General features: G+C 45.8%; 5 protein-coding genes and 1 long non-coding RNA gene across 14 annotated transcripts; 3 read left to right on the forward strand and 3 right to left on the reverse strand.

Moving 5' to 3' along the window:
* The first annotated feature begins 5692 nt into the window (after nucleotides 1-5692).
* On the forward strand, nucleotides 5693-30503 carry LOC126542994 (zinc finger matrin-type protein 2). 2 transcript variants are annotated; one of them, XM_050190139.3, is made up of 6 exons: nucleotides 5693-5959; nucleotides 6088-6165; nucleotides 6224-6361; nucleotides 24287-24431; nucleotides 26355-26500; nucleotides 30320-30503. In XM_050190139.3, the coding sequence occupies exons 2-6, from the start codon at nucleotides 6151-6153 to the stop codon at nucleotides 30452-30454; spliced, it is 579 nt and encodes a 192-aa protein (XP_050046096.1). In that variant the 5' UTR covers nucleotides 5693-5959; nucleotides 6088-6150; the 3' UTR covers nucleotides 30455-30503. The 2 variants fall into 2 exon arrangements, with proteins under 2 accessions (XP_050046096.1, XP_050046095.1); XM_050190138.3 differs by having other exon boundaries at nucleotides 5693-5950.
* Nucleotides 30504-30756: 253 nt separating this feature from the next.
* Nucleotides 30757-31071, reverse strand: LOC129387863 (uncharacterized). Its single transcript, XR_008615015.2, has 3 exons — nucleotides 31035-31071; nucleotides 30903-30955; nucleotides 30757-30843 (listed from the first exon to the last, which is right to left on the reverse strand). It is a non-coding gene; the product is annotated as an uncharacterized lncRNA (long non-coding RNA).
* Nucleotides 31072-31572: 501 nt separating this feature from the next.
* Nucleotides 31573-82534, forward strand: LOC126542991 (mitochondrial outer membrane protein SLC25A46-like). Of its 3 annotated transcripts, none has more exons than XM_055077538.2 (9): nucleotides 31573-32049; nucleotides 32222-32264; nucleotides 32390-32447; nucleotides 32516-32593; nucleotides 33130-33230; nucleotides 33285-33341; nucleotides 44923-45259; nucleotides 54158-54264; nucleotides 68419-69938. In XM_055077538.2, the coding sequence occupies exons 1-9, from the start codon at nucleotides 31848-31850 to the stop codon at nucleotides 68657-68659; spliced, it is 1224 nt and encodes a 407-aa protein (XP_054933513.1). In that variant the 5' UTR covers nucleotides 31573-31847; the 3' UTR covers nucleotides 68660-69938. The 3 variants fall into 3 exon arrangements, with proteins under 3 accessions (XP_054933513.1, XP_054933514.1, XP_050046088.1); XM_055077539.2 differs by lacking the exon at nucleotides 68419-69938 and adding an exon at nucleotides 57500-68411 and having other exon boundaries at nucleotides 31574-32049; XM_050190131.3 differs by lacking the exon at nucleotides 68419-69938 and adding an exon at nucleotides 81920-82534 and having other exon boundaries at nucleotides 31576-32049.
* A 91-nt stretch (nucleotides 82535-82625) lies between these two features.
* Rlb1 lies at nucleotides 82626-109501 on the reverse strand. Of its 3 annotated transcripts, XM_050190134.3 has the most exons (8): nucleotides 109267-109496; nucleotides 109098-109186; nucleotides 108911-108977; nucleotides 108056-108127; nucleotides 99111-99508; nucleotides 93263-93349; nucleotides 84227-84507; nucleotides 82626-82741 (listed from the first exon to the last, which is right to left on the reverse strand). In XM_050190134.3, exons 1-8 carry the CDS (start codon nucleotides 109291-109293, stop codon nucleotides 82659-82661), a joined length of 1104 nt encoding a protein of 367 aa, XP_050046091.1. In that variant the 5' UTR covers nucleotides 109294-109496; the 3' UTR covers nucleotides 82626-82658. The 3 variants fall into 3 exon arrangements, with proteins under 3 accessions (XP_050046091.1, XP_050046093.1, XP_050046092.1); XM_050190136.3 differs by lacking the exon at nucleotides 93263-93349 and having other exon boundaries at nucleotides 109267-109501; XM_050190135.2 differs by lacking the exon at nucleotides 108056-108127 and having other exon boundaries at nucleotides 109267-109498.
* Nucleotides 109502-127738: 18237 nt separating this feature from the next.
* LOC126542987 (receptor expression-enhancing protein 5-like) lies at nucleotides 127739-154587 on the forward strand. 2 transcript variants are annotated; one of them, XM_050190129.3, is made up of 5 exons: nucleotides 127739-128105; nucleotides 136011-136104; nucleotides 140238-140376; nucleotides 152144-152294; nucleotides 154400-154587. In XM_050190129.3, the coding sequence occupies exons 1-5, from the start codon at nucleotides 127979-127981 to the stop codon at nucleotides 154429-154431; spliced, it is 543 nt and encodes a 180-aa protein (XP_050046086.2). In that variant the 5' UTR covers nucleotides 127739-127978; the 3' UTR covers nucleotides 154432-154587. The 2 variants fall into 2 exon arrangements, with proteins under 2 accessions (XP_050046086.2, XP_054933512.1); XM_055077537.2 differs by lacking the exon at nucleotides 127739-128105 and adding an exon at nucleotides 133832-135364.
* A 50458-nt stretch (nucleotides 154588-205045) lies between these two features.
* LOC126542981 (arylsulfatase B-like) lies at nucleotides 205046-285674 on the reverse strand. Of its 3 annotated transcripts, XM_050190115.3 has the most exons (11): nucleotides 285318-285674; nucleotides 275211-275324; nucleotides 271793-271952; nucleotides 257422-257534; nucleotides 252102-252218; nucleotides 249657-249788; nucleotides 248924-249050; nucleotides 248117-248410; nucleotides 229472-229731; nucleotides 220103-220291; nucleotides 205488-205706 (listed from the first exon to the last, which is right to left on the reverse strand). In XM_050190115.3, exons 1-11 carry the CDS (start codon nucleotides 285576-285578, stop codon nucleotides 205578-205580), a joined length of 1896 nt encoding a protein of 631 aa, XP_050046072.2. In that variant the 5' UTR covers nucleotides 285579-285674; the 3' UTR covers nucleotides 205488-205577. The 3 variants fall into 3 exon arrangements, with proteins under 3 accessions (XP_054933511.1, XP_050046072.2, XP_050046074.2); XM_050190117.3 differs by lacking the exon at nucleotides 220103-220291; XM_055077536.2 differs by lacking the exons at nucleotides 220103-220291; nucleotides 229472-229731 and having other exon boundaries at nucleotides 205046-205706; nucleotides 285318-285671.
* Between the last annotated feature and the right edge of the window lie 2684 nt (nucleotides 285675-288358).

The following is a 288358-nucleotide window of genomic DNA, read 5'->3' on the forward strand; positions in this document are numbered from 1 at the left end:
AAGATAATAGCGCCAGCTTTTATTCTACGATGTTTTTGTGCGGTTCCCTTTGGAGAACAAAATTATGTTTCTTGTTAAAAATTAAATTATGGTGTTTTACGTGCCAGAACCACTTTCTGATTATGAGGCACGCCGTAGTGAAGGACTCCGGAAGTTTCGCCCACCTGGGATTCTTGTACACGGGTCTCTTCGCATTTCGCCCCCATCGAAATGCGGCCGCCGTGGCCGGGATTTGATCCCGCGACCTCGTGCTCAGCAGCCCAACACCATAGCCACTGAACAACCACGGCGGGTATGTTTCTTGTTCCTTAAGCAGTATGTATCCCTCGTGTGTACTTTTGCGCATGTAGTTTTTCATCAGTAGGTCTCGCGAAACACAGGCGGAAAAAAACATATGTAATTAGCTTCCTGCTTGCCGCTTCAAACAAATAAAACAAATCGGCCCCATCCGGCGCCTTGTACTGAGATTTATGGGAAGTATTCTTACAGAAAAAGAAAATTGGAGGACGCTTAAGCTTCGCCTTCAAGAGTGGAACGCGATAGCGTTATCGCACCCCGTTCGCACCGCCTACTCAAACGCGCTACGCCAGCCAAACGTCGCGATCGGCACAGATAGCCGGGCCCCGACGCGCCATGAAGGCGGACGCGATCATGGGTATAGAGGGACCTTAATCATGGGGCGAGTGGCGCGCCACGTGTCGGGGCAGCGCCGTACATTGCGAGGAGGGGGTCTTTTGTGTTTGCCGCAAGATGGCTCTGCGTGTGCGCAGAAGAAATGTAGCGGAAACGTACTTCGCTACTCGTGAAACTGCGACTTCTGTTAGTTACATGGTCATAATTACCGATATACACCGCAGTATAACTTTCTACGGCACGTTTCTAAGGCAACACCGCATTCACTAGAGGCGATTTTGTCCCGTTTTGAAGGACCGAACTCGTGGCTGAGTCCTTGCAAACATTGACAAATCACGACCCTGCCATCCTCCGGTTTTCTCTTTTACGCGCGACGTCTCTTCCTCCCAGTACTGGGAAAGGGTCAGCCGTACCAACTTGTTTCGTCCTGTTCGAGATGGTGGTCTTGGATTGTCGCATTTGTTCTTACGACAGATTGTTTCTCGTTTTGTCTTCTTACGAGATCAAAGTGATTCATTCTTGCGGACGATGATCCAGATCCGTTTGAAAAGCGTTTTGCCTGAATTTATTGTGTCTAGTGCACAGCCTGTACACTATCGGCTTAAAGGCTACTTGCGAGAGGTAGTCGACTCCCTTCGAATATTAAAAGCTCGGTTTTCCCTTCAGTACCTGAGCACAGTAACAAGAAAGAAACTTTACAAGGATTTAGTTGAAGTTATGATGCCAGTGCCATTGTACCGAATGAAATACTATGGAGGCCCAGGACAAGATGTTTTAAAAAGAGTTAAAAGGATGCCAGTGAGAGCAAGCGTAAAGTCGTTCTTTAAATTGCATACATCTACCCTTCCGGTCAAAACATGGATAGCCGACAAAGGAATATTTGTACCATGGACGACAAACTGTGCGCTATGTAACAAGCCGGAGACCATTGAGCACGCTTTCATTGAGTGCTGGGATGCAATTTTTTATTGGGACGTCTTGCAAAGAACTCTTAAAAAGGAACTGCCGATAACAGCACAGGGTATACGTTTCCTGCCGGTAGACAGCCATCAGGGCTTTCCGTACGACATGATAATGCTCCTGGGCCTCCATAGTCTTTGGAAGACACGGATGGCGGTAACGCACGCCGATGTGAATGCGCGCTCAGCACGAGAAAACTTTGTTGAAAGCATTATCTTCATACGCGAGATATATCGTGTACAGGCAGATCCGCCTGACTGGTTGGGTATTCTTGATGAATTAGTGAATTTCAAGAAATTTTAGCTTGTCACGTTGGTCCAAGTAGCCCAACGGGTTTTTATGTATGTATGTCATTTTGTGAATAAAGAAAAAAAAAAACTCGTGGCTGAGTGGTAGCGTCTCCATGTCACACTCCGGAGACCCTGGTTCGATTCCCACCAGTCCATCTTGCACGATGTTTTTTATTTATGAAGTGCCTTCTGGGATTTATCGCTCACGGCTGACGCCGACACCGGCTTTTCTGCGACACGAGCTCCTTCACGCTGTCGCGTTAAAAATAAAAAAACTGCAGTACAACATTCCACTCATGTTTCCATCTTCCTCGGGTAACAGAACGCTGAGTAATTGGCACGGGTTATTTTATTACGGTTGGTATTCGGGCGCTTAAAACAGTTTTATGTAGCTATTATGCTACAATCTTTGGCCCGTAAGCGATGGGAACTTTTTTGTCCAATCTAAGCTAACAACAACAATATAAAAGAAAACTCAGTGCCCTTCCACTCTGTGAAGAAGGATGACCACGGAAGCTGTGTATGTGGGCCCCTTAATGGTGAACTGCACCTCAGCCGCAGGTCGGCCCGGCATTGCAATATCTTTGGGATCGGCTCTCAGCTTTCTGTTCCTGTATCTGGCCGGCTCGGCTTGTTTCTTCCTTTCTATGTTGCGCTGTACCAGTTCTAGAATGGCAATACCATCTCGCCCAATCCTCAACCCTAGTGTGTGTTTAACGCCTGCTTCACTTCCGCCGCGGGTCGACCCGGCATTGCACTATCTTAATGATTTTGTTTTTCTACACGCGGACACGATAGTATATACGTCTTAACCGCTTCGATGTAAAAAAAATAGAAGGAATACCTGGCCGACGATTACGCTTCTTGTTAATGCGATCTTTGAGCGCAGCTGCTGCCTTATTTCAACAGCAAGCAAGGGCATACAGAACACGCACTGCCGAACAGAGGCGGTTCTGCGTTTCGGATTGGGCAGCACACACCGCGATCCGCCCCTATCGAGCCGGCGCTCCGGCGAGGAGAAGTGGGGGAATTGAATGTTTCTTCTGTGGTGGGATGAGGAGGCAGGTAAATAGGGTTATTGAGTAGAGGTCACACTCATTCACTCGCAGACAGTACTCAATGTGGCCGCACATTGGTTGTGGTGGGAAATAGAAGAAAGGGGACGAGATCTATAACTATGCTGTCTTTCGAGTCACCGCAACGGCACTGCGCCAGGTGGAGGTATAGTGCAAGAGCGGAGGCGGTAGAAGGACAGCCAGGCGCCAGCGCTGCCAGATGCGACAAATGCTACTGAGGAACACACCCCGCAAGCGGGAAAGCGAGAGTTACTGCAACTGTGCTGCGCGGAGGAAAGGGGCGAGAGGATAGGCGAGAACACGTGATCCGGCTTTGGAGGACAAAGGGAGACTCGCGCCGTGCGCTGGCCCTGGCTACGTAGCTGGTTACGGCGAGGCACGACGGCGACGCGAAACGCGGGAGCGGGCGCCAAAGAGCTGCGCTCTAAAGAAAAGCGGCGCGGTAGCTTAATTAGTCGCTACATAGTGGATATAGCGTTGCGCTGCTAAACTCGAGCTCATAGTCCTAAACCAGGTCGCGGAATTCGATGGAAACGAATTGAAAAAAAACAACAACACTTGTGTACTTCTGTTTAGGTGCACATTAAAGAGCTCCAGGTGATGAGAACTGAAAGGGTGCCTCATAAGCATATCGCCAGACCTTCGGCTTTTTTCTAGGGGTGTAAACGAAAGAAATTATTCTTGATTCTGATTTCTGAGAAAAACAAGCTACGCTTATGTTATATTTCATACCTAAATGTAATGCCGTTCCCGTCTGTACGTCCGCTAAACTATATCTGTATTATAAACGGCTGCTTTCAGTTATCCGGTGCACTATCATAAGGAAAATAAAGAAGCATTTAAAGGAACGGCATGCGTCACATACACGTAGAGGTACTTGTAGATCTTGTGTGTTCACTGAAGAAGATAAGTGTGGTACTACATTGGGCACCCAGTTTTAACGGGCTGCAGTCTTGCAGCCCGTTAAAACTGGGTGCCCAATACTCAAAAAAATGTTTTCCTGAACCAAGTTTGCAGATGTACAGGATGTCCCAAAACGGGGTGTTTATATTGAACGGCAGCTAAGAACTTGTTCAGCAGAACCGGTTAGCACTCGCGCGTTGATTCTCTCAGGAACTGGTGTGCCTCTGCGCAACAGCAACGACTCTCCACTGAGTGATTGTGCTGCCCAGCACCATCAGTCAGAATAGGTCTCTTCACTTGCATCGGCCCCTCAACTTCGAGACTTCGAAAGTGCTGTTATTTGTTAGATTCGAACGCAAGCGGCTTTTCAATAATTCTTAATAATAAATTCTGAAGTCGAATACGATCTGAATAGCAAATACCATCCGATTAGACTGTATTTTTCTACTTCATATCGCCTGCTGGCACGTTAAAGGAGATCGCCGGACAAGCCACGGAGATTACTGTGGTAAATACTTCCCAGTCTCCCCGATTCAGTCTGAGTACATAGGAAATATCTTGTCCCTAACACTGTTGTTAGGGACAAGATGTCTAAGACATCAACCTCCACAAATTGCTTTGGTTCCTTTTCTCGGAAAGTCGATTGGCTCACCTGGGGCTGATGCAGCTTTTAAAAGAAACACGCTTATTCTGGTCGGGAGTTCTGACTTCTTAATTTCTCTCTCTCTCTCTCTCTCTATATATATATATATATATATATATATGCGACGGTTGTGGGTTCGGTTCCCACCTGCGGCAAGTCGTTTTTTCATCCACTTTAATTTCCATTAATTCATCGTTTCTTTATTAAGCACAAGTAATTTTCCCTATGTTGACCTTGGTGTCAGTGTTTGTTTGGCTTCTTATGATATGACTAATATATATATATATATATATATATATATATATATATATATATATATATATATATATATATATATATATATATATATATATATATATATTTATATTTATATATATATATATATATATATATATATATATATATATATATATATATATATATATATATATATATATATATATATATATATATATGTGTGTGTGTGTGTGTGTGTGTGTGTGTGTGTGTGTGCCCTTACATTTACCTAGAAGTGCACTGGTCATCTGTCTCTCTTCTGGTCATCTGCCACGCAGTTAATGAACCTGGTTTATTTCACTATAATATTGTTTTCTTTGATCGTTGTCCCTGGTCAATATTCCATCAACAAGAAGCGCGCTTCAAATGACACGATATCAATAACATTTTCTTACATATATATAGCTTCATGTTGCAGATAGGCGGCTTCTGTGCCAATAATTACGTGTTACCTTTAGAAAACAATTTTAAAAATAGCAGTTCACTTCGCTAAAACTACAATTGGTGCTGGCCGACAAGAGTAGCGGGCGCACCAATGCGAGCAAAACCATAAGAAAACTTACTGTAGAGACTTTCTGCAAGAAAAAGTGGGCGTCGGCCAGCGTCCGCGTAACGAACGCGCGCTCGCTAGCAGACGATGCACTTGACAACGAAAGCAAAATTGAAGACACGTTGTATAACCCATACCTCAAATATTTATACGTAGCAAAAATGGTGTCAATATAGATGTGCAATGGAAATAAAGCACTATTATAAGAGCGTATGCGCGCAATCGGTCTCGGGGCTCGCAGCGAAATGACGTTGAATATGCCGCAAAGCGCATCTCCGCCCCAATCCAGTTCGCTCGCAGCGCCCTCGCAAAAATTTTCCACACGCGGCGCCTCAGCGAGAGAGGGCCAACAGGGCCGTTCAGCTCACTCGACCTCTCATTTCGTCTTTTTCCAGCGCTTGTTTTAGTTCTATTGTTGGTGTAAACATTGCACAGAACACCTTGTGGAAAATATTCTCTGTGAGTTGTGCTTGACGAGCATGTTGACGAGCGATATTTAACTTGCCCGCCCCAACCTGTCTGTTACTGCCGCATTCCTCGGGCAACTTACTGAAAACAACTTCGCTGTGTTCGTGAACGTTTCACCGTGCAAACTGCGCGCTGAGACCGAACATAAAAGGTATGTACTGTAAGTACTTCATTTTTTGATAGTATGTATTTAGTGCACTGTAATAGTTCTAATGTCATGTGCTGTGAAACATTCGGTAGTTCTATGTACTGAGCATTGCTGAAATCTCTTCAATGCTATTTACGCAGTCGCCAAACGTGGTACAAGAACAGTGATCATCTGCTCGCACGGTGTGGAGCAACGCCCGACCGATGGCTAGTTTGCCTGTTAGTTTTCGGTTGCTGGCAGACACGAACGCATGTGTTAACATAAGGTTCTGTGCAGAGGCCGGCGGATCACCGGAGGAAATGGGACCGCGAGGAGTACGAGAAGCTCGCCGAGGAGCGGCTTCGACTCGAAGACGAGGACGAGGAGCCGTTGGCCCCTGTGAAACGAGACACGCTCAAGCCCAGAGACTATAAGGTCACTGTTGTGTGCGAAATTTCGCATCATTAAGGCTTTTGACTATGTGCAGTTGCTTTGAAGCCACGGCGAAGCGTATGGCGTCTGCCTGTAGAATCTTTCTAAAAGAAATTTTGCCGGCAGTTCGTCCCTATTGGCTGGCTTCGACCAGGCCGCGACCAGCTACTAAGTGTAACGTGTCATTATTTGGAATGTTTTAGTGGCGCCTCCAAGGTGCATCGGGGATACGAAGACTGGAACCCGGGCCGGTCCGTTGGTTGAGGGCACGACGAGGCGGGTCGTCGCGAGCAGCCGATCATGTGTGCGAAAACCATCCGGCATGTTCGCTCCGCCGCCCTCTTGATTATAATCTCGATCTCTCGTGAGGCCCCCGTTTGACGATATTATTTACAAAGTACCGGCAAATATTTCTTTAGGCGACTCTGCCGGCTTTAGTAAGGTGAAGCCAATGAGGACAAACTGCTGGCAAAATATACAAGCAAGTCTTCCGGCTGCTGCCAGAATATCCAAAAGCTTTTCGATATGGCATCAAGTCGGAGGTCGTGTACTGGTACTACAAGACACTTAACAAGCTTTCGTTCAAATGTTGCAAAAGTAAAACATTTTTTAAAGTGGCAATTGACGCACACATGGTTGCAGAAGTAATGACACATGTGCAAGAAGTATGCAAACGAGGCAGAAGGAAAAACATAATACAGGTCTTGAAAAGATAAAAATATAAAGGAGTGGGATGCAAAATTACAAAGAGATGGGAGTCACACAAGGCAGAACATCATGTCGCAAGTACGGAGTGTGTTTTCAAGTCATAAAGGGACCCCACAACATTTTTATGACTGCCATTTGTAGTACTAGAGTGTGTTTGTAGTGTGTGTTTATTATGGAATACTGGACATGAACACAAAAACTTCTAAACATTTGTATGCAGGAACTGAAGGTATTCATTGTCAAAGTTCAAAATCTGAACAGATGATGAAGGAAGCTTCCCCTTTTGCGGTTCACTTCCCTAGTGACCTTACTGGTTGCTTCCAGTCACTGTGCGCCTCTTATATAAATATCCTGGAAGTCCCACCTCATGGTGGCTTTTACACATCTCCTTTCGATGGCTTTGTTTCCATGGTTACAACAAACCACCTGTGAACTGTGGCGTGGGCGTACAAAGGAATGCGTGACAGTGTCTGCAATGCTTCTTGCGTGGTGGTTCATATGCAGTTGCCACAGCCCAGAAGGTATTATGCTGACATCGAGAGCATTCATGTTGAGGTCTGTGGTGCAAACCGTTGGATAGCACCTCTACTGTCAAGTTGCAATCAGTTTCAAAAATATGGTATTCAGATGTGTAAATTCTTTTAATTAATTTATTTATTTACTTATTTATTTATTTACTTATTCAGAAAGCTACAGCGCAATAATAGGAATTATTGTAGAAGGGGAAAACAAAGGTAGTACAGGTAGTACACTGCAGCAGAAAAAAAAGAATGTAATGCTATGAGTAAAAATAATGCAACATTCACTATGCATTCACACTAAGAAAGGTGGATACAAAAGCTACTGTTGGGCAGACAAAGTTCCAATGTCACACAAATGTCACATGATACCTAATTAAAAAAAATTCAGCAAGAGCTCCGCCAAAGCAAGTGGGCGACGTGGAGGCAATCTCTTTTGGCAGGCCATTTCATTCATGGACTGTTTTCGGAAAAAAAAAATGTTTGTAAATGTTGATTCGACACTTATATTCTTGGACCTTTAGGGAGTGATCAATGTGGGTAGACTTCTAGGTAGGATGAAGTATAGATGTTTCTTTCCTTAGACCTGTTGCATCTGCAAAAATTTTGTGGAATAGTTTTAGGTGCATGAATTTCCATCTTTCTTGCAAAAGGGGCCATCCTAAATTGATTCTTATGTCACAGGAGCTTTGGATAAAGTCATAGTTCAAGGAGACAGATGTGCTGAACGCTTTTGAATGTGCTCTAATTCGGTAATAAATGTTTTTGCTCCAGGGTCCTAAGCGGAGCATCCGCATTCTGATATAGTGCACACGTTTGAAAAGTAAATAGTTTCTTTTAAAGGGGCCCTAAACCACTGTTTACCATAAAGAGGAGAAATGCATTTGAAGTTAAAATAGGCTATTTCAGAAATACTTTGCTGCAAAAAGTACTTTAATGCATTCAGCAGAAGCAGATATTGGCAAGCGGAGCTGGGCGTGCCCGCAACGCTCTGCCTTCTAAATGTCACCATGGCGTGCAGTTCAAATGTGCTTTTCGATGTTAATATGGATGCCACTACTTCCTATCTTGGTGCCTACGATGTGCCAAACATAAGCCAAACATGATTGTCGTTGGCCAAATGACTCTATATGTGTTAACGTTTCCTGATTCGTCAACGGTAGCTCTGCACAGTGTTTCGTATCTTCCAGCACCTCGACAGACTGAGCACGACGTAGCCGGGCACAACAATGGCAAAAACAAAATGCAGCGTGAGCTGTGCTCGTTCCGTTGAGTCCATCGCCACGCTCCGTCCGTGAAGTGAGCGTGTTTTGATCTGTTGTGGCGATAAGTCCGAACACGAAGCTTCCTCCAGAAAAACAGTGCTTCATGTTGCCTATAAGCAGTGTGTCGGAAAGGAATGAAAGCAAAAACGGAAAAAGAAAAGAAAAAAAAAGAATGTTTGACCAGAACGAAAACGTAACCGAAACTTTATTTATTAGTTTGTTTCAGAGTGAAACCAAAATATTTTTGATTGGTTTTCAGTTCTAAGAGAAAGTCAGCAATCCGAAACAACTGACGTCAGGCAACGTCAGAATTAGCGCATATCTCGGGTCCGCATAAGTGCGTATTTTGGGCAGGGATCGTGCGAGCGATAGCTGGTTGAGCACTTCACTAATCTAAGCCTGCCCCTCGGTACACTTGCAGATCGGTATCGTAGCAAAACCCAGGGCTTGCGCGCTGAAGAGCTTATCGTTTAACTTTCATGGGTACAACACTTTGTTACTGAAGTTTTATTGTTCATTTATGTTCGTTTTATCAGAACAGTGATCTAGCATTTCGGCGAGTACACTCAATGACCTGCTGCTTCTGAGATCCTACTCAGTGCTGTTGCATCTGGGTCGCAAGCCCCAAGGGTAGCGTTGGCCTGGCGGCCTGGGGCACAGCTGGAAGCATCCGAAGGTCCTGGCAAAGGATGAGTCGACTGCTGACAGAACAACTTGTTTATTCTAGCATCGCAAAAGAGCGGCCGGTCAGGTCGACCGAAGTGGAGAGACGGGAGACCACGTTACTCGACGGAAGAAATCGGAGCCTCTCTCGGCGTCCGTGGGCTGCTGCTTTTATACTCTCGGAGTCGAGGGCAAGAAGGAACGGCTCGGGATGAGGCGCACATGACGGCACCGCGCGGACACGTTGAGACTAGAAGGTGACGCATCCGCCGGGCCGGCGCCGGTCAGACTTCCTCGGTTCACAGTTGGGGAGCTCCTCTCCCCGGCTGCCGCGCTTTGAGAAGCGTGGGCACCAACATGCACACACACACACACGCACACACGAAGACACGTGGCATTGAAACATGCCTGGACGCGCATGGCAGGAGGCGTTGCAGCAACGCTGAACGGGCCAAAATGTCCATCGCTTTGAAAGAAGCCCCGGCATCCGTTGCATCCGCGCTGGCTATACCGCACGTCGTAGGCGAAACGTAACAGACCGCCCTGCCGGGAGGAGATCCCGATGGTCAGGGGACTGCATCCGCTGTCCGGAGGGATGTCGCTCGATAATGCTCATAACCGAAGTCGGTTGTCCCTCGGCGTTTCTTGAGCGCAGCGCACAGAGAAGGCCTCGTTCTCACGTTCAGGTTCACACAGGACACTGCAAAGTGACTTCGGGAGAGTTGCCATTTTTGTTCTCGTTCCCAGCAAGCGTTAGAACTACGCCGAAACTCAAACCGCTCAGTCAGCAAGCACAACACAACCCTCACTAAGCCATGCCAGGCTCTTTCCCCTTTTATACTACTGCCTAGTTCCTTACAGTAGTCTAGCAGCACTCGGAACGCGTCCACAAATTGGAAAATTGCACTAGAAAGCACGTCATCACTTTGAAACACTAAACAAAAGCAATATGTTAAAAATCCTGCCTCAGGAAGAAAAACATCAGTAACAAACAACTTTGAGGCTGATTCCTACATTAGGGGCCTCGACTTAAGCCATCGGCGTTACCGTTGAGACTCCCCTTTTTGTAACGCACCTCAAAGGAATATTGTTGCAAAGCGAGGCTCCAGCGCAGGAGGCGGCCATTTTTGGAAGAGATGGTCTGCAGCCATTGGAGAGGGCAGTGATCCGTCTCGAAGCATGTGAAGCGGAGACCGCAGCGAGCGACCGTACACTAGCTCAGCTGGCGAAAACCCCGTTGCCGCATGCGGCGCGATCCTCAATGCAAACATCACCCCAGGCAGACACAGCTCCCAGTCAGTTTGTTGTTCAAACCACAATGCTCTCAACACGGGCTTCATGACGGAGTGGAGCTTCTCAACGGAATTCGACTGTGGGTGGCACACTGAGCTGTGTAACAGCTTTACCCCGCACCTTTCGAGAAAGGCTGTCGTCAAAGCGCTAGTAAACACTGTGCCCTCATCTGACTGGATTTTCGCAGGAAAACCAACTCGCGCAAATATGGACAGTAGTGCATTGACTATCTCAACTGAGCTGAGTTCTTTAAGCGGCACTGCTTCAGGGAACTTTGTCGCTGGGCAGATCACAGTCAAAATGTGTCTGTACCCCGTGGCTGTTACCGGCAGAGGTCCCACTGTATCAATAACGAGCCGTCTAAAAGGCTCCGTAATGATAGGTACCAACTTCAACGGCGCCCTCGATTTGTCCCCTGGTTTGCCCACCCGCTGACAGGTGTCACATGTCTTCACAAAGTGGTCTGCGTCCCGAAAACACCCTGGCCAATAGTACTCTTGCAAGAGACGGTCCTTAGTTTTCTTAACTCCTAGGTGTCCGGACCACGAACCCCCATGCGACAAGTGCAACAGATCCTGACGGTAGCACTGAGGCACGATCAGCTGATCGAACTCCACTCCCCTGCGGTATAGATACTTCCGGTACAGGACCCCACCTCTTTCCACAAAGCGAGCATTTTTCTTGGCGATACCTTCCTTGGCATTGCAGCGCATGTTTTCTAGGCTGCCATCCTTTTTTTGCTCGGCTATCAAAGCCGACCGGCTGACTTTTAGCAGCCTATTGAGTCCATCTGACGTAGGCGCGATGAGCAAATCTGCAGATAGCTCTTCTAACTTTCCCGTGTCGGGCATGTCCTCTCCAGTATCTGGTGCCTTCAATGCTACAGGCTCAATTTTATTCAGTTCGGACGTGCTCTGAATATTAGCTTGCTGCGCCTCCGACCCTTTCTCATTGTTCGACAACGTCGGCCCCGCAACTACCGCCTTTGCAGCGAGCTCCCGAACTCTCGATCTGGTTAAGGCCTGAACGCTAGCCTCACCAAACAAAAGCCCCCTCTCGCGCAAGAGGTGATCGGACCTGTTCGAAAATAGGTACGGATACTGGGGGAGGCAGCATAGATGACACTGCGGCCTCCGTCTCAAGTGCCCCGAAATGTCCTTCAATAAGCACTTTTGCTACGGGCAGACACACGCTATGAGCTTCCACGGCTTGCTTGATCCATGCGCACTCGCCCGTGAACATATCGGGTTCTACGTAAGAGGGGTGAACTACATCCATTGTAGCTGTGGAATCACGAAGCACTCGGCACTCTTTCCCGTTCACGAGGAGGTCTTGCATGTAAGGCTCGAGAAGCTTCATGTTCTCGTCAGTGCTGCATAATGACAAAAACACGACTTTTGTTTTTGTTTACGAACACTGCGCCGAAAAGTGACCTGGCTTCTGGCACATATAACATGCGCGCTTGCCTCGTCTCGTACCGCTTTCTGCATTCGACTTCGGCTGCCGCCGACTCCTTATGTTCGGTCGGACTGCTTTCACTCGAATCCGCATTACGTGTGTCCCCCCTTGCTCTCATGGGTGTGAACTTCGGCCTCTCACACTTGGAGCCAAATTCACCCTTTTGACCGTCCTTAGCTCCGCGAGCCCGACGCGTCACAAACTCCTCGGCTAGCTCGGCGGCTTTAGCCACCGTACTAACGTCTGGCCTATCCAAGACCCAGTACCGCACGTTCTCAGGTAACCGACTATAAAACTGTTCCAGCCCGAAACACTGCAGAACTTTCTCGTGGTCACCAAACGCTTTCTCTTCTTTGAGCCACTCCTGCATGTTTGACATAAGCCTGTAGGCAAACTCTGTATATGACTCACTTCTGCCTTTCTCATTTTCCCGAAACTTCCGACGGAATGCCTCCGCTGACGGCCTGTACTTTTTTAGCAGACTCGATTTCATTTTGTCGAAATCCTCTGCCTCCTCTCTCTTCAAGCGAGCGACTACGTCGGCCGCCTCGCCGGGTAACAAAAGTGAGCAAGCGCTGTGGCCACGTTTCCCGAGAGAACCCCTGCTTCTCGCACGTTCGCTCAAAGTTAACCAGGAACAAACCAATGTCCTCTCCAAGCTTAAATGGCCGCATCAGGTCAGTCATTTTGAACAATACTCGTTCTGCACCGTGTGCCTGACTTCCATTACGAGTGCGTTCCATCTCTACCTCGAGACGCTTCATTTCCAAAGCGTGTTGACGGTCGCGCTCCTCTTTCGCTTGTTGCTCTCTCTCTTTCTCTTTTTCTTTTTGCTCTTTTCGTTCGCGCTCGTCTTTCTCTTTTGCTCTTTACATTTGCACTCCTGTCTTTTTGCCGTCTCCCTCTCCTCAATGGTCTCAAGGCATTCCAACAGCTCGTCATCCTCAGCTTCTAACTCAAGAATAGCCCTTAGCAGTTCTGGTTTTCTTAGTTTGTTTGAGACATCCAGACCCAACTCTCTTGCAAGCTCCAGCAATTTCGGTTTGCGCAACGACTTCCAATCCATGGCTGCTCTGAATGCTGCTTTCTCTACTGCCTACTATTGTCTTGCCGCAAACTAACCCGGCAGCAACAGCAACCACAATTACCAGCTCTGTTTCTGACAAAGAAAAGCCTGGCAAAACTCAGAAGAAGAAAGTCCCGCACTCACCAAACCTTGCAGCCAAGAATTCAGCGCAGTCGTTCCGCTGCACGCAACCAGTCATCACACAGGGCTCGTTGCACTGCTCCCAGATGGTCGTTGTGCTGCTCAGCATACAGTCAACCGCATGTCTTCGCTGCTGGCCTCCGTTGTCGCGATCTCACCGCTGGCAGCCAGTTGTTGCAATCGGGGTCGCGAGCCCCAAGGGTAGCGTTGGCCTGGCGGCCTGGGGCACAGCTGGAAGCATCCGAAGGTCCTGGGAAAGGATGAGTCGACTGCTAACAGAACAACTTGTTTATTCTAGCATCGCAAAAGAGCGGCCGGTCAGGTCGACCGAAGTGGAGAGATGGGAGACCACGTTACTCGACGGAAGAAATCGGAGCCTCTCTCGGCGTCCGTGGGCTGCTGCTTTTATACTCTCGGAGTCGAGGGCAAGAAGGAACGGCTCGGGATGAGGCGCACGTGACGGTGCCGCGCGGACACGTTGAGACTAGAAGGTGACGCATCCGCTGGGCCGGTGCCGGTCAGACCTCCTCGCTTCACAGTTGGGGAGCTCCTCTCCCCGGCTGCCGCGCTTTGACAAGTGTGGGCACCAACATGCACACACACACACACGCACACACAAAGACACGTGGCATTGAAACATGCCTGGACGCGCATGGCAGGGGGCGTTGCGGCAGCGCTGAACGGGCCAAAATGTCCGCCCCTTTGAACGAAGCCCCGGCGTCCGTTGCATCCGCGCTGGCTATACCGCGCGTCGTAGGCACGATCTCAGAATTCATAATTCACTTATTGAGAAAATTTAATACTATGTTTTTATTGTTACTTTGCTTCGAAAATTTTTGCGTACGAACCAAAGCCATTACGAACCATTATGGATAATTCTTATGGATATTATAGATAATTATGGATAATTATGGATAATTATGGACATTATGGATAATTCCAGAGCAGAACCAAAGCGGAACAATTTCAATGGAAAGAAACTAAAACCAGAACAAAAAGCATTTCGTTCCGATACCCTGCCTATAATGTTCTGAAAGCTCGCTCATTTCTGTACTCTTAGCATCTACTAGATGGCTGGCAAGTGAAGTAAAACTTTGCTTCTTTAGATTGCATTCATCACAACCGTGGCTCAAGACGTGTGGTCGCCCTGCTGCACGCAGGTGAAATGATGGGGGCTAGCAGACGACATGCGGCATGCACTGTTTTGCAGATGCGCTTAGTTTTCGCCACTTCCCGTTCATGGCGTTGTGTGGAGCGTGAGCCATGTGCTTGCGTGTTCCTCTAACGGTGGATTGACCTGTATAGCTGGTGTCTTCGATTCCTTCGGGTCTCAGCGTTCCCTCATTGGGCTCAGTAGTGGGCAGCTGGCATAGCTACGAAATTACATTTATGGCTTTTTAATCATTTACCCGACTGCCTGATTACCCTCTTTTCAAAAGAGGCTGCACCAATGAATCCCTGAAACATTTAGGCCAGACCAAGGAGATATACCAGAAGTACTATGTCCTAATTTGTGAAAATCCTGAAATAACTGCAAAAACACTATCACCATTTGTTGTCGCGAAGTGTCTTACTGAGAAACTAGGTCTCAGCTACAAGGTCATGAGAATGGTGTTAGAATCGCACCTCTGGCACGAGTTGTTGCAAACTCAGCGCTGACACCCGTTGTTGCAATCGGGTCGCAAGCCCCAAGGGTAGCGTTGGCCTGGCGGCCTGGGGCACTGGAAGCATCCGAAGGTCTCGGCAAAGCATGAGTCGACTGGTAACAGAACAACTGGTTTATTCTAACATCGCAAAAGAGCGGGCGGTCAGGTCGACCGAAGTGAGAGACGGGAGAGCACGTAACTCGACAGAAGAAATCGGAGCCTCTCTCTCGGCGTCCGGGGGCAGCTGCTCTTATAGTCTCGGAGTTGAGGGCGAGAAGGAACGTCTCGGGATGAGACCACGTGACTCTGGGCCTGGACAGACTGAGAGACATGTTGAGACGAGTGTAGTGACGCATCGCCAACCCGGCGACGGACAGACCTCCTCGCTTCTCACTTGGGGAGCTCCTCTCCCCGGCTGCCGCGCTTTGACAAGCGTGGGCACACACACACACACGCACACACGAAGACACGTGGCACTGAAACACGCCTGGACGCGCTTGGCGGGGAGACTGCGGGAGCTCCGAACGGGCCAAAATGTCCGCCGCTTTGAACGAAGCTCCGGCGTCCGTTGCATCCGCGCCGGCTATACCGCGCGTCTTAGGCGAAACGTAACAGACCGCCCCGCCGGGGGAAGGAGATCCCGATGGTCAGGGGACTGCATCCGCTGTCCGGAGGGATGTCGCTTGATGATGCTCATAACCGAAGTCGGTCGTCCTTAGGCGTTTCTTGAGCGCAGCGCAGAGAAGGCCTCGTTCTCTCGTTCAGGTTCACACAGGACACTGCAAAGTGACTTCGGGAGAGTTGACATTTTTGTTCTCGTTCCCGGCAAGCGTTAGAACTACGCCGAAAGTCAACCGCTCAGTCAGCAAGCACGGCACAACCCTCACTAAGCCCTGCCAGGCTCTTTCCCCTTTTATACTACTGCCTAGTTCCTTACAGTAGTTTAGCAGCACTCGGAACGCGTCCACAAATCGGAAAATTGCACTAGAAAGCACATCATCACTTTGAAACACTACACAAAAGCAATAGGTTAAAAATCCTGCCTCAGGAAGAAAAACATCAGTAACAAGCAATTTTGAGGCTGATTCCCACGTTAGGGGCTTCGACTTAAGCCATCGGCGTTACCGTTGAGACTCCCCTTTTTGTAACGCACCTCAAAGGAATATTGTTGCAAAGCGAGGCTCCAGCGCAGGAGGCGGCCATTTGTGGAAGAGATGGTCTGCAGCCATTGGAGAGGGCAGTGATCCGTCTCGAAGCATGCGAAGCGGAGATCGCAGCGAGCGACCGTACACTAGCTCAGCTGGCGAAAACCCCGTAGCCGCATGCGGCGCGGTCCTTAATGCAAACTTCACCCCAGGCAGACACAGCTCCCAGTCAGTTTGATGTTCAAAACACAATGCTCTCAACACGCGCTTCATGACGGAGTGGAGCTTCTCAACGGAATTCGACTGGGGGTGGTGCACTGAGCTGTGTAACAGCTTTACCCCGCACCTTTCGATAAAGGCTGTCGTCAAAGCGCTCGTAAACACCGTGCCCTGATCTGACTGGATTTCCGCAGGAAAACCAACTCGCGCAAATATGGACAGTAGTGCATTGACTATCTCAACAGAGCTGAGTTCCTTAAGCGGTACTGCTTCAGGGAACTTTGTCGCTGGGCAGATCACAGTCAAAATGTGCCTGTACCCTGTGGTTGTTACCGGCAGAGGTCCCACTGTATCAATAACGAGCCGTCTAAAAGGCTCCGTAATGATAGGTACCAACTTCAACGGCGCCCTCGATTTGTCCCCTGGTTTGCCCACCCGCTGACAGGTGTCACATGTCTTCACAAAGTGGTCTGCGTCCCGAAAACACCCTGGCCAATAGTACTCTTGCAAGAGACGGTCCTTAGTTTTCTTAACTCCTAGGTGTCCGGACCACGAACCCCCATGCGACAAGCGCAACAGATCCTGACGATAGCATTGAGGCACGATCAGCTGATCGAACTCCACTCCCCTGCGGTCTAGATACTTCCGGTACAGGACGCCACCTCTTTCCACAAAGCGAGCATTTTTCTTGGCGATACCTTCCTTGACAATGCAGCGTATGTTTTCTAGGCTGCCATCCTTCTTTTGCTCGGCTATCAAAGCCGCCCGGCTGACTTTTAGCAACCTATTAAGTCCGTCTGACGTAGGCGCGATGAGCAAATCTGCAGATAGCTCTTCTAACTTTCCCGTGTCGGGCATTTCCTCTCCAGTATCTGGTGCCTTTAACGCTACAGGCTCAATCTTATTCAGTTCGGGCGTGCTCTGAATATCAGCTTGCTGCGCCTCTGACCCTTTCTCATCGTTTGACAACGTCGGTCCCGCAACTACCGCCTTTGCAGCGAGCTCCCGAACCTTCGATCTGGTTAAGGCCTGAACGCTAGCCTCACCAAACAAAAGCCCCTTCTCACGCAGGAGGTGATCGGACCTGTTCGAAAATAGGTACGGGTACTGGGGGGGCAGCATAGATGACACTGCGGCCTCCGTCTCAAGCGCTCCGAAAGGTCCTTCAATAAGCACTTTTGCTACGGGCAGACACACGCTATGAGCTTCCACGGCTTGCTTGATCCATGCACACTCGCCCGTGAACATATCGGGTTCTACGTAAGAGGGGTGAACTACATCCATTGTAGCTGCGGAATCGCGAAGCACTCGGCACTCTTTCCCATTCACGAGGAGGTCTCGCATGTAAGGCTCGAGAAGCTTCATGTTCTCGTCAGTGCTGCATAATGACAAAAACATGACTTTTGTTTTTGTTTCTGGACACTGCGCCGAAAAGTGACCCGGCTTCTGACACGTATAACACACGCGCGCTTGCCTCATCTCGAACCGTTTTCTGCGTTCGGCTTCGGCTGCCGCCGTCTCCTTACGTTCGGTCGGACTGCTTTCACTCGCATCCGAACTACGTGTGTCCCCCTTTGCTCTCATGGGTGTGAACTTCGGCCTCTCAAACTTGGAGCCAAATTCACCCTTTTGACCGTCCTTAGCTCCGCGAGCCCGACGCGTCACAAACTCCTCGGCTAGCTCAGCGGCTCTAGCCACCGTACTAACGTCTGGCCTATCCAAGACCCAGTACCGCACGTTCTCAGGTAACCGACTATAAAACTGTTCTAGCCCGAAACACTGCAGAACTTTCTCGTGGTCACCAAACGCTTTCTCTTCTTTGAGCCACTCCTCCATGTTTGACATAAGCCTGTACGCAAACTCTGTATATGACTCACTTCTGCCTTTCTCGTTTTCCCGAAACTTCCGACTGAAAGCCTCCGCTGACAGCCTGTACTTTTTTAGCAGACTCGATTTCACTTTGTCGAAATCCTCTGCCTCCTCTCTATTCAAGCGAGCGACTACGTCGGCCGCCTCGCCGGGTAACAAAGTGAGCAAGCGCTGTGGCCACGTTTCCCGAGAGAACCCCTGCTTCTCGCACGTTCGCTCAAAGTTAACCAGGAACAAACCAATGTCCTCTCCAAGCTTAAACGGCCGCATCAGGTCAGTCATTTTGAACGATACTCGTTCTCCTGCACCGTGTGCCTGACTTCCATTACGAGCGCGTTCCATTTCTACCTCGAGACGCTTCATTTCCAAAGCGTGTTGACGGTCGCACTCTTCTTTTTCTTTCTGTTCTTTAAGTTCGCGCTCCTGTTTCTCTTTTTGCTCTTGAAGTTCGCGCTCCTGTCTTTTTGCCGTCTCCCTCTCCTCAATGGTCTCAAGGCATTCTGACAGCTCGTCATCCTCAGCCTCTAACTCAAGAATAGCCCTTAGCAGTTCTGGTTTTCTGAGTTTGTCTGAGACATCCAGACCCAACTCTCTTGCAAGCTCCAGCAATTTCGGTTTGCGCAACGACTTCAAATCCATGGCTGCTATGAATGCTGCTTTCTCTACTGCCTACTATTGTCTTGCCGCAAACTAACCCGGCAGCAACGACAACCACAATTACCAGCTCTGTTTCTGACACTAACAAAAGCCTGGCAAAACTCAGAAGAAGAAAGTCCCGCACTCACCAAACCTCGCAGCCAAGAATTCAGCGCAGTCGTTCCGCTGCAGGCAACCAGTCATCACACAGGGCTCGTTGCACTGCTCCCGGATGGTCGTTGTGCTGCTCAGCATACAGTCAACCGCATCTCTTCGCTGCTGGCCTCCGTTGTCGCGATCTCACCGCTGGCAACCAGCCAGTTGTTGGGAATCGCACCGCTGCCACCAGCTGTTGGTATCGCACCGCTGGCACGAGTTGTTGCAAACTCAGCGCTGACACCCGTTGTTGCAATCGGGTCGCAAGCCCCAAGGGTAGCGTTGGCCTGGCGGCCTGGGGCACTGGAAGCATCCGAAGGTCTCGGCAAAGCATGAGTCGACTGGTAACAGAACAACTGGTTTATTCTAACATCGCAAAAGAGCGGGCGGTCAGGTCGACCGAAGTGAGAGACGGGAGAGCACGTAACTCGACAGAAGAAATCGGAGCCTCTCTCTCGGCGTCCGGGGGCAGCTGCTCTTATAGTCTCGGAGTTGAGGGCGAGAAGGAACGTCTCGGGATGAGACCACGTGACTCTGGGCCCGGACAGACTGAGAGACATGTTGAGACGAGTGTAGTGACGCATCGCCAACCCGGCGACGGACAGACCTCCTCGCTTCTCACTTGGGGAGCTCCTCTCCCCGGCTGCCGCGCTTTGACAAGCGTGGGCACACACACACACACGCACACACGAAGACACGTGGCACTGAAACACGCCTGGACGCGCTCGGCGGGGAGACTGCGGGAGCTCCGAACGGGCCAAAATGTCCGCCGCTTTGAACAAAGCTCCGGCGTCCGTTGCATCCGCGCCGGCTATACCGCGCGTCTTAGGCGAAACGTAACAATGGCCAGCGGTGATCTGCTGCTCCAAGTCCATGACAAGAAGTCCATGACAAGAATCAGTCTGAGAAACTGCCTGGGCTTGTTGAACTTGATAACACCGCTGTCCCAATAAACCTGCACCATTCTCTGGACAGTACGCATGGAGTCCCATCTGAGCAAGACTTACTAGACTTGAGTGAAAACGGAGCTCCTTGAGGGCTGGAAAAAAGAGCACATGACAAAGGTCCAAAGAAACAAGATCAGGCGGGTTGACAAAGAGATCCCAACAAAACACCCAATTTTGATGTTCTGCGCAAGTACTCTGCCCGAATATATTGAAACAGGCTATGTGAAAGTCCAACTTGGACACTACATTCCCAAACCGCGGTGCTGCTTAAGTGCCAGTGATTTCTCACAGCTCCGAGTGGTGCCGGTGCCGTACCCCACGTGCAGTGTGTGCATTGCACCATCATCCTGCTGACAACTGTGCTGAGACACAGCACTGTGCTACCTGTGACCACCCCGTGCACTCCTAATCATGTCCTTCTTGGAAGAGGAAAAAGAGATAAATTACGCTGAAGATTAAAGAGAACATTTCCTTTCAGGAAGTGCGAAAGCACATTTCCTTTCTTTATACCACAGGGTATGCTGGTGCGGTGCATAAGAGGGCAATGCCGCAGCAGACTCCGGCATCAGCCTGGCCCACAAAGAGTGTAGCCGAGGCAGTGCCACCAGCCCCCCAGGCGACATTGGCCAGTGCTGGAATGCTGTCTCTGAAGGAGGGGCCCATCGACTTTTGGGTTGGTGGCCTCCAAGGCCCTGCTTTTTGAGGCAAGGCCTAACAGCCTGCTCGCGTAAGCTTAAGTCCAGCGCCTCCTAGGAGTCGATGGACACAACTCCAAGCCAGATGGCACACCCAGCACCTCAAGACCGGCGCGATTCTTGTGAATGCTCCAAGAAAGACAAACCTTGGATTACAGGGCCTGGAGATGCTCCGTAAGCCAGCTTGACTCCTCTTGACACGCAGCGCAAAAACATTAACAACATGGATACACAAATATTACACTGAAACGTGAGAGGTCTTATCCACAACCTCGATGAGATTAAAGAACTTCTACACAAATACAATCCAAAGGTGCTGTGTGTTCAGGAGACGCACCTAAAATCAACACAAGGAAGCTTCCTCAGGCAATATGCCATCTTTAAAAAAGACAGCAACGATGCACTCGCCTCGTCGGGCGGCGTTGCAGTAATAGTGGACAAAGGTGTTGCTTCTTTGAACTGCCCTTGAGGCAGTTGCAGTCTGAGCAGTGCTCTTTCAGAAGTTAGTCACCATAAGTTTTCTATACATCCCTCCAAATTATCAGGTTTCCAGAACAGATTCTTTATGGTTTATCGCTGAACTTCCTGAACCATGTATTGTTGTTGGAGATCTAAATGCACAAAGCACTCTGTGAGGTGACGCTGGTTGCAATGCGAGAGGGTGCTTAATTGAAAACTTGCTCTTCTCCACATGTGAGTGCTTGCTAAGCAGAAAAGAGCACACTTTCTACAGCAAGGCAGACAAAGCGTACTCGTCTATAAATATCGCATAAAGTACACTCGTGCCATATCTGAAGTGGAACGTCATCAAAAACCCACCCACTGTAGTGTCTCAGCGGCTGTGGTGTTGTGCTGCTAAGCATGAGGTCACGGGATCAAATCCTGGCTACAGTGGATGTGTTTTGATGAGGGTAAAATGCAAAAACGCCTGTGTCTCATGCATTGGGGGCATGTTAAAGATCCCTTGGCGGTCAAAATTAATCCGGAAACCTCCACTATGGCATGCCTCATAATAAAATCGTAGATTTGGCACATAAAATCCCAGAAATAAATTAATTCATCAAGAACCTTTATGGGAGCCACCACTTGCCTATCGTTTTAACGTTAACAAAAAGTGATGAAACCTCTCCCCATGTTCCCCAGTGGAAAGTTGACTCTGCCGACTGGAAAGGATACAGAGAGCTCACGCACTTAACCTAGGACGACATTCGTGCACTGAACATTGATGACGCACTGGAATGTAGTGTCCATATGCATCCCAGAAGCACAAGGATTGCATTCCAAGTGACATGTTCCTGGTGGAATGATGATTGTAGGGAAGCATGAAGGAAGCAAGATATGGCTTGGGGTCACCTTTGTGACTCTTCGATCACGGAAAATCTAATAAACTTTAAGAAAACAAATACTGAGGGTAGAATAATGTGCCGCCGTGCCAAGAGGGAAAGCTGGAGAAATACATGTCAGGTATAAACTCCTACACAGATAAAAGAAAAGCCTGGAACAAATTAAATTAACAAATTAAACGGCCAGCAAAGCCACCCTCTAGCATTAACAAACACCCAGGGAAATGCTCCTGAAGACCTGGCTGATTTTCTAGGTGCTCACTTTGAGTATATTTCCAGTTCAGCCCATTACACACACATTTTTACCCTACCAGTGGCAAGTAGAGCGATTCCCCCTGGATTGGAAAATAAAGAATGAATCATACAGCTGTCCATTTAACATGGTGGAGCTTCGGGCCTCACTGAATTATTGTAACAAGTCTGCACCAGGAAGAGACAGAATATCTTACGACATGATCAAACACCTTGCACCCTGAAACCCACAAAGCACTTATGTCGCTACTTAACTTCATATTCTGTGGTTGCATCCCGGCTGCTTGGAAAGAGGCAATAATAATTCCTGTTCTCGAAGAGGGCAAGGACCCGACTTCGGTCAGCAGTTGTAGGCCTGTAGCTCTAACCAGTTGCCTGTGCAAACTCTGAGAAAATGACTAACCAGCACCTTATCCATTTTCTCGAAAGCAAGGAAACACTAGGTCCCTTACAGTGCGGTTTCAGGAAAGGTAGATCCACAACAGATCACCTTGATCGCATCAAGACAAATATATGTGATGCTTTTGTGCATAAAAATATTTTGTTACATGTATTTTTATATATGGAGAAAGCATACGACACCACTTGGCATTTTGGAGTTTTGTAATCCTTTGCGATCTGGCTGGAATGGGTGTTCGAGACAACTTGCTGACTGTGATTCAAAGTTGTCTCTTGAACTGCACATTCCGTGTTCGAATTGGTAACGTCCTATCTCATCCATTTATGCAGGAGACCGGTGTACCACAAGGTGGTGTGCTGAGTTGTGCTCTATTTGTTTTAAAAATGAACTCTCTCCATACTGCCATACCTCGCACAAGGTTTTATTCTGTGTATGTGGATGACGTGCAAATTGTTTGCAAATCTTCTAATCTTGCTATCTGCGAGCAACAGGTACAGCTTGGCCTAAACAAACTATGTTCATATGCTACTTGGACTGAAAGTGGCTACATCAGTCAGCTTCTGTTTCCTTCGTGCTATTACCTTGGTTTTGCAACCAGGCTGCTTTGCATAGAAGCATTGGTTCCTTAGTGCTGCCAATTCTTTCACTCATGGGCAAGTGTGCTTCATATGGATGTAACAAGAGATCAGAGAAAAATATGCTTGTCCCATGCACTGTGTCAAACAGTGGATGCGTAGCTTCTCAATCACTTCTGTCACACCTTCAATACTGAGACCCTGTTGGCCTTGTGATGCATGTAGAATTGCAAGTGTAGGTGAATGTATGGAGGAGTATGAAACATAATACTTGACATTTAATGTGTCGGCACCCCTTGTGCAGACATGATCAGTTGCACCTCTTTATCGAGATGTTCGTAAATGTCCTTTGGGGTCGCATCGAGCTATGTGAACACCGTTTTTAAACATATAAACCAGCGCCGCTGTGCAGGTGCCTTCTCTCGGAACTTCTTGCTAATGTCAAAGCTGTTCTTTGTGTTAGTGTTCTCTGTGCATCTAGGCTCTGTGACAGACCCCTCACTAGATCTACTCAGCGAGACACTGGCACCAAAACTGAGGAAAGTGGCAAAGCAGCTAGGTCAACATGCTACACGCAAGCGTCAGTAATGTGGTAACATCAGAATTGGCCCGCACATGCCTTCGATTCCACTACTTGCAGGATTAGCCTGCATTACAAATGGCATTAAAATGCTTGCATAAGCACGTGCCGTACGCTGGTATCAGGATCAGCCCGCAAAGTCACACGTTTGATTATACTGTCTTTGGGACCAGCCCAGTCTTCAGCGCATCGGAATCAGCCCAATTTACTTGCTGAGGCACATCACACCCCGAACCCCGATGAGGTAGGAAAAGAAAGACTGTGAAGCTGCGTAGTCCTATGCCACATACGTTTATCTTTGTCCTAAATGAATACTGTGCAGCTCTGATGCAATTCTTCTAATGTTGGTTCAGGTTGACCTTGACTCGAAGCTTGGAAAGACGTGTGTCATAACAAAAACAACACCAGCTTCCCAAGCTGGGGGGTACTACTGCAATGTCTGTGACTGTGTGGTCAAAGACTCCATCAACTTCCTGGACCACATCAATGGCAAAAAACGTAAGTGAAGACCAGTGGCTAAAATGGTGTAATAGATGCAACAGTGGGGCTATATTCTATATTTGTTGTTGAGGTAAACCACCCACATCTTCATTGAAGGACAAAATGTAAATTTCTCCACATTATTCTTGAAAAACCTTGTAGTGTTCGATGCCTTTCAATGCTCAAGACTGCCATGCTGCTAGCATTTCAGAACTGACACTGATGTGCCGGAAGCTATGCCCATGCTAGCTCCATGCCATGGTCATTGCCCAACATCAAACAGTCCAGAATTTAAGCATTAATATCAAAAAAATCTTGCACCAAAGTGAACTTAATAAGTACCTAGTGTGTAAAAAACTGCAAATGGATATAACATCAGGAGAATGAGCAGCACACTTGCATTCATGTACACCCATGTTTGTTTGTTTTAATGCTAGAACTTGGTATTTTTCCTACTTGGTTTCTTTCACCTCTTTAGGCAGGTGCACCTAAAAATGCTAATCACATTGCTAGTGAGCACTTCTCTCTGTTGGCAGTGTTAAACCCACGTTCACAGGGTATTCTGATGTAACGGCATGTACTTGTCAGTGGCAACATAGTATGTGTGGTCAGGCTGTCTGCATTGCATTTGCCAAATTCTTTCCATGTGAGTTAGCTTCTGCATTTGTTTTATTTTCCTCTTTATAGCAAACCTTAGAAGTATGCGTTAACCCATTTTTCTTTTTTTGCCTTGATTTGCTAAATGGCTGCTTTTACTTACACTTTGCATGTTCCCTACATTCCTTTAATTCCGCTGACGTGTGGAATTGCCACAGTTATTGTGAAGCTAATTCTAACATAAAGTTCACAACCACTGCAGCATTGACTTAAGCAGCCTTTTTCTGTCTGCTAACAGGTTTATATAAAAATCAGTTATAGTCGATAGCATAATTCTGCTTCTGTGCGTGCAATATGTGGAATAGTGGAGGTAATTTGTACGACAAATTTCATCTGAAATTAGCTGACAGTTTTGTATCATTATTTTTTATTTTGGCATGTTTCCACATCTCAATTTTCTATTGTCCAAGGCCATTTGGTTCTAAAATATTTCTGCCATGTTTTGTGTCTCGACTTGACTTATTTTTCACCGCAGATCGTAATCTTAAATGATATTGCGCGACAAAAAACAAGACGGACGTGAGAGAAGATGACACACCAAGCGCAAGGTGTGTCGCACTTGGTGTGTCGTCTTCTCTCACGTCCGTGTCGTTTTTTGTTGCGCAGTATCATTTAAGTAATGGATTACCAACTTGCCCGGAATGCTGCTCTCATTAAGATCGTAATCCTTCTGCCTCATTTCATTAAATTGAGTGGAACAGGACATGGTGTGACTGAGAAATGTGACAGTAATGTTAGCAAAAGATGATAAATCTTAAGAGTGCTGCTCAAACAGTTCATTACCTTGCTAGAGGAACCAACACATCTAGCTCAAGTGTCAGTCTAATTGGGGAGGCACGAGTGTGGTCTTTGCTTTCTCAAACGAGCAGATGCATAGACGATATGGATGCTGATTGTAACAGTGTATATTATGACCTTAAAGTACTTCATAAAGTGCAATGACCTAGGAGTATTACAGGCTGCAACTATGCACTATTAGCATATGATCTAAACAATATTTGTTTTTTTTTAACTTTGAAAGTATAATTGCAGTTTACTGGGCAAGTTGTACATGTATGTCTGCCTGAGATAACTAAAGGCATAACTGTAATGTTGTTAGAAGTTTTGAGTTGAAAAAAGATAAAAGGGGCTGTACAAGTAACTAGTACAGTTGAAAAGTGCTGTAATTTAAGTGCTGCTATGTCCGAGATAGAAACTACATTTTCCAAAGACTGACTGGTGAACATGTACAGTGTTGTGTTGGCGAGAATATGCTTGTCTGCATCATTGGTGTGTCATTTGCAGACCAGCGTAACCTGGGCATGTCCATGCGTGTTGAGCGCTCAACCCTGGATCAGGTCAAGCAGAGGTTTGAGGTCAACAAAAAGAAACTTGAAGAGAAGAAGAAAGACTATGACTTTGAGCAGCGTATGCAAGAGCTTCGAGAAGAGGTAGAGAGACCTAGACCTATTATACCACTTTTCAGGTGCCTGTTTGTGGATTGCAGTGGTCTTAGGTATGAATGGCTATTGAAGTTGAGCATGTGATGAGTTTTACTTTGTTCTAAAGAGCCATCAAAGGAGTGTGGACACAAAATTCCCACAGTTGTAAGGGCTGTAGCCTATTCTTGTCAGTTATACAAGTATTGCACGCACGAAACATGGCACATGAAAAATTGACATTTCAGTATTGAAATCCACAAACTTGAGATGAGTGGCAATGGCAGATTTATCATAATTTACGTCATCGTAGCCGAACATCAGATCATTCTCGAATGCAAAAAGTTGGGGAACTGCTCATGCTGTACTTCAAAAAAATATGCGAAAGTACAACTGTCCCTGTTGGATGCTTTGTGTACTATGATTCATTTGTGTGTGTGTTTTATAGTAGTACCTTCCAGGCCTGTTGATCAGTTCTCATTTGTCTGACATGATTATTGTCTTTGTTAGACCTGCCCATTATGGTTCATTCCTAAGCACCGATTGTGGTGCATCGAACCACCGACTCCTACGTGAGCCATGCCCCAGTGCAGAAAGACATATTTTGAAGTAGATGCATTGTTTTATTTGATTTGCTGTACAGCCACTAAGACTTTGCACCATAGCAACAAACTTGCACATTATTTCACTCACCAGACTCGGACCGACCAGTGAGTCAGAACTCCATATTCTAGAACTTCCCTCCACTCAATACTCCACCTTGACTCAAGAAAGTTAATGGCAGTGGTGCCCCTTGACAAAAGTGGTCACTGCACTTTCTATGACACTCCACGTCAATTCTTAAGAAGCGTAGAGGCCTCTTTGGTTGAATGGTGGCACTGTACTCAACTCACTGGAGAGAAGGGACATCTTCAGGTCAAGGATTGTTTGAGATTACAGGGGTGAATAAACTGAGGTGAGGCTAAGTGAAGTTCGAGTCTGAGTGAATTGAGCTGAGCCCGAAAGGTGTGATAATGCCCAACTCTGGATCGGGTTAAGCAGAGGTTCGAGGTCAACAAAATGTGTCTGAGTGGATCGAGGCGAGTATGATTAGGTGTGAATCTGAGCCTGTGTGAGTGTGCGTGAGACTGTGTGAGTCGAGGCGACTCTGACCGACTGTGAATCTCTGAGTTTAACACTCCTGAATCACATGTGATCACAAAACTACATGTGAGGATGACTTCACATTATTTTCAGCGAATCTAACAGTGTATCCACGAGCGGTGTTAATTAGAAACAGTGATCCTGAATTAGTAGATGTGAACAGTGGACTTTTGTCCAAAATAATAATAATAAATAAATAAAATCACAATTGTAAGGCGCCAAAGTGAATTGTGTAAGTCTATCTTTGTGAAATATGAGTTAGGTGTCCGTAGCTTGTAATCTGGTTGGTATTGAGTTTGCTCATTGCGCCCAAGTTCAACTTCTTCTGTGGCTAAAATTCACAGGTTGGCATACTCAAGAGTACACTCACTCATACTCAACACCTTAGCAGTGTAACCAAAGAAGGATATTAGTAGAAACAACAGTGCAAGTGAGTGAGGGGACATGAATACGAATGTGATTGACTGTCGGTGAATGTGAGCAAATGCAAACGTGAATGCGAGTGGCTCATTGAGTACAGTAGAACCTCATTGATACGATCCCATTTCATACAATTTCCCATGGCCATCATTCATAATCGAGAACACAAAAAGTGACCTAATTCAATCATGCTTCTTTTATTGGTTAATACATTCCCGAAAAACATGACCTTTTGGCACGAACGTTGAGTACATCGCCAAACTGCAGTCGTATGGTATGTTTTCTGGCCGCAATACGTTACGGGGCACGTGTGATTGAGAGAAGTAGGCGCCCGCCACTGCAGCTTCTCCACAGCACTCGTCTGCCTGTGTCACATGAAAATGCCAGCATGTACTGTTTTCTCTTCTGGTGCCAGCAGATCTTCTCATGGGTCATCGCATATTGCATCTGCAGCTGGCGCCGCCAACCTTATTTGTCTTTTTACTGAATGTATGGATGAGGTTATACTGTACATGCAAGTACAAGAGCAAGTGAGTGTAAAGGGATGGTGTGAATATGTTCGAGTGGAAGTCGGAGCAAGCGTGAATGTCAGTGTGAGTACACATGAATGAGTCAATTGTGCTTTGCGTGAATGGATCTGATTGTAGCCCTTGTGAGTGCCTACGGCAGCTGGTTGCGAATGATGGCTCGACTGCTCCGAACTGATTTGTGAATCTGAGTGAATGAGTGCTGTTGAATTAGAGCCCAGATGAGCAGAATCTTGGCGAGCGCGGCTCTGTAGAAATTTGGCAAGTTTGAGTGAGCCCAGCCAAGTAGAATTCTGTTTAGTCTGAGTGAGCTCGGCCGAGTGGAATTTTTGGTGAATCTTAACCCTAGCGAGCCCTAAGCAAGAAATATATTTTGTCCGTGATTCTAAGCGAGTTCTGTTTATCTTACGGACCAAGGCTGTTAAACAGATCTCACCCAGACTGGCTTGGAAGTTTTATTTTTAGCTTAGGGCTGATTAAGACTGAAAATCACCGAATTCTAGTCATCAGTGCCTACTTAGACTCGGATTCACCAAAATTCTACTCAATTTGGCTCACTTGAACTTGGAATCAAAATTTTTACACAGCTGGGTTCACTTGGACTCGGATACACTAAAGTGCTACTCAGCTGGGCTTACTTGGACTCGTCTCTGTGTTCTATATCGTTCCACCTCTTAACACTCCACCTTGACTTGATAAAGTGGATGGCAGGGCTGCTAAGTCTGCTGCCGCCACACACAGGGCCAGGTACTGCACCCATAGGAGGCTGCGAGACAGTCTGTGTCGCTAAGCGGGAAAATGCATTAACAAAGGGGACAAGAATAAACTGTTACCTTCATTTCTGTTCTCATCACTCTTATGCTGGTTTCTTATGTAAAGTAATGTGGCACCCCAATAGGCCCAGCATTATATGCTACTAAATTTCAATTTACTTTTTGCAGTGATGTGCCTGAGAAGTGGCATTTGGCACTTGCCAAGATCATGCCTCTAGCTTAAGTTGTGCTACGTTTTCCACAACCCTGCATGTTCAGTAACCTTGTGAGAATTTTCAACTGTCAGTCCCAACACAAGCTGATCAAATTGAAACTGATGTATTGTGTTTATGCGTTGCAGCTGAACATAAATTAGGAACAAACTAGAAGGAATCTCCAGCCAGTTCTCGATTCTTCCTCCTAGCCACATTAGCCTCTGTCGCAGCTGTCTAGAGCTCTGTAGCCTTGTGCTGTAAAGAAAGTGTAATCGCACAGCAACTACTAGGTTTAAGATATAGTACTCGAAAATATTTGGTTTGTAGGATCATGTTGCTTTGCTTGAGCTCCAGGACTATCTCTCGAACCTGCCCTTAAATATGCATGATTCTTCCTTCAGCAGTAGATTTACTATACCTGCCATTTCTTGCTAATTTTTATGTGAAGTTCACGAATTTGGGCTCATTCTTTAAGTATGTTGCATCAACTATTACAAAAAAATTTAAAAGATGTGGAAAGATGGGATGGTGCAAGATTGGGGAAAAAAAAAAAGAGCAGCAGTGATATCTATACCACCTTCTGCTGGTACAAGACAATTGTATACGGCAAGCATAGCTTCCTATATGCCTACGCACTTTTCAGTGCCTGTGCAAAAGCCCCAGAATGGCCGGCCAACCTGCTTTCTTTCTCACCCAGACTTCACAAATGTTTGTCTGTAGGCCTGTGTAACAATGCTCAACTAAAAGAAAAAAAAATGTATGCTATGAATGCAGGAAGAGAAGCTGCGAGAGTATCGCCGTGAAAAACGCAAGGAACGAAAGCGAAAGCACCAGGAGTCCTCGGAGGACGTCGACCCCGACATGGCTGCCACCATGGGCTTCTCGGGGTTTGGTTCGTCAAAGAAGTAATTGTGCACACGTGCACTAACAAAATAAAAGAAAAAAATTTTACTGCTCACATGTCCACTGATCTCTACAATGGGAACAATACTGAATGCGTACAAATCGCACGACAGTGCTCCGAGGTTGTAGGCTAACAGGTAAATGACTGAAGAGCCGTTAACACAGGTGGTTAGGGTTGTTGGCTGTGGGAACAATGCAAACAGCCTCTCGTAACATGATGCACTAACAGGACAGTCGGTGACGGCACAACGCTTCAGTCAAATCAGCTGCAGGATTTTCTTTTGGCTTCCACTATGAAGAGTCAAGTACTGACGGCCGAAGAGGTCACGTCCAGAATAGGATGCTCAGCGCCATGGCGATGCAGCATCCCGCAACCCACGGGCTTTTGCGCTCGCCTGCGGAACAAATTACCGTTAGTATATCGCGTCGAATTCAAACTTTGCACTCATCAGACCTGTTCGTGCGTACTAACCTATGCGGGCACACTTCCAGAACACGCCAAGGAGCCTGTGCCGGTACAAACGAAAATAATAGTAAAGTTCTACGCGTTATTATATCATAAGCAATTCCTAAGTGTAGATCGTACCCTTCTTTATTCCTGTCTAGGAGGCTCGGGTAGATTGAACGAATATACGCGCAAGTGCATATTAGCAACAGTACCACTGTCAGCAGGCTTTGGAAGTTGAAGAGCGCAGACTGAAAGGAACATTGGTACGTCAGTAACGTCACAGTACCAAGAAAAGAAACCACTCCAACTCAGCGTTGCGCTCGCAACCTTACCATTGCATGCCAAAAAATTCCAGCAAGCTTCACTGACAAATTTTCTGAATTTCGCTGGACTTTTGACACCTCACCGTCACTGTCTACGGGGCGCGCTGCGTGTACCACATCTACACTTCACAACTCCCATATTACGGCTACGGCAGTTATTTGACTTGGCTCTTATTGACCTAGCACCGGCAGGTACTAAAACATTATAGCATTATACTAACTAAAATAACGCATTGAATTTACAAAATAGTTAGAAAATAATGTAATGCAAGTAACTGTGTGCTACAAGCATACTTAAATCATGCTTAAATTAGAGGAGACGTTCCTTGTAGGCGCCAATCAATCCACGAGCATCCATAGCATAATCCATCAGCAGTCCGAATATCAAAAGGAGACCTGCGGCGTAAAGCCAAGCAGCTTATGGGCATCGGATGCTTTCGGTTGTAGTGGTCGCTGGTTTGCGGCTTTTTGCGCTCAGTAGAGTAGCCCTCACTGCAGTGACGTGTTTCTTATCGGTGCGTGTTTCTCAAAAATCTTTACTGGCGAAGTTAACGGAGGCGCTCTGCACATGACCTGACGGGAGCGGTCGACGGCGGTGCCACGGGCAGTGCTTATACGCGGCTTCAAAATGCAGCCAGATCCTCAGCGAACCCAAAGGCTACTGTCTGGGACTTCCTCAAGCGACTACGCTCGAGACGGGGAGTTGCTGCGCCCTATACCGGAGTTGACTGTGGGACCTAGCATACGCGCGCGAACGCATTATGACTACCCGCAGATAGCTCCTTCGCCTCGGGGAGATGGAGACCGGCCGACTCCTCCGAAGGAACCAGGTGAGTGACAGAAAGACCTCTGAGCTCTGTCGAGCTTCTCGTTGCACGTCCGCAACGCAAGTGCAGTGGGTAAAGTAGGCGACCAATGGACGTTGCTGCATCGCTTTTTTTTTTTTTTTTTTCGCATTCATTCCGACTCGCCTTCGTAATGAAAACGGTATCCCCATTCCAGAGCCCGTCCAGCCGCACTCCGAAGTGGCCTTGCGATTAGGGAGGTACTGCTGAATACCATGCTATTATCTGCAACCACACGTGTGATTTAGTTCTAGGCGTGCATGGTTCACAAAATAAAGTCGCCTTGTGAGGTCACGTCTGAAATCAGAATTTTATTGCATTTCAGCATTCTTCTTGACAACTTGGTGGCGCAGCCATGCATAGTGCTGAGAAGACAATGCCAGGTGACATGGTCGCCACTATTGAACCTTTCACCGGTGAACTAAGTTTATTCATCTTTTTATAAGTGCAGGTGCATAGGACTGCCAGCAAGTACCACTTGACACCATGGACGCTGTTTCCTATCATTGCGAGGTTGCAGCAGAGACAGGTAACGCTTGTGTTGCAAGTATTTCAGACATTATACTATAGGCATGTCAGATTGGAAAACGGCGAAAGGCTGTGACTTGTTGCTGTACCTTGTAACTGAGGTGGCGAAGTGACGATGTGACCATATTGTGCTCTTATATCCATATGATACATGTGCGGTTAGGCGATCGTGATCATTTCAGAAGCAGTGGATGATTTGTCTTGCAGCACTTGACTGAGCTTGACATGGCTCACCGGGGCTCTTATGTGGAGTTGTGTCTGCCACAGTCCGTGCACAGTCATACGGACGCACTTCAATCCTTGTGGCAGAGTGCCAAGTGGAGCCAATTACATGTCAAATGGTCGAGGCTTAGGATAAACATCACTTTCATTTTAAATGTCGGTCTGCTGAGTGTGTTCGCAATATTTGAAGAGCTGTGGATGATGTAGCATAAGCTGCACAAGTCGTCTGTTGATGTGACAATTATTTTAGTATGTCATCATGTGTTTCATTATATTCCTTGACTTACAGCTATGTCGTGTGTTCTAACTACACAGGGCCTGATCACCCTCTGGAAAGGTGCACCAAGCATGTTTATTGTACGTGGCATCGTTGTGGTGGTGGAGACTGTCCTCGCTGAAACAACCTCACTTCCTCGGTGAGTGTTTTATTGGAAAGTCTACCTCATGACTGAAATGTTTTTCTTTTCCAGCGAGCTCACATCGCACAGCTCTCTTCGTCAGCTCTGGCAACATCTACTTCTCAAAAGGTATTTGTTCCAAAACTTCAAAGCAGAAAAATATTGACATGGACTGAATATAGGTAATGCTTGTGCATCAGTAGTGTTTTGTTTTTTTAACCTTAACGACTTCGATTTAAAGAAGTATCTAGCATTCATATTAGCAGTGCTGCTGAAGCACCTTTCATTTTGCTGACATGCACAGAACAAAAAATGTTGTCCTATAGTTAACAGCTTGGCTAAATGGGACTTGCGACTATGCTTATATGGACACAAAAATATAGGAGCTGGATGTGCAGCATGCAAAACAGCTTTTTCTTAGGTTAGTGGTCAAGGGAAGCATAAAGCATACATAAAAAATACAGGTTTTTCTTGTGTTGAGTGATGCATATACTGAAGCTTTGTTTGGCTTTGTAACATTTTAATTACAAAACATTAAACATAACATTGCCATTATCAAGCATTGCTGTCAACTGATAGCTGTGCTGCTTTTTTTTTTTTTTTCAGCTGCAGTTGTGTGTATATTGTTTGGGGGATCCTCCTGACCAAATTGGACATTGTGTGTGTTGTGCAAAAAGACAAGAAAGAAAAAAAAATATTTATTATGCATGTCATTTGATTTTACACTTACTGTGCCATTTCCAGGTTTGTGACCATGTTCACACCATTGTTCTGACAATTGTTGATATGGCTAGTGCAGATTTGTTTTAAAATTACATTCATACCAAACAAAACACTTCATTTATGAAACAAGGTAAATGCACAAAAGTGCCATGTCACGTAAAGAGCATGCAAGTTTAAAGAACGTGGCATGCTCATTTCACATTCTCAGCAGTTCTGTGACCACATGCTCGATAAATGATCATTAAAAGGATTGCATGGTCGTTTTAATCTTGGAAAAAGGTTTACATATCGAAGGTTCATTTTAGTCCTTGCAAAAAACTTATCCTTTATGTGCAATTAATGAAATGTCAAATGTGTTTGTGATCGAGAAATGATGTGTAAAGTGGCAAGGGACATTAAAATTAGGGTTGCCAACACTCGAGTGGGCAAAGTTAGGACAGCAGGGGGGGGGGGGGGGGTGCTGGCGACAGCCAATTCTGCAAGTTCCGTGAGCCGCAATTTTGTTGTACAGGAGCCGAAATTTTGTATGTGCAACAAAGTTTAAAAATTTTTTGCAGTCCTATCATGTGTCGATTTGAACATTGGCAGGTGCAGTAGTTGATTGGCTAGCATGGCTACCAATAGAGATAGAGCTACTAGGGCTATTTCTTTTTAACCTGCACTTCGTGCAGGCTCACGCAGACGATTGTAGTGCCAGGCAGAGGTTATGACCTTGTGTGCTGCACTTGGCTGACTGGACTGTACCCAATCAGAGCAGACTGTGCATATTCTCTATAGGCAGAAAGAAAGCGCATGACTTCGTACCTTCTGGCTGTATATATGCCCTTGCCTGAAACTAAATGTCAATGTACAAGTTTCCTATCGGCAACAAATCTAGACAAACGTCAGCTAAATACATCACATATGTGCAGCGCATGAAGACAACTACTCTATGCATATAATACAGTGCATAGTCTGAGACAGGCTGCACCATGCATGAGTAAGATAATTTTATCTTCTTGGAAGATTAGCTCACCTTCCTCTGTTACACACAGTCACACCAGCACTTCGCTGCTGTCCCTGCAGCGGGTCATTCACTATCGTCACCATATCAGTGTCAACAGTCAGACAAAATGACACTATGCATTTGCAACACCAGCCCATTTGCCTGTCGTCTGCTGCCTACATGTGCAGTCATCGAAACTGCAGTGTAGAAAGTGTAGTTTTCATGCTACACTACTGCTATAAAACATAGCTTTGTGTAGGTGCGTGGAGCTACTTTTTCTACACAAATAAAAAAAAAAAAGCAACTTCCTACGCTAGCTATACTGATGTACCTAGCCTGCTAAAAAAGAAAAAGAAAAGCCCTTCTGTGACTGGTTAGGGCCTACAGCAGAAATAAAACTGCAACAAAAATGAAACTGCCTTTATGTTTATGATGATGCAATAGATGCAATATTTTCACTTTGACTTGGTCAGTGACCGCAATTTCTTCATCATCATGTTACCTGACCAGACAAACTTTCGTCGAACTCCTGACTACTAGAATATAAAACAGAGGAATGTGTAACTGAGCTGTCAGGCATTATAAAAAGGAAATCTGATTTATTGTTTTTCAGTGGAAAAACAAAAGTCTGGACATTTACTTAAATGTTGGGGCTGTCCTGCTAAATTGAGTGGTTGTTAACCCTAGTCATGGTGTGTGTTTACCTTGATAAGGTGGAAGCTTGGGCGACTTGGGGATTCAATATTGACATGTGTGCACAGCACAAAAGACGAGAACTGAAGAACACAACACAGGCGCTGTGTTGTTACTGGGTCGTTGTTGGGTTAGTTGGTGCTTGCTTACCAGCATAATGTAGTGCGAAGGCACAGTCACAAAGAACAGACACAGAATGCATCACAGGCGCTCACCTTGTGTCTCTTCATTGTAATTGTGCCTTTACGCAACATTATGTTGGTAAGCAAACACCAACTATCCCAACAACAACCCAGTAAAAAAAAAAATTGCTCAAGCCAGTTGGACATCTCCAATTGGAACCAATTGGGTATTTCTAATAGTGTTTTGGGACACCCATTGGAAAAATCCAACAGGTCCAGTTGGACCAACTGGCATTTTTGAACACAACTGGACCCAATTGGTCTTTGAATTAGACTTGTGACTAGCATGAAAACCAAAGGAATGGAAAAAAAAGAAGCCTAGATGGGCTCTAACCTTGATGTAACACAGATATACTTGAAACTCCTTTTGAGAAGCACACTTATACATGAACACACTACGGCGATTCTCTTCATTGACATACCCAACACTCACCACTTCACTATGAGAGATGCATGTCAGGTGCTACATATGTGAGGAAAATTTGGTTGACCAAGTGGTGACAGTGGTTCATGAGAAATTGGTAAAATTTCAAGATAAATATTTAACTTGACAGAAAGCTAAATGCTTCTCTCCATTGATTACACCAAAATACAAAGATCCTTTACTTTAAAACTAACATTATAATTGTGCTATTATTATTATCAACTATCCTATTGTTTCACGAGATTACTTTTCGACTTCCGATTGGGTCCATTTGGGACCAATTGGCATACCAAGCTCCAGTGATGTCCAACTAGTACCAACTGGACTTCTCATGATGCCCAATTGCAACTTGTGCCTCCGATGACATCCAATTGGAACCAGTTGGGCCCCATTGTAGTGTGTGACACTGATTGGCTAGGCATTTCATGCTGTATTATTCTCTGCATTCCTTGAGCATGTTGTGGGCATGTCTGTGTTCCTAAGCCTCACATGTGAAAGCTGTTCTTTGTGGGCTTTGCCTGCAAATGTGCTTGGTGCAGTGAGTTTCCTGCAATATAATGCATCAGCCAAGCCATGTGTGTACCCAAAGGATAGAGCATGGTATAAAAGTTAGACCCACTGCAGTGGCTGTGTTGTTCTGCTGCTGAGCATGAGGTTGCAAGTTCGATCCCCAGCCGCTACGGCCAGTGTTCAAAAGGGGACAAATACTCGCCATCAGTGCCCTAGCCAGAAATTTACGAGGGCGAATCAGAAACTCTTCGCCCCTATTTTTTTAGACAAATTATGGCTGTAAATGCAAAGTCAACATACCCATTCCCAGCGGTGAACCTTTCTTGGACCAGCCCGGCCTTATCTGCCGATAGCTTCACGGCACGGCGCTGCTGTCAGTTATTGAAGATGGCGGTTGTACTTAACACATCCATGGTGTACAAGCAACAACATGTGATTCGTTTTCTATGGAGCAAGAGACAAACACCCATCGAAATCCACAGGGAAATGCAGCCCGTGTGTGGGGAAAGGTGTCTCGCTTTGAGAAGTGTGAGGTGGTGCTGTTGTGAGTTTGCAAAAGGGCCATGATGACTTGCATGACCATGAGCGTTCGGGAAGGCCGCATGTGTTGCTGACTGATGACAACATGGCACTGGGGCATCTCAAGTTTAGCGCTGCGATAGGACAAATGTCTGAAACGTTGTGCCATGTCGGAGCTTACACCAGTGCACCATGCCAGCCAGAGAATTCGGGAAGTAGCCCCTGAGATTGTGCCATCATCTGGGAGGACAATGGTCACGGTGGAAGGTATGGAGGCCAGAGTACCAACTCGCTATGCACTGCAGAACCAGCGAATTTCAAGTTCCTTCTATGGCGACCTTTTTGAAGACGTGGAAAACTGGCTGGATGACTTTGAGCGAGTAGCAGCCTCCAATGAGTGGGTGACAAAATGAAATTAAGGAATGTGTATTTCAGCCTCGAGGACGGCGCTCACACCTGGTTCCCGAACTGCAACGAGGCCCTGGTAATAGGGCGTGAATTACGTCAGCAACTTTTGGAGACCTACCCAAACGCCGAGAGCGAGCACAACAGGCCCTCAAGTTGCGCACTCGGAAGCCTAATTAAAGTGTTACTACGTATGTGGAAGACATGACATGTCTCTTCAGGTGAGCCAATTCTAGCATGCTGGAAGACAAGAAGCTTCGTCACTTGATGCGCGGTGTCAAAGAGCAGCTTTTTGGTGTGCTTGTTTGTAGTCTGCTAAAGATGGTTGACTTGATACTTCACAGAAGTCGTTGCTATGGAGAAGGTGCTACAGCAGCTGGTTTAACTTGGAAATGCTGCCTCGACAACTGTCGGCCTGGGAGCTTTTGCGACTGGCATTGAAGTGCTCCGCAAGATAATGTTTGTTAGTCCGTGACGAGCTGTAACAGCTGCACCCGGTGCAGCAGCCTACTGTCAACTATATTGCCAGCATCATGCATCACGAAGTGCAGCATGCACTCTGGGTACCTCAACTTCGGCCTGAAAAGGCACCACAGCTGAGTGAATTTCAGTGTGCGACTTACGCTGATATGTTGAGGCGCAGCTTCCCTACATCGGCATCACCAGCTGCGGCGAGTGATTTCCAGCACGTGACTTATGGAGAAACATTCAGGCACTCCATCCCTGCATAAGCGCCGCTAGCTCCTGTTACGCCTAACATTGCACTTCACTCGGCACAGGCGGTTCCTTACTTTCAAGATACCCGCTCTGTCAGACGTAAATTGGACATTTGGTACACACCCGACCGACGATTGCTTTATGATCATTGTGGTGAGGCGGGTTACACATACTGAGAGTGCCACTACGGCCAACTTGGACTGCAGGGTTTTGCTGCCAATTCACGTCAACCCCAGTTCGGACAGAGGACGCCCGAAATTGAAGAGTTCATTGCCCAGCATTGCGTGCCACAGGCACCGAGATGCAGCAGTTGCGGCGATCCTATCCAAGTCCTACAGGTATACTTCGAGGATCACTCAGGGACAGTCTTCGAGCCCTCACCTGTAAAAACTTGACATCAACAATTTGAGGTGAAGCCACTGATGCGTAACATGCCGAAGACCCCCAGTTGACACGACCTTTACCCGACGGAGATTCAACGACGCCTGTATCCAGAGATTTGACAACATCTGTGCCTCAGCCTGGCGACAAGTTCTCAATGAACATACCTGTGCTCGCTGATGGTAGAAATGTCGGGCTAGTAGATGCTCATGCTGATTACTCAATTATGAGCAGAAAATTGGCGAGCCTTCTCACGAAGGTTATGCCTTAGGCTGGGATGCAAGTTCATACAGCTGGTGAACACGTTGCACTGCTTGGTGTGGCATGGGGCAAGGGGCACACCTAAGTGTGTGGCACGAAGCACACCAAGTGTGTGGCACGGGGCACACCAAGTGTGTGGCACGGGGCATCGTCGACCTTCGGGTGGCCGGACTGAGGTATTGCTTACAAATTTTACTAGTCGCCATCGACACCTTTTTCTTGGCACTGCCATCGCCTACGCTGAAGCCTTAGGGGGACATGCAGTGTTTTGCACCTGAAAAAACCAACATCGATGAAGCCTCGCTTGCAGGCATTGACATAGATAACGAGCTGCTGGAGGTGGAAAAGAAGGCACTGCGGCAACTATATATGAATCAGGGTGTCTACCAACCGGGAAAACCGGGAATTCTCTGGGAATTTGAAGTCTGGAAATACTCAGGGAGAACTCGGGGAATTCATGCTTTTATCAGGGAAAGTTAGCTGTAACTTTATTGAAAGGGAAAGAAAGTCGTGTTAATGCTGGCTCCAGTAACAGAGGAATTGCAACGAATCGTCATTGACGCCGTGTCGTCGGCACGAGGTATTGCCAGAGTAGTTAACGATCGATTTACCAGACGCCCCATTTTTCGAACACGCCCGATAATTCGCACGGCTTTGCGGCACCACCGCGTACTTCGTATAGTAAATGTATATTGCCCTGACTGCAGGTCTGAAAAGACATTAATCAAAGCCACCACTGCCGCCATTTTGATTATCTCGCCTCCTCGAATTGGCACTTTCGCACGCAGATCCGCTGGCAGCCGTAGCCACCACCGCACGTAGGTCGTGCACCACCACGGCAACGTTAGGCCTAGCTGCTTCTACCTTTGCTATTAAGCTTCTTGCCGTTGGGTGCCGTGTTTTTTATTTAAAAAATTCGCTGCTGTCAGCAACGGCACCGACTCCGCCTTTGTAGTTCTCGCGAATGGCTTTGAAGCTCAGAAAGTGCGGCGCGTTGCATAAATCCAGTCTCCGAAAGTTAGCTTTGCCTTAATACAGCAGTGTTACGCGGTGAAGGATAAGTGTGGGGAGGGGCCATTGTCACGGGACACAGTATGTATTCCTTAATTATACACGCGTGCACCCCCGTCTCCTGTCACAGTACGAACATCGATATACCTAATAAGTGTACTGGACGTGCATGTGGCAATTTTAGCCGTTAAGGGCAGTTAAAGGTATGCAGTCATTCTTTTTCGGACTGCCCGAAGTTTCGGATGTTTTTGCGGCCCCTAGGGAGTCCGAAAAATCGTACATTGACTGTACAACTGACCAAGAGGATTCTTCAAATGATCCATGGGGTGAACGCGTGACAGAAGGAGGATGAGAACAGAAAGGGCCACACACTGAGGAATTAACTGGAAAGAAAGCGTGCCGCGCGCTTCTTTGAAGGAGCTTGAGCTCAACAAATGGAGTGTTGGCTGACGCCGAGATGCAGGTGTCCCTCATTCAAACCAAAATAAACTCTTTAAACCAGTGAAACCCAACACTAAGATGTTGTGTACGGGCTGACAGTATGTCCGGACAGTTGAGGTGGACTTTCCAGCTGCTGAGAGAGAATCTTAGTTGTGACAAAGTTCAGGCCTCGTACCGATGAGCTTGCTATCAGTTGATAGAAATAGCTGATATTCAAAAATATTTACTTATGTATGCATCTCCTTTTCATTCGTATTTAAAAATGTTCGACTAAATTTGGAATGGGCTTTACAATTTTTTTCGCTGTGCCCTCTGTTTTCTTTTTAAGTAAAATAGATATTACTCCTTACTATTCAAACTGGATTAAGTAATTTTTTTGTTTTAACATGCTTACTAGAGAGTGACAGTATCGAGCAACATGGTGTCAGCCTGTCTTCACATAAAACAAAGTTCTGGCTTATTCACGAAATTCGGCAAAGGTGCTCGGGGAAAATCTGGAAAACTCAGGGAATTTGGAAATGTCAACTTGGTAGACGCCCTGATGAATTGAAGTCGTGCTTTACTTATTCGTCTAAAGTTAGTCAAACACCAATCACGCAACACAGAATAATCACCTACAACGATGCATATCGTATCCGCCACCAATCTTATCGTGTATCACAGAAAGAACACGAGGCAATTAAAGCACAAGTATAGAAAATTATTGCTGATGGCATTATACAGCCTTCAAGCAGTCCGTGGTCATCAGCAGCTGTACTCGTCAAGGAGAAGGATGCCACGATTCGCTTTTGTGTTGATTACCGAAAGCTCAACAACATAGCAAAAATGTTTACCTGCCGCCATGCCTTGATGATTCTCTCGGCTCGCTACAACAAGCTAAGTATATTAGAGCGCAGCTCTGAGGCGCCCATTCCTGTGGCGAGCGTCGGCGTCGTCCCTTGGCGTTCTTGTAACCGTGCAAACGAGCACAGCGAAGGATGAAAGAGCGAATGCGGAGCGCGGATGAAAGATGGCAATAGCAAAGAGAGTGCGAGGCGGAAAGCGAAGGAGGAGGATGCAGCGGAACCATGAGGTGCAAAGTTGAGGAGGAGGGTATGGCAAAAGCGTGAGAAGAAAAGCGCAGTGCCGTGCAAGATGGGCTTTGTGGTGACGATGGCTACAAGATGGCGCCAAATTAACACGTGTCATCTGTTCACCGATGACCCTACCGATACCATCATCATCATCATCAGCCTGTTTTTATGTCCAATGCAGGACGAAGGCCTCTCCCTGTGATCTCCAATTGTCCTTGTCCTGCGCCAACTCCTCCAAGTTTCCTAATTTCGTCACCCCACCTAGTGTTGTGCTGTTCTTGACCGCACTTCCCTTCTCTTGGCACCCATTCTGTAACTCTAATGGTCCACTGGTTAACGATGCTACGCATTACATAGCCTACCCGGCTCCATTTTTTTCTCTTAATATCAGTTAGAATATTGGCTATTCCAGTTTGCTCCCTGGTCCATGTATGACCAATAGCATACATTTAACCCTTTGAAGGTTTTTGCCGTACATGTACGGCGGCGGATTTATGTCCCACAAGGTCTTTGCTGTACGGGTACGGTTTCGACCCTCCGTTTGAAATTTCGCGCCATAATGACGATGCGTGCTCACTGGGAGGTGCTGCCACCTCTTAAGACTTATAAGAAGTGTTTGAAATTTGCGCTACCTTCTTGGGAAGATAAACAAATTTCTAGCTTCAGAGCGTCGCGCAGATTGCGGCAACACCCCTTTTGCGGTTATGGTTTCGTTGCGTGATCGCAACGGAAACACGCGAAACGTCATTTTTCTCTTTGTCAGCACTCTCTTGCAGGGGTGGCAGAAGTTGATTTCTATCTTGATTGGCGCTGCTCCTAGCTTGTTTAACACCACCGCTCACGAGGTATTCTTGCTCTCTGCGGCAACGCGCTTACACGAGAGGGTGCCTCAGACCTCTGCTCAAGGCAGCCTCACACAGAGAAGATGTCACGTGTGCGCCAACACAACTCGTCGCTCCAAGAGGAGAACAGACACACATTTTAGCTGTGCAGACTGCGATAAGGCACTGTGCGTAGAACCGTGTTTCAAGGAGAACCACACTCTGAAATACTATTGAACATTTTGCAGTTCTGAGTGATGCCGACACCAAAATACTGTTCCCAATTTCTTTTTACTATTTATTCCCGACTTTATAAATCTTGTACATTCAAGATACGCAATAAAGTAATTTGACCACCTGGGAAAGTTTTTTTCAAAATAATTCGACCCTCAAAGGGTTAAACAATATGCTGCATGAGGGGAGGTCTGTCTGCGGCAGCTGCTGTGAATCATGCCCACATGTCGCCTACGCGCTGCCTCTCGCGATCTCTCGATTAGCAAGGTGGTCATGCCGCACTTAGCTACGTTTGCAACATGCTGTACAAGACAGATTCTCTGCGCCAGCCACTATACCGTGAAATGAAAACGTAGCTGCACGCTGATTTCGCATTAGGAAGTATCGTAATCACCGGTGATTTTTTTTTTTCATCACTTGTTTTAAAAAGTGGTTATTGGCAGATTGAGGTCGAGGAGCGTGACCGCGAAAAAACTGCCTTTGTTACTCCGGACAGTCTTTATGGGTTCCAGGTGCTTCTGTTCGGCCTTTGCTTTGCTCCAGCAACTTTCCATTAAAGGATGGACGCTGTGCTGGTCGACTTGAAATGGCAAAGCCTGCCTCTACTTACCTAGATGATGCGGTCATTTTTTCACCCAGCTTTTCTGAACATCTTATCTGACTACGTCAAGTATTTGAGGCAGTCCGATCAGCTAACCTTGCACTAAAGCCTCAGAAATGCCACTTAGGCTACCAAAAGCTTAAGTTTCTCGGTCATGTCATGAGCGCAGAAGGCATCCATCCCGATCCCAACAAAACTGCTGCTGTGGCCATTTTCCCAACCCCTACCGATAAGAAAAGTGTCTGACACTTACTGGGCCTGTGCGCATACTGCTAGCCCATCATAAGTAATTTTTCGAAGATTGCTGAACCACTTATTAGTTTTACAAGAGATAATATGCCATTCATTTGAAGTGGTGAATAATCAGCACCTTTCATCGAGCTCCGACACCGCCCTGCTTCGCCGGCCATTCTTGGACACTTTGACGAACAGGGCAAGACTGAAATTCATACAGATGCCAGTAACATTGGTCAGGGTGTGGTACTCATACAAACCTCTTTTCCGTATTGCACTCTATCGTACACAACATTCTACTGTCATGGCATCCCATTGTACGTCATTACAGATCGAGAAACGGCATTGGCAGCATGGCTCATTGAAGATGTTTTCCAATTCAGTTACACGATGCATCGAAATATGACTGGCAGACAGTGGCCTGACCGAAAGTGGCCTGACAGTGCAGGTCAGGCAGACAAGTGGCCTGACCGAAAGGCTCAACAAAACGATGACGGACATGATGTCTATGTATGTAGGTGTGCAGCAGAAAACATTGGATAAAGTTCTTCCATACATAATGTTTACATACAAAACTGCTACAGAAGAGACGACACGCTTTTCGCTGTTCTTTTCACCTATTTGTTTTTGGGGCGACGGCAAATTCGTTTTGTCCATGTGCATGGGAGAGGGGATCGGCTCCATGGCAATGCCCCCCTCCCTTCTCACCGTCAGTAACTCTTGACTTGCTGTCGCATTCAAGCTTACCCTTTCATCCATGTTGCTCTTTCTAAGCCCACCTCCTGAAACTTTCTGTTCTGTGGAGGAGGAGACGGAAGGGTTCCAACGCCCCCATGGCTACACCAATGCCTGCTGTGGTTGCATAGTGGCTTTGGCACTGTGCTGCTAAACCCGAGGGCATGGGTTCAAATTTTGGCAGGGGAAAAATGCAAAAATGCCCATTTAACGTGCATGTTAAAGAAGCCCAGGTGATCAAAATGAATCTGGATTCTCCCACTACGGCGTTCCTCATGATCATGTTGTGGTTGTGGCATGTACAACCCCAGAATTTAATTTTTAACATCTGTTTACAAAACTTTCTATGCAATGTCTTTTAACGGGGGAAAATGTGACAATACTTATATACTTAGAATTAGGAGCACATTAAGAAACCCACGATAATCAAAATTAATCTGAAGCCGTTCACTACAGTGTACGTCATTATCCACTGTGAAGTTTTGGGACGTTAAACCCTACAATTTATAAAAGTCTTGGTGGTCCACTGGTGATGGGAAGATGGTGGTAAAGTATTATGTGCTGTGTTCATTTATATTTCAAGGACTACATGAGTACTTCTATATCGTATAAGAATGATGTATGCTTGCCACTGATCAGGTCAGCTGATTGTACACTAGGGATTGGCTTCCCTTCAAGCCAAGTAGACGGATGGAGCAAGTGTGTTTGCCTCTCTCTGCCTTCTGTCTGGAATGTCCCGTGTCTACCTGCTGTACAACAGTGTGGCTGTGGCTGTGGCGACGCCCTTCAGCTGTGCTAGTCTGGTGGAGGTGGTTCAGTGCGAGGCGGCCAGCGAACGACCAGGCTTGTTCGACTGCTTGCGTGAGGGTCTGATGCGCTTGCTGCCACGAGGAGGACCCAAGCGTGGTCGCATGCTGCCCCTGTGGCGCCTCCTGGGGGCATCAGTGGCACATGGCCTCGCCCACTACCTCCTTACTACTATGGTGCGATGGGCTGCGCTGCAGCTGCTGCGCATGCACCGGCACAGGCAGCACCAACAGGTTCTGCTGCTCCGGCAGCAGGCTGGCATTGTGCACGGCCCCATGGGTGATGCTCTGGTGAGCCACGTTTTTTTTTTTTTCAGCAACATGCTAATGGGCACACATACAATGAGCTGTGTTTTTCTTCTGGTAACATTAGAAAAAAAGATTTCTCACTTATTGCTGCTTTGTTTTTATTTATATGTTACAAGATCACAATTTTTAAATTCGCATTGTTCAGTAAAACTCTAGGCAACTTGGCTTTGTAGCTTTCCTTGTTCCACTGCAAAAAGTGGATAACCGCCATTGTAGGAAAGTGCATCTTGACATTGGAAAAACAAGCTGCTGCAGAGAATCTGATTGATTCCATTACCTTTCGGCAACACTTCGCCAGCAGCTGCAGAGCTTCCCGAACCATAGCAGCACCTCGCCTACACCCACTGCAATCGAGGGCTGTGATGCAGTGCAACGTGAAGTGGTAAACAATGTGCAGTGTATTGCGGTTGAATTGAACAGACCTATTGAATGATGAGAACCAGAAAGTGCAATCTTGTTGCAAATATTAAGCAACAATAAAGCAGTGGCAAGTGCAAAACCTTAAAAATTTTTTTGAATTACACAGGTTGCTGTATTTGGGGAGCTATAAGAAAATGACAGTCTTGTTGATAAGCCACAGTATATGTACTCGTTGCATATTTAACCTGTTCACTGCAGTGGTGACTGATTAATTTAACCCATATTAATTCATCTTCACATTATATGCTCTGATCATCTTTGGTTTTATTTGCCAGGAAGTGAGGATCAGGATACTGCAGTCGTAGTAGCCTGAACAGTGCCTTTGTTGGGGTGCAAGTCTCCCATGCATTGATTTATTTCTAGACTTAAATATGGTATTCGATACTGTTCAATGCACTATTTTACTCGAGAAGCTAGAAATGTATGGTGTACAAGGAGTGGCTCTAAAACTGTGCAGCACTTATTTATTAAATTGCTACCAATATCTCTCTATTAATTCTTTATTGTCGAATAAGTTGATGATAAATTAGAGAGCACTGTAAGGCTCTGTCTTAGAGCCTTTGCGGTTTCTAACTCATGTTAATGATATAACAAAAATACCCGATTGCCCTGATATAGTGATGTACACAGATGATACCAATGTCTTTGTTAGCAGAGTGAAAATGTGGTGTTTAGAAAATAGTGCTAATGTTGGAATTACAAGTAGCATTACCATATTTGTACCTTCAGGAACTGTCAAAATGGTTACGCATGAGCGGCGTCAGCTTGAATACAAAACAAGACTAAATTTATTATTTTTGAACCAGCTGGCACAAAAAATTGCAGTGCTTATTAGCTTAACATGTGAAGGCTGCTTATTGGAACAGGTCAGTGAACAGAAATTTTTAGGTGTACGATTTCGAGATGACTTCTCTTGAAAAACACATTAATAATCTGGCAAGTGATCTATCTCGAATTACAGGCAGCATATATAGAACACACAAACTAATACCTGTATGGCTAAAACAAATGTTAGTTCGCTCTTTTATTTCAGAATTAGCTGCTTAACCCTTGTATGGGGAACAAGCACATCAACTATGGAAAGCTAATTCTTCTTTAAAAGAAAATATTGCATATATAATATTTCTTTCTTTCTTTCTTTCTTTATTGTTTCCTCAGACACAGTCTAAGAGGGGGCCAAGGCTAAAGGCGACAGAGCACCTGACAAGGGCCCCGGCCCCCTTGCACAATATACACAGACAAAATACATCAACAAAGTTCAGTCAGACAGACATCATAGGTTCAGAAAGTGGGCAATATTAAAAAGAGGGACTAGTCACTGCTCGAATATAAAGTCAGCGAATAATTGGTACAAAATCTTTACATACGCAACATAATGTCTGCAGCGTAAATACAGAACACAGCAATTCAGTTATCAGTCAGCACGTTCAACAACATAATTCATATCCATGGCACTCATCGCAAAAACCAAGACACAGAAACCAAGCACAATTTCACAGCCGTGTATCAAAATTGCAGTAGCTGAGAGGAGCGTGGCAACGGAGAACAAAGCGCACTTTTTGAGGTAATTTACCGTAATGAAAACATAATGTCACTGTTCACAAGAAACTTCCTACAGTATTTCTTAAATGTATGTGCACCTTTATTAGTCTACTTGCATATCTCTTCTGTTTAGAGCATTGGTTATTTGAAAAGATAATGCTTGCCTTCCATAGTTGGTTCTAACTTGCAGCATTTTTCGTTTTGGGTTTCATGTACTGTATGAATTTGAGCTGGGCACTGCAGAAATATGTAACTTGTATTTATTGATCCATTGCAATAGCTTAAAGTAGTACACCTGGTCAGCCTTCAACATGTTATATTTGGTAAATAGTGGCTGTGTTCTCAATAGCTGCTTGTTGCCTTTAAAATTTTCTAGTATGCGCAAAATTTGCTTTTGTAATACATTAAGTGTGTAGTAGTTAGTAGCTGTTGTTGTTCCCCAAGTCAAGATTCCATAGCCCATTCTAGAGTAAACCAGTGCATAGTATAGTGCCTGCTTTAAACGTTTGGGTATTAGATGTTGTACTTTGTAAGTGCACCCAATGGTGCGAGAAAGGCTTGATTTTAGTTGAATAACGTGAGTATTCCATGAGAGGTTGTGGTTAAACCAGACACCTAAAAACTTTGTTCAGTAACCTGAGCCAGCAAGCGTCCTTCAAATCTAATGTTAACCGGGTAGCAGTCATGTTTATTAATTGGCTTAAAAATGACGTACATTTTTTTTACTTATATTTAGACTCAAGCGATTTCTTTGAAGCCATGCAGATAACTGTAATAAGTAGTCATTAACAGATGTCTCTAAACATTGCATGGTTTCTCCGGTGAAAAGAACGTTAGTATCGTCTGCATACATTATTAATTGTGGGGATCCATGTGTTGCTATAATATCATTTGTATAGTTAAGAAAGAGTAGGGATCCCAGAATAGAGCCCTGGGGAACGCCCTGTTGTACTTCGAGTTTGCTGGAGGACCAATTGTTAACGCGTACATATTGATAATGTTTCTCTAGATAAGTCCGGATTAGTTTTATTGCCACTCCTCTAATACCATATTTCTCTAATTTTCTTAACAAAATATTATGTTGAACAGTGTCGAAGGCTTTGCTGAAATCTATAAATAAGCCAAGAGTGAGCAATTTTTTTTTCTATATTTTCAATTATCTTATCCTTTGTGTCAACGAGAGCAATCTCTGCTGATTTGTTTGCTTGAAAGCTGTACTGAGCTTCTATTATTACTCGTTGTTTATTAAAGAAAACGCTTAGCCTGTGATTGATGACGTATTCAAGTACCTTTGAAAACACTGTCAGAACTGAAATGGGCCTGCAATTATTAATGTTGGTCTCACCACTGCCTTTGTAGACAGGTGTAACTTTTGCGATCTTCAAATCATCTGGAAAATCTCCGCTAAAAAGCATCTGATTTATTATATGCGATAATATAGGGCGTATCAAGCATACCACATGCTTAATAGGCCAAACTTTTATCCTGTCGTCACCACAAGCGACTTGGTTTTTTAGATTTCCTATTGTTTCAATTTCATGAGACGTTGTAGGGGCAAGCATGATTGACTCCATCAAGCTATTTATATGTACGCAGTCACTGGAAGTGCCATGCCGTCCTGAATAAACACCTACATTAACGAAATGCCGATTCATTGCTTCTACTAAATTGTTCCCAGTTAGCACATTGTCAATGCAGATTTCCTTCACACCACAGTCAGCTTGATTTCTTGCTAATATGTTGTTTAATAGCTCCCATGTCTTTTTGCTGTCATTTTGAACGTCCTCGAATTTAGTTTGGAAATAACTGGACTTTGCGTATTTTAGATCCGAGTTCAATTTGTTTCTCAGTTGTTTGAATTCATTCAGTACGCATGGGTCTCGGGTTTTAAGAAACTGTTGAAATTTTCGGTTTTTCTCTTTTATTCTTCTGTACAGCTCACTAGCAACCCATGGTTTTCTAATCCGTTTACTTTTCTGGGCACTTTCTTGGAGTGGAAAGGCCAAATCGTAGCAATGCTGAAATTTCATCAAAAAGTCCTGGTAAGCCAGTGTGGCGTTGTGTTGCTTGAACACATCATCCCAGTTTTCTTCTGCTATATAGTTATGAAACGTCATCAAGGTTTCATCAGTTATTGCTCGATACAAAATTTTTTCTTGAGGAAAAACATAATTTTTCTTGGAAGGAAAGCCCAAGCAGAACACTGGCAAATGATCGCTGATGTCATATCTGAGAACACCAGCCGTAACATTTGCATCATCTATGTTGGTGACACACACATCAAGACACGTGGCAGTATCTACTGTGACCCTGGTTGGCAGTCATATCAGATTAGAACAGGCATAGGAATTTAGTATGTCATGAAAGTCTCTTGCACAAGGACTATCTGATATGGTGTCTATATTGACATCACCAAGAAGCATAAATTATTTTGTTACAGTCTGTAAAGTGCGAAGAGCATTGTCGATGAAGTCGATAAATTCCATCGATTTGCCTGCGGGCGGTCTGTAGATCGCGCCAACAGTGACGTTCGACAATTTGACAAACAGGCTTTCAATAACTTGATCGCATCTAGTCAGGTCACTCAGCACTTCATACTGTACACTCTCCTTTATAAAAATTGCTATATCACCACCCCTTTTTATATCCCTACTAAGGCTTACGCACTTGTAACCAGGAAGGTTCTGCGACAGAATGCTCGCTAACTCATGCTGTTCGTATAGCTCGTGCGGGGGATGTACAGCCGAGCGGCTAGCGGAGCTGTTGGAGAGTGTTCGCGCGCAGGCTCCAACACAACTTGAAGTAGACGACACGACGTCACATCATGACGCAGCGAACGAGTTGAGGAAAAAGAACATGGCTAACGAGGAGGGTAACTTGTAATTAATTGTCTGTAGCTCTCTTAATATGAGATGCTTCACTTAAATTTTAGCACGAATTATTTACTGTAGCTGCGCCCTACCTGTCTACAAAATTTATCGAAACCATTTCAGGGCCTTTAAAAATCAAGTTTTTGTATAAGGCAGTAAATTTGATAGTACTACCACATGATGGGGAAAGTGGCCTCAGCATATGTGAGAAAATAAACTACAAGGACGACAACTTGTGCTCAGTATTATGTGCCCACGCACTTTCTTCTCGTAGGTTTTAATGAAAAAGCCCTGAAAATGGCTGATACCATAGTATAGAGCTGAGGCGTCTTTCTTATATATCATAGCAAAGCAGCCCGTAATGCTGCATTTTTTTTTTCATTCTTCCGGCCTGCTCACCAGCGTTTTTGTTGCGGTTGTCCTCAGTATGCTGAATATTCTGGGACGGCTCCATCACCTCGCAAGTCGCTAACTGTTGTTATTTAGTCGGAAGTGCAGCATTATAGATTCTGCTTGGCGCCCTGAAAAAATTAGGGGGCAATTATACCCGTGGTATTGCAGGTGATGAGCGTTAGCTAGTCAACATCGAGCTTTTTTTTTAAGTTTTGAGGCGAAAGCCTTTAGATCTCTGTTCCAAGGTCGCGTTGTAAACTGGAAGTATCACGTGACCCAAGAAAGGCCAGAGGTGACCCAAAGCATGTCCACCCCTGTATAAGAGAATGATTACCCAAGTTAGTTAATGAATCATTAGTGATTGATATAAGGTGGATTAGGGAGGATTAAGGTTGATAAGAGTGTATTAAACAAGATTAGGGTGGATTAGAGTGCATTAAGAAGGATTGAGATGCATGAACAAATATTAAGGTGGGTGGAGGAGGATTATGGTGGATTAGGGTGAAGGGTTGATGAAAGGGTATTAAGACCGATTAAGGTGCATTAACAAGGATTAGGGAGGATAAAGGAAGATTAAGGTCGATTAATATGGATTAAGGTGAATTAGGGTTGATAAAGGAGTATTAAGACCGATTAGGATGGATTAAGGTGGATTAGGGACCATGGAGCTGGATCAGGTATGATAGAGGTGGATTAGGGTGTATTAAGGTAGATTAAACAGGATTAAGTTGGATTAATGTGCATGAATAAGGATTAAGGTGGATGGAGGAGGATTATGATGGATTAGGGTTGATAAAGGAGGATTAAGACCGTATAGGGTAGGCTAAGGTGTATTAGGGGCGATGTAGGTTGATTAGGTTGTATTAAGGTGGATTGGGAGTATTAAGCTGAATTAAGGTGGATGAAGGAGCAGTAAGGTGGGTTATGGTGGACTAAGGTGAATTAGGGTTCATTGAGTATTAAGACCGATTAGTCTACCATAATCCTCCTAATGCACATTAATGCACCGAATCCGCACTCATCGACCTTAATACTCCTTCCTTCATAATCCATAATCCACAAAAGTACTCCTTAATGCACCCTAATCCACCTTCATCGACCTTAATCTACTCTAACCCTCCTTAATGCACTGTAATCCTCCTTAATCAACCCTAATGCCTCCTAATTCAATTGAGTCCACCATAATCCACGATAATCGTCCTTAATTCATCTTAATCCACCCAAATCCACATTCATCTACCTTAGTCAATCCCTCAATCCACCCTAATCCTCCTTCATTCAATTTAATTCACCCTAGCCCACCATAATCCTCCTTAATCCTTCTTAATCCAGCCTTCTCCTTCTCCATGCACTTTAATCCACCCTAATCCACTATAATCGTCCTTAATGCACCTTCACCCACCCTAATTCACCTTCATCAACCTTAATCCAACCTAGTCCTCCTTTATGCACCTTAATCCACTTTAATGCACCTTCGACTTTAATCCGCCTTAATCCTCCCTAATACACCCGAATTCATCTTAATCCAATCACTAATCAATCATTACTTTGCTAATCATGAATCATCTCTTAACGCAGCTGCACATGCTTTAGTTCGCTTCCCGCCTTCCTTCGGTCACGTGATATTTTCTGTAGCTCACAACGGGACCTTGAAACAGAGGTCTAAGGCTTTCGCTTAATAAGCCACACACAAAGGGTTGTGTCACATGCAATACTAGATGAGACGCACGAAGTAACGTATCTGATCATGGGGCAGAAAAATTGTCTGGAGTATAGAACTCGCCTCAAAGCTCCCCTTACATTGGTATACCCGTTCATACGGCTTTAAGAAAAAAACCATCCTCCTCATAAACGTTGCCTCCAGCATTATCGATGCTGTTATTAGCATTTATCAAAATTTTCAACCCCACTAGGGCGCGCAACTGGCCCAAAATAACACGCCTCCATAGAATCCTGCGGCCCGTCCGCGGGAGCCCAGGAGGAAAAGCGCGCTGTGCGCAGCCGGCGGTTAAGGAGAATCGAGGAGGAAAGCGCCGTGAGGAGGAGAGTGTCGCTACTTTAAAATTATCAGAGTCGACAGGACATCGGCGCCACCGTGGCTGCGGCGGCGGAGCACGTATGGTTAGTGTGTACGCTGTCCCCGGCACGGTCTGTTTGGAGCAGGGGAGCTGCTGGAAGAAATTTTGTGGTGCTGTATCACGCCGCTTAGAAGTCGTCAGTCAATGGACAGACGCGGCGGCTACTGTCTGCAGAGTCGACTCTAGGATCAAGAGGCGCCTGCTGGGGGCAGCACCGTGTCTGCGAGAACCCACTCACCTTAGTGCGGTCAGTTCAACTTGTGCGGAAGTGTGTGAACCCTCCCCCTCAAAGGCGGGTCGGCTACAATGACTTTGGACGCTCCGTTTGGTCAAACGGCCGTTTTCCTTCAGCTAGGGATCTAGGGAGGACAGAATGTTTATAAGCAGCCGTGTCGTGGCTGCTGAGTGTGCTTTCTCTTTCAGTCATGTTAGACTGATGAACTGTAACGTTCTCATGTAGGTATTCTAAATAAATCCCAAATTCCTTGTTCTCGATGAGAACAAGTCTCTCCCTTCAACAACGTCCTCAGCGTGGATAAGTTGGACGATGGCATGGGCCAGCTACCATCTATTTCATGCCCAACCCCAACCATTCGAGTCCAACTTTTGTAAAGCCCTTGTGAACAATGTGAGAAATTCACGCAAGATGTCAATTGACATATATCACATTCATCCACTTTCGATGCTCTCATGGATGCAGTTTACAAACCTGCAATATGTTTCTGGTGCAGAGCTACGGATTTGTAAACTTCATTCTTTTACTTTTTCGAACTTTTGAATTTTTAAAAATTTATTTAAGATGATTCAGGTCCTAAATCAAAATTCTGCTTGCAACAGTCACTAGAATTTAACTTTCTCTTTCAAAAGCAACAAATTTCATCAAAATCGGCCCTGTGGTTATCTCATAAAAGCGTTTCTGCATTTTACATGTAGTGGAATACGCGGTATCGGAGTTGGGCCCGAGCTAAAGCTTCCTCTTAATTGAGCCCTCTGCAAATGGAGAGCACTAGAAGTTTACGAGAGACTGCACATGTGGCTGATTTTTCATGGGCACGCTAGATGATACTACAGTCTCTTTGTTGCTGCAAGTGAAAAAAATAAATTATACTTCACAAATTTGCAGTGACTTCAGAAGTTCTGCATTTGACGAATTTTGTACTGGGACTAGTGGTCCAAATTATTTTTCGATTCAACAATGCTGTGGAGCTGAACATTTGCTGAAGTGCCTACATGGCCCTTCAAAAGGCTGCTTCTTTTATTTATCTTTGATATTAACTGTAAAATTTACTAAGTAAATGTGACTTACCCTTACCTTTACACTAAACATACTTTTGGTGCACATGCATGAATAAATAGAGCAATTGGTTGACTCTAATTGGTGGCCACATCTGGGTTATGCTGTTGGGCAAAGTAGAAGCAACAGACCTCGAATTATGTGAGCCCAGAGCTTTTGCAGCTCTCATAAGCTGTTCATTACTGTTGTGCATTTCTGTTAAGTCAGCAACATTGGGTCTATTTTTTACGAATGCTTGAGCAGTGTACACACAATTATCATGCCAAAACTTTTGTGGTTGCAGGAACTACCCTCAGAAGGTGCCTCATTTCTCCAAGAAATGGTAGCATCACTCATTGGTTCACTTGTGGCAGATGTGCTGCTCTTCCCTTTTGAAACTGTTCTCCACAGGTGAGCAGCAGTTGCTTCCACTTTCTCATTTCAAGTTATTGGTGTCTCTAAAAGACCAAACAATAAATTATTTTGAGGCTTTTGAATCACCAATCTGATATGCCTGGGTAGAGCAACCAGCTTGACATTCTGCACCATCACACCTGTGCAGTCATGTGGGTGGAGTCATCGAATTTGCCATAAGTAGAGGCCCAATACGTACACAGCGAAAGCACACACAAAGATGCTTGGGATCCACAGGCGCTGCTCTGTTTTGCAGGTGTAGGTGTCTCTGGAGGCCTCTGCACTTGCAATCAGGCCAGTGATTTCTGTGCTGCCGTACAGCTGAATTCTCAATCTGACTCCATGCACATTGGCTTAGAAGCTGCTACTGTGGTTGTAGTAGATGAACAATACGCACCGAGTGAAGTGGCACAAATAGCAGGTTGTTTGATGCAACGCAGAATGGGCCTCGTAAGCTTTCTTTCTTTCTTTTTTTTTCTTTTTTGCTGACGTTATGGTTTAGCCATGAGATGAAAAAGCCTAGTGTGTATGTGACCATGTTAAACTGTTGCACATGAAATGCTTAATTTCTTTACCTGCCATGGCAGCCAAGGGTATACTGCTGCCAAGCACAAGGTTGCAGGCTTGATTACTGGTGACATTCCAGTGGAGCAAAATGCCAAAGCATATGTGCATCATGATTTTGGTGCAGGTTAAATGAACGCCAGGTAGTCAGAATTAAGCCAGAGGCCCTCAGACTGCATCATCTCTTGTGGACCACAAGCTGCTTCGGAACATTATCGTATTTACTTGTGTAAGGCCTGCACATTCTTTTTCTTTTCTTTCAGATTTTTTTACTGGATGCAGGCCTTGCATGAGGCTGGCTTATGGCTATACTCACCAAAGCCACAAACGGCATTCATACTTACGCAAAATAATGTAACCACTGACAGCTGACTATAAACACATTTATGGTCGCTGACAAATTTTTCGAACTTGAGAAAATGTCTATAAATAATCGGCAATCCAGAAAAAAAAAAAAAAATTGATGTGGTGGTAAAGCCGATTTCATTGTTTTTTGGAGTGCCAGCGCAGCATAATATTCATTTAGATTCTTGCTCAGTGTTGTGCTACACTGAAATAAAAATTGTTATTTCATGACAGCCGATCGAGGCCGTAGGTACATTTTGTTTTCAGCCATTGCGCAGCCCGACGTGCGTCGCAGGTAGTCGTGAAACATAAATACCGCTCATGTGGCGTTGAGTCCACGACATTGTTAGTTTTGGCCAAGCTGCTCAAAATTAGTTAGGAGTTTTTTATTGGCTTTACAAATACAGATACCTTTATTTCAACATCAGGGATGTTAGGGGTGCACCCAAAAAGCCTATGACTGGCTTGACAGAGGGGCGCACCCCGGTACATAAAAACCGGCAACAACAGAACACGGACAGAACAATAAAAAAAAAAAAAAGACTACAGTGCATAGGTAAACATCATATTCAATAAAAATTAGTGAACATCCTCTTGCAATAACAAATAAATGAAGGCGGCAGAATTAACACGAAAAGCTCAGAAACACTAAAGAATGCAAAGCGAAGAATAACAATAAGAAAAGAAAAAGGGAGAAAGGAGGCGCAACCTTGCAGTAAAAACAAAAAGCAAAAAGAAAACCGTATCGTTAGGTCCTCAGTGCTCATTGCGCCGATTAAGAAGAGTTGGAATTATATGTCGGAGCATTTGAAGACCGTAATTAGTACGAAAGGATGGCACATACCAGACGTCGTTGTTACGTGTTGGGTAGTAATTAGCTTTGGGCCGTAAGTTAGCTGTGTCATCAAAGAATGCGTCACGATTTTGGTTTTCTTTCATATCGTTTACTTAGCAATAAATTATATAGGTCATTAATTGGTGTTACTTTTGATGATGCGTAAAGAGGTTGAGTGTGAGCAGTAAACGGGGCATTCACAATGATACGAATGACCTTTTTCTGTATTTTCTGTAACCTATATGTATTTGACCATGTTGTTGTACCCCACACCAGATGACAATATGAAAGGTTAGATAAAAACAGTGCATTATAAACTAAAAGTCTAACACTCAGAGGTAGTAGAGGGCGGACTCTGTATAACATGCCTGTGCATTTTGCAAGTTTTTTAACCAGACTGTCGATGTGTATGTCCCATGAGTGTCACACCTAGGCACTTTACTGACTCCGCTATTTCAATGCTTTGAAAACTAAGCGTTAGTGTAGGTAAATGTTCTAGTGGTTTGTTTTTACAGGGTGTCTACCAACCGGGAAAACCGGGAAAACCGGGAATTCTCAGGGATTTTGAGTAGTCTGGAAAAAGTCAGGGAAAACTCAGGGAATTTGGGCCTCTATCAGGGAAAATTAGCGCCAATTTTATTGAAAGGGTCGAAAGTCGCGGTAATGCTGGCTCGTGCATCAGACAGGAATCGTAATGAATCGTCTTTGACGCGCTGTCGTCGGCTGGAGGAGTTGCCAGTGTGCAGTCAACGACCGAGTTTCCGGATTCCCGATAATTTGGACGGCTTCGCGGCACCGCCACGTAACCCATAGTCAACGTATCAGAACGTGTGAAATTTCGGACGCAAGAACTCTTCGCCGTCCGATTTTCCGGACGTTTTGCCGTGACCTCGGGTCCGAAACGACAATAATCAAAGGTACCACCGCTGCTGTTTTGATTACTTCGCCACCTCGAACCGGCACTCTCGCACGTAGATCCGCTGGCAGCCGTTGCCACCACTGCGGCAACGCTAGGCCTAGCTGCTTCGACGTTCGCGCTGAAGCTTCTTGCCGTTGGATGCCGAGTTTTTTATTGAAAGAATTAGCTGCTGTCAGCAATGGCACGGACTCCGAATTTATGGTCCTCGTGATTGGCTTAGGAACTTAGAAAACACGGTGCGTTGCATAATGCCGGTTCCCGAAAGTCAGCTTCGCCTTTGTACAGAAATGTTACATGGTGAAGCATACGCATAAGTATTGCAGTGAAGCATAACAAGCGTGGGAAGGGGATATTGCCACGGAACACAATATGCATTCCTTAATTATACACGCGCGCACCCTGTATTTCCTGTCACAGTACGAGCGCCGATATGCCTAATATGTGTACCGATAGGGCTTCAGAGCGTTTTCGAACGTGCCTGTCGCGGTTTGAGCCCCTAAGGGCAGTAAATAACACGCATTTATTTTTTTCCAACTGGCCGATTTTTCGAACGTTTTCCCTACCCCTAGGGAGTTCTAAGAATCGGTCGTGGACTGTGCAACTGGCCAAGATGCTTCAAATGGTCCTTGGTTGTGAACGAGTGGCCGAAGGAGGACAAGAACAGAAATGATGTATGCATTGAGGAATAAACGGGAAAGGAAGCTTGCTGCCGCCGTTTTGAAGAAGTTTGAGCTCAAAAAACAAAATTTTGGCTGATGCCGAGATGCAGGTGTCCCGCATCCAAACCAAAATAAACTCTTTAAAGCAGTGAAACACAACACTCAGGCGTCATGCGCGGGCTGAGAGTATGTCAGGACAGTTGAGGTTGACTTACGAGCAGTTGAGAGAGAATCTCAATTGTGACAGGGTTCGGGCCTCATACCACTGAGCTTGCTATCAGTTGATAGAAATAGCTCATATTCGAATATATTTGCTTCTATGTGCATCTCCTTTTTATTCGTATATTTGTGAATGTCCGACTTCATTTGCAATTTTTTCGAAGACACTTTATTTGCTGTGCATTTTACTAACCCCTGTCTTCTATTCTCTTTTTGAATAACATAAACACTACTCCTTAGTATTCAAATTGGATTAAGTCGCTTTTTTATTTTTTTCATGTGCTTACTAGAGAGTCACAGCATCAGGCGATATGGTTTCAGCCCGTCTTGACATAAAACATAGTTCTGCATCACTCAGGGAATTGTGCAACGGCACTCAGGGAAAACCTGGAAAACTCAGGGAATTTGGAAATGTCAACTTGGTAGACACCCTGTTTTAGGTCTAAAAAGTACAGCTTTAGTTTTGGTAGCATTAATTTTCAATAAAGATTCAGTACTCCATTCGACCAATTTGTGCAGAGTTTCATTAGCGTTTAATGCCAAGTCATTAAGTGTTTTAGCCCTAAAAAATATGCTGACATCATCTGCATACATTATACATTTAGCGCTGTTGTCAATGTTCACAATGTCGTTAATATAGATGTTAAAGAGTGTAGGTCCAAGAATACTGCCTTGCGGCACGCCAGAATGAATGGATCTAAAGTGCGATGAAGAATTGTTAATTACAACTTGTTGCTGGCGGTGCTCTAAATACGTCATTAAAAGCTGAAGAAATGTGCCGCGAAATCCATAGTGCTCAAGTTTAAGGAATAATATCTTGTGATTTATGGAGTCGAATGCTTTCGAAAAATCCATGAAAACCCTGAGAATTAGTTCTTTTTCTTCAAATGACTCTAATATAATTTCCTTCATGGTTAATAATGCTGTTTCTGTTGATTTTCCTGTGACAAAACCAAACTGGGAAGCTGATATGACTTTGTGTTTGTTAATAACGCTTGTAATGCGCACTAGTAAAAGCTTTTCAAAACATTTCGAAAAAACTGGCAAGATCGATATAGGTCGGTAGTTTGAGAAATTATTTTCGTCTCCTCCTTTAAAAATTACAATAATTTTGGCAACCTGTAGCTTTTTCGGGAACGTTCCTAAGGAAAATGCCAAGTTTATTATGTATTCTAATATCGGTGCAAGTATGTGTGATGTGTACTTCGCTGGCAATATTTGGAGGTCGTCAATGTCTTTACTTTTACTATTTTTCAGCGACTGTAGGACTGACAGAACTTCGTTAGTTGTAACAGGGGTTAAAAACTCGGTTTTGCTAACCTTTTGACTCATGCTGTTGAGGTATTGGTTGGGCTGCGTGCCGTCTGCAACGGACACGAAGAAATTATTGAAAGCATCTGCTAGTTGAGAACCGGACAAGTGAGTGCCATGTGTGACTATTTCATCTACTACAGTCTTCTCTTTTAAGTTTAGCAAATTATTGAGCCTCCCCCAAACAATATTGGAGTGCTTTATTACTTCCTCGTTAAATTGGTACTCATATAGTTTCTTTTGGCTTGCCGATTAATACTGTTAGCTTTATTTCTCGCAGCCTTAAACTTCTTCAAATCGTCAATATCTTTTGTTTTTAGAAAGCGCTTAAAAAGTATGTTCTTAATTCGTACAGCCTTTAGGCATTCCTTAGTTATCCACGGCTTACGCGCCTTCGAAGCTCGAACTCTTGTTTTGTATGGAAAAGACTCACAATACAGCTGCTTGTAAGTGGAAATAAAAGTACCATAAGCTTCATCAACATTGGTTTCCTCATAGACGATGCTCCAGTTTACTTGCGACAGTTTATCATAAAACGTCTGTAAAGTAGTCTGGTTTATGTCTTGAACACGCATAGCAAACCTTGTTGCAGGTTTGTTAGGGGGAACTGTGAGATTTGTAATTAAATAAATTGGTAGGTGATCACTAAGATCAGCTGCCAGTGCACTGGATATTGACAATTCATCACATGCATTAGTAATGAAGGTGTCTAGTAACATTGATATTTCGGGTGTAATGCGTGTCGGTTGATTTATGATATTGAAAAATGCGTTGGTCTCTAGTATAGTATAGAACTCTTGTTGAAGTGTTGACTTTTCAAGCAAGGTTATGTTCAAGTCCCCACCTAATATGAGTGTGTATTTATGGTCATTTACCCAGCTGAAGTACTCGTCCATAAAATGGATATATTTGTTACTGCTTTCCCTGGGTGGGCGGTAGGTGACAGTAAAAAGCAAGGAATTAGATTTTAGGGTAAGCACCTCGTAGTCATCGGTTACAACACAGAAATTGTCAAGTAATTCGCATTTCAAAAACGTTTTCGACAGCATCGCAACTCCCCCACCACTCTTAGAGCTCCGGTTAAGGAAAAATGTGGAGTATTCAGGCAGATTAAGAGCAGCAGAGTGGCTTTTGTACCATGTCTCGGAGATCATGACAACGTCAAACGTAAAGCTAAAGCTGGAAAGAAAGGCACATATATCATCGCTTTTGTTTCGCGCTGATCGAGCATTCAGATGCAGAAATGAAATATTACCGCTTTTTGTCTGATAACGTGCGCTCAGCTCGTGAGGTGTCAAGAAATCATAACTTGAAGCGTTCATTGATGCCATGATCTCGGAGAAGCGGTATGTTGCAGTCTATTAACGATGGCCATACGAAGAAGCCAAAAGATTTTAAAGAACGAAGCTTTGAAAAAGAAATGCCAATGTAAACTGCAATGGGCATACTTATAGCATGGCACAGAAACAATTTTTTTCACCATGTCTGTGCACAAGTTGTACACTTTACAGGGCACGGCATAAAAGTCAGTAAATGTAAAATTTATGTCGAGGAAGAAGGCACTACAGACTGTCTTAGTACAGCCATCACACAAGTATTTACAAACCTCATTATTGGTTAGTCTAGTATCGCTGGCAGAAACAAGGGTTAAGATCACGAAGCAGTAAATAGCTGTTTTAAATGTCAAAGTGTCAAAATATTTATACCGAAGAACACAAACAAGAGAAGTCATAGTTATGTTTCCAGTTGTTATACTTGTCAAGTAACATTCTATTTTGGTAGTCCATGTGCTGATAAGAAAAACACTTAAGCGACCTTCGCCAGATCAGCCTCACAGGTAACATGCAGGATTGAAGAGTTCTCACTTTTGCGCATTAAAATCTTTCCTTGTGATACCCACATGTATTTCCAATATTTCTCCTTTTTGAGCTTTCGAGCTTTACCCAGCAGCATCTTGTTCTCGACACACAAATGCTCATTTATGTACACAAGGTCGCTTGTGTCAAATCCCAGTCTATCTGCTTTCAGAGTTTTCTTCCGAGCAGCTGACAGCAACTTTTCACGAGCAGTTCTTGAGACGAACTTTACCACAACATTAGGTTTCTTCTTATCTTTCGAAGGCACACAATAAACTACGTCAGTGTCACCGTCAGTAACACTTGTGCCCAGACATTTTGCAATGTCCGCAACAGCCTTGCCTAGGTCCTCATTAGCTGCTACCGGAAGTCTCTGAATTTCAAGGTTCATGCTTCTACTATATTGTTTCAACCCTATTATCTCCTTCCTTGCCTGTTTAAGCTCCTCCTTCAACTCTTCGTTCGCCGCGCGACATTCCGCAGCTTCAGCCTTCATTTCAGCAAGTTCCTCCCTGTAACGTTCAATATCCCTCTTAAATTCTTCAAAACCATCATTCATAAACCCAATGGAGCTACGAATGTCACCAAGTTCAGTGTGGGTTTCAGTACTTGAAGCATCAACCTTGGCTACATCTTTTTTTTATTTCTGTGGCGAATGCATCTAGCTTGACTACGAGCTCAGTGAGTACCTTGACAACTTCTTTGATAGTGCTAGGTTGCTTTTCCAGAGCCTTTGCAACATCCCCTAGGGCACCCTGCTGAGTTGCCGACATCGCCGAATGGCGAAAACGAACAGCTAAAACAGCACACCGAAGAAAATTCTACGACATTAAAGTGGACACCCGTGGCAGCAGCAGCGACGAGACTGTCAGTGTTGTATCTAGGAAGCTTTATAAGAAAGATTTCAACCAACCTGAAAAATTGCAGGAAGCTAGTTAGGTCCAGTCCGTACGCAGTCGCCGCTGCTGCCAGAATGACCAAAATCTTCCGGCGAATACACCGCCCCCAGAGGAAGCGATAACAGTCCGCTGATTGCTTTAAACTTGCATAGATGGCAGGTGCGTCGATTCAGTCACGGTGAAGTCATCGTGCAGAAGGCAAGATTGCGATGCGTTGATGATAAATGCCCGATCCTCGAGCAGGCAGCAGCACGGTCTTGGTAACTTGCCGCTCACTTGAGAAGCACAAGCCTCAAACCTGAAAAATTGCAGGAAGCTAGTTAGGTCCAGTCCGTACGCCGTCGCCGCTGCTAGGCAAGCTTACACTATAACATCCAGTAAATGCACACATACACTCGGTAAGGGTTTGCTGTACGTGCCGGCTGATCACCCGTGGACCCAAACTCCTCAACACATACAAGGCTGTCAGTCTAACCCAGTGGATGTGATCTCACGCCCGATCGCTGATATAGTCTGCTGGTACAAAATTTTTAATGGCGAATTTCCCATGATGACTTGCCTCCAACCACACCTGCCAGCTAGGCCTAACCATGCAGCACCGCTTCATCGGTGTCGTCTGCCAAAGTTGTGGTTTGGTGCTGAGTGAGGGATCTGGTGATGTTAATGCCGTCTCCAGAAAGACAACTACAGTCAGCGACTGATTTTCTGGATGCCTTCATGACACCGCCACAGTACCCATAGAGTCAGTGCAATGAACCGGTGGCGCCGCAGTGCGGAAGCAAGTAAACGCATCTTGTATGCTTAGTGAAGCAGCAGGCCCATGAGTTGAGCCGTGTCAGGTTGTCAGTGGAGCTTTGCAATGTCGCGTATGAATTTCTGCGTCGTAAACTGTGCTAATAGCTACAGGAACTGCCCACTCAGAACTAAGTTTTTCAGTTTTCCGGCGCGACCATACTTCAGAGACAAGCGGGAACGCTGAATTCGCAGTGTACGCTGTGTGAAGTAAGTGATCGTGGACATCTACAAACTGCATGCTATCCCTAGTTCGCTGTGAATTTACTCTCCATACAGGTTAATATTTTTACAGTCAAGACAGAACCGAATGGCAGCCGGCAAAGTGGTCACGAGTCTGCAGTCTACATTTTCTAGGCGGAAAACCATCAGCAGATCCAGCTTCCCCTCGTACACTCCTGTTCTTCCATTGACCTACCACAAAACTGCATGCATGTTTTTACGCATAGATCAATGACTACATATGGGTACCCTAGTGCAAACTGACAAATTGACAGGTACATAAAAAGAGGTATCAGTCAGTTGGGTGCACTTCAGTAAAAAGATACGCTACATGCTAGGTATCAGCAGACTGCACAGTTCATAAAGGCGAACAGTAAGGAAAGAGCCCCGGAAGCATGGCACAATGCATCAGGAACTGCGTGAATTTTAGCATTTACTCCACCACTACTGCTTTGGTCCCTTGACAGCTCTGCACATAAAAGTGAAGACGCGCCACGCTTGTGTTGCGCTACGTGATGGCTTAGATACCATGTGCAAAGCTGGCACCTAACGTTATAGTAACCGTGTGCTAAGAAATATTGGCGTAATGTTAGGGTTTCAGTTGCTACACAGCCAGATGCATGTCGAGTCCGTTTAGCAGCTACAGACGACGCTTCGTGGGGCCAGGCCGAGACCGAAACAGAAAATCAGAAACAGCATGCTTCACCTCTATTACTCAAGCACTCAAGCCGCCGGAGCAACTTTCACAAACAGCTAAGCTACAGCACAGAAAGCTACGCACAACTGCTGCGGCATCATTAATTGCAGCACCGTTTGGAGATCGTACGTTTTGCTTGCACCTATCGCACTCAGTTGTCAGATACATTTAAGATCACTTTACACCACATGTCGGACGCAAGTGTCATCGTTTACTCAGTAATAAGCAGGAAAAATAAGAATGCAACTAACCTTGATGGTGACTGCGTGTGCCTCCAGGTTTACATTGGCCTGTGGCACACATCGCCCTTTCAAAACATTCAGTCGCACGTCCGCACTTTCTTCTGTCACGTTGAAAACATGATGGCTTCAGTATAATTTATGTCCTTTCTCTTCGTTTGAGGCCCTAAAAAATACTACTCTTGAAACCTATTCGTTTTATCACACCTGTCGCCATTGCACACACGCACTTTTATGCAATGCCGGCGTAGCAGATGGAGAGACGGCAGTTCGTAGCATGCAGGTGGAAACTGAAGTGGCCATTTGTGGCACTGGCGCACTGAATTGTGAAGTGAAGCATACTGTTGTAGTTCTGTTACATAATACTGGAGGGTGCCACAGGTGACCCTTGGTTATATATATTCTTGCGACTCATCGAATAAAGAAAGTTTCGTTTGGCTGACGTTGTTGTGCTAACTTGGGCTGAAGCCTGCTCGCCTGTGCCAGTCGTAGGTATAATAGATGGCGACAAGGGTCAACAGGATGACTTGAATAAATTTGAAGATGAGCTTTTTTAGGCTTGTAGCGCTGCTCAGGAAGAGCAAAAAGGAAGGTGGAAGGGGTAATGAAAAGGAACGGAAAACAGAGTGAGCGCTAACTTCCAACTGGTGGTTTATTTCGCGACACAGAAGGCTACTTATTTATTTTATTTTATTTATTTGAACATACTGCTATCCTCACATTTGAGGCTGTTGCAGGAAAGCAGCAGAATACATATTCAAGAGAACACAGATCAAGTAGGCGCGGACATTAATAAGTTTGGGTGAACAAGGCAGTACATATGCACTCTATATTCATTATACAAATTCTATAAAAGGAGCGGGGAACAATAGTAGTAAATGCCATGTTGGAAGGTTTAGCGCACAGAAGAAGAACAAAGAAAATGTAAATATATCTGATGTGCAATGCGCAAGAGACAAGATTCAGCAGGTATTTATATCAGGGCAGAATACAAGACACTGAGAAGTGAATCAGAATGCCATTGTACAACGCAGCTCACCTAGTATGTGCAGATCAGAGCTACAGAGCATTGTTTGATAACTTGGCGATAAAAGTTTCGAGTGATGTGCAGGTCACAACGTCGTCAGGTAACATGTTCCATTCACGGATTGCATGTGGAAAAAAGGAGTACCTGAATATGTCGTTGTGAAATCTGTATTCTGTTAAGTGCTTGGTGTGTTTTGTTTGAGAACTATGTCTATCTGTCTGTAGTAAGTAGTCACTCGCATTGATTTTCATACTGCCATACTACCAAGAAGGAAAAGAAACTTAAGACGAAGTAGTCAATCTCGATTTTGTATAGTGGGAAGTTCAGCTTGCCTTAATAGTTCAGTGGGGAAGTCAAGACGGCGATACTTATTAAAAATAAATCTAATCGCCTTCCTTTGTACGCTCTCCAATTTTTCTGTATACTGTTTACGGAAGGGAAACCAATATACTATTCCATAATCCAGTATAGAGCAAACTAGTGACAGGTATGCTAAGCGTTTAGTATCAATTGATGCGGATCTAAGCAAGCGTGGCACTACCATGGCAACCTCAGTCTCAAGGTCAGCCAGAGAGCACTGAATAAAAAAAAAAATAGATGAGCCTGCTTCAGCCAGCAGAATTCCTACCAGCGGCAGGAAAGCCAGCCATGCCGTGGAAGCAGTGGCATAGGCTCCTTGAAAATTATCTGCCGGCCTCACGGAACAATGCCCACCCAACTGCTCGCCGCAAAACGCTCTTGTACTGTTTGGGTGTGGAAGGGTAGCATATTTTCTACGCATGGCCGGAAGCAGAGGTGTCAGTTTCGACAAGAAAAGAGCAAGACACGGTCATGAGCAGACTCAATGAATTTGACTTTGCCATGGCAAATCTTGAAGCTTACTTCGTTGCTACAACTAATGTCGTTGTCAAGCGACCATGGTTCCGCCAGCGAGCTCAGCTGCTGGGGGAATCGATGGATTCATTCTTCACAAGCCTTCATGGGTTGTCTGTTACATGCGACTTCGGTACGCAGGTAGACGAGTTGATTCGAGATGAACTCGTGGAAAAGATGACCCACTGCCAGCTACGGGAGTGACCACTGCTAGGGGGTTCTACTCTGACGTTGCCGCCTGCAGTAGACCGCCATGCATCATCAGCTATGACACTGGAACGTTTGGCAGCCTTTAGAGCGGTGCCACACCAGCCACCACCCTCCTCTAGAGTTTGTTTTCGCTGCGGCTCTTCGAGGCACATAGCAAGTTCTTCAGTGTGCAGAGACAGAATGAGGACGTGCAACAAGTGTGGTAAACTCGGTCATTTCGAGCGTATGTGCAGAACTAAATTAGAGGACAGGCAACCTTTGGCTATTCGAGAAGTCACGGACGAAGAGGGAATTCAAGTCGTGACAGTTGTCCACCTTGGCCGACGGCATACAACAGGAGTACACGTCAACGTGCAAGTACACGCTATAACTATTTCGCTGCTGGTGGGCGCTAGTTCTGCAGTCTCAATTCTGTCTGCAACTACACAAGAAGCTCAAGCTGTCTACGCCATTGCAGTCATCTTCGGCTACTCTCCCATTTTTTTACACAACCGCATCAGCATACAGGGACGTTTCGTTGCTCCTGTGGTTTTCCGCGACCACCAGGCAGACATGCACTTTCATGTCGTACCTGAAGGAACAGACATCCTGGGGCTGGACGGCATCATTGCCCTGCATCTGCGAATTGACGTTTTACCCTGATTTTGCACATTTGTTCAATGGGAAGCTGGGTCTAGCTGAAGACTTCATTTGTATGGTCTGAGTTCGTGAGGCATACCTCCGGTTGTTGCGGAATTGCGACGATTGCCATTGTCTGTGAGTGACCAGGTATTTGAGGAACTGAAGCGTCTTGAATGCAAAGCTATTATTGAATAGATCGATAATTGGAGTAGGTGTTGCTGTTTGTTGTTGTGCGAAAGGCAGCTTAATACGCTTGTGCGTTGATTATGCGAACCTAATAAGGTGATTGTCGTCGAGAAGTTCCCGCTGCGTCACACAGAAGAGCTTTTCAATAAGCTGCATGGCACAAGGTACTTTTTGAGACTGGATTTAGCTGCAGCCTATCACCAAGTTGCCTGGTGCCAAAAAAGCCGAGATTTAACAGCGTTTATTGCATACCAAGGACTGTACCAATTCAAATGTGTTTGTTTCGGTCTCACTTCAGCACCGTCGGCTTTCCAAAAAATTATTACTACTATTTTGCACACTTGCAGAAACACCTTCTGCTACATTGATGACATAATCGTTCTTGGTAATCAGCCTGACGAACATAAAGAAAACCTCTAGGAAGTTTTGGGCTACATCAGCAAGAACAGGCCGAAGGGAATTTGCAAGTGTAAGTTCAGTGTGACTGAACTTTCATTCCTCGGCCATATCGTGAGTGATACGGGTGTGCGGCCATTGCAAAGCAACATTGATGAAATGGAGAAGGCATCTGCGCCGAAGGACAAGGCCATGTTATGCTCCTTCATTAGAATAACGGTCTACTACGTTAAGTTCAGTTCATGATACGCCGAGTTGATCGAGCCCCTCCATGAGTTGCTGTGAAAGAACTCGGAGTTCAAGTGGGATTATAAGTGTGTCAAAGTTGTTTTGAAGAAATGCAGCATTTCTTATCGGGCAGGGGCTTGCAGCTGTTTGATCCTGCCCTGGAGACAATCATTACAACTGGTGCCTCCGCAGTCGGTTTCTGAGCAGTACTACAGCAGTGGCATGGTCAAGACTTGTTTTCTGTTGCCTTTGCTTCCAGCAGGCTGACAGAAAAGGGAAAGAAGTACTTGACTGGCAATCTTGAAGCTTTAGCGTGTGTATGGGCCTGTGAACATTGGCATGTGTACTTATGGAGCCGTCCATTTACCTTGCGCAGAGACCACCAGGCCCTGGTGACTTTTGACCACTAAGGGATTGGGTTGCAAACCCTTAAGAATTGCAACATGGCATGCGCGGCTGCTTGATTATATCTACACAATATAATTTAAGAAGGGCACTGAAATCATTGTGGCTGATGCACTGTCAAGACTGCCTCAAGTTACATACGCAGCAAACCTGGAGCCAAAAGGGTCTGATGATGTAATATGCATCGTTTCATGGCCGTCAAGTAGGGATCTGCCTCCTGGTGCAGTCCCTTTTCATAATGTTCGACAGGAGCTGTTTGTCGCAGCAGGGCTTCTTCGTTGTGAGCGATTTGTTGTTCCCGTAGCGTTAACAGGACGCCTCCTGGAAGCAGCCCACGAGTCGCACCTCGGTATTTTAAGGATGAAACAATGATTGCGGTGGAAGTACTGGTGTCCAGGAATGGATAGACAAGTAGAACAGCTGATTCAGTCTTGTGCTGTCGGCGCAACCATTAGTGCCCTCCTTGCAACCAGTAGAATTCCTTTCAGGGCCGTGGAAGAAAATGGGCATTGATATAGTCGAGCCATTCGCTCATGCACCTGCAGTTGCACATTTTGCAATCACGCTAATTGGCTGCTTTAGTAAATGGCCAGAAGTCTGTTTCATTGCTAGCGTCACGTCCTTTAACATTGTATCACTTTTGCGCAGTGTATTCAGCAGGGAAGGCTACCCGGAAGAACTTGTGAGTGACCTTGGGCCTCAATTCACATCAGCTGAGTTTAAACGACACCTGCAAAACAGGGGCATCATGCATGCCTTTTCGGCCGTCTACCATCCCCAAGCCAACGGACAGATTGAACAATTTAACCGGGTGCTAAAAGATTGCGTGCAAGTGTGTTTGCTGGAAAGGTGGTCCTTAACCCTTTCAGACGCCACTTTATCTCTTTGATTGAAAACTTGCTTTCACCACATCTGTCGCATCTTCTGAATCATAGAAAATGTACAGCTACAGAAAAGATTAAGAATTTTTCATTGTTTAGCGAGTTTTGTCAAGTTTACAAAATTTCGACTCCATGCGAAAACTTGTTACAGGAACATCAAATATGAGAACATATACTATCATGTGTTTTTAAGAGCTTGAAAAGCACTTATCGAGCCACTTGAAAATTATGCCTGGTGCATGACATTGTGCAAAACAATGAAAGAAGTGAACCCGCTACATACAACATACTGACACAGAGTAAGAACACCCAACCATCTACCTTCCCACTCATTTTGCTAAAACATTCTGCACATTATTCAAAATTGCAGTGCAGTTCCGATAATAAGTGTTTCAAAATGTATGAAACACATTTTAAATACCATTACTTTCATCTGTGCTCTTGCTATTGATGCACTGTGCTACTGTGCACAATTGTGTAGACAGCATCTCAAAAGGTTAAGGGATGTCATCCCGGAGTACCTTGGTGTCCACTGGGGCACCCCACATGTGACAGCAGGTGAAAAACTTGCTGTGCTGCTGCATGGTCGTCATCCAAGAATGAAGCTGGATTTGGTCGGAGCTCCTGGTGCTCGGACCTTCCAGAGGCCAGACATAGAGCTGCAAGTGCTGTGTTGTGGAGTGACCGAACGTCAGCAGGCAAGCAAGCAGTACACGGATAGGTGGCGAGTCGCCAAACGTGCAGTACTTTGACTGGGCCAGCGAGTACGGGTCAGGTTGCCAGGGCATATTGCCAAAGGCGCTGTAAGATATTCACAACCCTTGACTATAGTTAGGCAGCGGCACCAAGACACCTACAAATTGGAAGATGGCCACACGTGGAATCGTGAACAGTTAGTGCCGTATCCTGTGGTGCATGATATGCAGTCTCTTCCCGCTACCATCGCAAGCTTTCAATTTTGCAATACACAAGGCTTCTCGGAGCCGCCACAAATAACAGGACCGTCAAGAACAGAGAACAGCACAGTTCAGACATCACCAACAAGGAGCGAACCACCAGCAGCTCTGCACCATTCAAGACGAGACAAAAGGCCACCTGCGTGGTCAGCAGATTATCAAATGAAATTGTTATGTCATTTTGTAACCTAATTGATCCATCAATCACGGCTTACTTCTAGATGGGGGGGATGTTGTAGTTATGTTACATAATAGTGGAAGGTGCCACAGGTGACCCTTGGTTATATATATTACTGCCACTAAACGAATAAAGGGACTTTCGTTTGGCTGACGTTGTTATGCTAACTTGGGCTGAAGGCTGCCCCGCATGTGCCAGTCGGAGATACAACACATACCAAGAATGGGAAGAGGCAATAGTCACAGGACACAGTATGTATTCCTAAATTATACACACGTGCACCCGCCCTCTTCTGTCACAGTACGAGCACCGATATGCCTAATAATTGTACTGGCAGGCCTTCAGAGCTATTTCGGGCATGCCTGTTGCAATTTGAGCCCTTGGGGGCAGTAAAATACATTCTTTCATTTTTTTTGGACTGCCCGATCTTTGGGACGTTTTCGCGCCTCCAAGGGAGTCCAAAAAATGGACGTTGAGTGTAATGCCATCTAGCAATGTAACGCTTGTATCTTTTTTTCAAAGTTCTTGCACTCTAAAGTGGGTTGTGAACCTTACATGAATACATACTCCAAATCCCAGGGTCTAGTTTCAATTTATCTTCTGTGAACAAATATTCCAAAAGCCAGGGGAACTCGTACTTCAATGTGTTGTTATCACTGGCCTTACTCAACAATAAAATATAACAAAAACATAGATGTTTCGCTACCTATGCGGGTGACATCGTCAGTACGTAAATGGCAACAAATGAGAAAATACATCCTATTTATGTATGATACTGCTGTAAACATCCAGCAGGGAGCCACGGTTAGAATTGCATGCAGATTGATTGTGACGGATAAACCATGATTCCACAAATTTTCTTGGGCCCTATCGGTGTTCCCGTGCTAACGTGGCTACATTATCAAAATCGAACATGTGTCCTTTTGTTAAACAATGATCCACCAGTTCAGTCTTTGCACGTGTGGCATGGGTGGCTTTCGTAGCATCCCTTAAGTGTTCCTTGAGTCGAGTGCGGCGTCGCCGCCCCGTCTCGCCAATGTAGCTGGCACCACAGTCCGAGCAGTCAACCTTGTAGACAACACCACTTTGTTCGTTCGGATGTGTGCGGTCCTTTGGCTTTGGGAACATGTTTGCCAATGTTTACGAGGGTTTGAACACAGTTCAAACACCCAAAGGCCATAAAGCCCTGCGCACTGCGTCTGATACACCGTGGACATACAGAATGCACACAAAGGAAGCCGGCCTTTCGGCCTTGCTCTCGCGAGGTCCCTGCATGCGGCGTCGCGTATCGTTGACAAATCGCTGAAGGTAACTCTGTTTATGCAAAAGAGCGGTAACATTAGTTAATTCTTGCTCCCTCAATGTTTGCATTGATGACAGTGCATCGCAACGAGACAGGAGCGTATGTACCACGGCATGTTTGTGTTCTGTAGGATGGTGAGAGTCAAAACTCTGCATACTCCCGCTATCGCAAGATTTGCGATATATGGTTGTCTCCACTGAACCTCCTTTGCTCCGACGTGCGAGCACATCTAGAAAGGCTAGACTGCCATTATTTTCAGTCTCGCATGTAAATTGAATGGCATAATGAATGGCATTAAGCGCCTCATGCATGGCATGCAGGTTATTCTTTTCGACAATGACAAAAGCGCCATCTGCATAGCGACAGTACATTTTGGCAGGGAAGGGCAAGAACATCATCACGGCCGTTTCCACGCGTTCCATTAACAAATCAGCCACGATTACAGAAACAGGACTGCCCATCGGGACACCTTCTATCTGGTGATATATGGCTCTGACCGTTCAGCAGAAGTGGAGTTATTGGCAAACGTCCCTTATGCAGTGCTTCTGCTTCTTCTTAAATGACTTACACTGCGAAGACTACGGCGGAGTTGGGTATGCCCACAATGCTCCACCTACTGAATGTCGCCGTTCATTTGACTTTGAATGCTCACGTAGATGACGCTACTACCAGTTCTGGCACCTATGACGTGCCAAATGTGGTTGTCCTTGGCGAGCTGCAGTGCACTCCGTCAGTGGACTCGTCGCAGCACCCTGCAGCAGCTGCAGTATCTTCACTATGTAGCACACCGCAGCTACATGCAACTGTAGTGCATGTGTGCAGTGTTTTCTTTGCGCACATTAGGGCTTGAGCGCACGCTCATGCTCATATGCTCCAGTCTGACCATGCTACATGGTGCAGAGCGGCTTTGTTCTGCACCAGCTTGACCGACTGATAGTAGCCACATACAACTTGTGCATCTTGAAGTGCTATCAATACCTGGTTCGAGGCTAGTTGAGTGTTCAAAACTAGTCGAAATTAACAAGACCTGACAGCTACGACACCGATAAGCAGGGTGGCCAAAGTTTACTTCCTACGCGGGCTGCCGCAGCCGAGCGTGAGCAGACAATAGTTGGCTTCTGCCGGAAGCCTAGCATGGTGCTCTTTGGCCACACCTAGCCCTTGCGCCATTAAACATCAAATATTCATTCATTCATTCATTCATTCTTCCAGAAGTATGCAATTATTAATGAAATTCAAAAGCAGTTTTTGGCTTAATTCAGCCTGCTTATTAATCTGCGTCTGTAAAGACTACACATAACAATAGGAAGAAGCGCACTGATCCAAACATCCTTCTTGATTCATGTCAGCTATTGGCCAATAGCAGCCGTGTATGGGAATCTGCTATATTACGAAATAAAGCGTCCAGAAAAGAGTGAGGAGCAGGCTTCTGTTGAAAAGAGAGCATTTGAGAAAACGTGACTTCGTGCTCTGCTTGTGAGCTCCACACTCCATGCACGATTGCAAAATTTGGCTGAGATGTTCACAGCAGCGTATGCTATCCACGGACTGTGTTTTTTTCATCAAGCCGGAGGAGTGATTCAGGACCCCTTTAACATCGCACAAGTAAGCTGAGCTGGGTCTTTCAATGCATCCTCTGCAGCCTCTCGTACACTTATCTTTACTAACAATCACTTTTCAAAATTTTCATTGCTCGTTTTCTTGTGAGACATCAGCAACGATACTTAAACTCTGTAGATTTGTGCACTGGAGTGAAGGGTAGCGTTGTAATGCAATAACACCCTGCACACAAGATTGTGGTTACTCAATGCCCTAGTGCAGTGGTTCTCAAATGGGGGTCCGCTAAGCCATTTTTGGAGTCCGCGAAACTGATGCCTGATTTCTTTTTTCTTTTTCGGGTGCGGCTACTGCAAGCCTTTAGGCATTCTGGTTGGGGATCGCAGAAATGTCTCCCCTTGATTAAGTTAAATTCTGGGGTTTTATGTGCCAAAACCATTATATGATTATGATTATATATCGCTACATGCATATTGCATGTTTCTTTTGGACAATGCGCACGGGCGTTGCAACAAAGAAGACGAACTGCTTCCAAGTCTCGAGCTGTCAGCTGAACTGACCAGCGCTGCAGTTGTTTTTGTAAATGCAGTTTGTAAATAGTCTTTAGTGTTCAATCCACCGTTCGTGTAACATTTTGGTGGAGGTTGGCGTTCCCCGCCTTCCCTATGGAACTCTGCAGCGTCCATCTTTCCACCATGGCTCTCAGTGACACCTCGTCTGCATGTACACCTGCGGCTCCAGCAACAACGTACGTCATGTTTACCAATCCCCACGACCCTGGCATATTCTCCGGACAAGCTAATGTTGGCGTTGAGGACTGGCTCAGCATGTATGAGCATGTTAGCCAGAACACCTCTGGGACCCTACCATAATGCTCAGAAATGTAATATTGTACTTGGGCGGAACACCGCATGCCTGGTTCCGGACTCCTGAGGACAAGCTGTTTAGCTGGGATGCTTTCAAGGACAAACATCGCAACCTCTTTGGAAACCCTACTGGTAGCCAACTGGCTGCAAGAAGAGAGCTTGCTATCAGAGTGCAGTATTCCACTGAATCGTATGTCTCGTACATACCAAACGTTTATATCGGAAAGTAAACGAGAAAATGACCGTGGTTGACAAAGCAGATCACGTCCTCAAAGGGATCGCAGACAACGCCTTCAACTTGTCGATCTACAACAATGTTTCCACAATTGACGTCATTGTCAAGGAATGCCACCGCTTCAAGCTGGCCAAAAGCCGCTGCGTCATTCCACTGTTATCCCATCCCCCAAACACTGCTGTGACATCATCCTCTGTCCACCTTACCACTACATCCCCCTTCAATGAGAATGTGACTCGCATCGTTTGCCGTGAGCTTGAGGCTGCAAGTCCAGCCCCGATCATCCACGCCCACTTGACCATGCCACTGACCTATCAGCACCAGCGATCTCCCTCATCCAGGTAGTTGTGCGGCTAGAATTTGCCAACCTTGCTTTTACTGCTGCCTGCCCTGTCTGCCAACCTGACGTCAGACTGATGCCGACAGCTGTGCCTCGCAACAACCTGTATTGTCCTCTCGGATTTCGCAACCCTACTGAGTGGAGAACTCCTGATGACAAGCCGATCTGTTTCTGTTGCCACTGAAGCGTTCCTGATGGTGTGCACAGCATTTCGGTTGCAGAAGACAAACAAGCACTCGTCTACTCATTTCGTTCGGTAAGCACGCATGTTTTTAGTATTTTGAAACACACGACGATAAGAAGCCAGGAGGGAGCACCTGCACTGTGCCTGGTGGGTTGCGTGCGATTCCTTTCATGTTGCATCAGCCAAAAAGGCGGTTGCCAGGTTTCACTGAAAACAAACAAACAAACAAATGCACACACACACACACACACACACACACACACACACACACACACACACACACACACACACACACACACACACACACACACACACACACACACACACACACACACACACACACACACACACACACACACACACACACACACACACACACACACACACACACACACACACACACACACACACACACACACACACACACACACACACACACACACACACACACACACACACACACACACACACACACACACACACACACACACACACACACACACACACACACACACACACACACACACACACACACACACACACACACACACACACACACACACACACACACACACACACACACACACACACACACACACACACACACACACACACACACACACACACACACACACACACACACACACACACACACACACACACACACACACACACACACACACACACACACACACACACACACACACACACACACACACACACACACACACACACACACACACACACACACACACACACACACACACACACACACACACACACACACACACACACACACACACACACAAATGCGGCAGGATAACCACAAGCTATTGTCACGTGGTGGCGACATTGAAGAACACAGTACCAATACTGTGAACGACAAAACTTTTATTGGGCGAACCTGTGCCCACAAGACAGGCTACACTTATAGCACAACGATGGCGGCGAACACGGTCGGCGATCGTCGAAAATCTGATCAACGAGTCAAGCGCGTCGGCTTTTATACATCAATCGTCGAATGTTGCAGACTAATCGTTGGGACCCGCGTGCCTTCCACAAAGTTATACACCATTCGCGTCAGGCGATGAAATCAGATAACATAAGGTTCGGCGACAACAGAAAGCTGATAGAAGCATCGATAACTTTTCGGAAACTTCGGATACATGCAGGCGCGTCCCGCGCTGTGCGATAACATTTGTTAGGCGGCGAAACGTGGTCGCCCGATAAAGATAAGCACACGTGTCACTATCAACGAGAAGGAAGGGGTTTAACCGAGGGGTCCTTCGCATGCGGAGCATGCGAAGTTTGTGGGTTCGGTCCACACCTGCGGCAAGTTTTTATTGCGAAAGCAATACTGCTCGCACTTTCGGCCCATCGGTGGTCGTGGCGGCGCCTTACACAGCTGCGCGTCACGTGACCGTGTGACGTCACGCCAGACCGAGAGACGGGGCCCCAGCTCGCGGCATCGATGGTGGAGGCGAAGCCTTGCGCGCCGCTGCTGCGTCGCTACCGTGAGAGGGCGCTCGCTGGTGTGACGTCACGCCAGACCGAGAGACGGGGCCCCAGCTCGCGGCATCGATGGTGGAGGCGAAGCGGGCGAAGCCTTGTGCGCCGCTGCTGCGGCGCTACCGAGAGAGGGCGCTCGCTGGTGTGACGTGACGCTAGGAGGATAAATGGGGCTACAGCTCGGCGCGCTGTCTTGCGCTATGTCGGATGACGTATAGCCATAAGTTTAACAAAAGGCAACCATGTCCACACCATCAGCCGAACCAAGGCACAGCCAAGGGTATTGCTTTCGCAATCTTCCAGGCTTAACCAAGCTAAGCCTTCAGCCAATCTTTTCATACATTTTCGTTTCCATTAATTTATCCTTTCTTTATTTTCATTTATTAAGCACAAGTAATTTCCCCTATGTTGTCCTTGGTGTCAGTGTTTGTTGGCTTCTTATATGACTAATTAAAAAAAAAATCGGGCCCCTCGGTTAATCCCTTTCCTTCTCGTTTATTGCATAACGAGGGTCTCAAATCCGGCAACATTGATGCCTTCAGGTGGCATGTGTGGGTTTATTGACCAGTTGCCTTCACCCAAAGAGATCACGTTCTCGTGACGCCTGCGGCAGAAAAGACGTTCCATGTCCGCCGCCAAGGTCTGTGAGCGGTGGCGCTGGCCAACATTCCCAAGGTTCTACTAGGAAACATAAATACCCAACAAAGTGGATGGGGAAACGGCGCCGTGGTAGCTCACTTGGTAGAGCATTGCAACAAGCTATCAGCGAGTTCCGTACGTACATGCATAACCTCAGCGACAACCATGACTGCCAATCCCGGAGGCCTTGTGTGGCACCATTATTTTCCCTCTTGCCAGCAATGACTCCAAGCTGCAGCGACAGGTGGTACTGCAGTAGACTGGCGTGCTCCAGCACCTCCGGCAGTCATCGCAAAAAGAGGCACATTTTTGCCGCCGGGTGACACACTACCCTATTCCAGTACAGCACATCGTATGTCTCCTACCTCTCATGTTCCTGTAGAAGACACTCGTCCCACTCGCCATCACCTCAGTGCCTCTGTCCGTGTCGCCCCAGGCACACTGGTATTCATCGCCAACCATTTATAGACCTTCTCGGATGGAAAACTAGACCGTGCAGTTTCTGGGTGTGGCCACACTACATTATTTTCATCATGTTGAAATACTCCATTGACGCTCCCAACTAACCAGAACTTACTTGATGTTCACGTCGACGGTGTCCCTTCGACAGCGTTGATTGATACTGGAGCCCAGTGGCGCGTTCGGAGATAGTTGTTTGAAACACGTATTCAGTTTGTGTTCAGTTTGGCTTCACTCTATTGGCCTACGCCAATCGCATGAAGCGAAACCAAACAGAAACTGAACGCACGTTTCGAAAAACGATCGCGCCCCAGGTGTCCATTATGAGTGCTAACGTCCGTCGTTGACTGAAGAAGGTTCTCATGCCTGGTAGTACATGAGCCACAAGCTTCGCCGATGGCAGCACTGTTGCCGTCACTGGAATGTGTACTGCCTGTATAAGGATCGCCGGTTGCCATGTTCCAATTCTTTTTACAGTGTTGACCAATTGCCCCCATGACCTTATCCTCGGACTAAACTTTTTTATGGCGCATTCTGTTCTGATTGACTGTTCTGCTGGCTCCTTTTGCCTCGAACTTCCTCTTCTCCCACATGTCTGTGATGAACTCCCGAACAACTCGAGTACGACCACGTTCGTCCACCTGCTGCCTAAAGCTTTGACTTCCATCAATTTGCGATCATCTTTCCCTGCGCATGAAGGTAATTATGTTGTCACACCTGTTATGTACTTTTGATGCGCAACATCAGCGTGCCCCACTCCATCGTAACCGTTGCCGATAACCAGACAAGCCGCCCCGTCATCAACTTCGGCCTGACAAAGCAAGTTCTGCTTTGTCAGGCAAATATTGTTGCCATGCTGTGCACTATAACAGATAAGCATGTCAAAACTTTTTCAGTAGACATCTGCTCCAATTCTTTAGCATGTCCGCAGGATGCAATTTGCCTCGACGCGACATTTAGTCCCATGATTGCTGCAGACCTGTTGCCTGAACAAGCAGCAGCTCTATGTCGCCTTTTGGTTTCCTACTGCGACATCTTTGACTTTAATGATCGACAATTGGATCAGACTTGTTAAGCATCAGATAAATACTGGTGATGCTAGTCCCATTCATCACTGGCCATATCGAGTTTCTACATCAGAGCGTAAGGTTATTCAGGGTGAAGTGAACAAAATGCTTGCAAAAAGGCATTGCTGAACCCGCGTCGAGCCCTTGGGCATCGCCTGTTGTGCTTGTTAAAAAGGAAGATGATGGCACATGATGTTTTTGCGTAGATTATAGTCACCTTCGTCCTGCAGTGGACATAGAACGGGCTGAAGATGATGATAGTCATCTAAATTAGGTTACCAAAAAGGACGTCTACCCCTTGCTGCGCATTGACACCCTCGATTGTCTTTATGGTGCCAACTACTTTTCATCAGTCTCATTATTGGCAGATTTTTGTGGACGAAGAGGGCCAAGAGAAGACCGCATTCGTCACCCCCCTGATGGCTTATATCAATTCAAAGTTATGCCGTTCGGCCTATGCAATGCTGCAGCAACACTTGAATGTACAATGGACTCTTTGCTTCAAAGGTTCAAATGGTCAACATACCTTTCCTACCTAGACAATGTTCTCGTATTTTCCCCTACATTTGAGACACACCCAGAGCCCTTATTAGCTATTCTTCAAGTCTTCCGCTAAGCTGGGCTCCAATTGGATTCACAGAAGAGCCATATCGGTTGCTGGCAGATTATACAGTGCTGGGCCACCTTGTTGAAGCTTCCGGTATTCAACCAGATCCGGAGAAGGTTTGTGCTCTCACGTCTTTTCCTGTACCTCAGTGTCAAAGTTGTCTGAAGTTTTGTAGGACTATGCTCCTACTTCCGACGATTCGTGAAAGATTCTGCAGCCATTGCCGGACCAGTTGCCGATCTTCTGAAGAAAGACGCGCTGTTTACGTGGGGTCCAGCTCAAGCTGCCACTTTTGCTCACCTCACCACCATTCTCACCGCGCCACCTATACTGGCCCACTTTGACCTGTCCTTTTCTGTAGCTACAAAAATTCGTACTGACACCTGTGGTACTAGTGCTTGTGTTACACGTTTGCGTAATGATATCATTACTCCGGGTTATTAGTTATGACCACCTGGGTTTCTTTAACACGGGTGGTTTTGCATTTTGCCCCCATCGAAATGCAGCCGCTGTGGCCGGGATTCGGTTCCCCAACTGCGGGCTTAGCAACGCAACACCAAAGCCACTACGCCACCACGGCGGGTATGTTTCCCCTTCTCCATGAGATGGCTGTAAAGCTTTTGTTGCAGTTTTCTATGACATATGCATGAGCATTAGAGATAGGTCACTCGGGAGTGAGTGGGATCTTTGAGCCGCTCTTATTAAAGAGCGAGTGAGCCATTGTTCAGTAAAACTGACGGTTGGTTTTATTGGAGAGAGGAAGACGGTTCTCTCGTTCAGTGGGCTGTGCCGAACCGTTCTGTCAGAGCCAGGTCTTCTGCTGGGTGCGACTTTCACGCCATCTATTAGCGGTGCGAGAAAGCAACTGCCCTCCCGCCCTTCCTTGCAAGAGTCGCAACCACTCACTTGCCTTCATCTTACAGATGGGTTGCTCAGGAGCGGGCCAGATATTTTGAGCCACTCCTTTTAAAGAACAAGTGAGCCATGGTTCAGTAAAAGTGAGCAGCGTTTATTTTGGAGAGAGGAAGCCGGTTCACTCTTGTTCAGCGAGCCATGCCGAACTGTTCCATTAGAGCTGGGTCTTCTGCTGGGTGCGACTTCCGCAGCTTCTATTAGCGGTGCGAGAAAGAAACTGCTTTCTTGTCCTTCCTTGCAAGAGTTGTAACCACCCCCTTGCTTTTGGCTGTCTTTTAGCTGCTCTTTTTAAAGAATTGAGTGAGCTGTAGTTCAGTAAAAGGGAGCAGCAGTTCTTTTGGAGAGAGGAAGCCGGTTCCCTCATTCAGTGAGCTTTGCCAAACTGTTTCGTCAGAGCCGGGTCTTCTTCTGGGTATTGTGGTTTCGTTTTCTTGCCGATGACTGGTCGCCGGCGTGGGCAGATTTGGGCTACTTGTACTCGCTTGCTGTATTCGGTGTGCGCAGCAGTCCCTTTGGTTTTGTGTGCCTCCTATATTGTGGCACCCGATGCAACTAAAGGGAGAAGTAAAGAAGCCTTAATTGGCAAAGGATGGCGCCTTTCATTGCCTGCTGCTGTTCAAATGATGTCTGAAGACTCTTGACGATTGCACATCGTGCGCTGGTGCAACAACAATGCAAAGACGAAGTTTTCTGTGTCTTTTAAAACAACAGGTGAACGTACAGTTTACGTCCTGGTTTTCATTTGTGCTAACTAGTGTAGTCATGAAAATGTCGCCCATGTCATCCACTTCTGTGCATTTTCTGAGCCTGTATCATTAGCACATCAATAAAACGAAGCCAGTGATCTGTTGTGTTGTAATATGACTTTTCCTTTTTGTCTTTTTGGTCCTGGCGCTTGATGGCATGATCGCAAGTATCACACATGCACTCAAGAAAAAAAAAATAAGCTATAGGTCGTGGCAGGGAGGGGGGCGGAGGCACCACACAGCATAACACAGGTTACAGATTTAAGTGAACTGGTGAGCCGTTCAAATGAACCGGTTCATTTCAGTGAGCTGAGCCATTCGGAGCTGCTTACTGAAGTGGGCCGTTTTGCCCGTCTCTAGCGAGCGTGCTTTTTCCAGGCTTGCATACTTGGAAAGCAAATACAAAAACAGGTTAAATGTGGCTGCAGATATGTAACTCTGGTTAAGCGTGACTGCGCCATGCATTGACAAGCTGTCCAGATTGAATTGATGTGGCACTTTTCTTTGCCCGTTCTTTGCCACGCAGCAATAAAAGACACCTGTTTCAGCTCATGTTCTGTTAATTTATACCTCCCACTACAAGGGGTCCCCCATCACTTCCACTGGCACACAAGGGGTCCTCGACACATCCATGGCCGAGAACCACTGCCGTAGTGCTTGTGCCTGGGTCCTCTATGAAGTGCAGCACTCCCTTGTTGCTGAGACTTCAAAAAAGTGCTCCCAGTAGGGCTTCTGAAAAGCTGAAAAAAATCTAACAATTTCTTGGCACCAACATTTGAAGTGGCCCTCACTAGGAGCACCAGTTCATCAGCCAGCATCTAGTGTAGCAATGAGGAAACAACTATGTGTTGAGTGCTAGGGTTTGCCTGTCTGCACATGTGCATCTACAAGGCTGCTGCATGACATGACTGCAGGCATTCCACTGTAGTTTCTGCCAAGTTTGATTGCTCAAAGCTGCGCTGCCTGTTATAGCTCGTCTCATCAATAAACTAACCAGTTAGATGTAATTGGTTGCTGAAAAATGTAGTTTATGGTAATTGAGTTACTGAGTAAAAAGTGTGTGAACAGTTACATGTAGTTTGTTACTTATGAGTCTGCTGTGTTGAAACACTGTGTCAGTCCTAGTTTGCTGCTGCTTGTGTGCTGCGTGTGAAAGTGAACCTTTGGTAATACAGTGCACATGTGCCCCACAATAGGCATGTGCTCGAGGAAAACTTCTAAAATATGCCTTGTCAGTATTCTTGCCCATCAATGTCTACCCATGACAGGCAGCCTTGTGACATATTTGCCGAAAAGTTTGCACACTTCGTAGTCAGCAAAATGATAAACAGTTTGTGCCAGAAGTTCATTTTACGACATGCCCGGTTGTAGCATGTGTAGCTCTTTGCTTGCAAAGTCTTTAACATTGCCAGTGTAAAGGTGATCTTCAACACCCAGCCACTTTGCATCGGCTGTCAAGCATATCTTTAGCCCAATGCGTTGGCGGGCTAGTTGGTGCGAATCCATGAATACTTTGTTTAGCGCAAACAACAGACACAAGAAAGACGACGGGCCTTGTCCTGTTGTCTTTCTTGTGTCTGTTGTGTTGCGCTAAACAAAATATTTTTAGCCCTTTGAGGAGTTACATAAATATAAGTTCACTTGAAGAGTTTGTGTTCCCAGACAGTGACATAGCTCCTTAAATAACTTGCTCACTGCCTCTTGCAGGCTCTACTTACAGGGAACTCGAACAATTGTTGACAACCTGGACACGGGTTGTTCAGTGACAGCCATTATCTCCCAGTATCAAGGGCCTGTGGACTGCTTCCGGTGCATAGTAGCCGAGGAAGGTGCGGCAGGCCTCTACAAAGGGTTTGGGGCTCTGCAGCTGCAATACATGCTCCAGGGAGCCCTGCTCAAGCTGACACAAATGCTGTGCCAGGAGTTCTGCCCACACGTCCTCTAATGTCATGGTGTGATGTGGCCATGATGTGGCTCTTTCTGCACAGCCATCTTTGTTTTCAAGCACTTGTGGCTGGATTAGTTGGAGCGGCATTGCCCTTGACAGCTAAATTCATCCATGCCAGTGTACCACCTTGCTTTTCTTGCCTACACAGGCATGCACAAGTAATATGGGAGTCGTGCCGTTGTGCACAAAACTAACACCACTTCGGAATTACTTGACAACAAGTGCATCAGCTTAGATTTACCCTCGCATGCACAGATTGCTAGAAAAATTGTCACTTCTCAGCTTATACAATTGGGCTAAGAGGTGTATAGCTGCATCTTGAAAATGAAGTGTAATAGAGTTTAAAAAAAAAAGCTATGCTGCACTGGGTGGTGATGGCCATGGACAAATAGTATGCATGTAAAACGGAGCTTTACAAACACAACTGCACGGTACCAACAGCTAGGAAGTGGTGAAGTCTGGGCATTACTTTTGATTTTGATGAATTTTATTATAAACTCAGCTGAAGGTGATTTTTTTCCCTTGAAATGGTACCACTGCCTTCTGGGCTTGTCTCTTGGCTGCCCACGAAGGATGCAGGTCTGGTGGCACACATGGAAAGGAAAGCAAGGAGGGAGTTGTACAATAATGAACTATGAAAACAATAATAAATGCTGCTGTATTAAACAATGACTGTTCTTTTGTGGCTCAACCTATGAAACATTCATACTGGCAACTAACAGTGCATAAAAAAAGGGACACACAAAGCACTGTTCCCTTCAAAATGGCTTTTCTTTTGTCAAAGGGCACATACAGATAATTCTAACTAAAAATATAACGTAATCTACATCAGGGTTTCTTAAATTTTCTAGCTTTAGGGAACTTCTCCCTCTTCACCAATGTGCTTATAATAAGCACATGGGCTTGCCATGAGTGTCGCAATAAATTAACTGAATGTGGCTACACAGTGTATCACGTAGAAATCTAGAATAAAAAGCGTGCAAATTGCTGGATCATTTCAACAGGGTAATCGGTGTGTATGCCTATGTGCCACTTACTTCAACCAGCCTCAAGATGCCTATTATGCATTTCGGCTTCCATTACGTTATATTTGTAGTTGGAAAGTGCCTTGAGTTAACTTCTCGTGGGGTTGAAGCTTGCATGTTTTAAAAATTGTGCCTTTGTAACCATATTTTTATATTGTTAGCTATCATGTGCCTTAAATATGTTTAAATAAAAGTCTTAACATGGTAGCCACGTGAGCGAGATAACCAAAGTAGCATTGCATGAGCATGTAATCTCCAGTGTTTATTATTTGCTGTGTTTTCTTTTAATCTCAAAGGCCATCGCTCTTGACTGGGCAGGAAATATAAAACTTCCGTTAATTTCACTATGCTTTACTGCATAACACAGCTGTATTGTGGCGAAGCTGACTTTTGCATTAGATTTCTTTTTTGTTTCGAAACTCATTTCATTTCTACTTGCCCCGCATGTTTGTTGCAATGTGCCATTTATGCGCCCAATATAATGATTCATGTGAAACAAGAGTCAACCAGGCAGACTCCGCTAAATTTGGAAGTGGCCCTCAGCTTGCAAAGCTTCAGATTTGATTCCCGCTCGTGTTACAAACCATCCTTGTAAGCACAAATTAAAAACTCAGCACGGACACCATGGGCATGAAAGTAGCACAGTGGCGAGTCTTGCACGCTGCTACCACGCGGGTCTCTCGCAAGATGTACCAAATGTGGATGTGGCATGCATTAGCTTCATTAAATCGATAATAAAATACAAAATTTCTTGTTGGCAATAAATGGAGTAAAATGGGTTTCCACATTTTGTGGTTCTGTTCACGGATCCCTGAAATGAATCTGAGAAACAGTTCGAGAGCCCTAGGTCTACATCATGCACATAAAGGCCTTTTCATGGGACTGAGTGCTTGCATATCGCTCATCAAGTGTATCCCTCAAATCAGCTGAGATAATGTCGCTTGTTCTTTGTGCTGTTATTCGCTGATCATGAATAATCGGCTAGCATGAATTTCTGCTCTAAATAAGAGAAGCAGCCATGACCACTGGCCATGCACTCACCCAATTCCTTTAACCTGTCACTGGGACGTTTGCCAGTTGACACAGGGGCTTTTCTGAAGGCCTGTGGCTGCCCACTGTTCCCATCAGCAGGGCTGAATGCTGTGCTATGCTGGTGTCTGCCAGTAGGAGGTGACGTTTTGCCAAAGCTGCTGCTCCGAGGAGGCAGCCCTTGCTTCGTGCTAGGGCTGAAGGGCGACTTCTGTGCGTGCTCATCTTTTGCGTCATCATCACGACCAGTCTTTTCAGCTGGCCAGAAGAATGGGTCGCCAGCTGCAAACTTCCTGCATGTGAAACAACAGCAAAATGGTCGCAGAGGGAGTTTCTCACACATTTGAAAGAAGTTTTATGCAGCAGAATGGCAATTAGATAACTTGAGGCAGAGCGCAAAAAAAGAACACGAGGACAAGAGAAGACAACGAAGACACAGCGCTACTAACAACTGAATTTTTGTTGTACATGGATATCACATATATACCATCGTACAACTGGAAGAAAAAAAGTCACTGTCGCGCATAAATTTCTTTCTGGTAAAATCATTCACCACAGGCCGCTACCGCGATAAGAACATGATTTCTTTTGTTGAGAGTGACACAGATGGGCAGCATACACAATTATCGTTTCTGATCATTCCGAATGTCTCGATGTCCCTAGTGACTTGATCGGGGTTCCTAGATATAATTTGTGATTTGTCAAACAAGGTTTTACAGCCACAACGCGAGCAGTGCGTGGCTAGATGACTAGTCTTTATCCGATTGTTGACATTGTGGCTGTCAGCATTCGCAAGAAGTAGCCAGCTGTGCTTAGGTGCAAAAATTGGTTTTCGAAGCTTCTGTGTACCAGGTGATCACAAGATTTGGATTTTAGAAAAGCGTTTTTAAAACAAAGATTAATGATGAGCTGCTTAACTAGTTCAGAATGCGCTGACGAGAATGGTAGAATGACTTTCTTCCCTTGGGGCTCATAGCACCAACACACATGACTCTTTAAAAAAACGAGTGCAAGATCTAAAAACCTGATGGAACCATTAGCAGGCTCTTCACATCACAAAAGAGGTTGGAGGCACTTGCGAAAAACTGAACCAACAGCAGACATGGCAGAAGCCAAGCATTCATTGTCACATTGTAAAAATACTAGATAATCTATACTAGACATTGACATATCTAGAAATACTAGACATTGACATACCTAAAAACTTTTGCAACCATTGATCCTTTCAGACTAGTGCACAGAATCCTATTGCAATGAGCAAGGAATAGGTCGCTTAACAGAGGCGTGAGGCAGGATCCAATGCATACGCCTTCTGTCTCTCAAAAAACATTGAGTCACTCCAAGCAGCGAACATCGAAGACAAGTAAAACTTTACAAGTTCTAAAAGCTGGTTAGCGGTTAGATCGACTTCACTCTGGAAGCCCACTATGCTGCGGTTGTCAATGCCGCCTTCCACGCATTGAAGTAGCTCCTTTTGAGGTAATGAGCAAAACAAATCTTTAATGTCTAGAGAGAAGGCAGAAAAGCTCACGTGAGTGTTGTCTTTTAAAAATTTTATCACTTGCTCAGAGCTGCTGATTCTAAAAGGGTCGTTGACAGCTAAACTTTGAGCTTCACCTGTAAAAAGCAAGCTACCGATTTTTGCCAGCAGCCCTTTCTAATACAACACGGAACGGACACTCATCTTTGTGCGTTTTCACAGAAAAGAACATTTGCAATCACAGTCCCTTTGTCTTGTGTAATTAGATGCCTGCACTTTATCGTAATCCATCAATTATGACACCAAGCATACTTTGGCATGTTTGTCATATGACAAATTAGCATGGGTGTAGCACATGGCCTGGAGAAGAAAATCATCAATTATGAAACACAATTCTAAACAAAAGGCACTGAGGTCTACGCGAGTGTATTGTACTGGTGTACTGACCACAAAGTTACAACGGCAGTATATTTGTTAAAGGTGCCAATTATTTTTAAGTTTAAACACGTTAGTTTCACAGGCCATTCAACATATTGCTTATCTTTGTGCACTGCAGTTTTTAACGTGCCACAAACAATTTTTATACCCCTAGTTTGTACCTTAAAATGTTTGTTCCAGAAAGTTATTCAAGGATGCACTGTGAAAAACTGTTCACATCTAGCTCCAACTGATAACTGCATTTTATGGGGATCATTCTTTTAGTAATCCAAAGAAATGGAACTAGGAGTGAACAAAAGACTGCAATGCAAGTGCATGTCCTTCCTAGTTGCTGTGCACAACAAACATTCCATGCAGCATCAGCAGAGTGCAGCTAAGGCATCAGAACTAGAATGGTGCTATAGAACAACTTCTGGAAGATTGCATTTCTTCCATCGGCAGAAAATACTCATGGTTTTGAGTGCCATAGATGAGAGTCTGCGGTAAGTTTTCTCCTAACCCTTACTACCTACTCTATGTTCCTTCATGCCATTACCAACTTTTGAACTTGAATGCCTGGCAAAGCTATGATGTTGTGTTGACATTAGTGCAACTCTGAATGAGTTAGAAAAGTAAAAAAAAAAAGAGACAGTAGGACATTGCATTTCCATTTATCATATTGTGACGGGGATAAGACTAGCCAAACAAAAGAGAAAAGTATTTACGTCATATATATAGAAAGCCGAGATGGCGAAACAACAACCACACAAGCGCTTCTTAGATGGTCGTCTTCATCCCCTCGCTGGCACCTTCTACAATGTACGGAAGTGGCTTGTAACATGTGACCCCTGCTGGTGGGCACACCGTCTCAGTGCCTAGGGAAGGGAAGGGCTGTTGTCAGAGAAGTAGGGTTTCAAACGGGCGATGTGCATGATATCACTAGGTGGTATGGATAATGACAAGCTACCGTCCACTGGGGTGATCTACTATGCGTCTTCACTGAGCTGGCGCAGAACGTTATAGGGGCCAGAGTAGTGAGACAGAAGCTTCGAAGATAGACCCACATGGTGGGACGGCATCCAAGTAAGGTCCAAAGAGCCTCGAGAGAAGTGAACAGGTCTGTTCTGGCTGTCATAGCAGGCCTTTTGGGATATATGCGAGGCAGAGAGACGATCCCATGCAATTTGGTGAGCTGTTTGAGACCGAGCAGTAGCATCGTGGGCTGTTAAGAACGGCCAGCTGCAGTGCAAGTTTGCCACCCGCTTACGACTATGGCGGCAACATCCCGGCGCTGTTAAGAACGGCGAGCTGCAGTGCAAGATTGCCACCCACTTGCGACTATGATGGCAACAATCCGGGAGCATCGCCGCCAACTTCTAGCCACAGCGTGACTAAATCGACTTTGTGACGGAATGAGTTCGGCGGGCCAACTATTGTTCCCAAACTCCCCAACGCGCTACCCGAAACGGCTCCGAGCTCTACGGGGCCCCTCTGACGTCGGTTCCGGGACCTTCGAACGTGTGTGCATTTGTGCGTGTAGACCGTCCTGCGGAGAGGCGGCTAGTTTGCGATCACCAAACGAACGTTCGCGTCGCCTTGAATCGCGGGAGGACCGAGTGTTTAAAAACTGCTGTTGTGCGGATGCTCGACACACTTCTCTCAAGCAGTCATGTTGGACTGAGACTCTCTCTCAAGCAGTCATGTTAGACTGATGTACTTTCTCAAACAGTCATGTTAGACTGATATAAATACTGTAAATAAACCCATATTCTTCGTTCTCGATAAGAAGCAGTGCTTCCCTTCATCAACGTCCTCAGCGTGGATAAGTTGGACGACGGCATGGGCCAGCTACCTTCGAATTCATGCCGGACTCCAATCTTGACAACGGATCACGAGCGATGGGATTGAGCCCCCAATCCTGACAGGGCATACTCTGTAGAAATGTAGGTATCCGATGGCAGGAGAGTCTCAAAGGGCAGCATTGGGTGGCGGCGAAACAACAGGTAGAATGGAGGAAAGCCGGCAGTGTCATGGCGGGATGAATTCTATGCGAATGTTGCAAGAGGCAAATTGCTGTCCCAATAATTATGATCTGTGAAAACCTATATAGAGAGCATCTTGATCGGCGTGCGATTAAGACACTCGGTAAGTCCATTTGTTTGCAGATGGTAGGCTGTGGTTAGCTTGTGACACATGGAACACGAACGAAGGATGTTGTCAATGACTTTAGAAAGAAATGAAACATCGCGATTGGTCAGCAGCTGTCGTGGCACTTGATGGAGAATGACATCGTGAAGCAGAAAGTCCGCAACATCAGTGGCACAGCTTGTTGGTAGCGCCCGGGTGATGGCATGTCGTGTGGCATTGTCAATTGCTACGGCAATCCACTTGTTTCTAGTAAAAGAAGTCTGAAATGGTCTAACCAGATCGAGTAGAACGGGACAGTTGAGATCTCACTAGGCTGAAGTGGACTGGCGAGCAACAAGGACAGGCATTTGCAGCACTGGCAGGACTCGCAAGCAGCAACATACCGACATACAGAACAGTAAAGGCCTGGCCAGAAAAACCGCCACCACACCCAGTCGTATGTACATGACATTCCGAGATGTCCAGCGGTTGGGGCATTGTGTAGCTGTTGGAGTTAGTGCTGCGTCGGTAGAGAATACCATCACGGAGGGCAAACAACTGGAGAGATGGGGTCAAAGTGTTGAGAGCATAGATGATGGATTATGGAGCGCAAGTCTGCATCATTGAGCTGTGCCTTCTGGATATCGCTAAAGTCGAAGATGGCGAGGGCGCACGCGTTGGCATCATGGGCAGCAGAGTCTGGAGGATCCAAGGGATGACAAGAGAGGCAGTCGGCATCCTGGTGCATTCGGCCGGACTTGTAAATTACATCAAAAGTATACCCCTGAAGCTTCAATGCCCAGCAACCAAGTCGTCCAGTGGGGTCTTTAAGGGAGGCAAACCAGCATAGTGCATGGTGGTTTGTGATGACTGAAAACATGCGGCCAAACAAGTCTGGTCGAAATTTTGTGACTGCCCAAACTAAAGCGAGGCATTCCCGCTCAGTTGTCGAAGACTTGCATTCTGAAGGGGAGAGGAGTTGACTGGCATAGGTGATGTGGTCTTGTCTTTGTTGCTTCTGGGCGAGGACAGCACTAATGCTGGCATTGATGCAAACTTCAGTGGCCGTGGATGGATCAAGATGGGCCAAGATGAGGGGGGGGGGGTGATAAGTAAGCTAGTGAGTGTGCAAAAGGCATCGGCTTGTTCAGGACTTCACAAAAATGGTACATCTTTCTTCAGGAGCTACGCTAAGGGACGGGCAATGTTGATTAAATTCTTAAAGCATTAAAAATGAGAACATAGGCTGACAAAGCTCCGGATGTCTTTGGCCGAACGTGGCACTGACCAATTTCTGACAACATGAATTTTGTTGGGATTAGGCTGTATGCCATGGGCACTGACAAGGTGGCCTAGCACAGTGATTTCACAATGGCCAAAACTGCATTTTGATGAGTTTAGCTGTAGGCCTGCTTGCCTGAAAGCATCAAGAACTACCGACAGGTGTGTAAGGTGGCTCTCAAATGTCGGCAAGAAAACTATGACATCATCTAGACAACAAAGGCATGCGGACCACTTGTAGCTGCGAAGAAGAGAGTCCATCATCCTTTCAAATGTTGCTGGGGCATTACACAAGCCAAATGGCATCACATTAATATTGAAAAAGTCCATCTGGTGTGACAATTCAGGTCTTTTTGTGGTCCAGGTCCTCTACAGAAATCTGCCAGTATCCTGACCGTAGGTCGATGAAGGAGAAGTAGGTAGAGTCGTGGAGACAGTTGAGGGCATCATCGATTCACTGCAGAGGGTAGACATCCCTTCACGTGACTGTTCAAGTGACGGTAGTCTACGCAGAAGCGCCAGCTGCAATCCTTCTTTACTAGCACAACCGGTGATGCCCAGGGACTGCAGGAAGGTCCAATGACATCTTTAGCGAGCATTGTTTAGACCTTACACTGAATCACTTGCTGTTCAACATGGGACACATGGTAAGGACATCTTCTGAAGGGGCTGGCATCTCCAGTATGGATATGGTGAGTGAGGGCAGATGTCTGGCCCAAAGGGTGGTCATCAAGCCACAGATGTCGCGATAAGACATCAACATGTGCCGATGTCGGCAGCCTGTGCTGGAACGAAGTCGGGTGCGATCATCTTCGCAATATCATGATCAATTGTACGGTCTGAGGTGGGGAATACAGTGGCGAGCGAAGTATCACCGGTAACTAATGCAGAAACGGCATACTCATTGATAGAAGAGACATTGGCCATAGACATGCCATTTGGAATAAGCTGCGTGCACCAGCTGAAGTTCAAGATGGGAAGGGATGTGCGGTTATTAGTAATTGTGAGAATGGTATGAGAATGGTGACAGTACTGGCCAATAAAGTCAACAATGGGAGTCAACATGTAATCACTATCGGGAATAGAAGGGAGAGACATTAGGTCCACATATGTAACGGATTGAGGTTCCAGACTGATGTAATCCACGGAACACAAACCCAGTTGATGGGTGGTTGGAGCGTCATAGTAGCAAGGTAGGTCAAGCTAAAGCGAGCCAGTTCCACAATCAAGGGTGGAGTGCGCAGATAGAAAGTCCGTGCCTAGGATGAGTTGACGGGAGCAATGCTCGAGCACAGCAACTAATACAGTTGTACAGCAGCCGGCAATACTTATTGGTGCTGAGCACATACCAAGGATGGGAAATGTTCCGCCGTTGGCGACTTGGATGAGATGTAACGTGGGTAGCATGAGGACCTTCGTAAGTTGCGGCGAAACTTCAAATGCATCACTGATATATGTGACCCCGTGTAAACAAGAGAAGCGATAAGTGTACCGTCCACTTTAACGTCAATTAAGTTGCATCTAGTCGGCAATGTGGTCAGAGGATTTTGCAAGCGAGTCGTCAGTGCAGCTTCACTTCCGGGAGTTGCACCATCTAGTTTTCCAGGGGTAGGTGTCCAATTCGAGATGGAGGGCGGCAAAATTGTATGGAGCGAGATGATGGGTGACGAGATAACGGTGAACGAGACTGGGGACCACGCGGAGATGGTGAACGATGGTATGACATGGTTGGAGTGTCATCACCATTAGCCTGAGGTGACTCACGGTAAGGCTGGAAGTGGTCAGGATCGGTCTCTGGGTGACGGTTAGGAGCATAGGGCACATGAGGCCAAGGCCACCAGTTATTGCAAAAGCAGACGACATGACCAATCTGATGGCAATTAAAGCAAATGGGCTGACTGTCAGCAGTCCTCCACTCGGCCAGATTATGGGGACGTAGCCTCTGGCCTTGGACATATGAAATTGGGAAACGGTCAGTTCGGTGGGAAGGAGCGACGGCACAGAGTCTAGGCCAGTATTGGATATCTCCTGATGAACGACTGCTTGGACAAGTAGAGTTGGTAGAGCTGGACTCACAAGCATGGGAGCATGGGCAGCAGGAGACATCGCCTCAAATTCATGCCGTGTGATCTTCGTCACATTTTCCATGGTTAGCGGCAGCTGTTGTGCAGATACGTCTTCGCAAGACGATGTTGCTGCCATGTGGGGAAGTCGAGTGAACTGATGAGCAATACGTAAACTTTTGACATCTTCAATATGCTTTCTCTCCTGAGTGATGGGATCGACCGTGTCACAATCCTTGCAGATTATCAGATTGAACGTATCATTCGCTATCTCTTTTAGGACGTGCCCCACTTTTTCAGACTCGGCTGTACCATCATTCACTTTGTGGCAAAGGGCCAGCACATCCTGTATGTAAGACAGGTAGGATTCCATTGATGTTTGGGCACGTGATGCTAGCTCCTTTGCCGCAATCTTTCAACCAAGAGACTTGCCAAACAGAGCATGCATCCTTTCGTTGCAGGTATCCCAGCTTCCGATTTTCTCTTTGCGATTCTGGAACCACACCCTTGCTGTCCCTTGACGATAAAATAGCATGTTGGCCAACATACCGTTCATCCATATCAACCCATTGGTTGTTCTTACTTGCGCACTCGTAGATGAATCACTCTTCAATGTCGATGTCATTAGTCCCAAAAAACGTGACTGGGTCTCTTGGTTGGGCTACGACAACCATTGACGTTGCCACTGTTGCAGTGGGAACTGTCTCTTCTGTCATTGTGGGAAGAGCCAGGTGTCAGCCACTGCGGAGCTCCATTGTATCGAGTTGATACCCTGCAACTCGACCAAAAATGTGACGGGGATAAGACTAGGCAAAACAACGGGGAAAATGTATTTACGTAATATATAACAGAAAGAAGCTGAGATGGCAGAACAACAACCACACAAGCGCTTCTTCGATTGTCATCTTCATCCCCTTGCTGGCACCTTCTTCAATCTACATGAATAGCTTGCAGCAATGTGATGCCTCTGAAATAGTTTTGTACTCCGTGAACAGCAACAAGTCACAAAAACAAAAGGCACAGCTCATTTCAGACACAACGAACCAAGAAAAGCAATTCCTTGCTTGATAAAGGGCAGAGATGGAAGTATAGCACCCTACCTGTCTCTTGTTTTTCTTTCAAATTTTTTTTGCACTCATTCTGAGTTTTGCTAATGTCAGTGAAATGCCATGAAACACCACCACACCCACTACCTGTCCTGGCAAAGCACAACAGTTTTTGCTTCTGGAAATACTTAATTATCGGCATGCAACTTTGCAACTTTGGCTCTTAGATTTGATCTGCTATAATGGTACTTACAAGTGCTTGTCATCTTTTAGCCACTACCAATCCTGCACCATTGTGCTGCATTTTCATGCCTTCATGGTGCTGAGGTCAACAACACAGAAAGATTTATTTTATGGCTACTTCATACACACATGCACGCACACATACATATAACACACACACATAGTATGTATATATATTTACATATATAGTCACATTACTATACATATGACAAACTATCGAGTTTTTTTTAGTGGAAGCAGACAGTTCCCGTCCGACACCTTCACTGAGAGTGCATCTTCATCGTCGTCAGCTTCTGTAGAAGCAGCAAACCCATTACACAGCCAACTGTTCTGCTCGTGACAATATATATAAATTGGTCGCAGGACTAAGAGTAATCAGTTTCAAACAAACCTGGGCAGCGATTCTTTGTTGGACACTTTCTCTGCTGCCATCTTAATGAAAAGCTTCTGCACTCGGTCAGGGCTCTGAACTGGAAGGCTGAAACACGAGGCAGACTGCATTTGTAGACACATGTGCAGCGAACACTCTGCTATGGATAGCTTACATGCCACATGACGGATACTACTCCAAATTGTTACTTAAAATAAGAAACAAACAAAACAAGTATTTGAGCTTGATTAGATTCACCTAGGACTGTGCGAATATTTTAAACTTTCGTATAACAAATAAAACAGTCACTATATATAAATGCGAATATTTTTCAAATCGTTTTCAAATATTTTAGAACATCAATGAGGAGCCAGGCTTTACTGGCTGTACAGCAGTCATTTGCACTCTTCAAAAAGTCCTATCTATGCAAACAAACTGCTTGTTGCATTCTGATGCTCCATTTATGCTATAACAAACACTCCTTTTGCTAATTGTGTAAATATTACGATGCGAACGTATAATTTTATTAATGCGATAGTGTTAAAGGCCCCCGTGTTGCAAAAAATCGGCTGAAGGCATCAGCGTCCGGTGTCCAGCGTCAGACGCCGCTTCGTCAAAAAGATTTTTGAACCACCCAAACCTAATTGAATTTCTCAAGCTAAAATATGTAGAAAAGTCGTAAAGTACAACTTACACACAACCTATAGACATGATAGTATTGGATTGTAATTTGAATATACGAGAAGACATACGTAGTTCTATGGCGCGAAAACTCAAACTCCTTTTCCAGCATTTCTACCCTTCATAAATCGGCCATGGCATCTGCCATTTGCTTGTACTGGCACGCAAATATTTTGGAGGCCACAGAGCAGTGCGCCCGTTTCCTTGAAATGCTTCCAGATGGTGCTCACATCCGCTGCATTGCGGCCCACGCAAGAGGCTGCATATCTACCAGAAAGCCCACCTTCGTGTGCAGTGTTCACGAGCGTTCCCCAGTAAACATTATGGTTACATACGCTGCAGTTGCCGGGAAGCCTGAGAAGCAGTCAGGGATCTTTTAATGCTACCGCATTCCACTCTTGAAGGCAAAGTTTAAAGGGACACTAAAGAGAAAAACGATTTCTTCTGCACCAGTAAATTACCTTTCTACAACACAAGAAACACCACTCCTAGCACAATAAGACACTTGGTAAGCCAGAAAAAGTGCACAAACGAAAGACTGGTGGCGACGCCTCCTTGAATTCCCTGCACCTGGTCGCTGTGAGGTCATAAATTTTGATGGCATCATCTAGGGCCTACTTACTTACACAGCGGTACACATTGACTACAATGTGTTCTAAAGGAACCAAATATTAAACATAGCAAGTTTCGGGAACCTTTACTCAGCCAATATGGCCCAAATGCGAAAACATACTTTGGAATTCCTGACGTCATACTGACGTACTGGCGTCGGGGTTTTGGCGCGAAATTTAAATACTGATACTTTGACCTTCATTTTCTCATCTAATAATCAAACTATTATTTTGAAGTGACTGCCTGCAGGGTCCTCAAACAATGCTTTATTAGTCTAAACTGATTGTTTCACTTTAGTGTCCCTTTAAGCATCCTCCAAATTTTTAATAGTGAAGATGGTGTTCCTTATTTGAAAACTCTCCGGCACTTGTTTGATTCATTTCTGGCACTGTTTGATTCCTATTCAGTTTGCTCTCAAAGATTACCATTCGCACACCGCCATATTCATCAATGCCAAGCTTGTGAGGTTGGAACATGGTCAACATGAACTTCTTTTGCAGAATCGTTCGACTGTTGGGCCAGTTGGTGCATCATGTTGTGTCACTGAGCAGAATAAGGGGTGAAGGAAACGATGTGGACAGGACAGTTGCTCTTATTGTGCACACTGGCATCATGAGTTCAGCACTATGCATTGAATTTCATACTGACTGCTGTATGATGTAGGTCTTCATTATCATCATCATCACCACCATCAGCCCATTTTATGTCCACTGCTGGACGAAGGCCTCTCCCTGCGATCTCCAATACCCATGTCCTGTGCCAACCGATTCCAACGAGCGCTCGCGAATTTCCTAATTTCATAGCTCCACCTAGTCTTCTGCCGTCCTCGACTGCATTTCCCTTCTCTAGGTATCGATTCTGTAACCCTAATGGTCCAACGGTTATCTAAACGGCACATTACATGACCTGCCCAGTTCCATTTTTTTCTCTTAATGTCAATTAGAATATCTATAGCCATTTGCTCTCTGATCCAAACTGCTCTCTTCCTGTCTCTTAACGTTATGCCTAGCAATTTTCGTTCCATCGTTCTTTGCGCGATCCTTAACTTGTTCACAAGCTTCTTTGTCAGTCTCCAAGTCTGTCCCATATTTCAGCACTGGTAAAATGCACTGATTGTACACCTTCCTTTTCAGTGATAATGGTAAGCTTCCAGTCAGGAGCTGATAATGTCTGCCGTATGTGATCCAACGCATTTTTATTCTTCTATGAATTTCCTTCTCACGATCAGGGTTCCCTGTGATTATTTGACCTAGGTAAACATACTCCTTCACAGACTCTAGAGGCTGAGTGGCGATCCTGAACTCTTGTTCCTTTGCCTGGCTATTCATCATCTTTGTCTCCTGCATATTAATCTTCAGTCCCACTCTTACACTCTCTGTTAAGGTCCTCAATCATTTGTTGTAACTTGTCTGCATTGTTGCTGACTAGAACAATGTCATCGGCAAACCGAAGGTTGCTGAGATATTCGCCGTCGATCCTTACTCCCAAGCCTTCCAGTTTAATAGCTTGAATACTTCTTCCAAGCATGCAGTGAATAGCATTGGAGAGATTGTGTCTCCCTGTCTGACCCCTTTCTTTATAGGTATCTTCCTGCTTTTCTTTTGTAGAATTAAGCTAGCTGTAGAACCTCTGTAGATATTTTCCAAGGTATTTACGTAAGCGTTCAGTATTTCTTGATTACGTAATGCCTCTATGACTGCTGGTATCTCTACTGAATCAAATGCCTTTTCGTAATCTATGAAAGCCATATAGAGAGGTTTATTGTACTCTGTAGATTTCTCGATAACCTGATTAATCACACGGATGTGACCCACTGTAGAGTATCCCTTCCTAAAGCCAGCCTTTTCCCTTGGTTGACTAAAGTCCAGTGTTGCCCTTATTCTATTGGAGATTATTTTGGTAAATATTTTATATAATACTAGGAGAAGCTAATGGGCCTATAATTTTTCAATTCTTTAACATCTCACTTTCTGTGGATTAGTATAATTTTTGCATTCTTCCAGTTTTCTGGAACCCTTGCAGTCAATAGACACTTCGTATAAAGAGCCGCCAGTTTTTCAAGCATTATGTCTCCTCCTACTTTGATTAAATCGACTGCTATCCCATCTTCTCCTGCCACGCTTCCTCATTTCATGTCTTGCAAGGCCCTTCTGACCTCATCACTAGCTATTGGAGGAGTTTTTGTATCCTGTTCATTACTGTTTCTAATTGAGGTATCCTGATTCCTCTGGGTATTGTACAGGTCAGTGTAGAATTCTTCCGCTTCTTTTACTATATCTTCCAGATTGCTGATGATATTACCCTGCTTATCTTTCAGTGCGTACATCTTGGTTTGTTCTATGCCAAGTTCCTTTCTCACTGATTTCAGGCTGCATCCATTTTTTACGGCTTCTTCAGTCTTTCTCGCGTTATAGTTTCGAATATCACTTATTTTCACCTTGGTGATCAGTTTTGACAGTTATGCAAATTCTATCTTGTCTTGAGTTGGACACTTTCATTCTTTGTCGTTTCTTTATTAGGTCCTTTGTTACTTGGGAGAGCTTGCCTACTGGTTGCCTTGGTGCCTTGCCTCCTACTTCAATTGCTTCCTCTGAAGCCAGCCTAGTTACGGTTTCATTCATTAGCTCTAGATCATCATCTCTTTGTTCTAAGGCAGCATATTTGTTTGCAAGTACCAGCCTGAATTTGTCTGCTTTTATCCTTACTGCCTCTAGGTTGACCTGTTTCTTCTTGACCAATTTTGCTTTTTTTTTTCTCTTCAAATTGAGGTGAATCCTAGCCCTCACTAACCTATGATCACTCCACTTTACCCTACCTATCACTTCTACATCCTGCACTATGCTAGGATCAGCAGAATATTTGAAGTCAATTTCATAATTACAATTACCTAATTAAATATCAGTAAGAAAAAATTAATGGCAGGTACTGCACTGTACTGTAAACAATATGCACTAGGTTTTCTTTGAGTAACACATTGCTCTTTTTTTCAATCCTGGTGAATGTAACTAATTGGGACACCCTGTATTCATTTATGACCTTTGCATGCAACTGACGATGTTTCCATCCCTAATAAATGTAAATTATTAGAAATATATATATTTTTTTCATGAGTCAGCATTGTGCAATGGAAAGAGAAGCAATACTGAGACGCACAACATTCACGTACATTTCCCACGCCATTGATAAGAGACTCTGCCGAAGGGGTCACTGAAGTCTATAGGTTTTTTTCATGGCGAATAAAGCACGCAAACCAATTTGAAGCATGGTGAACACACAGCAACATTTTCATTCTCTAAGTATAGGCTATCCATACTTTTAGAAATAATTTTTAATTCGCTGCCTACATCTCTTTCTAAGATATAATAAACTTTGTCCTTTGTGTATATTTAAATATATTGTATATGTGCATGGTGTTTACAGTGGAAGTTTAAAACAATGTTGAAGTGAGAAAATATGGATAAGGTAGCTGCTGCTAGTGTATTCTAATGCGTGTATCCTCCTATTGTTAGGATTTGCAGAAATAAAGCGAAGTATGAATTAAAATCCTGCATGTCTGTGCCAACAATGATGCAGTAAGCTATTAGCCCGAGTAAAATTTCAAGTCAAAAGGTCGAGGAAAGTCAAAAGAAACTTCAATTGGTGTAGGTGACAAAGCTCTGGTAATGGCACTTTACATGTGTGTGTGTGTGGGGGGGCTTCGGCATCGCCCGGGGTGGGGGGTAACTCTGGAGGGGGCTTGGGTCCCAGAGCCCCCCCGTAGTCGGTGCCTATGGTAATTGTGATGTCCAACTATGAGCTAACTAGCCCAACAATGAGAGGTGCAACCTGCCTTCAGCATGACCTTCTGCCCTTGCTCAGCTGCCCTCGCAGATCTATCGCACCTCTTGTGAAGTTGTTCCACAGTGTGCTGATCAAGGCTGCACTTCAGCCGCCCACTTTACTACCATCGGTGGCCCTATGGTTCCCATCATAGATCCCTCTTGGGCTTCATCAAACACAGCAAAGTATATGTGCACATATACATGTTTTATGCTGCAGGGAGGCAGACTTTCAAATAAATGAACAAAAGAGAAAACACTAACTCAGTTTAGACCGGTAAAGTATTCTTTCAAGACTATTTTCATTCATTTGGCGGAATAATATTGCTTGCTAGCGGAGAAAGTGAAGGTGAATATCCATTTCTTAATATTTTGCTCCCCAACCACAGCAACAGAACATCAGTGTGAAGTCCTGGATTTCAAAGTACCTCACAAGTTTAGGCCACACTATGCACAAGATATTCACAAAACTTGCCAAGTTGAATGCTTTCTTACATTAGAATGCAATGCATACCCTGTTTGTCAAAAAAACTATTACCTAGTCCCAAACAGATGCAGTTGTCAAAATCCATGACATTTATAAAGAGAGCTAATGCAGGAGCGTAAGGGTGGTTTTGCCACCTGTATATCGTTTTTCGTGTTATTTCTGGTTTACCAGGCCACCTATATTATTACCCATATATAGTGTTCCTTTAAACACCGCCATGCATATAATGGTTTTGATAAGCACACACAGTGAAGAAGACCTTGAGACCTACCCTTTGGATTGTTCGTCTGGTGTTTCCTTGGACATAATTTTGCCACCTCCCTGCAAGACTTTCTTTTTCAACTCGGGTTTGGAGGCACATGTGGATACAACCTTGGCACCTTGAGGCACTGCTTTAGTTCTCATCGGTGGCTTAATGGTGTTCCTGTCTTCAGGTTCAAAATGTTTCTCACATTCTTCTTCAGCTTCAATCACAGATTGTGTGACTGGTGTTTCCAATTCATTAGAAAAAAGAAAACACTTTTCCTTGCGTTTGTCCCAGGCATCGTAGATCTTCGGCAGCCACTCTTTCCAGTCAGTGTTGGCACCCCTGAACTCCTGAATGACTTTCTGCACCCCCGGGCGGTCTATCAGACGTGCCATGGCACGTTCCTCTGGAGTGGAGTCAGACTGCAGATAAGTGGCGTGATGTTGACTACATGGCATTAGCTCACAATGAAGAACAGTTTCTATTTCATTGGTAAATGTCAGTAGCAGACAGCACATGGAGTTCAGCACAAGTGCTGTAAAAAAAACCACAACGTAACTGCAAATCTAGTCACTGGATTATTAATTTGCTGGTGTTGTGTCAAAAGACACATTATTGATTCTCTTTTGTGTGCAATGACAACATGATACTGTCAGAGCAATGTAAGAATTTTTTTTATTACAAGAAAATATGTTAAGTGAGTTGAAAACATAAAAAGATGTCAAGGCATGGCCCCTACCAGTGCTTATATACTGATACGTGCATATTGCGTGTTTCTTGTGGCCAATGCATGCGCGTGCCCCGACGAACGCTCTCTGGCTCTCGAGTGTCGACTGAACTGGCCAGCGCTGCATTATCCTTTGTAAATATACTTTGTAAGTAGTCTCCAGTCTTAATCTTTTGTTCGCATAACATTTTGGTGGAGGGTGCCGTTCCCCATCCTCGACACTGAGCTTCGCAGCGGCCACAAGGTCCTGCTTTCCACATGGCTCCCGGTGACGACACCTCGCCTCCCTGTACTCCTGCGACCCCAACAACAACATACGTTACGGTTACCAATCCCCGCGATCCTGGCACATTCTCCGGCCAAGATAATGTCGACGATTAGGACTGGCTCAGCCTGTATGAGTGTGTTAGCCGAAACCGCTGGGACCCTACCATTATGCTAGCGAATGTCCTATTCCACTTGGGTAGAACTTCTCATGTCTGGTGCCGGACACACGAGCACGAGATCTCTAGCTGGGTGCTTTCAAAGATAAGCTCAGCAACCTCTTCGGAAATCCCACCGGTCAGCAGCTGGCTGCTAGAAAAGAGCTTGCTACCTGAGTTCAGTCTTCTACTGAATCGTATGTCTCGTACATACAAGACGTGCTCGCTCTTTGCCGGAAAGTCGACGAAAAATGGCCGAGTTTGACAAAGTCGGCCACATACTCAAAGGCATCGCAGACGACGCGTTCAACTTGTTGGTCTTCAACAATGTGTCCACTATCAACGTCACTGTCAAGGGATGCCGCCGCTTTGAGCTCGCCAAAAGCCGCCGCATCATTCCACAGTTCTCCCGGCTCCCTAACACGGCTGCGACGTCGTCTTGCGTCGGCCTTACCGCTTCACCGCCCTTATATGAGCATGTCACACAAATTGTTCGCCGCGATCTCGAGGCCACAAGTCCTGCGCCGTTCCATCAACGCCCACTTGACCCCACCATTGACTAACCAGCCCCAGTGATCTCTCTCATTCAGACAGTTGTGCGGCAAGAATTTGCCAACCTAGGTTTTCCTGCTGCCTGCTCCGTCTCCCGACCTGACGCCCGACCGGTGCCGACTGCTACGCTTCACGGCAATCTGTATTCCCCTCCCAGATACTGTAACCCTACCAAGTGGAGAACTCTGGACGACAAGCCCATTTGCTTCCGTTGCCTCTGCATTGGCCACGTCGCTCGCCACTGCCACATCTCCTGGACGTCGCCGTATTCAAGCTTCTTTTCCCCCGTCTCCTTGCCCATAGCCGACCCACGCCATTACTCGCCTTATCATATGCCTCCTACCTCTGACGTATCCATCGATGTCAGTCGTCCTGCTCGCTCACTGTCACCTCAGCGCCGTCGGTTCCCGTTGCCCCAGCCACACCACTATTCGTCGCCGACCAATTATGGACTCTCCCGGAAGGAAAATAGACCATGCAATTCCTGGGGGTAGTGCTGCACTAACTTCGTCGTGTCAAAATCCTCCATTGACGCTCCCAACAAACCAGAACTTACTTGATGTTCACGTCGACGGTGTCCCTTTGACGGCGTTAATAGATACTGGAGTCCAGGCGTCCATAATGAGTTATGACCTCCGTCGTCGACTGAGGAAGGTTCTCACGCCTCCTACTACTCGAGCTGTACGCGTCACCGATGGCAGCACTGTTGACGTCACCGGAATGTGTACTTCCCGTACAAGTATCGCCAACCGCCATGTTCCTGTTCTTTTTGGTGCTGACCAATTGTCCCCATGACCTAATCTTCGGACTCAACTTTCAGCGCACTCAGCTTTGATTGACAGTTCTGCCGGTACCCTTCGCCTTGAACTTCTACTCGCGCATATTCGTGCCGAACTGCCGAACAACTTTAGTGCGACCGCCTTCATCTGCCTGCCGCCTAAAGCCTTGACTTTCGTCGATTTGGTATCATCTTTTCCTGTGCCCGATGGTGATTACGTCGCCACATCTGTTCCTGATGTCCTTTCGATGTGTAATATCACTGTGCCCCACTCCATCGCCACCGTCGCCGATAACCGGACATGCCTCCCCGTCGTCAATTTCGGCCTGACAAAGGAAGTTCTGCTCAAAGGCATATCGGTTGCAATGGTCTGTGCTATAGGAAATGACCACGTCACAATGTTTTCCGTAGACGTCTGCTCCAATTCCTCACCATGTCCATGGGATGCTATTTGCCCTGACGCAACATTTCGGCCTATGATTGCTGCGGACCTATTTACAAGCAGCAGCTCTGTATCGCCTTTTGGTTTCCTACGACGACATCTTCAACCTCAGCAATTGCCAATTGGGCCAGACTTCAATTGTTAAAGGGACCCTGACACGATTTTGACGATTTTCTACAAATGTACTGAGTCGTTAGAGTAGGTCATAATTAATGATCAGAAGGACCTTCTGATCATTAATTGACGCATCTAAGTGCTCTGCATAAAGCATGTAATTTATTATAAGGTTTTAAAAATGCACATCGCTGCCGATCGCAACACACTGCGTGGCAGAATTTTAAGCCGCCCCTACCCATATGACGCAAATCACCCATATGACGTTAGTGGGGCAAGCTATCCGATTGGCCGACCAGGGCGCGTGATCGATATTTTTTCCAACTTTATGGTAAAAAATTGATGTTTGTAATAGTTGGAATATTAGTTAATTTGTTTTTATAAAAAGAATGTAACATAAAGGGAATACACAGGAACAATTTTTCAGTACACTTAAGCACTTCTGGCACACAGCAAGTGTTGTCTGCTTGTGTTACAACGTGCTCCGTCTTTGACGAGAGCTCTGCCGTGAGTGTCGGTCTGTTTTTTCGTGAGCGCTATGAATAGACTTTGTTGCGTTGTGGACTGCAAACGTAGCGACTGGCAATATGTCAAGCTGCGACATCGTGTCCCTTTTGCAAGCCAGTAGACGAGCGGGCTGGCTGCAGCGCATCGGACTGCTGCTATCCGACTGGCGCCAGGATTTGCACGATTGCGGCCGTCACTTTACACCAGAAGATTACTAACGCAATAGCGTTTCGCAAGTTCGGTATTAGGGTAAACGCAAGCGCAAGGGGACATGGCCTGGCTGCGTCCCCTTGCGTGCCATTTCCTGTGATGAACAGAAGCACAAATGTGAATGGTCTGCACGGTGCAGCCACCTGGTGGCATAGAGCTCAACCAGACACAGCAGCAGTAACAAGATGTATTTTTCTTTGCTGCTGGTGTAAATTTTTCGCAGGAGTGTAATCGTTAACAGGCTTGTTCGATTCAGAAAAAGGTGCACGGCACCACAAACGAAAAGGTGCAGCGGGTGCCGGCCTGCACCCACTCGCTGCAAAGTTCAAGGGTGCAGTGCACCACGGCGGCACCTTGCCTTGCACCCCGTTCAATCGAGCACGGGGGTGCAGGGTGCACAGCTGCACCTCGGGGAATCAAGGGTCTAGGTGCAGTGCACCATGAGTAGGTGCAGAAGGTGCAGAGAAACATGGCTGAATCGGATAGACCTAACATGTTGTTTTTGTAAATGTTTAAAATGTTTTACACTTGGTTAGAGCAATATTAGCTCTTTCTTTGGCTGGTTAAGCTCTGCGCCAACGGGTAGCTGGACCGTGGAGACCGATCAGGCAGCTCACGTACGTCTCCGCTAAAGTTCCTTCATCAGCTTGAGCTTATGCCTCCATCGTTCCGTCGAAACGTTCAGCTAGTGTGTGGTTACCGGAATACCAGACACTTCGGGCGTTGCGACAAAATGCTCGCAATGCACGCTGCTTCGATAGCTCTCGCTTGGGGTTGACGGCCAAGTGGCTAGTGGAGAGGTTTCGCACGGGCGGGTTTCAAAACAACCGGAAGTGGACGATGTGACGTCGCATCGTGACGCAGAACCAGTGAAGGCGGAGCTTAGCCCCGATCGCTCGGCAAACAAGTTGAGGAGGAAGAGCATGGCTAGGGAGGAGGTTAACTTGTAATCGCTTGTAGCTCCATTAATACATAACGCTTCACTTAAATTGTGGTGCGAATGTTTTACTTAAGCTGTACCCTACGCATCTAGAAAATTTGTCCAAACCGTTTCAGGGGCCCTTTAAGCATCACATAAATACTGGTGATGCCAGTCCTATTCATCACCGGCCATATCGAGTTTCTGCTTCAGAGCGTAAGGTTACTCAAGATGAAGTGAACAAGATGCTTGCTAAAGGCATTGTTGAGCCTTCGTCGAGCCCTTGGGCATCGCCCGTGATGCTTGTTAAAAAGAAAGATGGCACATGGCGTTTCTGCGTAGATTATCGTCATCTAAACCGCATTACCAAGACAGATGTTTACCCCTTGCCTTGCATTGACGACGCTCTCGATTGTCTCCACAGTGCCAACTACTTTTCATCAATAGACCTGCAGTCTGGCTATTGGCAGATTTCTGTGGATGAAAAAGACCAAGAGAAGACTGCATTCATCACTCCTGATGGTCTATATCAATTCAAAGTTATGCCATTCGGTCTATGCAACGCCCCAGCAACGTTCGAATGTATGATGGACTCTTTGCTTCAAGGGTTCAAATGGTCAACATGCCTCTACTACCTAGTCGACATTCTCGTATTTTCACCTACATTTGAGACACACCTTGAGTGCTTATCAGCTGTTCTTCAAGTCTTCCACGAGGCTGGGCTCCAACTAAATTCCTCGAAGTATCACTTCGGTCAGCAGCAGATTACAATGCTGGGCCACCTTATCAACGCTTCCGGTATTCAACCAGACCCGGAGAAAATTCATGCTGTCACGTCTTTTCCTGTACCTCAGTCTATCAAAGACGTCCGAAGTTTTGTAGGACTCTGCTCCTACTTCCGGCGCTTCGTTAACGACATCGCAGCAATTGCCTGACCGCTTACTCATCTTCTGAAGAAGGACGTGCCATTTATGTGGGGCCCTGCTCAAACTGCCACGTTTGCCCACCTCACCAACATTCTCACCATGCCACCTATACTAGCCCACATTGACCTGTACTCTCCTACAGAGGTGCGTACTGATCCCAGTGGTCACGGTATCGGAGCTGTCTTAGCCCAGTGCCAACAGGGTCAAGATCGCGTTATCGTGTACGCTAGCCGCCTCTTCACAGCAGCGGAACGCAACTATTCGATTACAGATCGTGAATGCCTGGCTCTCGTCTGGGCGGTTTCCAAATTCCGCCCGCACTTGTATGGCATGCACTTTGTAATCACGACCACCACATGCTCTGCTGGCTTTCCTCACTCAACGATCCTACCGGCAGACTTGGTTGCTGGGCTCTGCGGCTGGAAGAATATTCCTATGCAGTAGTGTACAAATCGGGCCGGTTACATCAAGACGCAGACTGTTTATCACGCTATCCAGTGGACAAACTATCTGCCGACCCTGACCCCGATACCGACACTTGCGTTTTCTCCATTTCTCAGCTGCTACATGCTACACATTGCCGACGAGCAATGCCGTGATGCCATTTTGCGTGCCATCATTGATGGCTTGGAATCTTTGCATTCTGATTCGTCCCCTCACCTGTTTGTTCTCCAGGATGGTGTATTATACCGCCACAATGTACGCCCCGACAATCCTGCCCTACTCCTCGTCATTCCTAAGCACCTCCGGTCAGCTGTTCTCCAAGAACTTCATGATTTACCAACGGCAGGTCACCTTGGCGTCTCCCGCACCTACGACCGGATTCGCCGACGCTTCTTTTGGCCAGGCCTTGTCTGCTCCGTCCGGAAATGCGTTGCGGCGTGTGAAAAATGCCAGTGCCGAAAAACACCATTGACACTCCCTGCCAGGTGCCTTCAGCCGCTTGACATTCCTTTGGAGCCGTTCATTCGCGTTGGCTTGGACTTACTTGGCCCTTTCCCTCTATCCACATCTGGCAACAAGTGGGTCGCTGTGGCGACAGATTACACCATGCGCTACGCCATCACCAGAGAGCTTCCAACAAAGTGCACCACAGATGTCGGCGATTTTCTTTCACACGACGTGATTCTGCAGCATGGTGCTCACAGACCGTGGTCGGACATTTCTTTCTCAAGTCATCGCCGACATCCTGCACTCCTGCTCCACCAAGCACAAGCTGACTACACTTAACATCCACAGACCAATGGCCTCACTGAGCGTCTGAATCGTACCCTAACATACATGCTTGCAAAGTATGTCTCGTCCGTCCGTACTGATTGGGACCTTGCCCCAACCCTATGTCACCTTTTCTTATAATCCTTTGTGTCATGACACTGCCTGTTATTCCCCGTTTTTTCTGCTGTTCGGCCGAGAACCCACATTGTCACTGGACGCATCCCTTCTATCCGCCACAGCAGAGACCAGCGAGTATGCACTTGACGCCATCACCAAGGCAGCCCAAGCACGCGAAATTGCCCGCGCTCAGCTCCTCACCTCTCAAGAGAAGCAACGGCGCTTGTACGATCTTCAACACAGATGTCCACTTTTTGCCTGGACCTCTGGTACTCCTGTGGTCCCAGACTGGTCACGTTGGCCTGTCAGAAAAACTCCTGCCTCGGTACACAGGCCCATATCGAATTCTGCGGGCCGTGACTCTAGTTATCTACGAAATCGCCCCAGTCAGTACCAGTGCCTCATCTGCCCCAAATTCCACTGACGTTGTGCACATCGCACACCTCAAGCCATATTACTCTCCAGTTATCACCGATATTTAGATGCCCCGGGACGGTGCTTCTGCTGCCGGGGGTAATGATACGTGCATATTGCGTGTTTCTTGTGGCCGATGCAAGCATGCGCCCCAACGAAGATGACGAATGCTCTCTGGCTCTCAAGCTGTCGGCTAAACTGGCCAGCGTTGCATTATCCTTTGTAACATACTTTGTAAATAGTCTCCAGTCTTTATCCTTTGTTCACGTAATAATATATATTTTTTAAACAAAGTAGTTAAGCCACTAAATTTGTGCAGGACAAAAACAGTGCAGTGGAGTTCATTAAAATGCTGTCCAAGTTGCTGGGATAATTTATTCTAAAATGAGCGCACACAGTATCCTAAACAACTGGGTACTCTGGGAATGGCATGCCCATGGATGTAAAGTTATGTTCATACTGATGTCAATGCACAGCACTTTGTCACCTGCCTGTGCAGCTGCAAGATGTCACATGTAAGCTACAGTTTGTCGTCACATTGGTGCCTGGCACGAAAATAACTTGCCCTAAATATTTTCATGCCTGAAAAACCCTTGGAATGGCTGTAAACAGTTGTCGCAATTAGCAGCTGTTTCATTAGAGCAACAATATGTCATGAACAAGTGAACATGCACTGTGTGAACATTGTATACACAAACTACTGAAAGGCAAGTAATATATCATATACAAAACTATGCAAGTCAATGTAACAAATGCTAAATGTAGGCTGCACAATATTCAGCATGAATTTTGTACACTGCAACTTACTACTACTTATCTGGGACTGAGAGATGAGACAAGGATATCGAAGTGGGCAAGATGGCACATCACTGAAGCTTGACAGATCAAGAGCACCAAAGTCGAGAGCAGACGCACACTACTTTGTCTCACAATAAAAAGCTTTCCTGGCTGCGTTACAAACTAATAAGTACACTTCTCACTAGCAATGAATAATATAAAATGATGCTGCCAGGCTTCTCGCACATTTAGTGACCAGAACTTGAATGCAACACATATCACTATGAAATCTTGTATACGTAATTTACAGGCCTGTGATGAAGACAAATCTTAGCTAAAGCACTAGCTGTTATCAGTACCAGAAGAAAGTGGTTATTATTCTTTGATCATGTATGTTTTGGTTAGCCAAGTGCGACATGGGATCCAAGGAAACTCTCCAATCGATTATTTTTGAACCTCCAATGGGGGCCATCACCAATGTACATGTATATGCTCCCTCTCAGCAGGCAGGAACACTAGATTTCACGTACACATTGACGCACCAGCAGAAAATAAAAAGCTTCTTACCCAGTCCAATGTCTATGGCAGCTTCTTAGCCAAATGAATAACGAATGAGCACTAAGTCAACAAAATTTAAATTGTAAAGGATTTTGAATAGCGCAAGTACGTGAGAACAAGAAAGGAAAGACGGAGAGCTTGTCTCACGTAGTGCTCCATCTTTCCTTGTATTCTTCTCGCATACTCGCGCTATTCAAAATCCTTTACCATGGTATACCAACAGGCCCAAATTACTGCGGTTGTGAATAATTTGCACACAACCACAAATATTGCTGGCAGGTTCTTTCTTACCCGAACAAGCACATTCTTCCATGGCTCTTCAGCAGCTAATGCTTGACGTGCGATGGTGGTCAGGTCAACTTTCTGAAACACTCGTTGAATTAGTTATGCAAAGTCAGCTGCCGGTCTAACTTTCATTTGCACAAACAAATACTTTTATTTCCTTAAAGACCCCCATTTTTGGGGGTATTACATAAGGGGTACGGTTCCCATTGGAATGCTTCCTGACAAGCAAGCGCATACTTGGAGATCCATTGACAATTGCAAGTTTAGGCGAAGCTCACACGTACACTACCAAACTCACTATATTGCACGTTCTGCGAAACATTTAATACTAGTTTTCTCGTCGATGCGAAACCGCACGCGATAAAACAAGATATCTTAACTGCAACACAGGGCAGAACACGTTGTCGTCTGCTGAGGAGCAACCACAAATGTGGCCACCTGCGCCGAGGCACCGCAGCGCCTCGTCGCAGATGAGGTTGAGTGCATACACCCTATACTGTTAGCTACTGGGATATAAATAACGCAATCGTTGGCGAACAAGAGAACATGACATGATACATTTGTCGGCAAATCATTAATATAAGTTAGGAATAGGAGTGGTCCAAGTATTGTCCCTTGCGGAACACCTGATGTTACAGGTAAACTGTCGGAGGAGTGGTTATTTTATTGACAACAGCTGGACTGTGACCGATTCGCAAATAATTCCGTTATCCATGCGATAACGTTTAGATGCAAGTCAAGTTGGGAAAAACTTTACGAGTAGGCGAGTTTGCGGTGCTTTTTCGAACACTTTGGCAAAGTCCAAAAAGATGGCATCAGTAAGTTTGACGATCGTCAAGCGACAGTAACTAATTTGCTTACCTTCAGGTAATTAACTTGATCTTTCCAACGGACACCCTTCTGCCTCCTTTTATGTGCGTCCGGACCCCTACGGTAAACAAGGGAAGGGTTAGAGACCAACCGCACATGCAAACGACCCAACATTAGCAACCACCGTCAACATGATCTCGCGAAATATTTTGCTCTGATGCAACAACTAATTTCTTACTTGGAATTTTCGAGCTTCCTTATCTCTGAAGTCATTTTCCTAATCAAAAAGACTCTCTCTGTCTTCAGCAACCGGCGAAGCACCACCACCTGAGCAAAGATACATTTTGTCGCATGGAGAGAGACGACGACGGAGAAAAGACAAGGCCCTAGATGTTCGCTGCGCTCACCAAGTTGTTCACTGCAACTTTCTCCATCGTTTACTTAATGTGCAAAGACATCAAACGCAGCTCTCGTCAATACGTTAGCCAGCTACACGAAAAACGGTTATTCACGATGTTTACTAGGAGCCATGAGGATGCATTAGCAACTGTCTGCACGTTTTTTTGGAATCCCCGAGAGAGCTGGCTTCTCCACAATGCAGCGCACTTTTAGCTCCACGTCCTTCCGTTTCACTGCTCCATATTCGAGCCAACTCTGTAGCACGACCTACTGTACTCCAGACCTGCACAGATCTCCCTCCTCCAGCACGCCTGGTCTAGTTCCCCCCTTTCGCCGCTAGGGAAAGAACGTACGAGCAGAGTAGCGCTAGTTATGACCTGTTCGCTGTCGTCTGCTTCTGTGATCTGTTCAGCGCTTGTCTTGCGATTTCGGCAGGCACAAAGCGCTTGTATTGGCGGTAAATGAATAAATTCACAAATAAACAAAAGAAAACATATGTGCGAATGCTTTGCGTTTGAATAGTGAAACTAGAAGAGGAGGAGCGGTGCAAGAAATGTAAACAACGAGGATAGTTGGCAGCTGCAATGCTAGATCGACGGCATAAATTTCCCTTTTCTAGCCTCCGTAAGAGAATGGAAAAATTGTTTAAAAAGATTCATAGGATAATCTAGCTTTCTTTAGTTGATTACAGATTGCCTAATGTCGTAGATGACGTTAGGATTTACCGCTGTGTGCCGTAGTGAAAGGCAGATGACCTGATAAAAGTATAGTAAAAGTATTCACGACAAAGTCCTCCACCCGATATGTGCAATAGGCTGATCGATTCTGTTTCAAGGGAAGGTGAGCATATATTGTTTTTAATGTCGTTGGATGTCTAGCTCAGTAGAAAGCTTGCAAAAAATTAAGCGATCCCAGTGCTTTAAAACGTGCTGCACTGCAGGCCTTAAATCGTGTCACGGAACTCTTTTCAAACTGTAAAGCTAGCTTTTCTGCGTGGTACGGCGGCAGCATAACGGTGGTGCTTAAGATACGTACGCAGTGAAGCTGTGTGTGTAATTCACTTTTTGAACACACGACCCATTCACGGACAACTTTTAAGAGTTAAAATGAGTGGTAATCGCGCGCTCTGTCGTCGGACATTACGGTGGTTTCAAGTTTCTAAAGAGCGCAGAAGCGAATTTTGCAACGTGTACAATGAAACTGTTGTGTACGTTGCGAACTCTATACACAATGTGATTTATAATAATCTGCTTGAAAAAGGCAATAGGAGCGGCTATTTAACGCTATTTTAGAAAGCAGCGGGCTACACGCTCCGACATGTTTTACGTTCGGGCAGTCAACTTTTGGAGTCAAGTGACCGATCAATGCCTTGTGACATCACTGTCACTGTGTTAGCAAAAATCATCAACTAGACAAGCAGTTCGTCACAACACAACAGCTGCCGTACTAGTTACAACGCCGCACAGCCGCCCACCGCGTAGCAGATAAACAGGTTATAAAAGCGCCACCTACGGCCGTCGGTTGAACGAAAGTGGGCGCAAGCTGCTCCCATAGAAACCGAATATCTGTGCAGGTCTGGAGTTCCAGTAGGTCGTGCTCTGTAGTGAGAAACTCTATGGCTGCTACCATAGTGAGAAACTCTATGGCTGCTACGCTGCTACGGTTGCCGGATTAAAACTGACTACTGTCACCAAGTCTAGCGAGCGTCTCAGGAGCTGGCAACCTCGGCGCGTAGCAACGACGAGGTTATGGTGGCCACCATAACGAGGTAATAGGTATCTTTAAATGAGAGCTAGAGAAGAGACAGATTAGGAAACTAAGAAGTAAGCAGGGAAAACATAAACCGAAAAGCTGGTTGGACCGAGAAGTTAAGGAGGCCATAGAGCAACGCAAAGATGCGTGCAGAAAACACAGAGCAGCAAAGAAAAGGGGAGCCCCACCAGAAGAGGTGGAGACAAAATGGGAGGATTACCTTGCAATGAAAAAAGAAGCATCGGCATTAATTCAAGCCAAGATAGCAAAAGTTGGTGTACAGTGGCTGTTAGAGATACGAAAAAACGACAGAAATGCCTCTAAGAAGTTTTGGGAACACATAAGGCAACAGAGTAAGAAGACAGAGGTGGTTCAGCACTCACTGACCACAACAGAAGTACCAAAGGTAGAGGGAGAGGAAGCTCAGGAATATATTAGGTTAACAATAGAGGCAGCATTTGCAGAGCCAGAGGGTAGCGAAATGGAGAACAATGACAACAGCAGGACAGAATTAGAGGAGGAGAACAGAGGGATATATGACAAGTAAGGAATGGGACAGAATTGAACACAAGGTCCCCGTGGGAACAGCGACAGGACCTGATGACATACTTATGAAATTGATAAGCATATTAGGCCAGAAAAGTAAATTAAAATTACGACAACTTATTGAACAAATAGTTGTAGGGGGAGATGTTCCACAGGAGTGGAAAACAAGCAGAATTATATTAGTTACAAAGGTAAGGGAAGCAAGGATAACATTAAATCCTATAGGCCAATAACTGTCAGTCATATACAGAGTAGCAATGCAGATGGTGAAAATGAGAATGGAGGAATGGGCAGAACGTGAAGAGATCTTAATTTTGGGAGAGCTGCAGAATGGATTTCGAAGGAACAGAAGGCTAGATGATAATTAATTTATTTGTTATAACACAGTGCATATAGATAGCGGCAGCCAGGCAGAAACCGCTATGGATAGCTTTTTTAGACATTAGAGGAGCCTATCATAATGTAAACCGAGAAAAGTTATGGAGCCAGTTGAAGGCATATATGGTCTAGATAGAAAGGTGATTGGATTCCCACAAGTTTATACAGATAATGAGGTAGAGATAACATGGGAGGGGGCCGGAAACTACAAAGCCAGCTAAAATAAGAAGAGGTCTCAGGCAGGGCTGTCCATTGTCGCCCCTGCTTTTTGTGATTTACATGAGCCAAATGGAAAAGAGGCTAGAACAGAGCACAATAGGAACCGACATAAGCTATATGCTGGAAGGGCAGAAGGTAACTCAAGTACTAGCCGGACTGATGTATGCAGATGATATTGTACTGCTTGCGGACACCCGAGTAGGGCTACAGGAACTAATGAGCATATGTGGAGAGGAGGGAGAAAAATTGGGACTGCAATTCAGTAGAGATTGGATTGGAAAAACTTTAATAGAAGTCCTGCAGGACGCACGTCAGCGCGCAGTGGGCGTCTCCCACGCAGGGACCGACAGGGAGTACCTGGCGGCCGCTGCGCGAGCCTGCTGGACGGCCCATTGCTGATCTTCTAGGAGCGGACTTCGTATCGTCCTCTCCCACTTGTCGGAGGTAGAGTCGGGCGGAGCGTTTCTGCACTCCCAGAGCACGTGTGCGAGTGTCGCCGTGACCCCGCACGAGGGGCACGCATTGTCTGGGTAGACGTCCGGGTAGATGATGTGTAAGGTGGCGGGGTTCGGATAGGTATCTGTCTGTAATAAGCGTAGCGTAAGCGCCTGTGGCCTGTTTAGTTTGGGGTGCGGGGGCGGAAAGAGACGTCGTCCCAAGTAAAAGTGTTTGGTTATTTCATTGTAGGTTACTGGGGCGTCCACGGAGGAAGGAAACTAAGGAGAGGCCCTACCCCCTCCGCGCGCTAGGAGAAAAGTGTGGCGGAAATGACGTATAGGTTCTCATTTCTTTTGCTGCTTTTTTATTTTTTTTGCTGCATGGCCACGCCTTTTGGGCCACAATGGCGGCGTTGTTCTGATTTTTTGAGCGCGCACACGTGTTGCTCTGGTAGGTTTCGTGCCGTGGCAAAGGCGCTGTGTGGGCGGGTTTGCGTTAGTCACCGTGTCTTGTTGCGCTGTGTTACCTGCACCGTGCTCTGCCGGATGTTGCGCGAGCGCGCGCGCTCCGCGTGCGAAACCACGCGCAGCGCGGCGTGGTTTCGCGAAAGATGTAAACAAGAGAGGAGGGTGGCACAAAAGGCGGAGCATCGCCATGAGCAACGCCAACTTCCGGCTTCACTTTTGCTTCACAAAGAGTGACGTCAGGGCCTCTCCTTAGTTTCCTTCCTCCGTGGGGGCGTCCCTGTTTGCCTCCAACATCGAGACGTGGTTGCCCGGGGGTGACGGCGCGGTCGGTAAGCGCGCGCGCAGCGTCGTGGGCTGTCTCGTTGAGGTTGGGCGGGGCGCCCGGGATCCGACCCAGGTGGGCGGGAAACCAGACGACGGTGTGGTGTTTGAGGGTGCTTGGATCAGCGCCGCGGAGAATGCGTAACGCCTTGACGGAGACGACTCCTCTCTCGAACGCTTTGATGGCCGGTCTCGAGTCGCTGAATATTGTTGTTCGCTTATCGTCGAGCATTGCTAGGGCTATGGCCACTTGCTCCGCCACCTCGGGATCACGTGTGCGTACCGTTGCGGCGTTTAAAGTCCGTTGCGAGGACGAGACGGCTACCGCGGCGTAGGCTCGGTTGCACCGGTAGGCGGCGGCGTCCACGAAAGCGACGTCGTCGGCTTTCTCGTTTATTCGTTTGAGGAACGCGGTGGCCCGGGCTAGGCGCCTGCCTCGATTGTGTTCCGGATGGACGTTTCGCGGAATGGGTGCGATTGTGATCAGGTCGCGGAGCTCGCGGGGAACCGGCGTAAGCTCCGGGGGATCCTGGGTGTTCGGTGGAAAGTACCCCAGTTCGCGCAAGATGTGACGGCCAGTCTTCGTCATCGTCAGACGTATCATCTGCGCTCTCTCCTGAGCCTCAGCGATCTCTTCGAGGGTATTGTGCACACCGAGCTCGAGGAGTCGAAACGTCGGCGTCGTGATCGGGAGCCCAAGGGCCCGCTTCACTGCCTTTCGTATGAGTACATTGAGCTTGTCACGCTCCGATTGTTTCCACTTATGCATTGCTGCGACGTAGGTGAAGTGGCATAGGACGAACGCGTGTACGAGACGCAGCAGATTGTCTTCTTTGAGGCCGTGGTGACGGTTGGCCACCCTGCGTACAAGTCGTATTGCGTTGTCCGTCTTTGTCGTCAGCTTGTGGACCGTTTGGATGTTTGATCCGCCCGCCTCGATAATCATTCCCAGTACTCGGATGGAATCGACCCTGGGGATTGGGCGACCGTCTCTGGTGCGGATAGTGATGTTGCGCTCGGTCGGTGGTTTCCATCCCTTAGGCCTTTTGCCTTGTCGTTTTGGGCTGTACAACAACAGCTCCGATTTGGCGGAGGAGCACTTGAGGCCCGTGTGGTCGAGGTAGGATTCGGCAGTTTCGATTGCCTCCTGCAGAGCGGATTCGATGAAGCCGTCCGACCCCGCGGAGCACCAGATGGTGATATCGTCCGCGTATACCGTATGGTTGAGGCCTTGTATCTTCGACAGGCGTTCGGAGAGCCCAATCATCACCAGGTTGAACAGCGTCGGCGAAAGGACGGAGCCCTGGGGGGTGCCACGCTGTCCGAGCTCGACTTCTTCCGACGTGAGGTCTCCGGCACGGAGCACGGCCTTGCGACGGGTTAGGAAGGAGCGGACGAACTCGTAGAACCGGCGCCCGAGCCCTAAGATCGTGATCGCCTTTAGTATTGCCGAGTGCTGGATGTTATCGAAAGCCTTCTCCAGGTCAAGTCCGAGTATAGCGCGGGTGCCCCAAGTAGCCCCGGCGTCTATGATCTGGTGTTTCAGGAGAAGCATCGTATCCTGAGTAGAGAGCCCGGGTCGGAAGCCGATCATGTGGTGTGTGTAACAGTCCTGGTCTTCGAGATACCGGCCGACTCTGTTGAGTACGACATGCTCGGCCACCTTACCCACGCACGACGTGAGCGAGATGGGGCGAAGGTTATCGAGGCCAGGCGCCTTGCCCGGTTTCGGAATGAGGATCGTCTGGGCGAGTTTCCAGGCATCAGGTAACTCGCCCCGCCTCCACACCTCATTGATGGCGCCCGTGAGGTACACGACCGAGGGCTCGTCTAAGTTCCGCAGGAGCTTGTTGGTTATGCCATCGGGGCCCGGGGCGGAACGGCCGTTTAGTTCGTGGAGAGCCCGGCGTATCTCTTCGATGGAAAATTCGGCGTCTAGGAGGCTGTTGTCAGTACCTGTGTAATCAGGATGTAGGGTCGGCGGGCCTGTGGGTATCGGCAGGTACTTATGCACAAGCGTCTTGACGATGTCATCCGGCGAAGCGGTGCCTTTGGCCTGGTGAAGGACTTTGGTGAGCGAGTGGCGCTGGTTCGTGCGGGTGTTGGTGTCGTCGAGCAGGTGTTTTAGGAGGTTCCACGTCTTCCCGTTGCGGACCTGTCCGTCGACGGAGTTACACACCTCGTCCCATTGCTGTTTGGATAGGGTGCTGCAATGTTCAATTATGGTCTGGTTCAGTAGAGAGAAGTCTGGGATAATAGCAATGAAGAAAGGGGGAACCATTGGAAATACAAGGCACTAAGATTGATCATGTTGAAAAATACAAGTATTTGTGCATATGACTAAACGAGGGCAAAAAGTACTTAGAAGAACAGCAAAAAATTATGATTGAAAAAGTGAAAAGGAACTCAGCTGTAATGAAACACAAGGCACTACGGAACTATAATAGGTACGAGGTGGTTAGAGGGGTATGGAAGGGGTTATGGTACCGGGCCTCACATTCGGAAATTCAGTACTGTGCATGAAATCGGAAGTTCAGACATGCATGGAAACAAGACAGAGACGTGTAGGCAGGTTGACCTTAGGAGCGCATGGGAACACTTCTAATGAGGGAGTGCAGGGGGACACGGGATGGACGTCATTCGAAGGTAGAGAGGCAATAATTAGTAAGCTAAAATATGAACAGATCTCTCCAAGCACTGGGGGAAAAAAGGTGGGCGGGAAAAGTGTACAAATATCTATACATGAAAAGTTTGAGCACAAAGCTAGTGGACACTCAGAACTAGGAAGCTGAGGATTAGATACCTATACAGCCGAGGGAGGGGGCCCAACGTGGTTCTAGTGTGGGAAAGGAGGTGAAGGGGACGGAAAGAAAAACGTGGGAAGAAAGAATGCTCGGAAAGCCAGCGCTATCTATGTATAGGAGACAAAAACAGGTGACAAAGAGAGAGCTCTTATATGACAACTCGCGGGGCAGCTCACTGTTATTCGAAGCTAGGACGGGGGTTTTGAGAACGAAAACATACAGGGCTAAATTTGAAGACGTGGACCTTTTGTGCACAGCCGAAATTGAGATCATAGAGCATATAGTGCTGAGATCATTCCATCATCATTCCAACATCATTCCAACGTTGCATCCACGGAGGAAGGAAACTAAGGAGAGGCCCTGACGTCACTCTTTGTGAAGCAAAAGTGAAGCCGGAATTTGGCGTTGCTCATGGCGATGCTCCGCCTTTTGGGCCACCCTCTTCTCTTGTTTACATATTTCGCGATACCACGCCGCGCTGCGCGTGGTGTCGCGCGCGGAGCGCGCGCGCTCGCGCAACATCTGGCAGGGCACGGTGCAGGTAACACAGCGCAGCAAGACACGGTGACTAACGCAAACCCGTCCACTCAGCGCCTTTGCCACGGCCCGAAACCTACCAGAGCAACACGTGTGAGCGCTCAAAACCATAACAATGCCGCCATTGTGGCCCAAAATACGTGGCCATACAACAAAAAAATAAAATAAAAAAGCAGCAAAAAAATGAGAACCTACTACCACAGAACACCTATACAAAATTAGAGAAGGGAAACTGTACCTTCCACCATAGAGTTTCCTACAAAATTACTAGAGGGAACTCTGGCGCTGCAGTCGTTGTCCTACCATGGGAATGATGGGAAGTACATGGATTTGTCTGATCTTCGTGCTTGTGGATTCAGGCGTTCTTGTGGCTTTGTATATTACGCTATATAAACCTTATTGTCGTATATTTCAGCGCAATCTATATTATTCGAAGTGCAGAAGACGCCGGGAACGCGTACAATTGCTATTAATTGCGACGACTGAGCTTGCCCAGGTGGCCAAATCGAAACGCACCAAGCGTCTCACTGCACTGGCATGCCCGCGATAATTTCCTAAAGGCGTTTCATTCGCTTGTCAATACGGGCGTCCGTGGCTTAATGGCTTCAATATCAGGCTTCTGTGCTAGAGTTCCTGTGTTCGAATCCTGTCATCCGACAATTTTAATGACGTTTATTTAATTATTTATTACGCAATACACTCTTGAAAATGACGAGTTTACCAAGTCACAAAGCTGTTTGAAGCCAAAAGGACGAAGTTTAGGCAAATCCATGTACTTCCCATAATTCCCATGCTGGGACAACCGCTGCCATTGCAGCTCCCGTAGACACTAGCGCCAGAGTTCCCTCTAGTAATTTTTGCAGGAAACTCTATGCCTTCCACAGTGCTACGGAAATAAGCGTAGCGGTGGCGTCGTGAACTAAAGTATGTGACCACAGGTGGCGCTGTACAACAGGAAACGGAAACGGGGTTTTGCACACGCTTCACCAGGTTTGCACACGCTTTACCAGGTGTTCTGTGGCTTTACTGGGTTTCTGGCTGCTGCGCCTCGATCGTGCTCCCGCCAGTTTAGTTGCTGTGTAGCAAACGTAGCGCCTACATATTTATGTAGGCGCTACGTTTGCCACACAGCAACCAAACTGGCGGGAGCACGATCGAGGCGCAGCAGAATACATGTAGCGCTGAGTCATATCGAGTTAAGGCACACTCTGAACTGACATTTAAAGGGACACTAAAGGTTACCAGAAACTCAAGTTAAAGTGGTAGAGCAATGTTCTAGAACGTCTAAGGCGTCAATTTAATCGCAAACAGAGCTTTAGTAACCGAGAAATTGAGGTAAATGCATGACACGATTTGAGACCCCCCAGCGACATTCCGGTACTAGCCCGATGACGAAAGGACTCCTCATAATTTGTGTTACTAATACTCAACTAGTCGTATTAAAAATATCATTTCATTCGATTATAAGACGGAAAAAAATGCTACTTGTCTACGTCTATTCGACTCTAAGAAAAAATAACATTTTGACGTTACCCTTCAGTAATATGGGTGTTCGAAAGGTTTCGTTTGCGCTCGACTCTGCGCGCTCGACTCTGCGCCGCGCACGCTTTGGAGTTTCAGTACTTTCGTTATCGCGTCGTGCTGTGAGGGTTCTGCTGGCTCGCGACACTTTCATTTGGAACAAGCAGCGAGAATGCCACGTCCATGTGATGTCGTGGGAAGCCCTCGTTGCTTTCCCGCTCCGGAGAGCCGGTGTCGAGGCCGCCGTCGTAGTACGCAACGACGCCGGCAGTGCGAGCCCTCAGCAGCAGGTCGCGCTCGTCGGTGCTCAAATCGCTGAAATTGAGCCCACCATCGCGAGCCAATCTGTCGGTGTCAGGGTCCATTGCGACGAGCGTCGAAGTTTGCGCCATAGAATGAAGTACCAGCCTATGGGCGTCTTGCGCTGGAGTTTGAGGTATAGTAGCGGCGCCTGGTGGCGGTGCGGGAAACGACATCTGGGTCGCGCCAGCTTGGGTCGTATTGAGCCCTGGTTGTGGCGAAGCACGTTTCTAGGCCGAGTTTTGCGTCGATTCGCACTTTTTTATGCCCTGTTGCGAGTGCGAAAAGGCTCGTCACTTCTCACAGATCACGCCAACCACGCTGCGAGCTCGCCGCAGCCTATAGTTTAACGAAAACGGACTCTCCGTGTGCCGTGGGACGTAATGTGGGACGTAATTCGTTTCTCCTTCCGCTAGCCACCATACTCCCGCTTTCGCTCTGCTGTCGGCTCTGTCTTGGCTCTGTTTCTGGCCGCGCGTTTGCATTTTGCGCAGAAAAGCCGTAGCGCCGTCTGCGGACGCCGTTCTACTCACCGTTGGCGCAACGTCACTATGAGACCATGATGTCAGTACTCCTCGATCGGAGGGCGGGCGATTTGAACTGCGCTAGCGGTACGCGGACGCTTCAGAACGCATTTTCTCTTAAAATAAGTCTCTCCTTGGCACGAAACAAGCGTTTCGAGGTTTCTGTGATGGTATTTCAACAGTCCACGTTGACTTAATAGTAACCTTTAGTGTCCCTTTAAGGGCATCCCGAGTAGTGCCGCCGCGCTCCAGCTGTTGCATTTCGTGTAGGGCTACTGACAGAACGCGGTTTCCAGATGGCACGATGGCCTCGACTGGAATAAATGTACACGACACCAAAGATTGAGTAAGCCTGAAAATATTTTATTTGCATTTTACAAGTACAACAAAAAGCACACGTCTACGCATCCACACAAACGCGGTTACATAGTCAAGAACATAGTCAAGAGATGGCTCATTAATAAGGGTAGCACAAACGCACAAGAAAGAAGACCTAAGCTACAAAACGTACGGTCGGCTGCTAAGTATAATAATTTCCCTGTCACCGCGTGTCACTTTTATACAGCATCTTTACAGCACTACCAGGCCGGGTAGTTTGGCGGAAAGAACGCAACAGCTTATACGGCCGTCAGCTGCCTCTTCCTTACGGGTGTCATAATTATCCTAATCTCCGCATCAACGTCGTGCAAGTTCGCATACAGGTATCTGTATCTGAGCCATATGTGCCAGCTTAATACACGTGTAGTGAAATTATGATAACCACTGCGTCTTATCAAACGTATTGGTTTTGCAAATGCGCATTACAGCTGACGGAACGACATACTGTAAGTGAAGCACAAGAGAACAAGGACAAAAGAAGGATACAACACTTGAAGAAATGAAGAATTAGTAGGCATACAGCAAACAAGCGATGACGGAGAACACACAATGATGCATCGGGTGTTCTGCGACATCGGATTGCGTACTTACGGTGTGATGGAGATCAACGGCATAAAAACGTACCTTCAAGCGTACTCCCTCAACCTCCGCCGCATTCATTATGATAGTCAACGCCTAAACAAAATGAGGCACTATTCTTTGCCAAGAGTAGACCTTCTTACAGCAAGTCTATGTAATGACTCGCAGACGAAACCAGCATGCTTTCGAAAATGTTTTACCGCCGTAGTATTCGAACGCCAACGGCCAGGAAACACATCGATACCAATAGGCTGTCGGCTGTCGGTGGTTAATCGAGCACAAAAACCTTGACGCTATGACTAAAAAGCAGCTTCAACAATCAAATTAAAAGAAAATCAACTGCCCATTTTCCTGAGGTAAAAAAACATCCTTAGACACCTCGATTGTTCATGTCAATGGTTTGTGTAAATTAAAAAATTCAGCATGTTCAGCGCCCCTAGCATAGAAAGCACAAATTAAACTATTCGACCAAATTACAGTAGCTCCACTTGCGCGCTTACGCTGAAACGCGCCTCGATTGATTTTTCGCCCTCTGTGGCCATTTGTTGAACTTGAGAGTGTGCGGGGCCTGGTTATAGTGAACTAGAACACTGTAGCCTGGTCATTTTCGCCACACACTTCTCCTAAGAGGTCTCCTCGATTTGGCTGCACTTTCTGCACCAGTTCAGGAGGTGCAGCACTCTAGCACTCGATTTGCCAGTGCAGCTAGCGCCACCTGCACTTCGGCACTCGATTTGACGTCGTGCTGTCGTGCTGCACGAGTTCATGTACACTTCGGCACTAGACTCTCCGCAAGTTCTTTTCTCGTGCACGTAGTGCAAGGCTTTTGATAGCAGACGACACATGCGGCTCCGTGGCCATGCGGGTGTTGGTAGACGGCATCGACGGCGCCTGCTATTAGTAACGCAGCACGGACGCCAGTTTTCTTCAGGATGTGTACGCAGCATCTTGTTAAGGGCGCTTTGCGGGTTCAACTGCTGCTAAGTGCACTGAAGGCCGGGATTTTCCCTCGGGTCACAGTCGTTTGTATTAATTTTCACGAGCTTACCGCTACCTCGACGTTAAGTTTGCGCGAAACCACATCGGTCAGTCGTTTGAAACGTTGTGCCATATATGATTCAGAAAGATGTGGAAACCACGCTTGGTCATGCTTTCTGAATAATGACACACCAACAAAAGAAAAGCCACAGCCACCCAGTCGCAGCAGACGAAGGCCTGTACGTTTCTGCACTTTTGTCCTCGATTTGACCGCTGCACCGAAAGCGCTAGCGTCGCGCTACACTCACACTTCAAGAACTAGCGCTGCACTGGCACGACACTTTTCTGAACTAGTGCAAAAGGTGCAGCCAAATCGAGGAGGCGCGCGGAGGGGGTAGGGCCTCTCCTTAGTTCTCCGTGGTTGCATCATTCCCATGGTAGGACAACGACTGCAGCGCCAGAGTTCCCCAAGTAATTTTTGTAGGAAACTCTACGGCTTTAGCTACTTTCATAGAGGAAATATTGCATAGAGTTACTAGGCGCTGTGATGAGTTTCTAAATATATCATAGAGTTTCTTGCTACATAAATATATATATATATATATATAGTGAGAAACTCTATGAAGTATGTAGCTTGTACGCGATGACGATGGGCACGTCAAAACACGGAGTCTTGCCTACCACAGTAATAGTCGTATCACGGTTGTGGTGAAAACCTTTACATTTTAAAGATTAAATATTGGTCTTCTGGTCTAAAAACTCCCTCAACCTCAGGGCTTTTATGAATTGCGCATGCCGGCTCCTGCACCGCCAGCGGCATGGAACACAAAAGCTGACTTGGCGTCGTATTTTATAACAATCAATTTTCTTCTCTTCACCCCATAGAGTTTCTAAATAAACCCTAGAGGGAAATGTGGCGCTAGTGTCTACGGGGGTTCTCATGAGCGTTGCCTCAACCTACATGGGAATGATGGGAAGTACAGGCTTCGGATTGACTTCGGTTTTCAGACTAGTGACGTTTGCTTCTGGCGCAGTAAACAAAGCTATACTCAAATATTATCTCGTAAAATCTAATTCTATTTCTGCAGTATGTTATATAATGTACAACACGCTACGTAAACTTTGTATGACTTTGAGATGGAAGCACGGTTTACTGTGGTTTGTCACCAGGACACACCAGGGTATGCATACTTGTGCGATTCTGTTCTCAATTTAATGCCAAAGAATAATTATTTATTCATTTTTGCAACAGCAAAACAACCGTACATGTACTTATATAAAAATACTCATCAAGTATTTCTAGAAATAAAAATGTTGTATTGTGACAAAGCGTTGCGCCCTTGAGCGGAATGCTACAAGTGTCGTCTGCTACGACGCCTGCTCGCTGCAAACGCGAGACTTTTCTCGCAGACGACAGGCACTTGCGAACTCTCTCGCTCTTTCGAAAGGTTGCGTCGGCTGTCACGATTGCTGAACGTCTTCAAGTACTTTTAAGCACATCTGCTGCAGTGCTAGCTAGGACGCTAGTGGCCTCCTACGAGTATGCTTCATCATATTTTATATTGGCGTACCGCTTCCGAAGCGTTACAGCGTGGCTTTGCGGGTACACATTGTGCGACACTAGACTAGAGCTAGGAAGCAGCTATCTTTCCTACCACAAGTAAGTTTGTGTTCTCAAAGTCCTAAAACACGCATTTCAATGAGCACATAAACGAGCACATAAACAAGCACATAATGAAGCCCTCAATAAAATTTGATTGTCAAGCCACTAGAAGTACAACTGTATATATCTTGTATCAGTAGCGCCTTCTTTGTCCTATTCTGAAGTTTCATGAAGCACGTAACGCTACAGTGCCAACCTAACGCACTTAACAAACCAAGGTCCAAACGCTCAAAACATGTTCTTTCAACGTTTACGATGCCGCCGCTTTCTCGTCACGGCTTCGACGCCACACTGCGACACAAGCATCGTCCCAGTCGCTGGCCCAGCGCGCTATCACCACTCCGAGCAACATAACAAAGGCAGGGAGCTTTGCGTTGCACTGTCCCACTGCAGGTTATAGCAACTGCGCTTGGAGCGAAACCAAAACTGCCAAAAAAATTCTTGTAGACTAGTTTGCCAGTCAATAGAATGTCAATCCGAAGCCTGTACTTCCCATTATTTCCATTATGGTTGAACGATCGCAGCGCCAGATTTGCCTCTAGGTATACTAATATGAAGCTCTATGCTTCACCCCTTTTCATTGGCTAGGGCACCGTCGCAACGCCGTAGCGCCGTTAGCACTCGGCGCGACCCATAAGAAAAATGGCAAAGTGTGGGAGTAACGCTTGTGTAACCACTAGAACATTTGGCCGATCTATAAGAGCATTCAAAGCGGACAAATCTGATATGTCAATTTTTATCTTACATGAATTTGTTACATTGCCTGCAAGGGTTTCGCAAAAGTCCTATACTCTCATAGTAGTGATAAGTTTGAGAGCTATGTGTAATACATCATAGACCCGAGTAGACAGGTTGGTAGAGTTGCAGTGGTGTTGACAATAATGGGGGTCCCGTAGCCGATATAAATACGGCTAGAGCTAGTTTACAGTCTTCACTGAAAAACGGAGATCACTTGGAAAAACCGCACAACGCCTGGGGTGCTATTCTCGACCAACGCCTCCTCTATAAAGTATAGAGGACGCGCTGTCTCGACACGCATGGCCACGGAGGAAGGAAACTAAGGAGAGGCCCTGACGTCACTCTTTGTGAAGCAAAAGTGAAGCCGGAAGTTGGCGTTGCTCATGGCGATGCTCCGCCTTTTGTGCCACCCTCCTCTCTTGTTTGCATCTTTCGCGAAACCACGCCGCGCTGCGCGTGGTTTCGCACGCGGAGCGCGCGCGCTCGCGCAACATCCGGCAGAGCACGGTGCAGGTAACACAGCGCAACAAGACACGGTGACTAACGCAAACCCGCCCACACAGCGCCTTTGCCACGGCACGAAACCTACCAGAGCAACACGTGTGCGCGCTCAAAAAATCAGAACAACGCCGCCATTGTGGCCCAAAAGGCGTGGCCATGCAGCAAAAAAAATAAAAAAGCAGCAAAAGAAATGAGAACCTATACGTCATTTCCGCCACACTTTTCTCCTAGCGCGCGGAGGGGGTAGGGCCTCTCCTTAGTTTCCTTCCTCCGTGCGCATGGCGGCTGCACGGCCGCCATTATCCGCCATGTTTACTCTCTGATTGGCTGTCGAGAGGTCAGGTGTTTTGAAATTTGTGCCGGGAAGCGGAAGTGTTGCCAAATGCAATTTTGCGTTTTCATCAAGATGACGAAACGTGACGTGGAGCTGCAAATTTTAAGGACTAACACATTTTTTTGGTCCTTGGCAGCTATATTGCGATGTTAGCGCTTCAAAAAGAATGTGAGCGGTAGCGTGCAGAAGCCAGTGCAATGCATCTGCAATTGCGCGAATATGTGGTGGCGATCCAAGATATGCGCCATGCCAGCTTGCTGATTGGCTGAAGGAATATCTCGTGAGGAGCGTCACAGGAAGGGCTGTTTCGTAAACGTCATTTTGACGATGCGTGACGTTGCGCTGGGCCGCCATTGCTGAGATTTTCCGCCATAATTTTTGCTGCGACGAGCCGCGCGAATTATGCTAATGGGGCGCTATTCTGGACATTCCGCCATTTTCTTCGGTGCGTGACGTAGGCGCGACGCAAACAAAATGGCGCTGGTGGCCCAGTTTTGCTTACGTAACGTGACGCCAACTTGACGTTTCGCCTAAGAAACTGAAATGAAGGCACTGAATGTAGCGTTATCGGTAAAGCGAAACAGTTTTCCTCCGCAGTAAAAATAAAGCAGCTATCTCAAAGCATATGATTATTCCGTCGAAAACGCTTCTCGCTTCCGTCGTCTGCTGCGTACAAGCCGTCGTCTGCTTCAATAACTGGGATGCGTGTCCCCGGAAAAGGAATGAGTCATCGCATGGTTGGCGCCAACGCGCTTGTTTTCTTTCTTGAGACAACATACGCGACCTACCAGTGGTGATGCGCGCACGTTCTAGGCCACGTCATCGCTATCTCGTGAAACGCAAGTGACTCAGCCCGACTCGGCTGGCTGAGAAACGGCCGAGTATCACCGATAGCGTTGCGCGCGCCAGAGATATCCACTAGCGCGACGCAAGCGCCGGCGCTGCCATCTCTTGTTCATTTCGCTGGTTACTCGCACCGAGGGAGGAAACTTCAAGGCGCCGCCTTGCGTACATTTCTTTTTATAAATTAGAAAGAGGCCGTTGTCATAACTTTTGATTGTGCAAAAAGGCATTAATCTTGATTACAATACAAATGCAGCAGTGAAAAGTGGACAACATTGCCGAAAGTTTGCTATGTTCCACCAATATTATTTCGTATAAACGCGTTCTTTTAAAAAATGATGGCCCCAAACACAAATGTCAACACCACCCGAGAGCGATGCAAATACTATGAGCACGCGTTATGAACAAAAGATTTTCGTGGTGCCAAACGACGGGGAAAATGTGGCGATACGCATTCTTCTAGGCTGCCATTGCATATGGCTGCTCATTAGCATAATTCGCGCGGCTCGTCGCAGCAAAAATTATGGCGGAAAATCTCAGCAATGGCGGCCCAGCGCAACGTCACGCATCGTCAAAATGACGTTTACGAAACAGCCCTTCCTGTGACGCTCCTCACGAGATATTCCTTCAGCCAATCAGCAAGCTGGCATGGCGCACATCTTGGATCGCCACCACATATTCGCGCAATTGCAGATGCATTGCACTGGCTTCTGCGCACTACCGCTCACATTCTTTTTGAAGCGCTGACATCGCAATATAGCTGCCAAGGACCAAAAAAATGTATTAGTCCATAAAATTTGCAGCTCCACGTCACGTTTCGTCATCTTGATGAAAACGCAAAATTGCATGTTGCAATACTTCCGCTTCCCGGCACAAATTTCAAAACACGTGACCTCTCGACAGCCAATCAGAAAGTAAACATGGCGGATAATGGCGGCCATGCAGCCGCCATGCGTGTCCAGGGGCGCTATAGCAAACTTTCGGGAATGTTGTCCACTTTTCACTGCTGCATTTGTATTGTAATCAAGATTAATGCCTTTTCGCACAATCAAAAGTTATGACAACGGCCTCTTTCTAATTTATAAAAAGAAATGTACGCAAGGTGGCGCCTTGAAGTTTCCTCCCTCGGTGCGAGTAACCAGCGAAATGAACAAGAGATGGCAGCGCCGGCGCTTGCGTCGCTCTAGTGGATATCTCTGGCGCGCGCAACGCTATCGGTGATATCGGCCGTTTCTCAGCCAGCCGAGTCGGGCTGAGTCACTTGCGTTTCACGAGATAGCGATAACGTGGCCTAGAACGTGCGCGCATCACCACTGGTAGGTCGCGTATGTTGTCTCAAGCAAGAAAACAAGCGCGTTGGCGCCAACATGCGATGACTCATTCCATTTTTCTGGAACACGCATCCTAGCTATTCAAGCAGACGATGGCTTGTACGCAGCAGACGACGGAAGCGAGAAGCGTTTTCGACGGAATAATCATACACTTTGAGATAGCTGCTTTATTTTTACTGCGGAGGAAAACTGTTTTGCTTTACCGATAACGCTATATTCAGTGCCTTCATTTCAATTTCTTAGGCGAAACGTCAAGTTGGCGTCACGTTACGTAAGCAAAACGGGGCCACCTGCGCCATTTTGTTTGCGTCGCGCCTACGTCATGCATCGAAGAAAATGGCGGAATGTCCAGAATAGCGCCCCTGTAGTTCAATCTTCTGCACTACTTGCACCATTTACCCCTTGAAGACAGTGATGTTCAATAACTTGCAGAAGAACTCCCATCCCTATGCACGAAAATTCCCCATTTGTGACAATTTTATCTTTATTATTCTGAAATATCTCCGTAAATTTCCCTGCCCATACATACACAGGGTTCTGACTGGTATTGCAGAAGTCGCGGGCCGCGATCAAGGACGTTTATTAGCGTCGCAATTTGGCGGCTAGGCGTGATTATATATATATATATATATATATATATATATATATATATATATATATATATATATATATATATATATATATATATATATATATGTATGTATATGTGTATGTATGTATAATCACGCCTAGCTTCGGCGAGCCCTAACCATTCCTATCGTCGTGACGAAAAAAGTACCACACGGTTTGTGTGTATGTGCTCAAAAACATTACACAGTTTCTCGGTAGCAACATGAGAACTCAATTTCTAACGTGGCCCTTTCTAATGTCGGTACCCGACACATCTTCCGGGTAGACAGAGCTCCAGCGCCCGCTACCACTGGTGCTTCGCAACTTTTTCGCGATCCTGAGTAGGTCACCTTATCAAATATTGACGGAACAAACGGCAGTTGACGTTTTGTACCAGTTTTGTACCAAACAGCACACTGCTCACAAAACGACGCGCACTGAAAAGAGCCTGCTGTGGGTTGTCAAAGTGATGGTTTGCTCAAAGGCATAACTTTATTTACTTCATAGACCTTAAAATTCTCTGCAATATCGCAAAGTTTCCCTCATTTCCTTTCGTTAAAAATTGTGGCTGAAAATTCCTCGAAAAAAGGAACATTTCCTGCACGGAACATCACTGAAGTTGAAAATGAATCGCACACCATGTCACGTGACACCATATCATAATCCTATCATAATCATCAGAATGGGGCAGAATGAGTAGGTTCATCTGTATAGGCGGTTATGGTAGGTTGTTCGTGCTCTATTCAGAAAACCTTTTTATGTGCGCGCGGGCGACGCCAACAAGAAGCGAAACGCACGCGCGTACTGGCAGGTGTGCCGTTTGGCTTGCGAACTTGCGGTAGTTGTGGTCGCGTTGTCTGTTCTGGTCTGGCCGCAGGCAGGATCGACCGAAGAAGAGACGAGAGAACATTTTCTGCGCCATTTTGGTCCGCATCTGAGGAGGAAAATCAGAACCAGCTATGGTGAACGTGAAGGAAGTTGCTGACCGGGCCGAGGCCATCATCGCAAGCATGCCGGAAAAGGCGCAGTTAGGTTTCAACTTCATCCAAAGCAGGACTGGCGTCAAGCGGGCCTACATCCTTCTCGGTGTGTTTGGTTTGGTGACTACTTCGCTGCACCGCATTGCTACCGTTCGCTCGCGGCATGTGCACTAATGGCATTAATGCTTTCGCTATTCCTTCTTTGCTCCTGCTTCCGATCGAATATTTTTCTAAGAGTGCCGGGAGATGGCTCTACAACGTGCGAAATAACGCTACGAGGATAGACAAATTGCACCTGTAGCGCGTAGGAAATATAATTCTATGCAGGTTAGTAATGAGGAAGAAAACGGAGGTCTCTCCGGACGGGTTGGCACAATGAGCAGCCGGCGGGTATGACCTTGTGGTTGCCTGTTGTGACTCGCGGCTTTGGAGAGCGCGGTTTGCGTCTAGAATGCACGTGCGGGTCGCACTCCGTGCGCATATCTTACTTAGTGCTAGAAAGCAAGTCAGGTGAAAGGAAAGGTATTGTAATTTGTACAGTAGGCCGCAAGCACGCCTGTTGACCCAGGTCATAGCTATGCCCAGATGCTGCTTTTCTCCATGCCAGCTGTTGATTATATGCAACCACGTGAAGCTCGCTTGAAGGTAGTACAGGGCATGACTTTGCATCGCTGGCAGCTAGCTCACACAGCATTCGATTTACAAGCATTACGAGTCTGTAACGGTACCATGGCGAAAAGCGTATCGTTTTTTTCTTGCACAGTATCATTTTTCTTCTGCTTTGATATGTCGCACACGGGCTTTCCGGTGGGGCTGGATCTGCACCGAACCCATTTTTCTGTTTTATGTATTTTGCTCACGTCTAGCGTATGTAAGATGAGCCATGAAGTCGGCTCGGATAATTTCTCCACGTAGTTTATTACTCAACTGGCAAAAAAGAAAAAGTGCGCAGTGAGTCATGCGAAATGGCACTGCGTTTTTTGTCTCGTGCAATATTTTCCGCTTTCGGCCGCCATGAACTTGCGTACACAGCCGTTTTCCTAAAGGCAGACAATTGCCTGGGAAGTACTGTGCAGACCGCGGGAATGTTACACAAGTTACTTTTTCTTTGTCTGAAGAAACAACTGAATATCTTTTCTTTTTTATTTTATGTTGCGTCTGCTGAAACCTGCACTACACATTTACAGCAAACCACATTTGTAGCTTTCACATTGTGGCACTGTCTGAAATTAACTTAAAGTCTTGCCTGAGAAGAGAGGGGGTTAACTGAGGGGCCCGATTTTATTAATCATGTCATGAGAAGCCAACAAACAGATGCCAAGGACAACATAGGGGAAATTACTTGGACTTACGAACTGAATTAAAGAAATGATTAATAGCAATGAAAGTGGATGAAGAAACAACTTGCTGCAGGTGGGGGAACGATCCCACCTCTTCCACATTACGTGTGCGATGCTCTGAAATCATCATCGCACACATAATGTGAAGACGTGGGATCGTTCCCCACCTGCGGCAAGTTGTTTTTTAATCTGCTTTCATTGCTATTAATTTATCATTTATTTAATTCAGTTAGTAAGTACAAGTAATTTCCCCTATGTTGTCCTTGGCATCTTTGTTTGTTGGCTTCAAATGATAGTTTTTGCCTGTCACTTCTGATGCTTCTTTGCAGTTAACTATCTGGTATTGCTCCATACGCACTGGTTACATAAGCTTTCATGGGCCACAGCAGTTCTATGCTATGGAGTTCATTTTTGCAGTGGGTCGCTCATGGAATGGCAGCAACGCTAGCCTTGCTGCCTAACTGCACATTCATCCATACTTTTGTATTCTGATGCTGTGCCAAGTATCTAACATTTTAATGTTATTTACAAGCCGACATTGTATCTTTTTTTTTTTCACATTTGTATTCGAACATCATCATCATCATTATGATCACAGCACACCTGAATTAACATAGAAATTAAAAGCGGTGCCAATTTTAGTGATTCTGTTTAAATTAATGCACAGGCTATCATTCCGCAAACACGAAGGGGGGGGGGGGAATGTTGCAAATGTATCCTCATTTATTAGTCCTCCGTGCAGAACGGCACTCGGGAGCCATCATTGGCAGGAACTTCATTGTTCACTGATGTATTACAGATTAATTATTATTACGTAATTATAGTTATGTATTACATAGTATTACAGATTTTAATTATGTTCTTTCATAGCTATAAATATTGAAAACTTACTGCTGTTCATATACAAAAGTACCTTTGAGAGCATATCACACAATGTTGAAGAGTGCATTTGATTTTGACATCGCCTCAAGTGTGAAACATTGGCTGACTACATCTTTTTTAAACTTGTATTGAGGCATTATGTTGAAACAGAGGTCAAGTATGTTTTAGAGCAATCCATTGAGCATTAAAGCAGCACTGTGGTCAGTTGCTAAGATGAACATGAGAATGCAATAATAGTTTTGTCATTCCTATTTCATTTTTTTTATGTATCGAATCAATCAACATAGTCTTTATGGTTAAAAGTCTGATTTGGCAAAGGAACAGCTAAAAATTTGTCTTATCCCATGCTTATGACTATCTATAACTCCAACTGGCTTGTTTTGAACCTGGAGTGAACTTTCAATGTCGTGTACTGTTTAAATCTGTTTTGGCTGATGAGGGAGCTATGCACTCCCCTTTCATTTTTTTTTTACTTAAAAGATTTACTACATTTCTTTCACTGGAATCAAAACAAAAGTCACCCTATTATGGTTAAGGCAGGCACGTACCCAGGCCCCCCCCCCCTAAAGTAAGCGCCATACCCCCCACCCCCGCCCTACCCACCCAAGCCACCACTCCTCACACACATTCCTAAAGTGTCGACAAATCAATCTACTTGGCGGTTAACATTTTGCTGCCTTTTACAGCGAAAGCGGTGTATGACTAACTTCCGTAGATTTTTCCGCGTCTGTTAACAGAAAAAATCATCATGTGGGCCAATCCTGGTGATATTGCAAAAAGGGTCCAAGATCAATGGCACATACCCCTGTGGACTCAGGATCCTATAACGCGCCCTTCCAAATTGTCGGTATCGGCCCATGTATGGGGAGTGCTTAATGCCTGGCTCACTTCCGCCGCTGGTCGGCCCGCATTGCACTACCTTCGGGATAGACCCACGTATGGGGAGCGCATAACGCCTGCTACACCTTCGCCGCGGGTCGGCCCGGCATTGCACTACCTTCGGGATGGACCCACGTATGGCGAGCGCTTAATGCCTGCTTCACCTCCGCCACGGGTGGGCCCGGTATTGCTATATCTTTGGGATCAGCCTATGTATGGGGAGTTCTTAATGTCTGCTTCACCTTCACCACGGGTCGGTCCGGAATTGCACTACCTTCGGGATGGACCCATGTATGGGGAGCGCTTAACACCTGCATTACCTCCGCCGTGGGTAGGCCCGGTATTGCTATATCTTCGGGATCAGCCTACATATGGGGAGTTCTTAATGTCTGCTTCACCTTCACCGCGGGTCGGCCCGGAATTGCACTACCTTCGGAATGGACCCACGTATGGGGAGCGCTTAACGCCTGCATCACCTCTCCCGCGGGTGGGCCCGGTATTGCTATATCTTCGGGATCAGCCTATGTATGGGGAGTTCTTAATCTGTGCTTCACCTTCACCGCGGGTCGGTCCGGAATTGCACTACCTTCGGGATGGACCCATGTATGGGGAGCGCTTAACACCTGCATTACCTCCGCCGCGGGTAGGCCCGGTATTGCTATATCTTCGGGATCAGCCTACATATGGGGAGTTCTTAATGTCTGCTTCACCTTCACCGCGGGTCGGCCCGGAATTGCACTACCTTCGGGATGGACCTACGTATGGGGAGCGGTTAACGCCTGCTTCACCTCTGCCGCGGGTCGGCCCGATATTGCAGTATCTTCAGACCGACCAGCAGCGGAGGTGGAACACTTTGCTTTTCATTTGAGAGCTTTGACTGTGATGGAATGGCAGCTTTCGCTGCCATTCCATCTTCACAGAGTGGAATGGTTGTCAATTTTTTCACTCCTTCTGGATGGTGGCAGTTATCGGCATCTCTTGGGATGTGGAGGCCAGTTTTGTCACCGATTCGGTGCCCGCACCATTAACTCGAAATGAATTCAGTTGTCACGATCTGTTGCAGCAGGCATGGCATAGTTTATTGTTTTAATTATAATATTTTTTTTTATTTATAATCCCCAACACAATTTTTATGTCACCATCGATTACGCGCTTTGCTGTCGGTTCGTTAGTTCAACCTTCTTTGTTTAGACTGATGTCAGGGGCCAGGAAGGGGATTCGGTTCATAGTCAGCTGGCCTATATGCTCGTGGAACGAGCTGTGGCCGGAGAAAACACCAGTTGCGTTTAACTTCTCCTTTTGCGTAATTTTCTCGAGGGATGGCTCGTCGCGACGCTGGCAGATCCTCGGAACTATATATTCGCAATATGGGTTAGATAAAGTGGAAAATAATATATTACGAAACAGCGTCCATCATCAGACCCTGCAATAACCGTTCAACCCATAAGCAATATGACTGTCACCCGTTACCTCGTCTGGTTTTTCCCTTATTGTACAGCACTTTTCGTGCAAAATTGGTGACTGGAAACAAGAGTTGCAAGGAAATGAGAAATTAAGCGATCTACTAAGGCAGAAAGCCAAGGCAACAGCCAAACAGGGAGGAAAAGCGAAAATTGTTTGTGAATATATATATTGATCAACATCTTTTTATTTAAAAAGGAAGTAGAGAAAACGCCGCCTGAAGTGGAGAATAATTCTGCGTGTTTTGAATGACGCTTCTACAGTTATCAATCGAGCCGCCTGACATAGCTACTTTCCTGCTGTGCTAATGGTTTTTTTTTTCTAACCTTCCGCGGTCGGCGCAGTACGTCTAGAACTGCAGCATCCTGCGCTCTACGTGGTTGTACGGGTCTGGTGACCACACATCGTTACGTAACTTTCCAAATAACAACATGAGTCGGTTTTGCTGCTTGTTAGAGCAGTAAACGAGGAATCCAAAATAACTGTGATTGTTCCGCAAATATACACTTCTCTATGACTCTTCCAGAGCTAATTAAAAAAACGCCACTAGAAATCTTGATTTTGCACTTTCCCTTGTTAACTTGTTCTTGGCAAGATTCTTCCTGCGCACCTTTCATGCACGAGTCCATTTGATGTGGTTCTTTGTTTGCCAAGTAAAGAAGAGGTGTATCTCACAGGTGTACGTGTGAGACGCACATTATTTCAATTCTCTATTGCGGCTTTACGCATCTTTATGGCAAATGGTGGGCATTATTCACATTTGTACTAGTAAAAGTACCCTCCCCCACATTTGCATAGAAAAGTTACCTTGGGTTGGCCCCCCCCCCCCCCCCCCCGAAAAAAAATCCTGCGTACGTGCCTGGGTGAAGGCATAGCAGGAACAGTATAAAAAAATTGCTGTGGCTTAGCTAAGGTTAAGCCCAGGATGCGAAGCATACTAGCCTTTATTTTAGTTGTTGAACCACTGTTTAGCCTGGTGAACTGCTGTTGCTTGGCTATATTTGGTTCGGCTAGACGAAGAAACAACTCATGCGTTACTCTGCTTATTCCTTTATTTCATACTAGCGCTATACAACTGGCCTCGACGAGAGCGCGCCGCTCTTTTATACAGCTGTTATGACGCCAGTGCCCTAGCGGGAGGAACGGGAGTTAGGCCGCAGCACCGGCTGTGCGACCGCAGGCGAGCGCAAGAGTTGAGCCCGGCTTGCAGCTGTTGTGACGTCAGTGCCCTAGCGGGAGGAGCGGGAGTTAGGCCACAGTACCATCTGTGCGACAGCAGGCGAGCGCACGAGTTGAGCCTCCGCTTTTGCAGCTGTTATGACATCATATGGTAGCTACGCGGCCGCGCGCGGTGCAGCAAGGAAGAGCGTGGTTGTGCGGCTAGTATGCTTCACATAAAAATGGGTGTGTAGTAAGAAAAGGAAAAGAAACAACATATTATAGGGCCAGAAATCTACAGCACACAGTTCTGTACAAAGACAAACTTATTTATTTATTTTATTTGTACATACTGCAACTCTAAGAGGGTCATTGCAAGGGGGGTGGGTACAAACTCAAAGGTACAAAGCACACAGCAAAGCACTGGTATACGAAATATGTTGAAAAATAAAAAAAAGGATAAATACATACATACTTGCATATAAACATAGTATATGATACATGGATATATTGAACATTCCAAATACAGTGCAGTATTTAGAATTTACAATGTTAGACCATCTAGCGCAACAGACGGTCCTTCTGACATGGATATATATAGATATAAAAGACAAACACAAGTCGCACCACACTGAGTTCATCAACAGAGTCACATATACACACGCGTGGCTGGTCATGTGGTCTAGGTTTCATCTACACTAAGCAGTGATGATCCTCAACTAAAGCATGTACCCGCTATTGGGAACAGGTAAAGATTTGGGTGGAAGAAAGAAACATATAAGCAACTACTATAGTTGAAAAGTTAAAGGTGTAATAAAAGTAGAATAGTGTGTAATTGAGAAATAAGGCTAGGTACACATTAAAGGGACATCGAAGAATGAGCAGTAAAAAGCCACTGCATTAGAGAATTTGGAGTATAACCGAATTGGAAGTGAACTGGACATTGAGCAGAGAAGAAGAAAAAAGAAAAAATATGGGAACCATCACTGATTTTTGGCCCATTCCTTATTGTGGGTATGTGCCACTTGATTTATGTCCATCATAATTCTCCATAGTGGGTACACATCATTGGCTCCAAAGAAAAACGACATGTCTGACGATCCTTGGGCCCGACTGCAGGCACAAAGCAATCAGCAAAATAATCAGCAAGCTGCAGCCGGGGCAGGTGCACCTGGGTCTCAGCCTCCACTGCCTTCAACAGGCACTCAAGGGGAGCCACCATTTCCTCAGCAGCCCGTTCAAGAAACAGTGACACAGCAGGCAGCACCTACACAGCAGGGTGCTCCTTTGCAGAATCTTCTGAATGTGCTAGAATCTCAGGCCGCTCCTACACAGCAGGGTGCACCTCTGCAGAATTTTCTAAATGTTCTAGGAGCTCAGGCAGCATCAGGGCACTATGCAGAAACTACCAATGTGCCAAGAAGCCCTGAACTAACGCAAAGCACATGGCAACAGGCGTTGCCTTCCCAGTACGGTGTCCCAGTGGGTGGATATGGCCAGAGCATCCCTATAAATCGATACGAGGCTGAAGGAGCAGCTGCAGCTCTTGTGCTGCGGCAGATTGACGAGAGCCCACCACCAGTAAGGCTTGTGTTTGCGATCCTGGAGCAGTATCTGGGTGTGAACAGAGCTTACATCGGCATGGGTACGCACTATTTTCTCTGCATGTGACTCATTCGCATCAATGTGGTTTGTGCTGCATTGACACATTGTGAAAATCTGGCTGAAATATGCATGAAAAGTTAGAACTCGCATTGTACAAAGGAGCACTAAGATGGTGCCGAGATTGAAGTCAACTAGTTTTGCATTGGTTTTGTTGATAGGCATGGAAAGCAAAATGGGGAGCGACAAACTAAAAAGTTGTACGATTATGATGCGTAATCCTCTTGCATCCCTCATAGGTTTTGATGGTTGTATGTGCTTTCTATACTGCAAGCACTGTATTTACATTTATCACTTTTGGGGTTATCACGTTCGCTGTGTGCCAGCATTGTTTCCCTTCATTCAGCTTTTTTGTGTTGTTTCACAGGGCATGTTTCTGCTTGACCTAGATGGAAGAACATGCACAAAGACTCAATTCAGCTGCTCATCATCCAGATTTTATTTGAGAACTGCAACTAACTGTTTTTCTTTGTTCTTCTCTGACCATTTGGTGTAAAATTATTTTGAAGAGCAAAAGAAACCTAGCTGTCCCCTACTAAAGCACGCATTCTCGTGTTTGGTAATCCGATAAGCATTGTTTAATCCCCTTGTGTGTCGCTTGCATGCTAAGTTATGTTTTCTCTGTGCAGGTGTGGCTGGCCTGTTTGCACTGTACATGATCTTTGGCTACTTTGCCCAGCTGCTGTGTAACCTTGTTGGTTTTGCCATACCTGCTTATGCATCGTAAGTTGTTCATGCTATCTGCGTGCAAAGTGATTTGCAGTGATACCAGCAGCGGTGCCTCTACTTCTGTTTTTATGGACGCGTGAGGACAAGTGCAGAAATAAAGAATCTAAACATACAAATATTCCTGGCCAAACTTACTTTAGCATTAACCCTTTGAGGGTTGATTTTATTCGCCATATGCGACCTCCCAGGGTTGATTTCTTTTATTGCAGATGCCAATTCTTCTGAGGGACCTATTTCGAAAAAAAATTACTGTAATTGTTCTAGGGTGACCGTAAAGGGAGAAAAAATATTTTCCGTTGGTATATATGTACTGTTTGTTCACGAATAACAACAATAAAAAAGAAAAACTTTTGAGAAATAATAAAAATTTGGTGCATTGTTATACAAATAAAGCTTAAAAAATGCGCACATGAGAATATTTCGCAAGTGTCAAATGTTCCTGCTCTTACACTAATATTTACATCCATAGCGTAATCAAACTACGTAGGTGAGCGCACTCAAGAAAACTGTGGTTGTGTGCCTGTCAAAAAAGCAAAACGTGTGACGAACTTCCGCTAATCTTCATCTTATCGCCAACCAGAGGCAATTAGTTTTCGCGAGTCTCCAAAAAAAGAAAAAAGGAAACGGATGCACAGCGGCATCCTTCCTATGTGCACCCCTGTGAGCACTAAACGGGCGAAAAACAGGTGGTCGCCCTTTCGGCTATTGGTAACGAGATGGCCATCAGTTTTGCGAGCGTAAGAAGCCGAAACCGCCTGCGGAACAAAACCCAAACCGCTGCCAGCCTGCGTGCTCGCCAATGCGCGAGCGGTAGTATACAGGTGCGCTGGAGCAAACTAGCTCTAAAACAAACCCTGCAACAAAAACCTAGAGGGGGAGGCACGAGAAAAAAATTCCCTGTATTCCCACATAGTGGCAGCGCATGCTAGAAAAGAAAAAGTTAGGAAATTGGCATGCATTTTAAACGTACAAATGGCACCGTAAATACATGGCATCAACCATTTTGGACTTTCTCGCAGCGCTGTATATTTATGTCATTGACCCTCAAAGGGTTAAAACTCAAGCGCTTGTGTTGTGGTTTGTGTTTCCTTGTCTCTGTCCCAGTCATGCTGTGCCTTTTGAATTACTTTAGCACGTTCACGTTGTTGTGACTTCGGGGTGGAGGACGAAAAATCGGACTCTTTCCGCAGACGAAGGAGAAACGGAAAACTTTATACAATATTTACAGGTACTGGATGATAGCGTACATCTAGCTGCAAGAGCGCATCAGACTGAATGGGCGGCTGGAAGCGACTGTCTCTCCTCACAATGGGCCAGTTCTCACTTTAGTCCTTTTGGCGACCCCTCGTCGGCAGGAACCAGTTTGGCAGGGGCCAACGTCACTCGTGTTGAATTCTTGATTCGTCGCGGAGATGGCTGGGTGCTTCTTGAAGTCCCCCTCGTCGAATTCTTGATTCGTTGCTGAGAAGTGGGAGCTCCCGTCACCTTGCTGACATGCACGTGGTGCACGTATTGTGGCAGCTCCTGTTGCCTCGATGATAGCCACGGGGTGCACATAGTATGGCAGCTCTCGTTGCCTCGATAATACAACAACGATAACCCCGCTGATGGAATGAGTCTCTATCGTAGTGACTGAAACGAGCCATGCTTTTCTCATTAAACGTGGATTTATATTTTTAATTCATCACTAAAGGTCGTGAAAAATTACCTTCGGCACCCCACGTGGCAAAAACATGAAGCTGCATAAGAGGTCCGCCACGTGACATTCTACTAGCATATGTGCTTCCCGGGCTTTTTGTTAGCATTGAAGTGCAGTAAGCTTTTTATTATTATAAGTTTTTTCTGACTTACAATGTGCAGATAAGCCTTCGTTTGTAGTGAGCACAAAAGTGGTGCTGCCTTTGCCTTCGTTTTCAATGAGTTGGCTTGGCTCATCTATCGGCAAACAACGATGACGGGAGCCAGCCAGCCATGATGTAGGCGTGTACTTGGGGAGAAAACGCGATACAAATATAAAATATGTCTGTACAACGAAGCAAACTTATTGCACCAGCTTTTTATTTTCAAAAGTGGTTGAAAAGGTCCACATGTAGGTGGTTAACAGCAGTTACACTCGCTCCTGTGAAAGCAGAACGATGGGCGGCTTTCACAATTTGCGAGGCGAGCTATTGACATCGTTCTCACTTCTCAGTGTTGCTGGAGGAGGGACTCTTACTTTTTTAGAGGCTGCTCAGATCGAAAAATTCTGCTTACTAAATATCCACGCGCTTTTAGAAGTAAGCGCTGCAGATGTAAACACTACCAAGGGTGAGCTTTGCATTGCGCCATAAAAAAATAGGTCCCGAAACATGGCTTGCCAGTGCCTTTAAGGTGCATAGCAGCTGTCCTGCTGGCATCATGATTGCGGTAGTCTGCCTCTTTTCGTGTGCCTTTTGTCCTTAAGCAGCCTTGAGCTGAATGACACTGCTAGCTGGGAAAAGGGGGATGAGGGTACTTTGGTGCAGGCATATCTGCACACTTCTGCCTCTGCTGTTCAGTCTTCTTGCACTCTCCAATCCTCTTATCCTCACTCCATGCCCTCTAATCTCAAGTGTTGAATTATTTATTTTTTATAATTGTTTCTAGCTTCTGTAGCAGAATTGGGAACTCACTAATTTTACAGTGAGCAACATATGCACATGTACATGTGAATATTGAGCACACAGTCTGCACTCATCAATAAGAAAACATAAGCACAATGCAATGCACAGCCGTGGGGTAAGCAAGAAATGAAAATAATAATAATTGAGACAATCTGCTCGAGATAGTTCTTTTCTACTTAGTAAACAATATCAGACAGCATTTTTGAGATGTCAATAGACATACAGTTGACAAGCTGCTGAGGCAATATACAGTGAAGTCTCAGTTGAGTGAACTTCAAGGGACCGAAGGAAATAGTTCGCTTAACTGAAAGTTCACTAAACTGAATATTCACTAGAACAACATAAGACATGGCATACAGAGTCAAAAGTTTGAAGTGCAATTCATGGAGCAAAAGACATGGCATCCATAGGGTTAGAAATGTGTGAAATGGAATTTGTACATATCAATGAAAAACACACCACGTGGGTCGTTTGTGTGCACACGCGGAACCGACGAGACTGGAAAGAAAGAGACAACGACCATGCCACGACTAGCCGGTCGGAAAAAAACACACACCACGTGGTTTGTGGTGTGACAGATCTCCACTTTGCTCTGGCGGCGTTGTAAGCGCCAGCGATGTTACTTTGTTCATGGCCTCCGAGATTACATACTTGCTCGTTTTGTGCAGGCGATCTCGGAGGCCATGCCTCGTTGCTGTTCGTTTTCCGCGCTGCCACTTTGCGCCAAGGGCGCTGTAGCGCCAGCGACGTTACATTGCCGCTGGAGCGGCTGTTTGATGAGGGCGGGCATCGGTTGTGCCTGCAGTGCAGTGCAGTGCAAGCCTTGGTCCTCTGAGCGAGTTCGTTAAACTGAAATATTGACTGTATTGAAATTCGTTCAAGTGAGACATTTTTGCATAGAGTCTATAAGAAAACTGCCGGGAATTTTTAAAAAGTTCGTTATTCTGAAATATTCGATAAACCGACGTTCGTACAACTGAGAGTTTACTGTATTAGGCTTTCAGACTGTGTATGAAAAAAGAATAACAAAATTGCTGGTGCAAATCTGTAATTAGTCGAATGTTTGTTATGCATATTTCTCTTTAGTCAAGCTTGTGGTAACAACCAATATGAAGCTTGTTGTTTGAGAGCTGAAAGGGAATCTTGAGGTGTAAAAATTCTGGTCGCAAACTGAATTGGTTGAGAACCGAAACACAGTTTTCCATGGGAAGCAGTGTGAATGTAGGTAGTCCACTCAGACTCTAGAGATTGAGACTCATATCAACAGAGAGAACACTCATACACTTCTGATGGAAGGGAAAGAGGGTGAGTAGGTGGCAGGCAATTATTAGTTGAACGGAGAGTTGCTCTCAATAAAAGCATTGCCGTCCTCTTCCTCAGTAGAAAGTTCTTTGATAAGGGCCATAATGTCTAGAGATGTTTTAGTAACATCTTTAATATTGTGTTACCACTTTTCTTCCTTTCATGGCTTCCTTCATCCAATAGCATGCGTGCCATAGAGTCCACATCAAAGGAGGACGACACCAAGTGGCTCACTTATTGGGTGGTTTTCGCCTGCTTCTCAGTGGTGGACTTTTTTGCCGACAACATCCTGCGCTACTTCCCCTTCTACTGGCTGGCCAAGGCAAGTGTGTTCTATTGTTGCATTTTCTTCACCGTGATACATATACTACGATGGCTGTATTGACAGTGGGATCACACATGCATTGATGATATTCTATTTGAGATTAAGAGGCAGAGGAGTACTTACCAGGTCATGTGATGCATGGAACAGATAACTAGAGGTCTGTTGGTCAAATGGAATAGATGCCAAAGGAAGGGAGATGCAGTAAATGGCAGCAGGAGATTAGATGGAGCAATGAGATAATGAAATTTAAGAAGTTTGGCTTTTGACACAGGCATGGGTTATTTGCAGTTTTTTGGAGAGCACTTTATTCTTCAGTGGACTTGCAGATTGAGGTCTGGAAAAGGGATCTACCAGTCTAAACTAATCAAATCAATTTTGTTCTCCAGTTTACCTGCTGGATGGTTATGTAAACTGGAGAATAAATGGAGAGGAATGTTTATTTTAAGCGTACCTTTGAAACAACCTTTCAATGCTTTTAGACGTGCTGCTGCTATGCCTTCAACCAAGTTATCAACGTCACAACAAGACAAGGGATAATGGGAGGAATTGGCTTCTGCAGTGAAAGTTACTAAACCCAGGAACTTCGTTTTTGTGTAAAGCTGGATAATTCTTTATTTTTGCAACTCCAACAAAATTTATAAAAATCAAGTTAAGCTCCTATTTCTGCAGAAGTTTGCAGATGTTGAAAAATAATGACCGCTGCCTATGTTTTGTGATGAATTGCTCAAAATATATTAACGGTATTATGAATATAGTACCATATTTACTCGCATAATGGACACACAGTTTTTTCCCCATAAATATGCGCAGAATTGGGGTGTGCGTTCATTATGCAGGGTAAAATTCTGAGTGACTTTCTTTTTCCGCGTCCACCTCTAAAAAAATTTGTTTCGCCCAAAATGCAAACCATTGATTGCGATAGCAAATGTATAGACAGCTACGTGAAGTAAGGATAGTAGTTTCATAGGCCGTATAAACTTGCAAACATCCATTTCAATGCAAACTGAGCAGGGAAAACGCAGCACCAGGTATGAGCCGCCATCGACTCAGCTCCCGACGCAGGACGCAGATTGCTTTGAAGATAGGGTGTGCCATGGCCACGCAATGCGCAGTTGCTGCCGGAGTAAAATGCCCCCCCAGCGTCATGCGCGCGACGAAAGACTGCGTGTTTCCTTCCCTCTTTCCTCCCTTGTACTCGTGAAATTGAGCTGCCATCGTCGGCTCCCCTCAGGCGTGGTTGTGCAATACGCAGTTCCTGCTAGAGTACCACTAGAGTGTACTACGTACGTTGTCGTCTGGCCTTCCCTCCCCTCTGCCCGGGGCCTTTTGTGCGACGAAAGATAGTGTGCGAGATTGAGCCGCGATCGCTGGCTTCCCTTGCACGCTTTCACTCGCACTTACACCATGCGTCACGCGGTGGTGACAACAATGACGGAAAAAGTGCGCCTGGAGCATCCATGTAATTGCTATCGCAATAAATGTAGGAGACATGGTACGATTCGGCGTCGGACACAAACGCACCCGCCAAACGCCACATCAGAAACCGAATCGTACCGTGTGTCTCCTACTTCATGGCAGCAAGTTCAGGGTGGGATCATCATGCGAGAAAAAGAAAAAGAAACACACTTCTTGATCCCGAATGGGAAGAAGCCCTCAAAAGCCCGGACCTCAAATTCCAACTCAAGGCCGTCCAGAGGGTCCAAGAACTGGCGGAGCGCCACCACGTTCCCGTCCCGACTTGGGCGTCGCCTACGGTTTCGGCCCAAGGAGCTCCCCGCGTGCGATCTCCAACGGCTTAAACCTCCTCAGGACCTCAATAAAGTTCTTGACTGACTGACTGACTGACTTCTTGATTGGAAAAGCGGGGGCTGCTTTCATTATGCGAGTACGTTCATTATGCGAGTAAATACGGTATTTGCCTCGTGACTTAAATAAAGACCGGCATAAATAACAATATAATATATTCAGTGCCTGCTGGCCTTGAAGAAAGAAAAAGGAACGTGGCTACTAAGAAAAGCTTCTGGCATTTCTTAGTAGCCACGTTGTGGGGATGCGCGACTCTCACGCATCCCCTGATATGTTGTTTTCCCGCACGGCTCGCGTGGCCTGGCGCCCGCGGCGGTCGGAGTGGTACTAGCGCGGTGCAAGAGATGGCGCGAGTGTCGCGCCGCTGCGGGGGTTACTTGGGTGCGGGAAAGACAAGGCGCTGTCTCTTTGGGTTCGGGAAGCAAGCGGGACGGACGTGCCGTGCCGCGCGTGCGCCGACCCATGCTTCTGGGAGACCGTCTCGCGTGGCCGCCTTGGGATGCGCCACGATTCGCGTGACCGTACACGTGAACGACCAGGCGTTGGGATCCAGCATGGGGCGAACATATTCGCTCGCTATGCGGTCGCGGTGAGTCGGACTTCTAGATTTGTCGCGCGCCCATCGGCATGTTTTGTGGATACCAACTCGGCTAGCAGGCATTGATCTATGAAAGGTGCAATAAATGCCCTTGTGATTGTTTGCACTACTGTGTTGTCGTTCCTTTGTCCCAAGAGTACGGCGGAGAACCCCATATCTCCCACAACGTTTACATGAATACGACATTGGTGCATTACCTTGCATTTCCTGCACATTGCATACATGTAAACGGTGGTAATGCACTATAAAGCAAATTAATGCTGCACTGCCCTACAGTGCTAGTTCTGTAGCTGTGAAGTATTAGATATGTTTACCCAACTACGTTAGTTTAATAAAGTGGGGCTGATTTGTCTAGTTGGTCTTTCATTAATTTCATTGCAAGAGCGTGTATTGGGAACCAGTAAAAAGGTATGACAACAGGTGAGGACGAAAGGACCAACAACAGGTTAGTACGAAAGGACCAACAGGTCTAGGATGGACACAGAAATGTTCCTAATGCAAATGGTAATGTACGTCAACTAGGTTTCGTAATAAAAAGAAAAGCATCACACCTCCTTTGAAGCATCCCCGTGTGCACTACTTCTTGCAGTTTTCTCCTTTCTTAAAGATGGACAGAGAACAAAGTAGAGAAGTGATTGCCAAATCTGTCTCTATACAGTCGAGCCCGGCTATATCGAACTCGCAAGAAATGCCTATCATTTCGAGATAGAGCATAATTCAATATAAGCCTGCTGAAGAATAGGATGTCATAAAAGCACATACCATTTATAAAATCACTTTATTGATGAAACTACCTTAGTTTCCATGAAATAGTCCGATATTTTCTTCAGCTTGGGTAATTTCGCTACCTGCGACGGACGCACTTCTCCACATTGTCTAAGGAGTTAGAGAGCAGCGGAGGCCGCAACTTTCCGCATTTGCTCAGAAGCACTGGACTAGTGCAAGTGCACTAATCACCTCGGAGGATGTGGGCAAAGGACCGTCGTTGCTTTCCTCATTGTGTCTACTTTCACTTGTGCTCTGTGCGATGTCGGCAATGTCTTCATTTTCAGGCTCTCCCGTGGTCGCAACACCATTATCTGCACTCAAAAACTCGTCGACCGTTGATTTGTCAAGAGCTTCTGGAAATTCTGACAGCTCGCTCCAAACTTCAGCAACACCGGCAACGGCTTCGTCGCATTCATGACAATTTGCAGTCATCACAGAGCACGCGGAAGCTGCCATGTCTGAAGCAATTTCGGTTGAACCACTTGTACAGGGCTGTGTGTACGTGTCGGGCGCCACAGGCACCGGGTCGTGAGTTTGGCCGCTTTAGCCTTAATCTCCCCCTTACCCCCTTATTCTTGAAGATTGCACTGAGAGTGCTCCTCGGAATCTTGCAGATTGTGGGGACATCCGACTTCTCACCGCGTTTGACCCAATTTATGATTTCGAGCTTCACGATGAAAGGCGAATTCTGCCACTTCATCACGGAAACACTGCAGGAGAAGGCCCACAAGGCACAAACACAATGAATTAGAAAAGCAGCGAGACAACTTGCACTTGTGGCATCTTGCACAGCGAGGACACAATCACCTCTGGTTGGCTGTCTGAGCAAGTGCTGCGGGCGGGCCAGGATCATTTTTTGCTGGGGGGTGTCGGTGGCTCGCCCGAGGCAGTGCAGTCACGGTTGGGGGAGCGGTTGGATGGGGCCGCGCCACTGGGTTTTCCCGCTACTGCGAGGGAAAGCCAACTTCTGGGGACACTTTTCCGCTGCTTGAAGTTCGGTATATCGGGAGTCAGCTGCTATTTTTGTTCGATGTAAGCGGAATTTTTGCTATATATAGTTAATGTAACTACACCACTTTGAGAAATTGTTCTATATATATAGAATAATTCGATGTAAACGGGTTCGATATCGTCGGGTTTGGCTGTACAAATAAATAAATTCTTCGTTATTTGGGGATTTAGCAGGTACCAATATGGGCCTGCCCAAGCCAAAAGATGGCTTGCGGGGCAGTGCCTGGCAGAAAGAGACAAGTCAGACCATACATCACTGTCGGTTTACATCACAAAAATTACTGGACTAAGCAGGAAGAAAAGGAAAATAAAATCAAGCGTACAAATAAAAAATAACAGACTTTACATCTTTTGGACTGCCTAAAGAGAACACACTAATTGGGAGGTCATTCAGAACGCTTGGAACATAGAAAGCATGAACACGTTCCCCATACCTAGGCCGCACTCTGGGCAAAATGAAATGATCTCTTGGATGCAGTGTTCGAGCAGGGATATATGGGACGCAAAATTCATTATTCCACAGATATGTGAGAATAACACTTTCTTTAAATAACAACTTGAACAAAGGCATACGTGAACAAAGAAACAGTCTAGAATTGTTGGGAATTGGAACACCACACATCATGGCACGAATTATAGATTTTAGTAATCAGTGAACCTTGTTGCGCCAAAACACTGAACAAAAGTAAAAAGAACAAATTCCATAGCGCAGTACACTGTATCCTAATGCACAGGCTATCATTTTCCTTAAATAAATTGGGCATAATGCTCTGGTAGAGTTTAGCAAACACGTTATTTTGTGCAGCCGCCCACAAACGTTCGCCAAATGATTGGTCCATGACATGCTGGAATCAAAATGAAAACCCAGATATTTGACACTTGACATGTATGGAATAGGAGAGCAGGTGCAGTTATTACGCTGAGGAGAATGAAGAAACAAAGGAATGATGACAGGAATACGTTTAAGGGGATTGTGCAAACATACAAGCTTAGTTTTATTTTGATTGATAGAAATTAAGTTATTACAATACCAACTCATGACATTTACACAACAATTTGTAATTCAGCTACGGCTGGATCATAATTAGCATGACAGTATACTAGAAGTGTGTCGTCAGCGTACTGAAAAACTCGGCAATGAAGAATTTATTGAGTGAGATCGTTAACATATAAGTTAAATAAATGTTGTGCTAAAATCGATCCCTGAGGAACTCCACTGGGCAACTGTGTGGGCCTACTTTTAATATTCCCGATTACTACAACTTCAGATCAACCATGCAAATAATTCTTAAGGAAACATAAGAAAGGCCCTCAGAAGCCATAGCTATGAAGTTTACAAAGTAGAACATCATGGTTCATGGAATCAGAAGCTTTTCATACATCTAAAAACAATGCGCAAGCAAATTCGCTGCTTTTAAGAGCATTATTAAGGAAATCAGTTAGTTAATCTAACGTTAACCTAGTGCCGCGCCCGGAGGTAAATACATGTTGGTTGGGCGATAGGAGAATATGTGCATCAATGAAGCTTTGCATTACATTTAAAATATGCTTTTCAAGTATCAGTGTAACGCTCGAAAGTATCGAAATAGGTGTGTAGTTTGTGACAGAATTAACCTGTCCGCTTTTGAAAAGGGGAACTACAAGAGCCTCCTTGAGGTCAGGTGGCATGATTTGTGTTGCTATAATGTCGTTTATGATTGCTAACAGAACACTCTTCAAGGCCTCAAAGTTTCTGCGAAGAACGTCCGCAGACACACTATTTAAACCCCTTGACTTGCACTGTTTGAAGCTGAGAAGGTTGCAACGAATATCATCTTCAGTGCACTCTGGCAGAAAGGCAGACTCGGCTATTGATTGGCGGTACAAGATGACTGGTCGTATTACCAGATAAGTTTGTTGCAGCAGACGAGAAAAAATTATTAAATTGATCTGCTAAAATAGATGGAGGTCCAAAATTTTTAGCAATAGTTTCGTACACACATTTATGGGGACGACCCCTGAATTTGTTAGCAACAGACCAAGCCTTAGTTGTATTGTTCCTAGATTCAGAAAATTTATTTTGGAGGTGTTTTCGTCTTCCAGCTCTAAGCACAGCAGTAACTCAATCGCGAGCCATTTTATAAGCTGCACGAAGAAAGTTATTTTTAGGGGAACGATGATAATGCGCCCAAGCTGACTCTTTTTCTGCTATTGCGGATAAAAGATGTTTTTGTTCATGTGGTTCTCTAACTGTATTAATAATGCCTGACAACGAGGATTTGTAGAGATGATTTTGGAAGACAAGGTACAGTGCATAAAGGACAAAAGATGGTGACACACAACACGGGTGCCGTCTTTCACCGTCCTTAATCCTTTGTGCATCTTGGCGCTATTTGGCCATACGTGGTCCTTGTGGCACTACGCACTATACATCATCATCATCATCCTTTGTGTGCCGTTTCTAGTCTTTTGAAGATGTACCAACTCGCCCAGCTCTCAATTTTTCTTTTAGAGATGAGTTTGTCACATCATTTCTGAGCAGCTCTCTTTGCCATTACATGTACTCGTTAGTGATTTTACTTTAAAGGGCCCCTCACCAAGTCTGGCCATTTTGAGCTGACAAGAGCAGTGCATACAATGCATGCTAACAATCGTGTCTGCTAAGTATTATATCCCTATGCGCCACGGAGAAAGCTTAAATTTCAAATCCAACGCCGTTTACCCTTCTCCTTGCGGAGGCCACGCTCCCAGCTGTAGAATCGGACGTATGTCATGCATGTGCACCTACGTACATGGCAGTGCTGTCACTCATAGTGACACATGACTTCGAGAATTAGTCAAGGCAATAGCAGTTATTTGTTTGATTGGTTGGTTGCTTAAACAGACGAATTAAAGTTTGGAGAAATAATAAAACCTACAAACCGAATGCCTGCATGCTTTTGTTTAATTCGTACTGTACCAAGAGAGATGTACTTCCGTTTCGTCTGCTTGTTCCCATGTCGTGTAGTCACGTATACAGAGAACGAAACTATGTTATTTTCTACTGTGTTCCAGCATGAGATTATGCTCTGTGATCCGTATGTGTCTGCCTCAGTATTCGTGTAGCACTGAGTTATACCGCTAGTCAGGCGTTCTCCTGCGCTGCACACAAAATCAGGCGCTGAGTGAAATGAGACAAACGCAACAGCTCGCAAAAGTGTGTGGTGCAAAAAAAAAACACACCCTACAACAACAACAAAAAGAAGGAAAAGAAAAGAAGGTGGCAGGGTCCGTGACGATGCATCACGCGGTCCCCCAGCTCTGCTGTGGGAGAATGCAGGGAAGGAAATTACCTTGTCGAGGCTAGATGGGACAAGTGGCGAAGGGAGTGTCTATATTGGTAGTGGTGCTCGCCTCTGAAAATCATTGGTTTGCAGCACTGAAAAATTTCTGCCTCGACTATTATTGAACCAATTTGAAAAATTGTTGGGGTAGAATGTTCCCTAGAGGTCACGGAACAACTTCCAGTGTATAACCAATATTTGCTATGTGGCCTGGTGAGGGGGCCCCTCACCAGACAACTGCCTGACACCAGTTGTCTGGCAGCCTGGTGTCAGGCTGCCAGACAACTAAATTGTCAATTGTCTCCCCGGTTTTCTTCTTCGGCATTCACCTTTGCTACAATCGCCTTCCGAGGGAAAAGGAGCCATCATGGTGATTCCGAGAGGAAGACAGGATGATGGGGTCATAATTTGGTTTTAGGTGCTGCATGTGGACTGTTTCACAACGATGACAGAGTTGGCTTGTAGGCAGTGTGATGTGTTCAGTGGGGCATAGCTCACAGGTGATGTTTACGCAATAACAACCTGACAGGAAAGAGCATCACTCACAACTAAGTTTATGTAGAGAAGACCGGCACACTTTCTAAAGAAGGTCCTGGTGTGTGCAAACCGAAATCAGACCAGGTAGCAATGGAAATGAATTATCTGCCAGTAGAAAATGTTTGCATCCCAAGGTTTGGCAGCCTGTCTGTGCAGCTGTTGGTAGCTCCATTACTGTGTTTGCAGCAACTGTGTGGAGTGCACAAAAAGGATGCTAAAGTGTGAGTATGAGCAGTAAGGGCTGTTCTAGCAGCTGGCACAGAGTGAAACTAGATGCTAACAAAAAGGAGGCAGTGCATATGTTTAGAAAGTGTCAAGCTATGCAAAACTGTCGTTATATATGTGTCCGCCATTTCTGAACACTAGTTTCTTAGTCTGTTTTTGTGCACGTCACCATGGCACTGACCGAGACACTTCACCTGCTCTGCTGGCACCCTTGTGTCAAAGTACATTTACATTTCACTTTGTGTCCTCTAATTTGACTTGTTGCTTGAATTGCACAAGCAGTGCACCTCAGAAAAAGCGCAGACAAGCCACTTGCTGCTGCAAGTTTTTCGTCTGTGCATATCTAAAAACTTTAGGCCTTCAGTAGGTCGCACTCGCTGCTGACTGTTGTTGCACTGACATTCTCTTGAAATCAATTGGAAGAGCCCTTGAAATAGCAGGGTAGCTTGTGGTATCGCTTGTCTTGTGTGAACCTCGTGTGCATGCAGGAATGATCATAACCCAAAGACGACCCGCCATGGTGGCTCAGTGGCTGAGGCATCACATAGCTGAGCGTGAGATCACAGGTTCAATTTCTGGCTGCGGTGGCCACATAGGACCAAAGGCAAAAATACTTGTGTATCGTGCTTTGGCTGCACATTAAAGAACTTCATATGATCAAAATAATCCTGAGCCCTCTGGTATGGCACCCCTTGTAACTCTATGGCGCCCCCTTGTAGTTTCCGGACATAAAATTGGAGAATCTAACTTGAAGAAGAATAAAAAAAGGGAGTTGACGCACCCTTTTTGCTAGTGCGGCCGTGACTGCACATGGATATCAGTGGGGATGAGCATATAAGCATCCTGCGCCCTCTATTTTAGAGGTAATGTGCTGTCTGTGCAAAGACTGGGTGAGCTGAGATGGCGTGGCATAGTGTGCTGTCTTCCCATGCATCTAACGTATTTACTCGCATAATGATCGCACCCCTGAATTTTGTCGTCAAAATTTGATTTTTTTTCATTTCCCATGTAATGATCGCACCCCGAACTTGCCACAGCAATATGTTGTGTGCCAAGCCTAGCTAAAGATCGTGCTTACCATCTGTCGAATGCTGTTAAATGCTACGCGAGCGACTCTTCCAAGACGTACCAAGCGGTCTGCATGCGCCAAACATCCTTAAGCAGATGCCCCATTTCATTCCTTTCATCACTTTCCGCACTTCCATGAAAAGAAAGCTACAACCAAACTTGCCCTGGCTTTATTATTTGTAGGCTTTATAACAGTTCTAGTCAACAACAACAACAAAAAAGGTGCTTTTTGATTCTTCTCATCTGCACTCGTGGGCACGCAACAAATTGCGAGTGGCAATGAGTAGCCACGTTTACACTGATATGTTAAAGTGTACCCTATTCATACGACGACACTTGTAACACAGCTAAGATATTCGCCCACCCATAGCGGAGGCGTGGCGTATTAAGATTGTAGTGAAGACAAATGCCGCAGTTTCCGCAGCGTGCCTGCCGTGGGTTACTGTCACTGGCAGCTAAGCGCGCCCATCTCTGTTTCTGTCCCCTCAAAGCGGTCATGGCTACGTTATTGCCACAAACTTGCCGATAGTAACAATATTATTCATTACTGATATGGAAGAAACTGTTTCACTGCGCTTAACATACTCACAAGAAGAAAAAAAAAATTGTGTTTGGCACGTTCGGCTTGCTCCGCCGGCTGCCATTCTTGTTTTGGTGTCCCGCACTGTTACAGCGGCAGCCGCCTATTTGTTGACCTGTTGTCATCCTGCAGCAAACGAGGGATGACAAAAAAAGTTTTGTTTTCACGGGAAAGTTATGTCGCATTATGATTGCACCCCTGAATTTGCGTCAGTATATTTGGACAAAAAAGTGTGATCATTGTGCGAGTAAATACGGTAGTGCTGGAGGTTGCACAATCTTGACTTCTAGAGATGCATTGAAGCAAGAGGCAAATGAAACATTCGCTACCCGCTGCAAGGAGTTTTCTTGATTGCATTGTCTCACTGTGGTTTACACTATCAGCTATTGGGGTGGACATGAAATCATGGCTGATGTCGTTTTGTACAGCCGATGTGAAAAAAATAATTGAGACGGCACAAAAATGTCGCCGACTCTCAAATTCAACAAAATGAATATTTTTTGTTCTCATTCATATTTGCTTTTTTCAATTGCCTGATAATTAGAAAATTTTGTGACTCCTTCCACGTAAAAGAAATCAATCAGTGACTACTGATTTACATAAAAAGTCGAATCTCAATACGAAATTTTGATGTAACGAAGTAGATTCCCAGTTCATTATGTCGAGGTTTAACTGTATATATATTCAGACAAGGTTGTGCAAGTATACATGACAGGTTTGATTTGGCCGACCACCGGATAAATTTGATAGGATTTCTTTTGTATTGAAAAGTGGCACATACTCAAGGACTCGAGTTGTGGACAAAGAGGTTCATTGAAGAGTGACACATACCCAGTGACCCAAGTTTGCTTGAAAAAGGCTCATTGAAGAGCACTGCATACAAAGTGTTGCATACGTAGTGACCCAAGTTGGTCTAACGATTGGTTTCGAACACGGAAAAAATTGGTTTATGGCAGCTTGAGTGGCCCCGTCACCCAAAAACAGAATAAAAGCATGAAGTGCATTTGTCTGTGAAGTGGCTTGGTGTTGGCACAGCAACTCTTTTCATCTCTGCATATTTAAATAAATGCATCCCATCGTAACATTATTTTAATTGTGCACATGGGCTGTGATCCTCACCATATTAAATGCTGAAGACTGAGCCATTGATCAATGCTAAACCATTGATCTAGGGTGTGCACACTGCCATTCATTGAAGGGATGCAGAGGAGCAGCTGTAAATTTATCTCCAGTGCAGCTCTGGCGTTGTATGTCGTGATACAGGGGAAGAAGAAGCTGCAGAAACACTAATAGAAAGGCAGAAGTAAACTCTGTGTTTGTGTCTCGTACCCATTCTGCTCTTGTGAGACAATGACATTGATAGTCTCCAGCCCTCACCCAAGTGTGTGAGCCAATTGAAGGCTCTCGTTTGTGCACCGATATGTGAGGAGAGCAATTCTCTGAGAAAGTCCTCGCCCATTGTCTGCCACTAATCTTTCTGTTATTTTTCCATTCAGTGCGAATAATGCACTGTGGGATCAGTGGCAGACAGTAAAGGGAAATGCAGCCTCTTCTTGTTTGTGATTGGCTAATGTGACCTGCTGGTATTGCTGCACAACTGAAGCTAGTGAAATAGAGTATTATATGTATCCCTATATTCATGCTGAGTAAAAGGTGTATTCTCAAGTTTTCAAGCGAATGTATTTCTCATTAAGCCTTTTTGCTCTAAGTTGTCGTACCATAAAGTTGTTCGGATAGTCACTGATGTTACTGTTTGGAAATGGGATAAGGAGAAATGGCTACTTCATGTGTGGAAATTTGAAAACATTTCAGTTTCTGTTGATGGGCTTGACCACTGCTGCTTTTTTAATAATTTGTGCAACATTTCAGATCATCTTTCTTGTGTACTGCTTTGCTCCTATACACCCGAATGGATCTTATCACATCTACCAGAAGTTCATCCGTCCCATCTTCTTGCGCAATGAGACCACCGTCGACAAACTGGCTGCAGATGCTGGTGCTGGCATCCGAAGTGCTCTGCGTAAGTGCCCTTTACTGCTTCACAATGTGTGCACATAATGTGCTTCTTTGTACTGGCATTCATATTGTAGCACTTTTGTTGCAAGCTCTGTTGCAAGGATGCAAAGGAATAGCAATCCAACGTCAATGTCCATCGTGGTTTGGAGGCCCTACTTCTCAACGCTAGGTTGTGGGTTCAACTCTACCTACTGTGGCTGCTTACTACTTGTGGTGGAGTGCAAAAACACTTGTCATGAAGGCTGAGTACATGTTGAAGAAAACCTCAGGTGGTCCACATCCAGTCCTGCACTACCAACATTTTTATCTGCCGAGCGTAGTCCTGGTCCGCAGAAAACCACATCACTCAGTCATTGTGCATTGTCTCATGATTTGCCTCATGCAGCTGCGTTAATATGGTTCATCTGGTTTGTGGCATAAGGGAAGGAATGTGGTGGCGGGCATTGCTACGTCTTTCCATGAACTGAACTGTTGGGAAATGTCTGAAAACCATGCGTAAGCTGGTTCTCCCATGGTTCATTCGACATGTCAGCAGGCTGACTGCCTGGTATCATGCTTTTTGTCCCATTTTCTATGCAAATTGTTGGCCATGATAGTTAGTTAAAGGGCCCCTCACCAGGTCTGGCCATATTGAGATGACAAGTGCAGAGCATACATTGGGCGATAACAATCGTGTCTGCAAAGTATTGCATCGCTACGTGCCGCAGAAAGATCTGAAATTTCAATCCAAACGCCGTTTCCCTCTTCACTCGCGGCTGCCGCGCTCCAAGCCGGACGGTGATGTATCGTGCCTCTGCGCCTACATAATCATGTCCGCAGTGTGACGTCGCTCGTGGTGACACGTGACTTCGAGAATTATTCAAGACAAAATTTGTTATCAGTGTGATCTGTTGCTTGAATTGACGAATTGAAGTTTAGAGAAATAATAAAACACACAAATGGAATGTCTGTGTGCTTTTTTGTTTTACTTCACACCCGAGCAAGAGAGATGTACTGCCGCTTCGTCTGCTTATTCCCACGGTCGTGTGGTCAGATGCGCAGGTACCGAAACTATGCCATTTTCTACCGTGTTCAAGCGCATGATCACGCTCTGCGATCCGCTTGTTTTGCCTCAGTAATCGTGTAGTACTGAATTATACCGCGAGTCATATTTTCTTGTGTACAGCGCACAAAATCTCGCGCTGTCCGATACGATAACAGCCCGCGTGCAACACTGCCAGCAGAAATGTGCATCGCTGAAAAAAAAAAAAAAACTGAAGGCAGGGCTCGTGACGTGTGTGTTTCCCGATCCTCGAGGCCCGGCATGGGAGAACGCAAGGAAGGAATTTCGCTTGCGAAGGCTAGACAGGGCGAGTGGAGAGAGCGTCTTGCTTGGCAGTGGAGCCCGCCTGCTGAAATCATGGGTTTGTGGCACTGAAATAGTTCTATCTCGGCTATTAATGAGCCGATTTGAGAAATTTTTGCGGCAGAACACTCCCTAGAGGACACGTAACCACGTCCAGTGTATAACGAAAATTGATTATGGGGCCTAGTGAGGTGCCCTTTAAGCATGACAGAAGTCTATAACTGCTTACATGTTTCTAAACATCCCATGAATGTGAACAGAATGCATGCAGTGTGGGTACTGACCAGTACATTAAAGTCAGACGTTGAAGTAACGAATAATGAACAGACATATAACAGAGTAAGTCCTCAAATTTTTCTGTATTGAATATATGCTTATAACACGTAGGATATAATGAAGGTCACATGCTGCTTTGTTATAACAATGTTTGACACTTGGCACACCTTGCTGTTGCGGCCAGTAAGGCATGGAGGGCTACATTCATAGTCGTCTAGTAGAATTGCGGGAGCTAAATAAGTGCCAAGTGAGAGCCTGATCTTGCATTTAGCCTTTGTATGCAAACAAGGAGAAAGAAATAAGAGCACCACTCCTGCCAACTATCAGCATGGCATAAACCTACCTGCATGTCCTGTAAAAAGCAAAATGGTCTTATAACAAATTAATGCTGGGCTGGTTCTCCCATGGTTCATTCAACATTGTCAGAGACAAGCTTTTGACAACGTGTTAGAAGCATCTTGCGTTTTTTTTTTTTTTTTGCCTTGCAGAAAAAGCTGCTTCCGCTGCGAAGAACGAGTGAATCTGTGCTGCGAGCACCCCTCTCCTGTGTCATGCATGGCGGCCACAGCATTTGAGCTTTCAGTGGCCAGCCTCTGGTGGCAGGTGGCACCCAGCATTGTCACCCCTAATGTACACTCAGGCATATGTTTTATTAAAAATATGCTTTGCCATTCCACTTGTTCTCCTGATGCGCACAGCCCTATGTTGAGATGGCAATAAAATATGTATGCTAGCAGTATTGTTTCAAGTGCTACCACAGAGGGCCGGGTTAGGTGTGTAGTGCCTCTAACCTTACAGTTGTACAATCGTGTGTCTGTAATTGTGCGCGCCTTTAAATTTCTCCATAACAAGTCTATCTCATCATGCTGTACCATTTGCATGACAATATGCTTGCTGAACGAAGTTATCCTTTATTTCATGAAACAGATTAAAGTTAACCCTCTGTTGCATAAAGCAAAATTGCACATGCAAACTGTGGTTACTTTTAGTTTTCTATCAATGTGCATCCAGAAAAAGCCAAGAAAGTGTGTCTTTCTGTGCTATGAAGCATTTGTTTCAAAATATGCACAATGTTTACTATAGTGGACATCTTCACCAGCTCCAGTGAGTGTACGTGTCAGCAGTTGTCATTTGCTCCAACAGGCAAAATTCGTGCCACCACATTAAAGGTATCCTGAACCAATTTTGATCGATTGAGTCGTTAGGGTTGGCCCTTCTGATCATTAAGGGATGCATTTCAGCGGTCTACGTAAAGTGTGTAATTTATTATAACGTTTTAAAAATGTGCATCGCTACTGATCGCAGCATGCCACTCTTCTGAGTTTTCAACTGCCCCTGATCAAGTGATGCCAAGTGACTGTATGACGCTAGTGGGGGGGAGCTATCCAATTGGCTGCCCAGGTTGTGTCATTGATAATTTTTCCAACTTTAAGGTGAACAAACGTTCGTAGTAGTTTGAATGTTAGTTCATTTGTTTCTATAAAAAGGAAAGTAACAAAGTGAATGCACAAGGACAATTTATCACTACACTTAAGAACTTCCGGCTCGCAGCATGTGTTGTCTGCTTGTGTTTTAAGATGCTACATGTTGACGCAAGCTGCGTGGTCTGTGTTGGCCTCGATCTGTCTTCGTGAGCACCATGGTTCGCCCTTGCGTTGTGGGCTGCAAAATGTAGCAATTGGCGACATGTCAAGCTGCAACATCGTGTCCCTTTCCAAGGCAAACATGCGAGTGGAGTGGCTGCAGCACTGGTTGTTGGTATCCGATCGGCACCAGCATTTGCACATTTACGGCCATTACTTCACACCGAAGGATTAATTACTATATACGACAATAGTGTTTTGCGTGTCCAGTATTCGGGTAAACACAAGTGCAAGCGTACTGGGCTAAGCATCTTATGGGATGTGTGGAGGTGCAAACGTTACCGGCCTGCACAGTGCAGCCACCTGGTGGCATAGAGCTCAACCAAACACAGAACTAATATAGCAGTAACCAAGTGTATTCTAGTTTGCTGCTGGCGTAAATTTTTGGCAGTAGCGTAATTGCGAACACATTGTTTTTTCTAAATGTTTAAAATGTATTGCGATTGATTACAGCAATGTTAGCTTTTTGTTAGGCTAGTAAAGTGCTGTGTCACCAGGTGACTGGACCGTGCAGACCGATCAGGCCACTCACATACACCTACACAAAAGCTCCTTCACCACAGCAATAGTAGAATGGAGGGGCTTTAGTTTTTACATCTCCACCCATCCATCAAAACGCCCAACTCTACTGTGGTTACTGGAATACTGGACACTCTTGGTGCTGCCTCGAAGACAACAGGACAGGCCTTGTGCACTGGCTCCAAGACAACCGGAAGTAGATGACATGACGTCCAATTATGATGGAGAGCCAGTGAAGGTGGAGCTTAGCCCTGATCACTTGGCAAATGAGTTGAGAAAAAGTATGGCTGTGGAGGAGGGTAACTTGTAATCGTCCGTAGCTCTCTTAATATAAGACACCTCACACAAATTGTGGTGTGAATTTTTTACTGTAGCTGTACCCTACACGTCTACAAAATTTGTCCGAATTGTTTCAGGGACCCTTTAACGAAGGTAAGCTTGAATACAAAGGCTTGCATAAGGAACACGCGACTGTTCCTTATGAAATACGAAAAACCATCGCTTTTGCTGGTAGTGTGCAAGTATTCCTTGCCCTGGCATAGCTAGGAATTTATTTTGGGTGGGAGGAGAGTGGGGGCCCACTTGACTGGGGAGGGGGTGGCTGGGCAGGCGAGTGTTTTCGCGCTTTGCTTTATGCCACATATCCCGATACACAGAAATTAGGGGATGAAGGAGATAGTGGTGCATGCTCCTGGTAGAGCCCCCCTCTCCCCCTGGGCTACACCGGTGATAACTTGCATTTTGCGCAATTATATGTTGCTTTGCACTTGCCAACTGAGATTTTACATATTTGGGCTGTACATTATTTCTAACATGAAAAATGTTGCCATGATGCATGTGGTGGCAGTAAACTTGCCTAAGCAGGTGGACTTCATTTTGCTGTAGCAGAAGCGAGTAACTCATTCAATTGTTTCTTTCTATTAACTCGCTGGATAATATAAATCGCCAAGTGTTGTGACATGAAAATATGAGGCAAAGAACAAAATCCAACTAAAATGAAAGGAAAATTGCGCAGGAAATGCTCCCAAGGGCATTTTGTTGTTTCTGTCATGCATGGTGTCCACTACAGTAGACATTTTAGAAAATTTGTTCCACAGAGAGAACTTGGTTTCACTTGCCACAATATCTACAGTTCTTGCCTCCAAAGGCTTCTATCCTGTGTAGATAATTCTATATACCAAACCACAACGTCGCTAGAGTTAAAAGTAAAGGTGGGTGTGCGTATGACTTGCCCGCGGGAATAACAACACGTTATGCTTGAAGCAGAGTTCGGGGAAAAAACAGTAGTTGGTGGCACCTTCTAGGGCAACTATAGAAAACTTGTCTACTGAAGTTGACACTATGCACAAGAGCTCCTCCAATGCACTAAACTTGCTTGTAAAATCGCCGAAATTTGTTCAGTGTAGTGGGCAGCATGCAGCAAAGGGCTAAGAAACCTACTGACCACATCAATACCATTTTGGCGGTAACTGGTGACACGCGCGTGGTAGAAGCGAAATGCCATACTAAAACGCTGCTGCCACGCACGGAAGTGACGTCACAGTTATGATGACGTTGTTTAAACAAGTATGGTGTGTTCCGGTTTATAGTTTTGCGCGCGTTGCTGGAGCTCCTTCAGCTGTTCAGCCTAGCTAAAACACAATTTTACGGTTTCTTACTGTGTTGTGTGATAGAATGTTGTTCTAGTTAGTTGCGCTGGAAGAACCGGATGGTGTTCGAGGTTGTGATCTCGAGCCACACTTGGGCGCAACGCTGGAGCAGCTCGTTTCCTTATGCCTTGGAGCGCGTTTATGGTTGGTAGTGTGATCTTGTGCAGCTCCTGTTACGTTTTTCAGTGCTGTTGCTCTTGTTTGTTGAATTTACTGATGTGAATGGGGCATATGTGGGCTCTTAGTTTGGCAGAACTTTTTGCTCTTATGGTAAAAACGTTTAAACTCGTTCCAAGTGCTTGTTGCCGCAGTTGCCGCTTAGTGCTGTGCATCGATCGCGAAAAAAAAAATTGTTTTGTCCTTCGTAGGATTGCTGTTGCAGATAATGCCTGAGTAAGTGAGCTGTTGCAATTTTTATATGGCACTCGACGTCGCATTTACCTCTACTGTTACTTGTCTTTCATGTTCATACTGTTCCCTTGTTTATCTCGGATTTTGGCGGCTAGCGAATCGCGACTTGCTTGAGCACCTGCTCGCCACAGTTCAAAAGGAACATGTTGAGCAACCCCAATGTAAACTATGAAGACAAATATTGCAGAACGTGGCCCAGCCGCTCATAATTCTACTCTGGCTCAATTTTGTTGTAAAGCTTGGCTAGACCAAGAAATTTTCTTACATTTCTTCCAGCTAGTTTGCTAAGCTGCTATTTAGTATTGCTTCTTTTGATGGCGCTATGCGAGGTACCAGGTTTGCGCAAATGTTCCTCGCAACTTGTTTACAAACACGATGTAGGTTCATTGCAGGAACCTGCATTAGGTTATAGATGTGAGATGCACGCTAATATGACCGGTGTGGGTTTGCAGGTCCATGCATGCCACACTCAAGCAAATGGCAAGTTTCCATTGTATGGATCTTCCTTGACTTCGCAGGGCTTGTTTGGTTAATCCCTTCATCTGTGCAATAGAATGCTCATAGGTCTTGAGCCTTAGCCTGATCCTCTTGTCCAACAAAAAAAAATCTTTTAGGCATTGCGTTAAGGAATATATCTGAGTGACAATGTGACAATTTTTGCCTCTATAACGTTTCTTTTCTCCCATCTTATCAGTGAAGGCCTTGTTCGAACAGAGTGCCGTGCAGTGACAGAAATTCTCATCACAATAAGAAAATCTCTGAAGGAGATTTTTGAGTCTGACTAGGACTTCGTCTTGGGCAAGTTGGTGAAGTCTGCTACACATTGTGTTTTCATACAAACTACACATTTTTTTTTTCATACAAACTGCAGCCCGTTAGGGCTATGGCAGGAGTGGGTGTACATGCGAGTAAAACTAATTATGATATGCAGAAACAGGAACATAGAAATAGAAAAATGTAAAGGAACTATACATCAGCAACAGCATTTAAATATTGAGAAATGGGTAACAAACGAACTTCGGCAGGTAACAAATTCCACTGTTCAGTCATGCGGGGGAAAAAACTATTTGAAAGTGTTAGTGCGTGGATGGAGTGGTCTGACATTAGAGGCATGATAAGCTCTAGTTGAAGTCGAGCAAACGGGCGTTAAAAGGGAGGGATCTGATAGGTGACAAAGAGAGTTATTATAAGAATAGAAAATCTTCTGAGATTCTATGTGCCGCCGTCTAGAAAGAAACTGGAGGTTTAATTCCGCAAAGCAGCTGACGGTGAAAAGTCTGTTGAAGCGACGGTAAACAAAACGAATAGCCTTCCTGTGGACCAATTCAATACAATTAATTTCACATTGTTTATATGGGCTCCATACAGAGGAAGCATATTCTAAAATTGGGCGAATCAGTGTTTTGTATGCTACTAATTTAGTGTCCCTCGGAGCAGCAGACAAAGTACAGCGGATGTAACCAAGTTTTTTTAGCGCTTTACTACAAATGTAATTATATGTTTGGACCAAGACAAGGTGGGTGTAAAAATGACGCCTAAATATTTGTATTGAAAAACTCGTGTTAGTGGTACACCGTTGCATATATAATCAAAACATACGGGCCTGCTTCTGTTAGTAAAATACATTATAACAGTTCTATCAAAATTGATGCTCATTTTCCAGGTAGCACACCAGTCACAAAATGAAACAAAGGCATCTTTAAGGCGCTGATGATCAGCGAGTGAGTCAGCTGGGCTGTACATAACACAATCGTCTGCATAGAGGCGTATTTTTGAAGTAACATGGTCTGGAAGGTTGTTAATAAACAATAAGAATAGTAGAGGGCCAAGTACAGATCCCTGTGGGACCCCTGAGGTGACGTCGACTACAGATGAATCCGCAGAATCATAGCATACGAATTGGGAACGCATAGAAAGGAAACTGGAAATCCAAGATACTAACTGAGGGTTATTTAGAATATTATGGAGTTTCAAAAGAAATTTAGATTGTAGTACAGTGTCAAAAGCTTTGCTATAAAGTCAATGAAAATGGTGTCAATCTGATTACCTAAGTCGATGTAATGGGAAAGGTCATGAGTGAACTCCGCAAGTTGGGTTACAGTACTAAAACCATGCCTGAAGCCATGCTGAAATATGTTCAATGGGTAATATTTTCAAGGAACATTATTATATGCTTATAGATTATGTGTTCTAGTATTTTGCATGAGGTTGGGGTTAAAGAAATAGGCCTATAGTTAGATGAGAGCTGTGTGACACCAGGTTTATATAAAGGTAGCTCTTTAGCTCTTTTCCAGGAAGAAGGCACAACGCCGCTATTAAGGGACTTCTGACATATAATGAACAGATATTTAGATATCCATAGCGAGAATCTTACTAAAAAAGAATACGGAATTCCATCAGGGCCGGCTGGTTTTTTAGTATCTAAGTTTAGTACGAGATTCAAAACACATAGGCTAATGTTGATATCATCAATTGCATAAGAATCGTTAGTTGTAAGTGTTGAAAGACTGGAATCATCTGAGGCAAACACTGACTGAAAATATGTATTAAACGCTTCTGAAATCTCTAATGGATCGTTAACAACACTGTTGTTGATTTTAAAAGATGTGGAAGAAGAAGAGCCAGGAGATATGAAAGACCAGAATTTACAGGGGTTAGACTTGAACAGTTTCGGCAACTGAACATTATATAAGAAATTTTTGGCCTTTTTTTTCTGCAGTTCATTTCTTACCTGAGTGTACAAAACGCATGCCTGAGGATTGTTTGAGCACCTAGTGCGAAGTCTGCCAGCACGTCGCGATAAGTGCACCAGTTCTCGGTTCATCCAGGGAAGGTTATTGTTTTTTTTTCTTAGTTTTCAAAGGAACAAATCGATCTATACATGATTTTACAATGCTTTCAAAACATGCCACGAGCGCATCTACGTCACTAGATAGTCCAAGATAGTCCAAGTGCCATTGAGGAAAGCGAAATGGAAAATTGATTTAGGGGTGCGTTAAGGCAGATATAAGTCCAGATTTTTGTAATAGGGCTGCCTCACGGTCGACTTCTGCCGCATTATTAGTATGCGTTGCAGTGTTATCACAAGTTGGTGACAAGCTTCACACTATTTTAAATGTAAAACTTGTCTCTAGTTGCAAATCAGATTAAAGGGTCCGGTTAGGCAGGCACTGCTGCTCCATGTAAATAGCAGCTCCCAGGTGCATACCTTCACTGGACGCTGAAATAACTAGAGCCTGGTCTGGCCGCCAGCATGAAACAAGAGAGGCGATGAAGCCTATGAAGCATTGGGGAGGCGGGAATCAAGTGAAGCACTAGATCACCCAGAGCAACAACCTAAAGAAAACATGTATTTTATGTTAATCTTGCTTTATTAAACAATTGCCTCGCCCTAATGTGGCAAAGAGGACATCTTAACCAAGCCTCTTCACGGACAGGCAGAAGAATGACACAAATGTCCGGCAATGCCGTTAGAAATGTCAACATACGAGCATGGAAAGCACAGTTGCCGGTGATGTGAGGACTGACCACTTAACAAGTACCACAACGCGGAATCGAAAGCGTACACGTCAGCTCCCGCCTTTTAAAAAGATTCATGCTTTTATTGAACACGCCAATACCATGCTGTGCACCAACCAGCTTCAAAGCCGCAAACTGCACTGTCTTGCAGGTTTCCTATTCCCCCCATCTGTCCCCTAGTTGCGCTTCTGCTGTGACAGGTGTTGCGGCGCTCGCCGGCAAGCTGCACTGTCAGGAGCATATACTAGATTGACAAGTAACCTTATTTCCGCATTTCTTGTCAGCAATTGGGGCACACTTAGCTAAAACTTTCATGTTTAGTGCACTAGTGAGTATTTACTCTAAGCACCTTTATGACAAATTGACTGTCTTTGCTATGCGTTTAGCTGAAAACCTTCTATGTTTTTAAAGCGGATTCTGAACAGTATCCACAATTGCCGACCAAGTCACTTCCTTTGGCCTTCTCGGACGTTCTTATCTTCCAAGCTGAAGTAGGCCGTATCGAGCTGAGCCATAATTGTTTGACCAGATGATGAAAATAGGTAATGAACTCGGAGAAAGCATAGGGTAAATTAATTGTGCATTTTCGGGATTTATAAATAGTATTGAAAAGGGAAATGAAAGTGGACAAAAAGATAGTTTGCTGTAGGTAGGAGCTGAATCTACACCACCTTCATTAGGCATGTGGCGGCTTACCAATTCAGCTACTGTGGCACTCACCCTCCCATTCCCTTGGCATAAGCCACTACCACTCACAGCCACAGCAGCAGACGTCTTAACTGCAGGCATCATGAAATACATCAGCAGGCAACTGTTCGAGGGCTCTGACTTCGGCTGCCCCTTGATGCCCTAAGATAGGGTACGATGGTTTATTGGCCATTTGCCCAACTGGGGCAAGTGGCCTATTGCTGCGATTTCATTGAATGAAGAGGCATTTGAAATCCAGCTTCACTCAGTTTGTTGTACATGCTGTTACCAAATCTGTTCTTTGAAAGGTGAAGCGTTCCTCACTAGCACACACCATCGGACATAAAAAGAACAGATATCACTAGATATGACTTCGTGCCATATGTGCTCAGAATTAGCCACAAATTGAAAAACTTGGCTGGTAGATATGTTGCCCCAGCGATTTCTCCCGCACCGAAGTGATTAGCCCAATTGTGTCTTTGTAACACGAGTACTGAGAGACAAGGATGTATGAAGAACCATGCCAAGCACTTTGTGTGTTGTGCTGTGGGGGTTATCAGCGCAATACCTCTCTGCTGTGGCAAGTCCTATGCAGGTCAGAGGGACTAGTGTCTAAAAGGACACTAAAGGCAATTATTAAGCCAAGCTAAAGTAATAGATTAGTGCTCGAGAACGTCGAAGGCATCACTGTTATTGCGAACAGAGCTTCAGTAATTGATAAACGGAAGTAACTGCAGGACACAATTAGAGGCTGCCCCAGCACAATAAAGTACCAGCCCGATGATGAAGGCACTCCTCATTAAAGTTCTGTCGCTAGGACTTATTTACTAGTAATAAAAAAGATTTCTGCATTGCATTATAAGATGAAAGAAAATGCTAATCGTCTAGTTCTATTTGATATTTAGAAAAAAGAACCCATTGAGGTTACCCTTGAAAGCATCGCCCACGCTTACACGTTTTAGTAGTTTCGTTATCACATAGTGCTGAGCTGGCTTTTCTGGCTCGCGATACTCACACAAGTGCAAGTTACAGAGAATTCGATGTTTATGTGATGTTGCGGGATTCCCAAACAGTCCATGCGACTTGATCAAGAGCAGTTGCAGCGGCGAGTCCAACATTCTGTCTTTGCTCGGTTGCTCCATGGCCGCGCATATGCATTTTGCGCAGAAAACTGTAGCACCGTCTGTAAGGTACTGTTTTACTCACCAATGGGAGTGAAGGGCAGTGATGGCACAATGTCGCCACTCTGTCCTCAGGAGCAGGTGATTTGAATTGCTCTGTAGGTATGCGAACCCTTCAGACGCAATTTTCTCGTAAACTAAGTCTTTTCTTGGCACGAAACAAGCACTGTGAGGTTCATGGAATGCTACTTTAATTGGCCACATCTACTTCGTATTTGCCTTTAGTGTCCCATTAAATGACCGTATTAGGAAGCACTCAAACAATTCAAATAAATTTCATGGTGTGCATCTTGGCACGCTTTGCAAGGCCTACTAATGTGAACTGTGCTTTTCACGTGTTATGATCTTGGGCAGTGCATGAGTTCATGGAGGCATATGTTATTAGAACGATCCTGCATGTGTTAGTTAATATAATTCATTTTAATTGCATGTGACCTTAGAAGCAGGCTAGTAGCCTATAAACTCTTGTATGCTACCCCAAGGCATTTAGGTGGTCAAAGTTAGGGCCGTCGACCATTTGTCTGCTCCTAAGCCCAATTAATGGCAAATCAGTTCTGTGGAAGCCCGCAAAATCAAGGAAGGTTCACAAAAAGGAAAATTCTCATCAACCTGACTTTAGCACAATGTCCTGGGTTCTATCCCAGGACCTGGAGAAAATTTTTTTCAGCTATGAAGCTTTTTTTTTTTCGAAGAAATCCCTTATGGGTTTTTAAAAAACTGCTTTCGGCTGAGGAACCTATGAAGCCATCGTTGTTTTAACATACATCACATGACATAGCCATAGGTATGTACGATTGTATAACACATAATCACTGATAACTTCACAATCCATGCTTCTCTTTCATATGCTCGTCCAGTACACATGTAGAACGTAACAGTCTGCGTGTTGTAAGCTGACTTCAAATGGCCGGAGTAGAAGTCATGCCGTCAGTGTCACACAATCATAGTCACTGACGTCTTTTTGCTTTCGTTACGCACAGTTCATTTTGCACAAACATGTCGGTCTGCCTAGCAACACTTCACGTTAATCATAACAATGTTAGGTTACCAGCAAAATGTTACCCTAACATTGGTTTCCATAATGCATGGGAGTCGCTCCATTTTGATTTCTGACTTGTGTAAATGTTTAACCCTTCTGCTGGAATGCAAATTAACAAGTCCTCATGGTTAACTACATGAATGCAATAATGACTTGCAGGCTAAGGCAATCTTTCCTGACTTGCGAAAGAAGCACTGTGAGCAGAGGTGTATGTACAAAGAAGTTGTGGGAAGGCTAGGTTCGGTCACCCTGGTCACCAATTTATGGGAGGCAGCATGAAGAGGTAGCCACGGCTTATTCAAGCCAGCCAGCCATGGTGTCACGGGATCTTGGGAGCAGCCGTTCAGGTCGCGTGCACTAGCATGTTCTATTCTTGCTCTGCCTGTGCGTGAGCCCATCTTCTTTGCCTGTGTTGGAGGCGATAGTCGCGCGGCTACAGAGCCCATCTCCTAGTGCGAAGTGCAATTGAAATAAAGTCCAATGGTAAAGCCCAGGTAAAGTGTGCAGACGGTGCCGTCATTGGTAGTGTCGGGTTCACGCAATCTGAGAGATATACACCAGGCAGCATCGGCAGCATAGGTTGTGAGTGAGGCGCAGCCACAATGGTACCAGAGTGCGAAATCGCAACCTGCCCCAGGCACTCGTAGATGCACGGGCCTGTAGAAGTCGGAGCTCCAAAAAAGACCGTCTGGCAGCTCGGGGCTTGCCTGGAGATAGCGCACGTGTTGGTCACTCATGTTGTTGACGTAGAAGTGATTCTCGAGCTGAAGAAACCGGATGGCAAAGTTGCTCCTGCAAAACTTCGGTAGGCCATGCATCCGCGGAAGGTGTGAGCACAACATCGGAAAGCTTGCCTGCTGCTGCTTGCAGTGGAATCTCGAATGCCGATAGCATCAGGGTTGCAGTGGTCACTCAATGCATCACGAAGGTTGTGCTTGTGGCAACGCCGTGCCAGCGAGAGTGAAATCTGTGCCTTGTTGAGTCGGTGGCTGAGCCTCTGAATTGGCCATGAGTGAGTTGCCCCGAGTGGAAAAGCAGGCAGCTTAAGGGAACGTCTAAGGAAGTAGAGCCACGAGCTGTAGAGTAGCCGAAAGCGCTTGCATTTAGCCCAGTGTATTTCTTGGAAAGAATCGTCGAGCAGCTACCTTTGAGCTGGGGAGGAAGCTCACGGACCAAGTAGAGGTTTGATGCTGGGGTCGGCGCATGCGGACGACCGGCATGGGTGGACGCAGGTGATGTGGGACGACCAGATGCGGAATGACACGATAGATGGCGAGAGCTGTTGTGATGGAGCACCAGCTGGAGGAGAGTGAGCACTCAAGGTGACATAGTGAGCAAGGACGGGTCCTTGTACAAGTCAGAGCAGGGGCTGAGAGCCGGAGCCTGGAACCTTGTTGAGAAGAAAATGATTGTTTAGCGGGATGAGCCAGATGTCCAGCATGTCAGTGTAGAATTCCCGTGCACCCTACAATCGCAGGACGTCTGCCAAACCGTGCGAGGCCACGTCACTACTCGCCTTGGTAAAGTTGGTGCGCTGATGCTGGCATGGCAGGGCTCAGTCGTCCTGGTCACCAAGTTGTGGGAAGGCTGGGCTTGGTGAGCTGTGTCATCACTTTGAGGGAGGCGGAGCGAAGAAGTAGCTGCTGTAGTCACTGTTTGTTTAGGCCAGCCAGCCATGGTGCCACGGGATCTCGGGGCAGGCTGACCCGCGGCCGCTTTGGTCAAGTGCGCTAGCATGATCTATTCTCGCGCTACCTGCATGTGAGCTCATCTTTTTCGCATGTGTTAGAGGTGACAGTCATGCTGCTACAAGGTATTAAACATGTTTACTGTTTGAGCATCTCTGAATTGCATGAGCTATTAAATACACCCATCACGTAAGTGCAGAGCCCTTCCACTAAGTCTATCTGGCAGGAGTCCTTTGTCCTGTAGATGTTCACGTTCTCCCTGTCCATTGTACAGCTGTATCCTGCTACGTCTACTTGGATAGATGCCAACGCCAAACTTGGAGGAAAAAGCGAAGAAGCTAGATCCTTATTAAATGACTTCAATGTGATAGAATTTTTAGAATTATCAGCCTTCAAAATTAGCTCTCATTACAAACCACATTTAAATTTGTGAGAAACTCTCACTAAAAGGCAAATCTTATACTTTCTGATGCGCCTACCCTGTGCATTTTCATTCCTTAAGAATTTGTGTACTTTTCCTTATAGCTTTTATCTTCAACATTAATTGAACAGGGTTTTTCAACTCATGGAAAAAAATACATTTACACAAGAACTAAAATTCGTGCTATCTTGTGCTGTCTAGGCCAAATTTCAGCTTTTCTGTGTTGTATGTCATCTTCCATATGTGTTCTACTTGGCGCTTAAGCTATCCTGATAGACAATTTACATACAAACCATTTATATTAGACTCTTCAACTTTATATGCAAAAAGTACTACCATTGCAGACAGAAAACACTGGAATATAGTAAGAAATTCTGATAATTGTTTTTCGCGCAAGAAATTTGGTTGGCTTTGGGCAAGGGTCTAAAAATGTTGCATAATTTGGTTTCCTAAAGTCAGTTTTTCCGTAATACAGCCATAGTCACAGGACATGTGTGTTCCTTAATTACACATGCGCACATCTACTGTCCCCTGTCATACTACAAATACCGACACATGTAATAACTGTACTGGCAGCCATTCAAAGCTGTTTCTGTGGATATTTAAGGCCCATGTTCTGGGATGAAAAGTGCGGCCCTAGCTCGTAAGAAAGTAACGTTTTGTTTATCAAGCCAAAGTTTATAGTGTTCATGTTTTTTAAGTGTTTATTATTTCTAGAATATTAGCTACATCCTTGCAAGGTGGTTGAAATAAGAGTTCACATTGCCACAGCCATGTCCAAAGTAGCTCTGATGGCCTGCTAGTACAATTAATAGATGTATTGGCGCTTTTACTGACAGGAATTGGAGGGTGCACACACGTATCATTAAAGGGACACTAAAGCGAAACAATAAATCAGTTTAGACTAATAAAGCATTGTTTTAGAACCCTGCAGGCAGTCATTTTAAAACAATAGTTTGGTTATTAGATGTGAAAATGAAGTTCGAAGTTATCAATATTTGAAATTCGTGCCGAAACCCTGACGCAGCTGCGTCAGTGTGACATCAGGGATTCCAAAGTATATTTTTGCATTTGTGCAGCGTTGGCTGAGTAAAAATTCCCGAAACTTCACATTTTGTTCCTTTAAAACACAATGTAGACAGTCTGTACCGCTATGTAATTAAGTAGGCCCTAGAAGATACCATACAAATCCATGACTTCACAGCGACCAGGTGCGGGAACTTCAAGGAGGCATCGCCTACCGTCTTTCGTTTTTGCGCTTTTTCTGGCCTACCAAGCGTCTTATACTGGTAAGAGTGGTGTTTTTGGTGTTGTAGAAAGGTAATTTACTAATGCAGAAGAAATAATTTTTCTCTTTAATGTCCCTTTAAGGAACACATTATATGTCCCGTGACAGTGGCCCCTTTCAACTTCTATAATATGCTTCGCCGCCGTACATTGCATATGCTTCACTGCATAACAAGACTGTATTGTAGCGAAGCTTATTTTAGGAAACTGAATTATGCAACACTTACATGACTTCATTCTGTAGAGGTGCTATGAAAAGGCATGCTGCTCTATATTCGCAGCAAACATAATCTGCGTCATAGAAAAACAAATGTTTGTGATATTTATTTGCAAAATATTCATGTAACGTCAGCCAAAATATTACCTGCCGTTTTATTGTGGCACTGCTGCCAGTAACCCTGAATAACTGAGTGGGTCTGAGTAGTCTGGCTCTGAAAATTGCCCATTGATAATATTTGCATCCGTTAAGATCAGTTTTTGCCTTTACTAGGATACAAATGAAAAAATGTTATTGTGACGTAGCATTTAGCATGACTTTTAAAACACCCCGAAGACATGGTGGACCGATCACACTGAAGGCACAGATCAATCTTAAGATGGGTCCCCACAAGAGATGAAGATGAAGAACACGATCTGATGATGATCATGTGCAGATGCTGAAGTGCCTAAGAAATGTCCACATTATAATTATTTGCGTCAATAGAAGAATTATAAGCAACCTCTAGAAATCTGACATTTTGTGATGAAATTGTAAAAGTTGGCAGGTATGTATTATGACATTAATGCAGAAAACATCCATTTTGTCATTAAAGAAAGTTATGTATGCATTCACTTTTTCATCTTCCCTCTTGTGCTTGGGCCTTCATTGGTCTACATTGTGCAACAGGTAAAATGATGTGAAATATAACTGGTGACAAAGAAAATCCTAGCCTGCTAACGTACGCCTACTCAGTACACTATTGACACGTCCTGATTTATTAAGCGTGCTCATCTGTCAATTCAGGCACAGAAGCAGGTAACTATAACTTCTGTTCTTGAGCTGAAACATACACAGCCATGCTTACATAGGAAACAACTTTCAGGAGGCCAATTATTGACACGCATTGCAAATAGTACTATGGATCAAACATGGGGCTGACCACAATGCCCTCGAACTCTTCCCAACATACACATACTTTCTAGCATCCTGGGCCAACCTTGTGACCATGCTTTGAAGCTGCTGTCAGGTTTCGAACCAAGCCCAATCTTTCTGGCTTTGTTCTCCTCCTTGTCTTGCCATTTTCCCCCTCATTTATGTTTGTCATATTGAGACAGATATGTGATGATTTTTCATTTGTGTGTAGTTTGGGCAAAGTCAGTTTCAAATAAAACAAGCCACTCAGCGATTTTTATGGCCTAATTGTTTTTGCACTGATTGATCAGGCAGACCTACCTGCATGGCTGCATGTATATGGCAACGGAGTTCTCGTCAGATGTTATGTGAATATTTAATTAATAAACTTCATATACATTTCTGCGCAGCACAGACCCATTGCGGCTGCAACTATACTGAGCTGCATGGCTGTTCACAGCATCATTACGGAATAAAATCTGCCAGTCTTTATTTAATAAACAGTCAACATAGTGAATAACCGAATAATATTTTGTATATTGTTCTAAATTTAAGTACTTTATGGCTTGCACTGTCGTGTTCTTATAGCTTTGATAGGCCTAAAAATCTCAACAGACCATCTAACTTTGTGGAGTGATTTTTTAGCCATTACATATTCACTGCATTTGCCTGCTTTCCACATGGCTACCAATAATCAGTAGATATCATGTCGGTTATTTATATTTGGAATTGGTGACTTGCCCAAAACCTCATAGTACCCAAAAGAAAATAAAGCCATCGCATACATGCAACAAAAGTTTAATGCACCCATGGAAGGGGAAGTAAATCGTGAAGATTTACACAACGGCACACCGGCCTAAAGTTCACAAAGCCGGGATGCCCCCAGAGGTGAATGACACAACCTGTCAGCCAATCCCTTGGAGCAGCCGCTGACCTGCCTATCGATGCGAAGGACAACTGCAATGACAACTGCAAAGCTTGCAAGGCTGGGACGATAAATTTTTTCAGTGACATCCACGTTGAAAGCCTAGCCCTTGAAGTGAACGGCATATAGAGTGCACACTTATCTCGCCACCACAACGATGACTGCTCCATAGCTCACAAGGCTGGGATAGCAAGTCTCATCGGAAGGCTGATCGTGCAGGCCTAGCCCTTGAAACCACCAGCTGTGTGCCTGCCAATATTCTGCGCCTTCATCATGATGGGCACTCCAATGTTTGCAAGGCTGGAACGCTGAGGTCATCCCATCTGAAATTTGGAAGCTTTGCCCTTCAAGCAGTGTTAAAGATGGGAGGAACTGCGAGGATCACTGGTGTTTACTAACAATTATGTGGGAGTAATATTAGCACACTAGAGCCAAAATGCAATGATATCCTTACTAAACTATCGGCATGGACTAGAGTAAATAAAATCAAAGTAAACCCAACTAAATCCAAAGCAGTCATTTTTTGTGCTCAGAATAAAGCAGTTCCTCCGGTGAATTCATTTTACAAGACCAGCATATAGAAATAGTCACCGAGCACAAGGTTCTCGGTGTGTATTTTTCTGCCCATCTAAAATGGGACGCTCATGCTGTTTACATCTCCAGAAAACTGTCTGCAGTTACAGGTGTAATCTCACGCTGCTGCACATTTCTTCCCACAAGCGCTAAACTAAAAATATATTATGCCCTATTTTTTTCTCACATTAACTATTGCACACTGATATAGGCTACAAAACCTAAAAGAAATATGAACACGCTTCTTGTATTGCAGAGGAAAATTATTTGCCTTATCGTTAACATTGAACCAACGTCGAGTGTTAATCCCACAATAGTATCATTCAATTTGATCCGTGTAGATAATATATATGAATTTCGTTTGTTACAAATAACATACTTTTCTTCCACAGGTATGAGTAATTTCCTCACACAACTTCCCTTGAATATCGTACACCAATAGTTAACACTCGTTCTACTGACACTTGGTCCTTACCACAGTTTAGAAGTTCCGAATACAAGCTGCAATCCTTGCTCAGAATCTGCCATTTTTTCTCAATAAACATAAAGATACTGCTGGTTTTAGTCGAAAACAACTGCGAACATACTTTGTGCACATGTAATCCGTATTTCTTCATATGTCGTTTAAGAAAACTTCTGTGTTATTGCTGTACTTGATTTGATTCTGTACTTGATTGCTGTACTTGATTTGATTTGATGACTACTTCTGTATTGCTATTGTTATTTCGTTCTGTCTGCTGCTGCCATGTAATGGTTTCCTGGGCCTTCGTCAAGCTGTTCGTACAGCTTTTAGCCCAGGTGACCATCCAGATACTTGCTGGAGAATAAAATATGATTTGATTTGATTTGACTTGAATTATGTAGCATCCTTGTCTGTGCACTCACGAGTGCCCTAGGGACCTAAAAGACTGAATTATGGGACATTGAGTGGCTGAGAAGTATGGGAATATTCTTGCACACTGACATCAAAGAAAAGTGATAGAATACTTGCATCTATGTCACGAATAATTGTTAAGTTCAACTTAGTTTGCTTTCAACATGAGTGATGTAGAGGCTTGTGAATACATTGAATTGGACATCTGCTGCAGTAAGTGAAGCTCGAGGTCTGATTGACCAAATTAGACAAGAAAGCACGTTACACATCCGCTATGCCAACAGGGATTTTAATAAGCAGGCCATAGATAGAGCTGGGTTTGTTCACATGACTAGAGGACGCCCATTGATGAAGCTAAGTAACTCGGTCTAAAGAATGCTGCAAGAATTTAACACTACTTGAGTAGCGATATTCTCACAGCAAATAGATGCGTTGCAGAAGCAACAGTCATAGCTTCAAAAGCACAGAAACTCAGAGGCGAATCTGAATTTGTGCCACAAGATCCATTCTGTTCTCTGTCAGCAGGTCTGCTATGCTGTGTCAGTCAATGGGTGCTGTGTCTGCCCTGAAGACGGCGACAGCTTTCCTTTAACTGGGACTGATAATCCATCTGGCACCACTGCTAAAGAAATGATAAACATTTGTCCTAAAGACAAAAACGCAAAACAAAGCGGGGGGGGGGGGATGAAGCTTGCAGAAAAACGAGACGAGGATTCTTTGATATAAGGTGTGTGGCAGTTAGGATCAGAACCAGAACGATAAGTCAAAGGAGAGTTCTTGCACTTTCGTGTGTGATCAAACAGACAGGCATCATACTGAAGGCATCAAGAAGAGCACAAGGATGAAGCGAAGGCACTTGGCAGCTTGGACAGACAGAGTCACGCACTCGAATGCAGAAAAATTGCGGGAAATAACTCAAGCACCCGAATGCAAGAAAAGAGTGAAAATAATACTTTATGTTAAAAAAAAGGATTTCATTTTGAACACTATAATAAAATAACACTGCCCCACTGTACGATACATAAAACATTATAAACAGCTCCAAAATTGCATAACTGTGCAAACTCAACCTGAAAGCCTGAAATAGATGGAATAAAATTTGTTCCTTGTGAGCAAATCGGCCATCCCGATTTGCTCACAAGGTTGGTTGCTACTCCTCGTGCAGAAGCGATAACCGTATGTTGCTGGTCCTGCCGTGCCCACGGCGTTTGATGTGCATTTCATATGAATGCTTAATTGTGTGCAAACTGCTCTTATGCGGTGATGTAGAAAGCAACCCTGGCCCTCCTGTTCAGGAAATGTTCGATAAAATCATGAAATCCCAAACCATCATACAGCAGGAAATTTCGGAACTGAAAGCTTTCCAAAGTAAGCTAGATATATCTCTCAGTTCCTTAGCAACTAGATTAGATCGCATAGAACATCTGTTTGGCGACTTCAAGGCCGGTATTGAACCACTTGCTCCAATCGAACAGCATACGAATTCGATAAAGCAGTCATCTTCCAAGCAACATCAAAAGCTCACTGACCTGGAGGATCGCAGTCCTCGCTCGAATTTGATTATACATGGCATAATGGAAAATACCTCTGAAACTGAAGAGGAACTTAAAAATAAGGTGATTTCTGAGGTCTTTGAAAAACACCTTGGTGTCTCAACGTCATCCATTGCCCGTATACATAGAATAGGAAAAGCAAATAACTCAAACCGACCTGTAATCGCATTCTTCCAAGATATTAATGAAAAAAGGCCCTGTATGCAAATGTTAGTAAACTTAAAGGTTCGGCTTTTTCCATACAAAATGATTATTCTAAGGAGACACTAAGAAAACGAAAATTGCTCTGGGAATCTTGCCAAACCGAAAGGAAGGATTGAAAGAAGGCGTATCTCGTTCATGACAAGCTCAAAATCGGCAACAGCATGTACGCTTGGAACGATTCAACTGAACAACGCATTAGCCTTTCTCCTCTCTTCTAGTAACTCTGATTGACAGACCACCTTAGCTAACCCAGCTCTTCGTGACCTTGTTATATTAAACATTAATGCCCAAAGCATAGTGAACAAGGCAACTGCCCTTGAGATCGCTCTGTTTACTCACAGCCCTGATATAGTTGTTATAACCGAGACTTGGCTTCTCTGTGATATCACTAATGATTGCATCTTTTCTCCACCATACACTGTATTTAGGCATGATAGGGGGTCACGAGGAGGTGGCGTAGCCATTTTACTAAAACCGAATGTTTCCGCTACAGTTCTAAATTCACCAGAAAACCATAAAAGCCTTGCTCTGAAAATCACGTATCTTGGCTACACTTTCATCTTATGTGCACTGTTTAAGCCCCCTAATTCAGATCTGGACTATCTGCATAAGCTGCAGGATTTTTTGTTCAACTACAGAAATTAAAAATTGATACTTGCAGGGGATTTCAATCTGCCAACCATAAACTGATCTAACGAAAACCTTGGATGTTCTGAAAATGCTGACGCTATCTATGATATAATTTTGTCCCACAACCTTCAGCAAATAGTCACCGAACCAACTAGAATACATGGTTCTACTGAGTCAATCTTAGACTTAATATTCATAAAACGCTCTTTTTGTGATTACACAGTATCTGTTCATGACGGGATATCTGATCACAAGTTAGTAATCGTATCTTTACCTGTAGTCCACGGACGTATAGAAAAAGCAAAGCATAAGAACGTAAAAGATTATTCAAAAGCACTGGATGAATCCACCCGTGATTACTTGGAATTGGCTTATGAAAACTTTGAGGGAACCAGTGTCACACATTTATGGAACACATTCAAGGAACACTGTAAATATTGTATCAATAGCTTCATACCCGATAAGAAGAAGCGCTTAAAGAAAGCAAATCCCTGGTAAATCGCCACATTATTCACCTAAAACGAAGGCTTAAACGGCTGAAAAAAGCTAAGAACGCCAGTGCTAGTCAGTTAGCTATTTTAGCAGAAGAGCTTTCTTCTAGCATTAAATCAGCAAAAAAAAAAACATTACAGAGAGTCTTCCACAATTTATGCGAAATGATCCCCATAAATTTTGGGATCACCTTCGAACTTCCCACAAGCAAATAAATCAAATCACTATGCATAACAACGTGATTATGTGTTCTCAATCAATTGCTGCGCATTTCAATGCCTACTTTCATTCCGTATTTTCTGAAGAAAGTGCCAATAAACATGTGTTTGACCTTCCACCTGAAGAATCAATCACTGTATCCTACGAAGGTGTTGTTGAATCCCTACTCCGGTTAGATACCAAAAGTTCGCATGGTCCAGATGACATACCAAACGCCTTCTTACGCCGTTATGCTGAATCATTAGCTCATTCCTTAACAAAAATTTTCTGTTTATCCTTATCGTCTTTTTCATTGCCCCCCGACTGGCTAACAGCCAGAGTTGTGCCTGTGCACAAAAAAGGGGACCGCGCATGTTTAAGCAATTACCGTCCGATTTCTTTGACGAGTACCTGCTGCAAACTAATCGAACACATTATCGCTAACCACATACTTGAAATATTAAACTCTAAAGGATGCTTGTCTCCATTTCAACACGGCTTCAGGAAAGGTTTTTCAACTGTCCCGCAGTTGGTTACTGCTATCCATAACTTTAGTTCCGTATTAGATAAATCTGGACAACTGGACATAATTTTTTTAAACTTCAGCAAAGCGTTTGATAAAGTTCCCCGTAATAAACTTCTTGAAAAACTGAAATTAATAGGCGTGCCCTTGATCTTAGTAAACTGGATTGCTTCCTACCTACAAAATCAAACACAGTTTGTGGATATCGGTGGCATCTCTTCCACGTTACTTCCAGTGACATCTGGCGTGCCTCAAGGAAGTGTCCTAGGTCCACTGTTATTTTTGGTTTATATAAACGACATCGTGTGTTCCATTGATAGAAATGTTAAAATTGGTTTATTTGCCGATGACTGCATGCTGTACACCCCAATAAGTTCTATGACTGACCAAATATTACTGTATGATGCTTTCCGCGAAATTGTGGCCTGGTGTGACAGATCAGGAATGGTCGATAAGACTGTGCTTTTGCGCATGACAAGAAAGAAACGTCCTATCCACTTTAGTTACTCTGCTTACGGCACTACTATCTCGGAAGTCGAAAAATACAAATATTTAGGTGTTTTAATAAATTCACAGCTTAACTGGAGCGACCATGTTGATTACATCTGTTCATCTGTGTTAAAAAAACTTGTATTTTTGAAACACAAGCTCAAAGGAGCACCCAGTCACGTTAAGCTATTAGCCTATAACTCTCTTATTCGGCCCAAACTTGAGTATGCGGCTATAGTGTGGGAGCCGTACACCAAAAAAGATATAGCAAAAATAGAAAACGTGCAAAGACGGGCTGTGCGCTTCATTTACAATAAATTAAAGAGAACTGATTCCCCATCTGCTTTAATGGCCTCCAACGAAATGAAACCTCTTCATATGAGACGGAAAATTGCTCGATTAACGTTTCTTCATTCACTCATCCAGGGAAAGTTTGGAATTTCTTCTTCACCTTATGTTACACCTTCAACTACACGAAAAACCCGTCACCAACATACCCATGCCCTAACACCATATTTTGCGAAAACAAAACTTGTTTAAGTACTCATACTTTCCGCACACAATAAACGATTTGAATGCACTGCCTGAACAGATTGTCTCAAGTGACAGTTTTGAAAGAAATCTTAGCAATGAATTTTGATGTGCAGATTGATGTGCAATGTATTATTTCCTTTGACTTGTTTCGCTCATTGGTGTCATGTGTCAAACCTTTTGTCTATGTAATAACTTTATGGCGTTTGTAAATATGCCTTGTTATCTGCCCTTCCTGCTTGGACCACATGAGGTCTGCAGTATTATGTAAATAAATAAATAAAATGTCCTTGCATTCATGCTGGACGGCAATATTTTTCAGTTCTACCCTACCCCCTCACTCTAGGTCTTTGTCCAGAGAAGGATTGCCCACTGCTTGAGTGCCCATGACAGAGTCGATGCTGCTTCAAGCTTCAACAATTCTTGTGCCAGTTACAGCTATGCAAGCCAATATTTGCACCAAGAAAATGTTACTTAGCTCCTTCAGGTTTTTCAAATAAAGTACTTCACCAACAAAGCTATGCCCGGGGGCTATCCCCCTTCGACTTTTCTTTGGCATTTACAACACATCCTCAGACCATAAATGCTTATTCAAAGCACCCGATACACTTTAGGCCGAACATCGTCTGCAAAGTTCCATTTGAAGAGGTACTGACAGGATATCTTCAATTATTCCTTTTTTTTTCTCGTTAAATTAAGGCTTTCGAGCTTTAAAAATATAATAACAAGCCTTGGAGTGGCGTGATTTAGTATAATAGCTTTCCCAGAGCCGGTTTCGGTTTTGTTTTCTAGGAGGATACTGTAGTGACATCACAACACAGTATGTGGTCACGTGGGAGAAGGACATTGCGACGTTTTGACACTCTCTTGAGGCCTCCGGCTAGCTCAGTCGACTTGTGCGCTGCTAATTGTGAAGACCAATGTAGCAGCATAGCGGACGACTGAATGAGCTAGAGCGAGTGTCGTAACATCGCAATGTCCTGCTCCCACATGACCATATACTGCATCGTGACATCAGGGCATAGTATCCTCCTGGCAAACAAAATTGGCTGTAAAGAAGCTACTATATTAAATTATTTACAGCGTTTTGAGGTTTCACCCCTCTAATGCTGTCTGTCGTCTTCTCTCCACCCATCTTCAGCACTGTTAAATTCAATCATAAACGTGCACTAACCAGCTCAGTTAAGCACACTCGTGCAGTATGTACTATCAAACGTTTCTTTATCCCCTTCCATGTCGCACTGCTACCCCGATAGGGGTGAAATGCAAAGACACCCATGTATTGTGTATTTGGCGCACATTAAGGAAACCCAGATGGTCATAATTAATGCGGAATCCCCGACTTCGGTGCGCCTCATAATCATATCATGATTTTGACATGTAAAACCCCACAATTCATTTCATTCTGACGAGAAGTGGCTAACGTATTTTTAAAACCTTAGTTGGCAACGTGTTTTACCTGCTCAAAAAGAATAAATTTGCTTCTTGTGCTGTCCCATGGATTATGCATTGCCTTCGATCAAAAGCCTGACTAAGCATTGAGACACATCTTGGCTTGTCCATGGCATTGCTAGAGAATGCAAAGTACTGTTTATGAGCTGAGCTTGTCTTTGGCCGTTTTTAGCAAAAAGCCACAGACGAACCTAGCTCATCGAAGGCACGGAAAATGTTAAACATACCACAATGTGTACAAGTATTTCATTTCAGAATCAAGTAGGGGAACACAAGCTGCACACCTGGCAAGTATTGCTTGTGCAATTGACGGAAAGCTAAGTCTACCAATCTTGCTAGAAAGCACGCCTGAAATGATGTACGTCAGCGATTCCAAAACTAGACAGCAAGGACAAAAGTCTAAGAATGCAAGGCATGCGGTGAAAAATGTTGGGTAGCTTTTGCAAAGAAACTGCAGGTAAATTATTAGGCTACTATGAAAATGCCTTTGGCAGACCAGTTCTTTTTAATACTAAGCTTGATGACACAAAATTGCATTGCTTAGACAAAGGAATACTGTTAAGAGCTTGGGTCATGGCTTTCAGTGAAAGGCAATAATGAAGAACAAGTCTTAACCCAGCCACCTACATGCTCTTTCTGTTTGGACAATGATTTAAAGCAAAGGGGGGGGGGGGGGGGCTCAGTAGCAGATTAAGAATAATGTATGTAGGACCTGCCACACATCATTAACAATGGCAGGTGACATCGGTGGTATTTCTGGCTCCTGTTCCAAACATTAAAATATGAACCAGATTCTCTCTACAATGACTACTTTATCATCAGGTTTATAATATTACCCTTTTTTATACACCTAAATTTATAAAAAGGAGCTGCAGACAGGCTTCACACAAATCAGGTAGCAATGTCTTTTGACAAATGAGCTTAATAGCATCAGCATTAGGCCTATTTCCACAATCCAGTTCATTAAGTACTACTTGGAACGTATACAGAGGAAAGGTCACTTATATTGATATTAATTAGAGCTACACGAATCTCGGAACTTTCAAGCAACCAGAGGGGCTCCATGCTGTAATGTCTTCCTAGTTGTATTAGTATGTATGGAATACAGGTTTAGTCATATATGTACACTAAAGGCAAAACATTTTTATTAGTGACCATGGTTCTTTCTTTTGTGTCTCTTTTTCAACTTGGAAGGAGAGAAATGAGTGCAAGATGATGGTTGTTGGTACATTTAGATTGCCACAACAGAGTGATTAATGAAAATAGAGTTGCTGTGAACCCGTTAAACGCGTATCGAATATATAAAGAAGAGAACCTTAGCAAAGCTGCACAACCATAAGTCAAGTCAATTCAAGTGCATATACTAGTTAAAAAAACAAGCTTAAAATATAACGTACCAAATATTAATTTAGCCGTCATATATACCACTCATAGGTGCTATCGTGGCTGAGTTAGTGATCAGAAATGATCCTACAAAAAATCCTTGTTGTATAAAAAACAAAATCCATGTTCCTGCTAGGGTTTGGGTTCATGACTTAATTTATAAGCCAGGTGTTCCATACCTGACATGGCAGCAGTTACATTCTTTTCTTTCTAATGCAGACACAATCCAATAATTGTAACCCAGTGTATTTGACCACATTTGAATGTTTCAACAAATCAAATGCTGAACTCTTAAGAGTGCTAAAAGTGAAATATTTTCATGTGGGTAGTTCCATCAGTCAATACAGCCCTCCTTAGTCCACTATAACTGCTGTTATCTTAAATATTAAATGATGTGCAATATTGGGAGATGTTGAACAAGTAAGCATCGGAAGATAAATAAATTTTGTACACCACAGGTCTTAGAACAGTTACCCATTTACAAAAAGCTCATAAAATTGACATCGTGCTTAAGAAGCACGAGTATGTTAAAGTGATCAAAGGCTTTGCAAGTTTAAAAGCCGTCCATCAAGAAAGATGTGTTTTCAGGTAACACTATATCATAGTAAATACAAAGGGCAAGTGGAACAGTAGGAGCTCCTGATTATATTTGGTCATGGCCAGGACATTACGTGAAATGATTATGAGATACTTTCAGCTGTCCACAGAGTTGACATTGCAAGCCTTACTTTAATTAGAAGGTTTCCCTAAAAGGCTGCCACAGTAGGTTGACGCCTACTTGTATGTAATGGTTCATTTGAAGTTCTGTGGGTTGTTTTCGTCACCCCACTTGGGAGAACCCTTAGCACACCCCTTTTACTGTCGTAAACTAATCCTTGCCTTCAAAGCTTTCCACTTCCCCTTTCCATAGCCTTCATTTTACTCTTACGCACCTGCTTATCCTCCTCGACCCTTGCGAGCGATGAGCTATGTGGAAATCAGTTGTTAATAAGGCAAGTCCCTTTGTCCAAACATTGACTCCAGGCAGAAGATTCTCTTGTTCAGTGACTGTCAGTCATTTAATTTATTGTGTGGTGCTCTACTTGCTCGACACAGTACCTTGCACAATAAGGTGTAATTTAAAGCCACCATTAATTTCTGGCAAAGTGGTACCTTAGTTGGCCAGGCCATTGCCTAAGTGTGCTGACCAACTGGCCATCTCTAGCTAAGTACAAGGGCATCTCAGTCATTCAAGTGAGTATGGGAAAGAACATTTCAACAATAACTTTGGTTTATTCTCACATAAGAATAAGTTATTCTAACAGGTCTGCCTTTGTGAAAAGCAGTTCCTGCCTTTTACACATATAATCGAAGCCAGATTCAAAACCATGCATGTTTAGAGTGTTCAAAAAACAGCGCTATCTTTTACAAGTCCTCCATCGTTAACCTGCACAACGCCTTGTATTACATTGGAAACAGGAAGGGAAAAAATAAATAAATGTAAACATAAAACATAAAAATGAGAAAATCATTGCACATTGTCCAAGTTTCTAAATACTAGCACATACAGCTTTAATGGACGACTGAAAACAGCAGACAGAATGATCGAATCACTTATTGGTAGCGCACACCAAAAGACACGTAGTATGAGCGGAATGAGTACTGATTTGCAGGGACTAGTTGTCAGATCACTGTGACCATTGTGAATATGGACAGCAGTTCATGGCGAGAACCACTAATTTGTTAGTCACTGCGCAACGAGTAAAGAATATGTACTTCTGACATGCAGCTTCTTTGCAGTACAACGTAATAATGAACCTCACAGTCAGACCACTGTGACCATTGTGAATATGGACAGCAGTTCATGGCGAGAACCACTAATTTGTTAGTCACTGCGCAACGAGTAAAGAATATGTACTTCTGACATGCAGCTTCTTTGCAGTACAACGTAATAATGAACCTCACTGACAAAAAACTAGAAAGTTGGAAACATCTCACTCGCACGAAGACACTAAAACGACGAAACTCAAGCTAAACAGCTATTGGCCTAATTTTGCGGATGGTTTATTGCCCCAGTGCAGTCGGATATGTATAGTACACGTCGAATACATTTTCACTGCAGCACAAATCTTATGCGATGAAGCCGATAGATTTTGGTGTAAAAGTGCATCGCTGCCATTGCAACTGCTGAGAACATATCGTAAAAACTTGATTTGCACACACACACACCACACACACACACACACACACACACACACACACACACAGATATATATATATATATATATATATATATATATATATATATATATATATATATATATATATATACTGGCTACCTGCGAGACACTGAACGTTGCGAAAACATGATGAAGCGCAATGTGTTTACCGGGGTTTAAATTTTTTTCCGACAGCGCTTCACTGCATAATACTTAATGCTGCTGTAAAGCCCATTTGCAGACAACAATTATGCATTGCAGCGAATAGCTGGGTTCATTAGTTGGTTTTATTGTTGTTCGCGAGTGGTTGTGTATAAAGAGGGCGCGAACAGAGAGGAATCCTGAAGGCAAAACAACGGCTTAAAACACCCCACCAGAAACACCTCTGAATGCATGTCGGTACACATATTAGATGGTTCAGTGCTCATACTGTCACCGGAGGCGACGTGTACGCTCGTGTGTAATTAGCCCCTTCAGTCACGACTTATGTTCGACTGTCGACAAATGTGCGAAATTTGCATAATTTTATGCCAAGGTGCTGGATACTCCGTAGAAAGCAAATCAAGGTGGGATGAAAATAACTTTGTGCATTTTATAGACAGCCACCATTTTAACATAGTAAATAATTATTCATTTACAGTACGGTCAGTCATACTATGCTTCTTCAACAAAAATCAGGAATCTTCCGCTCGAATTACAAGCACAGGTTGATTATTGGATGGAAGCATTGCAACGAGGGAAAAAATATTTTCTAATTACTACTAAAAGGTTTTACTTCAAATGTCCCGTCAAACACGCTAGTGCCTTGACCAAAGCAGTCGTCTGAAGCAATAAAATTCTCTCAAAAGTGAAATGGGTGTAATTTCGGAAAGTAGAATTTCAATTTACTCAAAGCTCAATGTTCGTTGTCTATTTCTTGCAACCACTGCACAGTACCGGCAAAAGTAAGTGGCGTCCACAAACGTGTACGCCGTGACTGAAGGGGTTAGGGACTCTTATTATAGTCCCCGTGAGAGTTGAACTGAGCCCCCTTGCAATCTCAGTATGCTTCACAGCAATGCAGTTTGTATAACTCACCACATAACTTGTCTGTATTGTGGTGAAGATAAAGCAAATCTGTCAACAACCATTAAGAAATACATACAAGACCTTTGCCCACGTGTAGGTGTATGTGTGTGTGTGTGTGTGTGTGTGTGTGTGTGTGTGTGTATACATATATATTAGAACATATGCTTCCCTGCACTGCATTTTGTACAATTGAGCCCATAAAATGTCTATGTTGTGGTGAAGCTAATTAAAGCAAACTTGTCGACCATTATGAGATGCATACAAGACCTTGCCCACATGTGGATTTATGTAAGCTATGACTACACTCTAAAAAAAGTTTACCCCCTTTGGGTTGTATTTTGTCTCCAAACAATAATCATCATTTGTCATGCCCGCATTTCCTTTCTTTAATGCTGCGAGGCCGGTACTTCCTAGTGACGAACGGCTTGTGCGTAATCAGCTTGACACAGCACTCTCGACAGTAAAGTATCGAGCGCCGAGTTTTCAAGAAAGGAAATATGCAAGTAAGGCAGATATGACGATTATCGCTGTAGGACAAGACAAGCCCCAAAGGGCGTAAACTTTTTTTAGAGTGTACTGTGGACTGTCAGTGGCTGTGAAATCTTCAACATCTTGCTCTTCTTTCTCTTTCGAGAGAAAATTTAATTGCATCTAGATAAGCCCCAGCCCCAGGCTTCTCCGTCCCCAGGCTTCTCCGTCTTTGCCGTCTCCATGTTAGACGGCAAAGGACTAAAGAAAGGAAGTGAGAAAAAAAAGAAAAAAAGCACACTGACTTACACTTACATCCATGCGAAATGCACTATCACAAAAGCGATTTTCTCATTGCCTTTGTGGAGCACAGCTGAGATATGTTTTTGGTTGCACCACAAATCGTGTATTGTGTGGCTACTGAATTCCTAAGGACAGCCCTCACTGTTACAAAGCCTCTGCAAATATAAATCAATGGTCCCTGTCCTAGTCAACACAACAGGTGGGTACATGTATGGCATGCTGGACAAATAATTCTAAATAAATCCCTCTTGAGCGCATGGCCGTTAACGAGACCTTTAGCATTTTGAAATGTAAGTTTAGCTCTGAACTGGTTAAATTGGTGACATAGCCATGGTCTCGTGGTAGCATTTTCTTGAATCTACTGTGTGTAAAATACACTCGCGATTGTTGACAGTTGAATTGTTACAATTGCAATCAGCAGAGAGACCTAATCTCGGTCTACATAGTTATACATACTAAAGGGCTCAGAGCACATATTCAACATTCCACCATCTTGCTTGAGTACCATCTTGTTTGCTTGAAAGTGATGAGCTCTCGGGCTACATTTTCAAGAACCATTGTTACTCACTAGCCTCCACTTTCAAAGATGTTTTCACCTGCTGCAACATCACCATCTGCCTTTCGAGGTGAGAGAAAGCTCTATTAGAACTGTCTATGTCATGTGGGCCTTCTTTGTAACCCCCGGTATTTAGAGGCATACTTGATCAAGTGCCTTTACAAATTCACTGTCCTTCGTTATTAAATGTGACCACTGTAACTGCAAAAAGACCATTGAACACCTCCCCTGTCAGTCTTTGATGTCCAATGTCAGCCCTTTTAGAGTGTACCCACCCAACTGGATAGTTGACCTTTCACAGAGGCTAGGATCCTGGGTGCTTGGCCATATTAATGAAGAAAGCTATGCATACATGCTCTTATGACTTTCTAAAATAAACGAATCTGAAAAGATACTTATAGACACCATCTGTCTTGTGCAAGTGAACTGTCTAGATTTGCCTCCTTTTTTTTCTTTTAACCCCTCATACCCTCACCCCCATGCAGGGTAGCCAACTGGATGAACGTCTGGTTAACCTACCCGGCCTTCCTTGTTCCTTTCTTTCTCTCTCAGATGTAAACCCCATGCAGGAAAACTAAAAACCACACGAAATCTAGTCAGCCATACCTGTTGAAACTAAGATGCGACATGCTTAAACAATTTCAGACGTGTAAATGCACCTAAAATACAAGTACAAAAGAAAGGAAAACACACACGTAGCACATGCACTACTGATTCTTGTCTTTTCTTTTGTCCTTGTATTTTACATACATTTACAAGCCTGCAATGCTGAACCAACTCGCCCAACTACCTACATTGCTTAAACCAATTCAATTAATATTTTGGTTAATGTATACTCAGGAATTCGTGCGATGATTAGGCAGATTCTTCTCTTGCAGAACTTCATCCAACCAAACACCAGAGAAAGGAGTGATGCTGATACAGACACACAAGTTTTGTTGGCAGTGGAATATGTAAGCTAGATAAATTACTGCAAGCGTTGCCTAGCAACATGCATTGAAGCTGGTGAGCAAGTTGAAGTGCATGATCTGCAAATTTTCTGCCAATAATTTGCATTGTCAGACATCTGTGACGAAGGTGAAGAAAGGACTGCTGGCATCTGGACCAGGTTCTTGCTAAGTTCGTAGCAACTGCTATTACACTGGAGGACAAAATAAAGCAACCACTGCACCACCTGAAGCAGTATTCTCGCTTGTTGCTTAATCCAGCAAGGACAGAAAAAGAGTGGAGAATGCTGCCTTCCTAGCTTAATTACAAGCAATGCAAAAGCAACCTTGGAAATCGAATCAACTGCATCATTCTGGGCAGAAATGGGAGAAGTAAAAAGATAGGATGACATGCAAGAGTACAGAAATATCTGTAGATTGGCCCAAAACATATTAACTTATATTATTGCTGCAACTGAAGGAAGCTATGCTAAAAAAAAGAGCAGCAGCTGGGCTTGGGGTTGAAAAACTGTATGCCATAAAAAATCAGCTTTTGCCATGACTGGCAGGAGGTATGTCAACATGTACAAGCATCAATAACTAGCAAATTGAAGTCCACCAAAAAGGAAGTGGACTAAACGAGACATTTGTTTGTGCTTTGGCAAAGTGTTATCACCTGGCATTTCTAGTTTCATGGCCTCATCGATAAAATAAAGTCGCATAAGTAATACAATATTGCTTTTGCTGTAATGGACTTTTGTTAGTGTATGATCTTTTGATGTAGTTTTATAGGGGCAACAAAGCACTAAATTTTTTGTTATAGTTTGTATTGAAAGGTTTCAATAATGGGGTTGTTACTCTTGCATTTTTTTATGCCAACCCAATAGCCCAAGTTGTATATTAGCTTGTGCCACTGTCTAGATGTGTGGATGTGTTGTGTTTGTGATGCCATCGTGTTCGTCGCGTTGTCGTCATTCCAGCTTTGTCATGCAACTTTCACGCTACCTGCGTTGGAACCAGATGGCTCACATGAAAAGATCCAGGTGTCTCAGCAGTAGCACACCCACCCGTTGTTGGTCGCCTCCGTTTGAGATTGAAAAGCAAGTTTCACACGAATGTTCATTTCGGAATGACCGATAGCAACACCTCACCTTGGCATAGCCAACTACCTGTAAAATACTTCACATAACATCAATTCCCACATTGCATGGGATTTACGCAAGCTTATCTCATAGTTTTCATGTAGAGCCTTTTGGACCCTAATGTGGGGGATAATAAAATGGCTTTTCAAGTCTAACTCCTCTGAAATATGTATAATTCGACACCTTGCATGCTAAGCTGCAGCTTCTTAAGTCCCAAACTGGCATCAAGAAAGCCAGGACCGTAAAATGATACTGGGCTGGACAAATCAGTTTCCAAAGATTTATGTTGCGTTCTTGACTTCCTTTCGAGAGTTGCTGTGACAAGTTTGTGTGAAAAGACATTCTCAAAGCTAACATATGTAGAGACCAGGCTGAGAAGCTCTATGTCAAGAATGGCTTAGCTGGCTGATGGTGCCTTTGGTGGAGCAATGAATTGCAATTTTTTTATGATGTTATGAAGATAAATAACACTATAGCATGCATGCTTACGCTGTAGCTTTCTTTCCTGCCATGCAACACCAAGAAAGCAAATGAGTAATTGCAAAGTAATCTGCATATTGTATCCCAGGTGTATTGTGTGTGCTACATTACCAGAGAATCCTGTGACCTTTAATTCACCTTTCCAGCACAACATGTCTTTATCAAGCCATACCTTTACGTTGGGTTGATATATGTAGGGATGCCCTTTCACCTTCATGTCAGCTTAGCTCTGTCAACAGCAGATGCACTAAAGCTAAACACTCTTGCTACCTACTTCACATATTGTAACTGAAATGAAGGAAACACAGGTCTTAACAGTAAACTTTTAAACAGTGCATTTAAATACTTGTGCAACCTTCTTTTTGGAAAGACCATGTGGCGCCTAGAGATGTAGCTTGACAAGTAAGAAACTGATGTGCTTTTATCTAAAAATAGAATTGATTGATGTTTTGTGGGACGAGGTGCCTGGTGTCTCAATGAGCACACTATATGGCTGAGCATATTTTTGCCATTGTGTCAGCTTTGAAAACTTGTCAGAATCTTTAATCTTGGTGCATTAGAAAACACCTTGACACAAAATGAATGTAACCCTTAATGTCATTGAAAGAAAGGTGCTGAAAATAATTTGATGAATACAGCAGAATGAAATGCAGGGAACTTAGATGGGAAATAGGGAAGCAATTTGCCAACCACGTTATGAATGCAAGCAGCTGACACTTAATAGAATAAGAAGGCCCTGGAGCAAGTCTCTGGCTTGCAGTGCAAGACCTGTGCACATTTATGATGATATTGCAGCATTCATGGCAGGGACGGGACCATTCAACCTTGCACACTGTAACAGTCTGTATATCTCTTTGAAATCTTCTTGTACCAACATGTACAAACTGCATGTTGCAAACAGTAAAATCATTGATATTGTCCTACAGACAGTTTCCATGTTTATTGGATTCTCATTTTAACAGCTGACTTTAAACTTCCATACTGAGAGCTGGACGAGTTAGTGCGTTTTTGGAAGAGTAGAAACAGTGCACAAAGTATGAAGGACAGTGAAAACGCCACAGGAGCACTGACTTGCAACTGAATTTTTTATTCAGGTATACATACAAGAACAATATGCACACACCATGCAATGTGAAAAAAAAAGCAAGCAAATGAAGTGCAAGCTATTTATCATGATTGACATTGCTAGAAAACACAAGCATGAGTGACGCCGTGAGTTGACTGCGACATGGTACTAAATCCATGTAAAAAGCCATGTTAGAACTTACATGGGCATTATGCGATTCAATGAATTCAACAGTATGCTTATAAACTATGTATTCTAACATTTTACTTGAATAAGGGGCTAAGGAGATCAATCTATATTGTTACGTTTCGCCTACAACGCGCGGTAATGCCGGCGCGGATGCAACGGACGCCGGGGCTTTGTCAAAGCGGCGGACATTTTGGCCCGTTCGACGCCGCCACAACACCTCCCCGCCAAGCGTGTCCAGGCGTGTTTCAGTGCCACGTGTCTTCGTATGTGCGTGTGTGTGTGTGTGCCCACGCTTGTCAAAGCGCGGCAGCCGGGGAGCGGAGCTCCCCAAGTGAGGAGCCAGCAGGTCTGTCCGTCGGCGGGTTGGCGATGCGTCACTACACTCGGCTCACCATGTCTCTCGGCTCGACCGTGCGCGCCGTCGTGGGCTCATGCTCCGCCGTCGCGTGGGCTCATCCCGTGACCTTCCTTCTGGCCCGCGACGCCGAGAGTATAAGAGCAGCTGCCCCCGGACGCCAGGAGAGAGGCTCCGATTTGTACTGTTGAGTTACGTGCTCTCCCGTCTCTCCACTTCGGTCGACCTGACCGGCCGCTCTTTTGCTATGTTAGAATAAACACGTTGTTCTGTTACCAGTCTTCTCATGCTTTGCCGGGACCTTCAGATGTTTCCAGTGCCCCAGGCCGCCAGGCCAACGCTACCCTTGGGGCTTGCGACCCATTGGCAATAACGGGCGTCAGCACCGAGACCCCAACAACTGGTTGCCAGCGGTGAGATCGCGACAACGGAGGCCAGCAGCGAAGAGATGCGGTTGACTGTATGCTGAGCAGCACAACGACCATCCGGGAGCAGTGCAACGAGCCCTGTGTGACGACTGGTTGCCTGCAGCGGAACGACTGCGCTGAATTCTTGGCTGCGAGGTTTGGTGAGTGCGGGACTTTCTTCTTCTGAGTTTTGCCAGGCTTTTGTTAGTGTTAGAAACAGAGCTGGTAATTGGGGTTGTCGTTGCTGCCGGGTTAGTTTGCGGCAAGACAATAGTAGGCAGTAGAGAAAGCAGCATTCAGAGCAGCCATGGATTTGAAGTCGTTGCGCAAACCGAAATTGCTGGAGCTTGCAAGAGAGTTGGGTCTGGATGTCTCAGACAAACTCAGAAAACCAGAACTGCTAAGGGCTATTCTTGAGTTAGAAGCTGAGGATGACGAGCTGTCGGAATGCCTTGAGACCATTGAGGAGAGGGAGACGGCAAAAAGACAGGAGCGCGAACTTAAAGAGCAAAAAGAGAAACAGGAGCGCGAACTTAAAGAACAGAAAGAGAGACAGGAGCGTGAACTTAAAGAACAAAAATAGAAAGAAAAAGAAGAGCGCGACCGTCAACACGCTTTGGAAATGAAGCGTCTCGAGTTAGAGATGGAACGCGCTCGTAATGGAAGTCAGGCACACGGTGCAGGAGAACGAGTATTGTTCAAAATGACTGACCTGATGCGGCCGTTTAAGCTTGGAGAGGACATTGGTTTGTTCCTGGTTAACTTTGAGCGAACGTGCGAGAAGCAGGGGTTCTCTCGGGAAACGTGGCCACAGCGCTTGCTCACTTTGCTACCCGGCGAGGCGGCCGACGTAGTCGCTCGCTTGGAGAGAGAGGAGGCAGAGGATTTCGACAAAGTGAAATCGAGTCTGCTAAAAAAGTACAGGCTGTCAGCGGAGGCGTTCCGTCGGAAGTTTCGGGAAAATGAGAAAGGCAAAAGTGAGTCATATACAGAGTTTGCGTACAGGCTTATGTCAAACATGCAGGAGTGGCTCAAAGAAGAGAAAGCGTTTGGTGACCACGAGAAAGTTCTGCAGTGTTTCGGGCTAGAACAGTTTTATAGTCGGTTACCTGAGAACGTGCGGTACTGGGTCTTGGATAGGCCAGACGTTAGTACGGTGGCTCGAGCCGCTGAGCTAGCCGAGGAGTTTGTGACGCGTCGGGCTCGTGGAGCTAAGGACGGTCAAAAGGGTGAATTTGGCTCCAAGTTTGAGAGGCCGAAGTTCACGCCCATGAGAAAGCGGTTCGAGACGAGGCGAGCGCGCGTGTGTTATACGTGCCAGAAGCCGGGTCACTTTTCGGCGCAGTGTCCGACCGAACGTGAGGAGACGGCGGCAACCGAAGCCGAACGCAGAAAGCGGTTCGAGACGAGGCAAGCGCGCGTTTGTTATACGTGCCAGAAGCCGGGTCACTTTTCGGCGCAGTGTCCAGAAACAAAAACAAAAGTCGTGTTTTTGTCTTTATGCAGCACTGACGAGAACATGAAGCTTCTCGAGCCTTACATGCGAGACCTCCTCGTGAACGGGAAAGAGTGCCGAGTGCTTCGCGATTCCGCAGCTACAATGGATGTAGTTCACCCCTCTTACGTAGAACCCGATATGTTCACGGGCGAGTGCGCATGGATCAAGCAAGCAGTGGAAGCTCATAGCGTGTGTCTGCCGGTAGCAAAAGTGCTTATTGAAGGACCTTTCGGAGCACTTGAGACGGAGGCCGCAGTGTCATCTATGCTGCCCCCCCAGTACCCGTACCTATTTTCGAACAGGTCCGATCACCTCCTGCGCGAGAAGGGGCTTTTGTTTGGTGAGGCTAGCGTTCAGGCCTTAACCAGATCGAAGGTTCGGGAGCTCGCTGCAAAGGCGGTAGTTGCGGGGCCGACGTTGTTGAACGATGAGAAAGGGTCAGAGGCGCAGCAAGCTGGTATTCAGAGCACGCCCGAACGGAATAAAATTGAGCCTGTAGCGTTAAAGGCACCAGATACTGGAGAGGAAAATCCCGACACGGGAAAGTTAGAAGAGCTGTCTCCAGATTTGCTCATCGCGCCTACGTCAGACGGACTTAACAGGTTGCTAAAAGTCAGCCGGTCGGCTTTGATAGCCGAGCAAAAGAAGGATGGCAGCCTAGAAAACATACGCTGCATTGTCAAGGAAGGTATCGCCAAGAAAAATGCTCGCTTTGTGGAAAGAGGTGGGGTCCTGTACCGGAAGTATCTAGACCGCAGGGGAGTGGAGTTCGATCAGCTGATCGTGCCTCAATGCTATCGTCAGGATCTGTTGCGCTTGTCGCATGGGGGTTCGTGGTCCGGACACCTAGGAGTTAAGAAAACTAAGGACCGTCTCTTGCAAGAGTACTATTGGCCAGGGTGTTTTCGGGACGCAGACCACTTTGTGAAGACATGCGACACCTGTCAGCGGGTGGGCAAGCCAGGGGACAAATCGAGGGCGCCGTTGAAGTTGGTACCTATCATTACGGAGCCTTTTAGACGGCTCGTTATTGATACAGTGGGACCTCTGCCGGTAACAGCCACGGGGTACCGACACATTTTGACTGTGATCTGCCCAGCGACAAAGTTCCCTGAAGCAGTGCCGCTTAAAGAACTCAGCTCAGTTGAGATAGTCAATGCACTACTGTCCATATTTGCGCGAGTTGGTTTTCCTGCAGAAATCCAGTCAGATCAGGGTACAGTGTTTACTAGCGCTTTGACGACAGCCTTTCTCGAAAGGTGCGGGGTAAAGCTGTTACACAGCTCAGTGCACCACCCCCAGTCGAATTCCGTTGAGAAGCTCCACTCCGTCATGAAGCGCGTGTTGAGAGCATTGTGTTTTGAACATCAAACTGACTGGGAGCTGTGTCTGCCTGGAGTGATGTTTGCATTAAGGACCGCGCCGCATGCGGCTACGGGGTTTTCGCCAGCTGAGCTGGTGTACGGTCGCTCGCTGCGGTCTCCGCTTCACATGCTTCGAGAATCATGGGAAGGCAGGGGCGACGACCCAGTCGTGGTAGAGTACGTGCTTAAGCTCCTCGAACGCTTAAGAAGGGCACAGGAGTTGTCAGGTGAAGCAATGGCAAAGGCCCAGCAGAGGGCCAAGGTTTATTATGATCGGACAGCCAGGGCCCGTCGTTTTGAGGTGGGCGATGAGGTCATGATATTGCGCACATCGCTAAAGAACAAACTCGACGTGCAGTGGGAGGGCCCAGCACGGATTGTTCAAAAACTGTCGGACGTTAACTACGTGGTGAGTCTGCCAGGAAAGCGGAAAGCACAGCAAGTTTACCACTGTAATCTGCTCAAACCCTATAAGCAACGGGAAGCAGTGGTGTGCATGATGGTAAACGTGCCCGAAGAGCTTCCGGTCGAGCTTCCGGGACTAGGCTCAGTGACGAACAGGAAAGACACCGATCAAGTCATTAGTGACTTAATAAGTAAAGCATCGCTGTCGCCTGAGCAGAAAACCGAACTACACCAGCTCTTACAAGAGTTTCAAGGTCTGTTCTCTGAGAGGCCTGGTAGGACTTCTGTCCTTACTCATGACATAGAACTTACCTCCCCAGAGCCAGTACGATCCAAGGCGTACCGGGTGTCACCCCGCCAGAGCGATATTATGGAGGCTGAGGTAAAGAAAATGCTACAGCTCGGTGTTATTGAAGCAGGTGAGAGTGATTATACCTCCCCTTTGATTTTAGTTGAGGTACCGGGCAAGGAACCTCGTCCTTGCGTCGACTACCGCAGGCTTAATTCCATCACTAAGGATCAAATTTATCCGATCCCTAACATCGAGGAGCGCCTTGAGAGAGTGAGTAGCGCTCAGTTTATTTCCACCCTAGATCTTGTCAGGGGTTATTGGCAGGTTCCACTTACAGAAGAGGCTAGTAGGTATGCGGCGTTCATTTCACCAATGGGGACATTCCGTCCTAAAGTTTTGAGTTTTGGTTTGAAGAACGCGCCATACTGCTTTTCAAGCCTCATGGATAAAGTGTTGCGGGGACAGCAAGAATTCGCTTTACCGTATCTAGACGACGTAGCGATATTCTCCGCATCCTGGCCTGAGCATATGGCGCACTTGCGGGCAGTGCTAACCCGCCTGCGCGATGCGGGCTTGACAGTCAAGGCTCCCAAGTGCCAGTTAGCACAGGCCGAGGTTGTCTACCTCGGACACGTGATTGGTCGGGGTCGTCGCCGCCCCTCTGAAATAAAGGTGGCCGCTGTGCGAGACTTCCCGCAACCGCGCACGAAGACCGATATTCGGTCGTTCTTAGGTGTCGCCGGCTACTATCAGAGGTACATCCCCAGGTACTCTGATATCGCGGCTTCCCTAACGGATGCTCTAAGAAAGACAGAGCCGCAAACAGTCGTCTGGGACGAGACAAAGGAAAGAGCTTTTAGCGCCCTAAAGAGCGCCCTAACAAGCCAGCCTGTGCTACGATCGCCCGACTACACAAAAGGGTTCGTTGTTCAGTGTGATGTTAGTGAGCGAGGCATGGGCGTTGTACTGTGCCAACGGGAAAATGGAGAAGTAGAACACCCCGTCCTGTATGCTAGTCGTAAGCTGACGAGTCGTGAGCAGGCGTATAGCGCCACCGAGAAAGAGTGTGCGTGTATCGTGTGGGCCGTTCAGAAATTGTCATGTTACCTAGCTGGCTCGAGGTTTATCATTGAAACGGATCACTGCCCTCTCCAATGGCTGCAGACCATCTCTCCCAAAAATGGCCGCCTCCTGCGCTGGAGCCTCGCTTTGCAACAATATTCCTTTGAGGTGCGTTACAAAAAGGGGAGTCTCAACGGTAACGCCGATGGCTTAAGTCGAAGCCCCTAACGTGGGAATCAGCCTCAAAATTGCTTGTTACTGATGTTTTTCTTCCTGAGGCAGGATTTTTAACCTATTGCTTTCGTGTAGTGTTTCAAAGTGATGATGTGCTTTCTAGTGCAATTTTCCGATTTGTGGACGCGTTCTGAGTGCTGCTAAACTACTGTAAGGAACTAGGCAGCAGTATAAAAGGGGAAAGAGCCTGGCAGGGCTTAGTGAGGGTTGTGCCGTGCTTGCTGACTGAGCGGTTGACTTTCGGCGTAGTTCTAACGCTTGCCGGAAACGAGAACAAAAATGTCAACTCTCCCGAAGTCACTTTGCAGTGTCCTGTGTGCACCTGAACGTGAGAACGAGGCCTTCTCTGTGCGCTGCGCTCAAGAAACGCCAAAGGACGCCCGACTTCGGTTATGAGCATCATCGAGCGACATCCCTCCGGACAGCGGATGCAGTCCCCTGACCATCGGGATCTCCTTCCCCCGGCGGGGCGGTCTGTTACGTTTCGCCTACAACGCGCGGTAATGCCGGCGCGGATGCAACGGACGCCGGGGCTTTGTCAAAGCGGCGGACATTTTGGCCCGTTCGACGCCGCCACAACGCCTCCCCGCCAAGCGTGTCCAGGCGTGTTTCAGTGCCACGTGTCTTCGTATGTGCGTGTGTGTGTGTGTGCCCACGCTTGTCAAAGCGCGGCAGCCGGGGAGCGGAGCTCCCCAAGTGAGGAGCCAGCAGGTCTGTCCGTCGGCGGGTTGGCGATGCGTCACTACACTCGGCTCACCATGTCTCTCGGCTCGACCGTGCGCGCCGTCGTGGGCTCATGCTCCGCCGTCGCGTGGGCTCATCCCGTGACCTTCCTTCTGGCCCGCGACGCCGAGAGTATAAGAGCAGCTGCCCCCGGACGCCAGGAGAGAGGCTCCGATTTGTACTGTTGAGTTACGTGCTCTCCCGTCTCTCCACTTCGGTCGACCTGACCGGCCGCTCTTTTGCTATGTTAGAATAAACAAGTTGTTCTGTTACCAGTCTTCTCATGCTTTGCCGGGACCTTCAGATGCTTCCAGTGCCCCAGGCCGCCAGGCCAACGCTACCCTTGGGGCTTGCGACCCATTGGCAATAACGGGCGTCAGCACCGAGACCCCAACAATATATAGCTACAAATGCCTTAGTCACCAGATTTGAAAAGCGGGAGGACTTTCGTTTGATTCAAAGATGAAAGAACTACACCTGTTGTGGGAGAATGCTGAGAAATAAAAGCAATACTGAGGAGTCCGTTGGGAATAATATAATGTACCAACATGCATTAGGAATTACGTCAGGATCTCAAAATTTATTAAATTTGCAGACATACTTCTATATTTTAACAACATCATTAAGGCATACAAATTTAAAAAAGAAATGCCACTACGTTAGTATTTGCCATAGCAAATGATTCCCTAGGGGTGCATGTACAATGGCCCCCAATTGAATATTGTACCACTAATGCTCTACCACATGTGTTTGACCCCTGTTGATTGCAAGTCGCACAAGAGAAACTTGGCCTTCTTTGTAGAGCAAAGACAGTTGGCAAAAAATGAAGCACACAAAGGTAAAGAGGTTTTGGTATAGCCTGTACAGTGAAAGATCCACTCAATATCCAGGTGCTGTACCGTATCTTCAGAAGATAAAGCATTTATCTAAACACGTGCACAGGGTGTAAATGATCGCACTCCGATGCATGTGATACATAATGACAATCACCACGAAAGCCTATCGCATTACTATTACTTCCACAGGTAATTTTCATGGCTGCTATGGAATGGCTGTCTCACTGCACCACAATCTATAGCAACTAATACACTGGGCATTTCAAATGGTTCATGAAAGCGGGTTGGGCCCTGGCCAGTCTGAAGCAGCGGCACTCCACACACTGTTCAACGCCCAGCTTCGTGTGAGTCACTTGACACTCGTCACGGACACTTGCTGACATTGCCTTCAGGCGGGAACAGGCCTTTCTGTTAGATTCGCGTTTCACGTCCAGGCTTTCGTTACTAGGCTTCTGCGTGCGTAAGGCGACGCGAAATGTTTGAATGCACTTTGCTCATCGACAAAAGGCGCCCTTACTTTGCAAAGCGATTTGGAAATGTGTATGCACCCTACATCGACGTCAATGCCGACGCGCACCACTTCTGCGTTTTCGAGCTCGTGAGCTGTGTGTCGACGTGAAACCAAGGCCAAACAGGCATCCGGCTTTGCCAGAAGGCGTACACACAACTTAAAGAATCGCTACATATGACACACCCTGCAATATGCATTATCCGTGTCGGCACCATATGCAGTCGGCGCTGTGTTACCACGACTCTTCGAAACCGACAGTCCAAATGAGGCGACAAGTCGTGCTGTTTCGTGGATGCAGCACAGTTCGTTCGAAGCTTCTGTAGCTTAGTAACGACAACGTTATTCGTACTCGCCGATATTACACAGTGATCCAGTACTACAGTACACACCGCACGGCCGTATGACACGGCCACAAGGAATCACAACGGTCCTCCCACTGCGTGCACGCGTGTGTAGGCGCCCACAGTCATTTTCGATTTTAAAACTCAGCATAAAATAAATGCTTTATTTATTTAGGCGTAGTGCATTTACCAAAAAAACGATAACGTTAGCATTTCATGTATTTTTTATTAAGCTTTCTTTTTGTGACGTCATCATGCGTGGCAGCAGCGGACTCCACTTGGGGTCGTCTGCTGCCACGCGCGTGCACCCAGCGCCGGCCTACTATTTTTGGTGGGCAGTGCCGATGACGTGGGAGTTAAATTGTCCTTTAACCAAATTATGAACCAAATTAAGCTAGACTGGTAGATAAACTGCCAAAAGATTCTTTCCCTTTGCTTGAAATATAAATATGACTTTTTAGTGAAGAAAATGAAGGTTCAACCGTCTATTTTTCACCCAGACCATAGATGGCACAGCTGTCTGTGGGACTGTGTAGATGTTTCTTTAAATTCATGTTCTGGGGAAGGAAATGCCTGCAAAGGTTGCTGTACTTTATTTGCAAATATAATGTAATTCTTTATGAATAAACAATTCTTCAACAGTTCGAGAACAACCCGTCTCCTCCAGCTGAGCACTTGCAGGCCAGGAGGCAATGCTGGTCGCAAGTCACCCCTCGGACAGTGGAGCCCTTGGAGCGACCCCATGGGCGGAATGTGGCACTTGCACGGGCGCCTACCATTAGAGGAAAATGACGACACCTGAGCGGGCTCGACGATTGGCCGAAATTGACGTGACCCCGAGAGACCGAAGGGGTTAAAAGCGAGAGACAGGGAGAAGATACATTCATTCTTTCATTCATTCATTTCTTTCGTTCTTGCCACGGGCCGCAGCGTCTGATTTGCTGCCGGCCGTCGATGACTTTATGACTGTTCATTACTTTGTGTTATTACTGTAAATAATGTAAATAAACCTTCAGTTTCACCTCAAGATCCTCCTCAACGTCGGCCAACTCCCGCACTCAACGGCAAGATCCAATAGCGCACAATCACGCCACTCGGAAACACGATTCTTTTCGGGAGCGTCTCCCGTCTGAAGATAATATACGGGGGCAGCTTGTGACCATCCGCAATGCAACAAAGCACTGTGGTGACTAATTTTTGCGTGGCCGGAAGACAAAACGTGCCCTTGCTTCGCCCTCTTTTTTTCAACGGTTGTGGTGCCAGGCATCGACAGCGCTCCGCCATCATCGCTAGCACGATCAAACCGCTCCCCATCGCTATAGTGAACGAGAAGGCTTCTAGTTCACAGTACCATCGCCATCCCGACACCTGCCCCGCTCACCTCTGCGTCGTCGCTCTCCCCCGTACTCCCGCCGCTCATCGGAAAACTGACGGGCGCAGCTCCGAGAGGTGAGCCTGCCACGACGACCCGACCCGAAATTCCTCTGCTCACACTACCTGGACATCACAACCTCATCAACGTAGACGTGGACAGTATACCTGTAATCGCCCTCATTGACACCGGCGCTCACATATCGGTCATGAACTCAAACCTCCGTATTCGCCTGAAGAAAGTTCTTACCCCTGCTCCGATCGCTGTAGTCCACGTCTGATGGTGCGACTCCGGCTGTTGCTGGGTTGTGTACCGCCCGTGTCACTGTTGCCGGACGCCACACTTCAGTTTTGTTTTACGTATTGGATCAGTGCCCACATGCAATCATCTTAGGACTTGACTTTCTCTCGGCACATTCGGCTCTTATTGACTCCTCTGCAGGGGTTATCCAGCTTGCCTTACCTCATGCCGTTGAGGCTTCTGATGCTGCGCCGAGTTGGCTGTGTTCCGCACATTACATTCGTCTACCACATCTAGCCGTGACGGACATCGACGTCTCCTCTGATTCCCCTGTGGACGACGGCGATTACATCGTGTCGCCCAACGCTACCGTCCTCTGTTCGCAGAATGTCATTCCCGCACTCGGTCATCAGTATAAAGGGTAATGCCGCACGTTTCCCTATTGTGAAATTTGGACTATGCCCTCAAGTGATCATCACCATCATCATCATCAGCCTGGCTACGCCCACTGCGGGGCAAATGCCTCTCCCATACTTCTCCAACTATCCCGGTCATGGGCTAATTGTGGCATGTTGTCCCTGCAAACTTCTTAATCTCAACCGTCCACCTAACTTTCTGCCGCCCCCTGCTACGCTTCCCTTATCTTGGAATCCAGTTCATAACCCTTATTGACCATCGGTTATCTTCCCTCCACATTACATGCCCTGCCCATGCCCATTTCTTTTTCTTGATTTCAACTAAGATGTCATTAACTCGAGTTTGTTCCATCACCCAATCTGCTCTTTTCTTATCCTTCAACTTTACACCCATCATTCTTATTTTCATAGCTCGTTGCGTCGTCCTCATTTTAAGCAGAACCCTTTTCGTAAGTCTCCAGGTTTCTGCCCCGTAGGTGAGTACTGGTAAGACACAGCTGTTATACACTTTTCTCTTGAGGGATAATGGCAACCTGCTATTCATGATCTGAGAATGCCTGCCAAACGCACCCCAGCCCATTCTTATACTTCTGATTATTTCAGTCTCATGATCTGGATCCGCGTTCACCACCTGCCCTAAGTAGACGTATTCCCTTACCACTTCCAGTGCCTCGCTACCTATCGTAAACTGCTGTTCTGTTCCGAGACTGTTAAACATTACTTTAGTTTTCTGCAGATTAATGTTTAGATCCGCCCTTCTGCTTTGCCTCTCCAGGTCAGTTAGCATGCATTGCAATTGGTCCCCTGAGTTACTAAGCAAGGCAATATCGTCAGCGAATCGCAAGTTACTAAGGTATTCACCATTAACTCTTATCCCCAATTCTTCCCAATCCAGGTTTCTGAATACCTCCCTTAAACACGCTGTGAATAGCATTGGAGAGATCATATATCCCTGCCTGACGCCTTTCTTTATTGGGATTTTGTTGCTTTCTTTATGGAGGACTACGGTGGCTGTGGAGCCGCTATAGATATCTTTCAGTCTTTTTACACACGGCTCGTCTACACCCTGATTCCGTAATGCCTCCACGACTGCTGAGGTTTCGACTGAATCAAACGCTTTCTCGTAATCAATGAAAGCTCTATATAAGAGTTGGTTATATTCTGCACATTTCTCTATCACCTGATTGATAGTGTGAATATGGTCTTTTGTTGAGTAGCCTTTACGGAATCCTGCCTGGTCCTTTGGTTGACAGAAGTCTAAGGTGTTCCTGATTCTATTTGCCATTACCTTAGTAAATACTTTGTAGGCAACGGACAGTAAGTAAGCTCATCAGTCTATAATTTTTCAAGTCTTTGACGTTTCCATTCTTATGGATTTAGATTATGTTGGTGTTCCTCAAGTGATACCCCAGGGTATCACTCTTGCAACCCTAGCTCCAACCTCCGACTATCATGTTTCCGTCTTAAAAGTTTTAGGTCGGGTACATCTAAATACATGTAAAAGGAGAATTCGTTTTTCTCGGCAACCACTGCACCAAATTTGGCGAGGTTGGTTGCATTTAAAAGAAAAGCTTAAAATCTAGGGACCGTTGGTTTCAAATTCTTGATTTAGGTCGTCAATTTTTTATTAAAATGTGGCAAAAATAAAAAAATTCACAGAACGAAACTGTCAAGTTCAGAGCTCTGCAACTTAGCAACGAAAAATGATATAACAATTATGTGAATTGCATCTAGTAGTGAATCTAAAGCGGACAAAATTCATATGTTACACATGAATGTCAAAAATCTTAGTAACATGGAAATGCAGCTTTTGCAGAACCCTTGTACACAACGTAAAAAATTGACGTAAACTGTAAAATGACGTATCAAATTTGTCCGCTTTGAATGATCTAGTGGATGCCGTTTACAGAACCGCGATATCTGTTCTTGATGCAGAGCTATTTGTAAACTTCGTGCGTCTATACTTTTTCTAACTTTCGAATTTTTGAAAATCCTTTTAACAAAATTTAGGCCCTAAATTTAAATTACGCTTCCAACAGTCACCAGAATTTAACTTCCTCTATGAAATGCAACAGATTTCATTAAAATTGGTCAAGAAAAAGGTTTTTGCGTTTTACATCTTATTGAATAGGACAAGTCGGAGTTGGGCCCGAGCTAATGCTTCCTTTTAACTGAGCCTGCTGCACCGCCCCCTGCTGCTACTGATTCGAACCCCACGATGTTAGATAACATAACGAAAATGATCGCCACTGACCTTCCGGCCGAACACGTACACGCTCTTCGGGGTCTTCTCATGTCGTAACAGGACATTTTTTATCTCAATGACCGACCACTGGGCCAAACAGCACTTGTCAAGCATCGGATTCACACCGGCGATGCCAAACCAATACAGCCATATCCCTATTGTGTCTCCTCCGCTGAGCGCCAAGTTATACAAAAGGAAGTTGACGAAATGCTTGCCCGTGATGTCACCGAACCTTCTTCAAGCCCATGGGCATCTCCTGTCGTGCTCGTTAGAAAAGACTGGCGCTTCTGCATCGACTACCATAAACTTAATCAAGTAAAAAAAAAAAAGACGTGTACCCCTTACCTTGGATAGATGACGCCCTTGACTGTCTCAGTGGTTCCAAGTATTTTTCGATAGACCTTCGTTCCGGGTATTGGCAGATTGCAGTTGACGACATGGATCATGAAAAGACGGCGTTTGTTCCACTTGGTGGGCTCTAAGGTGATGCGATTCGGGCTATGCAATGCTCCCGCCATGTTCGAACGAATGCTGGACGCCCTTCTTCATGGCTTAAAGTAGTCAATCTGCTTGTGCTACCGCGGTGATGTCATTGTCTTTTCGCCGACTTTTGACACACACCTCGAGCGTCTCTCGGCAGTTCTTTCAGTGTTCCTCAAGGCGAGACTTCAGCTCAATTCGACGAAATGTCGCTTCGGCCGCCGGCAACTTACTGTGTTCGGACACCTCTTCTTTAGGCTTGTAGCGTAGCTCAGAACAAGCAAAAAAAGGAAAGTGGAAGGGATAATGAAAAGGAACGGAGTAATGAAAAGGAAAAGAGAACAGAGTGAGCGCTCAGGTTATTGCCCTTCACTTCATTACCCTTTCCACTTTCCTTTTTTGCTCGTTCTGAGCTGCTCTACAAGCCTAAAAAGTCATGACATACCAACTCGCCCAAACTGCCACCCTTTTGACCACGGACACCTCGTCGACTCTTCCGGTGTTCGTCCCGATCCGGAGAAAGTTCGTGCGGTCAATGATTTCCCTGTGCCCACCTGTGCAACCGACGTTCGCAGCTTTGTAGGCCTCTGGTCCTACTTCCGCAGATTCGTGCGAAATTTCGCTGACATCGTACGCCTTCTAACGTAACTTCTTAAGAAAGACGCGACTTTTGTCGGTTGCGCGACAGCGCGGTTGCGACCGTGCTGTCGACCGTGCGTACGCTAGCCGCTTTCTGTCACCAGCCGAACGCAATTACTCGATCACCGAACGTGAATGCCTCGTCCTCGTTTGGGCAGTAGGTAAATTTTGCCCCTACCTCTACGGACGGCCTTTCACGGTTATCACCGATCACCACGCCCTATCTGGCTTTAGTCTTTAAAAGATCCAACTGAACGTCTCGGTCGGTGGGCTCTACGGCTCCAAGAATACTCTTACACAGTGGTGTATAAGATAGACCGACTCCATGAGGTCGCTGATTGCTTGTCACGTCATCCAGTAAACTCACCAGACCGTCCTGAGACCGGCGAGTCAACTTGCGTCCTCGTGCTTACGGCGTTTGGTGAGCAACGACGCGACCCTTACCTGATAGACATCCTCAGTCCGGCGGACCTGTCAACTTCACCCTCTTTGCGTGTGTTTGTGCTACAAGATGGCATATTGTACCGTTACAACATGCACCCTGATGGCCCTGAACTGCTCCTGGTAGTTCCCAAGCATATGCATGAGACTGTGCTCGCACAGTTGCATGATGTTCCAACCGCTGGTCATCTGGAAGTCTCAAAGACATATGGCCGCGTTCGGCGTGGTTTCTCCTGGCACGGTATTTACCGTTTCTTTGCCGTTACGTCGCCTCCTGTAAATCCTGTCAGCACCGCAAAAAACCAGCAGCCCTACCAGCTGGCCGTCTTCAGTCCATTGAAATACCATCTTCGCCATTCTTTCGAGTTGGCCTTGCTCTCCTCCGCACGTTTCCTCTATCGCTTAGCGGGAATTAGTAGATAGCAGTTGCTACGCACTACACCACACGGTACGCGATTACGCGGTCTCCCCCTATACCAGTTGTGCAACCGACGTCGCTGAATTCCTTCTCCAAGCATTGATACTTCACCACGGCGCTCCCCGACAACCCCTTAGGGACCGGGGCCGCTACTTTCTCTCACTGATTGTCCAGGACATCTTGCGCACCTGCGCTACAAAACATGAGTTTACAACGGCGTATCACCCTCAGACTACCGGCCTCACCAAGTGGCTCAAAAGGACTATCACAGAAATGCTGGCTATGTAAGTATCCACCGACTACCGTGACTGGGACACCGCTCTACCGTTCGTCACATTGGCCTACAATACGTCCCGGCCTGATTCTGCTGGTTTCTCCCCATTTTTTCTCTTGTATGGACGAGACCATATACTACAGTTTGACACGATCCTCTCAGCCGTTCTCGATACAACGTCAGAATATGCCCTGGATGCCATATCTAGAGAGACCGAGGCACGTGAGATTGCACGCCTGCCACTTCCCAAGAAAAGCAACGACGCATATATGACGCTCTCACCACGATGCGCACTTTAACTCTGGTGACATCGTGCTTCTTTGGAAACCAGGACGGCGAGTTGGTCTTTGTAAAAGCTGATTTCACACTACTCAGGTCCATACCGTGTCTTGCGCGTGAAGTGACAAACGTGACCTACGAGTTACAACCTCTCGATAACTCCGCACCGCGATCCTCCTCTAATATCGTTCACGTCGCTCAACTGAAGCGATATCTCTCAAACGTACCAAGCACCGGGACAGCGCCTTCGCCGCCGGGGGTCGTGCTACGAGGCGCTGCAGGAGCGAACGATGATGAGAGCACTGACGAAGACGACGATCGCCGTTGGTCGTGCGCACGGGCCTTCATATCTTGTAAGCCTATCTTCTGCCCATTGTATATATCTTGCATATATATATATATATATATATATATATATATATATATATATATATATATATATATATATATATATATAGGGGTTTTCTTCAAGGTTCAGCACGCAGGACCCGACGTAGCATACGCAGGAAAGAGACGACGAACTTTTTGGAAGACTTCTTTTACTTAACGTTTTCGGCTGGTGGACCAGCCTTCGTCAGAGTAGAGTAGAGTATATATATATATATATATATATATATATATATATATATATATATATATATATATATATGTATATATATATATATATAAGTGTATAACAGTTTTGTCCTACTAGTACTCACGTACGGAAAGGGTTCTCCATAAATTGAGGACGACTCAACGAGCTATGGAAAGAAGAATGATAGGTGTAACGTTAACGGATAAGAGCAGATTTGGTGAGGGAACAAACGCGAGTTAATGACATCTTAGTTGAAATCAAGAAAAAGAAATGGGCGTGGGCAGGGCATGTAATAAGGAGAGAAGATAACCTATTGTCATTAAGGGTTACCGACTGGATGCATCAATCAAATCAAAGCAACTTTATTTCGCAACTTTACAAGGCGAAAAAGGTTGCAACAGAAGGGAAGAGAAGAGAAAGGAAGCGTAGCAGGGGGCGGCAGAAATTAGGTGGGCGGATGAGATTATGAAGTTTGCTGGGACAACATGGTCACAATTAGCACATACCCGGGGTAGTTGGAGAAGTATGGGAGAGGCCTTTGCCCTGCAGTGGGCGTAGCCAGGCTGATGATATATATATATATATATATATATATATATATATATATATATATATATATATATATATATAAGCAAGTGCGACAGAGGGGCTCGAGTTTGGTAACCATTACCACATAAAGGCAATGAAGCCAATTAGGAAAACGCAGTGGTAATTAGCTGTGGTTGAAATTGAAATGTAGAAAATGATTAAGAAAACATCAATGAAAGTGGACGAAAAGATAGCTTGCTGCCGGTAAGGATGAGTTCATTAACTGGCGGTGGTGTGCTCCGGATCACCGCCAGTTGCACTTCGCTCCTCCAAGTGCCAGGACGTGTGTTGAGTGCGCTCCTGAACAACGCTTTGCAGTGGGGTGAACGCAGTTTAAATAATTGATTTGGGACCTCAAGGAGGTGCGACGTCATGCTAGCTAATTTCTCTCGCATTTGCTGGTATACTTTATTGCGACAGAAATTATATGGTCACTCCAGGCGCACTGTTGCCGTGGACGTCGGTGTGATGTTCCGTATAAAGTCCAACGGCGATAACACCGTCGCCGCGCGCCCTATGCTGTACGTGCATCGGTATGTGCGGGTGCAAGCTTGCGAGCGTCAGCCGACGATCGCGGCTCAATCTCGCGGGGGGGCGTTCTACTCCGGCGGCTGCTGCGTACAGCACGGCGGGCGGCCATCTTGAAAGCAATCTGCGATGCGGACAAAGTGCGTGGTCGCGCGGGTCTCGGCGCGAATCTGCGATGTGCACTCTTAAAACACCTCTGGGGTGTATACTTGTCCCACAACAATGATCGTCATCTGCCTTGCTTGCGCTTCTTTTCTTGAAAATGCTGCGCTTGCTACGTTCCTGTCGAGAATGATATCTCTCGCTGATGACGCGCATGCCGTTCGTGACTTGGAAGTACCGGGTTCGCGCCGTTAAAGAAAGAAAATGCGGGCACGACGGATGGCAATTATTGTTGTGGGACAAGATACGCCCCAAAGGGTGTAAACGTTTTTAAGAGTGTGTACAAAGTGCGCCAAGTGCTCGTAGCTTCGTATGCGCTGTGCTTTCGACGTATAGGTCGCGTTGAAGCGAGACGCAGCACGAAGGTCAATTCGCTCACTGCTGCTGCCGCGCTTCACCGCAGCGTGTTGACAGTGAGGTTCCGATCAAGTGACATGCGTTCATGTTCACCTGTGCGCGCGTGACACCATGCTTGTTAATTTAGTCAGTAAGCGAATGTTTACAAGTTTATACAGCCGATAAATCTACTATACTTACTTCGTATAGCTGTCTACTAATTTGCTGTTGCAATCCATGCTTCGCCTTTCGGGCGAAACTGCGACTTTTTTTATTTGCCCCACTGAATACTTCACTATTGCAAATAGAATTGAAACAGGTGTCAAGCTTAGACCACTATAGTTTAGCAATAAAAAGAATTATGTAAACTGTACCTCTTCAGAGATCTAAAGCGGACAGAATTGATTTATCACAGACCACTCTGAACTATATATCGCTAATATTCGAGTTTACCACTGCTTAAGAAACTTTTGTAACGATTGTAACAACCTCACGTGTGCTACTAAATCTGATAAGTATGTCCGCCTCAGGCTATCTAACTTGCACAGTTTACAGAACTGCGCTATCTGTTTTCCGAGCAGAGTTAGATTTATAACTTCATGGCCTCATTTTTTAAAAACAAGTTTTCGTCACTTTTTGTTAAAACATTCAGGCTTTAAATGAAAATCCTGCTTCTAGCCATTGGTGCAACTTAAATTGATTTCTCTTTTAAAGAAATAAAATTTCGTTCGAATTGGCTCGGACTGTTTATTGAGAGCATTTCTGAGTAATACGTATTTGAGTACAGAAATCGTAGTTGACCCTGAACAAAAAGTTTCCTACCGCCGTTTAAAACCAGCCCTGCGCGACGGCTGCGGTGGTGCTGCATCTGTCCAATGGCAGCGCGACAGCAGTCACGTGTCAAACAAACCGTTTGCCTCCCAATGGTGCGGCGCCGCTCGTCAGAGCGCTTCGCATCACAAAATGTGGGACAGGCTTCACCTCCTTTCTATCTGCATAGCACATGAGGTCCCACAAAGCTCCTCCACGTCCTCGGCAGTCACATGCTCCGGCGCTTGAGTTCTCTCGGCGGCATCTTGAAAACCTGATTGCCTTAGCAATCATATTCCGGCGATCGTTTCAGAAGCACTGCAGTATGTCTCGTCCGCCTCTAGCTGCGTTCTGTGGCATGGCGTGGAAGATATCTGCGACCGGGTGCAATGAAAAGGCTATAAATGTGAAAATGTGCACGAGTGGGCGAGTTTTGCAAGGCAGTTCGGGTCCATTCAGTCGACCCAGGGGGCCCACGTCCCGTTGTGGTTTTCGGGAAACGAGGTCGGGTCCACAGCAGGTTTGAGAGGGGGAACAGTCTGCGCTCTGTACTCTTCCAAGGCCCTGTTCATTGACTCGAGTACCTGAAGAAAAAACGAACAAAGAAGCGCACTCATCGGTACATGCGAATAGTAATGGGCTAGTTGGTGCGAAGAGGAGCAGCATGGAACTGAGTGCATTTCGTGTTCATGCACATTGGTCTACCATTTCTCGAGTGGAGGGGTGGGGGGTGGGTTGCAAACTGCAAACCATATGACTCTATCTCTCTCTCTCTCTCTCTCTCTCTCTCTATATATATATATATATATATATATATATATATATATACACGAGGGCGAATCAGAATGTCCTTGCCCCTATTTTTCTTTTAGCCAAATTACGGCTGTAAATGCGAGGTCAACATATCCATTCCCAGTGGTGGACCTCTCTTGGACTGGCCCGGCCTTATCTGCCGGTAGCTCCGCGGCACGGCGCTGCTGTCAGTTTCTGAAGATGGTGGTTGTGCTTCACACGTCCATGGCTTGCGAGCAACGAAGTGTGGCAATCTAAACGGCCGACAAGCTCCGGCCATTTCACTGGGAGAGTCTGGACCACCCACCATACAGTCCGGACCGCGCCCTAGTGATTTCCATGTTTTCGGCCCTCTGAAGAAATTTCTGGCAGGACAGCGATTCACGTGCAACGATGAAGCCAAGACGGCAGTCCGACGGTGGTTCCACAGTCAGCCGGACGAATTCTACCACAGGGGCATGTCAAATTTAGTGCTGCGATGGGACAAATGTCTGAACTATTGTGGGGACTATGTTGAAAAATAGTGAAGGCACTTAGAATAGTACGTATATTTGTATTTACCTTCATGCACCTTATTTTGGCTAATAAAAAGTAGGGGCAAAGACTATCTGATTCGTCCTCATATATCTATATATATATATTTGATTGGGCACGGCGGCACTCACGGAATGCGGTCAGCTAACAATCCGCTTATCTTCATCCTACAGCTTGTGCCCGGACTGCTGCTCTATGCCGGTCCGAGTGTCGAGCCACCAGGACAAGCCGGAACAACATGCTTTGTGAATGCCACCGCTATCAACCTACAACGAGATTCCGTGCCGCTCAAGTCATGGGACCCCGTGCTGCATCACTCGTCATCCACCTGCGTGGACGCTGGGAGCATGGGCTGTGCGCATGACCTGTCCCCAGCGCCACCACTCAACCCAGCTATAAAAGACCACCTCAAGCAAGGCCGAGCCATTGGGCACGGCGGCACTCACGGAATGCGGTCAGCTAACAATCCGCTTATCTTCATCCTACAGGTGAGGAGGCGATATGGAAAGTGTATCCGCTCAAATGACCCCTTTTTGCTTGTGCTGCCGTGCCCACGGCTATGTGCTGTTATGATTGAGCATGCGATGCATGTACATGAACTCTTATTGCTTGGCGGAGACATTGAGACGAATCCAGGCCCTGAAATCAGCCAACAATTAAAGGAAATAGCTGCGGATATAAAAGAGATTAAGGAAAGTCGCCTGGCTAAAATGGACAAGAAATTAGATCTACTAACAAAACTAGAAGAAAAGGTTGACTCTTGTCAAGAACAAATAGCAAACATGAATATTATTATCAAAGACATGCAAGAAAAAATCGACGATCTAGAGAATCGTAGCAGGCGAAATAACCTGTTAATATATGGCTTACCGGAGGTAGAGGGAGAGACACCCTTGATACTTGAAAGTGCGGTGAACAAAAACATAATTGTAGATACTCTAGAATTAAAACCAGTAGCAATCGAACGTATACACCGAATTGGTAGAGGAGCACCGAACAAGGTTAGGCCTGTAATTCGTAAGCTACTTGACTCAAGGGACAAATCTTCAATACTAAAACGGGGATACAAACTTAAAGATACAGGCCTATCCATTGGTGAAGACTTTTCGAAACGCGTACGCGATATTCGAAGGAAACTTTGGAATAGTGCGAAAACAAACCGACAAAGAAATGAGAAAGTCTCCCTTGTTTTTGATAAGTTATATGTAAATAATCGAGCATATGTTTGGAGCGATGAGAAAGAGGACAAGATACCACTCAATGAAAAACGCGTAGAAGTAGCTACTGCAGGTGCAGCAAAGGCGGTGAGTGCGTCCAGCGACCAAACAAAAAAGGGAGCTATATACTACTCGTCGCACTGCAAAATTAGCGAACTAACACTCCTCACGCTGAACGCAAGAAGCGTCATCAACAAGACTGACTCACTTGAAAATCTGATCATTGATCATGAACCTGACCTAGCAGCCATAACAGAAACATGGCTCACACCTGACATTTTTGATCACGAGTTCGCACCGCCCAACTATTCTGTGGTCCGGAAGGACCGCCCCACACGTGGTGGTGGAGTGGCGTTATTGATAAAGAAGGGCCTTTCCTTTATAGCCCTTCCAGAGGTACAAGGCGCAGAGGCCGTTTTTTGTAAACTACTTTGTGACGGCACAAGCATATTCATAGGCTGTGTTTATCGGAACTCTGATGATGCCTCTATCAGTGTCATTCATGATTACATAGAACGCCACGTGTTTGATTCCCGCGTTGTCCTCTTGGGTGACTTTAATCTGCCAGACATTAACTGGAATAGTATGTGCTACACATCGTCAGCTTCGGATGCATTGTTTGACCTCATGCTAACCTTCAATCTTCATCAGATCGTTTCATGCCCCACCCGCTCACAGGGAAATACTAAGAACATACTAGATCTAATCTTTTTCAGTAACCACTTCGACATAAATCGCATAAAAACTGATGTAATTCATGGTATATCAGACCACGACGTACCAGTGTGCATCGCGCCTCTTGGTGGCAGCATAACCACTCATCCTTCTGTATCTGTAGTAACAGACTTCGAAAACGCTGACGATAACAGCATACTAATGCACCTCGCTCATGAATTCCAGTATTTTTCAGAAATTGGCTCAGATGCTTCAGTAGATGTAAATTCCCTTTGGTGTCACTTCAAATCGGTTGTACTTTACTGCATCACTCACTACGTACCTACAAAAACAAAGCGTCCTCCAAAAAATAATCCATGGATCACGCGAGAAGTTATTCAAGCAAAGCGACGTTTGAAAAGGTTACGTAGGGCAATAAAAACAAAAGGTGGTGGAGAATCCAGAATTCAGAAATTACCGGATGCCATCGCGGAATTCAAGCTTAAAGCTAAACGTGCTAAACAGCACTACTTTGATGTAACACTACCTAATTTTCTTGTTAATAACCCTCAGAGGTTCTGGAATTACTTTCGTACTAATAAAAATGCTACATCACATTCTCTTCCCGAAGAAAAAACTGCTAAGGCTAACGCATATAACGATTTTTTTCGGTCAGTGTTTACTGTAGATGATAACATTATTCCCCCATTTGCAACGCAACATCACGCGAAAATCGCTAAACTAGACATTACGGATGCCGGTATTTTCAATCTACTGCTTAAACTTGACCCAAAGAAAGGTAGTGGCCCCGACGACGTACCTAATACTTTCCTCAAAAGATATGCAGAGTGGTGTAGTAAATATCTTGGCCTAGTTTTCCGGAAATCACTTAAGACTTCACAACTACCTCATGATTGGAAAATTGCAAAGGTAATCCCGATCCACAAAGGAGGTGACACAACATTACCTTCAAATTTCAGACCCATTTCACTAACTAGCACGTCATGTAAACTTCTAGAACACTTAATCTTAAAGCACATGACAGTATTCCTAGAGCGCATTAATTTTTTCTCACCCAACCAACACGGTTTTCGCAGTGGTCTATCGACAGCAACCCAACTAACGGAACTAGTCCACGATCTTGCTGTTACAGTTAATAACCGCGGTCAAACTGACTTGATTCTACTCGATTTGTCCAAGGCTTTCGACTGTGTATGTCACAGCAAATTAATAGCTAAAGTCGAAAAGGTTCTTGGTATAGGAGAACTTTCTGCTTGGATAAAAGGTTTCTTAAATAACCGCTCGCAATTTGTGGTTTACGAAAAAACTCTTTTTAACACAGTCGCAGTAACATCCGGAGTCCCCCAAGGGTCTGTGCTTGGACCATTGCTTTTCTTACTCTATATTAACGATATCACAACTAACATCAATTGCAATATAAAACTATTCGCAGACGACTGCGTCATATACAGAGAAATTAACAATTACAATGATCATATTAAATTAAATGATTCTCTAGCTGACATAGCTGATTGGTGCTCCAAATGGCAGATGCAAATAAACACACAAAAATCCGCGATCATGACTGTAACCAGAAAAACGGTATCATCAATCTTTGTTTACACCATTAACGGCACTCCACTTAACAAAGTTGAAGAACACAAATATCTTGGCGTTACATTAACCTCGGAGCTCAAATGGGACAAACATATCAGTAATATAATCTCAAAGGCGCTGCGCAAACTATTTTTCTTAAAGAGAAGCCTGGCACTCGCAACCAAGTCAACGAAGCTGCTAGCCTACACATCATTTGTAAGGCCTGTTCTCGAATACGCTAACACAGTCTGGTTTCCGCATACACAGACTAACATAAGTAAGCTAGAATCAATACAAAGGAAAGCTGTGAGGTTCATCCATAACAAATATAGACGTACAGACTCGCCAACACATCTTTTAACCCAGTCCGGTTTGCGAACGCTATCCACAAGAGCGAAACACGCTCGCTTAAAATTCTTGTTTCAACTACTAACAAATAACTACAGAATAGATACCTCCCGATACATTTCATTCTCCGAGGCTCGACCTACACGTAACAAGCATGCGCACACATTGACAGAATACACATGCAAAAATGACACATTTAAGTATTCTTTTTTCCCGCTCGCGATAGCAGAATGGAACCAACTTGATCCTACTATCACCAACATTGAATCATTATCCGAATTTATCTTACAAATAGAAAAAACTGTGTGAATAACAGTTCCTATTATGCATGCAGGGACACCGGCACAGATTGCTTTATCCATTAGGAAATTTTAATAAACACTCTAATTTTCGACAGCTTATTCGTTTGCCATAATGATTCCCTAACACTCGTAGTTTATTTTAGTTATTTCTGTTTTATTACTTGCCCTTAGTAATATCTGTGCTATTGTTATAAAGCATCTTGCTCTTCTACATTTCTTTTTTTTATTATTTACTATTCCGTTTAATCTTAACATGGTTTACTTGTATAGTACTATGTATAACTTGCACTGCTTATGTCGTTTTTTTACTTTTTGTGTAATCTATACTTTTTCCTTGCATTGTACAGCTGAATTATTCTACTGCCCAACTGCCACGCTCTCGAAGGAGAGCAGCAGTATTGAAAATAAATAAATATATATATATATATATATATATATATATATATATATATATAGTTAAAAAACGTTAGTTAAAAAACGAAGGGGGGCACACTTACGAAAATTGCATGTTTATTGGTTTAACGTTTCGGCCTTGGCGCGGCCTTTGTCAGTATAAACCAAGGCTGTGCCACGGCCGAAACGTGAACCCAATGAATATGCAATTTTCGTAAGTGTGCCCCTTCGTTTTGTTAACTACCTATGCACCGGACCTACAGAACTTTTCCTTGAAAAAAAAAATATATATATTGTGATTTAGTATTACAATAAGTGAAAGAGCCTGGAAATGCATCTGTCAGTTATTTTTTTATGTTTAACAGAGATATACCTGTTTATCAATCACACACGGTGAACTATGGGGGCCCAAAAAATTATTTGAATTTGCATTTATTTCTTGCAACTATATAAAATCTTAAGAAGATACAGGGACAAAAGACAACGAGTGTCAGACAGAGGTCCCCGATCCCGCCCAGTAGCAGCAGTACAGTGCACATAAAAATCCACATTTGCTAGGAACAATGTTAAAAATTAAACAAAGAAATGTTTTGTGTTGATGTCTACGGCACAAATGTATCGCTAGTTTAGGTAAAAGTATTGCCGAGGTTATACACAACGAAGTACAATCAACATAAATGACATGCAATATTCACAAGAAAAAATACAGCACATGTGTGCGACCTTGATGCATTGCAACCGAATTCCAGCAAAGCTGTTTCTTTCGGACGGTTGCAATAAAAGTGACAGTTTCCTGTAATTATATCGCATACCTTAAAAAGTTGCCCGCATATGTCTGTTCCGTTTGAAACCTTGCCCGCATGTAATGCTTTGGAGCACTTCTTGTTGGGAATTTTTAAAAAGCCAGTATTTCATCAACACATGTCACTTCACCTTAGCATTTACCATGGTGTCCTCCCGCCCTCCCCCCAATTAATTTTCGCTAGATTTGATATTGGTTGAGTTCGCAGTTCTCCCGGGGCAGTGCGATAAATTCTGCTTTGTTCATGAAACACATTCGTTAAACTCCGAATTGCTCGCATGCGTAATTTATAGCAAATGTAATAATTAGTCCCCTGTCTGAAGTTCACCCACATATTGCCCATAACGCGCCCTTTATTTTTGCCTAATGTAAACAAAATGTCTTGCTTAGTTCACCGAGGACATCGCTGAAACTAAGATGGAACCTCTTACGACGCGTCAAAACAGGGGGAAGAAAATGACGGCCCAGTAATTATTTGTAGCTCTTCTAACTGGACCAGGAACGTAAAAGTTTTGTCGCACATTGCACTTACCTTGACCCCCCCCCCCCCCCTTCATCCTTGCACAAAATATAGACCTATTGTAAACTACAGCTATGTCGGGACACTAGGAAGCATAGCTAGCTGCTATATCACACGCACTAACACACGAATAAGTATTTACAAATAAGTATTTTACAAACGCTGTCTTTGATCCAACCGCATTTAACTTCGCACAGCGTTTCCATAGCATATCACCAATTTTCGCTGAATTTGGTCTTGGTCGATATTACAGTTCATCTAGGGCAGTGGGCTCGATACTGCCCCGCTTGTTAGACACGCTCATAAAACTCTAGAGTGCTTGCATACGTAATTTATTGCGAAAGCCCGAATTACCCATCTATAATAAGGGATATTCGAAACTATAACGTGAGAAAGACTGAAGAGGCCGTAAAATATGGACGTAGCATTAAATCGGTGAGAAAGAAACTTGGCATATAGGACAAACCAAGATGTATGCACTTAAAGATAAGCACGGTAATATCATCAGCAATCTCGAAGATATAGCAAAAGCAGCGGAAGAATTCTGTACTGACCTGCACAGTACCCGGAGGAGTCAGGATACCTCAATTAGAAACAGTATAATGAACAGGATACAGGAACTCCTCCTATAACTAGCGATGAAGTCAGAAGGGCCTTGCATGAAATGAAACGAGGAAGAGCGGCAGGAGAAGATGAAATAACAGTCGATTTAATCAAAGATGGAGGATACATAGTGTTTGAAAAACTGGCGGCTCTTTATATGAAGTGTCTCTCGATTGCAAGGGTCCCAGAAAATTGGAAAAATGCAAACATTATACTAATCCACAAAAAAGGAGACGTTAAAGAATAGAAAAATTATAGGACCATTAGCTTGCTCCCAGTATTATATAAAATATTTACCAAAATAATCTCCAATAGAATAAGGGCAACACTGGACTTTAGTCAACCAACGGAACAGGCTGGCTTTAGGAAGGGTACTCTACAATGGATTACATCCATGCCATCAATCAGGTTATCGAGAAATCCGCAGAGTACAATGAGCCTCTCTATATGGCTTTCATAGATTACGAAAATGCATTTGATTCAGTAGAAATATCAGCAGTCATAGAGGTACTACGTAATCAAGGAGTACAGAACGCTTACGTAAATACCTTAGGAAATATCTACAGAGGTTCTACAGCTACCTTACTTCTTCACAAGAAAAGCGGGAAGATACCTATAAAGAAAGGGGTCAGACAGAGAGACACAATCTCTCCAATGCTATTCACTGCGTGCTTAGAAGTCTTCAAGCTATTAAACATGGGAAGGCTTAGGAGTAAAAATCGACGGCGAATATCTCAGCAACCTTCGGTTTGCCGATGACATTGTTCTATTCAGCAACAATGCAGACGAGTTACAACAAATGATTGAGGTCCTTAACAGAGAGAGTGTAAGAGTGGGGTTGAAGATTATTTGCAGAAGACAAAGATAATGATAAATAGACAGACAAAGGAACAAGAGTTCACGATCGCCAGTCGGCCTCTAGAGTCTGTGAAGGAGTACGTTTACTTAGGTCAATTAATCACAGGGAACCCTGATCATGAGAAGGAAATTCACAGAAGAATAAAAATCGGTTGGATCGCATACGGCAGACATTGCCAGCTCCTGATTGGAAGCTTACCGTTATCATTGAAAAGGAAGGTGTACAATCAATGCGTTTTACCAGTGCTGACTTATGGGGCAGAGACTTGGAGACTGACAAGGAAGCTTTAGAACAAGTTAAGGACCGCGTAAAGAGCGATGGAACGAAGATTGCTAGGCATAACGTTAAGAGACAGGAAGAGAGCAGTTTGGGTCAGAGAGATAACGAGTGTAGACGATATTGTAATTGACATCAAGAGGAAAAAATGGAGCTGGGCAGGTAATGTAATGCACCGGTTAGATAACCGTTGGACCACTAGGGTTACACAATGGGTACCAAGAGAAGGAAAACGCAATCGAGGACGACAAAAGACTAGGTGGAGCGATGAAATTAGGAAATTCGCGGGCGCTAGTTGGCATCGGTTGGGGCAGGACAGGGGTAATTGGAGATCGCAGGGAGAGGCCTTCGTCCTGCAGAGGACATAAAACAGGCTGATTATTATTATTATTATTGAACTTCACCTACACATCACCCATTACGTTGTCCTTACAGTCACCAAACATAAAGAAGGGGCCTCCTATAGTTCAGTAAGAACACCAGGCGAACTTAATATATCACGCATGAAAAAGCAAATAGAAACAAATTGAGGTTTCACTAATTATTCGTAACGTTTCAAAATGAGCCAGAAATGTTAAAACTATGCGACAAATTGCACTTAAAATGCTGCCTATTCCTTCAACGTATAAAATATCTGAAACGCTGAGTTCACTTGGGACATCGGGAAACCTAGCTAATAACAGCAGCGTGATACTTTCGATTGCTTGTTTCATCATCATCATCATGAGCCTGTTCTATGTCCACTGCAGGACGAAGGCCTCTCCTACAAGTTTGTTTGAAGTTTTATTTGATCAACACACATTTGCCATCTCAAATAAACTTTGCGTATTGTTTACCTTGTGGTCAAAATATTTTACCTCAATTGTAGTTGCAATTATGCCAGCGCAGCCATCTAAGTCTTACACCGCTCGTACAACAGACTAATACCGCTGTAGACCACTTGCATACGTATTCTGCAGGAAAAGGGGCATTCAACCGACCCATTTGGAACATTGCTTACACATTACCGATACCATGCCTTAATTTTCCTCAGATGTCTTGTGTAGCTCACCAAGGAAACAGGAGAAACAAACAACGTATATCGAATGATGCATAAAGACACGTGAAAAACGAAAGTTTAGTAAATGTCTGCTACACTTGCATTTAGCGCGCAGGAAAGTGAAAGTTTCGTCAACGCGTTGCGCTTACAATTTCCCCTATTTTCACGGAATTTCAAGTCTGTGTATCTCGTGATGTTGTTTCAGGAGTCTGGAAAACATTTCGATTAGCGGCAGTATCACACCCAGGAACGCTTGAATTAGTAACTTTCTAGAAAGGCTGTAATGAACCTACACAGAATAAGCCTTTATCGTTCGCCACTCAGAAAACTGCTTCGTACTTCGAATAAATATAAACAGCGTGCCGCGCATGGTTTACCGAGGATACTGGGGGAAAACAACTAAATGACGTTTACAACGGATAAAAATTGCGAGAAAGCGAGTATTTAGTAGCTGTTTTCAGAGCACATAAGCAACCTATACACAATTAAAATTTTCGGTACACGTCACCAAAAGGTAGTCCTCATTTCTTCGAATATGAACTATCGGCCGTTTTGGTCCTGCCGGGAAAGGAGTAATAGTGTAGCTTTAATTTAGAAGCAGCCTGAAAATGAAATAGAAGTCAGAAGTGACACACTCCTTTAGAAAAAATTCAAGTCAGTGTTCTATTGGTATTGAAATGGCTCCTCACGTTCGACCAAGGCCATTTTCACGAGCATATCTACGATAAGTCGTGATTACAGAATGACATTCGACAGTTATACCTGTAAGTGGTTTGATTCGATTTTTTATGGTGATAAGATATTGACACTGTCATCTCTGTGCGAAGATTCAATAGTTCCAGAATTTGCTAATCCAACGATTTCATGCCGTAAGGTGCACTAATCGTTGGGCGCGGCTGATTTCAGTACTTTACGTTTCAAATGCGTGTTTTCAAATGCGTATATAGCGGTCGCACACAAATGATGAAACTGGGCATGATGCAAGTAGCTGACAACCGGCCGACGTGAGCCCTCCGCAAGGGTGCGCGTCGTCCGCTGCAGCGCGGTTCCCGAGAAGGCAGGACGGTGTGAGAAAAGCATCGGTTGCGTGGCCGCTCTATGAAGAAAGGAAATTGAGCTTCACGTGTGTTGTGGCGGACTTTCCAGCGTGCAGCCGCAAGTGCCCGCTTTCAAACAGATAATGAAGCCAAGGTAAGCAAAGGAGAAGTTATTTGCAGTTTTACTTCAAGTGTAGAAATGGTAAAGGAAAATAAATGTGGGCGAAAAAACAACTTGCCGCTGGTGGCGCTGAACTCACAACCTTCGCATCACGCTGCTCTTACGAGCGGCCACTTGTTTTCTCGTCCACTTTCATTTCCCTTTAATTTATCATTTATACAGCTAAATTAAAACTACAAATAGCTTCCCCTAAGCTGTTCTTGCCTTCATTATCTGTTGGCTTCGTATGATACTCCCCCATTTCAAGGCAACATAAAGTATGAAGTTTGCTTGGAGTCTGTTTGATAAGAACAGAACTCAGACTTACGTATACACATTGACAGATGCATGTAATGCCGTTCACAATTAGACGTTTGGGCGACTGAGAAGCATGTGTGAATGATAAATGACAGCTTTCAGTTATCCAGGACATCATGGCAATGACTAATCTTACAAGGGAACAACATAAGTTACCATACGCACGTGGAGTGCTGTGTTCCCACAAATTATTACAAAGGGATGAAAACATAGGAGACTGGCCAAATAATAAACCAGAATAAATTCATATAGGCTGCCTAAAAGTCAGGCGTCCTTAATGCATGATTCAAAATTATTGCGGAGCCGAAGTTACCTGGTCCATGTCAATTGTACCCCTGCGTAATAGTCCCAGCTATACACTAGTATCATGCAGCAAAATCATTCGAAACAGTCCTCACAACCACCATTCCTCCTTCGAGACCTAAATGAGTGTCTATCCCGGATACATAAAAAAAGAGGCGACATGAAATAGCCGTACACGAATACTAAGCGAACAGCCAAGGCCTATTCGAATAGTATTCGAATATTCGCATACACCCAGCTTATATAACGTTACGATCTACAGCTGCTGTCGATGAGGATGAACCCGCCGCAGTGGCTTAGCGGCTATAGTGTTGCGCTGTTGAGCACGAGGTCGCGGGATCAAATCCTGGCCGTGGCGGCCGCATTTCGACAGGGACGAAATGCAAGAACGCCCGTATCCCGTGCATTGTGGGCATGTTAAAGATCCCTTGGTGGTCAAAATTAATCCTCCGTGGTTTTGGCTCGTGGTTTCCTCAAAATTTCTCTACATCACGCAGTACATTGTTGAAAATGACGAGCTTACAAAGTCACGAAGTCGCTTGAAGCCAGAAGGACGAAATTTAGGCAAATCCCATAATTCCCATGCTGGCTCAACCACTCCCATTGAAGCTCCCGTAGACATCGGCGCCAGAGTTTCCTAAAGTGATTATTGTATGAAACCCTATGGGCTCTAAGTGGTGCCCAACCACGCGCTAAAAGTGGCTTACACCTAGTAGAAACAAATCTCGAAGGCTATGTTTTAGCTGGCGGAGCCGACAGAGCAGCTGTGCGTGTGCGGTTGCGCGGAATGCTCCCTTGCCATCCACCCTCGGCGCCGTTGTCTGAGCCGGTGGCTTTGATCCTTGATGCACTTGTGATGCCCTTAAAGCCGGCCTCGGCAACTCCGTCGCCTCGGTGGCAGTAGGGTGCTTCAATGTTAGCGCCGCCTCCCACGGAGAAGCGTGGCATCGAGGCACCCTATAGCTAATCAGCGCAATTTATCAGGAGGGCGAAAGCAAATCCACCACTTTCCCATCCCTATTCGCAACTCCGCTCCCCTCGCCCTCCCTCGCAACCTAAAATGAGGGTGGAATTTTGGCGTATAGCTGAGGAAAAAAAAAAAGAAAAAAACGCTGCTCGTGAGCCTCTCCTTCCAAACCTGTGGAAATCAATTTTGGCATGCCTTTGCGCTTGCCTGTGTCGAACGCTGCTGTAGAGCGTGCTTTTAGCCTGGTCTCCTTGACTAAGTCCGATCACAGAAATAAACTGGCAATGCGAACATTAGAAATGACCTTGTACGTAGGGATGCTACGAAAAATTCGATGCAGATGAACGCGTCCTGGCCAGATTTAACGCTGCCGTGATGTACTATAAGTAAAAACAATGCAAGCCCTGAAAAGGAAAACTGTAGCTTCCACCGTGGTTCGAAAATAAGCAGCGGGAGTGCATGCAACTAGGCTACCCCAGGCGCATGTTGCTGAACATTATTTTGCGTCCGTGACAGCTAAAAAGCAGAGTTCGTAGTTAATATTCCTGTATATAACTATAAATAATATTGAGTGCTATCTGTCATATAATGAAAACATTGTGATAGGCTTTACAGAAAGTTCATTGGTTAGATGTGTGCTTACTACGGGACCTGTAGCGGGTAATTGTGCGCGCACCACGGGCAGCCTTGTGGAGTGGAGGAATTATGTAGTTGCTTTATCGGCAGCGCCGCGCGGTGGATTTTTTTTTCTCCCTCTGCAGCGATTAGCTGGGTCTTGAGAGTTTCCGGGGCCAACCAGAAAGTGTTTTGTGTGCAAGCATCATGCAGCTGTTGTTGATGTCGAGGGTCGACGGTCATGGTGTCACGGACATTTGCTACGACAGGTTGTGCAAAAAAAGGATTGACGTATCCTAATGCGAAAATGTCTATGCAAATGAAACTGCAAATAAAAATGGCTATATTTAGCTACATTTTCCCCCCTCCTTTTTGTGTTTAGCTACATTTGGGCTACAGTTTCTTTAACCCTGGGCTACGCCGCCTCGTCCGACCTGGCAACACGCCGACCAGCGTGCGCGCGTCCGCAAGCGTACGAGGGGCTACATGCGTACACAAACGTGCATAGCGCGCCTCAATGCCCGTAATTCTAGCAAGCATACGGAGGTTGCTTACGCGACTTATGCCCGTTGTACTTGTGTTTTGCGTCTTGTAGGTCTCAAAGGTCGCTCCCGCTCAAGAATAAAAGTAACGACGTCATCAGCTGGACAATTTTTATTAAACACGCGTTGCTTTTCCTTTTATTAAAAATCCGCCCTAACACAGGCTCAAGAGAGCGAACGACCGGCAACAGGTACGGCTGGCGAGGACGTAGACCACCTACCGCCCCAGCCACCCCAACCTAAGCGCAAAAAGAAAGCAGAAGTGAAGTGGATTGACAAAGATTTTACGCCTATAAGCACCGATTGCACATTCAATCACTAAGAAGCGACTGCTCCGCTGGAGCCTCTTGAGTACTTTCTGAATTATCTTACAGAAGAAATGTTCAGCGAGCCAGCCAAGTTCACAAACATTTAACCAATACCCACAAACTCCACAAGGTATGCATGATGCCGTCAACCGCTGGCCAAGGCACGTCGCTACGAACTTCGCTCAACGATATAAAAAACATGGATGCAATTCGAGTTTGCTGCCGCAAGTGCGAAGTCTTTCTTTGCTTGTCTGCTGGAAACGACTGCTTTTACGAATTTCATACCAGAATGTGAAATCTTGTGTTGCAACACTCGAATGTTTCCAAAGAATGTTTGATTTCAGAAGCGAATTACTCGAAACAAACGATTTCTAACCGTGAAGCTACTCCAAGTGAAAAGCGGAAGGTTGCCATTGAGCCGCCGTGTACAAGTTATGCACGTGACCTAATTTTTTGAGGGGGTAGAAATAAAATTGATTTTGTTGGTTGCAGTATGCAACGTAACCACAATCCGACATAATTCAGAATTCTTGTTGTTTTAATTGTTAATTTGCGCCTAAAGATGTTAAGGACATCTTACACCGATGCCACACGGCCATTTTCGATCGCGATAGGCTCCCTAGCGCAGGCTGCGGAAGGGAGCCAATAGGTAACTAGAAATTCGGTCCGGATCGGTCTTGATCGCGATTGAAAGTGCCCGTGTGGCACAGGTCGGCTTCCGTACACTCCAGGCGCTCTGCCAATACTTGCACTATGCCCAAAAGTCAGGCTGGCCTAAACGTACGCGCACCGCACCTGCTTGTGTGTGGAGGCCAGATTATTGCATTCGCAGGGGTCCTTGTCCAAGTCGAAGAGAAACACGTTGTCAGATGACTGGAAACGCGACTCGTCGCCACACGGTCCGTCCGGGCAACTCAGCGTGGTGTTGGCCCTCCAGTCCGGCGCAAAACCCAACTCCCGCTTGTGGTACAGGGCTCGCAGTGTCTGGAACATTGTTAGAGGAGGGGGCTTAATTGCGCAAGGAAGTGAACCACTGAGCTAGTTTGACATGATTGTATTTTTTATACTATTTGAAGTGACCTTAAAATTCGACATTTGCTGAGTCGATTAAGCTGGAATATTGTATGACTACCAAGTAAGCTTACATTACATAGCACGTACAGTGCGGCCCTGAAGGATGAGGGAAATGAGCTAAATTACTTTTTTGGCGAGACTGGAAACCTTCGACTTTGCGGCAGACGACTTGCGGCCGGCGCTGGTTCTCCTGAACGCCACTGTACAGTGCAACGACGATGCATGTGGGCGGCGTTGCATTGCGATTCGATGGCAATACCACCGCACTAATGTGCCATGTCTTTCGAAAGGTCCGAGTTTTGAGTTTCTTTGGTCGACTAAATTTCCACTAATTGATGGTTGATCGATGCGATCGATGGTTGAGCGCAACCATCGATCGTTTTTGCTTTCCCTTGATTTTAACCATCAGACTGACTGTGCCCCATAATTTATATGCGAGAGATGTTCATCAAAACACTCGCGTTATTGATTCAGTGGTCGTACTTTTTGAGCCTGTGCAGCCAGCGAATCACTAGTAACGCTCGCCAAATCAGTAGAGATTTGCTTTCAGGATGCTGTGGATTATGTGCCACCAAGAACTTGTAACGCATCGTGTCTTTTCGCAAAGAAATTAAGAATGCGCTAGACGTTGTCATTTGAGACCGAGGGAAATGACAAGGGAAGGAGGTTAACAAGGCTGAGCCCGGTTGGCTTCCCGGAACTAAGGAAGGGGAGAGATGAAAACGACGAGAAGAAGGTGGAGCCGATTTTCAAGCATCCAGCCTTTCTTGGCGCGATGGAAAGCCTACCCCATCCAAAACGTTAGCCAAACTGTTCAACAAATAAAAAAAAAGTATATATATATATATATATATATATATATATATAGGGGATTCGCGGCCACGAGAGCATATTGGTGACTTGTGCACTTTGCTTTCTAGATACTCGTATCCTGCCGCGTGCTTACCAAGACTGGGCGCCGCGCAAGCTTCTCGCCATCGTCCCTTCACCCCATCGTATCATCGAGCGCCTTAACTGTCTACTGGTGCCTCCGTTGCGTGACACCGCGGAAAGGGACCCATCCTGTGACGTCATAAACGGTGACAGTGCCACCTGGAGCAGACTCACCACCAGGGACGCCTATAAAGCCACCCTCCGGCTTCGCATTTCTGGGATTCGCGGCCACGAGAGCATATTGGTGACTTGTGCACTTTGCTTTCTAGGTAGGCCTTTTTATTTATTGATCACTTTTTAGAATATTCCTGTGGCCGCGGATCCCAATTGCTGTGTTTCAATGGGTGTGGATTTGTGCACGTATCGCGTTCGCATCGGCTCATTTTCTTCCTGTCACGTACATGTGTGTGAACAAGTCTATCCATTTAGACCAGGGGCGCGACTAGTCCGTGAAATTTGCCCGAGACCCACTTCATTCCTGCTTTCTACATGTCTGACCCTACGTTTGCTTTGTGCGGGAGATGTCGAAGAAAACCCCGGACCAAAGGTTGATGAAGTGCTCGCACTGTTAAAAGAATGTCATGCTGAGACGTCAAACACGCTAAAACAAATCAAACAGGACATAAACAACATCCAGGGCCGCGTTGCTGTGGTAGAGAAAAGTATGTCCGCTGTACTTGATATGAAGAAAAACTTCGACACCGTGTCTTCCGCTGTAGAAGACGTCAAGACAAATATACGCAAAACAAACGAACTTACAGGTGTAGTCGAAGACATGAACAGCAGAATGAGAAGGAACAACTTGATTATTAAAGGACTCACTGAAGAAGAACACGAAGGTTATGCAGAAACAAAAAAAATAGTTAAGGACTTCTTTAGCATGCACCTTAAGTTACAGTGTGGCGACATCGAAAGAGCACATAGCCTTGGCCGGCCACGTTCTGATCAAGCTCGACCAATTATAGTTAAATTTCTGAACTTTAAATCTAAACTCGAAGCATTTCAAAATTCACATAAACTAAAACATCTCACGGAACCAAAAGTTCGGCTAGACGAAGACTTCTCCCCGAAGGTCCTACATGCACGGAAAAAGCTGCGCGACTTCGCCAAGGCCAATGTCAGAGAAAACGAGCGTTATTGTGTAAGATTCGATAAGCTTCACATAAAAAATTTTGTTTACCGGTATGATTCGGCAACAGATAGCGTGAAAAAACTTTTTTTCTAGGCACTCGCCCCCCGTGAGTTGACAGTCTACTCCAAAGAAAGCCAACCATAACAAAACCAAACCAATTTCCTTGGTCTTGGCAAACTTCCGCAGCATACATAACAAAGTAGATGCACTCAAAGCTATAGCACATACCTGCTCAGCTGATATCATCGTGGGTACGGAAACGTGGCTAACCGAAGACGTTGCATGTCACGACATCGCGCTTCCATCATCGTTCGCTTTATTTAGGAAAGATAGGGCTGATTCTCGACGAGGAGGAGGAGTGCTCATTGCGATTAACAAAGACTTTCATGCATCTCTTACCCCTATCGACTCTCCCTTAGAAATAGTCTGGGTTTCTGCTCAACTTGGTCATAAGTTTTGCATTATTGGCGCCTGTTATAGGCCACCAAGTAGCCAACCTGAATTCATTGATCTGTTAAATGACGCTATAGAGCACATCCTTGTTAGGCACCCGAATTGCCTCCTATTTTTAGCTGGCGACTTTGATTTTCCCGCGATTAACTGGACGACGCTAACTGTTCGCTCCGATAATAACCGACAGAAGAACATTAACTTTTTTCATTTACTTCAATATCACCAGCTCACGCAAATTGTTCACGAGCCCACTCGCGGTAAACACATCCTGGACCTTATCCTAACAACCCATCCTGAGCTCTCAGACATCCACGTCTTGGAAGAAATAAGTGACCACAAAGTTGTGCACTGTTCTCTTCTACTTCCACGGACCGACAAAACAAAAACCAGGAAGCTTATCTACAACTACGCACGTGCGGATGTTGAAAAAATGAACCTGTTGCTGGAAACTTTCACAAAAGCTTTCAGGCCAATTTTCATAACCGTACGACTAATGAAAATTGGAAGTTGTTTCGTGACAAACTAAAAGAAATTGAGGATTCCTGCGTGCCAAAACTAATGATAAGTACGCGTACCAACGATCCTTGGTTCACTACAGATGTCAACAGGGCACTAAATAGGAAAAAAAGAGCATTTAGTAAAGCGGTTCGAACAAAGGAAGCTACAGACTGGGAAAACTATAAAAGCATTTCCAAAATAGCTGAACAACTAATTTCTGAAGCCAAAAAGAAATATTTTAATTTTACGGTTCCTAGTTTGATAAAAACCAACCCTAAGAAATTCTGGAACACTGTTAATCCTAAAACCGCTAGTACGGCTCCTGTTCTTTTGGACGCCCACGGCAGCACTCTACCTATCGAACAGTGTGCAGAACAATTCAATAGCCACTTCTCACAAGTTTTTACGAACGCATTGCCCATTTACAATCCACTGCTGCTTCCTGAGGCCGATACACAGATTCCATTTTCACCCATTCATATATCTGCGCTTGGCGTGGCTCGTGCAATCGAACGCCTACCTCACCACACTAGCCCAGGACCCGATAGTATCAACGCGAAACTCTTAAAAATTACCTGCCAACACACAGCTTTCCTGCTATCTCTCATTTTCCAACAGTCACTCGATACGACATGTGTGCCAGAAGATTGGAGATCCGCTTATGTAATGCCGGTATTTAAATCTGGTGACAGATCCGTTCCTAATAACTACAGGCCAATTTCACTAACATCGATATGTTGCAAGGTACTCGAACACATATTATACACTAACATTATGACTCATATTAACCAGAACAACTTGCTTCATAACAACCAACATGGCTTCCGCAAACATTTATCGTGTCAGACGCAGTTATTTGAGTTAATAACGGACCTTCATCAAGCAATCGACTCTTCCTTCTACATTGACTCCATCTTTATTGATTTCTCTAAAGCCTTTGATCGCGTGCCTCATAACCGCCTGATGATAAAGATACGCAACCTGCAGCTGGACCAACGTACTACGCAGTGGATCAACGCATTTCTAACAAACCGCTTTCAGTCAGTTAAGTTAAGAAGCTTCTTATCAAGACGTACAGGTGTTGCTTCAGGAGTACCCCAGGGTTCGGTGCTGGGTCCGCTGCCTTTCTTAATATATCTTAATGACATCACGTGGAACATAACATCAACAATACGGCTATTTGCAGACGACTGCGTAATTTACCGAGCAATATCGAGCCCTTGCGACATCATTGCTCTCCAGACTGACCTTGATGAACTAACTCATTGGTGCGCCAGGTGGCAAATGGTTATTAACGCAGACAAAACTAAACATCTCAAGTTTTCTTCCGCTGCTAACACAAGTCCTAATACCTACACAGTTAATAATACTATCATTGAAACTGCAGCGTCGGTAAAATACCTCAGTGTAAATCTTACCTCTAATTTATCCTGGAGCACTCATATTGAACTGATTACTACCGAAGCCTTAAAAAAACTTCGTCTTCTTAAACACCGACTACACCAAGCCAACCAGGATACAAAACTTCACGCATTCAACATGCTAATCAGGCCTGTGATAGAACACGCGTCAGTGATCTGGAACCCTCATTATACCTATCTTATTAACATGTTGGAATCTATACAAAACAAGGCTGCACGATTCATCCTTTCCCGTTACTCTCGGCATAGAAGTGTAACATCACTGAAAATATCGCTCCATCTCCCGCCTCTGGCCATGCGCAGAAAATTCAACCGTTTATCCTTTTTCCACACTCTCTACCACAATAACACACCATTTGCAAGTTCACATCTTCTCCCGGCGCTGTACACATCGGCTCGTGTAGATCATATGAAGAAGACTAAACCCATTTTCGCTCGAACAGAACGATTCAAATACTCACCTTTGGTCCTGGCTATCGAAGAGTGGAATTCGCTTCCTTCTAGCATTGCGGCTATCACTGAAACATCATTTCAAACAGCTCTTTGGTCATACTTAGAAAATTCCCACGTAAAATGATGCGCGTCTTTGTTTTTTTCCTTTCTTGTTTTTTTTTCTTGGGCGCCGGCCGTATCGTTCCGTGAATGTTAGATGCCATGTTTTGCAACTTCTGAAGGTGCTGATTTTTGTTTTTTTTTCTTTGTGGAATTTGCTACATGTGCAATTTTCCAGATCCTGCTCCTAGCCAGTTTTTCTCTTAATAACTTGTACCTGGCTTCTTGCTTATTTCTGTCTTCAGCCGTTTATAACCTGTGTTGTATATTTATAAATTGTATATTGTAGTTGTATAAGTTGTATAGTAGTGTTGTATATTATAAATCCCCCCCTATGTAATGCCCGCATGGGCCTTTAGGGTATTGAAATAAAATAAATATATATATATATATTGTCACGTAGTGGTGACGGCAGTCGCAGGGGCGATGAAGACGGACAAAAGTTGGTCAACAGAAAGCTGTTCATTGGGCTGACTTGCGCCCACGATGGACTGAATTACCCGGCGGCGGCGAAGTGACCAATGTGCTCGGCGACGGTCGTCGAACAGAATGCCCGCCGCTGTCGTCTGCGATAGCGAGCTTTCTAGATAAAGCGTGCAAAGTACTCGAACAATCTAGAATCAGCTCTGTCTGGATGTTATCAATCGGTATAATTCTGGGCGCGTCTTGCGTCGCAAACAAAGCGATAAAGCGGCGTGGTGGCAGATTTGAAGAATGAGCAAGCACTGCAAAGATTCGCGGCAATATAAATTGCAAGGACACGGTGCAAGATGCAAATATAAGACCTATGGTGTTCGGTCGTTAGAATTCTGACGACCGAACGTCGTATGGGTCTTAAAGTCGCATCTTGCACCATCGGACAGGCCGCCATTGGAATATGAACCTGGCAACGTTTAACGCTAGAACGTTATCAAGTGAGGCGAGTCTAGAAGTGCTATTGGAGGAATTAGAGGGCAGTAAATGGGATATAATAGGGCTCAGTGAAGTTAGGAGGCCAAAAGAAGCATATACAGTGCTAAAAAGCGGGCACGTCCTGTGCTACCGGGGCTTAGCTGAGCGACGAGAACTAGGAGTCGGATTCCTGATTAATAAGAACATAGCTGGTAACATACAGGAATTCTATAGCATTAACGAGAGGGTGGCATGTCTTGTTGTGAAACTTAATAAGAGGTACAAAATGAAGGTTGTACAGGTCTACGCCCCTACATCTAGTCATGATGACCAGGAAGTCGAAAGCTTCTATGAAGACGTGGAATCGGCGATGGGTAAAGTCAAAACAAAATACAGTATACTTATGGGCGATTTCAATGCCAGGGTAGGCAAGAAGCAGGCCGGAGACAAGTCAATGGGGGAATATGGCATAGGCTCTAGGAATAGCAGAGTAGAGTTATTAGTAGAGTTTGCAGAACAGAATAATATGCGGATAATGAATACCTTTTCCCGCAAGCGGGTTAGCCGAAAGTGGACGTGGAGGAGCCCGAATGGTGAGACTAGAAATGAAATCGACTTCATACTCTGCGCGAACCCTGGCATCATACAAGATGTAGACGTGCTCGGCAAAGTGCGCTGCAGTGACCATAGGATGGTAAGAACTCGAATTAGCCTTGACTTGAGGAGGGAACGGAAGAAACTGGTACATAAGAAGCCAATCAATGAGTTAGCGGTAAGAGGGAAACTAGAGGAATTCCGGATCAAGCTACAGAACAGGTATTCGGCTTTAACCCAGGAAGAGGACCATAGTGTTAAAGCAATGAACGACAATCTTATGGACATCATTAAGGAGTGCGCAATAGAAGTCGGTGGTAACGCCGTTAAACAGGAAACCAGTACGCTATCGCAGGAGACGAAAGATCTGATCAAGAAACGCCAATGTATGAAAGCCTCTTCCCCTACAGATAGAATAGAGCTGGCAGAACTTTCTAAGTTAATCAACAAGCGTAAGACAGCGGACATAAGGAACTATAATATGGATAGAATTGAACAGGCTCTCAGGAACGGAGGAAGCCTAAAAGCAGTGAAGAAGAAACTAGGAATAGGCAAGAATCAGATGTGTGCGTTAAGAGACAAAGCCGGCAATATCGTTACTAATATGGATGAGATAGTTCAAGTGGCTGAAGAGTTTTATAGAGATTTATACAGTACCAGTAACACCCACGACGATAAGGTGAGAGAGAATAGGCTAGAAGAACTTGAAATCCCACAAGTAACACCGGAAGAGGTAAAGAACGCTTTGGGAGCTATGCAAAGGGGGAAGGCACCTGGGGACGATCTGGTAACAGCAGATTTGTTGAAGGATGGTGGGAACACTGTCCTAGAAAGGTTGGCTGCCCTATATACACAATGCCTCATGACCTCGAACGTACCGGAATCTTGGAAGAACGCTAACATAATCCTAATCCATAAGAAAGGGGACGCCAAAGACTTGAAAAATTATAGACCGATCAGCTTACTGTCCGTTGCCTACAAAGTATTTACTAAGGTAATCGCAAATAGAATCAGGAATACCTTAGACTTCTTTCAACCAAAGGACCAGGAAGGATTCCGTAAAGGCTACTCAACAATAGACCATATTCACACTATCAATCAGGTGATAGAGAAATGTGCGGAACATAACCAACCCTTATATATAGCCTTCATTGATTACGAAAAAGCATTTGATTCAGTCGAAACCTCAGCAGTCATGAAGGCACTACGGAATCAGGGTGTAGATGAGCCATGTGTAGAGATACTGGAAGATATCTATAGCGGTTCCACAGCAACCGTAATCCTCCACAAAGAAAGCAACAAAATCCCAATAAAGAAAGGCGTCAGACAGGGAGATACGATATCTCCAATGCTATTCAGAGCATGTTTACAGGAGGTATTCAGAGACCTGGAGTGGGAAGAATTGGGGATAAAAGTTGATGGAGAATACCTTAGCAACTTGCGTTTCGCTGATGATATTGCCTTGCTTAGTAACTCAGGAGACCAATTGCAATGCATGCTCACTGACCTGGAGAGGCAAAGCAGAAGGGTGGGTCTGAAAATAAATCTACAGAAAACTAAAGTAACGTTTAACAGTCTCGGAAGAGAACAGCAGTTTACGATAGGTAGCGGGGCACTGGAAGTGGTAAGGGAATACATCTACTTAGGGCAGGTAGTGACCACGGACCCGGATCATGAGACTGAAATAACCAGAAGAATAAGAATGGGCTGGGGTGCGTTCGTTTGGCAGGCATTCTCAAATCATGAACAGCAAGTTGCCACCATCCCTCAAGAGGAAAGTGTATAACAGCTGTGTCTTACCAGTACTCACCTACGGGGCAGAAACCTGGAGGCTTACGAAAAGGGTTCTGCTGAAATTGAGGACGACGCAACGAGCTATGGAAAGAAGAATGATAGGTGTAACGTTAAGGGATAAGAGCAGATTGGGTGAGGGAACAAACGCGGGTAAATGACATCTTAGTTGAAATCAAGAAAAAGAAATGGGCATGGGCCGGACATGTAATGAGGAGGGAAGATAACCGATGGTCATTAAGGGCTACGGACTGGATTCCAAGGGAAGGGAAGCGTAGTAGGGGGAGGCAGAAAGTTAGGTGGGCGGATGAGATTAAGAAGTTTGCAGGGACAACATGGCCACAATTAGTACATGACCGGGGTAGCTGGAGAAGTATGGGAGAGGCCTTTGCCCTGCAGTGGGCGTAACTAGGCTGATGATGATGATGATATACAGAGTTTTTTCTTTTTGCGTTGAACAGCTTGGATAAATTTAGCGGGAACACCCTCTCTCTCTCTCTCTCTCTCTCTATATATATATATATATATATATATATATATATATATATATATATATATATATTTATTTATTTATTTATTTATTTACAAATACTGCAGCCCAGAAGGGCTATTGCAGGAGTGGGTGAATACAAATGCGAGAAAGAAAATCACTATACAAAGAAGCATGCGTGAGTAACATATATATATATATATATATAAATATCCGCAGCGATTCATTCGGGACACGTGTGGAAATCCCACATTTGTGTGGCCTCCGAGGGGTAGGCGGGCCACCACAGACATCGCGTCTTTTGTAAAAGGTGGCTCGCGATGAAGGGCGCTTACCTCCGCGGCGAGGCTCCTCTCCATCAGCGCGTCCAGTTTCTGCGACGTCCCTTGTCCCCCTGGGATGGGAAAATGCTGATCCAACCTGCCACCGACATGTGAGCCTACGACAATCTTGAAGCTGTCTCTCCGTATCGCTGCATAGTTCCACAAAGGGTCGATGTTGTAGACGATGTCGGAACGCGGTGAGGGCTCGTCTCGGGAGACCGCTGCCCACATGTCTTTGCCGTCCAGGGGTCCCAGGTCGCTCACCAAGCCTCCTGTGGAGCGAGACGACGCTTTTAATTAATTAAATTATGGGGTTTTACGTGCCAAAACCACTTTCTGATTATGAGGCACGCCGTAGTGGAGGACTCTGGAAATTTCGACCACCTGGGGTTCTTTAACGTGCACCTAAATCTAAGTGCACAGGTGTTTTCGCATTTCGCCCCCATCGAAATGCGGCCGCCGTTGCCGGGATTCGATCCCGTGACCATGTGCTCAGCAGCCCAACACCATAGCCACTGAGCAAACGCGGCGGGTCGCTTTTAATTAAGCGAGCTCGATGCACGACTCTCCCCTAAAAAAAAAAGAAAAAGAAAAAAAAAAACCCCGCTAGGGAGCGCACGTGACTACTTCAGCAGGTTAGCAACTGCCAAAGGCATCGCACGCCGGACTCCGTAATTCATGAAGTGGTTCAATGCCTGCGGCATGTACCGTGCCTGGTGGATCAGGATGAAAATTGCCCAATAGCTGCAACAGTGTCACTACGGACAAGAATTAAAGTGACGCGAAAGAGAAAAAAATATTTGATCTTTTTAAATACATTTTCCTTCTACAATATCAAACAAGCCACTCTTATTGTGAGCCAGAACAGTAGCGTGGAAGCGCGCACATCGAGGAGGCATCCTATAGGAAAGGTGCACAAAGACCAGCACCAGCTCGCCGTAATGTCACAGATTTTGACAGCGTCTGCTCGTGCCCAGTTATTTCTTTATCAGTAAAGATCGATTGCATTATATTCTAAAAGAGCCACAAACTGGACTTGGCAAGTTTCAGGAACACTTAGCGCGCTATGACCGAAATACGAAAAAATAAGGATACTTTGAAATCCGTGACGTCACTTTTGACGGAACCGCCGCTGATGTTACGGCGCAATATTCAAGGAATGTAACTTTGACATTCATAATTATAATGAATATTGAGTTTTGAAATAATACTTTTTCAGTCAGTCTAATGTGGTTTTTCTCTCTAGTGTCCCTTTAAGAAAAGGAGGTCGGCGGCGATGCTCATTAAGAGGACTCCTGGCACTAAATGAAAACACAATCCAGTGGCTTAGCATAGGCACGAAGTGCGAATGTCGTTTGACGTAATGAGCGTGTATTGTTATGAGCCGCAGCCTCCTTATAGGCCCCACGAGGCATGAGAGCGTGAAGGACATGGTCGCGTTCTGCTGTTTCAGCGTATTTCCTCACGCCATTTTGGGCAAGCATGGCAATAGAGCGACCGGACACAAAGAAAGGCACGTGAGACTACATAGCGCTTTGCGTTGTCTTATATGCCTTTCTGTGTGTCCGGTCGTTGTGCCTGCGCTACAATAAAGTAGAAGATGCCACACCAAGAATCCCATGTAGTTACCAGTCCTCATGATAATATACTTCAGAATAAATTTGTTTAGTGAAAGGAACCTATACAGAACGTCTTCCCCTTATCCTGATGTCACAAAATATAGTTAGAATTAAGGCTAGAAATGGAGTTGACAACAGAATAAAATAAAAATAATATAAGCAGTTCTGATCAAAGGACACAGCATTAACGGTAATAGCAGGGCCCTTCTATACTTTCCTTCTGGTCACGGAACTTCCCAGAATGTTTCACACTGGGACAGAAGGTGGAACCAGAGGCGCTTGCGTATGTAGAAGTGGTTATATGGATGATAACTCATTTGTCCTTACTCAGTGTGTTGAAATATCCAGAATAGAAAGGAGACCGTTGTATTTGGCTTTTTTAGACGTTACAGGAGTGTATGACAACGCAGACAGCAACATCTTGAGGAATATTCTGGAAGAGAAAAGCTTAGGCGACGATTGTACACAGCTTTTGAGAGAGATTTACCTAGAAAATATCGTTTGCGTTGAATGAGAAAGGATGATGAGCGAGGGGAAAGTTGATACCAAGAAGGGACTGAGGCAGGTGAGCCTTTTATCCTCACTGCTGTTCATGACGTATATTGTGAGGACGGAAAGGGTGCTAGAAGAAAGTAATATTGGGTTTAATCTCTCATACAAACAGGCGGCTAGAGTAGAAGAGCAGCAGCTTCCAGGTTTGTTCTATGTGGACGACATTGTGCTGCTAGCTAACCAGCAAACTGATATGCAACGTCTGGCTAATATCTGTGGACAGGAAGGCGAGAAATTAGGTCTGAAATTTAGCGTTGTAAAATCAGGTGTTATGGTATTCCATTAAAACAGTGAACAGACATTGGCAATACAGGGCCAGGAAATACCTCGGGGAAACGAATATAAATACCTTGGTATATGGATAAACGAAGACAATAGATATACGGAAACACAGGAAAATACCATAACAGTAAAGGGGAAGAGAAATTCAGCCATAATGAAGCACAGAGCGCTAAGGGGATACAATAGGTACGAGGTCCTCCGAGGTATGTGGAAAGGTGTAATGGTTCCAGGACTTACTTTAAGAAATGCGGTTGTTTGCTTGAAGTCAGGGGTACAATCAGGACTCGATGGGAACCAAAGGTCAGTGGGTCGCCTCGCATTGGGCGCTCACGGGAAGACTACAAATGAAGCTGTGCAGCGTGATATGGGCTGGACTAGTTTTGAAGTGAGAGAAGCTCGCAATAAAATTGAGTATGAAGAACGGCTGAGGAATATGGAAGAAAGTAAATGGGCTGGGAGAGTGTTCAGGTATCTGTACAGAAAAAAACATTGATTCACAGTGGAGGAAAAGAACTAGGAAGCTTACCAGCAAGTATGCGACCTGTAGGGTGGGCAACTCAGCAACAAAGAACGTCAAGTTGAAAGTCAGAGAGGCTGAGATAATCTCATGGGTGGCGGCAATGGAAAAGAAACCTGTCATGAGTAACTGCTTAAGAGGAAAAAACGAAATCGGGAAAGAAACAATTTATGATAACTCAAAGGAAAGTTCGTTAAAGCGAGATCAGGAGACTTAGAACATGCACTTATAAAGCGAGACATAAGAAGGAAGAAGAAGCATGTGCTTGCTGCGGTAAAGCTAGGGGAAACGATGGAGCACGTTTTAATAGAATGTGAAGATATCTGCCCAGCGGACGATTTAGGCACCACTGGCCTCCTTGAAGCCCTTGGGTTCAGCGGGAGCATGGAAAGTAAACGTCCAGATTAATAAGAGGCGATTGGAAGATTGGCGGAAGTAGGGAAATGACAAACAACGGTGGCGTACACAAACAAATTCCCCAATAGGGGCTCAGAAAGTTTGGCGATCTAAATTCTTCATGGGTCTCTTCTAGTCTTTCTTTCTCCTTTTTAAAAATGGGTAGGACATGAGTTGAGGCACGAATTTTGGCCCCCCTTCTCTATAGTGGAGGGGGGCTATAGTGGAGAAGTGGCCCCCCTCCCTCTATAGTAACCTTCCTCGCACAAACTGTTTCGGTCGACTGTCTCTATTTGCACTTTGTCTAGTTAGTTAGTTAGATTTGTTAGTTATATTTGGTTAGGAATATTGGTTCAGTACGTTCGATAGTTATTAGTTGAGTAGTTAGTTTAGTTTATAATGAAATTATATTTGCGTTGTTATAATTAGCTAGGTTATTGTGTAGTTAGTGAATAAATTTGTTAGATAAAATAGTTAATTAGTTTGTTAGCTTTGTTACTTAATTAGGTTTATATATTAAATATTGTTCTAGTTTGCTAGTTGCGTAATTAGGACGGTTAGTTCTGTTAGTTACCTTGTTTAGTTGGTTTAGCCAGCTAATTACTTAGTTATTATTATGTATTTAGTTTATTAGTTCTGTTAGTTTTGTTACTGCAGTTCACTACTTCGGTTATTATTGAGTTTGGTTAGATATCAGTTTAAGTTAGCTCATTTATTAATTATGAAATTAGCTTAATAATTTGTGAGTTAGCTTAGTTATTGGTATATTATTCGTTAGCTTAGTCATTACGTATTTAATAGGTTAAATATATATACTTATGCAATTAGCACAGTTAGTAAGTTAAGTTAGTTATCTTTAGTTATATTTTGTTGGACAGGTTAGCTACTGTTTAGTCTTGTTAGAGAGAGAGAGAGAAGGGAAGACGGAAAGGCAGGGAGGTTAACCAGACTGAGTTCAGTTTGCTACCCTACACGTGGGGAGGAGAATGGGGAGTGAAAAGGGAGAGAGAGAACTTAGGTGTAGGATGTCTACAGTCGGGCACTCAAGTCTGTTGCCCTCAGATAGCGAAAAAGCGCTCGAACTGCTTTCTGGGCCAATGAACTGTGAGGCCAGGCTCCCAAGATCTTCGCTTCCGTAAATGGCCTGTCATCCAGTCTATTTAAGGCACACTGGAGAGTCTCGCGTTGATTATCGAAGCGAGAACAGTGGCACAGAAGGTGACTGATGGTCTCTTCACACTTGCACTTAGCGCACATTGGTGAATCCGCCATTCCAATGCGATAGCTGTAGGAGTTGGTGAATGCTACTCCTACCCACAGCCGACACAGCAGTGTTGCGTCACGTCGTGGAAGGTTCGCTGGTAATGTAAGTTTCAGTGATGGGTCGAGGCTGTGTAAACGACACTTAGAGTTCTGTGGTTTATGCCAGCAACCTAACGTGATTGTACGAGCGAGATTGCGAAGCTCTCTTGCAGCATCGACTCTGGATAAAGGTATAAGGAGTGTCGGTGAGCCAGCCAGGGCGCGTCGGGCAGCGTCATCGGCGAGGTGATTACCAACGATGCCACAATGTCCCGGCAGCCACTGAAATATGATATCGTGTCCTCTTTCAGAAGCGCAATGGCAGGTTTCGTTGATTTATGACACCAGCTGTTCATAATTGCCACGTCGTAAACTTCGCAAGCTCTGGAGGGCTGCTTTCGAGTCACAAAATATTGCCCATTTGTTGGGCCGTTCTTTTTCAATGTATTCGACAGCAGCGCGAAGAGCGGCCAGTTCAGAGCCTGTAGATGTCGTTACGTCTGATGTCTTAAACTTGATGACGACCGATTGAGATGGTAGAACAACGGCGCCCGTAGAATTTTCCGAAACGGAACCATCCGTGTAAACATGAATTCGGTTAGCGTATGAACAATGCAGAAGTTGCAATGTGATCTGCTTGAGAGCCGAGGTGGTCAGGCTAGCTTTCTTCACTATTCCTGGAACAGCAAGGTACACTGGAGGCTTCTTCAAGCACCACATAGGGGACGGCGTTCTTGTTGCGGGTGAGTGCCTCAAAGACAAAGAGTGCCGGTTAGCCGCAATTGATCTCGAGAACGCTGCCCTGGGTCTTTTCTCAGGCAAGCGAGCGAGATGGTGGTCAGGGACTCTGGATATATGGCGAACATGCACCCGGAGTGCGTCGATATCTATATAGGTCCTTATTGGGTGGTCTCTCGCGGTGGCAATTGTTGCCACGGTTGAAGCATTTCGAGGTAGCCCCAAACATGTTCGAAGGGCTTGGCCTTGAATGCTCTGTAGGACATGGATGTTAGTTTTGTTAGCATTGGACAGCACTGGTGTGCTGTATCGCAAGTATCCCAGGAAGAGCGTCCTGTATAGTTGAAGCAAAGATGCCACGGATGTGCCCCACGTTTTACCGGCAAAAAACCTTAGTATATGGGAGATAGAAGTAAGCCTCTTCTTCAAATATGTGATGTGGGGGCTCCATGAAAGGTCTCTGTCTATAATAACGCCTAGGAATCGGTGAGTTTTTGCGTAGGAAATTGGTTTGTGGTCAATAGAAATGGGGTACCAGGTCATGGTCTTGTGGGTAAAGGCGACTAAGGCGCACTTCTCGGTCGAAATACTGAGGCCTTGCGCACGCAGGTACGATGATGTTAGGGTCACTGCTTTTTGGAGCCTTCCACGCACCTGGAGACGTGTAACTGCCGAGGCCCGTATGCATATGTCGTCAGCATATATGGAAAGGTTTACTGTATGTGGTAGAACGTCGACAAGGCCAAGGATTGCAAGGTTGAACAAAGTGGGGCTAAGAACCCCACCCTGAGGGACGCCACGGTAAGTGTAATGGTCAGCAGTTCGGCCATCTGCACTGTGCACAAAGAAGGATCTTTTGAATAGATAGCTCCGAATCCACCGAAACATGCGTCCACCTATTCCATTATTTTCCAGGGCATCAAGGATGGCTTCATGCGTTACATTATCATAGGCGCTTTTCACGTCGAGGAATAGCGCAACCGATATACGCTTGTGGTGCTTTTCCTGTTGTACAGACGAGACTAGGTCGATGACGTTGTCAATAGAGGAACGGCCTCTTCTAAAACCAGCCATGGCATCGGGGTATACGTTGTGGCGCTCAAGATACCATTCTAGGCGGGTGAGAATCATTCTTTCCATGACCTTCCCAACACAGCTGGACAGCGCAATGGGTCGGTAGGACGCTAGGTCAAGTGGCGACTTTCCAGGCTTCAGGAGTGGTATCAAGCGGCTGGACTTCCACCGCTCAGGAACGACGCCATCATTCCATGACTGGTTATAACATTCCAGCAGTCTGCTTTGGCCATCTTCACCTAGGTGGCATAAAGCAGCGTAGGTGATGCCGTCTGGTCCTGGCGACGATGAGCGCCTGCATGAGGCCAGAGCAGCGTCCAATTCCTCAAGTGAGAAGGACACATTCAATTCTGGGAAGCGTGTCGCAAGAACCTCACCCAGAATTTCACTATTGATGGTGACCACACTGCCCGCAATCTTCACACAGAAATCTTCGGCTATATCGACCTGTGAGCGGCCTTGATGGAGGGCTAGGGCTGAGAATGGGTGTCGTTGCTGTGGAGACGAGCCAAGGCCGCGCACCGTCCTCCATATGATAGACAGTGGCTTGCGGGGGTCAAGTGATTCGCAGAACGTCTTCCACCGTTGTTCCTCCAACCTGTCCATACGACGTTGGATTTTCTTCTGTATACGTCGAGCGACTCTAAGGTCATGAATTGACTTCGTGCACCTGTATCGCCTCTCGGCTCTTCTGCGAATCGTTCAAAGTCGCTCAAGTTCCATGTCAAAATCCGTACGTTTTTTAGCGGATGTAAATGTGTACTTAGACGATTCCAGTGCACTTGTAATAAGGTTTTCAATGGTGCCGGTAAATCGTTCTTTGCATGCCTCTTCCACCTTTGTCTTATACGTTGACCACCTTTTATATGCTTGTCGGGAAGTACATCCCCCACTCAGTGCAGCCTCATGATGGAAACCAATACGTGTGTCTCCGCATTACAAAGAATAAAGTGGCCTTCACCCTTATCGGCGCCTACATATCCCCATATAGTCGGTTCGACGGCGACCGATTGCGAGACATCCTGATGGCGACTACTGGACCCTGGATTATCACGGGAGACTTTAATGCTCATCACTTGGCTTGGGGAAGCTCCAGAATAGATTCCAGGGGCCGGAAACTTATGGAATTTGCTTCCGACCACGAACTTAGCATTATGAACGATGGCAGTCCGACGTACTTGCGTGGTTCGAACTATAGCAGTTGCTTAGAGTTGACCTTGGTGTCACGGCAACTTGGTCAAAATGTTCGATGGTTCTCTGACATCGAGACTCATGGTAGTGACCATATTCCCACCTACTTAAGTATCACTGGATTTGGAAGCTTCTCCTCTTGTAAGTCTTGTTAGGTTTGTTAAGTTAGTTATTAGCTGATTAGCAGTTAGCTTAGGTGGCTATTAGCTGAATAATTAGTTAATTTAGTTAGCTCAGGTATTACTTATGGAGTTTCTTAGTTAATTCCTACGTTTAGCCTTTTAATTAGTATACTAAGTATCTTACGCATTAAAACTGAAACACGAGCGGCAAGCAGTGACGCAGGCCTTTTACGCGCAATTACACAAAAGTGTGACGTGGAATTGTTCTGTAGCCGGTTTCTAACGGTGTAGTAGTCCCACGTGTACCTTCTGAATTATGATTAGGTCGCTGTTACAAATGCAGGTGTACCTGGAAATGAAACAAGGCGCTATAGTTGTTTCGAAATTGCTCTCGTTTAAAATTTTGAACACTCTACAGAAACAGGGTGGCGACTTGCACGTTGGGCGGACAATACTGGGCCGACGATGCACGCAAAAGTGCCGCTTGACCGGCCCCTCCCGGCACTTTGCGTGTATTCGCGGGCTTCGTTCGGAAAGAACACTTGTACATATCGAGTAACAGAAAGCTGTATCGGGAGTTTTTCATGTTGCTTTACAACTTTCTCATTGACACTCTTCATATAGTTATAATAATTGAGAAGTAGACTAATTAATGAAGATTAATTATCTAATTAGGCTGAATTCAAAAATAATCTGAGCATATCTCCAAGCGACGGCAAACAACGTTACCTTACGTTCAGCTACGTAGCATTTGCATATCTTTAACGTTTAGCTCAAGGGAAACACGTGCCCTGTATACTGTGTGCACGTGCGCACAATGCCAGCAGCGGAAGGTAGAACGCTGGCCTGGCTCGCGTCCGTTCGGCCACTTCTTTTTTGCAGACGAACGCGTCCCCTGAGAAGTTCTCCGCGAGCGGGCCGCGCATGCGCAGCTGTCTGTAGCGAGAAATGGCGGCGGCGGCGTGAACCAACGTTACTAGACTAGCTTCAGTTTTAAAACTCGGCGCCGTTGCGCGGAACCGCCACCCGCCCGCGCCTTCGTGGCGCTGCAGTCGCGCCCGGCTTCACTTCCTCACTAGCCGGCCACGCGAGCGGGCCGTACAAAGCACGCGGTGCAACGTTGGTGTATTCTGTACTTCGTTGTTGACAGCGAATTTCAGCAAGCATGACATCTGTGGAACTGTAGCCTTCGCCGAGTTTCTTAAGAATATCAGCATACGATGCCGACGTGCTGCGTACCTGGCTGCATAGGCCGCTATCGGAACGATGTCAACAGTTCGGCGCACCACTTTTTCTGCGCTCCCAGCAATGCGACGCTTCTCTCGGCGTGAAACAGAGTGATTCCTCGTGCCGACCGGGAACTCTCTGCGAAATCAACGGCACGCGCTCGTGCCACTGCTCCCGCGTTCGTCGTCGTCTTCCACAGCTGGCTGCGTGGCCGTTCATCTTTCCAGCGTAGAATTTCACTTCACTTCTGTCGTCGTAATGGGGAGGCCGCGTTTACGGGGGTATGAGCCATTACTTAAGGGAGTATGAGCCACTCATGGTCTTACGTAACGGAAAGATTTAATTTTGAAGAAATTTAACTTCGAAGAATCACAAGCGACAAATCGCAGGCGAAGGCTGCTAACTACGCCGCCGAGCAAACTCGAGACATCGAACGCAAGCGACAACTGCGGACTGCGGGCATACCGTCAGACGTCGTTCTCTCCGTCGCAGCTGATTGTGTGTGTAACCTCATAACTGAGAAATACTTTAATGAACCCTCGGGATTAACCCAGTGATAAACACAGGGGCCGCATATTTCAGCTTCGCTGATTAAGCATCTTCACGGAACGAAAAATCCGACTTCTTTCTTTCTCTCTCTCTTTTTTTTTTGTGTGTGGCTTGTGTGTACAAAGACCGACCTCATCCTTCTTTTTGTAGCGCTTCCTTGGCGTGGCGAGAAGCTTCGGTGGGGATGAAGATCATCCTACAGTCACGCACTTTGGCCAGATTTTCAGGCTCGTGAGCCTAAACTGCGCGAAACGATAAGACTACAGGAAGAAACACACGCCATTTAGAAACGCAGCTTCAGCGCTTCGCTGTATGCGTTTCTTCCTTTCGTGCAGTTTACCCTTCTTTCAGTATTAACGAACTGGCGCGATAAATCTTATTGCTGTAGGTGGATACCGCTTTCTCGTGGTATCACTAATTCGGACTAGGGAGAACGCCAGCGAGCGTGAAACACGCGTAAACTGCCGGTCCGCACGAGCTCAAGGCTGTGACGAGGCGTCTGCAGTGGAGCCCGATGGAACAGCGTTGCCCTCTGGCGGCTGTCACAGAAGTGGCGACAGCGGCTGTAAGCGCGCGGACGGGGAGTTTTACAACTGAAGCTAGTCTAGTAACGTTGGCGTGAACGCATCCCGAGCGTCCGTGTTCTAGTTCATGCTGCCGCAATAAAAGCGCAAGAACTTCTAGCTGCGCTGTTGCAAGCAGTCCCGCTCACACTAATTTCATCGCCAGACAAAGCTTTCTCAACGCACGAAAAAAAAGAAAAAAGCAAGCAGACTCACCTCCAATTGGAAACTACTTAATGAGAAACGTGTACGGGCAGCGGTATACTTTGTACACGGACTCGGTGGAGGCCGTGAAAGCCTCGACTGACCCGCCGGTCCAACGCTCGTGGACGCATCCCACCACGCTTCTGGCTACAGCACTGCGAGGACCGGCCTGGGTGCGCATGAACCGGCAGCACTGGCCGGGCGGCGCTGGAACGGTGCCGCCCATCGGTGCAGCGATCGAGTGCGCTTCTCCGCTCGCTCAAACGCGACCGCTTGTTTCCTCCCCACTTGCCGGGCCACACGGAGGTGTATGCGAACACTTCAAGCGAGAGACCAGGCCACCAACAACCACCCCCCGTCTCGTGGCCTCTTGCTAAAACTGATACCCCACGCAAAGTGCAAATCACACACACGCACACGCACACGCACACACACACACACAAACGCGCGTGCGCGCGCGCGCACGCACGCACGCACGCTTTCAGCGAAGTTTCAAATTTTTTTAAAGGGCCCCTGAAACGGTTCGGACAAATTTTGTAGACGCGTAGGGTACAGCTTAAGTAGAACATTCACACCACAATTTAAGTGAAGCGTTACGTATTAATGGAGCTACAAGCGATTAGAAGTTACCCTCCTTCCTAGTCATGCTTTTCCTCCTCAACTCGTTCGCCGAGCGATCGGGGCTAAGCTCCGCCTTCACTGGTTTCGCGTCACGATGCGACGTCACATCGTCCACTTCCGGTTGTTTTGGAGCCGGCCCCCGCCCGCGTGAGACCTCTCCGCTAGCCGCTTGGCCGTCGACCCCCAAGCGAGAGCTATCGAAGCAGCGTGCGTTGCGAGCATTCTGTCGTAGCGCCGAACGTGTCTGGTATTCCGGTAACCACAGGCAAGCTGGTCATTTCGGCAAATGACTGGAGGCATAAACTCAAGCTGATGAAGGAACTTTAGCGTAGACGTACGTGCGGCCTGATCGGTCTGCACGGTCCAGCCACATGTTGGCGCAGCGCTTAACCAGCCAAACAAAGCGCTAATATTGCTCTAATCAAGTGTAAAACATTTTAAACATTTATAAAAACAAAGTGTTGATGATTACACTCCTGCGAAAAATACACACCAGCAGCCAAAGAAATGCAGCCACCAGGTGGCTGCACCGTGCAGACCATTCGCATTTGCGATTCTGCTGATCCCATGGCTCATCCCGTTACGGCACAGTCAAGCGGCCAGACCCTGTCCCCTTGCGCTTGCATTTGCCCTAATACCGGACTCACGAAACGCTATTGCGTTAGTAATCTTCCGGTGTAAAGTGACGGCCACAAACGCGCAAACCCTGGCGCCGATCGGATAGCGGCAGTCCGATGCGCAGCAGCCAGCTCGCTCGTATGCTGCCTTGCAGAGGGACACGATGTCGCAGCTTGACATATTGCCAGTCGCTACGTTTGCAGTCCACAAAGCAACAAAGTCGAATCATAGTGCTCGCGAAAAGACTGAGACCGACTCTGACCGCGGAGCTCTCGTCAAAATGGAGTACGTTGTAACACAAGCAGACGACACTTGCTGTGTGCCGGAAGTGCTTAATTGTATTGAAAAACCGTTCTTGTGCATTCTCTTTATGTTACTTTCTGTTTATAAAAACAAATGAACTAACATTCCAACTATTACGAAGATCATTTGTTTACCATAAAGTTGGAAAAATTATTGATCACGCGCCCTGGTTAGCCAATCGGATAGCTCGCCCCACTGACGTCATATGGGTGATTTTCGTCATATGGGTAGGGGCGGCTTAAAATTCCGCCGAGCAGCGTGCTCCGATCGTCAGCGATGTGCATTTTTAAAACCTTATAATAAATTACACGCTTTACGCGGAGCACTTAGATGTGTCAATTAATGATCAGAAGGACCTACTCTAACGACTCAGTACGTTTGTAGAAAATCGTCAAAATCGTTTCAGGGTCCCTTTAAAGGTTGCCTGTGGCAGATAGCTCAATTCTAGTTCATGAGCTGGTCTACTCGAAACGGCGCACACTTTTTGCACAAAAAATTGAGATAAAGAAATGACTAATTAATAACAATTCACTAATTACGTTTTGAACTAATTACATTATGACCCATGTTGCAATTTACAAATTCTAGCCGTGGAGTTCGCGAGACCGATCCATTTGAAACAAATTTTAATATGGCGCCAGTTTTGAGATATAAATTCCCGAACTTTGCGGAGAAATGCATTGGCGTTTCAGTTAGTTTCTTGTCAAAACGTCGTTTCATGCACTGAAGCACACAAGTAACTGGAACGCCAATGCATTTCTCCGCAAAGTTCGCGAATTTATATATCGAAACTGGTGTCATCCTGAGAATTTGTTCCAAGTGGATCCGCCTTGCGAAGTCCAGTGCTAGAATTTGTAAATTGCAATACGGGCCATAATGTAGTTAGTTGAAAACTTAATTAGTGAATATTTATTAATTAGTCAATTTTCGATCTCAATTATTTTGTGCAAATATTGTGCGCCGCTTCGAGTAGACCAGCTCAGAAATAGAATTGTGCTATCTGCCACAGGCAACTTTTAAAGATTTTTGAAAGTGCTTGCTGAAACACCATGTATGTATGTATGTATGTATGTATGTATGTATGTATGTATGTATGTATGTATGTATGTATGTATGTATGTATGTATGTAACTTGCACTTCGCATGTGTAACTATATATATATATATTGTAACATTTGGCGGTCGTAGCTGTAGGACGATCGGAGGAACTTGGGGCGACAGGACTAGGCGAACAGGATTTATTTACAGTAATTACATTTTAAAGATGGGATACATTTACACAGTCTAGCGTGACTCCCAAATGGAGCCCGCAAGACGAAGCACACAGCTCACGAGTACATTGACGAGCACAGAGCACGACGACGAGCACGCCTAGCGGCCGACAAACAGCCGTTTTTAAACACTTCGTGTTCCCTAGATCCCTAGGTGAGGCAAAACGTTCGACGCCATCGTAAACAAGCTGCCTCTCTGCGGGACGGTTTACACACACACGTACGCACAGTTTTCACTGCCGATTAGCAGCATCAAACGTCAGGTCTATTCAATTCAGCCAAGTTTCTTTGCACCTTCTGCACCTATTCACGGTGCACTGCACCTAGACCCTCGATTCCCCGAGGTGCAGCAGCGCACCCTTCACCCCCGTGCTCGATTGAACGGGGCGCAAGGCAAGGTGCCGCCGCGGTGCACTGCATCCTTGAACCTTGTAGCGAGTGGGTGCAGCCCGACACCCCCTGCACCTTTTCGTTTGTGGTGCCGTGCACCTTTTTTCTGAATCGAACAAACCTGTCAACGCAGTCGACCCGCAGCTTGCCCATTATCTTGAGTCCTGAAAGGCGCGTTGGTTCCCCGAGCTGACTATTGCACCGTGGCCACCGGTTGTCCCGTGTCCGGCGCCTCTAAATTCCAGAGCGCACCTCGCACAGTGGCCTCCGCCGCTGTCCATTGTCTGGCATCTTCAAAGGCCCGTGAAAAGGCACCGCAAGGCATCTCCTTCCAGGAAATCCCCTTGCTTCAGTCGAACCGTGAAGTACATTTCAAAATGCGTCGATCATCGCAATAAGGTAGGAATTGATTCATGTTACTCGAAGTTTTTCTTTCAATCGTTCATCCCCCGTACATCTCAGGAATGGAACTACCTACTCTCAAATATTGTAGCCATCATTGGTAACAAATTTTTTTGCAGAAGATTAGCTAACATTGTATAATCAGGAGAATTATTAAATTGCCAGAACTTGCCGCACTTGATTGTCTGTTTGCTTTACTCTGCTACTTTGTAACCACTTCCCTCTTTGATATCATATGGCCCTGAGGGTATTTAAATAAAAATAGAATTATAAAATTAATAGTGACTGCCAAGTTTCAGTCAACGTGAAGCATCACTTCCTCAAGATTTCATTGAGCGCATTTGACCGTTTTAAAATGCTTTGCATTTTCGTGTAACAAATCACTAGTTGTGAGGGAGCATGTGGAACTTGGTGGTAATGCCTATCAAGCTGATTAGCAAAGAGCAGATGACAGAGTTTGTGCTTTAGCAAGTAGGAACTTGCTGTATTATTTTCTGTTCTGATCGTCATGGCTATAATGACTAGAAAAGAAATAACTTGGGACTCACCGTGTTACTTCTCCGTTTGTCATAAAACGACCTTAAAAGCAAATAAGCTTGTACGCAAAATTTTAGCATACCCGCTCGGTACGATACAAAACTGTAGACTTTTGCTTTCTTCATAGGGCTCACGCCCCTCTGCCTGCTAAACTTCCAAACATTTCATGGTGAGGCACACAGCTCAAGAGGACCTGTCGTCATTATGGTGACCGTTGAGCTTCTTATGGCTTAGCGTGGGCAGCTTGCATATTAATAATCTCTCTCTTGTCCGTCTTCCTGAAAAGAGAAATGATGAAGTCATGACAAACATGCGAACAAAATATGGTGAAACAAAAGTTAGTCCAATAAATGAATGAAATCACGGTTCTAGTTGGTGTTCAGAAACATACCTTGTGAGGATTTTGGCCCTTGATGTTACTGCCATTGGTGACACATTCACTGCTGACTTGTACGTCCAAAGACAACAGAGTCCAAAGGGGTGAACAACTGTGAGCAGCGTCTTGGAGGCTGGGGTCGAAAAAAAAGAAGACCCTGAATTACTATGGTGTAAGCGGGAGTTAGTTTGTGATCCATGTATCACTAAGAACAGCGCACAAAACGCTCCATGACAAAAAAGCGCACACGCACACACACACACACACACACACACACACACACACACACACACACACACACACACACACACACACACACACACACACACACGCGCGCGCGCACACACACACACGCGCACACACACACACACACGCGCGCCCACACACACACACACACGCGCGCGCGCGCACGTGCACACACACACGCACGCACGCGCACACGCGCACGCACACGCGCACGCACACACGCACGCACGCACGCGCACACACGCACACACACGCAGGCACACACACACACACACGCACACACACGCAGGCACACACACACACACACACACACACACACACACACACACACACACGTCTGCCACTAATGTGCAGTGAATTTATCGCAGTGTATCATTTATGCAGGAACAGCCAAAACTATTTGTTATGCTGTACTCCGCGTTAGGAATTTTAGCCGTGACAAAATAATAAGAGCCTCGTTTGAATTGCCTTTGAAGCGCAGCAACTTTATAACAATTATCATTTTACACTTTAACGAAATGACTACATGTAGGAATCTCTTTTATCCGCCTCGCACGCAATGAAATTCGAAGTTGAGAGTGCGAAGCAATGACTTTTTACTCACCGGTGCACAAGCCCAGAGGCTTCGAGGTGAATCCGCATTCGTGGGTGGCCTCCAAGCAGACTGAACTTGGTTCCAGCGATGGATTTTCACGCTGGCCAGCACATTTCTTTAAAGCAACACGTCATTACACGGCCAGACGCGGCACATCACTGACGATGGCAGCCGTTATGCCAGTGAAACGCCGCAGCTGATGAAGTTCACCGTCTTTAAAAAGGTTTGCTTGGTGGCGGCTATCGAATATTGTATGTATAAACTAGCTGAGATATTAATGTTATCTAATTAAAACAAACCTGCGTGACCCTGCTCGAAGGAAATCATCACCCCGTTCGCAAATATTACCGCCGTACAATTTGAATCGATAAGTGGTACGGACTGCAGGCGATACCAGTGGGCTGCTGCTTATCACACGTCAATGAGGTCTCAAAAACCTTTATTCAAGTAATAAAGTACAGACTTTAATAACACAAGTCCAATAAACAATGTTCTGCTTATTTGTAAAATAATGACATGTTAACTATATGGTTGTCGGTTATTATATGTACATTTCTAAACCGAATATTTGAAAAACTAGCGGCCCTTTATACGAACTGTCTATCGACTTCAATGGTCCCAGAAAACTGGAAGAACGCGCTGGCTCTCGCTATCTCCAGGTTAGTGAGGCAGTCGCGCCACACTTCACTCCGTTTGCAACGTCCCGCACGAGACAGATTGTCCGCGTCAGCTAATATATCGCGAAATGAAAACGCGCCCAAATTTCGCGCGGGGGAGTAATCGTCGGTGAATTTTAAACTTCGCTATCACCGGGATCGGCACACGAGAACGGGTCGACATGCGATAAAAACTCGGTAAATTCGGACAAATCTTCGCAAGAATTCTTCGCATTAAAAAGTCGCAGTTTCGCCCGAAAGGCGAAGCGTCGATTCCATACGAAGCAAGGATAGTAGTTTTATCGAACGTATAAACTTGTAAAGACTTGTTTACTAACTAAATTAACCACGGTGTCAGCGCGCACAGGCAAACATGCACACATCAAGCTCGATGATCGCTGTCAAAACGCCGGCGTGAGGAAGTGCATGCGGCAGCAGCAGCGAGAGAAGTGACCTTCGTGCTGTCTATCGCTTCAACGCAAACTGAGCCGCGAGAACACAGCACACGCAAAGCATATTGGGGGCGAGAACTTACGGAGTCGCCATCTGCCGGAAGCGCCTCCCTTGCGTAGTATGAGGGATCACGCGGCGCGCTCCTCATAGGTTTCGTTTACGGCGCTCAATAAAAAACACCACGCGGCAGCCCTCCCCGACATTTATATAAGTACTCCCAAAACAAGGGAAATTTTTGACTGTCAATATAATCATCTTGGGCAAACTGAAAGCACATAATCGTTTACAAACGCTATCTCTTTACCGAATACGTACAGTGAACGCCACTGCGCGCGGTCGCCGTGATGGAGTCTCCCGAACCGGCTTCTTGCGTGAAAAGTAGGCAAACGCTGAGAGTAAACTATGTGAAATATGTTCTTATAGTGGGCTGTCTGTATAACCAAATGGGGCATAAGCGAATGAAGCCTCAATGCAGCGATCGCACGGGTTTGCAGCGACCGACTGCGCGTCTGCATGCATGTCCGCGCACAATGTTTTGCTTTCGCTGCCAGCGTGTTTTCGCACCGTTCCGTGAGGTTTAGGCCGCAGCATATGAGCATGTTACAGTATACACTAGCAACCATTGTTGCGTGGACGCTATCAGAACTGTTCAAAAATAATTTCGTTATAGACACTTCGACGCCTACGGCGACTGTGATATGCCATCGCGACGATTCAATCTATTCTTGTCTTCTAAATTCTTGGACATTTCAATATTATTTCTCAAGTTACATCGCACTGCATGTTTATCGGTCTTCTCAGCGTGCGATTTTCTCTGGTTCTTTTTCGTAATCCAGTGCATTAATTCATAACACAAACATGCCCATATGACATGCCTTTTTTTAATGTGCGTCTTACAGCTCCCTTTCCGTTCCAGTGAACTTGCCATTATCTAGCATCAACACGTTCATAGACCAAAACCGTCATGACATTAGCCGGGCAGCGGGCGCGGGCGAGCGTCTCAGTGCGCGTTTTCTGCTACTCACCGAACATCGCAGTACCGGCGCCGTAGCAGAAATGTTCCTCGCGTCTGTGCTTGTTGCATACCCGAATTGTAGCCGATGGCTGTTTGCCGGTTCTAAGTTTCGCGAGCCAAGCTTCACGCAGCTCCTTGCCCTGCGGTTACGTGTGAATAAGGCTGACAGCGGGCTCCGTTGCGTACGTCCGGCACTGCGGCACCGAGCAGTAGCCTACCATGCTGCACGCCTCCAAAGGCAGCCACTACCTATCATAGTACTTTCAGATGTTGTCAAGCAGACACCCAAGGTGGTAAAGCTTTACAACTTAATCTGAACCGCAGCGCAGGTGGGACTTTAAACTTTCGTTTGCAGCTCGCTTCGGCGCTTCCGAAGCAGCCGAAGCGGCCGCTGTGTCTACGTGATCCTTCATGGCCCGTCGCGCCGACGGTGGCGCCAGCTTTTTCAGTGGTGGAGCTCGCCCCCAATACGGGCCTTTGGTCTAAGAGCACTGCTGGAAGCTCTGCGCCAAAAACAGATCGCTTTCAAGATCAAGCCGGCGCGGTCGCGCGTTGCTGGGCCGAAGCGCAATGCTCTCCCCTGCCTCCCCTCCCCCCGGTTCCGTGCGCGCGACGAAAAACGGCGCGCTTTCGCCCCGCTTTCCTCCCTTGAGCGCGCGAGATTGAACCGCGATCGTGGGCTCACCCTTGTACGCTTTCACTTGCACACACAGCATACGGCGCGCTGCGACGGTGTTATCGGTCTTGGTCTTTATACGGAACATTACGGTGACGGCAAAAATGTACCTGGAGTGTCCATATAATTGCTATCGCAATAAAATCAGCAAGTGCCACTCACCGGCGAGCGCGTAGAACGTGGGCAACCAGTCGGTGATGTGCATGAGTTGCTGAGAGACCCGGCGGCTCTTGTCCAGCAGCGGCGACCACAGGAAAGCGGCCGCTCTGGATCCGCCCTCCCAGGGTGAGGACTTTGCCCCGCGTAGCGGCCAGTTTATGCCACGGGAGGCCATGTAACCCCAGGGCACGCCGCCGTTGTCCGAACTGAAGACGATCACGCTGTCCTGCAGCATTCCGGCTTCGCCCAGCGCTCGCATCACGCTTCCGACGGCCTCGTCGAGTGAGTCAACCATTCCTAGATGCGCGGGAATCACACGAAACGCACACTGACAGGATGTTCAATGCGTTAGGGCCAAAGCGATCGTGATTTTGTATAACAATGGTCATTGTTATCACCCCGCCTTCAAGTCCACTTCCATATGGTATGTTACAAGCTGGCTAAGGAGGCCGCTAAGGTCTGGTTTCACCCTCTAATGCTTGTAACGCTGGCGCGCCTACGGCTATAAGTGTCCACATAAGGGATTATAATTTATGCTGTCAATTTCTTGTAGATATCATGAAAGAGCAAAATTTACGGTTGATAAACAGCCTCTTTAGAACGGTGCGGTTTCGTAGCAAAGGCACAAAACAAAAATTTCACGTACCGCCTGTTGTGTCGCCTTCGAGATAAAACGTATTAATTCATAGTACGCCAAATTAATGGAACGTGGATTTTGAAAACTACTCTTTAGACAATGGTTCATTCACATTAAATGCATTTAAATATTAAAAGCGCTATCACAATTGTCGTGCCATGGCCAGCGCTTACCGGCGTAGATAGTCCGGTTCTTTTCACCGATATAAGGAAACTTGTCCACGTTCTTTTTCTGCGACTGAAGTGGGTCATCATCATTTCCGGAATGAACCGCTTGTTGGCTCAGATACAGGAACTGAGGCTGCAAGGGGAGAGAAAAACCTAAGAGAGCGCGGATGTCGATGAACAATAAAGCGGCTACGTTTAAGAAATTTCACACATCATATTTACATTGCATACTCCTTTAAATCCGACACATCAGCGATGGCAATGAAATACGCCCACGCGGAAAGAAATCTTTTGCGCAGTCTATACTGCTTCAACATCGTTTTCTCTGTTCAATTGACCCCGTCTTAAAATCACGATTAGATTCCTTGAGACAATGTATCATCGACTTCGTCTGAACGCCGCATTCATCTGTGCCGTCTTGGATTGACCATCAATCCGTATTCTAACTGTGGTGCGTTGGAAACCGTGGAACACATTTTGTTTGCACGTCCAGCTTACAAAAGCAAAGTGACTTGTTGTTTCAGTGCAACTAGCTCTTCTAGAACATTATGCGAAAATAGAACGGCCCGCAAGCAACAACGGGGATCAAGGAAAGACGACACACGACGCTTTGTCGTGAACTCAGTGCTCGACTTGTAACTTGAGAAAAGCAGCGAAAACAATTGAGACGTCATTGCTCAACTTTATCACGCCGCGTCCTCCAGCTTTGGCGATTAAAACTCCGTGCGGCAATGATTACCTTTGACTTGTCCATGTTCTGGATGAGGCGCACCGCTTTCTCGGCGAACAGCTCGGTGCCGTACACTCCCATGGCGTCCTCTGCGGGCTCCGTGCCGTTCCAGAGGTCGAGACCCGAAATTTCTTTTCCATCCTGAAGACGTTGATTTGAGCGTTTTTTTTTTCAAATTTCTGGTACTCGAACACCACCACCATCATCATCATCCTATGTTTATGTCCACTGCAGGACGAAGGCCTCTCCCTGCGATCTCCAACATATAATGTATAATAATGTATAGTGGTCCCACTGCTGCTATAGCCCTATATTGGGCTGCAGTGTATGTGAATGAATGAATGAATGAATGAGCTACCCCTGTCCTGCGCCAACTGATTCCAACTTGCGCTTGCGAATTTCCTAATTTCATGACCCTACGTAGTCTTCTGCCGTCCTCAACTGCGCTTGCCTTCTCTTGGCACCCATTCCGCAACTCTAATGGTCCACCGGTTACACATCCTACGCAGGCACGTAACCAGGATATTCTTTCGGGGGCAATCCAAGGTAACCTTTCTGTGCAAATGAAGAGGGGGGGGGGGAGTACCTATACTAGTATAAAGGTGAATAATGCCCACCGTTCGCAATAAAAACGCGTAAACCCGCAAAAGAGAAATGAAATAAGGTGTATCTCAGGTATACGCCTGTGAGATAGACCTCTCCTTTGCGTTACAAACAAGGAACCACATCAAATGGACTCGCATTGGAAAGAAGCGCAGGAAGAACAGCGCCAATTGAACAAGTAAAGAAGCGAAAGTGCAAAATAATGATTTCTAGAAGCGCTTTCTTTTAATTAGTTCTGGAAGAAATACAGATAAATATATATTTGCGGAACAATCACAGTTATTTTGGGTCCCTCGTTTACTGATCTACCAAGTTAAGTGCCAAAACCGACTCGTATCGTTATTCGGGAAGTTGCGTAACGATGCGTGGCTGCCAGTCCCGTACAACCGCAAAGAGCGCAGGATGCTGCGGAAGGTTAGAAAAACACCCACATACGCATAGCTGAAAAGTGGCTACGTCAGGTGGTTAGACTGATAATGGTAAAAGCGTCATTCAAAACACACGGAATAATTCTCCACTTCTGGCACCATTTCCGCTACTTCTTTTTAAATAAAAAGATGTTGATCCATAAATAGTTTCACAAGCAACTGTTAAATTTGTTAATTTTCGTTTTTCCTTCCTGTTCGGCTGTTGCCTCGGTTCTCTCCCTTAGTAGATCGCTTAATTTCTCGACTCCTTGTATCGTACAATTAGCAGCATGAAAAAATTGATGCATAAGGCAGAGAAGACGACAAGGCATGCAACCGAGTTATGATTACATGATGAGGATATCAGAAACTGGGTTGCATACTCACTATGGGAGATTGATCAAAAAGCGCGTCGTGTGAACAAAGAAAATTCTAGTGCCATTCAGAATTTACATGAAATATATATAGCGAGTGTCTCATGGAACTTGTGCCAAAATTAAAAAATAAGATATGTATGCAAGTGCCACGTAACTGGACAGAACCATGGTAATATTGCTTGCCGTCGCTTGGAGTAAGACTATATTTTGTATTTCGCCTAAGTAAATAATGAGTTATTATTATTCAGTCAACTTCTAAATTATTATATTATTACTTCCCTTTCTTGCCTTAAATATTTGTCATCTTTCTGTAACCCCCCCCCCCCCCCCCCTACCCTATGCTCCTCCGAGCCTGTAGGGTAAACTGATAAATAAATAAATAAATAAATAAATAAATAAATAAATAAATAAATAAATAAATAATGAAAGCCTTCTAAACACGAAAAAGTGTCGTGCGGAACTTTTTCCTGTTTTGTGGGCTTTCTTTCAGGTTTAGGGAAAAACTTTTATTTAGCATGTATTGAGAAACGGAACGGGAATTTTTCACGATGGTATACAATTTTCGCATTGATACTTTTGGCCTGAATATAATATTTGATAAGTTGATCAACTAATAATGATAATAACTAAATATGTAATTACTTTAAATAAGAACAGTCTGACTTGCTCCAAGCGACGGGCAAACAACATTACCTTGGTTCTGTCCAGCTACGTGGCACTTGCATATTTTTAATATTTTGGCACAAGTTACGTTGGACACTTGCATGGTATAAGTTTTGGAAGAAGGAAAGAAAAACATTCAGTCTATAAGACTGGCACAAGCAGAAAGAGAAAAAAAAAAAGATATCACAGGCAGCTACAGAGAGGAAAAATAACAACAGGATTAAGCAAGCAGACGGCGAAATGGGATAATAAGATTTTCCACTGCAACGTAAAGATATTTCTATGACTGCGACCGATAATTGTTCTAAGCGGAGGACATAATAACTGACTGTTGCAGCGCCTTATATACTGGTCGCTATCGCTAGCATATTTCAAGGAGCACTTCAGTTAAGGCTTATAAATACCTGGGAGTGATGGAGCATGTGGGTGTGGTAGTCTTCGTGTCCGTAGTAAAATCCGTAGAAAGAGTCGAAGCCCCTCCGGGTAGGCGTGTACTCGTAGCGGTAACTGCCCAGGTGCCACTATGGTGTGGGTTCAATAATATGTCGAAATGTGGTTGACGTTAATAATTACATCAAGAAACAAAAAAAGCAAGAAATAAAATCTAACTAAACACAAGGAAGCTTTGGGTGTCAGTCATTTTAGCTTGCTATACTGCATGGAGATTTGCAAGAGTTGAAGGTGATATTAAATAATCACTAATACACGTGGAGTTGACGGTCATGTCAAACCGGTAACGTTATTGTCGCATTAACATAACAAAACGACCCTGGGTCCTTCGAAACGTTTGTTTGCAAAGGAACTATGCAGCTGAGGTTCATTCTTAATTCTTATATTCTTTTTCTTTAGAATGCTCATTTATAAGATAACGAGGAGCCCTGCGTCGCAACGAAACAAACCGAGCACCAAATCTAAGAAGCATTAGAAACATCTTATTTAATATGCTATGCTTAGCAATTCCCGGCGTCTTTGTTAGTTTTTATCGCCTCTGTCCTCAAACGTTAACTGTGTCCGAACTGTGCCCTGCTGAATGTGCTGTTTGTGGTAACACTATAACTCCTAGCGCTGACAAAAAAAGAAAAAGAAAAGAAAAAGCGTTAGAATAGACCTTCTTGGAAGAAACTTCAATTAGAAACTCTTTGACACTCTCATTTGAAAAGGATTGTAACAAAGAATGTGATAAACTCTCCACGTAAACCATTTTACAAGTGCGTAACAACGAAGTACATGTGTCTCAGTATGTTTCATGGCGGCTTAAAGAAAGAGAAGAGAGAGAGAAGTCGCAGTTTCACCCGAAAGTTGAAGCATCGACTGCGATATCAAATTAGTCGGCAGCTATACGAAGTAAGGGCAGTAGTTTTCTCGGCCGTATAAACTTGTAAACATTCACTTACTAACCAAATTAAAAAAGCATGGTGTCACGCGCGCACAAGCAAACATGAACACAATCACTGGATGATAGCGTAATCTCGCTGTAAAAAAGCTGGAGTGAGGAAGCGCGCCAGCAGCAGCCAGCGAATTGACCTTCACGCTGCCTCTCGCTTCAACGCAAACTAAGCGTCGAAAACAGCGCACACGAAGCTATCGCCACTTGGCGCACTCTGTCCCCACCGCAGGTCGCTTTCAAGATAGAGCTCGCGCCATACGCAGCAGCCGTCGGGGCTGCACGCCCCACTCCCTCCCTCCGATTCCGCCGGTGCCTTGTGCGACACGGAAGACGGCGCGCTTGCTCCCCACTTTCCTCCCTTGCGCGCGCGAGATTTAGCTGCCATCGTCGGCTCAACCTCTCATGCTTTCACTCGCACGTACAGCACGTACAGCATACAGCGCGCGGCGACGATGTCATCGCCCTTGGACTTTATACGGGGCATCACGTCGACGGTGACGGCAGCAATGCGTCTGGAGTGTCTACATAATTGCTATCGCATTAAAACGTGTAATCGGGCACCACGAATGGCTCGCCTGGCGCTTCTGACTATAGCTTCATTCGACAGCTGGCCTCCGCGAACGTTTAGAACACTTAAGTCAGTTTTTCATATTGTATTACACGTCACCCTGATGGCCTGATCTCCTTCTCTTCATTTACATTACTATGCTTTTAATCTCCCCCGTTTCCCCTTCTCCAATGCAGGGTATATAGCAAACCGGATCTGGTTTGCTACCCTGTATCTGGTTAACCCGTGCTTTTCTTTTTAGTTCTCTCCCTCTCTTTCTCTGGCTGCACTAAAACGAAGGAAAGCTCATCTGTGAGGCACTGTTGTTTCGATGTCCATCAAGAACTCGCCGTTCTATGACGCCACCTGTGATGAAGTTAGCCGCAAGACGAATATGTTGAACCAAGCGAGAACGTTTTCTACAATTATATGGACACTCCAGGCGCATCTCTGCCGTCGCCATCGCCGTCGCCGCGATGTTCCGTATGAGTCGAAGCGTGTGAGGGTGAGCCGGCGAACGCGGTTCAATCTCGCGTGCGCGAGCGAGGAACGCGGCCCGTATGCGTGACCTCTCCTGTTGCGCGCGAGGCAACGGGTGTCAGGTGAGGGAGGAGGGGCGTTCTCCTCCGGCGGCTGCAAGGGTGTATCGATGTCCTCCTCGCCCGCCGCTCCATACAGAGTGGAGACAACCGCGGCGACTACTACGGCGTTCGCCACGCGAATCGCGGACGCCGTAGTAGACACCTTTGACGGACGCCGTAGGGAGGCGTTGCCGGCGCTCGTGTGTCTTGAAAGCGATCTGCGACGTGGCCAAAGTGCTCGCCCGCGCAGGCCTCATCTTCAAAGTGATCTGGGATGTTCGCAGAGTGCGCATAGTGCCGGTAGCTTCGTACGCGGTGTGCTTTCGACGTTTCGTTCGCGTTGAAGCTACAGATGCACGGAGGTCAATTGGCTCGCGGTGGCTGCCGCGATTCTTAACTCCAGCGTTTTCACAGAGCTTCCGCTGTCATCTAGCGAGATGTGTTCATGTTTGCCTTTGCGCGCGTGACACCATGCTAGTTAATTTAGTTAAAACACGTTGACGGGCTAGTTGGTTTGAATCCATGATAAAATGTGTAAGCGCGACTGAACAAGGACGTAGAAAGAAGCAGACACACAGAGACAGAGCTGCCTCCGTGTGTCTGTTTCTTTCTACGTCCTCGTTGAGTCACGCTTACATATTCTATCCTTGTTAATTATTTTATTTAGTAAGCGAATGTTTACAAGTTTATACAGCCGATAAAACTATTATCCTTACTTTGTACAGCTATCTACTAATTTGCTATCGCAATCGGTGCTTCGCCTTTTGGATGGAACTGCGATTCTGTTTTCACAATAAACTGCAGCAAGGTGCAGGGTTAAACTTACTAGCCCGTGACGCAGATATAAAACAGGGAGTGCAGGGAACGCAGGGCGTACAGCTGTGCCCCTTGTGTGCTCTTTCCTGTGCCCTGCTCTCTTGCTATTTTATCACACTCATGGTTCAGATTTTATGAAATTAAGCTCTGCGTTCAACCGCACTTATTTTATTCGAAATAGAGCACATTCCGCCAGTCATTCTCCTATGGCCTTGTTCTAGAGTGCCGCTCTTAATAGCCTGTTCCTGCGGCGAGCGTCTGCAGCGTCGGCGTAACCAAGCGAACGAGCGCCGCGAAGAATGAAAGCGAACGCGGAGTGCAGTGGTATATGAAAGAAAGGCAAGAGAGGAGGACGAAAGCGCAGGAGGAGGATGCAGCGGCACCATGAGGCGGAAAGCGGAGGAGGAGCGGAGGACAGACGGCCCACGCATGCGCTGAGTAGCCGGCGGCCACGGCATCCGCAGCCATGGATCTGCAGCCGCGTGGGCGATCTCAACTGCGCGTCCGAGGGGGTGGTGGTGGCAGGGTGCCGTGAGGCAGTGTGGGCTACGCTCATCCGCGGCTTCTGCTGCTTATGTCAGTCCACGCTACCGCGGTCACTGCTCCTGCAAGGGGCGATGGCGAGCGGCTACGAGTAAGGCTCGATCTGACATTCCCTTGGGTGTTGTCGCCCCTCACACTGGTGGTTTGTACGACTTCTCCGCGACGAAGGACCACTCTCGTCGTTGGTGGAACGAAAGCGTGAGAAGAAAAGCGTTGTTCCGCGCAAGACGGGCTTTACAGCCACGATGGCTACGATATCGCGCCAGAGTAGCACGCGTCATCTGTATGGAAATAAAGCACTGCATGAGCGGAAGTCTGTCTGCGACGGCTGCTGTGAATCGCACCCACGCATTGCCTCTCGCGATCTCCCGATTAGCGAGCAGACGCGTCACACTTAGCTCCGTTTGGAACGTGCCCTACGTAGCAGATTGTCCGCGCCAGCTCATATATCGCGAAATAAAAACAAGTATAGAGTTGCACTCAAATGTCGTATTAGGGAGTATCAGAATCTTCAGTGAATTTTTACAGCAAAGCTATTTATGCGGACCCTGTGCCGTCGTTGTCGGACTTCGCTAAAAAGGGGCCATGTGACCTAGCGGGAGAGGAGAAGAAGAGATCAATAGGGGAAAGGGGTTGGAGTAAAACACGTTGTGGGGCTAGTTGGTGCATATCTTTCAAAAAACGAAGCGCCAACGGTAACGGCACGCTAAGAAGGAACAAAAGACAGGACAACAACAAAGACAGGAAGCGCCTTGTCCTGTCTTTTGTTCCTTCTTAGTGTGCTGTTACCGTTGGCGCTTCATTTTTTAAAGGGGTTGGCGTGACCCCCCTTCCCTTTGTGAGAATGCTATCTTACAGGCGAATCGTATACGGTTGTCACGCGGTGCATTTTCGGCGATCGAGCCAGATCGGCATTGAATTTATCGACGATTGATTTTACCCTGCCCCGAAAGAAACAAACGTTAAGCTGGCAGTTTGCGGCCAACGAACAGTGCCTGGTGATTGAAACGCGATACTAGGAGCGCGTGGCTGCCGGCAATTATTGCGCTAGCAAGAAGCGCCGGCAGCCACGTCAATTGTCAGACCAATCCAACCAATCGTGAAAACGATTGCAGCGCCCGCATCTCCAGTGGTGGGCCGTCAGCCCAATATACGGAGCTTTGGATTAGTGGTTGCGCACATTCCATCCCAGCCACAACTACGGGAAGTAGTTCTGCAAGTAGTTAAGAAGGGGCGGAGCAACTTGCATCCAAAAGAAAAAGAAAGCACGGCAAAACACAGACAGAAACCTCACGCGCAAGAAAAGACGACCACTGGAAGAACCGCACTCAAAAAAAAAAAAAAGAAAGAGCACTCCTAGATCATGCTCACTGAGCGAAGCACGCAAAAGCGAAAATGAGGTGAAAGAATGGTGAAACAAAAGATTTACGATATAGCTTTCTTGTGAAGTTTGACTTGCATGGCGCAACACTCGGTGTAACTAACACAGCGTCGCTATTCGACCATCTTCACGGACTGGAACGGCCGGTGATATATTATTTTTTATTTCTTTCTTTGTGTGTGTGTGTGTGTGTGTGTGTGTGCGTGTGTGCGTGTGCGTGCACGTGCGTGCGTGCGTGCGTGCGTGTGTGTGTGTGCGTGTGTGTGCGTGTTCATGAACGCACCTCATTGCCACCTGCTGCGTTCGTCTGCCGACTTACATCGTGTCCTCAATGTGCACTGCGTCCCTTTTCTGCGTCCTACATTCATGATGTTTTCTAGCGGAGATTTCGAGAGTGTATATGGTATATGTTATACGCGTAATTAGTTGCTTAGCTTTGTGTTCATCTGAGAGCTGTTCGCTTGCTGACCTTTCCAATGAGGTGAGTCTCGTAGCCGAGTCTTTTCAGATGTCCAGGAAGTAGGGTGTACTTGAGGTCAAGACCGTACGGTTCACCCGGTTGAATTGGTATGTGCTGCAGGCCTGCAGCAGACAAGGGTCAAGAATAAGCGCATCCAGCTGGTCGTATTTTGTGCATGTCGATTACACTATAGACGAGGTTTTTCACGCTCAATTTAATTCAAGCGCCATGAAAGTTAATCCAACTGCCGTTCATTTTAATCCAGGCACCACTGATTTTAATCCAAACGCCAGCCGAGTTAATTCAAACGCCTGTAAAGTTAATCCAAGCAGAACGTACTTCAAGAACTGTTGAATTTCAAAGCAACTGAATTTTTGTTAAAATGTTAGGGGTTTATGTTTCAATTCCAAATAAAAGGGCACAGTGAGGGACCGATATCGTTGCTCCCACGTGACTAATGACAACCGTTGAACACTTTTCTTTTGTTTGTCTTGAAAAAAAAAAACTCAGAATACAGAAATTCTCACGCACAAGTGTGAGGAAATGTCAGCATTGAATGGCTAAAAGAGTTAGTGACGCAGGTACCATGCCATCCTGTGTATCAACCGAAACACCAATAAGTCATTCAATGGTGATCACTAGGCACGGGTAGGCCTTGGTCACTAGTGAATATGAATCACTTTTGCTACTGCCGCTTTCAGTAGCTTTCAATCGAATACATCGTCATTGACACCGCTTGAAATTGCATGAAATGAGCAATTAACTGCTTGGTACACCTAACTGATAGGGCCTAGCCACTAGTCAATCCAATTAACTTACTATGCTCAGTTAAGTGTTATCGCTGTTTTGAACACTTAAATATAGATATAAAATGAAATGTCATAAAACGAGAGATTCAACCACGTCTTTAGAACTGGTGTGCTTAAGCTACTAGTGCTTATGAATCACCTATTTTCTCTGAGGCTTACAGCTTTCATTACTACATGTCATCATTGGCATCAATCAAGCTGTCATAAAATGAGCTTTTTCCTATCATTGCCAAATGATAACGCCTGGACATAAATAATCACTAATGTTGTGCTTGGTTTGGTGCTCTCCTACTTTCACGCAACATAGTGTCGTGGATATCCAATGAAAAGTCATTTAAAAGACCATTCAATTATGATCATTCATAAACGCTGGGATATAATCACTAGTGATCATGAATCACTATTTTCAGAATCACACAGGTAGCTTTCATTCGTGGATGTCGTCACTGGTATCGGTAAAACTGTCAAAAAATGAGCATTTTTGGTATAATTATTAAACGATAACGCCGGGTCATTAGGGATCACTAGTGATGCGCTCAGTCCGATGTTCTTGTACTTCTATGCAGCATAGCAACATGAATGTCAAATAAAATGTCGTTTAAACAGCAATTCAATTATGATAACTATGAGGTGCTATGGTATAGCCACTAGTGATCGCGGATCACTTTGTTCTGTATTACAGTGATAGTCATCTTTCGGGCACGTCGTCATTGGTATCTATCAAAATATCATTAAATGAGCATTATTTCTGCTACTAATGTGTAACTAATAATGCAGAGTTGAACTTTATCACTATAGCGATGAGCTCAGTTCAGTGGTATTGTACTTTCATACAGCATAGAGTCATAGGAATCAAAGTGGTATTCAAACAGCGATTCAACTTTCAAAGTTCGGAGGTGCTAGAAATGAGTCACTAGTGATCGTGAATTACTCAGCTCTATGAGTTAGCAATGGTAGCAGAAAGAATGCTCATTCACTGACATTTTGAAATATATCAATGACGACGTGCACGAATGATGGCTACCACTGTCATACAGAACAAAGTGATCCGTGGCCACTAGTAACTACACCCTAGCATCTTGGACTTGTCCTCGGACTTATCTGCGAGAATTTGTCTTTCGAGTCGCTCTCAAGACATGACAAAAAAAAAAAGCGTCCAAAGGTCACGTGGCAGGAACGCTATCGGTCTCCCACCTTGCCCTTCTCTGAATAAAAATGACGGACCCTAATAGCGTAGCAAAGTTCTGTTGCCGCGAAATTCGAATGTTCTTGAAGGACGCTATGCTTGGACTAAATTCGCTGACATTTGGATTAAATTCGCTGGCGTTTGGATTAAATACAGTGGTACTTGGATTAAATTGATTGGGGCTTGGATTAAAATTACTGGAGGTTGGATTCATTTGAATGGCACTTGAATTGAATTGACTGGCGCACGGATTAAATTGAATGAAACCTGGACTAAATTGAGCGGGAAAATCTGTAGCAGTGAGTAGAACGTATGGTCTCTCTGATACAGGTTATACAAGTTCATACACACAGGGACAAGTTTCTTATCAGAGGCTTTCAGGCTCTTGTCAATTTCTCGGACGGTCGGTTTGGAACATTTTACTGGATGCCTGTGAACAGGACCTTGTACCGTTCCATATTTATGGTAAGTAAAAACGATCAAGCTGAAGCGGTGAAACGAAGCGTGTATTAGCGAAAGTGGAAAAGGATATTGTTCGAATAGATGCGGAAATATTATCATCGACGGTATCAGCATGGCCCATTACCGCACCGGTCTCAAGTGATGTTGTCCCCCTTATATAATGTTTCATTTGCCGTTCTTCCGACAAAATGAACGTAGTTGTATCGCCTGTGCCACGTGCTTGTGTTTCACGTCAGCCCTTCAAGGTTTTCATAATTGAAAGAGAATGACAACGGGCCAGAATGTGTTGTGAGACGTTGATGGAAATGAAATGACCATGTTTTATGATGATAGAATCGAGCACGCTGTTCGCGATTTCAGTAGGAATTTGGATTTTAAATTGGCAATGAAAGTCTCAAAAACCAGTAAGTGGCGCGAATTGTCAGTAAAGCCTTGGTATACTTCGGATGTAGTATGTGAGATTACTGTACGAAAGTCGGCTGTTATTCAGTACCGCATACTTATTGCTTATAAGGGCAGTTTGTATATTAGTAGACGCTTGCGCTTTATCCTATGCGTATTACGAATCAAGGAAAGTCCACGCTAACGAATGCACTCGCGTCCCTCAATGCACGACGGCGCGCATAATGGCTGTTGTACGCGCGCGAAATGCTGATCACGCATGCGATAAAATCCTTTGTTCCAGCTTTCTGATGTCTTCGAGAGATAATATGTTTCGAAAATCGAAGCGGCGTGGCTATATACGGGAACACGCTGAACTGCGTATTAAGTGTCAAAGCGTCGTTTCAAATTGAAGAACTTGGGTTTGCTAAAAAAATCCACCGACAATTAGGATACTGCCTAATGCGAAATTTGAGCACAGCTGTATACATGTTTACATTTCGTGATATAATGGCTGGCGCGGACAAGCAGAGCGAAGTGTGGCGCGACTGCCTCGCTAATCGGGAGATCGCGAGAGGCTGCGCGTTGGTGACGCGTGGGCGCGATTCACAGCAGCAGCCGCAGATCGGCCTCCGCTCATACAGCGCTTTGTTTCCATATATGATATCGGTGGATGCGCTAGCCGCGTGCCTTATCGGTGGCGTCATCGGTGAACAGACGACGCGCGCTGCTCTGGCGGCATCGCTTAGCGGCCGCCGCCGAATGCGTCTTGCGCAGCACTATACCCTTTGATTCTCACGCTTTCGCCATTCCCTCCTGCTCCTTCGCTTTCCGCCTCACGGTTCCGCTGCACCCTCCATCCCCGCTCTTCTCCTCACGCTCTCTTCGCTATTGCCGTCTTTCATCCACCGCTGCGCTCCGCGTAACAGCTTCGCATGGACATACACTTTCGCAGGGCCTGGATGGCGAGTAAGTTTTTTCGCGCAAATTATTATTATTTGTTTTGAACACATATATACAATTAACAGGAAAGGGAAAGCCAGGAGCAGGCTGGCAACTGCCACCGGAAGGGGCACAACGCCTGCCTACTCTTCAGAAGGGAAGTGACAGCAACACAGAAATGGAAGATAGGAAGGAGGGGAGAAAAGAGGAAACGAAGAGCAACAGCAGAAATCTAAAGACTAAAGTAGAACACAGTACAGATCACGCACAGTAGGGCCGGTCACTGACGGTCACGATACTACAGAATGGTAAATGAAATAGTTTCGACGCTACAAACGTGAACCTAAGTTAGTTAACTCTAGAAAAGTGAGTAGAGCGCAATGGGCCTGATCACGTTTAGACGCACAACCACTGGGGTATAAGCATTCGTCGAGTGTCGTACACCGCAGGCCAAGGAGATGATAGTCTCTCACTAGCGACATGCGCTGCGCACTGAAAGTGGGGCATCCAAATATAAGATGCTGAAATGTCTCGCAGCGGCCACAAGACGTACACGATGGACTCGCCACACGTCCTTGTCTGTATAAACGTTCGTGCCCGTTCACACAGTCCACCCTCAGCTTGAGTAGTTGTGCTCTAGCGCGACGAGGCAAGCCTCGACCGCGAACACGGGGCGGGAACGTTCTATTTGCGACGCGCTGGTCTGCATCCTGCTTGAGTAGGTGGCGACGAATCAGCAGACGAGCGTCATCAAGCTTGCACAGTATTTCTGGGCAGTCACAGTTGTTATGAGCGCAAGTTGAAACGAGCCGATTAGCCTCTTCATTTCCGGCGATTCCTACGTGGGAAGGTATCCATTGAGCAACGAGAGATACCCCACTTAATGAGAGCAGCATTCCGGGCAAGTTGGTAATCCATTACTTAAATGATATTGCGCGACAAAAAAAAAAAAAAAAAAAAAAAAACGACACGGACGTGAGAGAAGACGACACACCAAGCGCAAACCCACGTGATGCCCACGTTATACCCCACGTGATGAAATTTTTCTCACAGTCAGTAATGCTGCGCACAAGTGGACAATCAATCTCACTGCTTTGTAACTTGCTAAGGGCAGCGCGGGAGTCCGTAAAGATGACAATCTTCTATGTAGTTAACTCCTCTTGTACGTATTTCAGTGCAACATTAATCGCTGCTAGCTCAGGAGTTGTTGACGAAGTTGGATGAAGTATTTGAAAGATACGCCGTACTTGAGTCGAAGGGCAGAAAAAAACTGCAGAGGCGCCTTGAGCGTCGCTGTGTACAGATGCATCTGTGAATACTTGAAGATAATCTGGAAGCTTTTCGAACGTGTGAGACTGCGCCAATTGGAATATTGCCGAAACAGGCATATCAGACTTTTTGTGCATGTCAGGGATTGTGAGGTAAATGGGGAATACGTGTTTCGTGACGTCTTTTGGAAGCGGAGGCGTAACTGAAGCAGCATGTTCAGAAATGTCAGTGATATTCATAAATAATGCCGCCATTTTTCCCATGCGAGATAACGGGCGGTGAATGAGAGGATAAAGGAGCGAATGACCGTTCGATGCGCGGTGCAGACGCTCAATATGACATAGAGCTCTCTGGTCTGCTTGCAACCTCAGGGGTAATTGATGCGATTCAGTGAGTAATGCAACAGATTGCGCCTCACGAGGTAATTCAAGCATTCGTCGAAGGGCAACGCGATGATCTCGTTCCAGTTGGGCCATCAAGCTAGGTGGTATGTTCAGAGCTGGTATCGCGTGCATCATGCCTGAGAGTACAGATGACTGGTACACCTGGAGAGCCGTAGTTTGGTCGCAGCCAGCACCTCTAGCAGTCAAGGCGGCCGCATACTTAAGGAGGGAGTGCGACTTGCGTCGTACAGATTTAACGGCAGGACGCTAAGAGATGCGATCATCTATAATTAACCCTAAGTAACGGTCTTGTTGCACCCAGTTTATAGGCGTTTCGTCAAGGTACAGTCGGCTCATTGTTCGACGAGCGCGTTGTTTAGGGTGATATGCTATTGCAGCTGACTTAGCAGGTGATATGAGCAGGCCAACTTCAACCAAGTACTCCGAAGTAGCGTTTAGAGCTATTTGCAGGCTTGTACGAAACGGTGGACCAAGGTGCGAAGGACCGCTTATCCACAGAGCAATGTCATCTGCGTAGACAGCTATGCTCACAGGGAAGTCACTGTTATCCCAAGGCAAACGACTTGGAAACGCGGCGAGTACGGTGTTAAACAAAAGCGGCGATAATACGCTGCCCTGTGAGACACCGCACTTCACATTTTGATATTCACTAGTTACTCCTCCGACACGCACTTTCATCCGGCGCTCCGATAGAAAATTAGGCACAAAGCGGAGCAGACGACCAGAAATTCCCGCGGTTGCAAGAGCGAAAATAATCGCCTTATGCGGAACTAAATCGAAAGCTTGCTGTATGTCTAGGAAGAGCATGTAGGCAGAATGCTTGTTTCCTTTAGCAAATTCGAGCGCTGAGACAAGGTCTGATATGCTGTCCAGAGCTGAACGGCGGCGACGGAAGCCACTCATGACATCAGGGAAAAAATTCAGCTCCTCTAGCCTGACATGTAAGCGAAACAAGACCATTCGCTTCATTAACTTGATGACATTTGAAGTTAGGGATATTGGCCGGTAGTACTTGAGGTGTCTTGCAGAGCGCACGGGCTTTAAAGTTGGTATCACCACGGACGATTTCAATTCAGCAGGGATTATACCACTTCTCCATACTTCATTATACTCGTCCAATATACGGTCATGAAAACTCTTATCAGCGTTCCGCAATGCTTGATACGTCACACCATCTTCACCTGGAGCAGTGCAGCGTTTGGAGAGGCTAAGCGCGTTTCGCAGCTACTCAAGGGTGAAAACTGCCTCGTTCATCTGGCAGGCTGGACCGTAGGAAGCGGTTATGGTGCTGTGACCTGTCAAAGAAGGAAGGTCGCCATTTGTGGTGTTACTCGATGCACGAGAGATGAAAAGTCTCCAAATGCCTCCGCTATAACTTTTGGTGACTGGCCAGTCGCTATGCTCAATGCAGCCGTAGGATTCCTGCAGATTTCAGGAGTGCGGAGAGCCTTCAATATGCACCATACACTTCTAAAACCACTTCCAGTATGCAACGAACTACACAGAGCTTCCCAGCTCTTGCGACGAAGCTGTTTTGTATGCCGCCGTATGACTGCACCAATGCGATTATACATAGTCCAGTCGGTGCGTCGTTTAGAACGCTGTGCCCGCCTATAAGCGCGCCGTCGATATGCGCGGAGCCGCAAGAGCTTTAGGTCGGGGTTTGGTATACCGATACTCCGTCGTCGTTGAACTGCAGCTTCTCGTAAGTACTCACTCATCAGTTTAAACAGGCTGTCTTGAGATGGTGCCTCTGAGATCAGCTGACGGAACTTATCCCAGTTAGTCACTGTATACACGACAGCCTGGCGACCCGCAGTATGTTTTAGTGTTACCCAAATGGGTAGGTGATCTGAGCCCCACGGGTCAGGTTCACATAACCAGGATAAGCACACATCTCTCGTTGATATCGCAACGTCTATAGTGAAATGCTCCTTTCCTCTACCTATAAATGTGGGTGAACCGTCATTCAGTATTTGCAGATCGTTCTTGATAATGATCTCGTTAATCTCGGCCCCACGATTGTCTTGGGGACGGCTACACCATCGTGGATGGTGGACATTAAAATCTCTGCATAACACAAACGATGCACCACACCGAGACACTAAGCTATCAAGTAGTGAGGTATCGGAAGAACGTGTAGGCCCGTTGTACATGCTTGCCACCGTCGTAGACACACCTCTGAGGCTCACAGTAACAGCTGCACACTCAAACTCATCGTCACAGATGCCGTCTGTGTCAAGAACCGCGCAATCCAAGTCAGCACGCACGTACACTGATGCTTTTGAAGCATTGCGCGTATGCGCCGCGTCCACACACTGGAAAGAGCCACAAGCTGGTTCCGCGCATCGAATGCTACTGTGGACACCCACGAAGCCTGGCAATCGATATTCATCTTTCCTTACGTTGGTTTCCTGAAGCGCTATAGCGTCTGGCGGAGTCTTCATAACGATGAGTCGAAGAACTAGATCAGCGTGCTGCGGCGGCATTGACCTGACATCAGGGGCGAGGCTGCTGACAACTGTTAAAATTGTTTCCGGTAAAACGTCAAGCGAAGGCCGTCGAGGACTGGAACGAGGGCCTCCAAAAGTTGCTCTGCTGCTGACGCTGCTGGTGCCTGACGAACGGCGATTAGAGATCTGATGACGTTGACAAGCATTTTCAGAAGATTGACAAGTTGCACATCGTCGTTGGCTGAGACCGGTTTAGGTACTGTGTTTGCAGTGCTTTCCAGTGTGGTTGAAGTCTCTGTAGATACTCGTTCCGACGATTTCGATGGCAGCGCTGGCCATGATGTGCCCGAGAGGCAGAAGGTCCGCCCGCCTACTTTCCGATGCGTTGTGTCTTTGTCAGTCTTTGAACACGCTGATTTTCCAGTCGCTGGGGCAGCACTACGGCGACGGGAGCTTTCATCTCCTGCTGCCTTCTTTTTGGCTTTTTCTTTTAGTGCCTTTAGTTAATTTTTCAATGAGGGACATCCTTTATTCGTTGCCAAATGTTCACCATTACAGTTAGGGCACCGATATGCCTGACTTTCACAGGAATCTACATGGTGATTCCCACCGCATTTGGCACAGACCAGACCTCTGGTGCAAAAGCCCTGAACATGACCAATCTTAAAACACTTGTGACATTGCAAAGGCCATGGTACGAAAGTTCGAACAGGATAGCGCACAAGTCCAGCCTTTATATGATTAGGCAGTGCCGTCGTCAGACACATAGACACATAGACACAAGAAGACACATAGACGACGGCAGTGCCGTCGTCAACGTATCTTTCTTTTGCGTGTGCTTTAATGTGTGACACAAAACATGTCTTTTAGCAAGCAGCAGCTCGGCTAACAAACTGTTCTGTTGATAAATAACTTATTGCTGAGGCCGTAATTAGTCCACGACTTTAAACTTCGTCTACGCATTACCCATAATTTTCGATTAATTTTCAACAAATATAAACACGATGTGCTCAGTTCAGGGAGGACACCGGTTAGACCTACTATGACCCTCGTATATCGCATAAAAATAGATGCAAAACGAAGGTTCAATTATTATTTGCAACGCTTCTGAATATGCCAGAAGCGTTAAGGTCTCGCGAGACGTTATCCTTAACGTGACTCCTTGACCACTGAATATTATAAACCTGGTGTGTATACCGTGCACGAGTGTCCCGCGGCGGCACACTCGGACGATATATATATATATATATATATATATAGCAGCGTAATATGGCCCGCTTCCGACCACGTGCTCAAATAAGTTTTGCAAAGGCTTTATTTGATTTAGACGCATTTCATCATCATCATCAGCAGCAGCAGCCTAGTTACGCCCACTGCAGGGCAAAGGCCTCTCCCATACTTCTCCAACTACCCCGGTCATGTACTAATTGTGGCCATGTTGTCCCTGCAAACGTCTTAATGTCATCCGCCCACCTAACTTTCTGCCGCCCCCTACTACGCTTCCCTTCCCTTGGAATCCAGTCCGTAACCCTTAATGACCATCGGTTATCTTCCCTCCTCATTACATGTCCGGCCCATGCCCATTTGTTTTCTTGGTTTCAACTAAGATGTCATTTGCCCGCGTTTGTTCCCTCACCCAATCTGCTCTTTTCTTATCCCTTAACGTTACACCTATCATTCTTCTTTCCATGGCTCGTTGCGTCATCCTCAATTTCAGCAGAACCCTTTTCGTAAGCCTCCAGGTTTCTGCCCCGTAGGTGAGTACTGGTAAGACACAGCTGTTATACACTTTCCTCTTGAGGGATAGTGGCAACCTGCTGTTCATGATTTGAGAATGCCTGCCAAACACACCCCAGCCCATTCTTATTCTTCTGGTTATTTCAGTCTCATGATCCGGATCCGTGGTCACTACCTGCCCTAAGTAGATGTATTCCCTTACCACTTCCAGTGCCTCGCTGCCTATCGTAAACTGCTGTTCTCTTCCGAGGCTGTTAAACATTACTTTAGTTTTCTGTAGATTAATTTTCAGACCCACCCTTCTGCTTTGCCTCTCCAGGTCAGTGAGCATGCATTGCAATTGGTCTCCTGAGTTACTAAGCAAGGCAATATCATCAGCGAATCGCAAGTTGCTAAGGTATTCTCCATCAACTTTTAGCCCCAATTCTTCCCACTCCAGGTCTCTGAATACCTCCTGTAAACATGCTGTGAATAGCATTGGAGATATCGTATCTCCCTGTCGGACGCCTTTCTTTATTGGGATTTTGTTGCTTTCTTTGTGGAGGATTACGGTGGCTGTGGAACCGCTATATATAGCTTCCAGTATCTTTACATATGGCTCATCTACACCCTGATTCCGTAGTGCCTTCATGACTGCTCAGGTTTCGACTGAATCAAATGCTTTTTCGTAATCAATGAAGGCTATATATAAGGGTTGGTTATATTCCGCACATTTCTCTATCACCTGATTGATAGTGTGAATATGGTCTATTGTTGAGTAGCCTTTACGGAATCCTGCCTGGTCCTTTGGTTGACAGAAGTCTAAGGTATTCCAGATTCTATTTGCGATTACCTTAGTAAATACTTTGTAGGCAACGGACAGTAAGCTGATCGGTCTATAATTTTTCAAGTCTTTGGCGTCCCCTTTCTTATGGATTAGGATTATGTTAGCGTTCTTCCAAGATTCCGGTACGTTCCAGGTCATGAGGCATTGTGTATATAGGGCAGCCAACCTTTCTAGGACAGTGTTCCCACCATCCTTCAACAAATCTGTTGTTACCTGATCCTCCCCAGCTGCCTTCCCCCTTTGCATAGCTCCCAAGGCGTTCTTTACCTCTTCCGGTGTTACTTGTGGGATTTCAAGTTCCTCTAGACCATTCTCTCTCACCTTATCGTCGTGGGTGTTACTGGTACTGTATAAATCTCTATAAAACTCTTCAGCCACTTGAACTATCTCATCCATATTAGTAACGATATTGCCGGCTTTGTCTCTTAACGCATACATCTGATTCTTGCCTATTCCTAGTTTCTTCTTTACTGCTTTTAGGCTTCCTCCGTTCCTGAGAGTCTGTTCAATTCTATCCATATTATAGTTCCTTATGTCCGCTGTCTTACGCTTGTTGATTAACTTCGAAAGTTCTGCCAGTTCTATTCTAGCTGTAGGGTTAGAGGCTTTCATACATTGGCGTTTCTTGATCAGATCTTTCGTCTCCTGCGATAGCTTACTGGTTTCCTGTTTAACGGCGTTACCACCGACTTCTATTGCGCACTCCTTAATGATGCCCATAAGATTGTCGTTCATTGCTTCAACACTATGGTTCTCTTCCTGGGTTAAAGCCGAATACCTGTTCTGTAGCTTGATTCGGAATTCCTCTAGTTTCCCTCTTACCGCTAACTCATTGATTGGTTTCTTATGTACCAGTTTCTTCCGTTCCCTCCTCAAGTCAAGGCTAATTCGAGTTCTTACCATCCTATGGTCACTGCAGCGCACCTTGCCGAGCACGTCTACATCTTGTATGATGCCAGGGTTCGCGCAGAGTATAAAGTCGATTTCATTTCTAGTCTCACCATTCGGGCTCCTCCACGTCCACTTTCGGCTAACCCGCTTGCGGAAAAAGGTATTCATTATCCGCATATTATTCTGCTCTGCAAACTCTACCAATAACTCTCCTCTGCTATTCCTAGAGCCTATGCCATATTCCCCCACTGTCTTGTCTCCGGCCTGCTTCTTGCCTACCCTGGCATTGAAATCGCCCATCGGTATACTGTATTTTGTTTTGACTTTACCCATCGCCGATTCCACGTCTTCATAGAAGCTTTCGACTTCCTGGTCATCATGAATAGATGTAGGGGCGTAGACCTGTACAACCTTCATTTTGTACCTCTTATTAAGTTTCAAAACAAGACATGCCACCCTCTCGTTTATGCTATAGAATTCCTGTATGTTACCAGCTATGTTCTTATTAATCAGGAATCCGACTCCTAGTTCTCGTCTCTCTGCTAAGCCCCGGTAGCACAGGACGTGCCCGCTTTTTAGCACTGTATATGCTTCTTTTGGCCTCCTAACTTCACTGAGCCCTATTATATCCCATTTACTTCCCTCTAATTCCTCCAATAGCACTGCTAGACTCGCCTCACTAGATAACGTTCTAGCGTTAAACGTTGCCGGGTTCATATTCCAATGGCGGCCTGTCCGGAGCCAGGGATTCTTAGCACCCTCTGCAGCGTCGCAGGTCTGACCGCCGCCGTGGTCAGTTGCTTCGCAGCTGCTGGGGACTGAGGGCCGGGGTTTGATTGTTGTGTTCATATAGGAGGTTGCGGCCAAGTACTGCACCAGGGTGGCCAATCCTGCTCTGGTGAGAGAGTGCGTTACCGGTTCTGGTCACCGGGATCAGGCCGCACTCCAGGCCTGTTTGTGCAAGTTTCTCAACACACGGTTGTTGTTTTTTTCTGGTATTTTCCGGTGGAAAATTGTGCGGCCCGGGATTTGAATCACGGTCCTCTTGCACGGGAGGCGGATACTCTACCGTCCCCGCAGGAGTTAAATTTAAAAATTAACTTGTGGGATTTTACGTGACAAAACCACTTTCTGATTATGAGGCACGCCGTAGTGGAGGACTCCGGAAATTTCGACCACCTGGGGTTCTTTAACGTGCACCGAAATCTAAGTACACGGGTGTTTTCGCATTTCGCCCCCATCGAAATGCGGCCGCCGTGGCCGGGATCCGATCCCGCGATCTCGTGCTCAGCAGTCTAACACCATAGCCACTGAGTAACCACGGCGGGTCCCGCAGGAGTTGTACGCATCATTTAATATACAGTGGTGCCCTATTTGATCAGTCAAGGTGGACCAATCTGAGCTCGGTTATACCGCACGGATGGCACTCGGCTAGAGAACCTGGTATTATATGACCTGCACATGTGAGGCCATACATAATTGAAGATATATATCTTTCTTTTTTTTATTTTAGGAGGGTTCCCGTACAGTGATAAAATAAAGGAAAAGACATTAAAAAGAAAGAAAAAAACAAAGAAAAAAGGGGGCGGGGAAAGGAACATAACAGGTGATTTGAACTCGTGACCCTTCGATGTTGCCCGGAAAGATAGCTCAGTCGGTTGGTTCGTAAGGCCCCAGGCTATTTTCAAGCGCCACAGCTCCTGTTCCGAGCCTCACACTTACGTGGAAAGGGACTTATAAGTAATTTATTGCAAAGGCCGCAACTAACCCAAATACTTTGAACTTTGTGTACACATAGCGCTTAACGTGCCCTTTATTTTCAGAAAATACAACCAAGGTGCCTTGTTTAATTCACCGAGCACACAGGGGGAACCTCGAACCTCGTATATAACATATAAAGAAAAGAGGGTTCATTAATTATTTGCAATGCTATTTATTAAGTCAAGAACGTGAAAGTTTCGTCATCTTACACTTTTCTTTAATTCTGGGCTGTTACGTGCCAAAGTAATGGTCTAATTACAAGGCACATCGCAGTGGGGGAGTCCAGGTTAATTTTGACTGCCTAGGGTTCTTTAACGTGCACCCAGTGCATGGTAGACGCGTGTTTTTTGCATTTCGCCCCCATAGAAATGGAGCCGCAGTCGGGATTTGATGCAGCTGCGACTTCGAGCGTACACAGCAGCGCAACGCCACAGTGACTAAGCCACCACGGCGGGTGTGTGAACACAAGCTCACCATATTTTTGCTGAATTTGAAGTCGGCGTCTTGTACAGTTGTTTTAGGACTCGAAAACATTGCGGATAACAGTATTATGACACTCTGGAACGCTTGCATAAGTAATTTTCTACAAAGGATATAATTAACCTACACCCTTTAAACATTTACCGTTCGTCACTTACAACATGCTTGATATTTCAACGAAATGTAAACGACGTACGTGCCTCGCATATTTCACCAAGGAAACCGAAAGAACCAAGCACCCGCTTCGTCCAATACAAAAATTGAAGAAAAAACGAGTATTCAGTAATTGTTTGCAAAGCACCTAATTAAGCCACCTATGTGAAACTTTCGGTACTCGTCACCCATTCAATAGCCGTCATATCTTTAAAATATATAACTGCCGTTTGGCTGGCTCTTTCAGGATAGAAAGAAACATTGTAAGCGTTTCATACAACGTCTCTAAACAGGCCGAAAAGGATAATTTCGAAAATTTCATTTAACTTCTAATTAAAGCACCCTCCTCAAACTTTCTACATATTCCCCATAACATCGCCGCATTTTCTCAAAATATAGACTTCATGGCTGATCTGGCATTAGGGTCGCTGTAAAATGATAATACACATGAAGTCTATAGCATTACGGTAATATTAAGTTATTACATCTCTGGGTTCGTCAGGGTCTGTTAGGTACGATGGAAAGAGAAACGTTCATTGAAGCCACTACTGTAGTCAATAAAAAAATAGGTGCGCACATACGGAGCTGCTGCTTACGAGCGACGCTAGCCGCGTGGGAGAGCGTACCGTATCGCGTCGAGTAGAGGCCGGTCATGAGTGCACCCCTCGACGCTGTGCAAGTCGGGTGCACGTAGTAGTTGTTGAGCACCACTCCATCAGCGGCCAGTGTGTCCAGGTTGGGTGTCGGGATCTGGGGACATCCATGGAAGCTGACGTCGGCCCAACCCTGCATTTGCACAATAATTAAACATCACGATTGCTGCTGCAGCAGCAGCAGCAACAGCAATTAGCAGTAATTAGTAGCAGCAGTAGTAGCAATCATCAGCAGCAACGGCAGTAGTAGTAGCAGTAGCAGTTGTTGTTGTGTTAGCAGTAATAATAATAGTAGTAGCAGTAGTAATAGTAGTTGTAGTAGTAGTGGCAGTAGAAGAAGTAGCAGCAGTAGCAGCAGAGGTACTAGTAGTAGTAGCAGTAATAGTGGTGTAGTAGTAGTAGTAGTAGTAAGAGTAGTAGTACTAGTAGTAGTAGTAGTAGTAGGAGCCCCACCACCAGCAGTACTAGTAGTAGAAGTACAGTAGTAGTGGTAGTAGTAGTAGTAGTATCAGCAGCAGCAGCAGCAGTAGAAGTAGTAGTAGTAGTAGTAGTAGTAGTAGTAGTAGTAGTAGTAGTAGTAGTAGTAGCAGTAGTAGTAGTAGTAGTAGTAGTAGTAGCAGCAGTATCAGCAGCAGCAGAACCGTAGTTAACAGTAGTAGCAGCAGCAGCAGCGGAAGTAGTATACTAGTAGAAGTATACTAGAAGTAGTAGTAGTAGAAGTCGCAGAAATATACTAGCAGCTTCAGTAGCGGCAGCAGCTTCAGTTTTTGTTTCATAAAAGGAGAGTAAACGAGAGCATAGAATAAGACACGGGAAAGTACGAATAAAAAAAAACAGCGGACTTGTCAGACATTGCATACCACAGCCCAGTTTTCAGCGAAACTGTTTCTTTCGAACAGGTGGATTAAGAATTTCAGTTGCCTGTAATTAAATCATACTCTTCAAATGTTCACAAGCTCATGGTTATTTAACTACACTTAATTTAACTGCAGCTGCTTAGAACAGACCTCAGGAAATTTGTCTCCCTATTCTGTAAAGTCACTGAAGCATGGCTCACACACGTGTCTTCGGTTGTCCTCGATAAAAAAATTGCCTTGACGATTTCACGTGCTAGTCGATCTGCATGTTTGAAGAGAATGTTTGTTTCGTCTAACCTTGGGGAGCAGCCACAATCTCGACAACACCGCGAGAAATTGAAAGTTGTCGTTTCCTTAAAATATTTCCTGCGTTGTCTATATATACATTTATTCATGCATTGACTCGTTTTCCCCATTCCAGTTTGCCGTGGGATTTTAGCTTCCAATGTGTCCAGTCCTCTTGCTCATGCCCGTGTTATGTTTCTTGCGCCATTCTTACGTTTGAAATCAACACAAATATCGTGGTTAAAAGCTATGTTTTATTAACTGCGTAGCGATGTCAACTTTATGAAGAAATGAGTTGTCATTGTGAAAGAAGTATTCACAGACGATTACGATACTCCCTAACGCAATATTTGAGGGCAGCTCTATACGCGCTTTCATTTCGCGTGTCAGTGTTTTGTATTATGATTGTCTAGGTACATAGTTTATATTGAAAAGATAACGCCGTGAGTAGCGTGGCTGGCGCGGACAATCTGTCCCGCGCGGCACATTTTACACGGAGCGAAGCGTGGCGCGACTGCCTTGTTGATGAGGGGGCGGGGGGGGGGGGGGGTGCGAGAGGCAGCGTGTGGGTGACGCATGGGCGCGATTCACATCAATGACTGCAGATAGGCCTCCGCTCATGCAGCGCTGTGCTTCCATGTATGGTATCGGTGGACCCGCTCGCCGCATGCCTTACCGTCATCGATGAAGAGACGACGGCTAGCTACTCTGGCACCGTCTCGTAGCGGTCGTCGCCGCAGAGGCCGTCTTGTGCGGCACTATGCTTTTCTTCTCACGCTTTCGCCATACCCTCCTCCTCCACTTTTCTTATCGCGGTCTCTTCGCTATCGCCGTCGTTCATCCCCCGCTGCGCTCCGCTTTCGCTCTTTCGTCCTTCGCTGTGCTCGTTCGTTAGGTTACGCCGAGAGACGCCGCCGACTTCGGAGGATGCCGACGTTCAACTCAGGAACGGGTGCCTACACTCTTAGGCAAAGTTACACCCTTTGGCTTGCCCCTTCTGCCACACAACAATAATCGTTATCTGCCTTGATGCGTTTCCTTTCTTTAGCGCTGCGAGCCCGGAACTTTCCAGTAACGAACGGCACGCGCGTTATCAGAAGGGGCACTCCAAAGGGTGTAAACCGTTCTATGCTGATAACGCGCGTGGCGTTCGTTACTGGAAAGTACCGGGCTCGCAGCGTTAAAGAAAGGAAACGCATCAAGGCAGATAACGATTATTGTTGTGTGGCAGAAGGGGCAAGCCAAAGGGTGTAACTTTGCCTAAGAGTGTAAGAGCTGCGCTCTAAAACAGTTGGAGCGACGATATCGCGAGACTGACACCCTCGCTTCCCCAGACGTACTTACCTTCTCCTGTTCGTTCATAGTTTCTTTAGAGTGCAGCTGTTAGGCGCCCGTTCCTGCGTCAAGCGTCGGCGTCCTTCGGTGTCGTCCCTCGGCGTAACCGAGCGGACGAGCACAGCAAAGGATGAAAGAGCGAACGCGGAGCGCAGCGGCGGATGAAAGACGGCGAGGGCGAAGAGAGCGCGAAAAGGAGGGTGCAGCGCAAGCTTGAGGTATAAAGCGGAGGAGGTGAGTATGGCGAAAGGGTGAAGAGGAAAGCGGAGTGCCGCACTAGACGTGCTCCACGGCTGCGACCAGGCATGCGGCGAGCACGTCCACTGATACCATATATGGGAACAAAGTTCTGCCGTGGGCTTCGGACCCACTGCGAACGCGCTACTTCGCCTGCGCCGCTCCGCTAGAGAATACGCTCCGCGCCAGCCACGCGTTCTCATGTTTACGCTTTCTTTCTGAGCACTGGGCAACCCAACAAGTGGAAATGCTTCGTCTGCCGCGAGCTGCCCGAGCAGAGGCTCAGCGCCGCCGAGGGGACCCTGTCCTTCAGAACCAAATTCTTTGCCACAATATACCGCGAATTCAAAACACCTAACCAGCTGCAGACAAAATTCGCGTTAGGGAGTATCGTAATCATTGGCGATTTTTTTTTCTCGCCAGGCTTCGCCTTCACCTTCCACAGGCCGTACAGCGTGTGTGTCCTTAAATTTCATTTTCATATAGTCAGCAGGCGACAGAAAGCTACAGAACGTGCACATTTCCACGTGTCATCGCTGTGCTAGTGTTGCTATTTCCTAAATTCGCCACCAGCGAGGTCAAACCACAGCGGGGCTCTTAGAAGAGCAGTAGTCATGCTCATGCTCTGGCTGACCATTGTGGAGGCGAACAAACTACCCATGCACTGTCTCACTCACCAGGTCATCGGCGAGTATGAAGATGATGTGCGGCTTTTTGACTTGCTCCTGGCGGTGCGTCACTAACACGTAGACTCCGTAGGCCATAAGGGCGCCGATGGCACCGCCGACCGTCTGAAAATCGAAGTTGGACGCATTACAGATGATGCTCTGTTCTGACAAAACATGTCAGTCTTTTGCGCATGGAGTTATGTACAATTCACACGCACAACATCGACATGTTAACATGCCCTTCCCGTTCTCGACCTGAACGATTTGTTGCGTAGTTTCCTAAACTTGAGGACACCTTTATGCTGAAACCTTTCTTCCAGCGACAAAGTGTAAAGCAAATAAATAAATAAATAAATAAATAAATAAATAAATAAATAAATAAATAAATGAATAAATAAATAATAATAATAATAATAATAATAATAATAATAATAATAATATTAATATAATGTTTATTGCCACCCAAAAATACAGAACAACACGAACAAGCCGCCCTAAGCCTCAGTTGGCTTGCAGTGCCATGTCTATCAACATGATACATATTTTGGTAATCAGTTCTTGGAGCTTTTAGGAGATGGATGTTTCTAGTGTTTCACGGGGAGGACGCGCAAGAGGGATAGAAAAGCAATAGCGCTCTTTTTCTTTTTTTAAGCCTGGTGTGCCTCGGCGGAGGGTGGCCTTGTACTCGCTTGCTTTGTGATTGTAGGTTCGGCACTGTTCTGGAGTTATTGCTTACCCAACAGGAAAGGAAAAGTAGCGCGACCGATTTGCTTGTTCAGCTGCGACGGACCGGACCAGGGTGAAAAGGCGCAGAAGAGCGCCACGGGACGTGACGAACGGCTCAAGGGAATCTATATGCAGCGAACAAACGGTTCGTCACCACGGAAGGAAATTCCGCTGCTGAGCTGCCGATCCCTCGCCCCGTGGCTGCTGGCCCCATTGCGTCGGTATCTTCCTCCTCCTCCTCCTCCTCCTCCTCCTCCTCTCCCGGTCTGGCTGGCGCGCCACAGTAATTACGTACGGGCCCCTCTGTGTGTGTGTGCTGGACAGGTGGGGGGCGAGTCAAGGGGAGGCCCTCCTTCCTCGTACCAAACGGGACTCACGGGCGTACCGCCAGCGGAGGCAAGCACGTGCAACATCCTTCAGGAGAGAGGGAGCAGTCGCCAATCACTGACCGGAGTCGTTACATCCCATGTGACGTTCGCGTGAGCAAAGTTCCGCCTTCGATTTTAACGGGCCTATTTAAGCGGCCCCACAATGTATTTTCTTTGTATTCTCTTCTTTCTTTCCTACTTCGTTACCATGGAATAAATAGTGCAATTTTCGCACTAGAAACGGTGTCGCCCCTGCTTTGTCACGATGGTCTCCCGGACGCCTGCGGCCTGCCAACAACGCGACGCTACCCAGAAGTAACGCCTGTCGACGTTAAAGTAATCGGCGTCGTAACAGTTGGTGACAGGGATGGGACACGCTACCTTGAGTCCCAACACTGCTCATCCGATTTCAGCAGCTCGAGGTTGTTGTCCAGCCATGCAGTACACTTCATGTGTGCACGATTTCCGCATGAAATACAGCGAAAGAATGGCTGTTTGCCGAAATGAGGCCGGGAGCACGAAACACAGATCTTATGCCGAATAATAATAATAATCAACAATTTATTTATTGTGCCCAGGAATAACACGAGGTCTACAGAGAAACAAAACCAAAAAAGATAGAAATGTAAAACAACTACATCCAAAAGTTATAGATGAACAAAATGAACTAGATAGACAGCTACGTAATAAGCAACAATACAGCAACACACCATTGAGGGACGTAGTACATACATCGAAAAAGATGGAAACTACGAGAAGACAGGAGAGGAATGCAAATAGAAAGAATGAAATGAAATTCTCGGGTTATACGAATCAAAACCACGATATGATTATGGGGCACGCCGTAGTGGAGGACTCCGGATTAATTTCTACCAGCTGGGGTTCTTCAACGTGCAACCAATGCACGGTACACAAGCGTTTTCGCAAGTCGGCCTGAACGAGATGCGGCCGCTGAGGCCGGGATTTGATCCCGTGCCCTTGGGCGGCAGTAAGAAAAAGGCTCATACGAAAGTGCGAAGCTCGGAATAGAAGGAAGACAGCACGTTTTGAATGATAGTGACATGGAGAAAATGACAGCTGCATTGAATTTGCGTTCTGTGGAAAGCTGAGTGTGTGCTGAAAGATGCAGGGACGTGAAAGGGTCTATATTCTCTGGTAGTCATTTGTCAGAACCCGCAGTAGGACACAAGCTAGTAGATCCGTGCATGTAATAATCGAATGAATGATTTTGTACAAAAGGTTGGTACGGCTACGTCTGCAGCTTAGTGACGGATGGTGGTGGTGATAAACTTTATTGAAAGGAGGAAGGGTAAAGGGGGACGTGGCTGAGGGTTTCGGCTCAAGTAAGGCCCTGGGCCTGCTTGGCCTTCTCCGCCCAGTCCACCAGTTCAAGCTGTCGGTCGACGTCCCCGGAACTGAGCCAGGCTGTCCAGTCAGTCTCGCTGCTGACGGGGGGATGAGAGAACGGGAGCGAGGTGCATTCCCACATTATGTGTGTGAGTGTTCCTGTTTCTGAACAGAGCCTACATTGGTCGCTTTCCTTGCCCCCTGTGATTTTGTTAATGTACTTTGGGTGTGGGTATGTGTTTGTCTGAAGTCGCCGAAACGCGACCGCTTGCGTTTTGTCGAGTTGCTTGGCCGGTGGTGCGAGCGCGCGACGCCTCAAGCCATGATAAGCTCATGATAAGTCTCGCAGGGTTCCTCGTGTCTCTCCACCTCATTCACGCCATGCATCCGCGGACGAGGCTCGGCGCGCGAGATATCGAGCTAAACTGTGAGCCGACGCGTTGCCGGGCACAGCCGTGTGAGCGGGGGTCCACACGAGGGTTTTCAAGCCGCTTAGGGGGCGTCGTGTGAGGACATGGTACGCCTGTTTGGAAATTCTACCGCGGACGAAATTGCCGATGACCTGCTTGCTGTCGCTGATGATGGTATTCGCTTCCGCATGCATGGCCATGGCAATCGCGGTTTCCTCCGCTTCCACCACTCGGCGAGCCGTGATTGTTGTGTGTTCTATCAATCCACCGTTGTGATCCGCTACCACCGCGGTCATGAGGTCACCGCGAGGGTGTCTGGCTGCGTCTGTGTAGACCACTCCATCTTGCGAGCCGAGCGTCGCCAAATGGCTTCACTACGGGCCTGCCAACGGCCCTGGTGGAACTCGGGGTCCATGTTGCGGGGTAGAGGTGGGGCATAAGTATGCCCCCTGACCTTTCGTGGAATCGTCATGTACTCTGTAACCTCGGGGATAGCCTCGAGACTGAGCTTCCGGAGGACTGTGCGGCCAGCCGGGGTTAGCGAGAGACGACGGACTTGGGCTGTGTGGTGAGCGTCTAAGAGCTCCTCGATCGTGTTGTGCATGCCTAAGGCCTCTAGCCTTGTGGTGGCCGCGTGGTCCGGAAGGCCCAGGTCTGCCTTTGTGCTTCGTCTAGTCATTGTGTTTAATTTGGCTAAGTCCGTGGCTGCGAGTTTGACATATGGTGTCGAGTACATGGTTCTGCTGGTTATGTATGCCTGCACAAGTCAAAGCAGATCGCCCTCGCCCATGCCGTGGTGCCGATTAGCCATCCGGCGAATGAGCTGTAGTGTGTAGTTGGTCGCCCTCTGGAGTTTCCTTAACAGGAGCCCGCAGCGCAGCGTGTTCTGAAAGTCTAGCCCCAATATTTTGATACTGGGGCGCTCCGGGATGGTAAGTTCTCCGACCTTAAGTTCAAGGAAGCGCCTTCTCCGCGGTAATCTCCTGGGACAGCTACATCTGCCGGGCTTGATCAGGAGGTATACAGACTTTTCCGGTGAGCACGTCAGGCCCCTCGACTCCGCATAAGCTTGTACGACGTCGATGCCGCGTTGCATGGTCTCTTGAAGAGTTTGTGGATCATCCGCCGCTGCCCATAACGTCACGTCGTCAGCGTAGAGGCTATGGTGAAGCCCGGGGATAGAGCACAGAGTTCCGGGAGCCCGCGTATCGCCGCGTTAAAGAGAAAAGGGGAGATGACTGATCCCTGCGGCGTGCCTCGGCTCCCCAGCTCTATAATGCCAGTTTCATGTTCGCCGACTTTGATCCGGCACTTCCGGTCGGTGAGAAAGTTTCGGACGTATTGGTGCGCTCGGTTTCCGACACCCAGTTGGGTCAGGCCCTCGAGTACCGCTGCATGGGCATCATTGTCGAAGGCCTTCTTCAGGTCGAGGCCCAGGAGGCACCGGAATCGGCGAGCGTCCGCCGGACTTTCGGGTTGCATCACCTGCCTTTTTAACTGAAGGAGTACATTTGGGAGGACAGGTGTGGCCCGAAACCAAACATAGAGCGGGGGAACTCGTCCCCATCTTCTACGTGTTCATTGAGACGGTCTAGGACCACGTGCTCCATCAGTTTGCCGACGCATGATGTGAGTGAAATCGGCCTGAGGTTGTCCGCATTGAGTGGTTTGCCTGGTTTTGGTATAAAGACGATCGTGGACGTCTTCCACTCTTCCGGGATTCCAGCATTCGTTCATGAACTCGGTGAGCTGCTCCATTGCGGCCTCGTCCAGGATGCGTAGGATCTTGTTGGTAACGTGGTCGGAACGCGGCGCCAAGTTCGTCCGCAGCTTGTAGACGGTGGCCGACACCTCAGCGAACGTAAAGTCTGCGTCTATGTGCGCGTTCGGCCGGCCCTGGTAGGCCGCAGGTAACAGTGTACTTGTCTCGCATCTCGGCCAGGAACGCCCCCGGGTCCTGAGCATGCCTTTTGATTAACTTGGCCATGTTTCTTCTGCCTTCGGCCCTGGTGGTGTCCGGGTCCAGGAGGTGGCGTATAGGAGGTGCCACGTCCGGGCTGCGCTGAGGCGTCCCCTCATGCGATCACATATCTGGTACCATTGCTGCCGGGTGATCTCGGTCGCGTGATCGGAGATCTCTGCGTCGAGTCGAGCGATTATTTCTTTTAGGGCTTGGTTATATTTCCCCTGCCGTTGCCAACGCCGGAGCATGCTCGATCTTGCCTGCCACATGTGAAGCAGCCTGCTGTCGACGTTGGAGGTTTCCGGGGCGTCTTCCGGGTCAAGATGTTCCGTATGCTCTTCCACGTCGCCCAGGAGTTGGCTCGTCCAGGATGAGATATTGGCTATGGATCCCTCACTGGCTCGCATTCTTCTGGACTCGCGGAATTTGTCCCAGTTTGTAACCAAGAAGCGATGCTTCCTGCGACGCTTGCTGCGTGCATAGATTTCCGTGTGAAGGACGCAGTGGTTGCTTCCCAGAGTTTCGCCGGTGTTCGTCCAGGCGTAGTCTTGCGAGTGGACGACGAACGTCAGGTCCGGGTTAGTGTCTACCTGACCTCGGCTACCGATTCTGGTGCGGGCGGTAGTATCGTTGATTAGCGTGAGGCCCAACTCTTGCGCGGCTTCTGCTAGATGTCTGCTCTTGTGGGTGTCGCCCAGGTATCACCACAGAGTATGACCGGCGTTAAAGTCCCCAACGATGAGCAGGGGGCAGTCGCGGCTGACTTTGAGGGCCGAGCGAAAAAGTGCATCGAAATTCGGGTATGCATGCGGAGCGACGTATACGTTGAGGACGAATAGGTTGGGTTCTGACGCGCACGTCAGGATGATCTCCACGTAAACGTGGGGGATGCCCGAGGGGGAGGAAGTTTCGATGTCGTGGATCACCGTCACTTGTTCTCGGCGAACGAGCGTAGTGACTTTCTTGGAGTTGTTACGGCAGTGGAAAGCCCGGTAAAAGGGGAGGCCGGCTTCCATGTTGACTTCTTGTAGCGCTATAATATCAGGTTTGTAGGATTCTTGCTGTGCCGTGTTATTAACATGCTGGTGAAGGTTTGCCTTCTTCTTTTTGAATCCGCGGCAGTTCCACTGCCAAACGTGATAGGTGCTATTGGTTGTTACAGCCATGTTGATTGTTGGGGAGTCTGTGGACGGCCAGGTCCAGGCGGGAAGGGCGGAGGACCGCCGCTGCGCTGACGGGTGCCGCCTGAGGGAAGACCGCGGGGTGAGGGAGAGTTTGCTCCGGCTGGACGGGCGCAAATTTTGGGATGTATTGTGCTATTTGTGCGACCTGTGCGGCTAGCGTGTTGTGGTTCTGTTCGAGTGCCGTCATGCGGTTCTCTAACTGCTGGAAGCGTTCAAAAATCGCAGGGAGGATGGCGTTCATAGCCGCCTTGACCGCGCGTTCAACGTGTTGCTCTACGCGTTTCATTAGGTCTGCGTCCTCAATTGGGGCTCTAGTGGGAGTCCTGTGAATGAGAATGGCTTTTCGTTTGTTCGGTGGACCCTGGGAGTCCATATCGGACTCTTCACTTTCTGTAGTTGTTGGTATGCTAATAAGCACCGATGTCGGTAAGGGAACTGATAGGGCGCTGGGTGCCGTGCTAGGGTGTCGGTCCCTGTCCATTGGTTGTGGGAAGCAACCCCTCTCGTAGGCGCGGATATTTTTATCCTGTTGTGCGATCTTTCTCTGCATGTTTTGGATGGTTTGCTGTAGACTCTTAGCTGTGTCAAGTGTAACTATTTCGGGATGCACCTCGCTCCCCCTCCCTGCCACTATGCTGGCCCAGTTTCTTTGGGACGTCACCTGTGATTGGGCGCCTTGTTGGTTTCGTTGCTGATGCTGCTGTTGTCCCCGGCCTCCACGGTTGGCTTGGCCCCCCGGCTGCTGCCTCGGGGCGCTCCGCGATCTCGACCGGCCGCAGCGGCTCCGGCTCCGACTCCTGGTTGACCGACGTCTTCCGGCCGTGGCGCCGCCGTCACCGGTCGACCCCCCTCACGCGAAGGAGACTGACGACGAGTGTCTCTCCCTAGACCGGCTGCGGTGGCCGTCGCCCCGTGGCGCCGGTGATTGAAGCTGCTCTTCCCGCTCTCGAGCCCGCCGCTCGCGGCGCTGGCGTCGGCGCTGGCGGATGATGAAAGGAGTCTCAAATTTCTTCCGGCACTCCCGGCTTCCCGTGATCCTTGATCCTAGCCAATGGAACTTCGCAAAAATCCTCAAGCGCCCCATCAAGGATGTCGTTGACGTATCTTTCGCCTGTAAGCGTGTTATCAAAAAACACGGGGCCAATGATAGTGCCACCATAAATTTTACACCACATATTAACCGACCACTGATACTGGTGATGTGTCTTCAAAACACAGTGAGGGTTTTCGTCGCTCCAATAGTGAGCGTTGTGGATGTTCACTTGGGCATTAAGTCAGAAGGTAGCGTCATCGGTCCACAGTACTTTGTTGACGAAGCCTGGGTCCTCTTCCGTCGATTATAATCCAGTTTACAAAGTCCTTTCGACATTAAAAGTCGGGGTGCTCCAACATCTGGTGCAGCTGCACGTAGTACGGATGAAGTTGCCTGTTCTTAACGATCTCCACACTGAAGACTTTGACACTCCAGCTTCATCACCAACGCTACGAAAACTTGCATGTGGGTCTGAAGAAAACTTTGACAGAATATCTTTCTGCACATCCTCGTCGAGGATTGAAGATTTATGTCGTTCCTTCGTAAAAGTCCCAGTATGTCTCAGCGTTTCATATGCACGCACAATCGTCATCGAGCTGGGACGTGTACCTGGATGCCCGCGTTGAAATAGCTCAACTGCGCGCCTTCTATGTCTACTTGACGCACATAGAGCCAAAGCCATATCGGTTGTTTCCTTATTGGAGTAAGCCATATCAGCTGCTTAACGTTGGTCACAGTCAAATAGCGTTGCTGTGGCGAACACACAGGGATACGGGCGCCTGAGGAGCCCTGAATATATTGCAGTTCGCTGGGATTGGTTCAGATGAGGTACATAAGGTATGATCTACATCGGTAAACTGGAACAGCCTGCGGACGCACTGTTTCAAGGACTGGTGCGCCGGTCATGGTGCACAAGTGTGAAGCAAGACGCGGCCACCCGATACTGCGGCCACGCAGCGATGCGCACGTGCAGGGTGCGCGATCAAAAAAGAACGTCTGGTAGAGTGTGAGAAGGAGAGCAGACGGGGCCAGTGCGAAAAGAGTCATCGTCTGAAGAAGAAATGCGTAATCTTCATTGAATATAGCCAATGTTCTTTTTTTACCATTAGGTAGTTTTGTCCCCGTGTGATTTATCCGCTGTTATTCGAGCCCTAAGGTTTAAAGTTGTAGCATCAACGTTCAATTCGAAAACTACCACAAGGTCATTTGTGTACAAGGGCAAAATTGTAGCAGCCGTCATCGCCTTCCATCGTTCCCACGCGCCTCGCCCTTTCCTTCTTTCGAGCAGAATCAAAAAGCTGCTTTCGTTTTTTCTTTCTGGTGGGCTTAGACGCTTTATCACTTCGGCAACGCTCGGCCAGTATATAGCTTGCATTTGCACCGTCATGTGATAAGAGCCGCATGCCTAGTTACCTACACCAGGCACAATGCCCTGCCGCGGGCCAGTCTCGCTGCAGCCGACCTTGTTCATCCATCGCACACTTGAGAGCAGCACAATAACAGTGTGCAAGCGCCCGTCACGTGATATATTTTTTTCATATTTCGCGGGCTTTCTTTGGAACGCGGGAAAAAAGGACCACGTGAGATATTTTGCGTTGAAAGCAATTTATTGAGAGGTTTCTCAAGGTGCGATACGACATTGCGTATCACACTTGGGGTCTGCAGCCAATACTTAAAAAGTTGATTAATTAAACCATAAATAATCAGTTAGTTAAGGAGAAAATAAAAAGAATAGCCTGAGTAACTCTAGGTCAGTGCCAACATTATGCATTCGGTTCGACTCGCGTCCGGAGTGCTTTTCATTTTTAAAACTTTGGCTCAAGTTATGTGGGACAACCCGTACAACCTCTAACGCTATATCTGCACACTAGGCTATCTGCGCACAAACTTTTAAGCCGTTCAGCATCTTTAAAGCTGTCGCTCTACAAAACACTTGTCCGCTCAAAATTTGATTATGACGCGGCCATCTGGGATCCCCCTCAAGCATCACTAACCCTCTCCCTCGAAGCCATTTAGAATCGCGCATCACGCTTTATTCTATCTAATCACTCTCGTCATGCTAGCGTAACACTCATGAAGCAAACCGTTAGCATACCAGATCTTTCAGTCTGTCGCGCATACAGTCGCCTCTGCCTTTTCCACAAGATTTACCACAACCCGGTATTAAAAGAGAAACGTTTAACACCTCCTTTTTACTTTTCATCCCGCAGCGATCACCTTCATAAAGTTTCCGTGCCATCCTGTCGTACGAAGGCGTACTATTACTCGTTTTTTTCGCGTACGTGCAATGACTGAATCCACCTTCCCGCATCGGTCGCCACTATTACAGACGCGTCGAGGTTCAAAGACTACTGTTCTCCATGCCATCTAACAAATCTTTTATTCATTGTTCTGCATTCTTTTTTTGTGTATGTGCCACTCCTTTCTGTAGCGCCTACGGACCTTGAAATTATGTAGAATTGTAGATTGTAAATAATTTGTAGATTATTTGATTTATGATTGGTTTCTTTGGTAGCTGCGTTTGCACATTTGCATATACTTTTATTCGTTTATCATCCGGCCTATCCCTAACATGGTTTAATGCCATTGTACAAGGGGCACAGCAACAACAACAACAACAAATATAATAATAATAATAATAATAATAATAATAATAATAATAATAATAATAATAATAATAATCAAATGTGTGCCAGAATGTGCCGTGCCTTTACGTCGCTTTATTGCTAACTTTTGTCACGACTAGACCGAGCTCATGTAAAAGCAGCCTTTCTGATTATTTATTTAAAATTGATCATCTGAAATTAATATGAATGACGCATTTGAATTTATGCCTTACTTAAAAAAAAACATTATTTTCAAAAATGGGCAATTTTCGAAATAAAAAATAGAATTGAAGATTTAAGCAAGCAATCTGTTCTTATGAGTGAGATGTCCAACTTGAGCTTTCTATTTAAAACATAAAAAATGATATGAAATGGAACCAGTGGATGCCGAACGAAACGATCTATCCGTTCCAAGCTATCGTGCAGGACTTCCCGAGGTAAATCATGGGGAACGGTCTAGGCTGACCGTCGATGCTTACCAAAAGGGTGCACGTTCTGAACCAGCGAGGCATGTGAATCCTGGGACGGGCGACCAAAGCGCCCCTTTGCGATCGAAGAGGCTGCCGCTCTACACGAGCCGTCCAGGTTGCATTTCGCCCTGCGTTTGAAGAGAGGAGATTTCTGTGATTGTGAGATGTGCACCGGAGCAAGGACGCCGTACGCTTGTCCGCAACGGTGAGGGAGAAAAAATTCGGCAGAATGCACCTCGCGATGACTGTCGACTGTAGTGCGCTTAGCATTGAATCAATACAGCGACGCAACGTATTGCCACCTTCGTAACGAGTTATGCATGAGGCGTGCACTGCAGCGGGATTCCTCTTTCGCGTTCCCCTAAGAACGCTCGTTGTGCCACCTAGCGGAGCCGCCGCGAAGCCTGCGCGTGGCCTCCGAAATGCATGGCGCGCCGGTGCGTGCGAGCGCCGAGAAACGCGTAGAACCCCAACCAGACGCACACGTCGGAACGCGTCCGCACGCGCGGCGCCGCGTCTGGGCACGCTCAACGTCAGGCACGGAGACTGCGTCGCGTGTTGGCGCGTGGCGGCGTCGACAACTATAGCTGTGTTCCAATACTCGTCGTGGACGGCAAAGTAGACGGCTAAGCGGACAGCGGCCAGCTTAAGTCTCGTTCCAATTCTCGCGGAGATGTCAACGTAGACAGCTTCGCGAAGACAGCATCCAAAAACCGGTGCAGACTACTTTCCTGTCCAAACAAGATGGCGGCTGAGCAGGACGCCTGGAAAGCTAGGCGACGGGAAGGTCGTCTGCGCACAAGAAAACGTAGACAGGCTTTCCTGCGCCCTTATTGTAAGTCACATCGTGTTTTTCATAGGTTCGCAGGCACAAAGACATGAAATAGAGAAATAATGCGTGCTTTTCTCAAGTTTTTCTTGCCGCCACGAGGTGCAGCACGTTGCAGCTCGGCCTCCTCCTCGTAGAATTTGTTAAGGCATCAAATGCATTAATAAATGACTGCACTGCCATTGCCAAAGATGCTGCAGACGAATTCTTGAACGCTACACACTGTCAAGACAAGTAAAATATGTATTTTTTTAATAAAATAATATACCCTTATGGGGTCCCAAAAATTGCGTCCGAAATAACTGATATCAATGCTTCCATGTTTCTATTTTGTCTATTTAGCAAGTAAAGAAGATATCACACGAACTTGGGAAATATATAAGTTCGAAACCAGCAAAGCAGTGCATGCCGCTGATATGAAAAATGTAAAGGCCATGAAATGAACAAGTCGAGGACAAATATTTTAATGAAACTTTGTCATTTGAGAACTTTGTTTACATTCTTGTACATATGCAATGGCCAGGGAAAAATCTGAATGACGCTGTCCTTTTTTCCAATGTATTGCGCAGGCGCAGCTGTCGCCTGTCGTGTATTGTGAGTAATTGCACTGAAATAATAGTTTCAACAGAGAGAATATATAGAAAGCAGAAGTTCTGCAAATTATACGACGGCGAGGCAAACGAAAGTGAGACAATGCAAATATATGGCAAACGGGGTACTTTATTTAAAAGTAGCCTACATGAGCATTTAGACATTTGTCTCACTGACTAATGAGTCACGTGATTCCTGTCTCATAAAACTTCTTGAGTTGCTGCTTCAAAAAGTCTGTAACTAACTCTTTCACGTCATCGTCCGACACGAATCATGCAGATTCCCTTGAGCTGTTTCTTCAATTGCCCAAAAATGTGGAAGTCCCAAGGCGACAGGTCGGGGCTCTATGGCGGATGTTGCAGCGTTTCCCACTTGAACATTGCCAGTTTTGTGTTAACCACATCAGCGACGCGGAGACGGGCATTGTCGTGGAGAAAGATGACCCCATTCGTCAATTTTCCACGTCGTTTGTTCTTGATTGTGACACGCAGCCGATCCGGCGTTTCAGAATACCGGAAACGATTGATAGTCTCTCCAGGTTTAGCGAATTCGATCAGTAATGGCCCTTGATGATCGAAAAGAAACTCAACACCTTTCCAGCGGAAATGATGGCCTTTGCTTTCTTTGTGGGTGGTGAATTCCAATGTTTCCACTGTACGTTTTGCCATCGTGTTTCAGGCTCGTACTAGTGGCACCATGATTCGTCCCCGGTCACAATTGCAGACAAGAAGCCGTCACCCTCATTGTGATACCGGATCAGATGAGCCAAGGCAGCGCCGAACCTCTCCGTCTTCTGGCGGTGGTTCAAAATGTTGGGTATCCGTTGCGCACACAAGAGCCGATAACCGAGATGTTAATGAATTATGGCGTGAACCGAATCGTGACTAATGTTCACATGCTCTGCCAGTTCATCGGTGCTTATCCTACGTTCTTGTCTAATCAGCGCAACCTTTGCAATTGTGTTGGAGGTGATTGCAAAGGTTTATGAGATTGCACGGTGGCTTTGGCCCAGTCTTGGATCGTCTTTGCAACTTTCATGTCCTCTTTTGAACCGATTGCTCCAACGCTTCACAGTGGCCAATGAAATGCAATGTTCAACATAAAAGGCAGCCATAGGGCTACTAATTTCTTTTTGGGAAACACCTTCAGCTGTAAAAATCCTCACGACTCCACGCTGTTCAACTTTTTGAGCGTCCATTATGTCACGTAACCCTGTTCAACCCAGTGCATGAGAGTATTAAAGAACAATTATCCTCACACCTGCGTGTCCCTTTTGTAAATGAGAGATGCCTGTGTGCTACTCGCATGCCTCGCAGATAATGAACCGAACCATTATTGCCCGGGGTGGGTTGGCTCACTTTCATTTCACTCGCCCTCGTACATTAGAAATGCCAAGCTACAATGGAAGATACAAATGCCAAAATACAGCTTGATAAAGGGGAAAAGAATGTCACTGGAAACAAAGTTCACTGCACGTATGCAAAAAACCTCGCAACAAGAAAATTGAATATACGTATAAGTCTCCAATGAATCTAGGTATCTAAGAAAAAGTCACTGTATATAATGCGTCAAACAAGGCAAGTAAGTATGTTGCGAAATCACAGATTCACAGATCACAGAATCCTAAGGC

Source organism: Dermacentor andersoni, chromosome 2 (assembly GCF_023375885.2).
Source record: "Dermacentor andersoni chromosome 2, qqDerAnde1_hic_scaffold, whole genome shotgun sequence".
Lineage (NCBI taxonomy): Eukaryota > Metazoa > Arthropoda > Arachnida > Ixodida > Ixodidae > Dermacentor > Dermacentor andersoni.

Coding starts and splice junctions, on each gene's coding strand:
- LOC126542994 (XM_050190139.3), top strand. Junction 6,362..24,286: donor TCAAGCCCAGAGACTATAAG/GTCACTGTTGTG, acceptor ATGTTGGTTCAG/GTTGACCTTGACTCGAAGCT. Junction 26,501..30,319: donor TGCAAGAGCTTCGAGAAGAG/GTAGAGAGACCT, acceptor CTATGAATGCAG/GAAGAGAAGCTGCGAGAGTA.
- LOC126542991 (XM_055077538.2), top strand. CDS start 31,848: ATGCAGCCAGATCCTCAGCGAACCCAAAGGCTACTGTCTGGGACTTCC. Junction 32,265..32,389: donor GTGGCCTTGCGATTAGGGAG/GTACTGCTGAAT, acceptor ATTGCATTTCAG/CATTCTTCTTGACAACTTGG. Junction 33,231..33,284: donor GAAACAACCTCACTTCCTCG/GTGAGTGTTTTA, acceptor TTTCTTTTCCAG/CGAGCTCACATCGCACAGCT.
- Rlb1 (XM_050190134.3), bottom strand. CDS start 109,293: ATGGAGAAAGTTGCAGTGAACAACTTG. Junction 93,350..99,110: donor CCAGACGAACAATCCAAAGG/GTAGGTCTCAAG, acceptor CTCGTGTTTCAG/CCTTCCAGTTCAGAGCCCTG. Junction 84,508..93,262: donor AACAAAGAATCGCTGCCCAG/GTTTGTTTGAAA, acceptor TTTCACATGCAG/GAAGTTTGCAGCTGGCGACC.
- LOC126542987 (XM_055077537.2), top strand. CDS start 134,752: ATGTCCATCATAATTCTCCATAGTGGGTACACATCATTGGCTCCAAAG. Junction 135,365..136,010: donor CAGAGCTTACATCGGCATGG/GTACGCACTATT, acceptor TTCTCTGTGCAG/GTGTGGCTGGCCTGTTTGCA. Junction 140,377..152,143: donor CCTTCTACTGGCTGGCCAAG/GCAAGTGTGTTC, acceptor GCAACATTTCAG/ATCATCTTTCTTGTGTACTG.
- LOC126542981 (XM_050190115.3), bottom strand. CDS start 285,578: ATGCTAAGCGCACTACAGTCGACAGTCATCGCGAGGTGCATTCTGCCG. Junction 257,535..271,792: donor CCTCTACTCGACGCGATACG/GTACGCTCTCCC, acceptor TGTCTGCTGCAG/GCCTGCAGCACATACCAATT. Junction 252,219..257,421: donor AGACTCACCTCATTGGAAAG/GTCAGCAAGCGA, acceptor CCCACACCATAG/TGGCACCTGGGCAGTTACCG.